We start from the raw sequence: 214,711 nt of genomic DNA, 5'->3' as shown, positions 1-214,711 counted from the left end.
TTCACTCTAACAGCATAGTTGTCAACCATTGAAAATTAATGAGGTTATGTTGAAACACGAACAGCTGCTAGCATGAGTTTCTTAGAAGTAGATACCTTAGGGGTTGCGAAGCAACTCAAATCGCTTGATACGGGCAAGTCTTCAGGTCCAGATTGTATACCGATTAGGTTCCTTTCAGATTATGCTGATACAATAGCTCCCTACGTAGCAATCATATACAACCACTCGCTCACCAATAGATCTGTACCTACAGATTGGAAAGTTACGCAGGTCGCACCAGTGTTTAAGAAGGATAGTAGGAGTAATCCATCGAACTACAGACCTATATCATTGACGTCAGTTTGCAGTAGAGTTTTGGAGCATATACTGTATTCAAACATTATGAATCACCTTGAAGGTAATGATCTATTGATACGTAATCAGCATGGTTTCAGAAAACATCGTTCTTGTGCAACGCAGCTAGCTCTTTATTCGCACGAAGTAATGGCCACTATCGGCAGGGCATCTCAGGTTGATTCCGTATTTCTGGATTTCCGGAAAGCTTTTGACACCATTCCTCACAAGTGACTTCTAATCAAGCTGCGGGCCTATGGGGTATCGTCTCAGTTGTGTGACTGGATTCATGATTTCCTGTCAGGAAGGTCGCAGTTTGTAGTAATAGACAGCAAATCATCGAGTAAAACTGAAGTGATATCAAGTGTTCCCCAGGGAAGCGTCCTGGGACCTCTGCTGTTCCTGATATATATAAATGACCTGGGTGACAATCTGAGCAGTTCTCTTAGGTTGTTCGCAGATGATGCTGTAATTTACCATCTAGTAAGGTCATCCAAAGACCAGTATCAGTTGCAAAGTGATTTAGAAAAGATTGCTATATGGTGTGGCAGGATGCAGTTGACACTAAATAACAAAAAGTGTGAGGTGATCAATATTAGTTCCAAAAGAAATGAGTTGGAATTTGATTACTCGATAAATAGTACAATTCTCAATGCTGTCAATTCAACTAAGTATCTGGGTGTTAAAATCACGAACAACTTCAGTTGGAAAGACCACATAGATAATATTGTGGGGCGAGCCAAAGGTTGCGTTTCATTGGCAGGACACTTAGAAGACGCAACAAGTCCACTAAAAAGACAGCTTACACTACACTCGTCCGTCCTCTGTTAGAATATTGCTGCGCGGTGAGGGAGGACATCAAAAGGGTGCAGAAAATGGCAGCTCATTTTGTATTATCACGCAATAGGGGAGAGAGTGTGGCAGATATGATACGCGAGTTGGGATGGAAGTCATTAAAGCAAAGACGTTTTCCGTTGCAGCGAGATCTATTTACGAAATTTCAGTCACCAACTTTCTCTTCCGAATGCGAAAATATTTTGTTGAGCCCAACCTACATAGGTAGGAATGATCATCAAAATAAAATAAGAGAAATCAGAGCTCGAACAGAAAGGTTTAGGTGTTCGTTTTTCCCATGCGCTGTTCGGGAGTGGAATGGTAGAGAGATAGTATGATTGTGGTTCGATGAATCCTCTGCCAAGCACTTAAATGTGAATTGCAGAGTAGTCATGTAGATGTAGATGTAGTACATGTCATTGGTTGAGAACATGAATCACTGTGCATAGAAAAAACTGTGTAGAAAAAACGACAAAACTCGGTGAGGGTAGTTGTGCTTCCACATCTTCGAACAAGGCATTGTTTGGCATGGTCATTGTGTAGAGCATATAACCTGTTGCATAAACACTGGTGGGGAAGATGCGAAACACAAACGAACTGCGGGGTCACCACTATGGGAACGGGATTGGTAATCGGGATATAGAAAACTAAATTCCCAAATATGTAATAGCTCGTATATATTTACACTTGACACTGCGTCCATACAGAATGAAGTATAACAAAGAACTGACTAAAGTAAAGTTAAGCTAGAGGCTCGACAGAGCACTTAGAGTTCACAGATATTAAGTTTCATTGTCGATACGAACTATCGATGCCACAACTTTTACCACCACATTTGTTTTATGTAGAAAGCCACCTGAACCACAATATCATTTTAAATATCAATTTGTGCTCACTCAGATACTGTATCAGTCACTTCTGTATACTGTTGCAATATATATAAACATGACCTGTAGCAATCTGTTTGCACTGATAATTATAGGAATTATTTGTACATTACCTGATGTATGTTTGTTAGGAAAAAAGAAAATGAGAAAGAAATCACAAGATGCTAACTGGAATTGGAAACAAAAAAGGAAAGCAGGAAAGTAAAGGCATGTGAAGCTGAACACAAGAGAGTGGATAAGAAATGATTGACACAGTGTTTTTTAATTGTCCTTGTCTGCAATGTAATGTGTCTTCTTTACAGTAAGTTGCAATCTGTCTTTTCCTACATTGTTGTTGACATATTAATAATAATTTTGGTTGAGGGTTAAGTTCACAAATGTGGTGATCAGTATAACTTAATAGTAATTGATCTAAATGAAACTATCCAACAATAATGCAACTATTACTAGTGAGAGCAACACATTATTTAAGTGGTGGGAATATGGACTTAATAACAACTGTTACTGTGTGTGTTATGACTACATAGTATGTCCAGCAAAGGTTATTGTTTAGTTGGACTGGTTTTTGACAGAACTAAAGCCCAACACAATCATTGTTCACAGAAAATTGACCAAATCCCTCTCCCACCAATGTTGACACAGGGAAAGTATCAGAGTGTTATCAGTGCTGTTGTGGCAGTCTCTGTAGACAACTGGTGATCGTGTGCAGGCAGCCAAACTGATGGTAGTGATGTCAAACCCCCTCATCAGAATATGACTTTATGAAACAAGGTGAGAAAGGCAGTACCAGTAGAAAGATAGAAGCTGTAGGGCACAAGCTGCCAATGTGTAGATCATTGATCAAACTGCCTGTTGTTGCTAAAGAAAACTTGCAGTTACTTAATGCAGTCATGATCCACAAATATGTAGAGGGACTTATGTTATTCACTGGTACTAGTATTTATGTTTGCTGGCTTTACTAATACTCAAAGTAAATTGATTTATTTTACACCTGGTGGCTCCATGGTTTATTGTTCCTTTACTTACTCTAATACTTTGGCACATTCACTACAAGAGTGTCCCTTCATGGCAATTGGGTGTAACCCATGCACAGTAAGAAGCTTAAACTTGTGTGATATTGGTCTCCTGCAGCCTCACAGGATTCTGTGTTTTCACCAAATTCATCACTCATCTCCACCCTACTTGCAGCTGGGCAGAGGTAAATGCCTTTTCACTGTGCACACTCGTATATATCACCAGCACTTTGTTTTCACATTGGTGATACTGCTTTTTGAACACCGTGTTCCAGCACTTCCATTTTGTTCGCCAAAAGTGTTATTTTGATTTATACCATTCTTGTGTTGTGCCATCTTCATTTTCATCACATACATTAGCATTTCTTTTCTTACAGTCCCAGGCTCTTAATAATCAAGCTTTACAAAGGATTTTAACATTACACATGCTTTTCTGTTACAAACTGCAATGATAGGGTACACATAGATTTTGAAGTGTATAAATTGTTACTCATTGACCATGTTTCCAACTGTGGTATATACTGCCCAGACACTTACATCTTGGCCCAGTACTCAAAACAACAGAAATAATTACATGGAAAGTGTTAGAAGGCCGGGCATTCTACACGTGAACACGACTTGATTTAAGATACCTGACTTTTTGGAATGAAATATAAAATACATAAAATAGCAAATCACTAAGTGTGTGACCATCACAAATGGTCAAGGTATAAAAGAAATTATCTAATTACATTGCATTCCTAAACCTTTACAAAAACAACGCGTAGCCCAATTTGTCTTTTGACACCATAACAACACAAGTACAAAAAAATAACTGAAACAATATTACAAAAAGAAGACACATCATTACTAGAATCTAAAGTGGATTAGTAAATATAATGACCTACAATCCAAGTAACTATTTCCTTTGGCTTGCTACTTAAACTAAGGAATGGCACAGTGCATAGCTTTTGCGCCATCTTTACAATGTACACACAATATTTTGCTATTGGCAGAAAATTTTCAGTTCTATGTAGGCCTAGTGTTTAACACAGTTTTCTCTCATGTTTCAGCTTTCACTGGACAAATATCTTTCTTATTTTTTAATAAGATAACTCTAAATTCTAAAATGGTGTTTACAACATAAAGAAATTTACACAAATAGCCCTAAATGGACCTAATAGCTACATGCATTTTTCATTACACAGCTAAATTATATCATGGCTTGAAATCTACTTTCATAGTTGTGATCATTCAACATTTCAGAGTAATCAACAAATCTTCACATTAACATGCAGCATTTTAAAATGTGACATTGAATAATGGTTTCATCTTACAATTAGCTCTCATGACACATTTATTTATACTACATTTCAATGGAGTTCATGGGCTTTCACATACTTGATTACAAAATGAAAACAACAAATCACCTCATAGAACAATAAAACCAACAAAAATTCATCCTTGATACCTCCTACTTCACTGCTTCCCCCCTTTTTTTTCCCCCACTGACTGGAATAAGTTTGGTGTTAAAGGCTATCATTGGGGACGACATTCATATGTTGTATGTATCCATTTATAATGCTGGATTTACCAAAGAATATATGAACAAATTACTGTAATAACTTTCCTAGATCAGCCTTCTGACGTTCAGTAAGGCACCCAGATTCTTATGCCTTGGTATAAAACTTATTGGTATGAGGCTCATTGCCTTCTACAGCTGTTGACAAAGTATCATCACATTTGTAGTCAACAAGGTCACTTTGTGGCCCCAGCACCTTACTGGCTACAATTTTTCACTTAAGTTCTGGCAGAATCTGCTGAGTACAAATTAAATTTAACACTATTTGTCTTCCTCCAATATCTAGCAGGCAAGTTCCACTTCAGAAGTGGATTCTTGCATCCCTCTGTCATAGGAATTCCATGACCAGTGTGCATGGCATGGATAAACCCTTGACAATGAAAAATTTGCACTCAATAGCACTGTTCTCAAATTTTAACTCCACCCATGCCTGCTTTTCTACCCTCCATGTACAGGTGCACTAGCCCCCAACACAATGCGATTTTGCACTAGCAACATTGGAATTTTAGAAGTCTCACAGATCTTTTAAAAAAAAATTACTTGCTACGGCATTCATTTTTGCACCTATGTCTATCTCTATCTTGGTTGGTATTCCACCCACAATAGTGTGAACTGTGGCCTGAATCTGGCCTTCAAAGTGTTCTGTACATCACATGGGACTATCACATAATTTTTTGCATGTATCTTTTCATTTGTTATAATGTAATATGTGTTGCTGCATCATAATGTGTGCCCTCATTCCACTTTGCAGTAGATTTCCAGGAGCAGGATAAGACCACCTCTAGATTGTTAAGTGATTAGAGGTCAGAGGCAACTCTTCAGTGACTTCAACCACTCTTATAGGTTCAAAATGTTGTTTTGGCCAACCCAACCAGGAGGTGGTTCATAATAATTAACTGACTGATTGCTGATAGCATTCACCTTCTGTGTAGATGGTGGTCCTCAATAGTTAGTTGCCACTGGTTTCTGTTATTTGAGGGAGTCCAGTATCCCTGATAAGATACATTCCTACCCACCTGGTACCCAGGATGGTACCAATGCCAATAATTTTTTTTCCTCAAGAAATCTGAAACATTTTGGAACTGATTGTGACTATTTTCATTCTGAGGGCCTGCTGCATGTGGCATCATTGCCACAAGTGACATGATTCTGGACATTGTTGCTGTGGTTTGCAGAGTGTGGTGTCATCACACTAGCATTGCAATTAATATGCTTGACGTCCTGAATCAGATTTCATCCTCCTGAGTCAGATTGAGTGAACCTACCACTGAGAAAAAGTTTCCTACAGCATCCAACAGTGTATAAATTAATTTTTTGTGACTACTGATCAGTAGTTTACCTTTCAATATTCCTGTGACATCTCTGTGTGCTACTGAGTTGACTCAGTAGCATGTTTTTCCTAAATGTTTCTTAAAATATTTTCTGAGACAGCCCATTTCAAGTTGTAGGTCTCAGGATTAAACACTTCATAATTGAGCAAGCTTGGACATGCTCTGACCAATACTTCACAAAAAAAGCATGTTCAAATTGAGCAAAAGTTTTCAGAAGTTGCCATGGCCACAGCACAGATTTTTTGTCTCTCAGTCCAAGTTCTATGTAGCATACCCTAAAAACTTTGAATGAAAATGATGGGATGTGGACATTTTTCCTCATGCATGAAAACCTGGAACTGCTGGTGTTAGAGCAAACTTTCATATAAAAACACATAAGTTATGTGTTATCCCCACTGAGTCACTTGAACATTTCAGACATGGGCCATTAGGCTCTGAATGATGAAATACACTGATTACAATAACTGGTATAAACAAACCTTTCATTTGCATGTGCCAATGTAGGCATTGTCTCATGCAGTGGCTTCTTTATCATCTCAAGTTCATGTTAGAGACTTGTGTATTAACATTCTCATACCAGCCAGGTAGGTCCCAGGTTGATATCTGCCTTTATCTGGCTGAGCTCATTTTGCATTGTCTTGCCTGTAGGCCTTGTTTCAGATAGAACTTCCACAACAGTGGATAGTACCACTGCAGGGATTTCCTTTTTGGCCTTTTCAAGAATATCAATATTTTTCTCTGAAATCTTAATTGAATGATTTGCTAAACTGCTCATCTTGAGCAGACAGGGTTTGGATTATTTCCTGTTATTGCTTGAGTCACAAATTAACTTGTTACAGCAATTTTGGCATTTTAGTCTCTGTTATACTTTGGATACTTTTTACTTTCTTAACATCACCAGATAAATGCTTACTATATCCATTGTATCATGGTACACTTCAGTACCACCTAATATTTCAGTTTTCACTGAATCTGAAGTGGAGGCAATCTGGTTATTTAGATTATTCTATTCATCTTAATGGATTGTGCTTTCAACCAATCACTGATTCTAGCATACTGTTCATTTGCAATGTGAGAGATATTTTCATTTACTTTAGTGGACTATTCTTTTGCAGTGCAAGAAAAATTTTCTTTCAATACATTCACTTAGCTCTGTATGCCTCAAATGAATCATCAAACAATGTGAGAGGTTGTCTGTTTGGTGTAACTTCCATTTAAACTTTTGGTTGTAATTCAACCTTCTTGAACAAATCACTAATGTTAGTAACTGCAGATTCTGAAATATCAAGGCCAGAATCTGCTTTTTCCACAGTTGAATCAACAATGTCACTGCCATTAACATGGACTTGTTTTTCTGTTATCAGGTTCCATTTCCATCTTTCCTGGATACCAAAATTTTGTCATGATTAAATCTCATATAGAAACAGCATAATATTTTAAAACAGAATTATTCACAGAGTTTGTGTTCTCTCATTCAACAACCATGCTCTGCAGCCATTACTGTCTAATACAGATAGACAAGGTGGATGCTCATGTAACAGAGGAATGGCTAGCCCTCCATCTTGTCAATGCATGGCACAACAGTGGCCATGTTGGGTATCTTCCATACAACACTGTGCAAACTGATATTAAGTTAATAAAATTTATCGCTCAGAATCAAAATGAGCCAAGGGCTATTTAGGAAAAATTCAAGGAACTTGTTGAACATGTAAGGGCGGGCTAGCTATCCTGGCATTCCTTATGTTTTCCTTACAATGTTGCATCACACCATAACAAATTTTTCCTTGTCCAAAAATATAATACAGGAAACAAAAAAGACAAATATGCAACCTGTACAAATAATTTACTAACGGCCTTGCCGCAGTGGTAACACTTTTTCCCATCAGTTCACCGAAGTTAAGCACTGTCAGGCTGGGTTAGCACTTGGATGGGTGCTCATCCGGCCTGCTGAACAATATTGGCAAGCGGGATGCACTCAGCCCTTGTGAGGCAAACTGAGGAGCTACTTGATTGAGAAGTAGTGGATCCGCTCTCATTAACTGACGTACAGACGGGAAAGTGGTGTGCTGCCCACATGCCACTCCGTATCTGCATCCAGTGGTGCCCGTGGGCTGAGGATTACATGGCAGCCGGTCGGTACTGTTGGGCCTTCATGGCCTGTTCGGGTGGAGTTTTAGTTTTGTACAAATACCGTATTTACTCGAATCTAAGTCGCACTCGAATCTAAGCCGCACCTGAAAAATGAGACTCGAAATAAAGGAAAAAAAAATTTCCCGAATCTAAGCCGCACCTGAAATTTGAGACTCGAAATTCAAGGGGAGAGAAAAGTTTTAGCCTGCACCTCCAAATCAAAACAAAGTTGGTCCATTGTAATATGAGACACAATTTAGATCGAATGAATGACGATACAGCTACAGTAGTTTGGTTCGAGTCATAAGCTTAGCAGTTAAGTTTTACCACGTAGCCATTGCTATGTGTCAGGCGCTCCGTCCGTATTTATACGGGTACCCTTCCTTTTTCACGTGCTTCGTCTGGTTTGAATCGATTGCTTATTTTGCTTTGATCTGATAAGTGCCGTTTTGTTTGTTATAGGTGTTTGCATCACTCTTAAGCTGAAAATGCATTACTGCACTGTGTCATGCATTGTTTGTCGCATTCTGATAGTGCGTGTTTACGGCCTGTCGCGGCTCGCGGCATGGCTTGCTTTTGTGCACGCTACCGCCGCGTACAATTAAAAAAAAAGAGAGAGGAATCGTCTCATTAGTGAAACAATGGAAAGAGACTGCTATTTGTTGTTACTTACACTGCTGCTTTATTTGATAATGATCAACAAGAATCAAATAATAGACTGCGTATGATAGAACATGTTCTGAACAAGAGTTAGGCGAAAATTTTTCTCCGTTTGAAAATCTTTGCGGCCGCTTCTTTATTACATCAAATTCTGCACAGAAATTAGAGTCATCTTAGATTTAAAAATCTAGTCACTTGCCGTGCTTCATTTCTGACTGTATCACTATTAGGCATAAGAATAATACGAATATAAACATGACACGATACGTATATTCTTCTGCGTTTGCTGTTGTCTCACTCTAGTTTCGTAGTTTATTAGGCAGACAGGAGTTAAATGAGATAGCAGCAAACACGAAAGAATACATGGCAAAATGTTTATATTCGTATTATTCTTATGGTGAAGAGAATACTGTATGTGATTCAAATTTCATCAGGTTCCTATTAGCAACCATCTCTTCTCACAGATAGGAAAAAATTCAGAACGTAGAGTTGGCCATATTGACAAACATCCCAAACAGTCTTGCCAGTCAGATTTTCGTAGTACACTGAAACTGTGCTACATTCGAAGATGAACAATACGGAATTTGTATTTACTTCGTTGGGTAATGTATGAAAAAGCAGTGGTCCAAACTCACGGCGGAGAAAAAAAAGCTCGTCTTCCACTTTTTTTTTTAAATTTATTTACTGACGCAGAGGTTTTGGCGCCAGTATTTATCTTTGTGCCTACAAAGCATGCCTGCGTAGCGCTACATATATTTGACGGCAGAAGTTAGTTGTGGCGGCACGTACCAACATTTTTCATAACTTCCGTTTGCTTTGCACTCGATTCTAAGCCGCAGGCGGTTTTTTGGATTACGAAAACCGGAAAAAAAGTGCGGCTTAGATTCGATTAAATACGGTAATTTATGTCCTATATTGGGTGCCAGAAAGACACACTTCTCTATAAAAGTTGATAACAATTTTGGCTGAAAGTAAAGATTGCAACTGTAGCAATAAGTTCAATTTAGTGAAAACTGACCTAAACAAAATTGTTCACCAATAATGAAACTGTCACCATTGAGAGCAACACATCATTTAGATGTGTGAATATGGATTTAATAACTCACTACTATTGTATGTGGTATGATGATGTAGTTTGCTCAGTAGAGGGTATAGATATGTTACCAGCAAATACCTAAGCTAGTTTTCATCAACCACCACCATCAATATTTTTTACAGGAACCAGTGCCTGGCAGAATCAAAGCCCAACAGAATCATTGTTCAGAGACAAATGACCAAATCATTTGTGATAATGTCTGGCAAGACACATTAAAATGATCAGTCAGCATATAATATTAGGGCTGTGATCTGCTATAGGTAGCAACAAATTAATGGCTGAACACAGTGTATGTTCTGCCATTATGTCTCTTCACAATGATATACTGATTTTTGTTATTCCAGCTAAATTACCTGAAACAGTGTTACTGTGTACACAGATCTGTAAACTGGGAACTTATGATAGAATAATAAAATGAACATACGCTATTCATGTGCTCACTAGGATAGACTAAGGAAGAAGACATATGGGGAAAAAAAGACAAGCAAAAGCCAATTTTAAATACATTTTTTGTTTCAGCCACAGGTTGATTTTAAATCACTAATTTTCCTTTGCAACTGTTTTTACATTACATAATTCTTGAATTACAGAGATTTCTGAAAAATTTTTATGTATTCAAAGAAAATAAAGTGCACACACATATGAGATACCATTTCACACCAAATATTCCAAGAAAAGTAACACCTTTACATTAAGTAATACTTGAGAGCCAACTAAATAAACTGAAAATGATAAGCAGAAAAAAAGCAAAGAAATTATGAAATAAAAATGTAGAAGACAATTAATAAGAAAAGAAGAGAAAGAACTAGCATGTGCTGTGACTTTGCTAACTTCTTATGTCTTTCATTTTTATGTAATATTACCCTTTTTTCTATAATTTATATTTTCAATCTGTGATTTGGTTTCAGTTTTTAATTCCCAACTTTGCCCTAGTAATTACCTGTCAGTAGTAGCATCATGCAATTCTTGCAGTTTAGAGTAAATCCGCTTTATTACAACATTTAATAGCACAGCATACAATGGTGTAAAACAGTCTGAGAATTCATAGTGAGAATCAGTACAATGAATAATTAGAAAAACAAAGGAATAAACAAACATCAGCAATAGGGATGCATTGCTTAAACATTTTACATCTTGGACATGTTGATACAATGATGCACAATCACTGCAACCCCCTCCCCCCTATATGCTAACAGTGTATTCAGTCAACTAAAGTGGACACAACGTCCAGATCATGTGACAACAGATTTTGTGGCTGCCGAAGCATCGGGGCTGGAATTCAACATCTGTTGGGGCTTGTCCATGATGGGTGGTGGAATGTTGCATGATTCTGTCTTGTCTGTGGTTGATGAGCCAGATAATTTCCTCGTACCAGTCTAGGCAGTGTTGAAAGATAGTTTAAAGTGGTCAATGGAGGTTGTTGTTGGATACCATAACATCAGCCTTAAACATTTTGACATCTCTGTTGAGGACTGGATACTATCCATCACGAGGTGGCTGCAGAAGCTGGCAGACAGCATTGCAGTGAACAAAAAATTGGTCAATTTTGCACTGATTGGTCAGTACAAAAGAGTGGTGAGTATTTTGATTTCTCTGTGCAACAGGACACAGCTGGTGGATCTGCGTACATAGATTGTTGACAAAGTCTAATGCCTTGATAATAGTGTCCAGCATGTTGCTGAGGAACTCACCAAGCAGTCAGATCAGTTGACCATAGACAAGATCTGCAGCCATAGCTTTCAGATCGTCCTTGATGGATGCACAGAGGCCCTGGAGGATGATCGGCAGTGTTTCTGTCCAACACTGTGATTCGTGGCATCAAAGGAATACATTTAATTGTTGGTGCAGATGTTCCACTAAACCATTTTCTGCAGAGTGATAAGCCATTGTTTGAATGCACTTTATGCTTAAAAGGGTGGCAAGTGCTTCAAACAGGTAGGATTCAAACTGCCTGCTCTAGTCAGCAGTAATGTGAAGTAGCACTCCAAGATGAGCAATCCATCTGTGAAAGAAGGTGGTTGCAATTGTTTCATCAGTGATATCAATCATAGGAAAGATTTAGGCCTATGACTGAAGCAGTTGATCACTGTTAGGCAGTAAGTAAATCCTTCAAATTCTGGTAAAAGTCTGACAATGTCAACTCGTGTGGGATTGAACCATTGGTTAGGTGGGGCATGTGTGCCAGATGGTGCACTGATATGGCGAGTGATCTTATTCCACTGACAGGTCGTACACTGGTGCACAAATGCTTTGAAATCTTTGTCAATATTTGGCCACACAAAAGTTCATTCAACCAGATTTGTCCTGCCTTGAACCCCTGGATAAAACAAAGTGTGCAGGGATGTAACTGCCTGTTGTCAAAAGTCAATAGTCACAAATGGTATTGGCTTCAATGTAGAAATGTCACAATACAACAGCATGCTTGACAGTGGCACTTGGGCATGATGAATCTGCAGACTAGATGGCTGTGCCATTAAATATTGGAGCTCGTTGTCAGATTGCTGCACCAAAGTGAGTGCTTCGTAATCAACTGTGCCTGTAATTGCTTCTACATGAGAGATAGCATCTGCTCTACTATGATGTGGACTATAAGAATTCTAAATTGTCCAGTACAGTCTAAGCGCCATAGTTCCCATGGTTATGCTTTGTTTTGTTTCTGACAGACAGCATAGATCAGTGGCTTGTGGTCAGTGATGAGCATAAGCTGCTGGCCTTTAAGTGTGTGCCAAAACTTTTTGATTGAAGCATATACCACATACAACTCATGAACATACATTGATCAACTCTGCTGTGATGGAGATAGCTTCTGGAAAAAGAATGCTAAGCACTGCCAATGTCAATGCATCAGCCATTAGGCCATTAAGATGAGAGTTGCTTCAGGGACAAGGTGAGTGGTGGAGTAACCTCTGGGATAGCAATCTTCACCTTGTTGAAGGCTGTCTGAGCATTCCTTCACCATGACAATCTGTCACTTTGTTTCAGAGAGCCTTGTAAAAGTTCACTTAATTGGGTGGCCAAGAGTGCACATGAAACAACAGTAGAAATTAGTGATGCTGAGAAATTGTCACAACTCAGGGACAGTCACCGGCTGCAGAAAGTTGGTTATAGCTTCTGCCTTCTCCTGTGGTGGCCACATTCCATGAGTATTGATATTGAAATCCAGGAAGTGGACTTCTGTTGCCCCAAAGATGCACACTGACAGATTTATGAGTAGTTCATGCTAAAGGAGGTGAGTAAATGTTCCAGGTGTTCAGTTTCATAACTGGACATCATCAACGCATCATTGACATAAACGTAAGAGAAGTCAGATCTCATGTCACTTCATCCATAAAATGTTGAAAGGTCTGTGCAGCACTTCACAGTCCAAAAGGCAGTCTCATAAATTCAAATAGAACAGATGGGACACAGACAGCAGTTTTACCTGTATCTTCTGGAGCCACTGGTACTTGGTAAAATCCACATACCAAATCTAAAGTGGAAAAGGCATGCTCGGCACGGACATTGAATGCAAAGACTTCAGTGGTGGAACTGGATAGCAATTAGGAATTGTTCTAGCACTAAGCTGTCACTAATCATTACACAGATGCCATCCAGTGGTCTCCATGAGAACTGTGTAGCAGCAACACCTTGCTACTGCTTGATTGGTGGCAGATTCCTTGTGCAAGCATAAAGGAAAAATCTTGTTTCCCTATTTTCAACTTTTCTGCTATCAGATGATGAAGTCGGGCATGAATTGGTGGTCCTGGTGTTGTCAGTGTGTTATGTACTGTCAAATGTCATACTGTTGCTAGTGTAGGTAGCTGCCAACACAGCATACACATCCATGGCTGGCCAAATTAATGGTGGTGTCAAGAAGACAATGATGATGAAGGTCTGGTAGCAGGCTAGAAAATGATAGAAAGTCTGCTCCAAGGATTGGGTACAGCACATCTTCCACAATAAATTGCCACTCAAGCTTGTGACATAGGCCCAGATTTAGTGACAGAGTTATGTGGTCATATGTCTGGTGGTAGAACCACTAGCAGCAAAGAAATGGCAGTCTTCGCTACTGGGGCAAGGCAGATGCTAAGATGAATACACTGACGTGCCATCTCCTGTTTTCTCTGAGAATTGCAATTCTCTATAGAACTCAGTGACAACCAGTCAATGGCTGCTGTTTGGAAATTCAGTCACAATCATTACTGACCCATCTCACAGGGAGAACTGCATTTATGTACTTCTGAGCAAAGCCATCTGTGGTACCAGCAAAGCTTCGTGGCTCAGGCTGATAGGGTGCATTTCCTCAGTGACCAGTGGTATCATGGCTGGTGACTGTTTGCTGTCTTTGCAGAGCAGCAACTTGCACAGTGAGTTCAGTAGTTTGCACCTGTAATCGTGCAGCAGTATTATTTGACTGCTAATAGCTGCTACACCTGTGGACATTTCTGGGATGCAGTCTGCAGTTTGTGCAATTGTGTCAAGACTACTGATACATATGTATCTTCTGCATGTCTGGTGGTAGGCACGACAGCCAGATCTTCCATAGGATATGCTTGTTGACAGCTTTACTTGCTAGGGTCCAAAGTCTGCACAGTAGCTGTGATGGAATGCTGTCACCTGACTTGTTTGTATGCGGTAACTTCTCTAGATGCTTTGCTTCAGACTGTGACATGTGAGTGATCAGGGCATTCTTGATGGTCAAATATCAGTTGGTGCTTGGTGGTAAACACAAAATGTCCTGCACTTCCATAGCAATGTCTTCATTTCATGCAGTGGCAATGTAACTTTGGTTTCATCAGAGGTGATGTGAGCTGGCAAAAGCTAACTCTTGACTTGCACAAACCACAAAACTGAGTTTTTCTGCCAGAATGGTGGTTGTTTGACCATGATCCTGTTAATCAGTATGCTCAGGGGCACATTGACAGTCAGTGGCAGATCTTACAATGCAAACTGTGATTCATTACATGGACAGCATGTGATGCAGTTGATTTGTACTTGATATTCAGACAGAACTGGAGTTCAGTGCATGGATGGCACATGGCACAGCTGGCATCATTGGTTTGTGCTTGACATTCAAATTAGAAATGTACAAAACATTGATTAACTCAGGATCACATTGGCTACCACGAGGTATTATATCGATTGGCATAGGAGTTCACAAAGGAGTCACCAAATGTTGTAGTTTTAGAGTAAATCTGTTTTATTTGCAATATTTAATGGTGTGGTGTGCAAAGGCATAAAACAGTCTGAGAATACATAGTGAGAATCAATAGAAAGAATAATTACAAAAATCAAAGAATAAATGAAAGTTAGCAATAATGTTGCTCAGCATAAACACTTCATGTCCTGGACATGTTTGATATAACAGTGCACAGTCACTATTCAGTATGTTCCATACCTTTATAACTTTCCTACCTAATGTTTCTAAAATGTTGTTTTCCTGCTACTGTTTATCTCTTTTTACCATATGAAGTGTAAACGGATTTCAGATAGTAGTGACTCTTACAACTTCTGTGTTTGTTGATCTATAGTTGCCAAGTAAGTAGTTTTCTTTGATTAGTTCAATTTTAGTTTCATTCTGGACTGTTCTTTCTTCAAAACACTATAAATTTATGGCTGTTCTGACTTTTCTGAATGATACCAAAATATATGTGTTAAAAAGAGAAAAGAGGTTACTGAAACAGAAGGGAGACTTTTAAAAATAGTGACAGATTATAAAAGAAGAGAAAAGAAAAGAAACACAATAAGGACAGAGCTACAAATAGAAAGTATACTTATGTCCTTATGATACAAGAATCCCCATAAATAAATAACAACTTAAAAAGCTGTGGAACTCGCTACTATTATTAACATCATTTGTTATCTTGACACAATGACTAAATACTTTCACTGTATCTCCAGGCTTTTCAATTATGTGAGCTTTAGTAACTCAGTCAAAAAAATTGCCACGGATAAGAAACATTGAAACAGAATCTTTCCCAAATCTGAAACATTCACCAAATATTTCATAGCAAATCAGTGCTTTTGGTTCACAATTCTGCGAAAGACTACATCACACCTGAATTTCATTATATATCGACATAAATAAATGTGTATTTTTGAGAAATGGCGGAAGCTAATATTGTCCTTTGCATAATCTATGAGCAATTTGTAATAAATCAGCATTTGTGATTTAGTTACTATAGCAACTATTCTAACATACTGCATTACTGTTAAAAGAAAAGAAAAAATTCCTTGACATCCATATTTATGTGCTGCTCCATGACTCTGCTGTCAATATCTTTATTCTTGGCTTGTGTGTAACTTCTTTGTTTTTCTTACAGTAAATGTGTTGTTTTTTTTCGTATCCATGGTGTAATTACAAAGCTAATAAAATGTTTTCTTGCCTTTAAATAATATTTTTCATCAGGTTATGGGCCCAGTACACGTGTAAAGGCAAACAACACAGTTTAATTAAAACAATATTTGAAATGAGCGTATGTCTGTAAAGAAACATGACTGCTAGCGGCGATTATAAGGTCAGCATTGATAAGCTTGAAGGACCTGACGACTGGGCCAAATGGAAATGGCATATTTCTATGGTGCTACGTTCATATGGACTAGAAGATATTATGGACTTGTCTTCCCACATTTGTCTTATTCAGTTCATATATGGGGAAGTGCACAAGCTGGCTACCTAAAAAGAATATTCACAATTCAGAAAAGGGCAGTGAGATGCATTGCAAAAATACCACCAAGACAGACCTGTAGGCAAGCTTTTGTATACTATAATATTATGACAGTATATTCACTGTACATATACCAAAGCATAATGGCAGTAAGGTCAATTAATAAACACCTCCTAAATAAAGATGTACACAAACACGGTACAAGAGGAAATGAAAATTATTACATGATAAACAGAAATCTAAAACTGTCTATGACTGCCCCAGAAGAAGCAGGCAAAAGGTTTTTTAATAAACTCCCCAAAATCATTAAAAAAGAAACAGACCTAAAATGTTTTAAAAATCATTTGAAACTATATCTCACAGAGAAATGTATATACAGTTTGAGTGAATACTAAGATGGTGTTTAATATGTTATATCATTACTGAAATGTATCTTTTAAAATTATCATGTATGTTGTTTGGATTTGTGTGTACATATAATGTGAAACATGTAATACCTTTGTATGATTATGGACTATTTCTGTTTAATCATTTGTTTCATTTATATATAATGAAATCAAGTTTGATGTTAATAGCCTATTGTATGACACACCCAATACTCTCAGCTGGATTTTCAGCTGGAGTCCATGGGCAAAGAATAAATAAATAAATAAATAAATAAATTAACGGTACACGTGAACGTGTAGAGTTGCCGCAAGATGCGACAAGTGAACAAAAAGAAGCGTATGTGGAATGGCTCAAGGACGACGCAAAGGCAGCAAGGCTTATAGCAAGTGCGCTAAGTAAACCTGTTGCAGAACTCGTCTTAACGTGCAAGAATGCTAAAGAAATCTGGGACAAATTACGCGCCCGATTTGAACGTAGCAGTACTCAGCGTTTGAATATGTTGATTGAAACATTTTTCCGTGTTAAACGTGATGAATCGGAAGATATTAGTTCACATGTGGCCAAACTGCAAAAGTTATTTGTGGACCTGAACGATGAATTTGCAAAACATGAAGAAAATACGCTATCTGAAAGAATCGTAAATGGTCGAATTTTGTCTACACTGGGAAAAGACTACGACAATTTTAAGGATCTCTGGGATACGATACCGACAGAAAAGCAAAGCTTGAATTTATTGATTGAAAACTCTGTACTATTGAACTGCGTGAACAAGACGTTAATGGAAGTGCAGCTTTTGTCGTTTCTAAAACAAGAAAACGGCAAACAAGTAATCAGCAAGTAAAGATGACGAAGTCACAATTAAAACAAAAGTTTCCGTGTAATATATGCAAACAATTAGGTCACTGGGCAGCAGAGTGTCCACAGAACACTCGTAACAGCAATAAAAGAAAAGAGAAGAAGCGAGACAGTGAACACGCTGCATTTACTTCATACGCTATGGGTGTGTGTACCAGTAATCACAGTGACCCAAATAAATGGTATTGCGACAGTGGCGCTACAAATCATATCACTCCCAACAAACAGTATTTTGTTTCGTATAGTGAATTTGATGTTCCTCAAGTAATTTCATTGGGAAAACAAGATGTCAAAATGTGTGCGTACGGTCAAGGAACAGTTTACATCCAAATCCGACGAAACAATAAATGGTACAATGCTAGAATGGACAATGTTTTGTACGTCCCTGATGCAAGTGCTAATCTGTTCTCTGTGAGAGCCATTGCCTGCAGAGGCTACAGTACTAATTTTAGTTATAATAATGTCTGTGTTCGAAAACAAGTCAGTGGCAATATTGTTATGAGAGGTTATGTGAAAAATGGACTTTATGTGTTGAACATGCGTGTTGTTAGAAATGCAAAAATGAATCTTATGAGCTTGATGACTTCATCCGAAACATTGCAAGTGTACCATGAAAGGTTTGGTCATCAGAATAAACAACATGTGAAGAATATTTTAAAAGGAATGAACATTAATGTGGAAGATGCCAAGAGTGAATTTTGTGACGGCTGTGCGGTTGGAAAGATGCATAGGCTGCCATTCAAAACACGAACAATACGCGCTACCAGTACTGGTGAATTAATCCACGCGGATGTAAATGGACCAATGAGCACGAAATCTTTTGGAGGCAAGCATGTATGTTTCAAAGACGATTTTAGTAAATTTCGTCGAATTTTCTTTTTAAGACACAAAAGTGAAGTGTGTACTGGCTTAAGCAGTTTTTAAATGAAGCACGAACTAATGGACATGTTGTCAAACAATTTAGATGTGATTGTGGCAAAGAATTTAACAATAAGAATGTCAGTGAACTGCTTGCAGACAGGGGAACAGAGCTACTGATTCCTCCTCCTTACACTCCTGAACAAAATGGTGTGGCTGAACGGGAAAATAGGACCATTGTTGAAGCTGCCCGGTCAATGCTAAATCCGAGTAAATTACCTAAAGGGTTGTGGGCAGAGGCATGTAGCACAGCAGTCTACCTAATAAATCGTACTGGAAAATCTTCAGTTGAAAATAAAACCCCTTATGAACTATGGTTTAATCGACCAGTAGGACGACTTGTTCATCTCAGAATTTTTGGTTCAGGCTGCTATGTTCACATTAACAAACAATTCCGTTCCAAGTTTGATGATAAGGCAGTTTTTGGACGACTTGTTGGATATGTTAATGACAAAGATGGGTTCAGAGTTTGGATTCCATCTAAAAGAAAAGTGGTGTTGAGTGACGATGTAAAATTTAAGCCAGAAATTGTTTGTGATTTACATAGCGATCATGTTGAATTTGAAGTCCCTCGGGAAGAATTTAATGATCCGAATTCATCTAAAGATGACCAATGTAAATCTCCTAGGCTGTACACTTCTGGAGGAAGCCAAACTCAAGAAAAAATTGGCACTCTCGATTGTAGAGAAAGTCAAGAGTCGAGTGAATCTGAAGAAAATAAAGAATTAACAGAATTTCTAAAAGAAAATGCTGCTAGAACAATTCGATGTAAAGACAGCTTTTTTGAATGGAATACTTGAAGATGAAGTATATATGGAGCAACCAGAAGGTTTCGAAGATGGTACAGGCCGAGTATGTTTCTTAAAAAAAGGTCTTTATGGGTTGAAGCAAGCGCCACGTTGCTGGAACAAACGTTTTGTTGAGTTCATGAAGAAAGCTGGTTTTTCAAACAGTGATGCAGACCCATGCCTATTTTATCGTAGACAACATGGAAATAGTCTTTATGTGGCAATCTACGTTGATGATGGCCTGATTGTCGGCAGTAACAAGAAAGAAATTGCTGTTTTTATGGATGTTTTACAACATGAATTCGAAATAACAACTGGCAATCTTGACTATATTCTTGACATAAAAATAAAGCAATATGAAGATGGAGCAATAATGATAAGTCAAGAGAAATACGCAGAAGAAATTCTGCAAAGATTTCGAATGGTAGAATGCAATACAATCTCAACTCCTATTGGACATGAGGACAATAATCAAAACGAAGAAGTTTCGTCATCTGTACCCTACCGTGAAGCAATTGGTTGTCTCATGTACCTTTCAACAGTAACTCGTCCAGACATCACTTTTGCAGTCAATAAAGCTGCTCGAGCTATGGAGAAACCAACCACTGAAGACTGGAATAGAGTAAAGCGCATTTTCCGGTATTTGAAAGGGACCTTAAATTTTGGAATTGTATATAATAAAAAAGAAAGAGTTTAAGATTTAGGCTGATGCAGATTTCGCAGGTGATAACCGGACAAGGCGCTCAACAACTGGAAGTCTTGCAAAGTACTCAGGTGGTGCAGTGTCATGGACAAGTCAGTTGCAGAAAGTAGTGGCCACATCCACAACCGAGGCGGAAATAATTGCAGCTAGTGAAGGAGCAAAAGAGTTAGTTTGGTTACGTCGTCTGCTATCAGAATTAGTGGAAATGTCGGGGCAGCCTCCAGTTCTTTACATTGACAATGCTAGTGCATTGAAGTTGGCAAAAAATCCAGAATATCATCGACGTTCTAAACATATAGAGGTCCGACATTTCTATGTTCGTGAAAGATATCTGAACGGTGAGATTTTCTTGGAATACATTGATGGACACAACCAGTTGGCAGATATTTTGACAAAACCTCTTGAACGAGTTCGATTTAATTTTCTATGTTCAGAAATTGGCATGCAAGAGACAAAGCAATAATTTCATGATTTTTTCTTTTGGAGGAAGTGTTAAAAGAAAAGAAAAAATTCCTTGACGTCCATATTTATGTGCTGCTCCATGACTGCTGTCAATATCTTTATTCTTGGCTTGTGTGTAACTTCTGTGTTTTTCTTACTGTAATTGTGTTGTTTTTTTCGTATCCAGGGTGTAATTACAAAGCTAATAAAATGTTTTCTTGCCAATACTTTCACTGTATCTCCAGGCTTTTCAATTATGTGAGTTTTAGTAACTCAGTCAAAAAAATTGCCACGGATAAGAAACATTGAAACAGAATCTTTCCCAAATCTGAAACATTCACCAAATATTTCATAGCAAATCAGTGCTTTTGGTTCACAATTCTGCCAAAGACTACATCACACCTGAATTTCATTATATATCGACGTAAATAAATGTGTATTTTTGAGAAATGGCAGAAGCTAATATTGTCCTTTGCATAATCTATGAGCAATTTGTAATAAATCAGCATTTGTGATTTAGTTACTATAGCAAATATTCTAACATACTGCATTACATCTAGTTTTCCCTTAAAGAAGAGTAGTCTTATATATTGTCTGCATTTGTTGTAAATTAACTCTGTTTTTGAGTTTGCTAACAACTACATTAAACTCAAAATGTTTTAGGAAACCAGTAACTTTTACCATAGGTTTTTGTTTTGCCTTAATAGAAGTGTCATTTTGTGTATTTGCTTTAATTCTTATAGGGAATTAGCAACATGTTAGCTCAACAGATTAAAAGATAATCAATGGGCTGAATTTAAACTTATTTGTCCACTGCCTTGTAATATATTTCAGCCCCACTGTGAATGCTGTTCTTGAACATGGGATGAGTTGGTTGCCATTCATAAGCAGCTAGAAATCATTCTAATTACTGTCAAATGATTGGCAGCTTCTGTGAATCAGTGTGTTGGAAGAGCTCCTGAGATGTGTACCTATAATACTGGTACCAGAGTTACTTCAAGTACTATCCTCTCCTGTGGCTCCTGTCTCCACTGCAGAAAGTACAGGATATGTCATTACTCATCCACGTGGCTGCAAGTTGAGTGTCAGTGGTGGATCAAGGCATCCTGTACAGGGTGTACAGGGATCAGGGAAGACTCAGGATGTTGTATTGATCCCCCTAACTAACAAGTCTGAGGTGCTGTCTTTTACTGAAACTGAAAGTGAGCCAGTAGCACTTACTTCAATTGTTTTGGGGAAACCTGTTTTGTATGGCATCAAGAGGAAGCAAACACAAAAGTGTAGGGGTCTACTAAGCACCGGCAGTTCAGACATACAGTGAATGATGGTACCTCTTAGGTAAATGGCAGCAAAGGACAGGAAAGGACACCAGATGCACTCATTGTGTATGCCTGGAGGACTTGTTCAGCACATTGAAGAGGCTTTTCCAGCAGCCAGTGATGCAACAGGGTGCAATCAACTGCATGTTGTGTGTTGGAACAAATGCTGCTAGTTGTCTGGGCTCTAAAGTTGCATTTGGGTCATTCCAGTGACTGGTAGAGAAGATTGAGAATACCAGGCTTATGCAAGGTGTTTCAGTGAAGCTCACAATTTGCAGCATTGTCCCCAGAGCTGATAGTGGCCTTATGGTTCTGAGTTGAGTGGAAGGACTGAACCAGAGACTTCTAAGATCTATGACAAGCTAGGCTGCTATTTCGTGGACTTGCTCCATCGGGTTGAGAACTTTAGGGTCGCCCTAAATAGGTTAGGTGTGCACCACACATCAGAGGCTGCTGCTCAGGTATCTGCCTGTGTGTGGGATGCACATAAAGGCTTTTTAGATTAGGCAGCTCTCTGACCAATCCAGATAATGATAGCTGTAGGAAGCCCAGAAGTATCAATGTAAAATCAAAAGAAATATGTCCCACAGGTGAGAGTGTTAAAATCCTAATGGTTAACTACTGAAGCATTTGCAATAAAATACCAGAGTTTGAAGAACTTATGAAAAACAGTGAACCTCACAAAATACATATTAGGTACAGAAAACTGGTTTGAAACTGCAAATTGATATCACTTAGATTTCTGGGGAACATTTAAGTGTATGTTGAAAGGCTAGGCAAATGGGAAATGGAGGTGGTGTACTTTTCACAGTACATAAGAAACTCAAATCCACCAAGGTAGAAAATGAAGCCACATGTGAGATTGTTTGGGCAAGGTGGGGGTATAAAATGATAATTGGATCCTTCTATTGCCCACCACACTCATCTCCTAATGTAACCAAAAACTTAGAGGAAACTTCAGAATGCTTGTATGTAAGTGCCCCAGTTGTACTGTAATCATAGCTGGAGAGTTTAATCATCCAATAATAGATTGGGAAAATTAGTTTTGTTTGTGATGGGTGTGATAAGACATGCTGTGAAACATTACAAAATGTCTTCTCCAAAAATTACCTAGAGCAGTAGTTAGGAACCCCCAATCATAATGGAAATATGCCAGATCTAATGGCCTTTATGAGGATGTCCACTTCAAAACTGGTACCAGTGACCATGGTGGAATCCCTGTCAGATTTTATGCTGAATTTGCAGCTGAGTTAGCCCCTCTTCTAACTATAATCTATCATAGATCCCTTTAATAAAAAACTGTGCCTAGTTCTTGGAACAAGCACAGGTCATGCCCATCTACAACAAGTGTAGTGGAAGTGGTTCACAAAACTACTGTCCAATATCCTTGACATCAATTTGTTGTAGAGCGATTACCAAATCATATAGGATAACTAAAACAAGCAATAAACTAGATAAAAAATCAGTACTGTCATATCTCAGTGGGAAACATGAAACTTTTAGCACAGGACAGGAGCATATAGAGTAAATATGGCTCAAGTTTAAAAGATCGTTGAGCAAGTACTGGAAAGACATATACCCAATATAACAGTCCATAATGGAAATAAACCTCCATGGTACACAGTCACTGTAAAAAAACTTTTAAAGAAACAGAGATTACTGCATAATAGGTGTAAAACAAAGCATAGGGCTATAGATAGGCAGATGCTGAATGAAACTTGTTTGGTTGTCAAGGCAGCAATGCATAATGCCTTCAATGACTACCATAGCAGAATATTGTCAAATAATATTTCACAAAACCCAAAGAAATTCTGATCATATGTACAGGCTGCTAGCAGCACAAAAGTTAGTGTCCAGTCCCTAGTGAATGAGACTGAAACTGAACATGAGAATAGCAAAACAAAATCTGAAGCGCTTAACTCCATTTTCAAGTGTTCCTTTACAAAGGAAAAGCTCAGGAGAATTGTCCCAATTTAACCCTCATACCACCAAAAAGATGAATGAAATAAGTATTAGTGTCAGTGGTGTTGATAAACAGCTGAAATTGTTAAAATTGAACAAAGCTCCAGGCCCCAATGGCATCCCTGTTAGATCTAGGTAATGAATTTGCGGCTGTGTTAGTCCCTCTTCTAATCATAATTTATCATTGATTCCTCAAACTAAAATATGTGGCCAGTTTTTGGAAAATGCACAGGTCATGTGCATCTACAACAAGTGCAGTAGAAGTGATCCACAAAACTACCATCCAATAACCTTGACATCGATTTGTTGTAGAATTTTAGAACGTACTTTGAACTCAAATGTAATGAAGTACCTTGAACTGAATGACCTCCACAGTGCCAACCAGCATGGACTCTGAAAACATCAATCATGAGAAACCCAGTAGCACTTTTCTCACATGACATACCGAAGGTTTTGGACCAAAGTAGTCAGGTAAATGCAGTATTTCTTAATTTCTGAAAAACATTTGACTCAGTACCACACCTACACTTGTTGTCAAACATATGATCATATGGGGTATCAAGCAAAATTTGTGACTGGATTGAGGACTTTTTGGTAAGAAGGATGCAGTATGTTATCTTGGATGGACAGTCATCATCTGATGTAGAAGTAATATCAGGTGTGCCCCAGGGAAGGGTGCTGCGGTCCTTGCTGTTCATGTTATATATTAATGATCTTGCAGACAATATTTATAGTAACCTCAGACTTTTTGCAAGTGATGCAGTTATCTATGATGGAGTACTATCTGAAAGAAGCTGAATATATATATTCAGTCAGATCTTGATAAGATTTCTAAGTGGTGCAAAGATTGGCAACTTGCTTTAGGTGTTCAGAAATGTAAAATTGTGTACTTCACAAAACGAAAAATGTAGTATCCTATGACTATAAAAGCATGGAATTGACCTACTCATACAAATGCATGGGTGGAGTGCTTTGCAGGAGTATGAAATTGAATGATGACATAGGCTCAGTCATGGCGAAAGCAGGTGGTAGACTTGGGTGTATTGGTAGAGTACTGGGGAAGCGCAATCAGTCTACAAAGGAGACTGCTTAAAAATCACTCATAGAACTGGTTCTAGAATATTGCTCAAGTGTGTGGCACCCATACCAAATAAGGCATATTGAACATATACAGAGAGGAGCAGCACAAATGGTCATAGGTTTTTTAGTCTGTGTGAGAGTGTCAGAGATACTGAAGGAACTGAAATGGCAGACTCTTGAAGATAGACTAAAACTACCCCAAGAAAGTCTATTAACGAAGTTTCAAGAACCAGATTTAAATGATGACTCTTAGAATATACTACAATCCTGTATGTATTGAGTATAAGGTTAGAATAATTACAGCATGCCCAGTGGCACTCATATGTTCGTTCTTCCTGTGCACCATACGTGAATGGAACTGGAAGAAACCCTAATACCTGGTGCAATGGGACATATCCTCTGCCATGCAGCACATGGTGGTTTGCAGAATATAGATTTACATGCAGACAAGACACCCTTCTGACCATTTTATACAGTTAACATATATGAGTATTTATATTGAAAAATATTTCCCAAAATGGATTTCACTGCTGAAATAAATTAACGTTCCTGTCAGTTGCAATAAAGCCACTACTTATAGACATACCAGTGTATTATTATTTGTTCATTTATTTAATGTTCTGTAACTCCAGGTTGTGAATAAATCACAGGATATGAAACAAGTCCATTTCATAACTATGTTTATGGTTATTACAATACAGACATTCTGTGGGATTACATTGATAACAACAATCAATTAAATACTTAAATATGTACATTTTAGACAGAGTCCCTTACAAAAAACAAAATATTTAAATAAACTTACAGTTATAAACACACACAAGTATCTGAGGCTAAATCTAAATGTTACAGTTGCATGGATAATATACGTTATGGTTTAAGAACTCTTGTATAGTGTAAAAAGAATGTTATATCAGGAAATGTCTTTATTTTTTTTAATATGGTCTAATTATTCACTAGAAATTTAATTTATGAAGGCAGGGCACTGAAAGTCTTGTAGCCACTTTACTAAATGCCCATCTACCACATAAGAAGGTTTGCACATTCAGAGTAGATGTCTTCTTTTCACCTAGTTTCATGACTTTAAAGAAGAGAGGCCTTTTCAACTTATAAGAGATATCAAGAAGGATGTGTATTGTGCAGTAAATGTGAGGATCTTAAGTTTATTAAAACTTTTTCTGCATGTGGATGTTGGATGAGTTCCACTTATATCTCATATGACCCATTTCTGCACCATATAGCACTTTCCTAGCCAATGGCTGAGTACCCTAAAATCAGATTCTATATGCCATAATGGGATGAAAGTAACCATAATATGGTAATGTAATAGAATCCATATTCCCACAAGAACAAATTATGCATATAGTAAAAGTCCAGAACATAGTTGTTTGCACAGATCTAGGATGTGACTTGGCAATTTCATTTTGCTATCAGTACATAAGCCCAATTATTTTTAATATCCCTGCTGCCATTTTCTAGTCATCCAGTTTTTCTCCTATCTCCTTATGGCCTTACTATTTCTTCAGAACTGAATAAAACTTCATTTTTTGAGGTTGACAGAAGGTCCATTTATGGTAAACCAATTCACAACAACCATAAAATCTTATTTTTGACACTCCAAGTTTGTTCACTGAATTATCAGTAAGTACGTAAGCAAAGAAGGTAAATTTACAGTAGTCACTAAAAAGAGATAGGTCATTAATAAAAATAATAAAAGGTAGAGGATGCAGAACTGAACCCTACATCACTCTAGAAGTGACAATATCCCAGTCCACTGACAATGAGACACCTTCTGCTCTATCCAATATGAATTTCTGCTTTCCGTCAGAGAAGTATGAATTGAGCCACTTCCCTTCTGCACCACTTTTAATTATGTGCTTGGATTTCTGTAAAAAAATGTCATGACTGATACAGCTGACTGCTTTTGTTGGGCCACAAAATATTCCAACTATCCTGATTTTTTCATTTCTAGAATCCTAAAGATTGGTAGCAAAAGCAAATATAACATCTTCTGCTGACAACCCTTTTTTAAATCTGAACTGACTTTTGTTAGCGATTTTACTGCCACTAATATGATGAAATATTCTGACATGCATCAGTTTCTCCAAAACCTTTGGAAAACATGTAAGAAGCTAGATTGCCCAGTAGCTAGCAGCATCTTCTTTATCTTCCCTCTTATATAGTGGTTTAATAACTGGATACTTGAGATGTAGGAACTATTTCTTGTTTAAATAAATGAACAAAGATATAGCAAATAATTTCATTCAAGTAGCTACAGCAGCATTTTGGTAACTCATTAAATATCTTAAGAGTTCAAGTAGGGTTTTTACTTTTTAGGGAATTAATGATTCATTCAATTTCCTATATACTTACTGCTGACTGCACTAGGTACACTGACTTGTAGAAACTTTGTAGCTTGAGCCTTGCAATCCAATTTTCTGCTACTGTTATAAAATGTTTGTTCAATTCATCCACAACCATTTTTGGATCAGTAGTCAAACAATCCACTCATTTGATTTTGATATGTTCTCTATAGACTGCAATTTTTATAAATTCCTTCTTCACAAATTTCCAGGTGGTTTTCAGTTTGTTGTTCAATTTATTAGTTTATGTCTTCAAGAAATTTTTTATTACTTTATGTTGTTGTTAAGAATTTTGTTACACATGTATTCATTGATTTGTCTTCTGACCATTCAACACTATGGTATAAGATGTGAGAGGTACATACAGACATAATGTATGCAAAAGATACACAGACTTGGATTGGATTAGGAAAGGATGGGGCTGGAAGATGGCAATGACCTTTTCAATGGTACTATCTTAGCATTCCCCTGAGCAACTTGAGGAAACCACAGAAAATCCAATAAGTCAGGGTGGCCAGAGAGGAGTTCAAATCCTGCTCCTCCCAAATACAAGTCCAGTTCCATGACACTATACCTGCTCAATCAGAACATGATTTTGTATGAAATATGTCAACAGAAGCACACACATATAGTTTACATGAACTTGCATCTTGGACAAGGAGTATAAACAATAACGTTACCAGAAGGTGAAACTTTTTACCTAACACTTCTGAAAAATGTAAATACATAAACATATGAACAGCTGCCAACACTATTTGGTTCACAATTATTCTTGTAACTGATTCCCTTAATTGAAGTTGCACTGTGTCTACTAGCACTATTCACCTTTCCAGACAACATAAAATTATAATGTTTATTGTAAACCTCACTTTTAACAGTGAATGAGTTTGGTTCACTGTCCTTCAACTGTTTAAAGAGCTGAAGACAGAATGTGATGTATTAGACTGTAAATCTTAATCTCAAGAAAATTGTAAATAATTCTTTGGTCTTACCTTAATTTACAACATTTTCTTATTAGTGCTGGCACAGTCATCTTGAAGCATGAATTGTTCCTACATGGTGCAGAAGATTCTTTGTATTTGTTTAATTTTATGTGTTATCATCAGTAATAAAAGATGCATAATGTTTATATTCACTTTGTAATTAATGCAGACAGACACATTTAACAAAGCAGCATATTGAGTACAAAAAAGAAATGGCATCCATCTTTCCACATCTCATCAATAAGTTAGACTAAAAGTTACTAACAATAATCAGATTGCAACACAAAGATATTTACAGTTACATATTGATCTCTATATTCAAATGTAAAAGTTATATGTCATTAATATTTTGCAAAATTTACATTACAGATGCTTTACAAATTATAATCCAAAAATTGTACAAATAATAATAATAATAATAATATTATTAACTCTGATAATTTCAGAAGTTTTTCTCAATATTAAAGCAAGATATATTCAATACAACTTTTAGTTATTTGATTCTTATTTTGAAATGATTTCATATTACACATCTATATACTTGCACCTAAGTAAAGTAGTTCTCAACAACTTATTTAATCATAACAAAAAAGAAACAAAATATTTATGATCTCTGAATGTAGTCCATATATCAATAAGTACAATACACAATGAAAATTAGTCATTGATCAGTTTCATTACAGTAGCTGCCCAAGAAGCGCAACCTTGAAATGTTAGCAAAATAATGGAAATTCTGGTCATATGTAAATGCTGTTAGTGGCACCAATGTAAAGATCCAGTCACTCACAAATGAGGCAGTTACTGAAATTGAAGCTAGCAAAGCAAAACCTGAAATGCTAAACTCCATTTTCAGATGTTCCTTTACAAAGGAAAACCCAGGAGAATTGTCATAATTTAAGTATCATACCAATGAAAAGATCCAAGCAAAGTAAGTGTTAGTGTCAGCAGTGTTGAGAAATAGTTGAAATCATTAAAATTATACAAAGCTCTGGGCCCTAATGGAATCCCTATCAGATTACGTATTGAATTTTTGGCTGAGTTAGCCCTTATTCTAACTACAATCTATCATAGGTCCCTTGAACAAAAAGCCATACCCAAAGTTGGAAGAAGGCAGAGGTCACACCCACTTATAAGAAGGGTAGTAGAAGTGATTCACAAAACTACTGTCCAGTATACTTGACACTGGTTTGTTGTAGAACCTTAGAACATATTCCGAGCTTAAGCATAATGAGGTATCTTGAACAGAATGACCGGATGCAGTATTTCTTGATTTCTGAAAAGCATTTGACTCATTACACATCTATGCTTATTTTCAAAAGTACAACCATATGATGCATCAAATAAAATTTGTGACTGGATCAACGATTCAAGGATTCTTTGGTAGGGAGGATGCAGCATGTTATCATGGATGGAGAGTCATCATCAGATGTAGAAATAACTTCATGTGGGCCCAGGAAAGGGTGTTGGGATCCTTGTTGCTCATGTTGTATATTAATTACCTTGCAGACAATATTAACAGGTTTTTCCCAGATGACATAGATTCTGTAATGAAGTGCTGTCTGACAGAAGTTGTACAAATATTCAGTCAGATCATGATAAAATTTCAAAGTGGCACAATGATGGTCAACTGGCTATCAGAACTCACACTTTTCCACAAATACTACAAGCAATCTAATAATAATTATATTCATTAACAAATATTAGCAGTGCAGTGACTACAAAAGATAGATAAATGAAAATTTGTTTCTGTCCAACTCATTACAGAGAATTACATGTTTCAAGCAAATGTTATTCAAAAAATGGTAATATGGGTTTTGATTACACACAAAGAAAATAAAATATGAATAGTATATTAAATACTCATATTTTCACTGTCATTTAAGAGGAACTTCAATCATATACAGAATTTTCAGTCATTTTATAAAATTTACAAAACAGTAAAAAAAAATTATACCGTTCTATAGAAAACTAAAATTCCAAATACATTTTTTCTATTTCACAAACTTTCTACAGTTTATGGCACCTCATTCTCATTTAATGGCACTGTCATGGCTGTACAAATGCAGTCTTGCGTCACATTTTTAATGAATCCCTAAAACAAGGTATTGTTCCACTTACATTAAAATATGCGTGTGTGAAACCACTTTTCAAGAAAGGTGAAAAAACTGATGTAATGAACTATCGCCCAATATCCCTGCCAAGAGTTTTCCAGAGGTCCTTGAGAAACTGGTATACAGAAGAATTGTTAATCACATGAACAGCCAAAACATTCTGAGTCAATGTCAGTTTGATGATGCTATTTTCTCTTTCACCGATCAAATTCTCAAATCTCTTAACAGAAAATTGGCACCAATTGGTATCCTATGTGACCTATCCAAAACTTTTGACTGTGCGAACCATGAAATTCTGCTAAATAAAGCAGACTACTATGGGTCAAGTGGAATAATGGGGACTTGGATTAATACTACCTTACAGATAGGAAACAAAGGGTGATTATTACTGATGGTAGTGGAATCCCAGCTTTATCCAAGTGGGGCACAATCGACACTGAAGTGCCTCAAGGCTCTGTAGTGGGACCCTTACTGTTTATTATATTTATAAATGACCTCCCATACTTCACTATGTCAGTGAGAAAGTTCACCCTATTCGCTGATGATACAACTGGGAAACATCTGCGAACAATGCATCTGATGACATTCTGAAATGGTTTAACTGTAATGGACTCTCTCTGAATATAAAAAAAACTCATTACGTACAGTTTCACATGACACATAAAGAACCAGGGGTATAAATATAATATGTAACGGACAATAAATAAAGCAAGTTGACTCAGCTAAGTTCCTGGGTGTGTACATAGCCTGCGAACTACATTGGTCCAACCATAACCTAGATCTAGAAAAAAGGCTACATTCTGCAACATTTGCCTTATGCATCATTGCATCAACCGCACATAAGGAGGCCATAAGAGCTGCTTATTTTGGATATTTCTGTTCGCTTTTGTCTTACAGAATCATGTTTTGGGGAAACCAGCCCTTGGCAAAGAGTTTTTATTGCTCAGAAGAGAGCTATACGTATCACGAGTGGTGTGCAACCAAGGCAGTCATGCAGGAACCTGTTTAGGAAACTACAGGCATTTACAATGATATCTCAATCCATATAATCCCTTGTACATTACATTAATAAAAACCACTCTCTCTTCAAAACCAATAGTGAATATCATGGTCACAATACAAGGTCAAAAGATGAATTTCATAGTAACCAGTCAAACTTTACCCTTGTACAGATATGAGTAAATTATACAGGCATCAAAATTTACAATGCTCTACCCAATGTCATCAAAAGTCTTGCCCCTGAAACACAAAAGTTCAAGAGCAGACTGAAGGAATATCTAATACAAAAGTCATTCTATTCAATTAGTGGACTTTTTAGTGCATAGGAGAAATTTTTTATTATACAACTGAGTTAGCCATGCAATGTAAGCATAAATGTACACTATTTGTTGCTCAAATACTTTGATATTGTTAATCTGAATGAGCCAACATAGGTGTTAATTCTGATGTATGTAATATGTTTTTATTTCTTCTAGTGTCCCATGTTGTTACTACGAGTCTTGTCATGAATTAACCGTATTGTGTGCTGCTGTATTGTTAACACTGTAAAAATACTGACTCTAATTCCATATCCTAGCAACTCCATTGCCATCAGGATAACTGGAACTCGCAATAAAATAATCAAGACCCATTTCATCAAACTCTCTGGTAGTAGAAAACACTAGTCAGCATACACCATTATGTTTCAAATATTTGTCGCAATTAACTGTTTTCACTATCCTTACCATCCCAATGCATATGTTTATCTCCAAACCTCATGACTGTTAGAGTGACAGTAAATACATATGTACTTTTAGCATACTTCCTGATTGAAACAAATTCTCTTTGAAATAAATGAACATGATGCATCACAAATAAGAATAAAGTTCCCTAACCCTGAGCATCTTCACCTTCTACATCATCATCATCAAGATCACCACCATCAACGTCAAAAGCACAGTCATTATAATCTCATCACTGAAAGCATGAACATTATCTCAGCATCTCAAGAGGAGCTTCAAAATATGCAGACCACTTCAATATATAATTCTCAACTTATTATCTTGAAGTTTGCAAAAGTACTGCAATTTGACATTGAAATGAATTCAATGGAGGCAGGTGAAAATTTGTATCAGACTGGGACTCAGACCTGGATTTCCCACTTTATGTGAGAGGTCACCTTAATTGCTTCATCTGTTTGAGCACACTACCCAGCCAGTCCAAATTCCCAACTTGTCACTCACTACTTCTGTCCACTGTACCCATGAGTCACAACCACAGGCTGATTACAGCAAGAGCTCAGGAGAAAATGTGAATCCTTACAGGAATTATCTTAATGGCCATCAAGGAATGTGTTTTCTCAGATGTATCCAAAAGCACAGACACCATTCTTGATCCTGCAGTTCTATGTACACATGGTGAAATGAAGTAGAAAATCTGTCATTAAATAAATTCAGTGGCAAAAAGTGAAAATTTTGCCAGACTGGGTCTCAAACACAGATATTATACTTTATGCAAGCAGTTTCCTTAACTGCTTTGGCTATCTGAGCGTGCTTCTGTCCAACTCAAATTCCCAGCATGTTGCACACTACTTATGTAGTGCCAACTGTGCACCATGCTATGCAAGCAGTGAGTGACATGTTGGGAATTTGAGTCATGTGGGAAGCTTATTCAGATAGCAGTAAAGATGGCTGCTTGCATAAATCAGGATATCTGGCTTTTAAGTCCTAGTTCAACAAAAATTTTTACTTGTCACCATTCAATTCAATTCAGTGCCCAATTGCAGCCAATAGTAGGATTTCTGTTTCATTTCATCGTATACAGAGTGGACCATTGATCGTGACCAGGCCAAATATCTCACGAAATAAGCATCAGTTGGAAAAACTACAAAGAACGAAACCTGTCTAGCTTGAAGGGGGAAACCAGATGGTGCTATGGTTGGCCCGCTAGATGGCGCTGCCATAGGACAAACAGATATCAAATGCATTCTTTTAAATGAGAATCCCCATTTTTTATTACATATTTGTATAGGACGTAAAGAAATATGAATGTTTTAGTTGGACCACTTTTTTTTGCTTTGTGATAGATGGTGCTGTAATAGTCACAAACATTTGGCTCACAATTTTAGATGAACAGTTGGTAACAGGTAGGTTTTTTAAATTAAAATACAGAACTTAGGTACGTTTGAACATTTTATTTCAGTTGTTCCAATGTGATACATGTACCTTTGTGAACTTATCATTTCTGAGAACACATACTGTTACAGCAAGATTACCTATAAATATCACATTAATGCAATAAATCCTCAAAATGATGTCCACCAACCTCAAAGTTCAAAATGTTCAAATGTGTGTGAAATTTTATGGGACTTACTGCTAAAGTCATCAGTCCCTAAGCTTGCACACTACTTATCCTAAATTATCCTAAGGACAAACACACACACCCATGCCTGAGGGAGGACTCAAACCTCTGCCGGGACAACCTCAATGCAATTCGTGTAACGACATTCCTCTCAAAAGCGAGTAGTTTGCATTCCGTAATGTTCACACATGCATTGACAATTTGCTGACATGTTGCCAGGCATTGTCGGTGGATCATGATAGCAAATATCCTTCAACTTTCCCCACAGAAAGAAATCTGGGGATGTCAGATCCTGTGAACGCGTGGGCTATGGTATGGTGCTTTGACGACCAATCCACCTGTCATGAAATATGCTGTTCAATACCACTTCAACCACATGCGGGCTATGTGCCGGACATCCATCATGTTGGAAGCACATCACCATTCTGCAGTGCAGTGAAACATCTTGTAGTGACATTGGTAGAACATTAGGTAGCAAATCAGCATACATTGCCCCATTTAGATTGTCATCGATAAAATGGGGGCCAATTATCCTCCCTCCCATAATGCCACACCATACATTAACCTGCCAAGGTCGCTGATGTTCCACTTGTCACAGCCATCGTGGATTTTCCGTTGCCCAATAGTGCATATTATGCTGGTTTATGTTACCGCTGTTGGTGAATGATGCTTCGTCGCTAAATAGAACGCGTGCAAAAAATCTGTCATCGTACCGTGATTTCTCTTGTGCCCAGTGGCAGAGCTCTACACAATGTTCAAAGTCGTTGCCATTTTCAATTCCTGATGCATAGAAATATGGTAAGGGTGCAATCAATGTTGATGTAGCATTCGCAACACCAACATTTTTGAAGTTCCTGAGTCTCGCACAATTTGTCTGCTACTGATGTGCAGATTAACCATGACAGTAGCTAAAACACATACTTGGGCATCATCATTTGTTGCAGGTTGTGGTTGACGTTTCACATGTAGCTGAACACTTCCTGTTTCCCTAAATAACGTAACTATCCGGCTAACCCTGGACCTTGCCGTTGGTGGGGAGGCTTGCATGCCTCAGCGATACAGATGGCCATACCATAGGTGCAACCACAATGGAGGGGTACTTGTTGAGGGGCCAGACAAACATGTGGTTCCTGAAGAGGGGCACCAGCCTTTTCAGTAGTTGCAGGGGCAACAGTCTGGATGATTGACTGATCTGGCCTTGTAACACTAACCAAAACGACCTTGCTGTGCTGGTACTGCAAACGGCTGAAAGCAAGGGGAAACTACAGCTATAATTTTTCCCGAGGCCATGCAGCTTTACTGTATGGTTAAATGATGATGGCACCCTCTTGAGTAAAATATTAGAGAGGTAAAATAGTCCCCCATTTGGATCTCTGGGCAGGGACTACTCAAGAGGATGTCGTTATTGGCAGAAAGAAAACTGGCATTCTACGGATCTGAATGTGGAATGTCAGATCCCTTAATCGGGCAGGTAGCTTAGAAAATTTAAAAAGGGAAATGGATAGGTTAAAGTTAGATATAGTGGGAATAAGTGACGTTTAGTGGTAGTAGGAACAAGACTTTTGGTCAGGTGAATACAAAATATAAATACAAAATCAAATAGGGGTAATGCAGGAGTAGGTTTAATAACGAATAAAAAAATAGGAGCGCGGGTAAGCTACTACAAACAGCATAGTGAACGCATTATTGTGGCAAAGATAGACATGAAGCCCATGCCTACTACAGTAGTACAAGTTTATATGCCAACTAATTCTGCAGATGATGAAGAAATTGATGAAATGTATGATGAGATAAAAGAAATTATTCAGGTAGTGAAGGGAGAAGAAAATTTAATAGTCATGGGTGACTGGAATTCAAGAGTAGGAGAAGGGAGAGAAGTAAACATAGTAGGTGAATATGGATTGGGGGTAAGACATGAAAGAGGAAGCCGTCTGGTAGAATTTTGCACAGAGCATAACTTAATCATAGCTAAAACTTGGTTCAAGAATCATAAAAGAAGGCTATATACATGGAAGAATCCTGGAGATACTAGAAGGTATCACATAGATTATATAATGGTAAGACAGAGATTTAGGAACCAGGTTTTAAATTGTAAGACATTTCCAGGGGCAATGTGGACTCTGACCACACTCTATTGGTTATGAACTGTAGATTAAAACTGAAGAAACTGCAAAAAGGTGGGAATTTAAGGAGATGGGACCTGGATAAACTGACTAAACCAGAGGTTGTATAGAGTTTCAGGGAGAGCATAAGGGAACAATTGACAGGAATTGGGGAAAGAACTACAGTAGAAGAACAATGGGTAGCTTTGAGGGATGAAGTAGTGAAGGCAGCAGAGGATCAAGTAGGTAAAAAGATGAGGGCTAGTAGAAATCCTTGGGTGACAGAAGAAATACTGAATTTATTTGACGAAAGGAGAAAATATAAAAATGCAGTAAATGAAGCAGGCAAAAAGGAATACAAACGTCTCAAAAATGAGATAGACAGGAAGTGCAAAATGGCTAAACAGGGATGGCTAGAGGACAAATGTAAGGATGTAGAGGCTTATCTCACTAGGGGTAAGATAGATACTGCCTACAGGAAAATTAAAGAGACGTTTGGAGAAAACAGAGCCACTTTTACGAATATCAAGAGCTCAGATGGAAACCCAGTTCTAAGCAGAGAAGGGAAAGCAGAAAGGTGGAAGGAGTGTATAGAGGGTCTATACATGGGCGATGTACTTGAGGCCAATGTTATGAAAATGGAAGAGGATGTAGATGAAGATGAAATGGGAGATACGATACTGCATCAAGAGTTTGACAGAGCACTGAAAGACCTGAGTCGAAACAAGGCCCAAGGAGTAGACAACATTCCATCAGAACTACTGACAGCCTTGGGCAAGCCAGTCCTGACAAAACTCTACCATCTGGTGAGCAAGATCTATGAGACAGGCGAAATACCCTCAGACTTCAAGAAGAATATTATAATTCCAATCCCAAAGAAAGCAGGTATTGACAGATGTGAAAATTACTGAACTATCAGTTTAATAAGTCACAGCTGCAAAATACTAATGCGAATTCTTTACAGACGAAAGTAAAAACTGGTAGAAGCCGACCTCAGGGAATATCACTTTGGATTCTGTAAGAATGTTGGAACACGTGAGGCAATACTGACCCTACAACTAATCTTAGAAAATAGATTAAGGAAAGGCAAACCTACAATTCTGGCATTTGTTGACTTAGAGAAAGCTTTTGACAATGTTGACTGAAATACTCTCTTTCAAATGCTTAAGGTGGCAGGTGTAAAATACAGGGAGTGAAAAGCTGTTTACAATTTATACAGAAACCAGATGGCAGTTATAAGAGTTGAGCGGCATGAAAGGGAAGCAGTGGTTGGGAAGGGAGTGAGACAGGGTTGTAGCCTGTCCCTGATGTTATTCTATCTGTATATTGAGCAAGCAGTAAAGGAAACAAAAGAAAAATTCAGAGTAGGTATTAAAATCCATGGAGAAGAATAAAAACTTTGAGGTTCGCTGATGACATTGTAGTTCTGTCAGAGACAGCAAAGGACTTGGAAGAGCAGCTGAATGGAATGGACAGTGTCTTTAAAGGGGGATATAAGATGAACGTCAACAAAAGCAAAATGAGGATAATGGAATGTAGTTGAATTAAATCAGGTGATGCTGAGGGAATTAGATTAGAAATGAGACACTTAAAGTAGTAAAGGAGTTTTGCTATTTGTGGAGCAAAGTAACTGATGATGGTCGAAGTAGAGAGGATATATAATGTAGACTGGCAATGGCGAGGAAAACGTTTCTGAAGAACAGAAATTTGTTAAATCGAGCATAGATTTAAGTGTCAGGAAGTCGTTTCTGAAAGTATTTGTATGGAATGTAGCCATGTATGGAAGTGAAACATGGACGATAAGTAGTGTTGACAAGAAGAGAATAGAAGCTTTCAAAATGTGGTGCTACAGAAGAATGCTGAAGATTAGATGGGAGATCACATAACTAATGAGGAGGTATTGAATAGAATTGGGGAGAAGAGGAATTTGTGGCACAACTTGACAAGAAGAAGGGACTGGTTGGTAGAACATATTCTGAGGCATCAAGGGCTCACAAATTTAGCATTGGAGGGCAGCGTGGAGGGTAAAAATCATAGAGGGAGACCAAGAGATGAATACACTAAGCAGATTCAGAAGGATGTGGGTTGCAGTAGGTACTGGGAGATGAAGAAACTTGCACAGGATAGGGTAGCATGGAGAGCTGCATCAAACCAGTCTCAGGACTGAAGACCACAACAACAACAACCACCAGCGAACTGTCGGGACACTTGGATGTTGTCGTCCAGGATACCAAGCAGCATAAATAGCACATGCCCATTGGGCATTTTGATCACAATAGCCATACATCAATGAGATATTGACCTTTTCCGCAATTGGTAAACGGTCTGTTTTTACATGGGTAATGTATCATGAAGCAAATACCATCCGCACTGGCGGAATGTTACATGATACCACTTACTTACACATTTGTGACTATTACAGCATCATCTATCACAAAGTGAAGAAAATGGTCCAACTAAAAGATTCATATTTCTTTATGCACTACACGAAAATGTAATAAAAAATGGGGGTTAATATTTAAGAAAACGAAGTTGATATCCATTTGACCTATGGCAGCACCATCTAGCAGGCCAACTATAGCACCATCTGGTTTCCCCCTTCAAGCTAGATGAATTTCGTTCTTTGTAGTTTTTTGTTTGATACTTATTTCGTGAGATATTTGGCCTGGTCACTATCAATGGACCACCCTGTATATGTGTGGCTCGAGGATCAAGAATGGTGTGTGTTCTTTCGAAAATGTCTGAAAGCACAGACAATGCACATATTTGATTAATCCAGTACATGTTCCCAGTTTCTCAAAATTTCTCTTACATATGTGTTCTAAAACACCATGCCCCTTATCTCAATAACAACTTTTCCAATAAAAATGTTACTGGCAAAACATAATAGTGCACTGCTGGTATACTTGCAGTTTCTGTTAAGAAAGTATCCAGTTCAAAATTCTTACCAATGTTTAACATTCCTCATATGTGTTCAAATGCTGACTGTAAATCTACAATGTGACATTAATACTGAACACGATACAAAATTATCACAAATATGATGCCACAGTTTACCTTATACATTAATGAAAATCAATGGAGATAGAAGTTATAGATGTGCTTGTTGTCTGATGTAGTGTCCTTTAGAGCATGCTGACAGAACTCTGAGTAGCTCATATTACAGTTCAGTGTAAAATAAGACAAAGGCGATGATTCACCTGCAGCAGACCAATGCATGGGGAACAGGAAAAAGTAACAGAAAACAGTATTCACAATAGCTTTCCAGCCCTTTTGCTAGCAATTTTACACTCATTCACACACACAGCAAGGTAGCAAATTATTATGAGTCATCATCTTGCATTGAAAGAGTAGCTCGTACTCGAGGCAGGAGGAGAGTAGATTTTGCTTCTCAGGGTTGCATAGTTGACGCTGGCTACTGGGTTGGGCGAGCAGTGTACTTGACTAATGCTGCATGCAATATGTTGCACATACTCTCTGTGAATCTGAAGAAGTACTATTAAATATCAATCAATCTTTTTCATACTTAGTATATGAAATTCTATCAAAAACTCAACCACAGTCTTAAAATTTCAAATAAATAACTTCACTACTTTTGGAATTATAAATTTTAATTTAAAACAGATAATAACCAAGTTGGATACTGTAACGCATTCATCTATCGTATCAATTAAAACTACAACCAAGAGGGTAGGGTCACATAATCTAATTTTCTGGAATTTTCTTTAGTTTCATTATCAAAGATACCTGACATAATTTAAAATACTTTGGAAAATTATTATTTCATCATGTTTTGGTTGTATGAGTGTTTTGGAGAGACTAAGAGAGTGAATGGAGGACATACATAATGTGAGAATGTGATATTGTGTTAAAACTATGTAAATGTATGCGTGAGATAGTTGTTGTGCAATAGGGGAATTTGTGACGTATGTCCAAGTGAGCTTGATTTTGTAAAAAGACAGCCAGAAGAGGCATTGAGTATCAAATTTATTAGTAATTTATTTTGTGGAAGGGAACTGTATATTGTTTTCATTAAATTTTATTTAGTTTTGGAATTACGAAATTTCTAGCCAAAATTACTTGTGATAATGTGATTGCCTGACATTAGAAATACTATAGGTATCTAAGTGCTCAAGATGATCTTATTGGCTGCTTAAAATACTAGACAATAGGAATTCAACATGTCCTGTGCATTTGAGTAGGTCTTTGTGCCTCGGTTCTATAAACTGAGATGGTTACACGGGGGCCTTTTTGCGGTAAACACCCATGTTAAACCATGCTCATCAAGTCTGTACATATATGAAGAAATTCATAGGTTTGATTGTTTCTCATGTTGTTAACAAAGAGAATCTACAGTATTGAGTGTTTTGTGAAAGTTTGAGCCTTGTCAGTGGTTTATTTAAGGAGATATTTTTATGTGAATTTTTCATGTTGTACATGAACCCTGCGTGGCATGTTTCATGCAGATAACGAGACATTATGCCGAGGATTTCTTTTCAAGGAATCTACTGAATGACTGAATGTGTTAACTCATAAGTAGTCATTGGTCAGTGACTGTTTAGGACATTCAAAATGTCGGGTTGGACTAAATATCTTCTGGCTGATTTTGGGAGTGAACTTGTTACAGAGACAGTCAGTAACATTCATAATTGATTTTTGGATGTTAAATATGGACTTGATAGCCATTTTCCTTGTTTTAAAGATAATAAACCAACTAAAAGGAAATTTTAAACATTTTTCCAAACAAGTCATGCAATAATCATGAACGGTCAATAGTATACTCAGTAGAGGCGTTATTTCGCAGTTCATAGCAGATCATCATAAAATGCCGAAATTCAGTCTAAAGCAGTTTGCAATGATTGCTGTTACACTTGTTGGTGAGGAACAGAGAGCAAAAAGAGTCTGGGTTAGAAAATGTTAAAAATCAAGGCTGTGAAATTAAGTTCTACACTCTTTACAGGGGCTGGAAGAGGAGGAGTCATTCTATAAATATTTCAGAATGTCTAAACAAGTTTTTTTACCTGTTAAGCAAAATACAAATAAAAATTAAAAAGAGAAATTCAAGATTTAGACATCCAATATCACCTTGACAGAAGCTGATGGTTTGCTTATGGTACGTATAGATGGGCCATTTTTGTGTACTTGAACTGTGGTATGTTTCTATATATTTCTGCTACACACTGTTCATCATTAATTTATTACAAATATCATTTTAAACTTCTGCATACCGCTTTAGTTTTACTCCATGTTTTTCTTTCTGCTGTTTCACAGGAAGAATTGTGAGTTCAGCACATTGAACAATAAACACTGAAGAGTCAAAGAAACTGGCACACACCTGCCTAATATCATGTAGGGCCCCCACGAGCATGCAGAAGTGCTGCAACAAGACATGGCATGAACTAAACTAATGTCTGAAGTATTGCTGACGGGAATTGACACCATGGCTCCTGCAGGGTTATCCACAAATCCGTAAGAGTATGAGGGGGTGGAGATATCTTCCGAACAGCACATTGCAAGGCATCTCAGATATGCTCAATAATGTTCATGTCTGGGAGTTTGGTGCCAGTGGAAGCATTTAAACTCAGAAGAGTGTTCCGGGAGCCACTCTGTAGCAGTTCTGGACGTGTGGGGTGTCACATTGTCCTACTAGAACTGCCCAAGTCTGGCAGAATGCTCAATGGACATGAATGGATGCAGGTGATCAGACAGGATGCATCACCTATTAGAGTCATATCTAGATGTACCAGGGGTCCCGTTCCACTCCAGCTGCACATGTCCCACTCCATTACAGAGCGTCCACGAGCTTGAATAGCCCCTGCAGGGTCCGTGGGTTCATGAGGTTGTCTCCGTACCTGTACGCGTCCATCCGCTCTATACAATTTGAAACGAGATTCGTCCGACCAGGCAGCGTGTTTCCAATCATCAACAGTCCAATGTCAGTGTCGAAGGGTCGAGACAAGGTGTAAAGCTTTGTGTCATGCAGTCATCAAGGGTACACGAGTGGGCCAACAGCTCTGAAAGCCCATATTAATGATATTTCTTTGAATGGTTCACACACTGACACTTGCTGATGGCCCACCATTGAAATATTTGCGAGAGAGTTGCACTTCTGTCACACTGACCAGTTCTCTTCAGTTGTTGTTGGTATTATTCTTGTAGGATCTTTTTCTGGCTGCAGCAATGTAGGAGATTTGATGTTTTAACAGATTCCTGATATTTAAGGTAGACTCATGAAATGGTCATATGAGAAAGTCACCACTTCATCGCCACCTCAGAGATGTTGTGTCCCATCACTCATGTGCCAACTATACCACCACATTCAAACTCACTTAAATCTTGATAACCTGCCATTGTAGCAGCAGTAACTGATCTAACAACTGTGCCCGACCCTTCTTGTCTTATATAGGTGTTGGCAACCACAGTGTCATATTCTGCCTGTTTACATATCTCTGTATTTCAATACGCATGTCTGTACCAGTTTCTTTGGCGTTCCAGGGTATGTATCATTTATTTTGCAATGTATTCCTTCAGTGTATAAAATAAAAACCTTTAACTTAGAATTGTGTTCCAGTACATATTAAGACCTTTTTGCGATAGCAGTCAATGGGGAATACTTTCGTATTGGTTCACACTGTGTACTCAAGGTAACAGTTGCTTGACAAGTAGGCTACACTATGGCCTGTCGAAACATTCTTCCTGAGAAACCTTGACGTGATGTGTCAATGAAGCTCCATTGACAGCATGTGTGAATGCCACCATTTGAACTACAAAGGAGAATCTTTTGACGTGACGCTGATGTTCTCTCAAGTGTGAATCCACCTTGACGCGAACAAGTTGGCTGAGTCTGAACTGACAAATGACTCCTAATGGTGCACAAACACCACAAAATTTTAGCTCTTGTAATGTCACCTGGCAGTAAATGTGACTGTACTGTAGACTGATTCCCTGGGTTGTTCTGTAGCTTTGAATATACCATTTTGTTAAATACTGGACCTCCTATTAAAAATGATACAATTTACATTGGCTAGTAAATAATACACATCTACACATTAATAAATTGCAGTTCAGACTAAACATAGTTTATAATATTTATAAAAATTGGGATGAAATTCCCATCTCCCTCAACTGGATAGTTTCTCCACATTCCCACTTTCTTTCCTAGACTAAACCTAACCTTATTCATTGCATATTTTAAGACTGTGACTAAGGTTTATCATAACTTCTATTGAGACAACTCTTGTGTGCATAACAAGGTAAACATGATCCTCAAATCTCAACCCATATGATATTCAAACTCACTTTCGGCTCGTACAGTTAACCTCACACCAATGGTCAAACCCGGTGCCTAACAGCATCCAGGGCAACAATAATTCTATTTTCTGTATTTCATATAATTATTGACCGAATTTAGAAATTTAAAATGCTGTCGTGATCTACTCATTAAGAGATATAATCTTACGTTAAAGGTTTAACACAATAAATCAAGTGTTATATTTAAGAGACTGTACACATATGTTGACAGCGCAACTCACGGCGCACAAAATACCCAGACTATATTCATCCAGTATTTGAGAATGAGAGCACTTAGTGACTTCCAATTAACTTCACACCTTATTTAAAACCTTTTCTAAGACTTTTTTTGTTTATGGTCCTATAAAATAATGAGAGAGAAACAGATTGTTGCTTAGTAAATGTTCGTCATTTTAGCTTCAAGCATGACGTTTTGTTACCTCTTTACTACCAGTATGTTTCTTTCACAAGTTTGAAGCTGTTTCACACATTGGAATTTGATTCTTTAAGGAATCAGGGTTCGGGGGTGTTACTGGTTTGTCCCTAAACTAAACCACTGAAGACTGTTGTCCCTCTCCAGAAGAACGACTAATAACAAAATAAGTTGCTTACGTGTTTTATAAAATATTCCTTTTTAAACAATGTATTTTTTACACATTTTATATTTAATAATAAATTAATTTGTGATATTTCCTACAAACTTGGACATACCAGTACTAAAAACAGATGCTTTAAAAAAATGTGTTGTGTAAAAGTTAATAGTGAAAACACCTTGGAGTGATATACAATTGTCTGTATCAAAATTTGTAGTTGAAAATTGGGAAGTTGCATTGACGCATCTAGTGGTAGTGACTTTTGCAAATTTGCACTGAAACTCTGGTGCTTTATGCTCTCAGCATGACTTTCCATAGCACTTTTCTTGATTCTTGAAATACTGATCACTTTATTGCACCAAGTAAAAATACCATCTCTAATATTTCTGGGATCTGGAGCAATCCACAGAAGTAGAAGCTTATAAGACTTTTGATACTGCATTGTGTCTGTATATGATTTCAACATGCCCAAAGCGAAAACACTATTTTAATGGAACTGCTGGTGCAAACTTGTTCAAAGCTGTACTGCAATTTTGTCTCTTTCTCTTTCCAATTATTGTTGGTTATACATTGTTACCAACTGTTGTTACCAAATGTGCATTATTTTATTTGACAATCTGCACAGTATTTATTTCTGTCTTTAACTGAATAAAGTACAGACTGAATATGAACATCTGTATAAAATGATTTTACAAAACGTATTACTTTTGTGTATTTCTACCATAGTAGTTGATCTGAATGTTATGCCAGACTTAAAAGCAATGAATTCTCCCATCTCTCCTGACTTCTCACACTGTAGCACCATCAGCTTCTTTGGATCCCTGCCTCATGTGACAGTTCGATGAGCATAAAACAGTTATGAATCATTGTGTCAACAGTGAATCGCCAACGGGATTATGTGACAACATGTAGATTCCCCTTTGATTATTCAAATGTTATTTGAAATATCACAGACAGTTTAAATTGATAGCATATAAATATGGCTACAGTAAAAAAAAAAAAAAAAAAAAAAGAAAAAAATCATGGTTTTCAAATATAATTTTAAGGTTTTCTCCTGATTTTCAGCATTCCAGGCTTTTTCCACGTTTTCAAGATTCCAAGGTTCACTGGACTGAGTCTCTAAAATGTGGGATGGTGTCCCTCATACGCAAGACAGGAAAATTAAAAATACAAAGAGAATGATTAAAATGAACAGAAAAGTGAAAACTTGTCTTTGCAGCCCACTCCTCTCAACTCCACAGTGAAGTTGCAACTGACAGCTCACTGTTGCAACACTGGAGGAGAAACAAGAAACAGCAAAATTGTCCACAAATAAAGAGCACTGTACAGGACTCCTTACCACAGATGACATACTGTTTATGGCTACGACAAAGAGTGCAACACTTAACAACACTGCCCTGAGGCACACCATTCTTCTGCTTGAAATGATCTGACAATGAGTCACCAACTCGGGTCCTAAAAATTGCTGAGTCATGAAAGACCATATGAAGATGGGGACATTTCCATGAAAGCCCCATTGATACAGTTGTGCAAGAATACTGTGTGTCCAAGTAGTGTCATATGCTTTACTGATATCAAAGAAGATGCTAATACAGTGATGTTTGTGTAGGAAAGACTCTTGAATAGCTGCCTCTAATTGGGCCAGGTTGTCGGCAGTGGACTGAAATCTCCGGAACCCACACTGAATGTAGGTAAGGAGTTGCCTGGTCCCTAACAACGATACCAGGCAATGATCTTCCTACATGTACCATCAAGGTGATACTCAGATAACTAGTGGGACATGTGCAGTCCTTTGCTGGTTTGAAAGAGGTATCAGATGTGCCTCTCTCCATGAGTTGAGGAAGTTTCCTATCTGCCATATAAGATTAAAACAGTCGAGGAGGATTTCCTGTGATTCTGCTGGCAAATGTTAAAGCACTCAGTACTGGATTTCGTCATGACCTTGGTGCAGTATCACGAGTTTCAGACAGGGCCGATTCTAGCTCCCACATGGAGCATGGTTAGTTGTTGAGTCTTAGAATTGTTGGATCTGAAGTCAAATTTTCCCCTCTCTACAGTCGGTCAGTAGCGAAGAAACACCGTAATGCAGTAGTTTGTGTAAAATTCACTGCCAGTGTCTGAGCAATGTCTCCACGCAATGTTTGGAGACATCCCTGTTTCAGCACTGCTGCTATTGGTAAATAACTTTGTTTATCAGAAATCCTCCTGATGGCTTCCCGTACTTTCGCAGAACAAGTGGAACACTTGGTAGAGTCCAGGAATGCTTGCCATGACCTTTTCTTGCTCTCCTTAATTATGCATCAAGCCTTGGCTCTTGCAACTGAAAAGGCTATGAGGCTGTCTGCTGTAGGGTGGCATTCAAAGAGCTGCACGCCTGTCCTGGATGGCTGGACAGCACTCATCTGTCTACCAAGGTACAGGTTGCCTTTACTTGTGTGATGTGGTCCACCCATTCATAGACAGAGCTGTGATGTTCAAACTCAGCCAGCTCGCTGTACAGTGTCCAGTTAGCCCTGATGACCATCTGTGTTGGAGGCTTCACTTCAGATAGTGTTCCATCCAGTAGGCGGAAGATGAGTGGGAAGTGGTCACTGGAATGAAAGTAGTCAATGACGTAGCATTGCACAGAGTCTGTGAGGGCTGGAGAGCAGAATGAGAAGTCAATGGTTGAGAATGACCCAGTAGCACTGCAGAAATGGTGTTGAGGATGTGCAGCTTGTGAACGTCTTGAGGCACTCCAAAACCCAACCCCAAGGGCAAGTAGAGGGTGAGCCCCCCAAGACATGATGGGTATTGAAGTCTTCCAGTAGGAGAAATGGTCACAGGAGTTGTTCTACAAGATCTACAAGAACCTCAGAGTTTATTGCATCTGGCAGAAGTAGATGCAGTGAGCAAACAGTGATCCTCCAACACCCATGACTTCTGAAAGTAGCTGCTTGCATGTCAGTAGCCATGGGGAGAGCAGTGGAGTGATGCATGGTATTGACAAACCCAACGCCTCCCTTGGCTCTGTCCCCAGTCAGGTCATCATTTTGGTGAAGGGTATAGCCCTGAAGCACAGAGGTGTAAGTGGCTTTAAAATGTGTCTCTTGTAAACACAAGCACAGGGGATGTTCCTATGGTAGCAGTCCTCCACATGTGTCCTGAGCCTATTAATGTTCCACTGCAATATGGTAGCCATCTATCAGGGGTTACACTTTCACTCTGTCTTTCTGCCATGGAGGGGAACCCATAATGAGTGGAGGCTCTGTCTTGGGGCAAACTGATCACCCCAGTTCGACAATAAGCTCTGTTATCTCTACCAAAGCATCAAGAGAGATGTCAGATGGTATTTCATTGACATTGTTGGACTATTTACTTCCTGACTCCATCAGTAGTGGATGCTCGGCCTTTGAATTTTTGGCCTGTGTAGTCTTTGCAGCCTTTGCAGCCAAAACCAGGGCAGTGGTAGTGGCACCATTGGATGGTGGACCAGACTGAACCTTTGGAGGACAGGGAGCTCCGCAATGTTAGTGACAACAGACTTGTCTAATGTTTCGGGAGGAAGTGTAGGCTTTGAAGGAATTGCAGCAGCACAAGTGCACTGGCAAATACAGGTGCTAGCGTTAACACTAGCAGCCTCTATTTGGGTAGCAGCATCGGTTCTCTGAATTGGTTGGTTAAGAGCATACGCAAAGGAGATAGTGAACTACGGGGACTGCATGGCCTTATTAATCTTTTTGGCCTCACCATACAAGAGACACTTGGTTGTTTTCACCTCTTGTATCTTCCTTTCTTCAAGGAAGACACTGCAGTCACTACCACAATCAGGGTGATGGCCAGAGCAGGTTACACACTTTGGAGGAAATGAAAAACCAACATCTTCATGGGCAGCCTTACCACATTTTCCACAAGTGGCCGCTCCCTTACAACCTGATGTGGTATGCCCAAAGTGCTGGCATGTGAAACAGTGCACTGGGTTAGAAAAATAAGGCCATATGTTGAGACAGAGGAAACCAGCCTTAAGATGCTCTGGAAGTTTTGTGCTGCAAGTCAGTATAAATGAGTCAGGCTTCAAAAGATTGCCATGCACTTGTTACACTATCAGGGTTGCCACACGGTCCCAAAGTAAAATTCCCTGATTTCCAGACAAGTTTTAGCGTTTTTTCCCTAACAAATTTTAAGATCTCAAGGGTAAGTTAAAATGTAAGTTGACGATCTGTCTTTGCAGCGCTATGGTACAAGAAACAATAGTGCAAATGAGGAAATATCTATAAAATCCTTGCACACAGATGGTGTTTTCTGATGTGAGCAAAAATCTTAAGTACTAATGTCATCTTTTGTAATGAACAGTTTTTAAATGGAGAAAGCAAGCAAAATGGTATATGTATTTCATTAAGACCATTGATGTTACTTTATTTCAATAAAATGAAACAAAACTGGTGACAAAAATACACATTTTGTTGGCATCGCAAGACAGGTTTGAAATACCTTCACTGATTTCAGAAATAACCTCAGAAAACAGTAGTCCTCTTGAAAGAAGTGTACAAGGCAGGTTAAGAATTGTGTAAACCATCACTGCAGGTGACTGTCAATAAAATGTTGGTTCTACTATGTTTGTTATTGTCTGTTATTACCCTCTCTGTTATATCCATTATTTTACAAGTATTTTGTGATTTTTCTTTCAAGAAATATATGAGTACATAGCATACAAATCGCTAGTGACAGACAACTTTCTTCTTCTTATCGTCCATACTTTCTAACATATAAACTACTTTTGAAGTGCCAAAATGTACTAGAATAAATAAAATGTCTATAAAACAGCACACTGTACAACATACTTGCAGTGAGATAGTCGCAATTCCCAAAATCAATTGCCCATTTAGTTAGGAGCACTGCAGTCCTGGGTCCATGGATAAACCATGAAAATCCGCTGCATTACGCCACACACAAACAGACCCGGCCGCGGACAGATCGGGGAGACTAGATCCAACGCGCAAGGCCTCCTTGTTAGTGGGAATCAAATGGCTTCAGATTGGCACGCCTGATCCATTACAGATACCTGCAGGAAAGGCCTGTGGTTTTGGCCCATCGCGGAAATCCGATCCTGTGGCCAGCTATTCACAAGCCACAGATAACATGTTGATGAAATGAGACCACAGTGACCAAACCATGCAACAGATAACTTGTTCAAATACTCTGAGAATCAATAATCATGACAATCACACTCTCACAACTAAATTTTGAGCTATAGCTTTTGTCGCTACTCATGCACACCAGACCACTGTCTCCAGCCGCTGCACCTACAGTCTCTGAGAACCAGATCCGAACAAACTATTCATGCCTCCCTGCCTCTTGCCAGCAGCTGCTAGGCTAGTGGCAAGAAGTGGTGGCACCACTGTTTGAAAACCGAGGGGAGTGGTAGCAAGAAGAGAAGTAGTAGTAATGAGGGAGTAGGGAAGCAGCACACGTACTCAGCTGCACCAAGCCAGCAACAATGTGCAACACCTCAGTAAACAAACCGTTTCATCTACTGAGACAAAAACGAGATTTTTCCAGCATTTTTTTCACATTTCCCTGACGTGTTTGCAATTCTGATTTCCTGAACCTATGGAAACCCTGATTTTGTTCTGTACATCAATGATGCCTTTCTGGGACCACTCTGCTTTCAGTTTTTCTCAGGGAATATTGACCACATCCCTGCTAGTCACAATATCTTTGCTATAGATCAAGGTGTTGTGCATTTCACTTTCTATTGCATACTCGCCGAGGCACTGAGCTTCCTGGATGTTTTTCACTTGTTGAGAATTGGATGTTTCTGCCAACTGGGTCTCATTTCACAAGCATTTGACAAATTTTAAGCTTCCAGCTATTCCCTCTAACACTTTTTGCATGTAAAAAGCTGAAACTTTCACAAAGTTCCCCTCTTCCTGTCTGATTATAAGGAACACATTCTAGCTACCAGCATGCATTCTATCACTCACTGCAGGTAGGGTCTGTGTAACGCCCAAGTATGGAGGGCTGGCTACATGATCCCTCATTTGACTGGGTGTTGGTACCTACCAATGGTCCATACTTTCCACTGGGAGGAGGGAAAGAAGATTTCAAAGGATCCATGCTGATCCCGTGAGCAGTTATGGAAATAAAAGTCCACCTAGACAGAGCCCCGCTTGCCTGGGTAAGCCACATACAACTGCTGAGGTGTGGCAGTTTCCACGCTAATGACTGTTCCACCTCAACAGCCATGCATCTCATTGGTGCGCAGCACAACTTAAAATTGAAGCCAAGATCTCTGTTCCCTGTGACACACAATGTTCCATCATCAGGCCACATGGTCGCTGTAGCATGCTCAGAGCTGATGGTGACAGGGGACCAGTGGCACTTATCAGTCCTCAGCTCAGGAACCCTGGGGTCACCAAGCCCATACTCAGCAAATGAATGCTGACGGAGTAAAATGTGGGAATGAGACCTTGACTCCAGCTCTGGCTCAACCCCTGGCAGCAGTCGGATTTTTCCTCATTCCAGTCCCTCCAGGACAGACCCAGGTCCTCTCAGCCTGCTGTTAAAATGAGTATCTGAGATATTTCTCAGGGGTGAGGAATCTGCCACTCACTCCTATCCCAGTGCCACAGCCAATAGAAAGGCTGCACTCTATCTACAGTCAGAACAATAGTTGGGTCATGGGTTTGTGCCACAATCCTTACCAAAGTGATTATCAAATAACAATGTTCTGAAAACTTCTGAATCACGTGTAAAGGGAAAATATTTACATCCTACTAACATGAAAAACCTTCGTGCTCCCCCCACTCCTCTCCTGGGCTGGATGGAGAGCTAAGAGGACTATAACAGTATATGGGCTATATTTATTTTGTAAAGATCTCAAGGAGCACACATGAATCGAAGGAGTACTTAAGAAGTTGTATTTGGCATGTTTAATGTTAAGAATTGAAATGTGTCATTTCGCATCCGCAAACCTAGAACTCTCCAGCCAAACAGGTCTCAGAAGGCCCAACCATACCGATTGAGTGCCATGTCATCCTCAGTGAATAGACATCACTGGATGCGAATATGGAGGGGCACGTGGTCAGCGAACCATTCTCCCAGCCATTGTCAGTTTTCATGACCAGAAAACTGCTTCTCAATCAAGTAGCCCTTCAATTGGCTTCACAAGGGCTGAGTGCACCCTGCTTGGCAACAGTGCTCTGCAAATCAGGATTGTTGCCCATCCAAGTGTTAGCCAAGCCTGACAGCACTTAACTTTGGTGATCTGACAGAAACCAATGTTACCACAGTGGCAAGGCCATTGACCACAGATGTAGACTATCTAGGTAATGTGATTTGCAAAGACAGAAAGAAGGCTAACCCAAGATTGATATGTATGGTTTATTGTTTCTGCCAAACAGCATTTGAGAAATTAAAAGAGGCAGTAACATCTAGCATGGTAGTAATATTTTCCAATTATCAAAAGGAATGAATTACTCCTATCCTGTATCAGGATTTTCAAGTGATACCTATTTCCATTCTTAAGTATACAGGAGGCAACTGAAAGTTATAACACACTATGTTGTGGTGTGAAGTGGTTTTTGGTACTGTAGATCCTACTAGCAGGTTAACTCATTGGCCATTAAGGTTGGGTGAAATCGATTACTAGGTAGTACATAAACCTAGCAGGAAACATAGCAATGCTGATGACTAAAGAAGAAAGACTGGCGTCGTTCAAGGGCTTAGTAGAAGCCTCACAGAGAAGCAAGAGGAACAGACTGCTGATGCAGACTGTGAGTTATTCAAGACACAGTTGCACTTTGCAATGCATGGTGGGATGTTGTGTAGGATGACAAATTTTGGGTCATGTGTTGCATTACCCATAGCTTTGAAGCACAAAAGGTTGAAGGAAGTACACAATCATGTGTCAGCAGGTCATTGAGGGTGCAGAAAAACTGATCATCAAATAACTGAACAATATGTGTGGAGGACAAGTGGACAGGATGCTGACCAGTATTTGTCGAATTGCACAACATGCTGATCTTTGCTATCATAACATACTGCTGCCATGATTACCAGAAGCACAGAAGGTATTTTAAATGGTGAGAATGGAAATTTTGGGTCCATTCAACCTAGTACTGGTGGATAACCACTATTGGTTAACCATCACAGACCAGTTTTCACATTATGAGACAACTGTTGCAACCTAAACCAACAAGTGAGTATGGTGGCACAGGTGATGGTAAACAAAAGGCTATTTAAGTTGGCATTACTGACACAATTACGAATCAAGGCACCAACTTCATGTCTATGTCGATTAAGCAGTTCTGCCACCTATTGCAAATTCAGAATCTAAGAACTAGTCAATTCCACAATCAATCAAACAGAAGAATCAAATGCATCCATTACACTATTAGCAAAATATTAAGTTATTTTGCTAATAGCCATCAAAGCAATTGAAACATTTACCTACTTTGGAAATGCTGTGTACAAATCTGGAGTATATGACAGCATTGTGCTATCACCATATGAGGTGGTATATAAAAATACATAATTTTTTTTTATTTTTATTTATTTATTTTTTTTGAAGTGATTAAGCTTAAACTTGGAAAAACAGGGAATTGGTGAAAAGGTTTGCGAAGACATTACAGGATGTGTGGAAATGGATGAAAGAAACAAATACAAAAACTCTTGAGAGGCAAAAGCAAGTGGATAATGTGTTGTTAAACAGCAAGAGTATAGAATAGCCATGTTTTATGGTGGCAAATCCCTACACACCAAAGGTTAAAACAAAAAAATTCCTTATGCCATATCGAGAGCTAGATCAAGCCACAGAAATGACATCATCCACGAACGTTAAGTTACAGTTACCAACAGGAACTTCCATTGTCCATGTAGGATGTATTAAGCATTTTAAAGGTGCTTTAAACACATTGTCATAAGTTCCAGTCTCTTTACCAGCAAGGAAAGTTGAAGCTAAGAAGGAAAGGAAGGAAATGGAAACTGATGAGTGGAAGCTTACAGAGTTGTTTATGCATTCCAATCCTTCCAATGAACACAAATTGTGCAGGGTGTATGAAGTAGTATATGTATAAAATATGTGACAACTGTGTCATTGTCTTGTTGTTGTAGGGTTATATTGCACTTTGCTAAGTTTTTGTGATAAATGTTTAGTTTCTAAGCAAACAGGAGTGTACACTGAAATTTGACGTTGATGTAGAGTCGACTCGTGTATGCACAGCCTTGTGAGAAGGGGAGACAGACATGTCAATTCTTTCTCTCAGAAGCCAAAAATGTCCAGAATGAGTACAAAATTCTGAAGACCCCACATCTCTTTGGGGAAGTAGTGGATGCACAACAGAACCAGCAACTCGAAACGGAGAGTTGTTTTCCAGGCTGGACAACATCATGTTAACTAGCCACCAGTGGAAGATAAGGCTAACCTAAAATACATGGGCAAATTAGTACAGGCTAAAGCTCAGGTGTTGTTAATCTCTAAGGATAGAGGTAACCACTTGTGCCAGAGAGAGAGAGAGAGAGAGAGAGAGAGAATTACAATACATCCAACTAGAAGAGTTCATACAGGCACACAAGGATGTGAAATGCAATTATTCTTTGGTACAGAGGGAATGGCACTATGGCAGATGGGTGTTCCAGCGCCAGAACTGCCAGCCCCCCTTCCCCCCAAGAAGCTGACCTAGCAGTATCTAGTTTAAAGTCTTGCAGAAAGGACGTATTGCTGCTGAGCAAACATTTCAGCATGTACGCAGTGTCGTGACAAGACAGCATAATAACAATATGACGTTGAGTGTCTTGGTTTCGGGTACTGTTATGGTTCTGATTTTGCTTTGTGTAACCTGCATCTACCACAGGCAGAAAACTGCCCACCCCAATGAACTCCCAGTTTATCAGCTACCCATAGGTTACCAATAGCAAATACTGATTAGTTACGTAAGAACTAGATGAGTAGTGTCCGGTAAACATGGAGGAACGCCAAACACAAGATACAACTAGGTGGAAGTATTTGCCGTTAATGGAATTAGCTGATAAAGAAGAGCTTTGGTAATTTATTTTACTAGTTTGTTAGGACATGTTGTAGAATAATGTAGATTAAGGAATAGCCAATGAACCTTGTGGTTTATGCTAAATAAGAGTAAGTGGAAGAAGAGATGTATTATGATGTTAACTCATAAAACATGTTCAGATGTTTTTGCCCAGACATGTAAATAGGTAAAGATCTGATGAAGGGAAGAATGTCATGCCACAACAAATGTTGCAAAACAATGACATATGGAGCGAGGTGCTGTCATTACTGTGACCAGCCACTATTAAGTAAGAAAGTATATTCATAATGTAAGAATACTTAATCCGTACACTGATGCCACAAAATAGGCTCACCAACACTTCTGAGAAGTGATGTTGAGACACCTTTCAGGTAGAACAGGGTGTCCATAAAAACTGGCCTGACAAGAAAAGCAATACATGCCACTATTGCTTTACAGTAACAAGTGAATGTGCTAACCTGTTTTGGTTTGCAGATTAAACAGTTGGTGAGAGGCAAACAATTGGCTTGGTTCACATAAATAGTACATCAATTGGACCCCCTCTCTCAATGTGCTCATACAGTGTCCAGGTGTGTGCATGACACTGAACTATGCTGCGTGTCAGCCTCTAACATCAAGATGGAGACCGTTGAACAGTACTTGGTGATGCAGCCTGTCACTTACTGTGGACTTAGGCTCCACAGCTACTGGCATTTGTCTGAACAAAAAATTGTATGCAGGCTACCTGGTGTCCTCACACCACCAAATCACAAGCTGGGATGCGTGTTCAATACTAGATTGGTAGCTGCCTGGTTACCCTGTCATAGCACTCCATTCCTTGTGGACTACCTTGTCGCTGATCACCAGCCAGGGCATGCACATGCCTTTGAAGTCAGTCATGCTGGAGATTATGGCTCTGTACCCAACAAGAATAAATGTCTAAGCCATTTAGGGACATCTTACAAATGGTTTACAACTTATTCCTATCACCATCACTGCTCTCACCCCTTGTCCAGATGAAGGAAGTGGTGCTTCATCCTGACCTTCATACAGTCATTTTCTCTGTCATTATTGGGGTCACCTCCAGGTCTCCGCAATATCATTTCAGAATGTTTACTGCAATGTCAGCTGCTGCTACTTGATGAGATGATGCTCTGTCTGCATCGTTGTCGTTGGCTCTGGCTTGCAGTTTAAATGGTACGAGTTTGGTGAAACGGTTTTATATTTCTGGTGGCCTTTTTGGATTGTGCATGTGTAAGACCATGGTAGATATAACTGAAGTGCTTAAGAATTCGTGCATACAGTTATAAATACCAGACAAACCAGTGGACTTGTCATGTATTAGAGGGATTTGTGGAGTATGATCTGCAGCCAGTGAGGTGTCAGTATTACAATTTGATGGTTCAAAGTTACTGTATATGCAGGTAGTACAAGTCACATATGACTTGCCAACATTATGCGCCTGAGGCACATTAGCACTTGGTCTCTGTGGGGTATGATCCTTCACAAGAATTAAAGTCATTTTTCTTGTACCTATGCCCAAGTGTTCACGGTAGTTGTCTTTCTTTTGTCATTTTCATGTGGCGTACTTTAAGTATATTGCATTTTTTGACAATGCCAGACATGTGGACAATGGCGACACAGAAAGAAATTGAAACTTTGGCAAAACAGATTGTCGAACTATCAGGAAAGAATGCAGCATTACAAAGGCAAGCAGACATTTCAACAGCGAATAATGACGGTAGACAGAGTGAACTAGCTGGGATGGTAGAGGCAATAAATCCATTCATGTACCTCTTCCTTCTGTAGATTCCATTGTGGTTAGTTTGTGACTCCTTTTTCAGGTGAATTAACTGAAGCTGTGTCAGCCTATGAATTGACAATCTGAAAGCTGCTGCTGTTCTGTTTTATTGGTTGGACAAAGTATATTTGCACATGGCGGAGCAAAGACATGTATCACAAGATGATGAATAAGGCACACATATTTTAACAACATAAGAAGGGACTCTTATCAGCATTAATGTTAGCAGAATAGTGTTAGATTCTTTAGGGAAAAACTAAATGGAATGTCACAAAAACGAAATGAGTCGGCAAAAGCAATCTTAGATAGTATTGGGAACATAATGTAAAACATGCAAATTTAGACAGCATGAGGAGATGGATGAAATTACTCTCAAGACAATTGTGATGATGATCAAGAGACGGTTTTACAGCTGCATAACATTCCACAAGAGGCAGAAAGCAGAGTACTAGATGTATTTGTTAGAGGAATTCAATTTGATATGTCGACAAAAATACAGACGGAGAATCCAAAGTATTTCGCTGCTGCCATAAAGGTTGCTATAAAACCAGATAAAGCAGACATAGCCACTTGGGTGCAGAATAAACAGTGTTTTCACCTTAGAAGTGAAGTGCTATTGTTGTGGACATTTGGGTCACATTTGGAGACAATGCCACAAACTGAAATGCTAAGAATGTGGAGTGGTGGGGCATTGGGCAGGAGACTGTGCAAAACAATGTCATAGGGAGCAAGCTGCCATCATTACAGTGATTATCAAATTTGAAGTAACATGACACATTCACTGTGCAAGAATACTTATTCAGTTCACCAACACAGCAAAATACGCCCACCACTGCTTCTGAAAAGTGAAGTTGAGACACCTTTCAGCTGCAACAAGGCTTCCAGGAAAGGTGACCAGACAAGTAAAGCATTACAAGTAAAGCATTACAAGGGATGCCACTATTGTTTCTCAGTAGTGAGCAAATGCGCCAACTTGTTTTGAGTTCTGGACTAAAGCACTGGCACGAGGAAAACACTAGTCAGCCTAGTTTGCATAAATAGTACTTGAATTGGACCCTCTCACTCATCGTGATCCATTGTTCTCAGACAGTATACAATTGTATCTGTGATGCCAGCACCAGTCTCTACCTTCAAGACGAATTCTGTTCACAGTACAGAGTGATGCACCCACTCTGGACTAAGGCCCAGAAGCTACAGGCATCCACTAATACAAAAGAACGAACACGAGCTACCTGTCAACTTCACACTGTCGAGTCACCAACTGGATGACTACTTCCTGAGGGTATCCATCTTCCTGCTGGGATGTGTGTTTGAGTCAAAACTGGTAGCTGCCTGGCTACCCAGAAGCTGCACTTTCATCCGTGTGGACCACATTGTTGCTGATCTCTGCCCAAGGTGTGTACATTCCTTCCACATCAGTAATGATGGAGGCTACGATTTGAGTATCATCCTTCTCTGTGCTTACTCTGCAGGCCAAGGTGGGCAAGTGGCCTGGCTGTGGCTGCCATTCATTGGCGGCAGTGCATGCTCCATCAGTTACAGCTGATCTGCTGGCATCAGCGAGTGATGCTGCCTAGGCACACTGCCATCCAGGTAATCCTGATGATGGCAACTTGCTGTGCTTCTGTGGCTCACGACAGCATCCCAAAGCCAACAGTCACCACTCCATTGGCAATCACAATTCTGTACCAAACACAAATAAAAGTCTATGACATTCAGGAGTGTCTTACTAGTGGTCTGCAGCTCGATTCCAGTCGCCAACACCAGTCTCAATCCATGTCCAGACTAAGGAAATGGTGCTTCATCCCTGACCTATGTACAGCCTCTTCCTCTATGACTGATTATGAGCCAGATCATTTTGTCAGTGTAATCAAGCAAAATGAGCAGCCTTTGTGGTTCAACAGACAAGACAAACTGGCAACCTGAAGATGTTTTAAGAATGAAACTGTTTGTAACACAATAAATATGTTATGATACAGCTGAGGCAATTTTCATTAATGATTAAAATCAGTGTCAATTTAGCTGTGGACATTAAAATTAAATTAATTAATCAAAATCGAGGTTGGTTTCCTCAGTCCTACGCTGACATGTGAGGTGATGCCAAATAAAAAGCAATTTCTGAATGTGCCACTGCTAAATGTGGACAACAACTGAAGTCATTCTTTGGTATGTGCAGTTTTATCTTAAATTTGTTAAGAAGCAGAGCCTTAATCCAGCTTATTTACGTAAACTGATGGAAAGAATGTATCATAGAGTAGGACACACTAATGTGGAAAGGATTTCAATGAAATTAAGAGGGGTTTATCTAACAGTAAAATCTTGTACTATATAGACCTGTCACAACCATTCTGTATGGCAAGTGGCGGCTCTCTTGCAGAAAGATTAGATTAATTTTATGTTCCATAGATCCATGCTGAGGAGATCCTCGTGGATGTGGAACATGTCAATATATATTTTATTTTATTTTTTAAAGCTGAAATAACAATACTAATAGTATGAATATATACAATACATCATTTGTTTCTATTAAAAAATTCGTCAATGGAGTAGAAGGAGTTGGCCACTAGTAAGTCCTTCATGCTTTTTTTAAACCGATCTTTATTTGTAACTAAATTTTTTATGTTTGCAGGCAAATTATTGAAGATGAGTGTTCCTGAGTAGTGGACCCCTTTTTAAACTAAAGTAAGTGCTTTTAAGTCCTTGTGCAGATCATTTTTGTTCCTGGTATTGTATGTATGAACTGAGCTGTTTGTTGGAAAAATTGATATATTATTTACGACAAATTTCATTAAGGAGTAAATATACTGAGAGGCAGTAGTTAGTATACCCAGTTCTTTGAAGAGGTTCCTATACGGGACGTCCGTGAATTTACTCCACAAATAATACGTATTACACGCTTTTGGACTCTGAAAAGTTTTGTTTGACTTGAAGAGTTACCCCAAAATATTATACCATATGACATTATGGAATGAAAGTTGGCAAAGTATGCAAGCTCTTTCATTTTTATGTCGCCTATGTCTGCTAACACTCGAACTGCAAATACAGATTTGTTAAGGCGTTTCTGCAGTTCTGTGGTGTGCTCCTCCCAACTGAATTTATTATCAAGTTGTAATCCCAGGAATTTAAGACTGTCAACCTCTTCTATCTGCTCTTCTTCATACTTTATGCATATGCTGGGTGGAAACCTCTTACAGGTTCTGAATTGCATATAGTGAGTATTTTCAAAGTTCAATGTCAGTGAGTTGGCTTTAAACCATTTATTAATATCCATGAAAATATCATTAGCAGATCTTTCTAGAACTACACTCGACATACTATTTATTGCAATACTTGAGTCATCTACAAACAACATGCCTTAATTAATTTTGTTGATATTTCATGGTAACCACTAGAATGCTTTGTTTTTAAAGATTTTATTACGGAAGTTATTTCTTTTGGTGAAGTGAGTGACATATTCATGTACCTGAAGCTACCTGTAAAGGCTAGTTTCAGATATTTAAGGGCGTTATTTACTGATCCTGACAATCCCATTCTATCAGTAACAGATATAAAGTACTTGTTAAATAGATTTGCCACACTATGCCCATCGGTTACAAATGTGTCATCTACCCTTAATGCTATTTGCTCCTGTTCCTTTCTGGTTCTACCAGTCTCCTCTTTCACTATATCTCATATTATTTTTATTTTGTTGCCTGACATTGCTATCTTCTTCTCGTAGTGCATTTGTTTAGATGTCTGAATTACTTTTTTTAATATTTTACAGTATTCCTTGTATTTAGCTAAATCATCAGCACTGGAGCTATTCTTGGTCGACAGATACATTTTCCTTTTTGTCTTACAGGAAATCTTTATTCCTTGTGTAATCCATGGTTTTATTATAGACTTCTGTTTAATTTGAGTAACTTTTAGAGGAAAACAGATTTCAAACATGGTACTGCCATTGTTCATGAATGTGTTATATTTTTCATTCATGTCATGAGCACTATAAACATCTTTCCAGTTCATATCTTTGAGCAGTTTTCTAAAACACTCAATTTTTGGTTGATTGACTACTCTCCTGTACACAGATTTAGCAGTCTTGATGATATGCTTAGAATTTACATCTAAAACAAGGAGCTGCATGTCATGATCTGATAGTCCATTTATTACAGGTTTTATGATATGATTTTGCTCCTTTGATTTGTCTATAAAAATGTTATCAATGGCTGTCCTTGAGGATTTAGTGATCCTAGTTGGAAAGTTTACAGTGTGAGTTAGATTGAGAGACAACATTACTAACTGCAGTAAATGTTTGCTGGAAGATTGCTTTAGAAAATCTGTATTAAAGTCACCAGCAATCAAAATTTCTTTGTTTCTTCCTGTTAAATAACCCAAAAGAGCTTCTAGATGATTTACAAATACATTATAATTTCCTGCAGGTGCTCGGTAAATAGTTACTATTATATAGGATCTGTTATGGAACTCTACTTCTGTTGCACATGCTTCTAGATGCTGCTCTAAACAGAATTTATTAATGTCAATGTTCTTGAATTTATGGCAGTTTTTAATAAATGTGGCAACTCCTCCTCCATCCATATCTACTCTGCAGAAGTAGGAAACTAGCTTAAATCCTGAAATGTCTAACATATCTATACCAGTGGTCACTTGATGTTCAGAGAGGCAGATTGTGTCAATTTGGTTAGATTAATTCATTTCATCAATACAAATGAGTAGTTCATCAACTTTATTTATTAGTCCCGGAATATTCTGGTGAAATAAAGATAACTTATACTGCATACTAATGGGATTATAACTGCTTTGGCAGAGACGAACTGGCAGTTTCTGATTACTTTCTGTTAAACATGTTTTAAATGTAGGCTGTGTGCTAAAATCTGACTCCTGATCATCTGTTTTCTCAAACTGAGTGTGTATGCCAATCTCTCTTAAAACTCATTTTCTTTCCCCCTTCCCTATCCGAAAAAAGGCATCCCTCTGACGCCTGTGTCCACTGGTATTTTACCACTTGTGACAGTGTCCCCCCTTAATTTTTCTGCAATCAACCCAGACAGTTTTCCCTTCCCTTTCCTATTGAGGTGAGGGCCATGCCTAGTGTAGTCCCACCTATCGATAGCATCCACAGGAACCAAACCAATATGGGACCCTATATCCGTCCTAAGCAGCCACTCCAACTCCAAGTTCACCCTACCGACGGAAGAGTTCAAATGAGGCTGATCATGGTGTCTCAACAGACACACAAATCCCACACTCGTATGCTTCGTTGCTGATGCTATCTTCACCAGGTCACTCTCTATGGAATATTCAGAGTCTCTGTCAATGCTGTTTCCCGGACCACCCACTATAACCACGGCATCCTCCTTTGTGAAATCCTTGCGTAAAGAACCTACATCCTCTGTTACTTGACCCAGATCTGCACTAGGCTTGAAAAAGTTTGTGACTTGGTACTCTGGACCTAGATTTTCTTGCAGTAGTTGGCCACCACCTCTACCATGGGAACTACCTAACAACAGAACTTTCTTTCTCTTTACAAATTTCCCTACCTTTTTCAAGTCCTTGAAAGCTTGTTGTGCCCTTTCTACAGTTTCAGCTACATGAGGCTCATCAGATTCTGACTGATGCAACAGGTCAAGTCTATTTTCAAGATTTATGACAAAGCTGTCTGATGCTCTCCTTTGCCTGTTCCCCCTATCACCTGTTGCCACTTCTGTTCACCCTTCTCACTCTTTAACCTGTCCAGATCCTCCCTTGCCTTGTCTAAGTCAGCTTGAAGAGCTACAATTTTCCCTTCCTGTTCCAGTATTTTCCTACCTCTACTGCAGATCCTACAATACCACTGGTGAGCCTCACTTATGTCCCCATTTCACACGCCACTACATTCGCCCCAATGAAAGAAACTACAGCACCCATCACACCACACCCCAGAACTAACGATCCTACGGCATGTCACACACTTCTCACTCATGGTAAAAACAGAAATCGTATAAACTGATTTAAGTACTGACTAAAAAGTAAACAAAGGACCCTAGAAACTATTCAGGCAGATATAAATAAATTGAAAGAGTACTGAATAAAAAAACTGGTGATTACATATAAGTTTAAGTCACTATTTACTTACTATAGGCACGTGTGAAATTAAGCCTAAAATCCGTGCTATAGGTGCAAGAAGGAAAATAAACTTCTTACCCCGTTTAATCTTCTTTAACACTTCACTAACATTTCCACTAATGTAACAACACTTATATTTATACCAACTGGAAACATTTACCTATAAGTTTAATTCACTGCTTATTTACGATTCGCGCGTGTGAAATTAGGCCTAGGATTTGTGCTACAGGCGCGAGAAGAAAAATACGCTTCTTACCCCATTTAATCTTATTTTATACTTCACTAACACTTCCACTAATTTAACAACACTTAGATTACATTTATAACAACTGTGAACGTTTAAAAACAGCTTAATAACGTTTTTTATAATTATTTATGTAGCAAATACTCGAAGAGTCCGCGTCGGCCCAGTGTTGCCAACCAAAAAGGAAGTAGGTGGCCATATTTAATATAGAAGCATAGTGTCTACTGCAGGCTAACAAATCATGAACACATTTATAGAATATGTGAGAAGGTACTGCCTGCAGTTGTGGTTGGTTTCACAAAGTTTAGGTTCTACCTCTAAGGGCACAACATGGTGGTATATATAAACAAGACACTCAGCTGTTTGCAGGAATGTAAGTACCTATACAGAAGATTAACAATATGGCCATTTTTCTATAGTGTAATGCATCTCTTGATGAAGACATGTGTTGCATGGCATCTTACAAACCAACGACTGATGATTTGTCACCATAAAAGTTTTATTTTAAATAATGAGTTAGAACAGAACACTGAAAGTTTGTTTCCTTTATGTGCAAGTATTCTGGAGTGGATACATGCAACGTATCTGTAAGCTGGATAAATGGTAGCACTCTCATTTGCTGTTTTGCCAGTCAAGTCCTGCCTTGCAGATAAAGTGTGTACCATGGAAGAAGAGTGGCTATGATAATCGCAGTGACATCATGGGAACAAGATGGAAACTATTACACGTAAAATTCAATCCGATTCTGTTCTCTGGAACTGTCAGTTTTGACATGTCCATACTGATGTATCTGCAGTGTTCCAGGTAACAAAAAATTGTTATTAACAGTCATCATAGAAGGAGAGTTCAATGTATCTGAGAACTGTCATATTTATTTTGAGAATTTGGAAATATAAATGAAACTTATTGAAAGAAGTAATGCAACTTCACAGTTTTAAACAAAAAGCAAATTTAGTAAATCCTCGTATAACAGCCAAGTAAATACAATGTAGTAGTTTGTAATTATGTACCTAATTCTATCAGTGACATAAACTTCCGAAAGTACTTCTGCCATCACTTAGGTAACTATCCAAACTATTAAGTTCAGCAGAGTCCTAAAGCTTTAAAATTATTATATCTTTCTTTTCAGTGATCTGATTCTTATGAAATATAGCTTAAAAGGATCTGATTCTTATGAAATATGGCTTATAAGTTGCCTCAAGTTATCTGCGAAAATGCCATGAAAATTTTTCTATTAGTTTTGGAGCTTAGTGTGTTCAGATACACACAATGGTTTTACAGTTTTATTATTAGGACAGATACGAGCCCCCAACAGACTATCTACAGTAAGAGCGCAATAAATTAGCCACTAGTCTCCAAGTACTGATCATTAAAAATTGACACAATTCGGAACACTTTGTATAGACTGTTCTCTGTCTCTGCTTCAGACAGCTGCCACCCTCAGTGAGCCCAAAGATGTGATTGTGTAACTGGCTGATCAAGTGGTCGTATGTTCTCTGTGTGAACCAATGATCAATTAATTGATAACGGTAATACTAATTGCATCTAAGTGCACTATGAATTGTGATACATGATCATAAATGTTTACTACACGTTATGAACATCATTTTTCACCTACTGACTTGACTATATTACAACAGACTTAATTTAATTTCATATTCCTTGCTACAAACAGGTAAGCATTTGAAGCTGTCTTTTTAATGTGCATTCATGAATGCATGTTACTTCCTTTAGAAAATTGTACCATATCAGCTGATCTGTATGATGTGCACACACACAGCAACAAGTTGTCAGCAATGAAAGAAACATAGTAAAACATTTCTCCTCTCATATCCTCTAACCCCTGAGTTGTTACGCTACTTACCCTCTGCTGCTGAGGTAAACAGCCAAGTTTACTTAGATCACAGCTGAATTCCCTATATCATGTATAATTAAGCACATCTTAAAATATTACTGTCTCTCTTAAGTATTTTTGTTGTTACTGACCAGGACACCTCCACTTTTAAAACTCTCTTAACATTAGTTGACATTTTTCTATTCAGCTGTTACTAGCTAGATGGATATTATTATAAAATATGCCTGAGAAACGCAGGCCACACAAATTCTTGATTCAAACCATGTGTGGCCAGCAGGCCGCAGTTTGATGACCAATGGATTAGATTAAGAAAATCCTCAGCTACACAAGTAATGAGCACAGATAATAATTGCTCCCACAAGAACTCTCGATGACCCACAATTAACATGAACAAGTTAAAAAGACATATCACAGACACTTAATGGCAGAGAAAGAAAGGAAAATTCTACCTGCAGCAATCAATAAGTTTGACAGCAGTCAACAACGACTGAACATCTCTTATGAATATGTTCTGTAGATTTGAACAACAGTACCTAAAGACTTTTTATTACATTCCACGCAGTGTACAGAGGAGGCAAAGAATTTAACCAGCAAATGCTCACACCATATGTAAACTCCTAGACAGCTTTGTATGCATTGATCAACCACAATAGTAAATACATGTAGGTCAATCATAAATGACATCTTTATCAGTGAATAAGCAGACAATATAAATGTATATCTACGCCTTGCTCTATGCAGATAGTTTCTTTAGCACCGAATAACAATGGCTTTAAAACCTGTGTAATGTTGAAAGTGTCATCCACACGGAAAATCTGACATGTTGGCAACACTGTGCCCAAAATCTAATCTGCGCCACCATCTAACAGCCAACACCAGGTGGCTGTGATCTACCAGCTGCTGAATGATGTATTCTCTGCAGCACTGGGCATACAGATAATAAGAACAACAGAAGATTTAAAAAATATACTGCCTGAATACACCACTTTTTATTTTTCCTAACGTTCATGGCTCTGGTGGTGGGCAGAGTTCTGTGTGCAAGAACATTAAGTGCCAAGAAGAGTACTGTTTCTTTTTGTTTACTTTGAAAATATATGAATATTCCAATGTGTTGACTGAGGACAACAATGAGTTTCAATGAGTTTCTTGCATATTCTGCAAAAGAGTGAACCCATTCTTCGACTCAAATTATAACTGATGTTCTACTTGAGACAAAAATATTGTGTAGGAATTAAAACTAAGAGAGAACCATGTATGAATTCCTTCTTGGTCATTTCTTTAGGGTGTCACAATATATTTTTGAACTTCTCCAGTGACAATTAGTACCAATTTTTCATGAATTAAGTTGTATTTACATCTCTGCTAGTCAAAAGTTTTTTTTCCACTATGTCCAACAGCCAAGTTGACAGCAATAAACTCTGTGGAGAATACAGCTTTACACCACCACTTGTTCAATAATAAACATTGTACATCTATCATGTACTGTTAATAGCTGTGGTCCAAGTGCAACAAACGTTCAATAGCAGATTTAGTGGTGCTCTCAAGCAAGTTTCATGCTTATTTAAATCCATGCTGTAACACTTTCATTTGATTTACATTAAGTGTCACACAATAAAATGAATTTTTTACAGAATTCTTTGGGTAATATTTATCTCTTATCAGTGCAGCTCTAATTGTGTCAGAAGTCTTATCTACTTAGAAGAGGCATTGGCATTATGTTACCACTAGATAAAAAAGGCATTTCTAAAGCCAACAACAGTGCAGTGCAGAACATGCTGGTACGTACAAAGATCGATACACCAACTGCCCACATATGTAGCAATGATATACAGTAATCAATGTCTGCAAGAGGCTAAACAAATTAAATACCTCTTTCGCATTATAGCTGCACAGTCAACCAAATTTTATTCAACACTCATAGCTTAACAGCTATGGATAAATGTGACCTTTTAGCCCCCCCCCCCCCCTCCCCCTGTTTCTTTCTTTCATTCTCTCTACTCTCTAGCTGCATGGCGGCTTACATAACGGGTTGTAATACTTACACACACACACACACACACACACACACACAAAATTGAAAAAAAGTAAGATTTAGATAATTTTTCCCCCCAATGAGAATCATCTGTTTACTATAAACGAATACAGTCTGTTATACGATGGAAGTGTAGTTGATGTCATGCTGTGATTGGAAATGTGACAAGATATTGCACCTATTTATGTTAGTAGGCCCAATCATCTCAGAAACAACAGATGTAGTCTTACCATAGACGACATCGTTACAGGAGAATTTAATTACGTGAATTATAAAATCAAGTAACAATGAACTGAAAAAAATAATACAGTAACAAATTCAAATGAAATACACATATTTATTTCAGGTGTACACAACTAACAAATCACACTGAAATAAAAGTGCATATTCCTATTTTTTTATATAAAATGCAAACTGTGGCAATCACAATGAGATATTGCAAATTGATTTTGTTCAAGACGTGCATCAAAGTGTCACATATGAGATCAAACAGGATGCAGGCAAATAATGGCAGTACAAGTAACTTCCAACCCAATCAATGTGTCATCAATAAAATATGTAGGCAGGATTGAATTAAAACTACAGGTACAACACACAAATATGACAAGTGATACACAGGTTGTAAAGTGAGCATATTTCATTAAACCTCTTAGAAAAACTGCAGTTCAAAATTCAATGTGTTCCAAAAATACACCATTTCTTTCCTTAAATTATACGAAATTGTAATTCCTGACAGTTGGCTGGATTAAAAGGAAAAACAAAGATGTATGTATGGAAGACTCATCTTTAACAAAGTAAATCACAACTGCAGGATTACGAACATTGGGTACAATAAATTAATGGTAGAAATTACATTAAACAAAAGTCTGTTGCTGTTGTCTGTACACGGAAAAACAAACTGCATAAAATAAGGTCCGATATCACATCCTCTTCACAGCTGAAAACTATTTATTTCAATTTACAGTGTGGTTTCTTTGTTTTATGAACGGAAATTTACTGAAAAGTTTGACACTGCCTATAAACAATTCCTCCGTCATACAGGCTGACTCCTATCTGAAGTATCTTTGCCCTTCATTATTGCTTTAATATCTTCAGCATCAAGTGTCTCATATTTTAGCAAAGCTTCAGCCAGCAATTTGTGCTCTTTGTGATGAGCTTTGAGAATGCCCTTAGCACGTTCATAAGATTCCTGTTGAAAAATACATACATATTAATAATATTGAACAATTTCCAGTAATGAAATAGACTTGTCTGTGATGAACATCAAGTACATTAAATATTACACAAACGTGACAAATAAACCACATATGTAAGAAGGACAACATCTACAAAATCTAACACTTCGACAAAAGATGATCAGTATGTCACTCGTCCAAATGTAGTGGTTTTTTAATACTGCCACCCAGGTAGTAATCTGAGAGCATTCATCAACTGTATCCGCTGGGAAAGTCTACATTCATGTACACATTCTTGATGTTCTCTCTTTCCATCCATTTGAAGCATTTGTTCACAGCTAGAAGCACACAGCAATAAAAACTGGTAAATTGTCTTTGAAAGTTACTTTGCTTGTTTTTACTTTAATTTAAACTGGTGTAAATGAGGCTTTACTGTTGGCAGAACGAATCTCATTATATAAAGGCTTTTTAGCAATCTGCTGAAACCAAATACAAACACACACTATATTTCACTAATTAAAATATTCTACAATTCATACTTTGCTTTAAATATTATGTAGTTTTCAATAATTTAGAAGAAACAAAAGAGTGGGGTAATGAGAGTACACTTGGTTTGAGATTGGGATTTTAAGACACATGAGAGGGAAGTTAAATGGGAAATTTGTAAGCTGTACCTGTTATCCTATGCACAAATGCATGATGGGAGTCTTTAGGTGCCATGAAGAGGAATGCTGATGCTTTTCTACTTTAATGGATTTCTCAAGTAGTTTTAATGTATTTAGTAGTAAAATGAAAATCACTCAAAGGCTGACTTGCACACCTCAATTCTTTACGAAGTGCTGTATCAGCCATTATCCAGCCGGCCGCACTTTTAATACGCACCCTGTTAGTTACGCTGCCACATTTCCTACAGCTGCCACTGCAGCAGAAGGGCACTGCCACAAACAATCACTGAGACGCAAGAATCTCCTCTCCGGAGCTCCAGTGACAGCTATACTTAAGTTTGAACATTCAAGCACTGTTCACAGACATATCTCAAATAACACCATAGTTGTGATTTCTTTAAATCAGATGATTTTTTTTTTTTTTTTTTTTTTTTTTTTTATACACCGTGTATATTTCCCTTATACTTTGAATGTAATTAAGTTCCTTAGAATGCCTTTACTTAGTGCACAGTGGCTTAGTTAAGAGAGAGTCAAGAGCGTAAAAACCAATTTATAATTACAAATCTCAATTTAGGATTTGTCCACATAATCCCTGTTCACATATGAAAGTGTTACACACAAAACCAAACACTATCCTTACCATCATTAGCCTTTTAATTTCACTGTCGATCAATTCTGCTGTGCCTGGGCTAAGCTCATTAACAACAACTAAAGATTTGTTGCTGTTATCATATGTCCGGAGGCCAACTTTTTCAGACATTCCCCATTCTTTAACCATGTGCGTTGCAATAGAAGTTGCTTGCTGTAAACAAACAAAAGCACACAGTTTACATTGTTTAGCTGAAACCATTATCAAAAATTCAGTCATCAAACATAAACACAATGCAGAGAAAAAACAAATGAATATGTGATAATAAAACATACATAAAATATGAGTTTTCTTCTAACAGATAATTTAAGGAAAACCAGATTAGTGTGCCAACCTCAAAACCAAGTTTGGGGCACAGAATGAGGGAAATAAAGGGATTTATTGAGAATTATTGTGTAACTGATCACATTTCAATTAATGCTGCTCTCTGGAGGCTGACAGCTAATCTGAGTTATGTGGTCCCTCTCTCCTGAAAAAGAGAGAGAGAGAGAGAGAGAGAGAGAGAGAGAGAGAGAGAGAGAGAAGCTTGTGAGGATAACATCACATCCATATCTATACAAGAATTTACAAGCAGTTTCCTCAAAAGCTAACATAAGAATAATGAAGATCTGACTATAGAATAACTAATTAGGTTGAGGAACTGACTCTCATTTTCAGCAGTCTTGTAATCAACATCAAAGCAATGAGTCTGCATCTTTTCAGTGCTATTATTCTGAATATGCTCTACACTATTTCAATGAACTTTTGGCTGTAGGGTTAGTCATGGCAGAGACCATGGCAATTTAAAAAAAAAATTTCAAATCTCATTTTTCAAACTAAACAAGTATTCAAATTAAGGACTGAAGTTCTTTTTGCTGATGTTCTGATAATTCTCAGTCTTCTTACCACATCATATTAGATTAAAAAGTGAGTTTTTGATGAAAAGCTACATCAGGCTGACCAATCACAGAATGATTATTCACTACATTTGGCCAACACAGCAGCACTTCAAACCATTAGTTGTTGCTGATTAAAACAATGGTGACTCGTGTGATGTTCTGATTACTAGTCTTATGACAACAACACTGAGTCAGAGACCAATTAGCCCATGGAACATTTTCTGAATTAATTAAACATACTGGGAAAACTGTACAGAGAAATTCTTAAAGTGGACACCTACATTGTTGATAGAAGTAACTGAAGCTTTTAAGACAAACAGAAAAAACTGAATACAAAATTCCTGTAACCAATGGGTGGTTGAAAAGTGAGTTTTTGATGAAAAGCTACATCAGGCTGACCAATCACAGAATGATTATTCACTACATTTGGCCAACACAGCAGCACTTCAAACCATTAGTTGTTGCTGATTAAAACAATGGTGACTCGTGTGATGTTCTGATTACTAGTCTTATGACAACAACACTGAGTCAGAGACCAATTAGCCCATGGAACATTTTCTGAATTAATTAAACATACTGGGAAAACTGTACAGAGAAATTCTTAAAGTGGACACCTACATTGTTGATAGAAGTAACTGAAGCTTTTAAGACAAACAGAAAAAACTGAATACAAAATTCCTGTAACCAATGGGTGGTTGATTAGTAGCTGGCCTATACACAGTACACCGAGGCAAGCCCAATTGTGATTTCCATGCCTGGTATAGGATTTTTTTTCTGGCTTTAGGGCATCTTTTTAGTGTATTCCATAATGTATGAAAACAACGCAAAAATTATGTTATCACAAAATATTTTTTACAATTACTTCAAGGTCGACTAGAAGGTTCTAACCAAAGATGAGCACTGTATCTGCATAAAGTTGAAGTAACAGGCAGAATATGTAATTCTGGTTTGTTTAGCTTGTTGAACATGATGTTTATCAGTGGCCTTACAAATCCTTTATGAGATGAAAGTGGTTAAAATACAAGTATATAAAATGTAGGCATACCAAAAGCCAAGTACATAAAGTCACATTTCCTTCCTCAGATTCGCACACACAGTCCCTCTCCATGATTTAATACTTAAAACTGTTAAAATAATGTGATTGTTCAAATGTATTATTAAAATACAGGACTAGAAAAAGCACAAAACATCTCTCTCTCTCTTACACCCCCCCCCCCCCCCCCACACACACACAGGTAGAATATCAGACAATGTACAAAATTTTGAAACATGTACCACATTAATCTCATTCCTACTTCAAATTGTAGTCATGTCTGCTAATTGATTGGTCTCCACCTTTTTTCCATGATGTAAAATACATCCAGTTAAATTAACTACGAACTATAATCTGCACATCATAATCATCATACACTGGTAGGAGTTTATACGTGAGGATGATACTAAGCATCAGGGGACTGTGATTTATTTAAAGATACATACCGTATTTACTCAAATCTAAGCCGCACTTTTTTTCCGGTTTTCGTAATCCAAAAAACCGCCTGCGGCTTAGAATTGAGTGCAAAGCAAGCAGAAGTTATGAAAAATGTCGGTACATGCCGCCACAACTAACTTCTGCCGCCGAATATATGTAGCGCTATGCAGGCATGCTTTGTAGACACAAGGATAAATACTGGCGCCAAAATCTCAGCTTCAGTAAATAAATTTAAAAAAAGTGAAAGACGAGCTTTTTTTTTCTCCGCCGCGAGTTTCGGCCACTGCATTTTCATACATTATCCAACGAAGTAAATACAAATTCCGTATTGTTCATCTTCGAATGTAACACAATTTCAGTGTACTACGAAAATCTGACTGGCAAGACTGTTTGGGATGTTTGTCAATTTGGCCAACTCTACGTTCTGAATTTTTTCCTATCTGTGAGAAGAGATGGTTGCTAATAGGAACCTGATGAAATTTGAATCATATACAGTATTCTCTTCACCACAAGAATTATACGAATATAAACATTTTGCCATGTATTCTTTCGTGTTTGCTACTATCTCATTTAAATCCTGTCTGCCTAATAAACTACGAAACTAGAGTGAGACAACAGCAAACGCGGAAGAATATACGTATCGTGTCATGTTTATATTCGTATTATTCTTATGCCTAATAGTGATACAGTCAGAAATGAAGCACGGCAAGTGACTAGATTTTTAAATCTAAAATGACTAATTTCTGTGCAGAATTTGATGTAATAAAGAAGCGACTGCAAAGATTTTCAAACGGAGAAAAATTTTCGCCTAACTTTCGTTCAGAACATGTTCTATCATACGCAGTCTATTATTTGATTCTTGTTGATCATTATCAAAGAAAGCAGCAGTATAAGTAACAACAAATTGCGGTCTCTTGCCATTGTTTCGCTAATGAGACGATTCCTCTTTTTTTTTTAATTGTACGCGGCAGTAGCGCGCACAAAAGCAAGCCGTGCCGCGAGCCGCGACAGGCCGTAAACACGCACTATCAGAATGCGACAAACAATGCATGACACAGTGCAGTAATGCATTTTCAGCTTAAGAGTGACGCAAACACCTATAACAAAGAAAACGGCAATTATCAGATCAAAGCAAAATAAGCAATCGATTCAAACCAGATGAAGCACGTGAAAAGGAAGGGCACCCGTATAAATACGGACGGAGCGCCTGACGCATAGCAATGGCTACATGGTAAAGCTTAACTGCTAAGCTTAGACTCGAACCAAACTACTGTAGCTGTATCGTCATTCATTCGACCTACATTGTGTCTCATATTACAATGGACAAACTTTGTTTCGATTTGGAGGTGCAGCCTAAAACTTTTCTCTCCCCTTGAATTTCGAGTCTCAAATTTCAGGTGCGGCTTAGATTCGGGAAATTTTTTTTTCCTTTATTTCGAGTCTCATTTTTCAGATGCGGCTTAGATTCGAGTAAATACGGTACGTTAAGTGGACTTCACCATGCCTAACAGCCAGAAGGTAGTATTCCATTGTCTTACAGTCACTTTTATCAATCATGTGTTGTCTATCATTCCCACTCACTCTTCCTCCCACAAACACGTTACAGAGTTACTCAACAATGCCATTATAGCATGCAGCACACTGGACCACACTCGTCATGGTACAAGCCTTCTTGGATGCAGTACTGGCTACCTCGTTCTCATGAATTCACCATGTCAAGAACATAGCAGAGTGACACCTGTATTTCCCCCATCTTCAAAACTGAAGAAGGATGTTCTATATTGTTTTCTCTACTACGTACAGGTGCTGGATGTGCTGCAGATTGCTGAGGGAATCTCCGCAGATGACGGATTTTAACCTCTGCCTAAGGCTCATCTCATCCACAGCCCTCAGAATTGCACAGAATTGAAGACAAAACACATTAAATTCATTTTGACAAAATGATCAGGACTAATGAGTGAACAACCAATAGCGTCTCCCTGTCTGACCACATTAGTATATGTTATGTTGATTTCAAAAATTGATTTTAAAACCATAATTATATGTGAACAGTTTGTTGCACTCTTATCAAGTCTAAAATTGTCCTGTGCTTCATAAACAAACTGGATGTAGCTTTGCTCCAACCCTGAGTCACACTTGGTTCCAATAAATACTACTTTGGTGATGTACTAAAGATTTTGTCATGTGTGTATGATTTACATAAAGTAGCCTCACAGTTGCATGGATGTTAATTAGAATTTTGAGGATTTATAATTTCTAAATTGTATTCATACTTTCAGAACCTGTAAATAAACTAAATTTGTTTTTACTCTAGAGAGAAATTTAATTCCTTTTTCTGTTGGTAGAAACTAAGTTTGTTGTTACATTAGAGGTACATTTCATTCCTTTTTCTGTTAGTCAAAATCAAACAGTGGAAAATAGAGGATGGAATAATTACAGTAATACAAAAAGGATATACTGCTACTCATCATATAGAGGAGATGCAGAGTCACAGATAGGCACAACAAAAAGAGTGCCAAATATGCAAGCTTTTGGCCAGAAGGCCTTCTTCTAAAGTAAACACACAAGCACAACTCATGTCTCTGGTCACTGGCAGCCAGGCCCCAGTGGATACAGACAGTGGCCATAGGTGTACAAGTTGTGCTTGTGTGGATGTGCATGTGTTATGTACTTTAGAAGAAAGCATTTTGGCAAAAAGCTCATGTGTTTGGCAGTCTATTTGTAGAGCCTGTCTGCAACTCGGCATCTTCTCTACATGGTAAGTAGCAAACTGTCCTCCTCATAATACTATAATTATTCCTGTTTCTATCTAGTATAAGAATGGGACGTATAGGTAACTGGTAAACGTCAGATGAACTGAGGCCCGAGTTTCTCCTGGCGTATACAATTTTCAATTGCCTTGAAAATGGCGGGGTGTACTCCAGCCAAAATATTGGCGGTTGCTGTAAATATTACCTGGCTGAATTCCCGTAAGTTGTTTGAAAAAAGTGAGATGATCTGCAAATGTCTTTTGAATGACAATCAGCAACACAAAAGAATATGCCAAAATTAATAAAAAAAAGGAAAAAATCAGTTCGAAAATATATCTGAAATGACTCAAGCATCAATATCTGAACCTATCTCATAACTGTTTAACATTAGTGAGCCATAAAATAATCTATGGTCTACATTACATCATCACAACTTCCACTCAATCAACATGTTTGCATGTCTGACACTACATCATCACAACTTCCATCCAATCAACATGTTTGTCATTTTTGTGACACACACACACACACACACACACACACACACACACACACACACACACACACGTCTTCAAATTGCTGATATGTAATGTATCTTACTTTCCTCAGAGCCACATTATTTTTATAACTGTGGCGAATTTCTGCAACAATAACTAACCACAATCTTCAATAGCCAAACAGGAAAAAAAAGTTCATCTAACAGTTAATGGTTTGCTGTTATTTGTTATTTTGGAGCTACATATTTAATAAAATTATCAATACCTTTAAATCACTTGAGGCTCCTGAAGTTATTTTATCAGGACCAAAGATGAGTTCTTCAGCTGCACGACCACCCATCATCGTATCCAACATAGCCATGAGCTGCGACTTTGTAACATGGTAACGCTCTTTTTCTGGTATATATGCTGTCTAAACAAAATATTTAATACATATAAAATAGTATCTGAGTGACGCCACACACGGACGGAAATGAATGCTCGTTTACACAAATTGTCTAAGTAAAAACTTAACATGCAGATATATATTACAATGTTGTTTGTGTGTTATGACAAACACAGGGCAAGTGGTCTTGGCCCCCTTTCTTTTTCTTTTTTTAACTTTCTTGAACCTTTATGGAAAAATTCTTAAACAATAATAGTGTTAAAGTTGACTCTGTCATCTTATAATAAAAGTATTAATATATTATTTGTTGAATTGTTAACTTTATTCAACTTACATGGCCAAGGGATGGACCACGAGGTATAATAGTTACTTTATGTAGTGGATGCGAATCTTTAGTGTAATAAGCCACAATTGCATGACCACCTTCATGGTAAGCTGTTATTGTATTTGCTTCCTCATCAGGTATTCTTGATTTTCTTTCAGGACCTAGTATGAAATGAAAATGACGACATGAATTCAGATTGCTTGAAAATGTCTCATCATTAAACTTACACACTCTTTGTAGCAAACTGTCTATACACTTGAAGTACACAAGTTAAATATGGGAAAATTATCTTTGCACTTGAGCTCTTTGGAAAAGACACTAATTCTAGCACTTGAAGTTATTAAACTTTGCTCACTGTATGCCATGTGTGAAAAAATTGGCAAGATGTTTAAATGGTGCACATGAAACAAAATTTTTGGTCCCTGGGAACAAGGTTCTAGGTTAGTTTCAACAAACTAGAAGAAATTAAAAAAAGAACCTCAACAATGACATAACTTCTGTAATAATCCATAACTCCACATACTGACACAGCAGTTAATCAGTAAAAAAGAAAATGACAGTAAAAAAGAAAATGAAGTCAATCCATTTACAATCAGAATGTTCTTGTCGATTCCTAGATATATTCAACTGTGGAAATTCATAAAAAGTTAGCAGTCAGGAGCACAGAAAATGATACAGATCATAAGATTCCTTTTTGTCCTAATCTAATTTGTCCATAGCATCAGAGCAATAGGCAACTTTTCATTTGATCATTTTAAAAATTCATCAGTTCTTACCCTCTCCATGCACCCTCTTCCTTTTTTTGATCAAGAAATCACAAAGTTGATGAAATCATGTGGATATTTTTAATTTTTTGTGCTTTTTGTTATAAAAGAGCGTAACATGTCAGGGGCAAGCAAATTTAGAATTTCTACTATTTACTACTGTTATGTTTACATTTAGTTACCTTCTTGTGAGCGATCTAAAACTGTTCACCTGCAGGTACTGACATGATATGAGATACACAATTAGAAAAATAATCCATTGGCTCACAAACAACAGGCAGAAGTCTTTCCAGCCAACTCTTAATATTTTGCTATTTTTTACTGAATTTTATACAGAATGTATGTCAACTCTTCTTGTAGTGTAAGTGATGACTGATCTTATTCCTCATTTGATATCCTCTTATCCTTCAGTAATACTGACCTATGTCTTCATCAAATTCGTGCAAAATTTGAGAAAAAGTTACTCCTTTACATTAGTATATGTAAAAAATTATGCTTTATCATACCGATAAGAAAACTTCTTTAAAGGAGTGCTTCCAGACGTTCTGCTGGGTTGTTGTTTCCATTTCAAGCACAATATTTCTATGACTGAAACAGTGGTCTTCTTCATGTGCTGCAAGATTTGATGGCTGGTGAGATGTTAAGAAATTGAATGCCAAACCCTAAAAGTTATTTAAATTGAAACTTCTCTCTCTCTTTATTAGGTTTTCTGACATATTTATTTCGACAGACTCCTTAATTACGCTGTTCCCGAAGATGTGTGTTCACATCAAGATACTTGTGTCATCGTATATAAATTCTTGATTATATTTGAAGTAGTGCTTTGCGACAGCCGATTCGCTTGGTTGATTTAGTTGGCTGGGTCACTGATGTTCCTTGTACCTTTGCTTAACTGTTCTAATAGTCTGCTTCATGTTAACAAATGCCACATGTGCACAAAATTTGGTATTCACTGGGCTTTTGGAGACCTAGTTCATTTTTAACATTACAATGAATACTTTTGCTCTCAGCTGAAGGGAGCAAAATACACTGGATGCCATGTCTCCATAGAAGTCTACCGATCTTTCCAGATAGTGGGCCATCATAAGGCTGTTAAGCAATTATTGTAGTCCCTTTCTCAGTTTTAATCTCATAATCTCCACCTCTTTCATGGGTGTTCTTGATTTTGAATGCAATGCCTGTTCAGTTTGATGATGTGAGTACCAATTTCTACAGAACATTATTCATGCATGTTTTTTTGGTGATGCTATCCTTATCTGAAAGTGTTTGAGCTCTATGGAAAAGAGTCTTTAGCACCAAATTTCTTTGTGACAGATGGTGATGATGGCTTGAGATGCAGAGATAGAGATCAGTGTGCATAGATTTTCTATATACATTGTGATCCAGGGACCCATCTGCTTTTCCTTTTCTTCAAGCTTTTCCATTCCAGTAAGTCAAGCTTTTTATGAAACATCATTAAGGGCCTGAAGACAAGAGCAGCAGCGGCACCACAACTATAGGGCTTCCTAAGAGACACAAGGAAGGACTTCCTCTGAAACCCATGATTAGTAATAATGGCACATTGTAATAAATTAATATGCCTCATTATGCCAGAGATCAGATTGTAATATGTATTGTTAGCATCACATCAGTAATTTCATGTTTCAGATGTTTACAAACAACTTAAGGAGTGAAGTCTCTCTGTTACCTTTTGTGTTTCGTCTGTCTTTATGTAAGGAAGCCATTTTCCTTGCTCTTTGTAATTTGGTATAATATTAAGATTATTTATGTTCAAACATGGTTTTCTTTACTACTGAAGTTATTAATATCCTTTATTAATCATGGACAAGGAATTTTTTTATATTCCAGCTATTTAATTATGTTGAGAAGTGACTGGTTTGGTGATGTGTTGATTGCGTGCCATCATGTGTGTTTTTGCAAGTTTAACCTTTAAGTCTAAATATCTTATTATGAAGGTGATTATTGTTTCTGTGCAATACAAATCATTTGCTGCATTGTATCTTATTATTACAGTCAGCTGTGAACAAGTTATTCCACTCCCCAATGATGAGACTGCACCCGACACTAAAAGCAATTTGAAATTACAGGTAATGGATCAGTCCTTGGCCAAGTAGGAGTTACAATACTATTTAACATAGAAATTCTAATTATTCATGTTCTTTAATGAGCTCCTGCTGTGGTCACTGATGTACCCCACTTTCAAACTATGAGCTTTTTTAGGATTATAGTTCAGGGTGTACACGTGGACAAGGAAAAAAAATTCCTGGATTTTTCCCGGATTTCCTGGTTAAAAATACATTTTCTCCCAAGTGAAAATACACTTTTTCCGTGTTAAGTGGCAGTATACTCTTCCTCGGCACTGTAAAAGTCATCAATCCTTTGAATGTTTATGGTTTTATATACCAACATAGAATTTCCCGGCACTTTAGAAAACGAAACTCAGGGGGAAAAAAAACACGTTTTGAAAGACTTTTGATATGCAGCAACATGTAAGCTGCATATTTTCATATTACGAAGGTACAAATCTGAATTCCACCAAACAACGCATGTCACTTTCCGAAGCATTGAAATCGAGATTGCGATGCGCTTTTGTAAGCGTCATAGCACATTCACGTGATCTCGCTGGCTGATGATAGCAATAGGACATGTGATGTAGTCAGCCAATCATTCTTAAGTAGCGCGAATGCACAAATAAGAAAAGTTAATGGCTTAAATTAATATACATAGCATTCACATATAATGTTGGTCTCGAAGATTAATAAGTTGGAAGAGAAGCTAAGCTTCCACATATAATGTTGATCTTTCTTGCGCGTGTTACACTTTAAGATACATCACACAAATGTGCCAGTAAAATTTTTAATAACGATGCAAATGTCTCATCTTCTGGGCTCGAAATTCTTCTAAATGGTCGTCCTCAAAGAGTTGATTTTTAAATGAGAGTCAAACGCTTTGTGATTCAAGAAATTCATCGTACATTCTCGCACATAGTTCATCTTGCGTAAAAGGAAATCTGCTTTGAATGTAACGCTTTTCAAACCACCCTTCACAATATTTTTCCGCAACCTGTTAGAAATAGGTTTGTTTCAGCAGTTGCAAGAAAGTGCCAGATAAGTGGTGTCACCACGCTTGCACAGCTACGATGACGCAGGAAGCCCATATGTTCATACGTGTAAAACATTAAAAGATCTTGTAACGCTGGAAATGCATATCCTCCTATTTCCATCTATTGCACTGCAAATTTTTTTCCTTATTTTTTGTTACCTGAACATATAACTTTTCTGTGTCTTTATATATTGTAATTGTTTTACTATATATATATATATATATATATATATATATATATATGTGTGTCAATGTATAATTGGTTTGTTTTGTAAATATTATTTGTATTTTTACGCTGGGTCTTGCCTAGGGAAAACTATGCTATCGAACAATTACATCGATAGGTCGTGTGGAGAACTAAAGTGTTTAGGATCTTTGGTAGTGAACTCTGTCACTTGGAGCGCGGGCAGAGGGGAGTCTGGCTGGAGTAGTGCGGTTGAGCAGGTGTGTTGTGTGACGCTCCCGCGAGTTGCCGCGCTTTCGGGGTTTGGCAGCATGTGATTGCGCTCGACTTGCTATGATAGTTTCTGACACGGTGTCGCGGACAGGAAGCATTAGCTGGCACACATCAAGAGCCCGTTTCGGCTGGAGACCGTGTCGAGAAGAAGGCGCGCCAACATCCAGCTTCTGCAACAGCGACGGCCGACAATAAGTGACTGTCGCCACCTCCTCGATCGATGACTTCAAACCTTCAATCAGCCAACAAGGAAGACTGGTAGCACATAAAGTTTTAGAACTGTATGGCAGACCTCAGCTTTTCAAACTGTTAAATTTTTCTCACTAAATTACAGCAACGTAGCATGAACCTTTGTTGCTCATTGTCCCAATTGCATTACCAAGCAGGGTACCTTTCTTTTCCGGAATGAACCCGAGTGTCGTTGGAATTCAAACGCCAGCATTAAAGTGATATCATTCGATTTCACTGCTTTAATTTCAAAGTTCAGTTAAGGTATTCATAGCTGGCTACAATATTTAGATTACACAAGCACAAATTAAGAGTGCAAGTTTTGTTACCGTATTTTAGCTTACCTGTGACTGCAGCTCGGCTTGGTACGTACTAAATTTTACTGTTGTAAATTGTTCAGAATCATTTAATTCAAGTTCAAAGTTAAATCTCTTATTTCTAAATTGCGTAGATTCAAGTAGCTTTTGAAATGATTGTTGAGGTAGCCCAAGACTAACCATATTTTACTGAATTTCGATGTGCTTCAGAAACAAAGCTCACTATTAATTTCAGTCACTAAATTAATTTCAATTTTCCGGTTTTATTAATTCTTTTGCTAAATTAAGTCAGAATTTTATTACTTCTGACAAACTTTCAGTTTTCACACTACACGTGTCAACCTTCAGTTGCCACACTTCTAGTGCTAATTATATGTGCTAATTATATGTGCAATAACCTTTCTTTTTCAGTTACGATAGTAATTGTCCATAGAACTGGCGACCGTAATTTTCCCCAAATCTCAAATATCTAATTACCGCTAGTTAATTGTTAATGTAACGCCCGCACATTTACTTTCTTTATTAACTTTACCCCTTTTCAAAATTAATTTCCACCAGTTTCATTTGCATTTTTCCTTTCCTCCCTCTTTACCGACAGATTAACTTCGGTGACAACTGCTTTTCCCAAGTTTCCATTAGGTACACGCGGTTTAATTTTTCACTGTCATTAAGGTCGATAAGTGAGGGGGAGGTTACAATCTTACATTATGTCATAAAAGAAACAAGACATCAAAGGATACTTCAAGAGCGTCGAGATTTCGATGCCATGGTGAGTACTTTGCCATCCAATTTCTTCAATACAATTTGTGAAGTCACAAAAGCACCCACATATCCAGTAAAAACCATAAAACCATAGGAGTTATCTGTGTTAAATCACACAATGTCACGAAGCAAACACAGGTGGAAGTTAAAATAGGAAATGAAGTGATATAGCTCCCATTCCTTGTTAAAAGTGAACTGGTAGTAGATTGCATTTTTGGCAATGATTTCCTATGACAGGAGGCAGTAATAGACCGCTCTTCAGGTAAATGGTTTTTAAATGTCGACAGACAAAGGACTGAAGCTTATCAATCAAAAACAAGAACAGAGCATGGTAATTAATGACAGAGGGTAAAGTCACTTAAGACAAAGACAACATACGTAAGTAGAACGCCATCGCACTGTCACCTGTCAGCTTGAAAATCAAGTTAGAGGTAAAATCATAGAGTCTACTACTATTGATGCATTGTTATCAGAGCAATTAAAAGAACTGCTATTAAGTACGTACATGTATGTGGAAACAAGCCTAGCATTATCAACAAATACCAGTACCACATGGAAGTTCGTCCCCACGAAATTTATTATCGTAACGTGCATTCCACCCCATGGGCTCAGAGAGCTATTGTCACTAATCAGGTAATGGAAATTGAGTACATTAATCTGTATGCTACAAAGTTTACTGCAGTAGGTATGATAATTAAGAGAGTAGTAAACAGTTACACACAATAGCTGGCAAGCCTGCTGCCCTGCTGTTAAGTAACACATCAAATTTCACTTGTCAAGCATGGAAAACATTCTACATGAATATTGCATTAAACATATACTAATATTACACTTTCAACCTAAGGGAAATCACAGTGAATGTATCTTTCGAGAATTTAGCCATTTCATTATAACTCATGCAAACAGTAATCAAACAAAATCAATCGAATATTTATATAGTTTCCTGAAGAGGTAATGAACAATTTGCCACTGTATAACACACAATTTACTCCAGCGGAACTCATATGTAGGACAAAAGGGAGAATGAATGGATAAATCTGCTTCTGCATCTACAAAGAGAAGAGTAGTTCTCAGAAGAAAAGGTAAGAAAAGTGTCACTCACACTGACCGAAAAGGCACAACTGAGGAAGAACTATTAGGATAGAAGATTTTGATAGAAGCAAAAATATCAGGTAGGAGAATACATTCCATTAAAAACTTGCCCGAGATCTTCACTTTTACACACAAAAAAATCTCACCTGAGATCTTCACTTTTACACACACACACACACACACACACACACACACACACACACACACACACTCACAAAGTAAACAGCAACTTTTGTATACTGGTCCTCATCGAATAAGTGAGGATTCCACACCAAGAAAGTTATTTCCTTACCCATCCTAAAACCAATACAATTAATGGGTTGTGTGCCAATCAGGACCTAAGTAGTACTTGTATAAATGATTGATCTTATTTATATCATACGTGATGTTTCATATTTAGGTGTGATTATTAATTATGACCTACAACTTGTTTAACCAACTCTCAGTACTTGGACATTTGTTAATAGTGGAAAAAGAGTTAAAGTCAGTAATATTCAAGTAAAGTTACTCCTTACTTACTGATTATATATGTGAATGATTTACTTGTCTGGCCTTGTACTTTCTGGGCTATTCAAATATTTATTGCTTCATACAGGTATGTTAATAGTATTTATAACATGAGTAAAAATAAAAGACATTGCAGCATTAGTTCGGATACTGCTTGGACAGTACCTGAAACACAGAACCTATGTGCTGTGGTGATCAATGAAGAAATACACCGACTTATAAACAGAATGAGAAGATTTACTATTTCTGATTACTAGGTTAGAATGGGATCATACTACCCCATGGGGGATTGCCTATCTGTGGTCACGTAAGAAAATGACGACACTGATGTATTTTACGAGATGATTCTTCACAATGTGAACAGTCTACTGTGATATTCACAGTACTAAGTAATTAGCTGGTGGAGGTCAACTGTAATCACTTGCAGTTGACTGCAGCTCAATAAAACTGTTGTGATGGTTACCATCTGGTGGCGTAGTAGTCATCGAACATGAAATTTCTTTCTCTGTTATAGTGTTCAACCTGCCCAGGGCATCCACAATGGAAACATACAAGCATGATGTCCTCTCTCCTTCAAAAGTCTGTTCTTCTGTAGGGCGTTATAACTGGCAGAGAAGTTGGTTGTACCTGCAATGGTTGGATGCTGCATTGTCATTTGATGACTGCAGCGTACGTCTGAGTTGGCTGAGTTCATTCTTCCAGGCGCGTTTGACTGGTGGCGAAGATTAGTGCTGCAGAACAACAAACCTCTCCTTAAACATTCTCTATTATCTCTTGATGTACAGGGTAAATATTCATAGCTGTCCTCTCTTGCTTACTTGGCCCAACAGTTCTGGTTGTAAATAAAACACTGAAGCTCTTCTCTTACTACCTGGCATCAGAAAGGCGAGGTAGTGATGCCCTTCTGCAACTGTCATAGGGAACACATTTCGGAGTCTGTCATATTTCTTTGCTCAGACTCCTTTCTGTTGCATTTCCTTTACGTGCTGGCACCAATTGATGAACTCCTTGGTTTTTTTGACATCCTTTCCCACAAGAGCTTGGTACATTTTCTGTGACACCTTCCACAAAGTGTGAGATTTTGTTGCTTACAATGTGGCACAGGGTCAAAACATTCTGTACATAGGACTGTCATTTCAACATGATGCGGGGCCCTGTTCAACTGTTCTTTCGCTAAGCGGACTTGGTGTTGATTGTCATCAAATGTTATCTTCAGTTCGGTATAGAATTTATCCCAATCACTGAGCTTCTCTTCATTGCTCTTGAACTACTTCTGGCCTGTCCTGTCCAAGGAAGGAAAGTCCACCTGCCAAACGCATCAAGTCACCCCACCTACTGAATTCGGTGCCTCAGTCAAATCCTTACAGCCATTGTGTCAACTGATGTGTTGCTATTTCGTAATCCACTGGTATCCTGAATACAAAGACCTTGGGAACAATGTACTGTTTTTATTCTGGTTCCTGCCTGTGTAGGTGACAGCCTTTAGATTGCCTAGTTGGAGCAGGGTGTATACAGGGACAAGGAAAAAAAATTCCCGGATTATTCCCGGATTTCTCCCGGATATCCCGTTTAAAAAATATGCTTTTTCCCGGGTGACCTACTGTCACTTAGCACAGAAAAAGTTCCCTCGGAACTGTAAAACTTATCAATCCTTTGAATGGTTAACGTTTTATATAATCGCGTAGAACTTCCCGGAAAAAAAAAGAAAAGCCGGAGCAGAGAAGTTTTGGAAAGACCTTTGATTTGCAGCAACATATACGCTGCATATTTTCGTATTACGAAAGTATAAATTCGAATTGCACCAAACACAGCTTTTTAGTTTCCGGAGCGTTGCAACCGAGGTTGTGATGTCCTTTTGTAAGCGAGTCATATCTAAAGCCACGAGATCTCGCCAGCCGATGACAGCAGTTATTCAGAGCATAGGGCACGTGTTATAGTCAGCCACTAGCAAGATTACTGGTTACATAGCGCGAACACACAAGAGGAAAAGTTAACGGTTTACATTAATGTACACAGTACCGTATATCTACAAGAAAAGCTAAGCTTTCACGTGTAATATTGTTTTTTTTTTTTTGGTGTGATATGCTTTAAGATACATCACACAAATGTGCCAGTAAATTTAAAATTGTGACATAAATGCCTCGGCTCGAAATTCTTGAAGTGGCTGGTCCTCAAACTGTTCAGTTTCGAACGCTCTGTGATTTAGATATCCATCCCACTTTCACACACGTAACATAATTCATCTTGCGTAAAAAGAAATTTACTTTGAAAGTAACGCTTTTCTAACCACCGTTCGCAATACTGTTAGTTATAGGTTTGATTTACCAGTTGCCAGAGAGCGCCAAAAACGAATTATTGTGCGTGTGCAACTGCAGTGGTGTAGGAAGCCCGCATGTTCGTGTGTATAAAGCACTAAGAGAGCTTACACTACACCATAAAAGAAACAGGGCATCAGAGGATACTCCAAAAGGCATCAAAATTTCGTGAATCATACTAAAATGCATAATTCGGCTTGAAGTGCACATTGGTTTTTTCCAGATTCACAATGAAGTAGGTCCCATCTGATATTAAGCTTTTCAGTGTGGTTTTTGGGATGTAAATTTTCTTGGAGTACCAGTACTCTACGATCTCATGTTTGGTTCTTTATTATGGCATAATGCCATACATGGCAGAAGATGATAACGTGCACTTGAAATTCACCGAACAGTTGGAAGTACCCAAAATTGTTAAATGAAACACTTCGTTTCAAATAAAATGATTGCCTCAGCGGAATTTCTTTAGCAAACTTGCAAAAATAACTTCATTCTTCTGCAAGGTGATTAATGCTTGACTGCTACTAACTTGGAAAGAAAATAAAATCAGAAACTGAAATTAATAATATATTTTTGCCCTCTGTAATTATGTGAATGCATTTTAATTCACTTGATAGCTCCCGGCCACAGAAATCCGTTTTGTTTTCATTTGACGTGGGAGCTGTACACGACAAGCGTGAATCTGGCAGCTAGGGCGCGCGAGAAAAATTTTTCTCGTTTGCATCAGGCTGCTTGCTGCTACTACCGATGCAGCTAACAGCCAAACTTCAAGAAGCGGGAAGCGAGAGAAGGTACTGCTTATACGCGAGTCAAATGCGCATGCGCAACAGACCGCTGGCAACTGGTCAAACGAACCTAATGTGAACAGTTGTGATGTCATGCTCATAGCAAGCAGTTTATTGTTACGAAGAATTACAGTCTGTGCCCTACGGCCTTTAACATATTTTTGCTATCTGTAGACGCTTGTGCGTGCACCGTGTTTTGTTGTCGTAAAATGCACATTTCCTTTGCCACTACAGTTTTATTTTTTTCCCTCTCGTTTATATTTTATTGCTGCAGTATCATTCTCCAGTAGCAGGATACAATAACATTCTTTGCTAGAGAATCAATTCTGCAGTCAAAACTACAAAAATGTAACTGAAAGCTAAAACAATGAAAAATTCCCGGAATTTCGAAAAATTCCCGGGTTTTTCCCGGATGAAAAAATTCCCGGGTTTTTCCCGGAATTCCCGGGTCGTATACACCCTGTGGAGCCAAGGTGATGTCGACATTTTTGAAAACATGGCATCTGCACCAAACAATGTCATGTAGTAGTAACACAAAAGTCCAAATCTGAAATCATGGTCATAAATTAAGTACAACATGTAGCAATAAAGAGCACTTTAACACCACCATACAGTGTGCTGCCACTCCGACAAACACTGAATAATACAGAATATGCAAACATCACAATCATAAGAAATTCCGAGAACCTTCCACAAATGATAAATATTAAATAAAAAATAACTCCTGTTAGTCATATTTGAACTGGTGACCCACAACCCATCAACCAGTGATGCTAATTGCTACACCACACTGCACGCGTCACAGCTTGTGGCCATATTAGTTTCCTCCTATAACAATGGTGTTCCAGCAGTTTCTTCCATGCACCTATTAGATTCTTCTTAAGCCAATATAATAAATGGACACAGGTACAATGCAAAAACAAACCTGCATATTGCTGCGCTTGTTGTGAAAATAATATAAACTCTGTAGATTGAACAAGCACATGCTTATCTCACGATCATATACATACTTTATCTCACACGAGATGTTGTAAATAATTGTCGGACTGAGCCCCGGTTCTATATTACAACAACTCTAAATAATTGAAATTCAAAGACATGTCCTGCCCACTGACAGTCCACAGTCAATAACAATATAAAAGGCCCTCTTTATTTTCTGATCTACAATGGTCAATGCAATTAAATCTGGGAATGAAAAGCCTATGATAAGAGAATGGACAATAAGCTATCTGGAACAAACTTGAAAATTGTAGTTTTCATGTTAGCTATCAACGTTCATCACTTCATATATTTCAGTTTGTCCTTTATGTCCTGGCACCACTTGATGAATTCACTGGTTGTTGTGACATCCTTCATTTTTGAAAATGAGTTTTTATTTCTCATCCAGTCCAATAAGTATCTTCTGACTTGGGGTTCTGGGGTGACTTTTCCGAACTTTCCCCATTTGCTAAACCTTTCTGTCTTTTTTCTTCACCCCTCTTCCTTCCTCTGCAATACTTCTGCCAGAAGAAGAAACCACTGGCTTGCACATGTTTTAATTCTTACATGTGTTTTCTACTGCCACTGCTTGGTGATTACACTTTTTTATCCCTCCAATTACACTTTGTTTATTTTATAGCAATGCAAGTCCCTGCTCATCCTAATGTATGTATTTGATAGCCATTACAAATCAGAAGTCATCCTCTAAAGGTCAGCATTTCATTAAACATGCCTGGGGGGATAACAAATATTATTATGCAACCTTTTAAAAAAAAAAAAAATCCCTTGAACAACAATAGATAGGACATTCATATTCACAGGACATGTACATTAGTACGTTCTGCAGAAATGATTAGCGTTTTAGTCACCTCGGTTCAGCATGTGCCCTGTTCCTAGTAGGCATAAGGTCCACCATGGGCTCTGATAACTTGTTCAATGCATGATGGCAATGATGCATACTATGCACAAATGGTGTCCTATGGATAGCCATCCAAGCTGCATTCACCTGGTTCCAAAGTTCATATGCGGTAGTTGGCACTGGGTCACAGAGCTGCAACTGTCGTTTCACCATATGCCACACATTTTCAACTGGCAATACGTCTAGTGATCTGGCGAGCCAGGGCAAAAGGCCGACACCCTGTGACACAAAGAAGGCATGTGTTCATGCAGCAACATGTGGCCACGGATTGCTTCGCTGAGAAATGGCATCTGGGGTTTGGCTACAGGTCGCAGGATGTTATTCACACTAGTCACAGTGCCCTGGACATGCATCAACTGTGATTTGTGGCTGTATCCAATAGCACCCCATACCATAAGGCCATGAGTTGGCGCTGTATGTCTTGTGTGAATGCGGACCTGTGATGCCCCTCCCCGTTTGTGGCAAACCAAAATGTGGCTATCACTTACAAACAAACAGAACCTGAATTCATCCGAAAACATTATCTGATGTCACTCCTGTTCCCAACAATGTTGTTCCACACACCACTGCCGTCTAGCGTCTTTCTGCACATCTGTCAAAGGTAGGCGGAGAAGTGGGTGATGAGCACGTAACCCATGCCATAATAAACAGCGACCAACTGTCACTCCTGACAGTGTACAATGTGTTACACTGTTCCACTGTAGCACCAGAGCCGAGGAGGACGTTGATCTGTCCTGCACTGCCGTTTGTATGAAGTGTTGATCTTCTCAGGGAATGGTCTGGGCAGTGCAACCTGACCCATCTCGTTGTGTTCTACGGTCTTCCATGAACCATTCTGCATACATTTGTTGCACTGCCGAAACACTTTGTCCCACACGAGCAGCAATTTCCTGAATGGATGCATCACATTCTCTCATGCCAATAACGTGCCTGTTCCAGACTCACTGATTTGATGTTACAGTTTGCGAGGCATCCTGCAAATCTGCTCAAGTCACATTGATCCATTACCTCCAATTAATTGTGACAACAAGAGCCATAGGCACATTTTACCAGTAGGTGGTGTTGCACCACAATATTGATGTTGACCTTGAAACCGTGGGCCAACGTGGTTCAAATACTAATCATTTCTTCAGAACATAATAATGTACACATCCCGTGAATATGAACGTCCTCTCTTTAGTCGTTTAAAGCGTTCTGCTTTTTCTGAACATGAGTGTATTTTCTTGTAACAGTAATTACAGAGTGTACTATCAGCATTCTGAAAAGACAATGAAGAGCTTCCAGATATGATTTGCTTAAGAACTGAGAAATTATCAGCAACTAAGTAGCACTTGTTATTAGCTCTGTGCCAGCCGGAGTGGCCGAGCACATCTAGGCGCTACATTCTGGAACTGCGCGACTGCTACGGTCACAGGTTCGAATCCTGCCTCGTGAATGGATGTGTGCGATGTCCTTAGGTTAGTTAGGTTTACGTAGTTCTAAGTTCTAGGGGACTGATGACCACAGAAGTTAAGTCCCATAGTGCTCAGAGCCATCTGAACCATTTTATTAGCTCTGGATCACTATTAGAAATGTCAATGCTCAATACTTAGCCTCATGGAAACTCTAGCACTTCTAATGCAACACTGCATTTCCTCTAGTTTCTTTTTAGGTATGTTGAGAAGCATATAAACATAATTTTAGTAAATTATCAGGGAAAACAGTCAGCCTGATTAGGCAGACTAAAATTCAACTTACTCAAATTAGTACAAAGATGACTACCACATAATTCTGCATTCCTCTTTCCAAATTAGTCCTGCAATTCTCATTCATGTGGTAACTTACATCCTAGAATTTTATTATTAAGGATCATTGTCTTTGAAAGACTAATATGGATCGAAAACTTATTAAGCATCAAAAATCTAGCTGTACAAGTTACATATTTCAACTATGAGGGTGGGTTCAATAAGTCTGATAAATTTCCACAAAAGAACGGAATATCTTTGTTGTGCCTTCGTGGTTGGTACGCTTGATTATTCTGAAGATTGTATAAAGAATTTCAACAACATACAGCATACAGTTCATTGTTGACAGGTGTCTGAATTGGTTAGCTTATCAACTGTGGCTGAAAATGGAGAAAACTAAGTTTATGCTGTTATTAAACATTTTCATTTGAAGGGTGAACTGGCACACAAATAAATACAGAATTAAGTTCATCTGGACTCTGCACCATCCTTGAGACCATTTACTATTGGATTAATGAATTTTAATGTGGCTGAACAAGCAGCAGAAACAAAGAACGCTCCGACCATCCAAGTCAGATCACCTCAAAGGAAACAATTGACTAAATCCACAATATGATGATGCAAGAGTACCAAATAAAAGTTCTTGAGATTGCTGAGACTATATGCATCTCATAATACCCTGCATAGAGAATTGGCTACGAAGAAGCTGTGTGTGAGGTGGGTGCCAGATTACTCATAGTTATCCAAATGTGCATCCAGCACACCATTTCAACATAATGTCTGGTGACCTTTAATCACAGTCTGAAAGATTTTTTGTGCCCATTTGTGACTGTTGACGATACCTGGCTCCAATTATTACTCATCACAGTCAAAATGGCAGTCAAACCAATGAACAAAGGCTTGTGAAAGTGCACCAAAGAAAGCAAAGACCATTTTGTCAGCTTGGAAAGTGATGGCCACAGGCTTTTCGGATTCCTAAGGAATAACCCTCATTGACTGGAAAAAGGCAGAACCTAATTTTACCCTATTATGCTTCATTATTGGATTGTTTGAAACTTGTTGGCTGAAAAATACAACGGCTTGTGTGCAAAAAAGTGCTCTTTCACCAGGATAATGCACCATCTCTTCCATCACTCATTATGAAAGTGCATGAATTGGGCACTTAATTGGTTCTTCATCCACCCTATTCACCAGACTTAGCCCCAAGTTGACTTCTTCCTGTTCCCTAATTTGAAACTTTGACTTGCTGGGAAGACATTTTCATCAAATGAGAAAGTGATAGTTGCAGTCAAGGAGTATTTTGCAGAGTTTGACAAAACTTATTTTTCCAATGGGATGAAAAAGCTGGAGGATTGCTGGACTAGGAGTATATCCCTCAAAGGAGATGTTCAAGAAGTAAGAGAGTTGTTTATGAAACAAACATTTTTTTACTGCTTTTTATCAGATTTATGAAACCACTCTCACATATTCAAGAATAAAACTAAAATCAAATGCTTTTCCTGAGTCCTGTAACACAACTTATTTTTCACTAGCTATCAGCAATTCATATGATATGTTACTGCAACATTAATACAATAATTGAAGAAAGTGCAGAACAGAAGACAAGGACATTATGGAAGGGCAGATACGAATAGGCCACTATGAGAAAGGAAGGGTATGCACCACACAAAGACACAAATAAACATATTATTTTAGTTTGGATATCGAACCTGTATTTCTGAAAACTGAGCTAGTATATTTCCTGACCCCTCCCCCTAAAAAAAAAAAAAAAAAAAAAAAAAAAAAAAAAAAAAAAAAAAAAAAAACCCCACCACTACTTATGCCTACCTGGTGTGTGTGTGTGTGTGTGTGTGTGTGTGTGTGTGAGAGAGAGAGAGAGAGAGAGAGAGAGAGAGAGAGAGAGAGAGAGAAGGCGGGGGGGGGGGGGGGGGGTGAGAGAAGGGTTGGGAGAGGAGGGGGGGGGGAGGGGTCAGTTAATGGTATTATTGATAAAACAACAGCAAATGTCAGACAGCAACAACTTCCCAGTATGAGTGATGAAATAATCTCCTATAAACACTAGAGTTCTCTAGGTAGCTACAAGTGACAAATGTGAGCAACCTCCGAGCAAATTCACTTCTGACAGTATTTTCAAAAGCATTCAAAAAAATATGCTAAGATTATTCAACATCACCACCAGATATAAGTAAAAAGGCATTGGACTCTGAAACAAATATACTGGCTGAACAGAAAACCTTATCTGTGAATGTCATCTATGAGTCCTTAACCAGTACTGTTTGCCAGTGGGAACATTACATGAACTGACGAAAGCCTTTGATAACGATGACAGCAAACTTTTAATGTGGATCTTCCAGCACAATGTTTTTGAGTCATCAGTCTTTAGACTGGTTTGATGCATCATGCAACTGCTTCTGTTGTACCAATCTATTCATTGCAGTAGCACTTAATCCAATAATTTGTTGGGTGTATTCTAATCTCTGTCTTGCACTGCACAGTACCCTCTAACAAAGTTGAAATTACTCCCTCTTCCTGACATGTCCTCTCATCCTGTACGTTCTTGTATGTATTTTCTAAATATTTCTTTCCTCAACAATTGTGTGGAGGGCAAACTCATTTTGTGCGAGTCTACAAATTTTAAGAATATTTTTATAGCACCACATCTCGAATGCTCTGATTCTTTCATTTCTCAGTTTTCTCACTGTCCATGATTCCCTTGTATACATTCTTAGAGATTTCTCTGAAAGTGAGGCCTGCATTTGTTATTAGTAGACCTCTTAGAGGAAAGAACGCCCTCTTTGCCAGTTGTAATCTGCTTCTTATACATTCTTTGCTGAACAGTAGGTGGGAAACACTTCAGCCTTGCCTTACACTATGTTTATTGATAGCACTTCTCTCTTCGTCTTTCATTCCCATTCTTTGCTATTGTACAAGTTGTAAATTACCCCTCTTTACCTGTAGCTTATGACAATTTTCCTGAGTGTCTGAAGCATCTGCCTCCATTTTACAGTCTCTTAACATTTGCTGTGTTGACAAATCCTATGTAAGTGTGCAGATTTTTTGTAATTCTTCCCTAAATTATAAAGCACAATGTCGTAACTGCATACCTTCCCTAAAGTCAAATTAATTGTCATATAACACATATCAAATTTCTTTTCCATTTTTCGGTTTATTATTCTTGCAGCTAACTGTATGGTAATTATTGCATTTATCTGCATTTGTTAGCTTCAGGAGTGATGGGTGATAAGTCTTCTGAAAGTTCAATTGTATGTCTCCAATCTCAGATTCCACATATCAATTTGAATAATCATTTGGATGCCAATTACTCAAATTATTTAAGAAATTTCACTAGAATGTTGCAAACCCTCCAAAGCTCTGAAAAAGTCACATTCAAATATTGGATCCTGGAAGTCTTCCCAATAGACATTCATTTCTTCTTATATCATGTCAGCAGACAATTCTTTCCAATTGTAGTGGTCTCCAATGTACTCTCTCCACCTATTCATCCTCTTCTCTGAATTTAGTAGTGAATTTCTTTTGCACTCCTAATGTTGACATCCTTGCATCTTCAGTACATCACCACTGGCTTATTAAATAATCTGCTAAAATCCTATTTCAGCAACAGGAAGCAGGAAGTAATTTTGGAAAAGTGGACTGCATACTGGATGCCCCAGTTGAATAAGGCTAGGAATTACTCATCCTGGGATCTGTCCAATTACTTTTCTGTTGTATTTATTTTTTCTGATTTATGCTAACAGGCCGCCCACACCCACAAACAATTAGTATAAACTTACAAAGTTTCCGTTTACTTGTGCACAAAAAAGGAGAGGGAGTGATGTGGCAGGGAGTAATTAGGGAAGAAAATATTGCATTTGCTTACCCATAAGGACTTTGTCTCTTGCATTTTCAAGGTGCTTCATGGAAACAGAATCAGCACCATCAATAGCTGCTCTCAGTGCAGCTTGGTTCACCATATTTTCGAGATCTGCTCCTGTGAAACCAGTAGTACCTCGAGCTAACATTTCAACATCAACATCCTTGCTGAGTATACGGCCCAAGTATAGGTCAAGGATTTCCTTACGTCCTACATAATCTGGCACAGGCACCTGAAAACCAAAGAATGTTCCATTTCAAAACATAAGCATTGGAAAAGTCTAAGAAATCAGAACACTAGTAAAAATATGTGTTTAATATGTTCCAATCAACTGTTTTTATTTTTGTTGCTTGGATGCATCATATATTATAGATTTCAGAATTATATAACTCTACCTTCAGACAACCATACTTAATACAGTGAGAATTCAAATGGCATACACATAAAAAATGTATTTTGAAAGCCTACTTTACATGTTCATAGGTAAAAAAGACATTACCAACAGATACTGACATTCATAAACCTGTCTGACAAACTAACGGTGTTATGAAACATGCAAGTCAAGCTTCTAAAAAAACTATACTAAAGTCAAGGTATGTATGTCTAGCTAATGTCTTCTTTAATGATGTTAATAAATCTTTCACAACAGGATTCATAAATGAATTAGTACATGCTTCTAATTACAGTGGGGTCTTGCACAATATATCTTCTCAGTGAATGGTGTTCAGTTTCTTCATTGTGTTCCACAGTAGATTGTTTGGACAGTCCTAATATATGTGTATTGTCTTTCTATAATTCAATCTAATGCACATAATGATTTGAATGAGTTTTGCCTTGTGCTAGTTTGATATTACACAACAGCAAGCATATTAAGGGGCACTAACTGTTGACTAACACAAACTTTTGATATGGTTTGCATGTTAGTGGTTTGTGAACAGTCCAGAGAAGGAGGAAGGGGTGAGTTTATGCAAGACAGTTTTAAGTATCTTTATTGTAGTGACATGACTTAACATACTTGTTAACACTATCAATTTGACACACTGATGAGCCAAAACATTATGACCACCTTTTTAATGGTGAAGTTCTTCACTTTTGGAGAACAATACAGCAGTGATTCTGTGTGGCATGGATTTAACATTTTATTGGTATTTTTTGAAGATATGTGCCAACAGATGTTTATGCTAATTACAAAATTTCCACAAATTACAGGCTGGTGATTTGTGAGCACAGAGGTGGCACCTGATGGCATCCCAGACATTTGCCATTGGATTCATATCAGGTGAATTTCATGGGCAAAACATTAATCTACGTTCACCATCAAGTTTCTCCAACCATTATAGCACAAGTTTGGTACTGTGACACACAGTTATCCTGCTGGCAGATGCCATCACCATTGGTGAAAACTTCAAGCATGAAGAGGTGCAAGTGGTCCACAATAATGTTCAAGTAGTCCACAGGTGTCATGTTGCCTTCAATTACTACCACAGGTCCTATGGAAGCCTGACATTGACTTCACTAACATGAGTCCATGGTGTGGTGGATATTTTGAGCAGTGGATGTTTTGAGCAGCCACTCACCTGGATGACAGTGTATCTGAATGTGACAATTGACCTACTGTGATAAGAAAGGTAATTCATCCAAACAGGTGAACATGCAGGACTTGCCTGTTACAGAGCCCCATGTTCAGCACGGTGCACTGAAAAGTGTGTTCCGAAATACTTGTGTCTGCACCAGCAGACTGATTGATTGGAAAGTTGTAGGGACATCTAAAGATGAGTTATGCAACTCTGCACTCAACAACATATTATATACATAAACAACAGATAGTTGATCGAAACATTTCAAACACATATTAATAATACGTGGGTAAGTCAATTATTATCCGCAAAGTGGTTATAAAATTTTATTGTAATCAAACAGGAAACTTACAAGAACTTTTTCGACATAGTCTTCTTGCGTTTCAACGCACTTGGTCCATCGCTGTACAAACTTCCTGATGCCCTCATAAAAGAAGATTCATGGTTGAGCTGCAAGCCAGGAATGCACCGCTTCTTTCACTGCTTCGTCCGAGGCAAATTGATGGCCCCTCCCTCAATGCCTGTTTGAGTGGACCAAACCAGTGATAGTCAGAAGGGGCAAGATCGGGACTATATGGAGGATGATCCAGTACTTCAAATTTGAATTCCTGGAGCGTTTCAGCAGTGTGGGCAGCAGTATGCGGACGGACATAGTTGTGTAACAACACAACACCTTTTGACAGCAATCCTCGGCATTTGCTTCGAATTGCAGGCTTTAGCTGGCAGTAAGCATCTCACTGTATCATACACTGTTTATTGTTGCGCCTCTTTCCCCATAATGTTTCAGTACTGGACCTTGAGCATCCTAAAAAACTGTAAGCATCAGTTTTCCTGCAGATGGTTGGGTCTTGAACTTTTTCTTACACGGCGAATTTGGATGTTTCCATTCCATACTCTGCCATTTACTCTCGGGCTAATAAAGATGGCTCCATGTTTCGTCACCAGTAATGATCCTGTCTAAGAAGTTGTCCCTTTCATTACCATGGCAATCCAAATGTTTTTTGCAGATGTCCAAGCGTGTTTGTTTATGCAACTGTGTGAGTTGTTTTGGGACCCATCTTACACAAACTTTATGAGACCCAAGTCTGTTGTGGATGATTTCGTAGGCAGAACCCATGACTAATTTGCAGATGATGTGCCATTTTGTCAATAATTAATCATCTGTCTAAGAGAATCATTTCACGTGAATGCTCAATGGTTTCTTCATTTGTGGCAGTAAATGGTCGTCCAGCTCCTTCATCGTGTGTAACACTTATGCAACCATTTCGGAATTTTTCCAACCCATTTGTAGACACTCTGCTGTGGCAAAACACTGTTCCTGTACTGTACCGAAAGTCTCCGATGTATTTTGGACCCTGATAGGCCTTCCAACCGGAAAAAAAATGGATCACTGAATGTTGCTCTTCTTTGGTGCAAATAGACAGAGGGGCATCCATGATTAACGCCACAGCAACAATAATGAAACTAACCTAACAGCTTGAAAATTGCAAAGATATAACAACAAATAAACAAAGCATGTGTCATCAATGTAAAACTACAATACTACCAAAATAAACAAAAATTGAAAGCCCATGCATGCCATTTAGCAAAAAGGATAAAAATTATCAGTAATTCAAACCACTCGTTTCCACAAAGATTTGCTGTCTTATGAACTCCTATATGCACGCTTGTATGTAGAGATTTCAAGAATGAGCCAGTGAGGTGTGACAAATATTCAGTTTATGAGCAATAGTATTCAACCACTTTAACCTTACTTCACATAATTCAACGATATTCAGATCACATGGACAAAACACTAAAAACAACAACACATCTGCATCACTCATAAAATAAAAAATACATTGGACTATGGGTCGTTGTCTTGCATTAAAATCATCCATTTAGATCCAGCAATCTGATGATGAGACGTCTGTCTTTTGAAACACATAACTGAATTATGTAACATTCCATTAAACAATGGTTGAATTCTACCAATTATTTACACTACAGGTTATTACTGTAAAGCATATTAACATCAAATCACAACTAATTCTAATCTACCCACACTGATTTTTTTATCCCACTGCTCTTTTACTCAAGGCCATTTAGGTGGGTCATGTGTTACAGCAATATTTGGCAGCATTAGTGTTGCTGTTGAAATTCAAATGTGGCTGCAGTAGATTGCAATACAGCTAGGCAATATTGTTGATGTTGCAAGTTGTTGCAGATAGCTGCCAAAGTACTGCCAAAGGGTTGCCAATGTAGCCCAACAAGGGTGGAGAATATTTTGTATTGCTGGCCAATAACTACCGTATTTACTCGAATCTAAGCCGCACTCGAATCTAAGCCGCACCTGAAAAATGAGACTCGAAATCAAGGAAAAAAAAAATTTCCCGAATCTAAGCCGCACCTGAAATTTGAGACTCGAAATTCAGGGGGAGAGAAAAGTTTTAGGCCACACCTCCAAATCGAAACAAAGTTGGTCCATTGTAATGTGAGACACAATTTAGGTCGAATGAATGACAATACAGCTACAGTAGTTTGGTTCGAATCGTAAGCTTAGCAGTTAAGCTTTACCACGTAGCCATTGCTATGCGTCAGGCGCTCCGTCCGTATTTATACGGGTACCCTTCCTTTTTCACGTGCTTCGTCTGGTTTGAATCGATTGCCTATTTTGCTTTGATCTGATAAGTGCCGTTTTCTTTGTTATAGGTGTTTGCGTCACTCTTAAGCTGAAAATGCATTACTGCACTGTGTCATGCATTGTTTGTCACATTCTGATAGTGCGTGTTTACGGCCTGTCGCGGCTCGCGGCATGGCTTGCTTTTGTGCGCGCTACCGCCGCGTACAATTAAAACAAAAAAGAGAGGAATCGTCTCATTAGCGAAACAATGGCAAGAGACTGCTATTTGTTGTTACTTACACTGCTGCTTTCTTTGATAATGATCAACAAGAATCAAATAATAGACTGCGTATGATAGAACATGTTCTGAACGAGAGTTAGGCAAAAATTTTTCTCCGTTTGAAAATCTTTGTGGCCGCTTCTTTATTACATCAAATTCTGAACAGAAATTAGAGTCATCTTAGATTTAAAAATCTAGTCACTTGCCGTGCTTCATTTCAGACACTATCATTATTAGGCATAAGAATAATACGAATATAAACATGACACAATACATATATTCTTCCGCGTTTGCTGTTGTCTCATTCTAGTTTCGTAGTTTTTAGGCAGACAGGATTTAAATGAGATAGCAGCAAACACGAAAGAATACATGGCAAAATGTTTATATTCGTATTATTCTTATGGTGAAGAGAATACTGTATGTGATTCAAATTTCATCAGGTTCCTATTAGCAACCATCTCTTCTCACAGGTAGGAAAAAATTCAGAACGTAGAGTTGACCATATTGACAAATATCCGAAACAGTCTTGCCAGTCAGATTTTCGTAGTACACTGAAATTGTGCTACATTCGAAGATGAACAATACGGAATTTGTATTTACTTCGTTGGATAATGTATGAAAATGCAGTGCTCGAAACTCGCGGCGAAGAAAAAAAACTCGTCTTCCACTTTTTTTTTTAATTTATTTACTGACGCAGAGGTTTTGGCGCCAGTATTTATCTTTGTGCCTACAAAGCATGCTGTGTCGCGCTACATATATTCGACGGCAGAAGTTAGTTGTGGCGGCACGTACCAACATTTTTCATAACTTCCGCTTGCTTTGCACTCGATTCTAAGCCGCAGGCGGTTTTTTGGATTACGAAAACCGGAAAAAAAGTGCGGCTTAGATTCGAGTAAATACGGTATCTCTGTCCTTTGTAAATGCTTCCCTTTCACTCTCACCTTCATTTCTACTTCTCTTACCGACAGTGACACATTCATGTGTCTGAAAGAAAACAATATTGTTTTGCTTTCGTCTGAAAGTTTGCATGCATACATATAGCCATATCTGTTGCAGTTGTTTGTTGTATACAACAATGGAAAATTGTGATTCATCTACAACCAGAACTATGGGATGTCAAAATTAATGTATACAATCTGAGGGAGGGGGGTTCACAGTTGGCAATCAGTTGTTGATGAGCTTGTAATCACACTTACTGAATCATGCAAATTCCAAAGTCTTGAAACCTATGCCAAATGCAAGACAAAGAAGTTGCACAGGAAGAATGGAAGTGTATGTGACTCTTCATTTGTATAGTTTGCATTTGATGTAATGAGTTTCACAATACCTCAAAATGTACCTGAAGCAGGGGTTGATAGATTAAGCAGTGGTGTGTACTGGTGAACAAAAATAAAATATAAATAAAAATTGTTTTTCCATTTCAAACTTAATGTAAACCTTCAGTCCTTCTACCAAAGCATTGCATACTTTGGCACAAAGAGAATTTTTTATGAATATTGCACTTCAAAGAGATACAATACACTTCTGTAGGCATAATCAGTAGCTAAAACCAGAAGGGGATTATTAGGGACTGGAAAAATTCGTGTTTTGTGATAAATGCGAAATAGATGTGAATTGTGCTTCAAAATGACAAACTAACAAAGAGTCACTATTTCATAGCGAACTGTGTCCAGATGAAATATTTTTTCAGGGATAGTTTGAAATAGCTTACTTTCTGCAAATAAATATCAAAAAATGTAACCAATTTTCAGTTAATGGTATCGTACATCATTTGGCAAAGCCCAATTTGAAAGATAATGTGCATAACAACCCAGTTGCAAAATAAAAAGTGCACAAATGCAACTTATTAATGTGTTTATGCTCTGTTACCGAACAATTGTGGGCTGTTGAATGATTTATTTAAAATAAATGCTGCAACATGCAGCATAGTACTCAGCCGTGGAACCTTGCATTTTATAACAAGGAAACGCATACGTTTTGTCTGTTAGCTTAAGTTCAATTCTTGGTATAATGCACCGCTGATGTGCATATTTGATTAAAGCAACATCTTATTACAGGAAACATGCAACGAGAATCAGATACTACCCAATTCTCTGTATGTTGACTCTCCCATGGTTTAACACTGATAAATAAATAATTATAAAATGAAATGACTAAACTGTTTTTTAATCTTTCATACCAAACCTATACTTCCACAACCAAAAAAATTTTATTTAAGCAATGGTGACATGTTTAATTCACTTGCTCATTTCACTACACCCACAATATAAAGTTCAATGTTACGAGTTAATGATTAACTTTAACTTCTGATAAATCTCCTGTAAACTAATGCTTTAACATTTAAGTGAAGTTAACTTTCTGATTCATGTTGGCAGCTATATCAACAAGGAATTGCATGATAGTTGTTCCCACATGATGTTTGTTGTGCATTGCTCACTGTTTTCTTATCTTGGAGTGAGTGAAGTGACTAAGATTGGACCACCATCACAGATTTCAAGTGTGATCCTTACAATACCAGAAGAAATTGCTGAGCCCTGCGTAACTTCAGCTTTCACAGAACACGGGTGTGGACTGCTGCCCTGCAAGCACTGCTGTTCTTCTCTCCCCTCTGGCAGTAAAAATTAAAAATTCTATTTTGTTTGCACTTGTGGTTGTCTACCACTATATAACGTATGCACTCTGCACAATAGCAACTGGAAAAGAAATGTCACATTTTTCCAAGTGCACCGAAATTCTTTCCCTAACAGAAAATAGCGTTAATGTCTGTAGGATTGTCAAGCATGGATTGCACAGCCATAAATATCACGAAAGGTCAAACTTAAATTTTCTGCAGATTTCACAATCGTCAAATTGGGGGGGAAAGGGAAATAATGTCCAGAAACATCTAAAATCACAGACACATTGAGTACACTGGTGGCGAAAATGCTACTCTTTTCAATTGAACAATCAATTGTGGAAAGCTTAAATACAGCCAAACTAAGAAAACTAAAGCCTTAATGGGAAGAAAGCTGTTGACGTTCTCGTAAAACCAAGCATTCCAATCAAAATGTTCCCAATCAGTACTTTTTTTTCCAAACGGTCAGTTTCAAAGAATGAAGGCTTTGTTTGTCTTCACTAAAAGCACCAGATGGAGATGCCAATTTTGCCAAAAACTAATGCAAATTTTCCAGTCTCTAGTGATCATCAACTGACATGTAACTCGTTTACACTCCACTGCGTTTGTTTCAACTGCAGCAATAGATATTTGCAATTGTGTTTCGACATTCTGGTAAAATTCTGGGCAAAGTATGTTTCCAGCTTCAGTTCAGGAGTTAAATTTTCTGAAGCATTCCACTTACTTGAAAAAGCATGCATCCACAAAGCCCAATTTCTCTCCTTTCTAATTTTATTCCTTGTGTAATGTGAAAGCAGTAGAATCGCACTCAGTTCCACTAGTTTGGGTTCGTCTATTTTGTGGCCACAGTGTGGCCCCATGTAAAAACTTCTTGCCAAGGAATGTATTGCTGCAAATACTGCTGGACAGTAGAGGTCAGTAATGCTGTATTAGATGTGGCTCCAATTTGTGGTCACAATCTTGTCGGATAACACTGTTGGTATATTTTCTCAGTAATATGGAATTTTTATTGGCAATTTAAATACAAATTTATGCTATTCAGCCATTGTCAGTATACTTGCATCATTAGCATATATTAAAGTATCTGAAGATTCCTCAAATATCTTTAGGGAAATCGTTTATGAAGGCCAAGAACAGTTCAGAACCTGGAACTGAATCTTGCTGGGTATCATATTTAATGCTTCGTCACTGCAAATTTAATTTTATTCCTGTGGCATCATTTATTAATGTGATCCATTTTTGGTTATTCATGGTCATCCATGTGTGGGGAATGGTTTTACAACCATAAAATAATGTGGCAGTTTCCCTAGTATTTTATTATTATGCAATCTAATGCTTTGCCAACATCACAGAAAAGGCCAAAATTTCTTCCAGAACTTAGTTTATTCAGTAAAGAAATCTTTGGGAGGGTGGGGGGAGGGGGATGAAAGCACAAATGGGGGAGATTGGTCTAATTATGGGTTATTTGCCAATAAACAGGTATTACTACTGCACATTTTAGGAAATGTACCTTGACCCATTGACTAGTTATGAAGTTTTCAGTGACCTAATATTTTTGTAGCCCCTTGAACAACTAAGTTCACAAAACTACAAATGTCTGTATAATTAAGTGTAATGGAAATGTCCCCTCTTTGTTCTTGTGTTTTCAGATACTGTTAGGAAGAATTCACTGAATCTAATGACCACTGATTTGAATCTAATGTCATATGTCTCGTAGCTAATCAACAGGGAGTTTTATCATTTACCTTTTCAAGTTTAGTTTCATGACTGATAACACACCACATTGTCTTTGCTGCTGTTAAAATGACATCTAGGCAATCAGCTACAAGATATTTAAGTAATTTTTTTGGGGCAACTGACTATCAGGCACTTACTCCTGACACTAATAATGAAACAGAGAACTATTTTCTACACATTAACATGACCAGAACACAAAATGTAAATTTCTGGAGTATCCTTACAGTTACTTCAACATCAAATCTTCCTGGACGGAGAAGGGCTTTATCTAAATCATCCCTCCTGTTTGTAGCTCCAAGGACTATCACTCCTTCATTCTGATGAAAGCTGCAACAGAGAAAATACGTAGATGTGACAAATTCAAATGTAAAACAAGTAAGGGGGAAACAATAAATCACCCCAAACAGGATAAATTGAGATTATAGCAGAAACTGTCTACTTATTTTGCCCTCTTTCATCCTGTAATTACAGCTATAGATTGTAAACTGCTTTTTTTATCTCCATTTGTCTGAATTTTCTAATACTATCTTTGAAGTAAAATATATATATCTATAACTTTGGAATGAGCTATTTCTGATGATTTCCAATATTCTACCTTAGATGCATGGGAAGTAGTATCAATTTAGAATGGTGACACTATTCTTACATGCTATCGTAAACCTATGGCGTATTCCATTGTTTTGGACAGTGCAGTTTGCAGTTGCCAAAATAATGCTGACAGTGCTTGTCGTCTCTACGGCCACAAAAATCAGCAAACTGATCTAACCATCAATACAATATCTGTCACAACAAAATGAAGCAACCAGCAATTGCACATTAATTATTGAAATTATTTTAGATAAATATTACTGATTAATAGACATTATGTTTATAACCAATGTTGGTGCTCATATGCGTGAGAGGTTTAAAATAGTCTTATCATGGGAAGTTGACACAACTGAGTTCCATGCAATTTTCTGTACTCAATTGAGCTTCACACAATTTTCTATACACACAAAGTGAAACTATGTCGGATTTCTTACTGCAGCTTGTTGCTAAAGCCCTTGGATACCAATACGTGAGAAATGCTTTTGTCCATATATATACTCAAATAGACAGGTCAGAATGTTTTCAGTTGAAAGAAGCTGTATTTCCGACCTACGCTAACACGCAGGTATGTAAGTTTAACAGCTAGCTATATATATCTAATTTAAGTGCTTTTATGTATCATTCAGCATACCTTTGAGCTATGTAGCGATCTCTCCTCATGCACTACATATAGTCAGCTGATACTATTTAGCTGCACTTTGAGTCACTTAACGTTTCAATACTTAGCAGATGTTACAGGTGAGCGTTTCACATCTTTGACTTATGATACCAAAGCATTTAGCTTCAATACGGCACGATCAGCAGAAAGAAAGACATAGATACATACATACAAACAGACAGATAACAGATGACATATAACTTACCCATCCATTTCCGATAACAGCTGGTTGATTGTTTGATTCGCATATGGATGAAGAACAGAGTTTGTACGTTTTGCTCCAACAGAGTCTATTTCATCAATAAATATAACACATGGGGCACGATCTTTTGCTGCCTCTGTGAAAGATAGATTAAGTATAAGACTTTTGTGTAAATTCTTATCAAAGAGAAAGTGCAGGCCCACTATCTTGAGCTGACATGTCCAACTTGTAAAAAACACAATTTCTATTCTTCCTTGACTGAAGGTTATAATTTGTAAGATCATACCGATTATCTGGGAATGCAGAACAAATACACTATACCTAGGTTACCAAATGATATACACTCCTGGAAATGGAAAAAAGAACACATTGACACCGGTGTGTCAGACCTACCATACTTGCTCCGGACACTGCGAGAGGGCTGTACAAGCAATGATCACACGCACGGCACAGCGGACACACCAGGAACCGCGGTGTTGGCCGTCGAATGGCGCTAGCTGCGCAGCATTTGTGCACCGCCGCCGTCAGTGTCAGCCAGTTTGCCGTGGCATACAGAGCTCCATCGCAGTCTTTAACACTGGTAGCATGCCGCGACAGCGTGGACGTGAACCGTATGTGCAGGTGACGGACTTTGAGCAAGGGCGTATAGTGGGCATGCGGGAGGCCGGGTGGACGTACCGCCGAATTGCTCAACACGTGGGGCGTGAGGTCTCCACAGTACATCGATGTTGTCGCCAGTGGTCGGCGGAAGGTGCACGTGCCCGTCGACCTGGGACCGGACCGCAGCGACGCACGGATGCACGCCAAGACCGTAGAATCCTACGCAGTGCCGTAGGGGACCGCACCGCCACTTCCCAGCAAATTAGGGACACTGTTGCTCCTGGGGTATCGGCGAGTACCATTCGCAACCGTCTCCATGAAGCTGGGCTACAGTCCCGCACACCGTTAGGCCGTCTTCCGCTCACGCCCCAACATCGTGCAGCCCGCCTCCAGTGGTGTCGCGACAGGCGTGAATGGAGGGACAAATGGAGACATGTCGTCTTCAGCGATGAGAGGCGCTTCTGCCTTGGTGCCAATGATGGTCGTATGCGTGTTTGGCGCCGTGCAGGTGAGCGCCACAATCAGGACTGCATACGACCGAGGCACACAGGGCCAACACCCGGCATCATGGTGTGGGGAGCGATCTCCTACACTGGCCGTACACCACTGGTGATCGTCGAGGGGACACTGAATAGTGCACGGTACATCCAAACCGTCATCGAACCCATCGTTCTACCATTCCTAGACCGGCAAGGGAACTTGCTGTTCCAACAGGACAATGCACGTCCGCATGTATCCCGTGCCACCCAACGTGCTCTAGAAGGTGTAAGTCAACTACCCTGGCCAGCAAGATCTCCGGATCTGTCCCGCATTGAGCATGTTTGGGACTGGATGAAGCGTCGTCTCACGCGGTCTGCACGTCTAGCACGAATGCTGGTCCAACTGAGGCGCCAGGTGGAAATGGCATGGCAAGCCGTTCCACAGGACTACATCCAGCAGCTCTACGATCGTCTCCATGGGAGAATAGCAGCCTGCATTGCTGCGAAAGGTGGATATACACTGTACTAGTGCCGACATTGTGCATGCTCTGTTGCCTGTGTCTATGTGCCTGTGGTTCTGTCAGTGTGATCATGTGATGTATCTGACCCCAGGAATGTGTCAATAAAGTTTCCCCTTCCTGGGACAATGAATTCACGGTGTTCTTATTTCAATTTCCAGGAGTGTATTTTGCCCAATCTTTAAAACAGTTTCCCTCATTGTCTTTCTTCTATCACACTACAGTTTGCACACTATTTGCAGGTACCAGTGGATAGCCTATCATTCCCTACATAACACTATTCCATATGGGTACAAAATGCTGCAAATCTGAGCATCTTGCAAACTCACAAAGGGTAAAGGTCATCTTGACTGAGCATGCAGGGATTTAAAAGTGTCATTTCAATACCCCCTACTTGGGTTGTAAAAAACTCATAGTTTCATATTAGATGAAAAATACACACTCTTTTCACTTGTGACTATTTAACGAGAAGCACATTCTTTAATGCTGCAAAATAACTGAAGAGCCCTTCTAGATGAATAAAATCTATAAAATACTGCAATAATGTTTAAAGACCATTACAAGAGGCTAAGCAATCACCAGCTGCTCTATAACTGTTGTGCATAAAAGAGAGAAAAATAATTCTTTGTATAATATTTATCCATCCAGCCTCTTTCCGCCTTTTTCAATGTCACATCACCTAAAATACCTGCAGACATGCAGAATCCTAGGCATAATTTATTCCATGCATTCCTTACAGTGAAAACTACACAGTAGTGTACAAAATCATGTCTATATTGTATTATCACATGCATGGTTGAAAACTATGTTCAGCTTCTCAATGACCACTTTGACAGCAGGCAAATACATCTTCACAAATGAGATAAATACATATATTTCTGGATTTTGATTAATAACAGAATTTATGAAGGCAATGAATGAATCTCATTTTTTTATTCGCAATGTTACTGCAAGACCTACAATGAAAATGAATGCATTATGGTCCTCACAATAAAACAGCATCAGCACCATCTAAATGTATTCTATGTAATAGAATGAAATGCCTTGAGGATTTTGGCCATGTTTAATTTACATCATATACATGCAAATACTACTATCAGTCTTTTTGTGTCAAGCTAAAATCTTAACTACAATAAACACAGAACACAACTGCTATTTACAACTGAACAGTACAATACAGTGAGAGAACACAAGGGACATCATAACAGGAGTTAAAACTTGCTTGTGAAGCAGACACAGCATAACTTAATTTCTTATGTATAGACTGTGATGTTTCACTTTTCAAGTTGTGAATGGAGGTGAACGATTCTGATACACTGTCATCCAACTAAGATGTGGATTTATTACCTGTCTCTTTCTAACTGTGGAGTGCAGAACACAAGAGCAAATTTTGCTGAGTTAATAATTATTGATTTGATGCTTGGCTGGATCAATTCTACATATGCAGATACATCTAATTACTTGGTTAAGATGGCCACGAATTAACAATAATCAATAAAATTCTACTTGGAACTCACTGAAGAGATCACGAACTCTCCTAGCTCCTTGACCGACAAGAATCTCATCAAATTCTGGACCAGCTGCATGAAAGAATGGGACTCCAGCTTCACCTGCTACAGCACGGGCTAGAAGGGTTTTTCCAGTGCCTGGTGGTCCAACAAGCAGAACTCCTTTAGGGAGTTTCCCACCCAAAGCTGAAAATTTTTCTGGATTCTTCAAAAATTCAACAACATCCTTAAGTTCTTGTTTTGCTTCATCAACCTGAAACACAGAACATATACTGCATCAACAAAACAAAGATTTTTCTTCTATCAATATCACAAAAGCAATTTACATGTCTAAAAGTTTTTGCTATTTAAACTTTGGGAACTATGATCAACAAGATGTCATATTTAAACTTCTCACTAATTGTATTTTGTCAGAACATATATTTTAATAAAGTGATGTCAATAAAGCATTATTACCACAGAGGTACAGAGGGAGAGGGAGGGAGAGGGGTGGGGGGGGGGCAGAGAGAGAGAGAGAGAGAGAGAGAGAGAGAGAGAGAGAGGTAGCCATACTGTATAAAATGTCCCTGTGGACAACACAGAAAACATCACTTCTGGAGAATGGTCATGGCACAGCCTCAAGGAGAGTAGTTATTGACATGCAGCATTACTTATGTCAAGACACCTAGAACGAGATGATTCCATTAGCTAGGGGTGGTGACAGTAGCTACACAGAACAGTTCAAAAATAGGTTGCCTTTTGCAAGACTCACACTAAAACTGTTAAGATACAGTGTAACCCCAGTTTTACATTCCCTTCAAATTTTCTACATTCACAACGTAATTTCACATCCACTGCTTTTTTTCATAATTATAAATATATTGTGACCTACAGAAGTATATTTCATTCTGCCACTGCACATTTACGTACAGGTAAAGTTCTGACATCATTTATGGAATGCTATTCTCTAACTGATTATTTTCATTGTTATAATTCTCTAATTAGGCCTGATATCTTATCAAAGCAGTCAACATCACACATTGCCAACTGCTATTATCATGTGCAACTGGTCCACCAGCCGAGCTATCCAAGCACAACTCACAACCTGTCCTCACAGACTTAACTTCTGCCAGTATCTCTTCTTCTAGCTTTCATACTACACAGAAGTTCACCTTCACACACTGCAGGGCTACCACTCCTGGAAGAAATGATACTGCAGAGAAAATAGCTTAGCCATAGCCTTGAGAATTGTTTTCAGAATGATTTCTCACTCTGTTGGGGAGTGTGTACTGATTTGAAACTTCCAAGCAGATTAAAACGTATGTAACCCATGTCCCAGTCACTTTTGGACTTCTGCTAGAATATTTATGTAGACATCAAGACTTTTGAATGTATTTCTGAACTAGAAAACAAGGTGGAAGGAATTCACAAAAATAAATTGAATCAAATTATAATTCTGAATTTTTCTGGTAAAAGCATTAACTACCAAAAGGCTAATGGAAATAAAACTTGTGCAAAACCAATATTTTCAAACTGAAGGCCAGTACAATTAATAAAATCCATTATTAATGTTTTATAAAGTATGAACTTGAAAAGTAATTTCCCACAATTTACACCCTTTTTTAAAAGTCCCTTGATAAGTGTGAAAGTAGGGTTTTACTGTATGTAAATTTCCAGCCTGAAGATAATGCACATTTTCTGCTATCCATAATAGTTTCAGGTAGGATCACAAATTTACTGACATGTTATATAGCGACACGCCTTACATCATTTTTCATTGTGTGTAAGGGTGGAGAAGAGCATTCAAAATGCAAATTAAGTTGCATTTTTCAGTCTACTGTAGCACTATAGATTGTAGCAGCAATCAAAAATATGCTGGAGGACTAAATGTCACAACCAGGGATAAGGATCGATTTTGATATCTGGGACGCAGAATAGATCAACACGATGGATACACACAAGGCATAAAAGCAATGATAAGGGCAAAGGGATAGTCATAAGAAGAAGCAGCAACTAACCTTCAAGAATGTAAAAACTGTGCCTAGTTTTCCATGTACTAAAAGCATGTGGTTATACTCTTAAACAGTTCCTTTTCAACTGAAACACATCAGATTACAATTAATTTCCCAGCTTGAAGGATTCTCAATGATTCAGTTATGGCTCTGATGCTGTGACCCGTATGTTGACATTAACTGGCGATGCGGTATTATTTTAGTTACATTTTCAAACAATAGAGAATCCAGGATAGAATGTAACAATATTATGAAAAGGAAAGTTGCTACTTACCATGTAGCAGAGATGGTGAGTCACATATAGGCACAAAAAAAAGTTACAGTATAAGTTTTCCCCATCAAGACCTTTGTCGAAAATAGATGACAGCCCCCCCAAACACACACGACTGCAGCCTCTGGCTGCTGAACCACACTGTGTGTGTGTGTGTGTGTGTGTGTGTGTGTGTGTGTGTGTGTGTGTGTGTGTGAGAGAGAGAGAGAGACAGAGAGAGAGAGAGAGAGAGAGCGAGAGAGAGAGAGAGAGAGAGAGAGAGGGAGTTGCGTTTGTTTGTGCGTGTGTGGTTGTCATCTTGTTTTGACCCAAAGGCCTTGATGGCAGAAAGCTTATTTTGTGACAGTCTTTTGCTGGCCTATCTACAATGCGGCTTCTCCACTATTTGGCAAGTAATACTTACCTTTTCATAATATTGTTTAATTAGATTTTTCTATTCACACTGAAAACTTTCACTGTGAGATTTAATGACTAGGGAATATGGTTGGTTGGTTGGTTGGCTTAAAGATTAAAGGGACCAAACTGCAAAGGTCATCGGTCCCTTGCTTCATAAAAACACAGAGCACAGTGAAACCATCCACCAGTCAGGCGAAGCACTAAAATAAAAATTCCGGGGGAAGAAAAGCCCCATGGTCAATGGTATGGAAGTAACAGCATTATAAATAGCATGTTCTCAGTTTATACCCCCCCCCCTCCCCCCAGTTATATGCTGGCCACTTTGAGCACTAGCATCACATCAGCTGCCAAACAGTTGCATCCCAACCTCTCCTCCTCTTCAAAAAAAAAGTTTTGAAACTGTTTGTCATACACTGTGGTGTTACTGTGGCAGTTCATATCCACCTTCAATAGAGAGGTTGCTTCCCTCAACCCTAAAGTATGAATGTTGAAAGGTCTACTTCCTACAGTATGTGGTATTCAATTCAATCTTGTTTATTGGCATTTTTGTATCATATGAAATTACATAAGATTTGTAATAGACAATGGTATATGAAAAAATTTGTAAAAAATGTCTGCTTGTGTCTGTGTATATGCGGATGGATATGTGTGTGTGTGCGAGTGTATACCTGTCCTTTTTTCCCCCTAAGGTAAGTCTTTCCGCTCCCGGGATTGGAATGACTCCTTACCCTCTCCCTTAAAACCCATATCCTTTTGTCTTTCCTTCTCCTTCCCTCTTTCCTGACGAGGCAACCGTTGGTTGCGAAAGCTAGAATTTTGTGTGTATGTTTGTGTGTCTATCGACCTGCCAGCGCTTTTGTTTGGTAAGTCTCATCATCTTTCTTTTTAAATATATTTTTCCCACGTGGAATGTTTCCCTCTATCATATATATATATATATATATATATATATATATATATACACACACGATATGTCTGCTTGTGTCTGTATATGTGTGGATGGATATGTGTGTGTGTGCGCGAGTGTGTACCCGTCCTTTTTTCCCCCTAAGGTAAGTCTTTCCGCTCCCGGGACTGGAATGACTCCTTACCCTCTCCCTTAAAACCCACATCCTTTCGTCTTTCCCTCTCCTTCCCTCTTTCCTGATGAGGCAACAGTTTGTTGCGAAAGCTTGAATTTTGTGTGTATGTTTGTGTTCGTTTGTGTGTCTGTCGACCTGCCAGCACTTTCATTTGGTAAGTCACATCATCTTTGTTTTTATATATATAAAAAGAAAGATGATGAGACTTACCAAACAAAAGCGCTGGCAGGTCGATAGACACACAAACAAACACAAACATACACACAAAATTCTAGCTTTCGCAACCAACGGTTGCCTCGTCAGGAAAGAGGGAAGGAGAGGGAAAGACAAAAATATATAAAAACAAAGATGATGTGACTTGCCGGATGGGGGTGCTGGCGGGTCGACGGACACACGGATGAACACGGGCATGCACACGGGGTTCAGGCTTTCGCAACAAACTGTTGCCTCGTCGGGGGGGAGGGGGGGGGGAGGGGGGGGACGGGGGGATGTGGGTTTTGGGGGGACAGGGTGGGGAGTCGTTCCGGTCCCGGGAGCGGGGGGACTTGCCTGGGGGGGAGGGAGGGACGGGTGTGCACAAGCAGACATTTGTAACGTGTCTGTGTATATGCGGATGGATGTGTGTGTGTGTGCGAGTGTGTACCTGTCCTTTTTTGCCCCTAAGGTAAGTCTTTCCGCTCCCGGGATTGGAATGACTCCTTACCCTCTCCCTTACAACCCATATCCTTTTGTCTTTCCCTCTCCTTCCCTCTTTCCTGACGAGGCAACCGTTGGTTGCGAAAGCTAGAATTTTGTGTGTATGTTTGTGTTTGTTTGTGTGTCTATCGACCTGCCAGCGCTTTTGTTTGGTAAGTCTCATCATCTTTCTTTTTAAATATATTTTTCCCACGTGGAATGTTTCCCTCTATTATATATATATATGTCATATGTTAACAGCATTAAGAAAACAGTGGATGGCTTTAAGATGGCTGAATAATAGTATGAAACAGCCACCCATGTGTTCTTCGTATCATTATAATGAAGGAAAAAAGTCACCCTAGTTTGAAAACAGACGATTCATGTATTCCTCAATGATCATCATCAACATTTAAAGGTGATTATGCCTTTCAGCACTCAGTCTGGAGCGTAGTCCCCTTTATAAAATTCCTCCATGACCCCCTATTCTGTGCTAACATTGGTGCCTCTTCTGATGTTACGCCTATAACTTGAAAATAATTCTTAACCGAATCCAGGTACCTTCTCCTTGGTCTACCCCGACTCCTCCTACCCTCTACTGCTGAACCCATGAGTCTCTTGGGTAACCTTGCTTCTCCCATGCGTGTAACATGACCCCACCATCTAAGTCTGTTCGCCCTGACTGCTACGTCTATAGAGTTCATTCCCAGTTTTTCTTTGATTTCCTCACTGTGGACACCCTCCTACCATTGTTCCCATCGACTAGTACCTGCAATCATCCTATAGCTACTTTCATATCCGTAACCTCAACCTTACTGATAAGGTAACCTGAATCCACCCAGCTTTCGCTCCCATACAACAAAGTTGCTCGAAAGATTGAACGATGCACAGATAACTTAGTCTTGGTACTGACTTCCTTCTTGCAGAAGAGAGTAGATCGTAGCTGAGCACTCACTGCATTAGCTTTACTACACCTCGCTTTCAGTTCTTTCACTATGTTGCCATCCTGTGAGAATATGCATCCTAAGTACTTGAAACCGTCCACCTGTTCTAACTTTGTTCCTCCTATTTGGCACTCAATCCGTTTATATCTCTTTCCCACTGACATTACTTTCGTTTTGGAGATGCTAATCTTCATACCATAGTCCTTACATTTATGATCTAGCTCTGAAATAATACTTTGCAAACTTTCAATCAAATCTGCCATCACAACTAAGTCATCCGCATATGTGAGACTGCTTATTTTGTGTTCACATATCTTAATCTCACCCAGCCAGTCTATTGTTTTCAACATATGATCCATATATAATATAAACAGTGGAGACAGGTTGCAGCCTTGTCTTATCCCTGAAACTACTCTGAACCATGAACTCAATTTATCGTCAACTCTAACTGCTGCCTGACTATCTATGTAAAGACCTTTAATTGCTTGCAAAAGTTTGCCTCCTATTCCATAATCTCGTAGAACAGAGAAAAACTTCCTCCTAGGAACCCGGTCATATGCCTTTTCTAGATCTATAAAGCAGAGATACAATTCCCTGTTCCACTCTTAACACTTCTCCATTATTTGCCGTAAGCTAAAGATCAGGTCCTGACAACCTCTAAGAGGCCTAAACCCACACTGATTTTCATCCAATTTGTCCTCAACTAATACTCGCACTTTCCTTTCAACAATACCCGAGAAGATTTTACCCACAATGCTGATTAAAGAGATACCTCTGTAGTTGTTACAATCTTTTCTGTTTCCATGTTTAAAGATTGGTGTGATTACTGCTTTCGTCCAGTCTAATGGAACCTGTCCCGACTCCCATGCCATTTCAATTATCCTGTGTAGCCATTTAAGACCTGACATTCCACTGTATTTGATGAGTTCCGACTTAATTTCATCCACCCCAGCTGCTTTATTGCACTGCAATCTATTGACCATTTTCTCCACTTCCTCAAATGTGATCCATTTCCATCATCATTCCTATCCCATTGCACATCGAAATCTGAAACATTACTGATCTTCTAGTACTGTGTCCCTGTACCTTGTCCATTCCTTTTCCAACGACTGTAATTGACTACATTCAACTAACTGGTACCTTTCTGAGATCACTGTTATGTACTTGCGCCCGATTTCCTTATCCTGAAGTTTCTCAACTCTTATTTTCACCTACATTGAGCAACTCTTCAAAATATTCCCTCCATCTGCCCAAGGCATCAACAGGATTCACCAGCAGTTTTTCTGACCTGTCCAAAATACTTGTCATTTCCTTCTTACCTCCCTTTCGAAGACTGCTAATTACACTCCAGAATGGTTTTCCAGCAGCTTGACCCAAAGTCTCCAACCTGTTTCCAAAGTCTTCCCAAGATTTCTTCTTGGATGCTGCAATTATCTGTTTGGCTTTGTTTCTTTATTCAACATAACTTTCTCTGTCTGCCTGAGTTCTAGTATGTGGTCATTTTTGATACGCCTTCTTTTTCCTTTTACAGGCTGCCTTGACTGTCATTCCACCAAGCTGTTTGCTTCATCCTGCCTTTACACACTACTGCTCCAAGACATTCTTTAGCCACTTCTAGTACTGTGTCCCTGTACCTTGTCCACTCCTTTTCCAACGACTGTAATTGGCTACATTCAACTACCGTATTTACTCGAATCTAAGCCGCACTCGAATCTAAGCCGCACCTGAAAAATGAGACTCGAAATAAAGGAAAAAAAAAATTCCCAAATCTAAGCCGCACCTGAAATTTGAGACTCGAAATTCAAGGGGAGAGAAAAGTTTTAGGCCGCACCTCCAAATCGAAACAAAGTTGGTCCATTGTAATATGAGACACAATTTAGGTCGAATGAATGACGATACAGCTACAGTACTTTGGTTCGAGTCGAAAGCTTAGCAGTTAAGCTTTACTAGGTAGCCATTGCTATGCGTCAGGCGCTCCGTCCGTATTTATACGGATACCCTTCCTTTTTCACGTGCTTCGTCTGGTTTGAATCGATTGCTTATTTTGCTTTGATCTGATAAGTGCCGTTTTCTATGTTATAGGTGTTTACGCCAGTCACTCTAAGCTGAAAATGCATTACTATACTGTGTCATGCATTGTTTGACGCATTCGATAGTGCGTGTTTATGGCCTGTCGCTGCTCGCGGCATGGCTTGCTTTTGTGCGCGCTACTGCCGCCTACAATTAAAAAAAGAGAGGAATCGTCTCATTAGCGAAACAATGGCAAGAGACTGCTATTTGTTGTTACTTACACTGCTGCTTTCTTTGATAATGATCAACAAGAACCAAATAATAGACTGCGTATGATAGAACATGTTCTGAATGAGAGTTTGGCGAAAATTTTTCTCCGTTTGAAACTCTTTGCGGCCGCTTCTTTAGTACATCAAATTCTGCACAGAAATTAGTCATCTTAGATTTAAAAATCTAGTCAGTTGCCGTGCTTCATTTCTGACTGTACCACTATTAGGCATAAGAGTAATACGAATATAAACATGACACGATACGTATATTCTTCCGCGTTTGCTGTTGTCTCACTCTAGTTTCGTAGTTTATTTGGCAGACAGGATTTAAATGAGATAGAAGCAAACACGAAAGAATACATGGCAAAATGTTTATATTCGTATTATTCTTATGGTGAAGAGAATACTGCATGTGATTCACATTTCATCAGGTTCGTATTAGCAACCATCTCTTCTCACAGATAGGAAAAAATTCAGAACGTAGAGTTGGCCATATTGACAAAAATCCCAGTATTACCAGTCGGATTTTCGTAGTACATTGAAATTCAAAGATGAACAATACGGAATTTGTATTTACTTCGTTGGATAATGTATGAAAAAGCAGTGGTTGAAACTCGGGCGGAGAAAAAAAAACTCGTCTTCCAATTTTTTTAAAAATTTTATTTACTGACGCAGAGGTTTTGGCGCCAGTATTTATCTTTGTGCGTACAAAGGATGCCCGTGTAGCGCTACATATATTCGACGGCAGAAGTTAGTTGTGGCGGCACCTATCAACATTTTTCAGAACTTCCACTTGCTTTGCACTCGATTCTAAGCCGCAGGCGGATTTTTGGATTACAAAAACCGGAAAAAAAGTGCGGCTTAGATTCGAGTAAATACGGTAACTGGTACCTTTCTGAGATCACTGTTATGTACTTGCGCCCGATTTCCTTATCCTGAAGTTTCTCAACTCTTATCCTCCTACATATGGACCTGACCTCCTGCACTTTCGGCCTCACAATACCAATTTCACTGCAGATTAAATAGTGATCAGTGTCATCAAAGAATCCCCTGAATAGACATGTGTCCCTCACAGCCTTCCTGAATTCCAGATCTGTTATTATATAGTCAATGACAGATCTGGTTCCCCAGCCTTCCCAAGAATACCGGTGAATGTTCTTATGTTTAAAAAAGGAGTTTGTGATTACTAAGCCCATACTGGCACAGAAATCCAAGAGTTGTTTCCCGTTCCTGTTTGTCTCCATATCCTCTCCAAATTTACCCATAACCTTTTCATACCCTTCTGTTCGATTTCCAATCCTGGCATTAAAATCACCCATGAGCGGAACACTGTCCTTGTCCTTTACTCTAACAACTACATCACTGAGTGCGTCATAAAAACTATCCATCTTATCTTGATCTGTGATTCATGGTGTGGGTTCCTGTAGTCATGTCCTAGTTCATGAACCACAGGCAACGTATGAGTGGCCAAGTAAGTGGTCCTGACAGTTGGGATACAAGTTACTTTGGAATAAGGGACCCGGGGCAAGTAAGGCTAGCAACCTGCTTCCCTGGTACTTTAAATATGATGCTGTATTCCTCAATTTAAAATAATAAATAAACTGATGTTAGTTAATATTTTTAAACTGTTAAAAAATGAGAATCCTTATATTCTTTTCATTTCCTCTCTTACTGAACTAAACAGAATTTTTGGCTGAAAACAAGCACATTTTTGATATATGGCTTTTATGCCTATTTATCTATGAAAAATCATTTACTTCTTTTACCATAGCTATGGAACTGACTGTTCAACACTTAAAATTATTGGTGTGCCTTCCACAGAACAGACTTACATAAATACAGATATGTGCCAGGGTCTTTATTTTAAAGTCTCTGGAAAAAAAAAAAAAAAAAAAAAAAAAAAAAAAAAAACGCGATTTTCTATGACCCCTTTGATTATTCTTGTTGTTCTCTTTCAAAGTACAAATGAGTGTCATGCTGGTGCTCCCCAAAAACATTATGCCATATCTTAATATGCAAAGTAAGTATGTGTAACAGTGTTCCAATACTACAGAAATTTTTACATGCTCTTAAAAGAAAACAATCCATGAAGTAGGTTTTTTTCCTTCTGTTTCTATTGTGATTCTATCTTGTAGGGCAGCTTCAGTTACAGAGAGAGAGAGAGAGAGAGAGAGAGATGCTAGGCATTTATGAAAATTTTTCCAGCCTTATTTTTTCGAAGTATCTTTCTTTCTTCGCATTTACTCTGAATGAATTCAGCTTGGGTACTAACAGTACAAATTTAACTTTGTACAGGTAGTATGGGAGGTGGAATTACATGAATTAAATTACTATTAATCATTAATTATATAAAACAAATTAACACTAATGCATGGTTCATAGTTAACATACCCCCTTTACATCAGCGAATGTGATGTGTATCTCTTCAGGATCCACTTCTATTTGGCTGCCTAGCTGCACACGGAAAACAGAGCCACTTGTGCTTGCTGTAAAACCAGACTCACATTTCAATGACAAAATAATAAGCAAAATGAAATTTACATTTGCAAAAGTTTGTTACAATATGGAGCTTAAAGAACAAATAATCATTACCATAACTGTAAAACTGAAGAACAAGGAAAAGGAAAGATTATTGTAAACTAGAATATAGAATTGAAATGACACATCATTTAACTTTTGCTTTGCAAATTTTGTCAGTTATAATTAGAGCTGAGAAATTCGATTTCCATGTCTTTCATTTATTTTCTTTCTCTTACAAGCAATAGACAAAAGATACTCTTAACAGTATTCATATGCTGCAGGAGAAATGGAAATAGTGAAGTGAAGATATCTCTTCCAATTTGATGATAATGTCCTCCTAGATGCACAGAGGGTATGGGGAGAAGTGACCCATGTCACAGTGAAATCATCACAGTTTCAAATAAGACTATTTCTTATGGATGTTGAGTGTACTTACATCTCTTGCTATTTGACTGACAAGCTTATTCACCAGAATTATAAGAAAAAAGAAAAATAAATCTCAGTGCTTTTTCTGCTGCATGCCATTTCCAGTTAGTTTGCCACTAAACAATTGATCAAAAGAAAGACCTTTTTACTGTAAGTATTAACGTGTTTATCTTGGTGTGATTTCCTCTCTGCAGGAAATCAAGTAGGTCTACGAGATGCACTCAAAAATTAGTCTGATTTGCAAGATTTTCTCATTGTTGAGTTGGTAAACATGTCTGAAAAGTATCTGCACACTGTTAACCATACTGTATATTATTCTACTATCAGCTGTCAGAAAGGTTTGATATTTCTGACTTTGGAGCCATTAGATTCTTCCCAAGACTGACTTCACAGTTTGTGTAAGATTACAATAGAAAAGGCAAGACAGTAAAGGTGGAGTGACAGGCAGACAGACGGTACAGTGAGTACCAATTCCATGAAGCACACCTGGATTTGTAGCAAAATTACTGCACCATGATTCAATAAAGTTCTAGTCTCTACACTAATCTGACATGATCACATACGACTTTTTTGTATTCGCAAAAATAAACAAAAGCTTACAGAGTTGTCATTTTAGAAGCAGAGATGATACTAAAAAACATTGCTTACAGACCTTAAAGTTATTCCAGAGATCCGAGAATCAGAAATGTTTCGAGGACTGGAAGAAACACTGGTATGGGGGGGGGGGGGGGACTATTTTGAACAGGATAACATTTATATAGACAAATAAAATTCTTTCCAAAAAACAAAAATGACTTTTTTTCTGAACAAATCTCATATACCCACATCTACAATCTGCGAACTACTACCAACTGCATAGCAGAGAGTACTTCTCATTATTAACACATGTCAGAATTAATTCTTGGCTGTTGAAAGTCAGAATTGATTAAAATTAAATTTCAAAATGAACATATTACTTCAATACAACTTACCCATCAAAGAAATAAATATTGCAAGAAAAATAGTGATCATTAGCAGTTGCTGAATCACCTTCAGCCATTTCATAGTTCGGCCTGGGGAACGCACTCCATTTCCAGCAAGGTAACCCTCTGCAAATGCCACTTTCATTCTTTGTTGTTCTTCTGGTGATAATGAGTCAGATGATATCAGACCTACACAAACACAGGACATTCAGTGAAAATGCTGAGTTCATTTATGTTAGAAAATTGCAGACAAATTATATATACAGCAAATTTGTTTTACAAATGTAAAGGACAAATACTTGTAATATGTTACCAAACTGCAGCAGAATCACATGTAGGTAGCACATCACCTTCTCATTTACATCAGATCAATGGTCATTAACACATTTTATATGCTTGAGAAATATACACACAACAAGAAAGTAATCTACTGATTTTTTTTCCTCCTGATTTACGTAAGTTTTAACATTCTATACTACAGAGCAGCAAAACAGGTGGCTGGAGGGTTTTAGGGCGCACAACTTCAATGGTCATTAGCGCCCTGACTACTCTAAGAATGCACCGCGAGGCACAAGTTGACAACAACAACTAAAAGGGAAAACACGATAAAAGACAGACTGACAGGTATAGGATTAAAAAACAGCATCATCAAATGTCCTTAGCGAGGTTCGTCAAATTGATAAAATGAAGAACACGAGCAGCTGCTCGTGGGTCATCCGCTAAAATGGCATCGAAAGTATTTGGCAGGTTAAGATCTAGGCGCCCATCAGGCCTGTGACCACACGTGGCTAACAGAACCCAGCAAACTATGCCATCAAGCAAAACCATCAACAAACCTGTCCAATGCATGTACGAGGTGGCCAGGTACAAGGCGTAACAAGGCACCTGGATACAATTGAGAAGTTTACTGAAATTAGTAGACACCAGTTGGCAATAAATGTTTTAAAGACAATAGAGGATAATGCCTTCTTTTGAACAATTTATTATGGTTGTGCAACCAAATGTTAAGAAAATGTCTGAAAATCATGCTGAAATAGCATCCATAGCTCCACTCATGAATCTTTTGAATCTATTCATATTTAATTTATTTTCATGAGAACTGTGAAGCATATGTTGCAAATCACATTACTGTTGGCCACCTGTTAAATTATAAACCTGTTTCAATTTTGATTACATGAACATTTTAAGTGCTCATTAGTTTTAACCTGATCCCCACAGTTAAAACTGAGAAGTATGGCAGCATAGGCAGTGTACACCTGGAGGCTGTACTGTCACATATTGATAAATTGTACAGTGGGGAGAGGGCAGGAAAAGAAAACAGGAAATAAGAGTGTAAAGAGTGTGCAGAATCCACAAGCATGGGGAAGAGAGAGAATAAGACACACAATCGTTCACATGATTTATTGTTTCATTTTCCTATTCTGAAGAATTAAATGCGTCTGAAAATTCAGTACCCAAGGAGACACTGGAAGCAATGAAGATGAGTTACACAAAATTTTCTTTGCTGCATTTCTTCAAATTGTCACTTTCTTGTTAATTTTCAGGGGAGGATACACACTTCAGTGTTTTACTATAACATAATCAAAGGCTTCCTCAGGTAAACCTGTACAACTTTAATTCTGAACATCAAATTTATGGACATGATTTTTTTCTTTCATTTGTGCCCATAATACTCTCAAATGGATTTGTTCTGACAGCGGTAAGGAAGAAACCTCACATTTTAAAGGTCAATTTTTGTCACTAAGCGCAGACAAGTTCAAACTAGTTTTAATCCTTTCCGAGCCCATTTTTTTCTGGAGTAATTAAAATCTTTCTGTATGGTCACAAGCTGCTGCACACTGCTTCATTGACATGCTGATATTTCCACAGTGATGCTCAACAGTTGGCAGCATTTGTGCATGATGAAAAGGTTGAATATTCCTCAAATGTGTACCTCAAATCAGTCAGCCATTTTTGTTAAGTGTTCCATACAATGTACAAGAAACATTGCTGGAACACAGGCAACTGCTATGCAAAGGCAGGAATGTTACACAGTTCAGTTTTCTTCAACTTCTCCTTCCTGTTGTTCACCAAATTCGAGCACCCACATCAGCTGTCACCTCCTGATGCTGTTAGTATTCAGAGATCAGATCATTCCTGTTAGATTCTGCCTCAGTGAACTCCATTCCATCCATGTCCTCACCAGTGTACCAGTGGAGGAAAGCCTTTCGGCGGAACATGGCAGTGAACTGCTCTGATATACACTCTAACAGTTCCTGAATTGCTGTAGAATTACCAACAAATGTAGCAGCCATTTTGAGTCCTCTAGGTGGAATGTCACAGACTGCTGTCTTCACATTGTTGGGGATCCATTCTACAAAGTAACTGCTATTCTTCTTCTGAAAGTTCAGCATCTGCTCATCTACTTCTTTCATGGACATGCGGTCACGGAACATGGCAGCCACAGTGAGGTAATGACTGTGACCAAGGATCACACATGGCCATCATGTTTTTGGCATCGAACATTTGCTGTGTTAAGCTCAGGTACAGTAAGGAAACGGTATTGTTGAGATCCTCGTGAAGTGAGAGGAGCAAAGCCTGGGATAAAGAAGTGGAGGCGAGAGAAATGTACCAAGTTAACAGCTAGTTTACGAAGGTCATAATTCAGCTGACCGCGGGAACTGAGGCAAGTTGTTACACCAAACATTGTGAGAAATACAAGGTGGTTCACGTCTCCATATGTTGGCATTGCAAGTTTCAGGGTGTGGAAGCAGATGTCGTACAGTGCCTCATTGTCTATGACATAGGTTTCATCTGTGTTTTCTACTAGCTGGTGAACTGACAGCATTGCATTATATGGTTCAACAACTGTGTCTGAAACCTTAGGTGAAGGGATGACTGAGTATGTGTTCATTATCCTGTCAGGTTATTCTCCACAGATTTTTGAAATAAGCTGAGTTACCATTCCAGATCCTGTACCACCACCTAATGAATGGGTCAGCTGGAAGCCCTGTAGGCAATCACACCTCTCTGCTTCCCTTCACCAGCCAAACGAAGACTGTCTGTAATTTGTGTAAGAAACATTGTGAACGATACCATGCTCAAAACTGCAAAATGAGGAAAACCTTGAATATAAAACTGACTCTGGAATAACTATTCATTTGTGATTTCTCTTTGCACATTGTGTGCTTTTCAGTAACTAAATAAAATGTGTACTTCAGGTTTCCATTGTGGAAAATTACTTCTGTTACAGTTAAGGTACAGTAAAAGTTAATGTACAAAATTATTGCCAGAGAATCTGAAAGGGTTAAAGATGCTTTATGCTCACTCCATATCTTTCAAACTCCTGGCACTTCCTTTTCATGTCAAAGTCATTCAAACCATCATGTATTTTTCGCCTCTTGATTCATTCTACGATACGCTTCCTTATCCTTAGCATCTTTTCCCAACGTCACGTACATGACACAATCTCTTCTTTACTTTCACCATGCATTACACTCTATAACTTCTTCTTCTTTTTTTTCTGAGATGTCTGGAAGCAACAGCAGAAGTTCTAGGCAAAACCACATTTCTTTTCATCTTTGTACAGTTTGTGGAGCTACAATTGTTGTTATTTCTATTTGATTTAAAGTTTAACACCAAAGGATAAAGGAATTTTGTAGAGACATTTTTCATTATGTTAACATTAATTCTCTTTGTGAGAGAATCACCATTATGTTTTTGAAAAGTTTGTGTGTCAATATTCTGCTGTCTTCTTTGAAGTGGTAGAGATATTTCATCAAATAGCACTCACTTCTAATTGCATTGAAAATAATGAAAGAACTTTTTATCACAGTACAGACTAATTTCCATCAACAAGCCAGATTATAAGACAAGGGAGGGCCTAGGAGACACGTGCAAGATACCCCAAATATATAAAATCACATAACCGTGCAGTTATTTACGAGGGCATTTCGAAAAGTAAAGATACAATGGCTTGCAGTCCTTAAATAGAACATTTATTTAGAAAACGTCAGTTACATCTTATTAAATGGATTATTTGTTATTTTTCGACATAATAACCCCCGTTATCCAAACATTTGTTAAGTCGGTGCACAAGCTTTTGTATCCCACAGTCATAAAAGGTTGCCGCCTGTTGTCCGAACCATATTTCAACTTCATCTTTGATCTCTTCATCGTCGTGGAATGATTTTCCACCAAGACCTAACTTCAGGTAACGGAAGACATGGAAGTCGGTGGGCGCAAGGTCCGGGCTGTATGGCGGATGGTCCAACACATCCCATTTGAATTGTTTGAGTAGTGCTTTGGTTACGAGCGCTGTGTGAGGCCGAGCGTTGTCATGAAGCAAGCGGACTCCACTTGTCAGCATTCCCCTGCATTTGTTTTTAATTGCCCTTCAACGACGTTTCAAAGTCTGGCAATATGCAGCAGCATTAATTGCCGTTCCAGGAGGCATAAATTCCAACACAAGAATGCCTTGTCTGTCCCAAAAAACAGAAGCCATGATTTTCTTCGCTGAAATTCACATTTTGCATTTCTTTGTTTTTGGTGAATTTGAATAGCGCTATTGCATTGATTGTTGCTTGGATTCAGGTGTATGGTGATAAACCCACGTCTCGTCACCTGTCACAATGTGATCAAGGAACTCATCACCTGCTTCAGCATAGCGTGTGAGAAAGTCTAGTGCAAAGCCCATCACTTTCATTTTGTGTTCTTCCGTTAACAGTTTTGGAACCCAGCGCGCACACAATTTCCTGTACTCTAACTTGACAGTCTCAACGTCATAAACAGTTGTCATTGACACGTCCGGTATAATCTGATGCAATACTTCCAATGTGAAATGTCTATTCGCACGAATTGCTTCCTCCGTTCTCCAAAGAAGGGCATCAGAGATCACAGATGGCCGACTTGTTCTTTGTTCGTCATGAACATTGGTCCTACCTTCAGAGAAATGATGACACCATTTCGTTACATTTTGTCGATTCATAATGTTCCCATAAACAGAAACAATTTCTTTGTGAATATCTGCTGGTCGCTGACCTTTTGCATGAAGAAAACATGATGGAGCGCACTTCGCATTTGGCGGGATTCTGAATCGGCTCAGCCATTTTAAACACGACCTACTCCAACCAGAAGCAACGTTCAACAGCCGAACAACCGCGAGGAGAAAGCTAACGGTTCAAGGTTAACACCAGTGTTGCCAACTTGCTCGCCAAAACTCTTCTGTTCCTCTGGCGTACGGTGTATCTTTACTTTCCGAAATACCCTCGTACAATAACAAAAATAATTGTATGACTATGGGCGATGACTGTGCTTGTTGCCTTATGCGTTGCTCCAAGCTTGAAGATTGTGGTTTTAATGAGACAGAGGAAGGAATTCAATATGATCATCATTAATATGTAAGATACATATATGCAAGAGGAAGGGTGGAGAACAAGAGGTAAACATTTATGCCCTTAAGATGGAAATGAGGCCATGAAATGAGATACAGTAGTTGATGAACAGGAAAAAGGAAGTGTGATGTGGTGAAAGGTTATCGAAGAAAGTCAAAACTGAAAGATATAGCCTGTTGCCTGCAGAAGAGGAGCAGTCTCATTCAACTGTAGAAAAAAGTAGGGCTTAGTAAAATGTCAATAATAACTAAACACATACAAGACTGACCTCAAGCACCCAGCAAGAGGAGGCAGGACCAGGACTGGGGATACAAAAGACATGGCCTGTACCTTTACAGAAAAGGAAAGATTACTTCAACTGAAAGCTGAAAATATGACGCGAAAGGAGAAAGAAAGGTTAGGCATTGTCACCATGGTTTTTTTTTTTTTTGGGCTAAATGTCTCATTTAGACGTATATTTTAAAGAGAAATTGCTTTTAAAAAGGTAAATGAATTATCACACAAAATAAACTTTCTATGAGCATCATGCTTGCTAGCAGAGAACTAATTCAGAATTCCCAGTGGGAATATTTTAGCATTAATTTTAGGAAAGATTCACAAAAAGAAACAATCTTGAAACATCACTTAATATTTATGGCCCGAGTTTTGTTGCCAAATTTCTCACTAGAACTGCACTAAACAGCTGAACATCAGTATGCAATATATTTGGACATGAACACTTGCATCATAGTCTCTCTGACTATGAGGCAAACTAGCCATTCAATGAAATGATATCAGGGAAAACACAGAGTAATGAAAAGGCTACAAAGTTTAATATCAGCCTTATGAGAAGTTGACTGGAGCAGTGCGTGTAGTATGGCATGTTGCATCTAAATTATACAGACACACACTTGTTTGATTGTAGGTTGTTTTAATGCTGCCTTTGGTGTCAATTTATATTCGGTTTTATCCAGAATCCATTTCTCTCTCATATGCACTTTAAATGGTTTATTTATAGAGACAGCAAGAGGCTGCAATTGTGAACAAGTTCTCCAGAAACTACACCAATCTCTGTATTTCCCTGTCTCAATTTCGCTTTCACAGTATTTTTCAACTGACTTCTACACTGATCTAGCACAAGAAGAGAATTCTTCTTCAATAAAGCACCTTTCCTTCTCTTGCACACTCTGTTAATCCACAATTTCATACCAGCCACATCCATCCAGCCCTTAGTCATGTACGTGAACAACACTTGGCAGTACTACAGAAGATTTTGGCATTGTTTTGTGCTTGAAAATGATCACTGGATTACAATTAGTACCATCAGCCCACTTGTTTTTATAGTTACAGTTTTAGCACCTATCGTGGCAACAGTTCTGTTACTCGGCACATCAAATGTCTGAGGAGTTTCATTAATATTCCCTATTTGGCTTAGTTCCACACTGGTATTCTTTCAAAGTTGAATAATAGAGTGATAGAAAAATAATATTTTCTCTTGTGGCATTTTCTGAGATATTTTGGTTTTGGTTTGCACGCTAAGTCCATGATGCTTCATAAACTTGTAGCACTAACCAACTGCACCCTTAAAGTCTGTCAAGTTCCACTGCAGCACTAGCTTATGAGCATGTAATTGAATCATTTTTGTTAATTCCAGTGCAATTCTGAGGGTGTTCTTGAATCAATTTCAATATGTTATCACTTATTTTTGACCATTTTGCATTCAGTCTTCTATTTGCATATTTAATCTTTCTCATTTTCTTTCCGTTCTTCTTTACTAGCCAGCCAATCACGAATGTTGTTTTTTCTGTTATGGTTTTTTCCTGTTGATGGAGGGTTGAAATGCTGCTTACCTGATCTGTTTCCATGTTCTTCTGCATATGCTATTACTTTCAATTTACAGTCTGCATCATATGAATATCTTTTATTTTCTTCTGTTATGAAACTAGCTACTAACAAAAATATTGTTACTGTTATTTAGATTTCCTTTATTCGTGTTTGCTTTATTTCTTATTATAGGCTTAAGTAGACATCTTTTACTGGCACTTGCTTTATTTCTTGCCAGCAGATACAGGCAGCAATGGCACTGTTACTGCTGGCAGCCAAGCTGCTGGAAGACTGTGCCCATCTCCTCTCTTGATGTTGGTAGGTCTCTTGACTATTTTGATTGCCTTTCTAATCTTCCTCCTCAGGGTAAGTATGGTTTTGCCAGTAAGCGGGCTTCTTGAAATATTACCCATTTGCCACACTCATCCTGATGTTCCGCCACCACTGACTTGGAATGTTGTTTTACACGAATGTATTTGCATATTTGCATGTCCAAATACCATGTGCTAATCAGCTGCCCTGCCTCACCTATGTACATTAGACCACACTCACAGCCAATTTTGTAGACTACAGTAGTTTATAGCTTTGCAACTGCGTCTTCCATTGGGCCAAGAACATATTTTACTTCGTTGCTGCTTCAGAAAATTGGGTTGATATCTGCTTGGCAGAGAATTTTGCACACTTGTTCAGTGAACCCTGGTATGATAATAAGGCAGCTTTTGTGTTTCCTTCTGCTCTTCCCTATGACTTCATCCTTTGTTGCCATAGTTTTGTCTATCATCTACTTCCAATAATCATTGGCTCCAAAGATGGACCTGAAGTTTTTTAGTTTTGCCTTCAGATGTTCTTCGTCGCTGATCTTGTGTGTCCTCTTGGCAGAGCAACTTGCACACGCACACAGGAGCACAACGTGGCCATAAGTACATAGAGTACTAGCACACCTCAGCTGACACTAGGTAGCAAGTGAACAGTGCCATCCCATTACTGCTGCCCATTTCTCATTCATCTATTTTCACTAATGACAAGAAAGAAAGCAAACACCAATCCAGAATGCTTTGTTTCTTGTTATTTGTGGAAATGGACAAACACCAATAAATGACATCGATCATAGATTTTCCTCATCCTCAGTACCCAATCAGATTATGAAAACAGCTTCTTAGACTAGTACATAAGAACTTTTATTGTGCAACAGTAAAATAAACACTCTGAAGAAGGCCATATGCAACAGTGACTGAAACGTTGCAAAATTTTATGTACTGACAATGTGGTCACATGCCCTGAAGAATTTTACCAAGAATCACATTAAATGTCCAACCATTTTGTGTTTACATTAATTTTTGAACAGATTAAGTATACTGAACACCTGTTAGTAGTTCTGTAGGGAAGTTGCTCGTTATGAATTCTATAGAATTACGTAAGTTATTTGCGAGTATTCTCGAAGTTATTAATACATAAACATGCAAGCGGAAACTTTTGCACCAAATTTGTGCATGCTCTGATGTTGCATTGCTATATATTATCACATTCCCTTTTCTTTAGTTTTGTTTTATTAGAAAGAGTAAGAAAAAGTTTTGTTTATTTTGGAGATGCTCTGCGTAAGGTTTAAAAAAGTGCTTGAAAATACCACTGCCACAGATTCAGATTATTATATTTAATAGATTTCTTTTTTTTTACATACTGTAGTTTTGTATACTTGCCACTATTTCTATTTTTTGTCTGTATTCAATACCAACCCAGAAATTATTATGATAATGGGAATCCAGGGTGAAAAAAAAAAAAAAAAAAAATTCAAGAAGAACAGGCTTGTTGGTGGCTGGCATCAACTATTAAAATGCAGCATGCATTAGGCACTAATTGGTACCAATCCACCCATTCAACTATTACACACATCCACCAAATAATCTATGAATTAGTGGTATACTGTTCTGATTTTTTATTGATAAGCAGGAAATTTGTCACTTTTTTTACACTAAGTAATTTGTTTTGTTTACTAGGCAACTTGAAGATCATGTAGGACAAGGGTGTCTCACTACAATAATTCTGAGCAGGGCATATAGATTCATATGTTGACCCTGACTTATTACCTTGTAAAATTTCTTGTTTGGACAATTCAGAGTGCAGTCATGCTTCATTTAAAACACTAGTAACTGAACGCACGCCAACATGATTGACAAAGACTACTGAGACTATATACACCTGAGAAACCTTTCTTTTCATTCAGTTTGAATTCTTGCAAAAGCACTGTTACAATCCTTTTGCAAAAAGAAATCACGCTATTAAAAACAGCTTATATGGTCTTGACCCCCCCCCCCCCCCTCCCAATGAACCATGGACCTTGCCGTTAGTGGGGAGGCTTGCGTGCCTCAGCGATACAGATGGCCGTACCGTAGGTACAACCACAACGGAGGGGTATCTGTTGAGAGGCCAGATAAAAGTGTGGTTCCTGAAGAGGGGCAGCAGCCTTTTCATTAGTTGCAGGGGCAACAGTCTGGATGATTGACTGATCTGGCCTTGTAACAATAACCAAAACGGCCTTGCTGTGCTGGTACTGCGAACAGCTGAAAGCAAGGGGAAACTACAGCCATAATTTTTCCCGAGGGCATGCAGCTTTACTGTATGGTTAAATGATGATGGCGTCCTCTTGGGTAAAATATTTCGGAGGTAAAATAGTCCCCCATTCGGATCTCCGGGCGGGGACTACTCAAGCGGACGTTGTTAGCAGGAGAAAGAAAACTGCCGTTCTACGCATCGGAGCGTAGAATTTCAGATCCCTTAATCGAGCAGTTAGGTTAGAAAATTTAAAAAGGGAAATGGATAGGTTAAAGTTACATATAGTGGGAATTAGTGAAGTTCGGTGGCAGGAGGAACAAGACTTTTGGTCAGGTGAATACAGGGTTATAAATACAAAATCAAATAGAGGTAATGCAGGAGTAGGTTTAATAATGAATAAAAAAATAGGCGTGCGGGTAAGCTACTACAAACAGCATAGTGAATGCATTATTGTGGCCAAGATAAACACTAAGCCCAGGCCTACTACAGTAGTACAAGTTTATATGCCAACTAGCTCTGCAGATGAGGAAGAAATTGATGAAATGTATGATGAGATAAAAGAAATTATTCAGATAGTGAAGGGAGACGAAAATTTAATAGTCATGGGTGACTGGAATTCGAGTGTAGGAAAAGGGAGAGAAGGAAACATAGTAGGTGAATATGGATTGGGGGTCTTAATCATAGCTAACACATGGTTCAAGAATCATAAAAGAAGGTTGTATACATGGAAGAATCCCGGAGATATTAAAAGGTATCAGATAGATTATATAATGGTAAGACAGAGATTTAGGAACTAGGTTTTAAATTGTAAGACATTTCCAGGGGCAGATGTGGACTCTGACCACAATCTATTGGTTATGAACTGCAGATTAAAATTGAAAAAACTGCAAAAAGGTGGGAACTTAAGGAGATGGGACCTGGATAAACAGACTAAACCAGAGGTTGTAGAGAGTTTCAGGGAGAGCATAAGGGAAAAATTGACAGGAATGGGTGAAAGAAGTACAGCAGAAGAAGAATGGGTAGCTCTGAGGGATGAAGTAGTGAAGGCAGCAGAGGATCAAGTGGATAAAAAGATGAGGGCTAGTAGAAATCCTTGGGTAACAGAAGATATATTGAATTTAATTGATGAAAGGAGAAAATATAAAAATGCAGCAGGCAAAAAGGAATACAAACATCTCAAAAATGAGATCGACAGGAAGTGCAAAATGGCTAAGCAGGGATGGCTAGAGGACAAATGTAAGGATGTAGAGGCTTATCTCACTAGGGGTAAGATAGATACTGCCTACAGGAAAATTAAAGGGACCTTTGGAGATAAGAGAACCACTTGTATGAATATCAAGAGCTCAGATGGAAACCCAGTTCTAACCAAAGAAGGGAAAGCAGAAAGATGGAAGGAGTATATAGAGGGTCTATACAAGGGCGATGTACTTGAGGACAATATTATAGAAATGGAAGAGAATGTAGATGAAGATGAAATGGGAGATACGATACTGCGTGAAGAGTTTGACATAGCACTGAAAGACCTGAGCCGAAACAAGGCCCCGGGAGTAGACAACATTCCATTACAACTACTAACAGCCTTGGGAGAGCTAGTCGTGACAAAACTCTACCATCTGGTGAGGAAGATGTATGAGACAGGCGAAGTACCCTCAGACTTCAAGAAGAACATAATAAATCCAATCCCAAAAAAAGCAGGTGTTGACAGGTGTGAAAATTACAGAACTATCAGTTTAATAAGTCACAGCTACAAAATACTAACACGAATTATTTACAGACAAATGGAGAAACTGGTAGAAGCCGACATCGGGGAAGATCAGTTTGGATTCCGTAGAAATATTGGAACACTTGAGTTAATACTGACCTTACGACTTATCTTAGAAGAAAGATTAAGGAAAGGCAAACCTACGTTTCTAGCATTTGTAGACTTAGAGAAAGCTTTTGACAATGTTGACTGGAATACTCTCTTCCAAATTCTAAAGGTGGCAGGGGTAAAATACAGGGAGCGAAAAGCTATTTACAATTTGTACAGACACCAGATGGCAGTTATAAGAGTCGAGGGGCATGAAAGGGAAGCAGTGGTTGGGAAGGGAGTGAGACAGGGTTGTAGCCTCTCCCCAATGTTATTCAAACTGTATATTGAGCAAGCAGTAAAGGAAACAAAAGAAACATTCGGAGTAGGTATTAAAATCCATGGAGAAGAAATAAAAGCTTTGAGGTTTGCCGATGACATTGTAATTCTGTCAGAGACAGCAAAGGACTTTTAAGAGCAGTTGAACAGAATGGACAGTGTCTTGAAAGGAGGATATAAGATAAACATCAACAAAAGCAAAACGAGGATAATGGAATGTAGTCGAAATAAGTCGGGTGATGCTGAGGGAATTAGATTAGGAAATGAGACACTTAAAGTAGTAAAGGAGTTTTGCTATTTGGGGAGCAAAATAACTGATGATGGTCGAAATAGAGAGGATATAAAAGTAGACTGGCAATGGCAAGGAAAGTGTTTCTGAAGAAGAGTAATTTGTTAACATCGAGTGTAGATTTAAGTGTCAGGAAGTCGTTTCTGAAAGTATTTGTATGGAGTGTAGCCATGTATGGAAGTGAAACATGGACGATAAATAGTTTGGACAAGAAGAGAATAGAAGCTTTCAAAATGTGGTGCTACCGAAGAATGCTGAAGATTAGATGGGAGATCACATAACTAATGAGGAGGTATTGAATAGAATTGGGGAGAAGAGGAATTTGTGGCACAACTTGACGAGAAGAAGGGACCGGTTGGTAGGACATATTCTGAGGCATCAAGGGATCACAAATTTAGCATTGGAGGGCAGCGTGGAGGGTAAAAATCATAGAGGGAGACCAAGAGATGAATACACTAAGCAGATTCAGAAGGATGTAAGTTGCAGTAGGTACTGGGAGATGAAGAAACTTGCACAGGATAGGGTAGCATGGAGAGCTGCATCAAACCAGTCTCAGGACTGAAGACCACAACAACAATGACATGGTCTTTACAAATCCAGAGCAGCTGAATTAAGAAGGCTCATTTTACGCCAGAATGTTGTTCACAACAAACATGTTATTCCATATCTTCCTTGAAGGCTTCACAGGCTGGTGATGAACAAATTGAACCTCCAGAAAATGTTAATTCATATTTGTGAAGTCTTGGACATTGTTCTCTAAAAAGTTAGAACACCTCTAAATAAAATCCACAAGGTCATAAACAGTGCAAGATTTGCTAAATACAAAGTAAAATTAGCAGGCAGATTGCAGCTGCTGATGGGTTTAAGTTGGGTATATTTGAACAAGATTCTAATGATACATTGTTGAGTACGATCACCTACTATTTCTTCAAACATTAACACTTGTTCCAAATTTAGCAATACTTGGCAAGAAGAAAGGAAAAGACCTTTCTCACACCATAAGCAGTGGAGTTTTAGATTTCAAATACGACGATAAATTCAGCCAAAATGAAAATGTGTTAGCAGACTTATCAGTTTTCTTTTTATTTTATTTATTTATTTTTGTAGGCATCTTGCACAAAATGCAGATGTTAAAGATGATGAGTTATGTACATTTAGCTGTAGTTCTTTCAAACTCATTTTTAAAAAATTTTGTACAGAGAATCCTTTAAACAAACTAAACTGTTCCTAATTCAAAAATATTTGCTTTTTCTAAAAGGAGAACAAGAATAAAGAAAATGTGACCTGATGATATTTAGCAATAAATAAGTGTGCATACTTCAATGTTGATGTAAAAATTACTGATGACATATTCACATATCAATAACTTCTAGAATATTCAGAAGTAGCTACTGTAGTATGGCAGAACTGATGACAATGATACTATGTGGAACTAATAAATGGCATTCAATACATTTAGTTTGTTCATAAATAGTTGAAAATTCGTCACAACTCAACTGTGAAACTTTAACTTTACCAGGAGAACCTTTAATCCTAATATCTCGCTTACATTACCAGCAGTTTCAATTTTAAACTGCCTTAAATTTGGTGGAAACTGTTGACTCCCATGGCTCTTTACTGTTACCCACTGAAAGCTTTATAAAATCTTGAATCTTTTGTACCTGGTGTTCACTTTTATACCGCTCAGGTTTACTCTGTAAGGAATATCGGTGCAACATTTCATTCAGATTGGAGGTGGTCAGATGGAGACTATTGGCCCACTCAGCTGTGTTTCAAAGAAAACGAGAAAATGTAGCACTAGTAAGACATAAAAAAGATCATCGATTCTGAACCAACTAGCCTGAATCAGAAAATGGTCTGTTTCACATGCTCCTCTTAAGCATGAAATTTTAATCACAAATTCAGTTTTATAAGGTAAGCAATCATGGATTTGGAATTTATTGCATTTTGATGCAACTGACATTTGTGTATTTCCTTGTTGTTACACTATCTGTTTTAATATTTTTGGTGTGTTTTGTTCAAGCAAGCCAATTAATCTCTCACCAATGCTGGTTACCAAGACTTTTCTGTGTGAATCTTCTATCTAGCTATCAAATATTCTTCCCATTGGGGAATTTATTCTTTAGCTGTAGCTCCATTACTTTATGAAACACCTCTTTCATATGATCATTCTCAGCTTCACATAGTGAATGTGATCCAATGACAGCAAATTTCCATTCCTGAGTCTCCATGCCTGCACAGAAGAATTGTTTATCAATTTGTTCGAATTTTTCCACTGATTCTTTTAAAAGAGTTGTTACTGACAACAGAATGTTAGCCTTGCCCTTTCTTCTATTTTACTTCACTATATAGTTCAATGAAGTTTGCTGAAATCAGCACAGCTGTTTTTGTTTTTATGAGTACTGTGATGCTTGTGTAGTATACAACTGCTTTCTCCTGAAACTTTACCATCATCCTTTTGTTTTGAATTTATTATATATGTTCAGTATCTTTTCCCATTTGCGTTGTTGTTTCCAATTTCATGCATCCGGCCTTATGTTGGAGGCCTCTCAAGGAACATCCTCTATGGAAAACTGGGTTCTTGTTTAGGTTGTCTGTCCCCAGATGAGCTGTCTTCATCCACCTCGCCCTGCTGTAGGCACTTTCTGGCTTCATCTATATACACGATCCAGTCACATTAATACGACCATTGTCTACATTTGAACTGAACGCGCAATAACCACTCTCAAACAGCAAGTCGCAGCACTAGCAGTGGCGGGTATGTGTAATGATGTAGTGTGATAGACACATGCAGGATGTAGTGCAGTCATCATAATGCAGAAACGGAGCAGTTTATCCGATATGCAACAGGACATGATTGCTGGCTTTTGGGCCAGCAGTGGAGCATTTCCGAAACAGCTAAGTTTGTAAACTGTTCGCATAGTGCCATCTTTAGCAAATACCATGCATGGCAAATGGCGTATCCAAAATCAGTGCCAAGATAACTGTGGCACACCACGAGCCACAAATGACAGGGCTGAATGACAACTGTGGAGATACGTATGGGTGAATAGATGTGCAACTGACAGCCCAGATAAACCAAGGTGCTACCAACAGAGTCCCCATGACTTTTCAGTGAATGTTGCTGCATATGGGCATCAGCAGAAGGCATCTGGCTCTTGCACCCATGCTTACGACTGTTCACTGGTAACAAAAGATGCAATTTGCGTGCTGGTGATGAAGGGTGCAATATGCATGCCAATACTGCAACTGCATGTGCACTGAGTGGTGACAGATGGGCTTTTCAGATGAATCATGTTCAGTGTTTGACTGGGCAGCTGGCTGTTGGTGTGTACAGCATGAAATGCCTGAACGCAAGCACCCTGCAACAATCGTCATAAGGGTCGAAGTTGGAGGAGGGACCATTATGGTCTGGGGAATGTTTTTGTGGCATTCACTGGGTGATCTCATCTTTCTGAAAGGCACAATGGATTGACCCAAGTACACATCTATCCTTGGGGACCATGTCCACCCCTACAACAAGCTCGTTTTTCCTCGGCATGATGACATATACCAATAGGACAATGCAAGGTGCCAAACAGCTTGCAGCGTGGGTGGTTCGAAGAGCACCATGATGACTATACTATACTTCCCTGGACACCAAACTATCCAGATTTAAACCCAATCGATAATCTCTGGGACCACCTCAATCGGGCTGTTAGCAGCTTGGTTCCTTAACTGAGAAATCTAGGTACCTTGCACCCACTGACTATCTTCCTGCACGTCTCTCAGCCATCTGCATTACAAAGGGTTGTTATTCAGGCTTTTAACAGAGGGTCACAATGTGACTGGACAGTGCAAATAAAAATGTAAGTATTCATTTGTACAAAATCATAATTCAGAAGTTCTTCATCGATTTGTTTGAAATTTTGGCACAATAGTGCATTCGAATACATGTGTTTTTATGTATCTTTTTTTAGTGCACCCTACAGCAAAAAGAATGACACACCATGAAGCGATCATCAGAAATAAAAAAAATCAGTAGATGTGACATATGTACAGATGAAAAATGACTACCACTTCAAGAAAATTAGATGATTAATTCAAGAGAAAGAGCTTCACAAATTCAGCAAGTCAATAACGCAAGCAAGCAAGTTATTCAGCTTGGCATTGATTGACAGAGTTGTAGGATGTCCAGTGGGATATCGAGCCAAATTCTATCCAATTGGCTCGTTACATCATATAAATCCTGGGCTGGTTGGATGTCTGGAAATGTCCTGCACAGCAGTGGGATACCAACCTGACTGCCACCCGCCATATCGCCCGACAACTAGGAGTGAGGGTCTGGGGTGCCATTTCATTTCATAGCAGGACCCCTTTGGTTGTCATCCACGGCACCCTTACAGCACAATGATGTGTTGTTGATATTCTACAGGCAGTTTTGTTACCCTGCATGGCAAGCCATCATGGGCTTACATTTCAGCAAGATAATACCCACCTGCATGTGGCAAGAGTTTCTATTGCTTGTCTTCTTTCTAGCGAAACCCACTTTGGCCAACAAGATCATCGGATCTCTCCCCAATTACGAACGTTTGGAGCATTATGGGACCAGCTTGGGATTTTGATGATCTAATATGTCAACTGGACAGAATTTGGCATGATATCCCTCAGGAGGACATCCGACAACTCTATCTACAGCTACATCTGTATAGATACTCTGCAAGCCACCATACAGTGCATGGTGGAGTGTACCCTGTGACTACTACTTGTCATTTTCTTTCCTGTTCCACTCGCAAATAGAGCAAGGAAAAAAAAAAAAAACTGTCTGTATGACTCCGTGCGAATCCCAGTTTCTCATATCTTATCTTTGTGGTCCTTAACACGCAAGTTGTGTTGGTGGCAGTAGAATCATTTGGCAGTCAGGTTCAAATGCCAGCTCTCTAAATTTTGCCAAGCCAAATAACTGCTTGTATAAGGGCCTGAGGAGGAACAATGCATTACTGACTTGTTCAATTTCTGAAGCTTTTCCCCTTGAATAAATCATCCATTTATTTTTTTGTCATTGCAATCACTAAAAGGAAGCATTATTACAAAAAAACATAGAAAAGTTCTTGATCAAATTACTTAAATTCAAATGAACATTCAAATAAACATAGACTACTTTTTTAATATAAGTAATACATAAAATATATAATAGTAGAATGTTGTTAGCAAACAGGAAAGATGTATTTGTGGTTTATTGGCTTATGATTTGAATACCATTACAGAATGTGAATGTGCAAAAACAATAAACAAGGTGCAAGATCAGTGGGAGAGGAGGGGGGGGGGGATAGACTATAGACAGGGGAGAGAAGCACATATATATAGTACTCATACACATTAGAAACATGGTTTCCCTGAAATTTCTTTTCTATTTAACCAGAGAAAGCCACAGTAGCACATGGCCATGAACAGCTAGTTTCAAATGAATTTATTTTGAACAGTCAATATCGTGCCTGTTGTTCTCATTGGAGAAGTTTCATTAAATTTCAAGAACTCATCAGGTAAGACACGACAACAAACTCATTCTAATGTAGGTCCTGGAAGGAGCCTCATACACAGAAGTAAATGATGAATAAGACAGAATACTTGAAAGAGAGTTGTCTATATGATTTTTTTCTGTTTCTATCAGTGATTGCTACTTAAAATGTTTATTGCATGTTGGACATATACTTTAAAATAAGTTTAAATTGTCATTTGCAAAATTACTGATGACAAAAGAATAAAATTTACACTATTATATATGATTCACTTACAACAATCTAAATAATACAATCATCACCATCATGAACAACAAAATCAATCAACCATTGATCAGAGATTGTTATATAAATTCACAATGAATAAGCATTGTAATGGAACAGGCCAATCACTCATCTTTAGCTAGGTATAGTACTTTTTGATACATTAAAAGAAATGGATTATTTGACACACTCCACATATTTACTATACAATACAGTCAAGTACAAAACTGTAACTTTGCATTCCATATAGTTTTAATGACATCATTAAAATAGTTTTGTACCCTAGTATACAAAATGTGTGTATTCAAAAATGGCTCTAACATAAATAATACTATTATTTTTCAAAAAACTTAATTACTTTTCATATATTGGATTTGTTTCAAAGTGTATTTATTGAATTTTATTTCCATTTGAAGCCTCTGACACTACAATTTTTAATTGTAAACTTTTAAAATAACTTCAAAAGACAAGATTACTGGTAGGTAATTCACTTTTTACATAAAATAATTTCTTTCACACATGCTTAACTTTGGCCTTGTTGGTGAGTACTTAATTGGAATATAAGTCATACGAAATTGGTGGGAAATAACTGGACTTCGTGCATCACGTTGTACTCTGTGTTTCAGACATATTTGAATGTTGAAATTGTGATGTCTTATAACGAAGAGAATTAAATGCTCTTGTCATGGGTGGCCAGCAGTTTTAGCTAGGGGGACACTTTGTGGAAGCAGAGGCTAGTGAAGGGCATACTTTTTAAAACTATAGTGTGCATTAGTGAACTTTGCAGTTCAGAAAAGGTATAAGTTGTTACAGCAACCCACGGGCCACTCTTTTCCCAGATCTGCTCTATGTGAATGATAAAGTGCCAACAAAAAGCTATTTCAACATACATATTTTGATCCAAAATATCTGAATACCCTCCTGCAATCAGAAATATACCTCTAGTTGTTGAGATAACAAAGATGTTGAAATAAATCAAATGATGACAACAACTAATGAAAATCATTAATTTAATTTTTATCACAATCTTTATTTTACTGAACGTATTAGTGATCACTGGCAGAGGAAAGAGGCTTGAACATGCAAAATATTCAATTTAAAAGCTGACCTTTCAGTCTTTCTGTTTCAGAATCAACTAGTCTATCAATATGGCCATCATGGGTAGTGCTGCCGGGTAAATTTGGCTTTAGTGATTCACGTAACCTTAAAATCAGGCTAGGATTTCTTGCTTTTTCAGACTGTATACTACGTTCTGTCTTGAAACCCCTTGCTGAAACACCTGTAAAAATTGCAAGAGGCAATCAGCTATTGCAACACATACAAAGAAAGACAAATATACAATGTTTTAAATGACTCAACTGTGCAAAATATAATTTATAAGGCAGTCTATAAAGGTTTTTAAGTGGGCGACACACCATCTACCTGTATGGTGTCCATCAATCTTTCACAACTTCAGTAGTATGCCACATTTTGATATAACATACATTACAATAATGCTTAACATCTATATAAATTCAGACCCTGTGTGCGGATGTACAAAATTGTTCGAAGTGAAGAATAATAAGATAGCTACACACTGTCTCTTTTAAACTGTTTGTTGACCACAATACTACCTGAATATCACTTAGCAGAAAGCTATAAAAGATTGCGTAATACAGGTTTTGAATATGTCATACCTACAACATGTAGATACATGTTATCTCTGTGAGGACACTATTCCAGATTCATTTTTCCCCCCTTCCAACACTATGTTTTAACTTAGAACTATTATTCAATTTACTTTATCTTTTTACAATAATAAACACCTTCCTTATGTGTACCTACTGGTCAGTCCCTCTAGAAATGGCTGATGCTGTTTGAGTTAGACTGCATGACAGGATAGTTGATAGCACCAGTATTTTTATTCGTGGCACGTCTTCATTTGCTCTACATATTATTATGACCAATCTAAGAGCTATTAGGTGTTACTGTGATGATGAAATATTTATTGACATTGTCTGCAGTTAGACTGCAGACAATGTCAAACTGTCACTGCACCAACTCAGAAAAACTCTCAACACCTGCTACATTGGCCCATTTAATCTCCCTGTATGCAAAAACAATTCCTCTTGAAGTACTTTTTTCCTTTATTAAATTTGTTTTTCACTCACAAAAATAAGCTTTGATTTCTGAGTGATGTATACCCAGTTTTCATACACATCATGATGTGCTTTTGCATTTGCTGTATAAAACTTATGTTGCCTATTGACACTGTAACATGTGCAATATTTATCTACTTCAAGTTGAGATGCATGTGATTACTTTTCTCTTCTGTCAATATATGCAATCTTGAAATAGTCTGTAAATGTGTGTTTTAAAGTTATGTCATATGTGTACTAAATTGTAATGTATGTCTCTGATTTGCACTTAAGAAATGTAGTACTGTACTGAATAGAAAAGCTGGAAGGAAGCACTTCAAAACGAAATGATTTAGGCAAGAATGAAAAAGGTAGAGAAGCACAAATAAAAAATTATAAAATGTGCTGAACTTACTATTTATATGACTGACATTGTACATATAGGCACATAATAAATAGTTTTTAAGCAAGAAACTGCTTTTGTCAGCTTATAAGAAGACTATGTAACACATTTCTGTAAGAAATACATAAAACTGTACAAAAAATAATTCAGTCTCTTCTGGGTTAACTGAAATTATTATACAAAGTGGTAACTTCCAAGAACTATTAAAATCATTTCTCAGGATATAAAATTTCCTAGAAAAACAGTGATTACAAACTAGATACTAGGCCATAATGGATTAATGGCTTACAGCATTTATATTTGTATAACAGGATGTAATAATGCACTTGTGCCAGTGAGACTCACTCAACCCATTTTGGGCAAACCTGTTTTGTCTGGCGTCAGGAGGAGGCAAACGCAAAAGGGGCTTCTGTCATTTTAATGGAGGTACCCAAGCTCTTTGGGTACTTAAAGGAGAAACAGAGTCAGGATCTGTTAATTCAGGGGGTCAAGCAAACGCTTCTTGCTGGGGAACAGGTGTCATGCTAGGAACTAAGAAAAGGCATTGCGCGTTTTAAGACCAAAAGTGATAAGTGCTTTAAGATCTGTTTACCTGAGGAATTACTTCCGGCTATCTTTTAATAGTTCTCTGATTGGTGGGCATTGGGCATGAATAAAACCCTGATGAAAATTAAGCAGCACCACATGTGGTCCATTTTGTGTAAAGACATGCGGCAATTAGTGGGGGAGTGTGAAGATCGTAGGGCCGGCAAGCCCAATTACAATTCTAGGCAAGGATTGCTTTAGGCCATGCGAGAAGGTAATCCTATGGACGAATTTTCATTGATTACATCAGGCCACTTGCATATGCATATGCATATGCCACTTGCATATGCATCTTTTGATGGGAGTTGTCATGTGGTAGTGGATACCTCTAGCACATTTTTGTGGTTGAACCCAAGCAGTGGAGTGACTACAGGTTTAACTATTCGGCATGTGTTTAAATTTTTTTCCATCTTCAGCACTCCAAGGTCGATAGTTAGCAACAATGCTGTGGAATTTTTGTCAAGGCAATTTAAGTGCTTCTGTTTTAATTAAAAATGCCATTGCCCATCTCATCACCATCCCGTACTACCCTCAGCCATCATTTGCCAAAAGAGTGAACTGTAACTTGAAATCGGAGTTGATAATTTTCCATGCTGAGTCACAGCGCAAGTGGGATGCCTCCATTCTGTGACTGAACTTAACCTTTAATTTGGTCCATCATGAAGTTTTGAAAGCAGCACCTGCATCATTGCTGTTGAACTACCCTCTCAATCCACACTCGATAATTTGTGGTCCACGAATGATCTTTTGCCAGACAAAGTCACCCCTGAGGTAATTTAGTTAAACTGGATGAGAGCCAGGAAGAACACCGAGCTCGCACACAGGAGGCAGGCACAGTGATATTAATAGGGGCCACCGAGCATGCCATGTGAAGGTTGGTGAATGAGTCTTCATCTCTAACTTTCGTGGCCAGGGATGGGCTGACGCAACCATATCTGGTAGGTTGGTTCCTCACTTCATGAGACCCTGTGAGGTCATCCAAGTATTAAACCCAGTCAAGTCTCAGTGCGTAACCTTGTCATGGGCAAAGTTTCCAGGGTCCACCCCTCCCAGATTAAAATAACAAGTTAGGCCGTTTTAGTAAACTTAAGCTTCTTTCCCCTCCTTGGGGTGTAGAGTTCTAAGTTTAAGTGGGAGAGACTGAGCTGTGTCAGCTGGCATCTATCAATCGATTGCTAGTTCGTGGTTGCAGGGCACGCAACGAGCTTTTACCAACACGAATGTGGATAGTTAGAATTGGAAGGAGCAATTCTAGGGCACGAGGATGGTTTACCTCTGCTATCAGGCACCAATAGTAAAGGGCTTTTGCAGAGCGCAAACTTCATCCTGCGAAGAAAGTGTTTTTTGTTGGCTGTGGTCATGATGGGGCTCTGGAAATTTACGTGTGCCGAGTGTGTGGAGAGTGTGAGTGCCACTTCGCTACTGATTCATCAAATATTTGGGTTAGAGTCCTGTGGCTTCTGAACCTTGATTGTTAAAGTTATAGTGCTATGACTAGTTCACCCTTCCCAGAAGATCTGCTGTGTTTGCAGTTTATGGGGGTTCAGACCAATAGGATTGAAGCAACTCCGTTTCATTATGGATGTTAGTCACACATGTTTGTGAAATGTGTAGAAGCTGCATGGTCTGTGTTACAAGGCTACTGGAGGTACATTAATCAGAACTGCCTGCTTAAATTGGTTACATTTCGAGTGGGTCCCCATGGACCACATTAAGGACTGAACTGTGTTTTGTTCTTCCTTTTAAATACAGTGAAGACTAATTTAATCAGAGTTCCTTTTCACTGTACTCATTTTTGTTAAGTATTTGTAAAACATTTTGGTGGGGTTGTTAGTTGACTCACCCTGAGATTTTCTATGGTAAATTCTGCTGACATAAGAATGTACTTTTCCACATTATTTATGGCTAGTGACTTACTGCAGAACATGTTAGGAGTCAGCGAGTTTGAATTTTCTTCCATTTCAAAATAGTGCACAATGACTACTCCTGTTGCATAATTAGTACAAGTAAGTGATTGACAATTAAGCCTTATTGATTTTTTCCATTTCTGTAATCAGAGTGCTACCTAGTTGTCCAGTGCTTTGTTGATTATCGCCATATTCAATGATTGGGTAGATGGTTGTTCTTTACTTATGTATGGCTCTTAAATGGTAACATAATGAAATATGTGCCACCCTTTGCAAAGCTGTACACTGTTACTAGTTTTCAAAGGTTAGTTCTTAGTCTGTTGTAGTTCACATTGTACTGGACCTGCCTCATCCACCAATACATCCATGGAGATGAGTTCATACCACCCACTCTGTTCGTCAGGTTATCCCACTTGTCATGGGATTGAATTGTATCTCTTGATGCAATAATTTACCAACAGCCATATGTATTGCATAAATTTATTTTATGAACTTCTTATGTGCTACCAGTTTCGGCATTACATTGATGCCGTCTTCAGGCCCCTGTACAATGAGTAGAACAAATGTACTATTATAAAAAATATAGAATATACGTTAACAATTGACAGGTATCATGATAAATATGTAAGTGGCCCAAAAAGACATATTGTATATCATTAAAACTATATGCAACATTAGGGCAAATATGCTTCTGCCTATGACATGCTGTTGTTAATATTTTTCACTGTTTTACTCGAATATAGCACGGTAGGTGAACACACGTATACGCTATTATTCATAAATCCATACCACACAGTTGCAATAGGCCATGCAGCGCAACAATCAATGTACTGAATACAATCATATGTCCAGTGGAAGAGAGAGAGAGAGAGAGAGAGAGAGAGAGAGTGTGTGTGTGTGTGTGTAAATAATAAAAAATTAAAATGCAAGAAAATGTGACATAACCATGTCAAAATATATAAGTTACATGTGTGTAGCCTAGGTCATACTATGTGTGGTACGACAAATAGCTGCCGCAATATTAACGATAAAAAGCATAAAAGAATTTGTCTTAATAAACCCAATTGCATTCACGAACTAAACCAATGCAATCGTACTATAGAAAACCATCAAACACCTGGTCACCGTAGGCACATCGTTAGAACCCCTATGTTAGACCACTCCGTGCTGTGCTGAGGATTAATGCAACAACAGTATCTGCCTTATATAGTCATAGTTACAAAGAAGATTCTCTATCTCTGTATATCAAAAATGTCTATCTCCCTACATATATGTCCTATACAATTATGTAGGATTATACCAAGTGGAATCGAACGAATAAAAGGAAAGGAAGAAAAAGAAAAATATAGGAGGCGGCCTATAAGTCCGAACATAAACCTCAAAATGAAATGTATACCATCTCTAAGACTAAGGGTACCACCTTAACCATGTCAAATCATTCTCCAGGCTGCATTAAGGCCAGGTGTAGTAACATATGAGATGACTATCAGATTCTTAAGTACATAATCCAGTGTCATCATATTCTGTCTAATGACCTTAATGAGTTGGAAACTGTCTGCATGGGTCAAAATGTCATAGCACCTAAAACCTGGTAAAAATATTTGACTAGCTAAAATAAAACAATAACGAATTTACACCCATCAGCGAAGTGTCAAGAAAATGCAATGTTACATCAAGTATAAAACTGGTTAAGTGTCAACTCAAGAGTGCAAAGACAGGTGAACAATACAGTAATCCAAAGCGGTTGGAAAATGATGTTGGACACATTTGCAAGTTATGGCAGTGGACAACTTCCACAGGTGGGGAAAAAATGTAGTATTGACCCATATGTGCCTTATATTGGAAAATATCAAAATAGTATCTAAGTATGTGACGTAAAATTCCAAAGTATAATACTGAAGTCCCCATGATCATTGGTATTCAAGTATTATAAGTATCTCATTTGGAGATGTATGGCAAAATTGACCTAACAATATCTATGAGAGTCTAAGTAATTTTGCTGGTACATCACTGATGACCTGGACTAACAAGTTAAAATATAAGTCACTGCCTTTTTATGCATACTTTATCATTAAATCTTGACAGGGTACCGCATATAACGCTGTGTCTGTAAACTGTTCATCCATCCTAGATACCAGCTAACCACATACTCACTGTGGTAAATGCACCCTTATAACTAAATTGTAGTAAGGTTATAGGAACAAGTAACAAGAAAATTTTATCAGAAGTAAGTCTAAAACATCATCTTTAACGTTACCATATAGCTGTAAAGACTCACTGGCCTCAAATGTATCAACATCTACGAGTCAAAACTAAAAATATAAAAAATATGTGAACTTCAGATAACAACCCCATAACTTTGGTGTTGATGGCTACCTACACCTTAGTTTAAACCACTAAATATTGTCCATCCTGTCACTTATATCTACATCAGGTGTTGCCGTGATATTAAAAGTTAATACTCGCATTTACTAAGATTCATATGGGAAGAGGTTGACAGACGAAATGCAAATATTGCGTAACCCTACTGCCCAACATGCCAGAGAGGTGTCGGAAATAACTGAACACAGTAAACATTACGAAAAAGCTGTATGAATAACCACCGCCTAAAAATTTTTTTGTATCGGGTGAGATATTTATACACCAGAATCTAGCTCTCACGCTACTTATAACCTTTCACGCACCTTCTCTAATACATTACTACAATATTATGATGAATAATCAAAGAAGAACATAATTAGCGTGTTACAGAGTAAAATATATCACTCACCACATGTCAGTCTTAAAATCGCTGTACATGGAAGGAGCAATATAACTGGATCCGTGAATCAAATCTAAAATACAAAACAGTGGGATAAATGATAGAGTTTCAAGAAGACATCAGCACACTACATTTCATGCTCGACATACCGTTATGCAACAGCTCTTGGTGGCCAGGCGACACAGACTGAGGCGGTTTGCAAACATCGATGTGTTTTGACATGGTTATGTCACATTTTCTTGTATTTTAATTTTTTTATTAGTTAATTATATATATATATATATGGATATATGATTTTATGCAGTACATTGATTGTTGTGTTGCATGGCCTATGAAAGCAGTGTGGTATGGATTTATGAATAATAGCGTAGACGTGTGTTCATCTACCGTGCTATATTCGAGTAAAACAGTGAAAACTATTAACAGGCAGAAGTATATTTGCCCTAATGTTGCATATGGTTTTAATGATATACTATAGGTCTTTTTGAGCTACTTACATAGTTAACATGATACCTGTTAATTGTTAACGTATGTCCTATATTTTTTATAGTAGTACATTTGTTCTACTCATTGTACAGGGGCCTGAAGATGGCATCAATGTAATGCTAAAACTGGTAGCACATAAGAAGTTCATAAAATAAATTTATGCAATACATATGGCTGTTGATAAATCATTGCATCAAGAAATACATGCCAGCCGTTGTACCAAGTCCATAAGGAATCAATGAAGATTGAATTGTATCTGTACTACTTCTCCAGGTTCTGAACTTACATCACCAATGGATGTGACACACTGCTTGTGTTACTGGTACCAAACTGACTGCAACCATTTAAGATGTATTTAAAACCCAACTGAAAATTTTTGTAAATATTAAGGTTTTGACTACTAATATGCTGACTTCAGACATCTGACAATGTTTGACAACTTGCTTATTTTCATAATTGTTTAAAAGATCTTTTGATGATGTCAATTGCTAATATCATTACATCAGTAATATTTGACAAATTGTTTAATTTCTTACTTATTTTTAAAAGCTATTTTACTGACTCATAAGGTTGCTGACTTTTATTTAAATAAAATATTATGCCTGTTTCAACTATGAATGCTGCTTTCTTGCCTTCTGGCCCAGCCCTACCGCTCAACAGCCTATTAAGCTGCTTTAGGGTACCTACACCCAGTTCATACTACACATCAGAGGCTGCTACTCAGGTTGCTGACTGTGTGTGGGGTGCACATTTTATTTGACAGGCATCTCTCCATCCAATCCAGATATCGATAGCTGTATGAAAACGAGAAGCATCACTGTAGAATCAGAAAAAAAGCAACCCACAGGTGATAGTATTAAAATACTAATGGTAAACTGCCGAAGCATTGCAACAAAGTGCCAGAGTTTGAAGAGGTAAGTGTACATTGAAAGGATACGCAAATCGTAAATGGAGGTGGTGTATTTGTCGCAGTAGACAAGAAACTCAAATCCATTGAAATATAAATTAAAGCACATGTGAGACTGTTTGGGCGAGATTCAGTATCAGGTGTGGGCAAATACTAAATGCCTTCTCTGAAAACTACCTAGAACAGGTAGTTAGGAAGCCCACTCATGATGGAAATATATTGAATCTAATGGCTGCAAATCGACCTGACCTCTTTGGGAATGTCCATATAGAAAGTGGCATCAGTGGCCATAATGCAGTTGGGGCAACAATAATTGTAGAAATACAACGAACAATTAAAACAAGCAGAAAGACTTTTATGTTCAGTAAACTCAATAAAAAATCTGTAGTGTCATACCGCGATGAGAAACTTGATACTTTCAGCACAGGGCAGGAGCATGTAGAGGAATTCTGACTCAAGTTTAAATTAGTAGTTGATCATGAACTGGATAGTTATGTATACACTAGAACAGTTCATAATGGGAGGGAACTTCCACGTAGAGAAACTTCTAAAGAAACAGAGATTACTGTGTAATAGGTGTAAAATGAAGCTTAGGGCTATAGATCGAGAGATGCCGAATGGAACACATTTGGCCGTCAAGAGAGCAATGCGTGATGCCTTCAATAACTACCATAGCAGAATACTATCAAGTGATCTTTCATAGAACCCAAAGAAATACTGGCCATACGTAACGGTAACGGCTGTTAGTGGCACCAAAGTTACTAAAATCCAGATGAATTGCCCCAATTTAATCCTTGTAGCACTGAAACAATGAATGAAATAAGTATTAGCGTCAGTGGTGTTGACAACCAGCTGAAATTGTTAAAACTGAACAAAGCTCCAGGGTCCTACTGAATCCCTGTCAAATTCTGTACTGAATTTGTGGCCGAGTTAGCCCCCTCTTCTGATTATATTCTATCATAGATCTCTTGAATAAAAAACCATGCCCCGTTCTTGGAAAAAGGAACAGGTCACACCCATCTACAAGAAAGGTAGTAGAAGTGATCTGCAAAACTACTGTCTAATTTCCTTGACATCAATTTCTTGTAGAATCTTAAAACATACTCTGAGCTCTAATATGATGAGGTACCTTGAATAGAATGACCTCCTCAATGCCAACCAACATGGATTCCGAAAACACAGAATATGTGAAACCGAACTCACTTTTCTTGGAAGACATAATGAAAGCTTCGAATCAAGCCAAGTAGATAGATGCTGTAAATCTTGATTTCCGAAAACCACTTGACTCAGTACCACACCTACACTTATTACCAAAAGTATGATCATATGGTGGTATCAAGTGAAATTTGTGACAGGGCTAAGGATGTTTTGGAGGGATAGTACAACATGTTATCTTGGATGGAGAATCATCGTCAGATGTAGAAGGAACTTCAGGTGTGCCCCAGAGAAGTAGGCAGGGACCCTTGCCATTCATGTCGTTCATTAATGACCTTGCAGACAATATTAATAGTAAAATAAGACCTTTTGCAGATGATGCAGTTATCTACAATGAAGCACTACCTGAAAGAAGCTACATAAACATTCAGTCAGATCTTAATACGATTTCAAAGTGGTGCAGAGTTTGGCAACCTGCTCTATATGTTCAGAAATGTAAAATTTTGCACTTCACAAAACGGAAAAATGTATCCTACGACTATAATGTCAATGAGTCACTCCTGGAATCTGCCAACTCATATGTATATCTGGGTGTAACACTTTGTAGGGATAAAAAATGGAATGATCACATAGGTTGAGTCGTGGTTACAGCAGGTGGCATACTGCAGTTTATTGATAGAACACTGGGAAAGTGCAATCAGTCTACAAATGAGATTGCTTAAAAATCACTTGTGCAAAAAGTTCTAGAATACTGCTCAAGTATGTGGGACCCCTACTGGATAGGACTAACACAGGGATACTGAACGTATACAGAGAAGGGCAGTTCGAATGGTCACAGGGTTGCTTAATCCGTGGAAGAATGTCATAGAGATACTGAAGGAACTGAACTGTAAGACTTTAAGATAAATGTAAACTATTCTGAAAAAGTCTATTACTTAGGAATATGCTACAACCCCCTACGTATCGCTCTCATGGGGATCAATAGGATAAGATTAGAATAATCACTGCACACACAGAGGCATTCAAACAATCATTCTTCCCGCATTCCATATGTGAATGAAACACGAAGAAACTTTAATAACTGGTACAATGGGACGTATCCTCTGCCATACACCTCACAGTGGTTTGCCGGATATAGATGTAGATGTAAATGTGTATTTATACTTAAATGTTTTTGTTGCTATTATTTAATGTTGATAGTGTTAGTCAGACTGTCCATACATAATTCGACAGTGAAAGTTAGAGTAAGGTTCAGTTACCTGTTCTTGAAATATTTGTGCTCCTAAAATAAGTTGTGGTACTTGAGTTAAACTATAACATATCCAGGGCTGCTACATATATTTCAAGATCTGTGCAATGCGAACACGCTCTGACAGTCAATGATGTTAATGAGATGTAGTTTGCTCCTATAATTACTTAATATGAAGGCAGTTATTTTACCTTGTGTTAAACATTTGGTTGAAATTAATTTTGCCTAATTTAGGCTGGTTCAAATCCCACAACAACTCCCCCCCTTTCCTTTAAATACTTGGCTGACATAGAAAATGTTATAAAGTTCAATTTCCCTTTACATTAGGACACAATAACAGTGATTCAGGGTAGTATCTTTAATATCAGTATCCCCCTTGGAGTGTTACACATGCTTCTATCCACAAACTCTAGCATTTCTCCAGTTACCAATCCATTAAATAATACTTTAACTTTATTAAACTATCTATAATTTCTTTGCACCACCACACATTCTTCTTCTACTAAACTACACTCCATACTTTGGTTTAACACTTGGCCACTTCTCCTGCACTTAATGTCTTAATCTATAATACTGCATTTCTTTTTCTTCATTCTTCTGTTTTCCAATTTGTATTTTATAACCACCAATCTCAATTCAAATCTGCCAATATGGTATGACCTGCAGTTCACTACAAGGTTCCTAAATCATTACTGAACCAAGATATAATCAAACTTATTTTTTCCCTTCCTTTTTTTGTAATGGAAAGAGGTTTTATCATTCACTGTGTAACAACTGGATCACGTTTCAAAGCTATATGAACGGAAACTTGCTGGCAGATTAAAACTGTGTGCCCGACCGAGACTCGAACTCGGGACCTTTGCCTTTCGCGGGCAAGTGCTCTACCATCTGAGCTACCGAAGCACGACTCATGCTCGGTCCTCACAGCTTTACTTCTGCCAGTATCTCGTCTCCTACTTTCCAAACAGTTGGTAGAGCACTTGCCCGCGAAAGGCAAAGGTCCCGAGTTCGAGTCTCGGTCGGGCACACAGTTTTAATCTGCCAGGAAGTTTCATATCAGCGCACACTCCGCTGCAGAGTGAAAATCTCATTCTATATAAACAGTTCCATGCTGAAATGTGGCGATTTATTAAGATAAAATTTTAGAAGAGGCTGTTGCAAATATATTTTTGGCAATGATCACATGAAATGAGTGGCTATACTCCAATAAAATAATACTTAACATGTAATTTAACTGTCTGGTTATCTTTCACAATGTGAGTTTTTTTCTATACAATACAAAGTAAGTGAAATCTCAGACAAGTTTTAGGTTTTCTACTTACCAAAAACAAGTGGATTACGACAGTAATGGCTCTGTAGTATACTTCTGTGGAATTTAGTTGAGACGGCAATGTTTGGAAAAACTGGAAAACTGTTAACAAGTGATCCATGTTTATTCTCATAAAATGAGTCTGCTGATTTATATGATACCAGCCAAGGCAATGATTTTGTTCTGGAAGGTCTCCAGGATAAATTTCTGCTATTAATTTTGGCACTTCCATCGGTCACAGATATTTTTAAAGATGAAAAGTTTTCCAATATTGATTTAGAACAGTTTTTGAGCACCTATAGAAAAAGAAAAGATAGGTGATTATTTTAAAATATTTTTGTCCAGAGCCAAACTGAATTACATTACTGATTTAAATGTTATTAAATAGGCTATGTAACCACACATATGTTGGACATGTTATTCTTACTTTTTGCAGCATATTATACATTATTTTTATCGAATAATCAGAACTAAAAGCTGAAGCAAAAATCAGAAATGTCAATAAAATAAAAAGAAAAAGCACAGGAAAATTAAATCAAGTAATTACATCACTTGACAAGAGAAACTGGACTGACAGAAATAAGAACTATGACAGCATGACTAAACAAGATGAATTTAAAATAAAAATACACTATGAACATCTACAGTAATAAGACACTTTATATCAACGCAGAATTAAGACATTACCAGACTCTAATCCGCCTTGAAGCCTTATACGCAGCCTAAAGTCTAAAACCCTGTATGAACAAGATTACTTAGGAGTCTAGAACTTGTGGAATGAAGGATATTCTGGAGGATATTGGAACCTCAAAGAAGAGCAGATGGGTCAATATAGAAGAAGAGTGAACCAAGAACTGTACCCAAATAGAGAAGTCTCAGATATCATCAGGAAAAGAATTATGTTCATTAAGACAACTTCTTAGAATGGACCACAGGAAGAGCACACACCAGGTGTTGAAGTTGCTTGTGAACAAGAGGCCCACAGAACCCTGAATAAAAAAAAAAGTACAAAGTGATCTGGAAGAAATAGGAATAAAACTGGGTAACTTTAAAATCTAAATTTGCAGCTGTGATAGGTTTCCATGACAGAGCTACATCCAGGACAAAAATCATCATAAACAGGAGAATGAAGAAGCAAAGTACGAAAAGGAAAGAATATTAGATGAAGATGAAGACTATAAACTCATTCAAATTAACATGATCCTCAGACGGCCAAAACAAGATTACCTGATTGTCGTTTCAATACCATTAACAATACAAAAACATTCACTTACTCCAGAAACAAAGAGGGCATTCATAATACTGACTGAACATCTTGTCTTAATCTTATGTGGCTCAGTATTATTCCTAGTGATGTGAAGTTCATTTTAGACTGCAAGAACGATGAAGAGGTGACATCTGTATTTACTATCCTGCATCAAAACGCAACGTTCTTTTGTGTGGCTGTCCTGATGAGAGTTATATGTGTTGGTGGCTATCCACTGGGGGCAATCAGGGAAGTTTATTAAAAAAATTTTGACTTGATTTCTTTGGTTAAGAGTGTTGCTTGCTGGTGGAATGCTCACACAGCTCGCTCACAGTACCAGTCAGTGTTGCTGGGCTAGCATCATTCTAACAGATAAAGACTGGCAAAGAACAGGCACTTCATGAATGTCACCTGCAACCATTGACCAATGAGAGCATAGCAAACTGCTCAGAGTTCTGGGCACAGATGACCTAAGCCTCTCTCCCAACTTGACATGAAGTCTTTCCCTCCTGTCCTGCGATCCACTCGACACTTACGTCATAATGGTCCATCATCCCTGGGTGCTGAGATGGTTCATCCAGGAAATGGCTTCAAAAAACTGTAAAAACAGATGCAGCTGTGTGCGTGCATCCTGACTTAACACTAGCAGCTCTATTGGCAGATGACAGCTGCGGAGGGATGTATTATGACGGACGAGCTTGGTGGCATGGTCAGTAGGTTGCGGCACCCTTGACATGCAATGCCTGATTGAGCTCAAAGCATGAGAAATCCTGAGTGCAAGTCAGCCAGCCTGAGGCTCTGACCATGTGCTGCAAAAACCCAACCAGCTGAGTGGACTTGGGAGATAGCCACTAAGGCCAAATTGATAGAAAATATGAAATATGGGAAATTATAAATAAAAACCAAATCGGTGACAGAGAAGCCAGTTATATGGTTCTGAAGATGAAAATCAGACAAGGGTACGAGTGAAGATGTATCCTCGTTACAAGATTTAGCTTACAAGTTAATAAATGTTAAATGTTGTAGGTATAAAATAACCTTCAAAAGTTAGTAACTTATTAACACTTTAAGTGATTCACACACAAAAGCAGTGTCAGTGGGTAGGTCCCAGTGACTAATATCTAACAGTTTTACTTGATTTTCAGTGAATATTAGATATTTCAAATTACAGGGTAGACTGTATATTCCATGCATGAAAAAGTGAATTCTCTAACAAATAAGACATGAAGTAGTGAAAGTACAGAAAAAAGCATTAGTAAATACATGCAAGTAAAGATGTATGACAGTAATTAGTTTGTCTGATGTTTATTAATGTTGTAACAACAAAAAATAGCACCCATATGAACAAAAACACCACCATTAGAGCTATACAAAACATGTAGAAGTGAAAAGCTGAAGAAATTCACGTCCATATTCATGTGTGACATTTATAACATAAATTTATAGTTTAGGCATGCTTTTGGAAGTCTGAAGGGTGTTGCTTGACTCACATCAGTGCAAGTCTATAAGTAACATTTAGGATTGGTGCAATGGATGTGTTGGTTGGCTCTGGACAGTGACGTAGCCAACAATTTGGAATACAATCACACATTAAGAGGCCCTAAGAACAGTGCATTGTCTTACTTTTATTCAATTCTTTTTATTTGTGCAGATGCATGTGGAGGTTCACATATCAATCTTTAGTGAAAGCAACAGTCATAAACAACATTTGACAAGAGATCAGAAACAAGAATAGTGCTATGATTCATTACCATTTTACATTCCCTAAATTACTCCATTAGGTTGCAGCCTAATTATGCAATAAACCTGAAATCTTTAACACATTTTCTATTGATTACTAAAAAACTGCCCACACATGTCCACTTTCTGATTGGCCTTTTCCATCCTGCCCATCTGGTTTTGGTAGAGTGGGATAAGACACACAATCGGATCTAGTCACTATCCCATGTTCATGGCTGGGTGCCGCTATGAGAGTTTTGTTGGCAGCTGGAAACTATAGTCTCCTAGACAACAATTAGCCCTTGGTTGCAGCTGGCTCTTGTCCACCTCGCTGCCCGATGCTGGGCTGATCTTGCCACCACTGCCCATTCTACTGTCATCCCTTTAATGGTTCAAGCATCAACACCGGGGACATCATTGCCTCACCTTCACTGTTTCCACTTGCCACTTTTGCCCTGTTGCTGATGACTACACGAGGAATGCGGCGCAGAAGATCAGGAAACTGTTTTCCTTGAAGGCATCATTTCTCATTTTTGATCTGATTATACCATCGTTAGTCATCAAGTTCTGGGTCTCTTTGTTTGTAACCGCACCTCTGACACACTGCCAGCAGTAAAGTTGATGGCTGTAGAGATGACTCTGTTAGGGCTCTGTAGTAGTAATAGAGAAATTCAGACTTAGAAATTTGGAGTTGCAAGAGAGATTTGAATGGGTGCAGTTGCAAGCAACTACGTCAAAATCAGATTCGAATGTTCTTTCCAGTCTGCGGCGCTGAAACTGACCCCCACCCTATAAGCATTTCTGGTTTTTTGTGCTTATTCTGAGTGCTCATCAGAACCAAAATTTAATGTTGATGTCTCATTCATGAGTACTCATGCCTTGTTGTAACTGGACAATTATCTAGGCCCTCTTACAACTACCGCTTCCATGTAACACAAGTTTAATGCGCAAAAACCTTATTTATCCAGCACTCATTATTCCAGATTTCTCGTTTATCCACATTTATTTTTTATTTCCTCTTCCTTAACACAACAATGTGCGGTATGTAATTGGCAATGCAGGTTTCATGGAGATCACTTGTCCCACACTTCCACCTATCGTTATTATGACTAGTGTGGATCTATTCCTTATTGAGCTAAGAAGTTGTACCGGTACTGTTCCTTTGTTCCCATGTTTCGGGTGTGCAAAAGTGACATGGCTTCAAAGTGAAAAAAGTCATAGTTTCAGTAGTCACAAAATTGGAAGCTCTAACAGAATAGACAATGGAAAACTGCTGAAAAACATAGCTGCAAAATATGGTGAAGGGACATCAACTGTGTCAGTTGGAAAGAAGAGCTGAAAAGAAATTGAAGGCTTCTGTTTCAAAATGATGGTTTGCAGAATCAGAGTACAATAGAGAAAGCAAGAAATGAAACACTGGATGAAGCATTATTAGTTTGGTTTAGTGACAAAAGAGACCACGGTGTTGCGATATGTGGCCAAATCCTGGAGGAAAAGGACACTAAACTTAAACAGCAAATTACCTAATGATGGTCCTAGCTTCACAGCCAGACAAAGTTGGTCAGAAAGATGGAAAGCTTGTCATGGCATACACCAGGTTTTGGTAATTATTGGTTCTGAAGTCATGGAAAATCATAAGGCCTGCTATTTGTGATTCTGCCACTGAAGTTTGTGAAGTCGTCAATATCTCTGAATTCGCTGAAATATTAACAAACATACCTGGTTCTTAATATATAGATGATAGTTATGTGGATGCCTTGTTGCAGAATGACAGTGACGCAGGTTACAGCATGATGACCGATGATGAAATTTATACTGCTGCCTATTGTATGACAGAGAATGAAAGTGTTGGTGAAGTTGATATAAAAAATAGTGCTTCAGGAGAAGAAAGATGCCTCGTGTGAAGACAACAGCACAGCTGGAAGAGCTAATGGTTAACCTAGAACATCAGCTGGAAATAACTCCAACCAAGTTGATGCAAGTGGAACCTCTACATGATCGTGATGCTCTCAAATGCCACAAAATGTTTGAAGCAAAAGAACTTGCACACTATTTCAGTACATAAACATGAATAGACGTCAGTACATACAGAGTTTCAGTGCCGAAAAAGTGTTCATTGTCAGAACCAAAATAAAAGGTTTGTATATTGAGTACATAATATAGTTTTTGCATTTTATACAATGTTTCCAGATTATCTGGATTTTTGGCAATCTGGATTATGTCTCATCTCTCCTAGTTCAGATAAACAAAGTTCTTGCATATTGCCAAGTTGTCTTTACACCTACAATTAGCAGTGCACACAGGTAACAACTTGTGTTTCCCCCTTGGCTTGCCAATGAACTATGTTGTTACTTTATTCTATTACATTCTAATTGTGTAAACTTATAATTATATATGTGTCTGTTCCTACAGTAGCATGTCATCACATACACACCTTGCTTGCAGACGCAAGCATTGTTCCGCGTGGTTTCACGGCTGTGCCACTAATTGTAGTGGTGTACTTTATTTGTTCTATTAACTATCATTGTTGGAATACCACTATTTCAAATTCAATGCTCCATTTCTGGAGTATTACTTGATTGAATGAACAATTTGTTGTATATAACTCATCAGGCAGTGACTTTTGCTGAAGTCAGTTTGACTTCCTTCAACAAGAAGAATTTAATTTGCTGCACATAGCCAAGCAGTTGTTAAATTGGGAGTCCTTTTAAAGGAATCCTCATTACAAGGGAGCTCTTGGTGCCATATGGGACCTGATTCAAGTGATTACCAATATCCAAGAACAACCAAGCAGCGTCTTAGATGCTGTTCCATATTGGACAAAGAAAACTTGATTTAGTGCTGGATGAACAGCACTTAAAACATTTTTCTAGATCCTCAATCAATTGGATGCCAATTGATGGAATCAATCTATCCACTGTGACATATCACTCACTATCGATGCTCCTCTTTACCAGCAGGTGCGATTAATGCATACAGAAAAAAAAACTTGCTTACAAACACTACATGGATTCAGATAATCAGTATCGGATTACTGCAGCAATATGACACACTTCAAAAAATCATTGATCATGATCTAATAATGATGCATGAGGAATTATCTAACATAATTGCCACATCCAAACTGACTGAAGTCCCGCAGATCCTGATCTAATACCCATGCTGCCCAATTACATGTAACTGTTGCACGCCTCCATCCACTTAGGGCTACAATATAAACCAGGTCCCAGTTCCTACATTTCTTAACTAATGCCACTGCTCAAATCACAATGCCTTTGCAAATGATTTATCCTACTCGAGAGTTTTTGCTACTTACTACTAGGTCACTGTTGATGTACGAATGACTGCTCCATGTGAACTTTAACATAAGGATAAACCTGCCTATTATTTGATAAACCTACCTATTATTTACACAATCTGTGAATTTAAATGTTTTCAATGACACTTTTTTCTCATTGCATGGAATACTCTGTGGAAGCATGCATGCTACTTGGCAAGATCAAGATTTTATGGTTGTTAGCAAAGACCACCAAATGTATTCAACCATGTCGTGCACCAACCTTAAACATTGTATTCAAACAAAAAAACTACTTTTGCTCCACGTGACACAAATGGACTGCCACCTCTAGCTATAAGATCGCCCTCTTAGTCGGAGCCGATATCCCCCGCACCCACAAGTTGTAACTATGGTATGGGTTCCCATATTTATTCCTCTCATCAGGAGTGGGCTATTATTTAACAGCTCCCATTGTGATTTTATCATGCCTAGCCTTAAACTATCAGTTAACCTGAATATATTATTGATGTGAGCTTGGATCCATTTCTTTCATATTTTCCACAGCTGCCCTTTGAGATGGACCATTACAATAACTGGACGATGCCACATAATGTCAGGGATGATCGTCTGTGATGACCAATCAACCAACTCGTAGTTCATGAGAAGGTAAAACAAATTATTATGGATTGTGCTACTGCACATGTAAAAGAGTGGGATCATTAGAGGTATATGATGACTGTGGTGTTACGTAGTTGAATCTCTATTTTTCTAGCTGTGCTTTTCATTGGACTAGTCCTATTGCTCTTTTACAAAACAGTTATTGTAAGCGACTCAGTAAATCGCCTAAAGAAGTTGTACCTTCAAGCCACAACTGCCAGGTGACTACCATTAGAGATATCCATACTGTAGTTAGATTTGTGAAAGCATGATCCAGGATAAAGCTGTGAGTGTTGACTGCAGAAGAGGTACTGTCCATAGAATTTACAGGGTGTATATGTGGACATGGGATTTTTCCCGAATTTCTCAGTTAAAAATACACTTTCACCTGGATGGAAATACAGGGTTATTACAAATGATTGAAGCGATTTCACAGCTCTACAATAACTTTATTATTTGAGATATTTTCACAATGCTTTGCACACACATACAAAAACTCAAAAAGTTTTTTTAGGCATTCACAAATGTTCAATATGTGCCCCTTTAGTGATTCGGCAGACATCAAGCCGATAATCAAGTTCCTCCCACACTCGGCGTAGCATGTCCCCACCAATGAGTTCGAAAGCATCGTTGATGCGAGCTCGCAGTTCTGGCACGTTTCTTGGTAGAGGAGATTTAAATGCTGAATCTTTCACATAACCCCACAGAAAGAAATTGCATGGGGTTAAGTCGGGAAAGTGTGGAGGCAATGACATGAATTGCTGATCATGATCTCCACCATGACCGAGCCATTGGTTTTCCAATCTCCTGTTTAAGAAATGCCGAACATCATGATGGAAGTGCGGTGGAGCACCATCCTGTTGAAAGATGAAGTCGGCGCTGTCGGTCTCCAGTTGTGGCATGAGCCAGTTTTCCAGCATGTCCAGATACACGTGTCCTGTAACGTTCTTTTCGCAGAAGAAAAAGGGGCCGTAAACTTTAAACCGTGATCATGATCTCCACCACGACCGAGCCATCGGTTTTCCAATCTCCTGTTTAAGAAATGCCGAACATCATGATGGAAGTGCAGTGGAGCACCATCCTGTTGAAAGATGAAGTCGGCGCTGTCATTCTCCAGTTGTGGCATGAGCCAATTTTTCCATCATGTCCAGATACACGTGTCCTGTAACGCTTTTTTCGCAGAAGAAAAAGGGGCCGTAAACTTTAAACCATGAGATTGCACAAAACACGTTAACTTTTGGTGAATTGCGAATTTGCTGCACGAATGCATGAGGATTCTCTACCGCCCAGATTCGCACATTGTGTCTGTTCACTTCACCATTAAGAAAAAATGTTGCTTCATCACTGGAAACAAGTTTCGCACTGAACGCATCCTCTTCCATGAGCTGTTGCAACCGCGCCGAAAATTCACAGTCTTTGACTTTGTCATCGGGTGTCAGGGCTTGTAGCAATTGTAAACAGTAAGGCTTCTGCTTTAGCCTTTTCCGTAAGATTTTCCAAACCGTCGGCTGTGGTACGTTTAGCTCCCTGCTTGCTTTATTCGTCGACTTCCGCAGGCTACGCGTGAAACTTGCCCGCACGCGTTCAACCATTTCTTCGCTCACTGCAGGCCGACCCGTTGATTTCCTCTTACAGAGGCATCCAGAAGCTTTAAACTGCGCATACCATCGCCGAATGGAGTTAGCAGTTGGTGGATCTTTGTTGAACTTCGTCCTGGAGTGTCGTTGCACTGTTATGACTGACTGATGTGAGTGCATTTCAAGCACGACATACGCTTTCTTGCTGTCGCCATTTTGTCTCACTGCGCTCTCGAGCACTCTGGCGGCAGAAACCTGTAGTGCGGCTTCAGCCGAACAAAACTTCACGAGTTTTTCTACGTATCTATAGTGTTTCGTGACCATATGTCAATGAATGGAGCTACAGTGAATTTATGAAATTGCTTCTATCATTTGTAATAGCCCTGTACACTTTTTTTCAATGTTAAGTGACAGTATACTCTTTCCCGGCACTGTAAAAGTCATCAATCCTTTGAATGTTTATGGTTTTATATACCAACGTAGAATAAAACAAATTTTGAAAGACCTTTGATGTGCAGCAACATGTATGCTGCATATTTTCGTATTACGAAGCTATAAATTTGAATTCCACCAAATAACACGTCACTTTCCGAAGCATTGAAATTGAGATTGCGATGCATTTTTGTAAGTGTCATAGATCATTCACGTGATCTGACCAGCTGATGACACCACTAGTAAATGTGATATAGTCAGCCAACAGCAAGATGACTCTTAAGTAGCGCGAATACACAAATAAGAAAAGTTAATGGCTTAAATTAATATACATAGCATTCACATATAATGTTTATCTTTTTTGCGCATGTTGCACTTTAAGATACACACACAAATGTGCCAGCAAAATATTTAATAACTACGCAAATGTCTCATCCTCTGGGGTCGAAATACTTCTAAATGGTCGTCCTCAAAGAGTTGATTTTTAAATGAGAGTCAAACGCTTTGTGATTTAAGAAATTAATCTTACATTCTCGCACATAATTCATCTTGCGTTAATGGAAATCTGCTTTGAATGTAACGCTTTTCAAACCACCCTTTGCAATATTTTCCCACGACCTGTTAGAAATAGGCCCATTTCAGCAGTTGCAAGAAAGCGCCAGATAACTGGCGCCACTGTGCTTGCGCAGCTACGATGATGCAGGAAGCCCATATGTTCGTACATGTAAAACATTAAAAGATCTTACATTATGTCATAAAAGAAACAAGACATCAAAGGATATTTCAAGAGCGTCAGGATTATGCGAACCATACTAAAAAGCATAATTCGGCTTAAAATGCACATCCATATGTAAATTTTCTTGGAGTACCAGTACTCATGTTTGGTTCTTTATTGTAGCATAGTGCCATACGTGCACTTGAAATGCAGCTAATAGTTGAAACCAGCAAATAGTGTGAAATTAAACACTTTGTTTCAAATAAATTGACTGCCTCAGTAGAAAGGATTAATAAAAGCCAAATCTCTTTAGCAAACCAGCAAAAACAACTTCATTGTTCTGTAAGGGGAAGTTCTCTGCAGAATCGATGAGTAAAGGAACATTTGGAGAACACTGGCAAGTAGAAGGGACAGGATGATGATGGCTTCCGTTAAGACATCAGGGAACAATTTCCATGCTACTAATAGCAGTAGAGGGAGCTGCACAGAGTAAAAACTGTAGAGGAAGACAGAGACTGGAATACATCCCGCAAATAATTGAGGACGTATGTTGCAAAACAGTCGTAATACTGAAGACTCAAAGGGATTAACTATGTGTGTGATTGACTTGAGAAAGGCGCTAAAAGTGTTTTTAGTGTTAAGGGCTATCATGAAGATCTTAATATTTCTGCTACTATTTCCTTACGTTTAAGCCTTCATTCATTTATGGCACAAGTTATTTTAAAATCAGTCCTGAGTGAATGGAAACCATTCTGTTCTTGAGACAGTACAGTTCAGTAGTCTTATTTGGGTTTGCATAAACCATTATTTGAATGAATGTTATTGCGCCAAGGGCAATGATTTGGTACAAGACACCTACCATTATCATAACAAGATAGACTTCTACGTTACATGGCCTGCAGCCACATTTTAATGATTCTCACTAATAAATTTTGCGATAAAAAACAGGCTCCTAATATAAGTTTTTTTTTGTTCAGGTTGTACTTCTTATAAATTTTATCCCAATTAACTCCCTTTATGGAATAATTTGTAGAAGACAGCAAAATCAACCCCTCATACTCTTCAATTGTCTCACAAATGTTGGTAAAAAAACTTAAATCACTTTGTAACAGAATAGTTTCCCCTCTCCTTACTGAAATTCTCTGAAGCCTTTTGCATCTTGCGGTTATTCAATCAAATCAAGTGAAGTTAGCAAACAATTCCCCCCCCCCTCTAAATTACATCCCCTTTTTATTGTTTAAAACATCCCCACAGGTCCCTATGTCCACCTGATGGAGTGTTGCAGTTCCATACCATTGACTCATGAGGTGCAAGCAATCAAGCCCCCATAATACACCGTCTGTCCAACGGAGCATTTTAGAAATCACAACTTTTGCAAACTTGCTAACTCCACTTTTGTGGAAGAGCGAAGGAGTATGCAGGTGACAGTACATCTGGAAGCAATCAGGATAGTTTATTAAAATCGTATGAATTGATTTCTTTGGTTAAGAGTACTACTTGCTGGGAGACCGCACCCACAACCACTCACAGTACCAGCCCATGCTACTGGGCTAGCATCGTTCTCTTGGTTAACGACTGCTGACAAATAGATGCCTTGTGAATGTAACCTGCAACCCTGTACCAATGTGAGTATAGGAAACTGCTCCGTAAGGCCTCTAAAGCTGCGAACAGAAAGCTCAAAATGAGCTCACTTTCTCTGCTGCTGGCTGCTGACTCCTGTCTCGACAACACTCTTTTCCTATTCTCCTATGGTACACTCGACATTTTGGTCATATATGGCCCCTAGAGGCGTTAGGTGACTTCCCTGGGTGCACCATGTGGCTCCCTAATTATGCAGTAAACCTGACATAATGTGTAACAGATTTTCTGTTGATTATTAAAACACTACCCACATTAGATACCCACTTCCTGGCCTGACCTCTCCAATCCTGCACAAATACACATTTGGCAACGCTGTTCCAGCAGTACGGGGGCCTATACAGAAGACTGGTCTCCAGCCTTGGCATCAGTTTTCAGTGGGAGATGGTGGCCAGGAGGATAGCCAAAATAATAAGTCAACATTGCTACTTATCATAAAGACGACACAAGAAGTTGTAGATAGGCACATCTAAAAGACATTAAGACAGAGAAAGAAAAATGGCATTTTGGTCTGAGCTTCCACAGTTGGCAATCACATATTTCTTTTTTCTTTTTCTGAAAAAGGCTGTAGCCAAAAACTAATGCATAAGTATCTTAAATATGCCTGTCAGCAACTTATCATGTTATCTCTAAGGCAAGTTGCAATCTATCTTTTCCTTAAATTGTTGATATTCTAACCTGGCGTTTCCATTGTTTGAAATTTTCAAGTCATATTAATTTTAAGGTCCAGTAGCAAACCTGAGGGGATTACCATGGCAGGTTCCATTAAATAAAAGGGGTTTGAGCCACTCACATATCTGACGACCCATTCTGTCCATTTGGACCTATGTTAACAGTCTGCAGTGTGGCAATGTGTCTAAAGCATCAGAAATCTAGGTATACAAAATCTGTCTGTTACACTTCATCTGTGGTTCGCAGGACATTGTGCGAGAAGAGAGAAAGCTGGGTTTTGCAAGAATGATGCTTTCTATATTCTTGTTGATTTATTGACAGACGCTTTTCTTTCGCTTGGTACTTTATCATATTTGAACTTTGAATATACCCCAGAATTACACAGTAAACAGATGTTAAGGGTATTGGTCTGTAATTTTCCAGATCTATTCTTTTACCATGGCACATTTTTCCAGTTCCTTGGGACTTTCTGCTGGGCAAGAGACTCATGATAAATACAAGCTAAGTATGGGGTGAATGCAAAATAGTGCACTCTGCAAAAATGAATTGGGATTCCGTCCATACCCAGTGACTTATTTGTTTTCAGCTCTATCACCTGCTCTTCACAACAGATGTTTATTTTGGTCCTCCATACAGGAGTTTGTGGAGTGGTCAAACAATGGTACATCTCTACAATCACCCTGCTTGAATGATTCTTTGAAAGTAAAATTCAAAACTTCAACTTCCCCCCTGACAAGTGACTGAATAGAACACTCCACCCCACTTAACGATTTTACAAAGGACCTGAATTTTCTGGGATTTTCAGCAAAATTCTCTTCTAACAAATGATTGTGGAGGTTGTATGCTTGCACGTTGCTCTTTTTATACATAATCGAATTTCTTGTAACTTTTGCATGCAGCAATCTCTGGGTTCTTTTTTGATCCAAGAGTGCAACAATCTCCGCTTCCTCTCAGTATTTTCCGAATTTTGTTACTGAATGATGGTGGGGTCTTCACCAACCCAAATCCACACACGGTACATATTTCTTGCGAGTGTGATTAACAATCAGTTTAAACTGGTCCGTAATGTCTCTATATCCATCAATGAAATGAAATGATATTCACTCACTATCTAAGTAGGATGCTAACAACTGCTTATCTGTTCTTTTCTGCATAAAAATTCTCCTAGCATTCTTGATGGATTTATTAACTTAAGTAATCATCATGGCTACGATGACATAATGATCACTAATCCTGATAAGGTCAGGTCTGCTTTTAGCTACAAGATCTGGGGGAAAAAAAAAACTTCCATTATATTTTTGTTAGCGCTCTAGTTGTTCAAACAGTTTTCAGAAAAAGTGTTCATTAATTCTTCACAAGATTGACTGTTCATACCATCTGCAAGGAATCCCTAGGCATCGTAATCTATACTTGCCAGGTTAAAGCCACCTCCAACTAAAAAAATGGTTCAAATGGCTCTGAGCACTATGGGACTTAACATCTGAGGTCATCAATCCCCTAGAACTTAGAACTAATTAAACCTAACTAACTTAAGGACATCACACACATCCATGCCCGAGGCAGGATTCGAACCTGCGACCATAGCGAGTGGTCGCGCGGTTCCAAACTGAAGCGCCCAGAACTGCTCAGCCACACTGGCCGGCACCTCCAACTAATATTACATGCTCAGAGTACTTCTCCTCTACTGAGCAACGACGTTCACAATTTCAGAATTTACATCCACTGCCCACATACCTCATTCCAGTAGATGCTTCCGAAGTTCCTTCTAAACTTGTCTGAAGAGCTTGTTAACTGTTCTAAAGATTTTCCAATCTAGCATATGATCTAGGATTTTCATGTCTCCTGTTGTGGAGAATTTGTCATCATGGTCAGATAACTGATTTAAAAGCTACTATAGTTCAATATATGGGCCCAGGTCTGCCATTGAATCATGCTTTGTGAATCTCCCAATGTTTCCTCAAGGCAACAGCTCAGCATTGACAGTTGGTGGCTGCTGACTGTCATAATCTGAATGCAAGCAGTTGCTACTTATTAGCAGTAACGAACAGCTACCACCTGACAATGTCAAGCAGTTGCCTTGAGGAAATATTGTGGGAAACACAAAACATGACCTGGCAGCAGACTTATTAGCCAAATAATTGAACAAATCCATTGGGAAAGCCTGATAATTCAGGTCACACTTGTCTGTATGACAATTCATGTAGTCTTCAGCCTCAAGACTAGTTTGATGCAGCTCTCTGTGTGTGCTAATCTGGTGTAAACCTCTTTATCTCCGAATAACTGCTGCAACCTACATACATCCATTTGAATTTTCTTATTACATTCATCTCCTGATCTCCCTCTACAATTTTTAACCCCCATCCCCCTCACTTCCCTACAACTCCAAACTGACAATAACTTGATTCCTCAGATGTACCTTAGCAATAGATCCCATATTTTAGTCAAGTTGAACCATAAATCCACCCCCCCCCCCAACCCCTCCTCCCTGGCCACCACCCATTTTCATTCAGTACTTCCTAATTAGTTATATGGTCTACCATCTAATATTCAGCATTCTTTTGTAGTGTCACATTTTAAAACCTTCTATTCTCTTCTTGTCTGAACTACTTACTGTCCACGTTTTACTTCAATCCAAGACTACAAATCACACACATACCTTCAGAAAAATTGCTTGTCACATAAACTGATATCAGATGTCAACAAATTCCTCTTTTTCCAGAAGCGCCCCCCCCCCCCCTCCTTATATGGCCACTCTGTATTTTATATCTTCTCTACTTTGGCAAGATTTCACGATGAGAAGTCAATATCACATTCTAACCAAAAATATATCTTTCCCATTTCATAATCAAGTGCTAAACAACACGAAAATCTAGCTCCAAGATAAGATCTGGTGGTAGCATATTTATCCACAAATTGTTACATTTGTCAACATTTTATCACAATAAATCATTTTAAAGAACAGGTTTTGGAGAGATGTTTATTACAGTGTATGTTAGTTTCGCTACATGCTTAATGTGTTTCGTGTTTGCTAACATAAACTGAAGATGTCCAATGTTTTGCATGTATTCAATCCACAGTGTTTACAATTTTGTGAGACAAAACAGTGACATTTCCATAATTTTCAGGGCTTGTGCTTCCATATTGATGTGTTTGCGAAGTTAGCATACCGTATGTTGGTTTTCATATTTATACTTGTGTATTACGAAAATATGTAATGAAGGGTACTCGTGCGATAGTCTGTAATGGGTAGGGGAGTAGGGGGTGGGGGCGGCGCAGGGGGGGCAGACGTGGGGGTATAGAATATTTTTAATATGTTGGAAATGAATGGCGACTTGTAGGCAGCCATAAAAAAGTTCAATTTCTGACCCTGTCAAAAACCTGTGTAATATTGAATTTTATATCATTTTCTTGAACAAAAAATACCTGACTAGGTACACTATTTTTTCCTGTACCTGAGAGCAGGGAGGAAGGGAGGTACGCATTCTGATAATGAGTGTTTACGACCTGTTGCTGCTCATGGCATGGCTTGCTATTGTGCGCGCTACCACGGCTTACAATAAATTAAAAAAAAAATTAGAGAGAAAGGAATTGTCTCATAAGCGATACAATGGCAAGAGACTGCTATTTGTTGTTATTACACTGCTGCTTCCTCTGATAATGATCAACAAGAACCAAATAATAGACGGCGTATGATAGAAGAAGTTCTGAACGAGAGTTCAGCGAAAATTTTTCTCCATTTGAAAATATTTACAGCTGCCTATTTAGTACATTACATTCTGCACAGAAATTAGAGTCATATTGGATTTAAAAATCTAGTCAGCTGCCGTGCTTAATTTCAAACTATCACTATTCAGCATAAGAATAATACGAATATAAACATGACATGATATGTATATTCTTCCACATTTGCTGTTGTCTCACTCTAGTTTTGTAGTTTATTAGGTAGACAGGATTTAAATGAGATAGCAGCAAACACGAAAGAATACATGGCATGATGTTACATTCTTCTTTTCTTTTAATTTATTTACTGATGCAGAGGTTTTGTCGCCAGTATTTATCTTCGTTCTTGCAAAGCATGCCTATGTAGCGCTACATATATTCGACGGCAGAAGTTAGTTGTGGCGGCACCTACCAACATTTTTCAGAACTTCCGCTTACTTTGCACTCGATTCTAAGGCGCAGGCAGTTTTTTGGATTACAAAAACCAGAAAAAAAGTGTGACTTAGATTCAAGTATATATGGCAGATAAGTTGCATTACAATATTTTACTCTTACTGCTGTTCGTCTGTGAGCCTTCTGGTCATTTATAATACACTACTAGCCATTAACATTGCTACACCATGAAGATGATGTGCTACAGACACGTAATTTAACCGACAGGAAGAAGATGCTGTGATATGCAAATGATTAGCTTTTCAGAGCATTCACACAAGTATGGCGCTGGTAGCAACACCTACAACGTGCTGACACGAGGAAAGTTTACAACCGATTTCCCATACACAAACAGCAGTTGACTGGCATTGCTCAGTGAAACGTTGAGATGCCTCGTGTAAGGAGGAGAAATGTGTACCATCACGTTTCCGACTTTGATAAAGGTCGGATTGTAGCCTATCGCGATTGCGGTTTTTCGTATCGCGACATTGCTGCTCGCGTTGGTCGAGATCCAATGACTGTTAGCAGAATATGGAATCGGTGGGTTCAGGAGGGTAATATGGAATGCCGTGCTGGATCCCAACAGCCTCGTATCACTGGCAGTCAAGATGACAGGCATCTTATCCGCATGGCTGTAACGGATCGTGCAGCCACGTCTCGATCCCTGAGTCAACAAATAGGGACATTTGCAAGACAACAACCATCTGCACGAATAGTTCGACAACGTTTGCAGCAGCATGGACTATCAGCTCGGAGACCATGGCTGTGGTTACCCTTGACGCTGCATCACAGACAGGAGCGCCTGCGATGGTGTACTCAACGACGAACCTGGATGCACAAATGGCAAAATGTCATTTGTTCGTATGAATCCAGGTTCTGTTTCCAGCATCATGATGGTCGCATCCATGTTTGGCGACATCACGGTGAATGTACATTGGAAGAGTGTATTTGTCATCACCATACTGGCGTATCACCCGGTGTGATGGTATGGGGTGCCATTTGTTACATGTCTCGGTGACCTCTTGTTTGCATTGGCGGCACTTTGAACAGTGGACGTTACATTTCAGATGTGTTACGACATATGGCTCTACCCTACATTCGATCCCTGCAAAACCCTACATTTCAGCAAGATAATGCACGACCGTATGTTGCAGGTCCTGTACGGGCCTTTCTGGATACAGAAAATGTTCGACTGCTGCCCTGGCCAGCACATTCTCCAGATTTCTCGCCAACTGATTACGTCTGGTCAATGGTGGCCGAGCAACTGGCTCGTCACAATACGCCAGTCACTACTCTTGGCGAACTGTGATATCGTGTTGAAGCTGCATGAGCAGCTGTACCTGTACACGCCATCCAAGCTCTGTTTGACTCAATGCCCAGGCGTATCAAGGCCGTTATTACAGCCAGAGGTGGTTGTTCTGGGTACTGATTTCTCAGGATCTATGCACCCAAATTGCATGAAAATGTAATCACATGTCAGTTCTAGTATAATATATTTGTCCAATGAATACCCGTTTATCATCTGCATTTCTTCTTGGTGTAGCAATTTTAATGGCCAGTAGTGTAATAAATAATTAAAATAATTTATTATTTCTCACAAAATAATTTATTTAATCATGGCATAGAAAAATGTGTTTTAATTTTTTTGTGATAAAGCTTTAGTTTCCATGGATGACTGTAAAAGACAAAGCTGTCATAATTGATTTCTCATGAATTTTGCATCTTGGGCAGTTTCTACTTGATGGCAGCTTTGTCAGATGTTAATGTATTCTATGCTGCATCATAGCTTGCTGTAAATTCTCGTAAGTTCATTTGGTTAAAAAATAATTATTGTTGATCTTAAAAATTGTTCCTGTACTTAGATGAAAACCTTTTCCTCTCCTTAAGTGTGTCCACAGTGACTGTAAGGGCGGAAACTCATGTGGTTTTCCAGAATAATTTCTAAATGATTTCAAAACTAGATTTCTTTAGTTTCCATTGAGTACTACATGGTCATCTTTGATTGTTAGAAAAATATTATATGTAAACCACACAAATCAAAGCTTTGAGTTAAATTTGGCTTGGGCCTTGAAAATGGTATTTCATAATTTAAAAAATCATAAGTGAATCTGAAATTAAGAAAGGAAGAAGTAATCACATCTTAGAACTAATATCTGATCATACAGTCAGAGACAATGTTTAGGTAGTAAACTTTCTCTCAGACTTAAGATAAAGAGAATCATAAAAGTTGAACTGTTATTGGGGAGTATAAATAATAATGAGAAGTAATAACCTTTGAACAAATCTCTCTGAAGTAACTGTGAAATGATCAAAATATGACATTTAAAAGTAATTTAACTTCAAACGAAATGACCTCAAACTATCTGCCCCAGCAGTAGAGAAAAAAAGATTGTAGTCTATGTTGTTGTAATTGTTGTTTTTTGAAATTTAATTATAAGTTGTATTTTTTTCAGAATAAAAATGTTACCTTATTAATTATTTTATTTAAATGATTAATAGAAAATCCCATATAAAGATGTGAAACAAATAAATATCAATTACACCAATAACCTGACCAGTGCTTTCCTCTCCCGCAACTATCCTGCAGACCTTGTCCACAAACAGATCTCCCAAGCAATACATTCCTCCCCGTCCAACAACATTGTTGCTACCCCGAGGCCACACAGAAGCAACCCCCATGTCACCCAGTATTATCCTGGCCTCGAATACATCAATAAATTACTCCACCAGGGATATGACTTTCTCAAGTCAAGCCCTGAAATGAGATCATCCCTTGACAATATTCTCCCCACAACACCCAGAGTTGCCTTTCGTCACCCCCCCCCCCCCCCCAACCTCCGTTACATCCTTGTCAAACCCCACAATATTCCCAGACCACTTCTCTACCCAGCGGTTCCTACCCCTGTAACCGACCCCGCTGCAAAACCTGCCCCATGCATCCCCACAACCACCTACTCCAGCCCCGCTACAGGTAAAACATACACAATTCAAGGCAGGGCCACATGTGAAACAACACGTCATTTATCAGCTGACATGCCTGCAATGCACAGCCTTTTACATCGGTATGATGACAACTAAACTGGCTGAGCGCATGAACGGGCACAGACGAACTGTCCGCTAGGTGATGTCCAATACCCAGTAGCAGAGCATGCCCTCCAGCATAATTCTAGGGACGTAGGAAGCTACTACAATGTACGTGCCATTTGGCTTCTCCCACCCAACACCAGTCCCTCAGAACTGCGGAGATGGGAACCTGCACTCCAACACATCCTTTCACCCCGCCATCCCCCTGGACTGAACCTACGTTAACCAACCTCACTCCCATTTACTCTGCAGTCTTCTTCTTTTTCCCTTTCCTCTTTAGCCACTCACACATCTTTTCATCCTACATAGTTGTGTTTATCTTTATACTATATAACTCTTTACTTCTGTATGCATCCTCTTTGGTTTGAAGCTGGCACAGTACTTACAGTAAAATATCTTTGGCTTCCCTCTGACAACCATACCTCCATCCTTGCTACCCTCCCAGTTTATCTTTCCCTGTTGCTTCATAACCTGGGTTGTGAGTAACTGAATCCACTTTCCCTTCTTCCCCTTTTTTCTCCTCTCTCCTCCCTGAGGAAGAAACAAAGTTTCGAAAACTAGGAATGTAAATTTTCTGTTCTGTTTTATGTATCTATCGGCTGTACTGAGCTGAGGTAATTATTTGATTTAATTTTCCACAGTCATGGGTGAAGTTTCGGCCCTGGAACTACTTCCACAGTGCAGCCTTTAACAGGTCACTAATTTGGAGTGCCATTTAAAGACCTTTAATGCTACCCCTGATCAATTAAAGCACATTACTGGTTACAGTACTGAGCAAGACTTCATACATTGGCACAGTGATCTAACTGTTGATTATGACTTGCAGATCTGTTTGCACCATGAAGCTACAATTTTAAGATAATGCGGACTTTTGCAGAAGATCTGTTGCAATCATTTCCAGAAGAAGGATCTAACTGCAAGGAAAGGTTTGTAAGTTATTACTGCAGCAGCAGCAGCAGCAGCAGATAAGCTAAATGAAATAACAAAAATGAATATTAAGCAAGGACAAATGTTGTGCCCACACTGCCAAGAAGAATTAGCAACAAAACCAACATTATCACCATCAGCTTCCGACAATGATGAAGATACACATTATAGTGATGACTGTAGTGCAGTAAAAAAGTTAGATTCAGTTGTAATGTCTCTTCGTCTCTCCCCTTTGAAATTCTCTTGCATAAGCTCAAGAGGAAAGCAAAGCAACACAAAGCAAAAAATTAACTAAGTTCAGAGAACAATTGTAGGTAAAACTGAGGCTGCTGGAAGGCTCAATTAGAATTCCAAGTCGAAAGTGTAAGCAGGTAATGCACAAACTGCAGTAACTACGATCAGTCGTTGGAGGAACTGAAGCAAAAAACTGTCTTACCTGCAACTCGTAAACCAACCAAGCTTCAGATTTTAATATCTGCTCCCAATTGCTGGCCCATAAAACATCAAGAGAGTTCCAAGTTTCTAAACGAATGGTTAGGAATGCAAGGCAACTAAAAGTTGCAAATTACATACTATCAACACCAGCAACAAAGTGTGGAAGACTGACTTCAGACACCATGAAACAAAAAATTACAATTTTTTACGAAAATTATGAATATGGCCTACTTTGTCTACAAAAGAAGGATTTTGTCTCAATTAGAAGTCCTAATGGAGTAGAGCAAAAACAGAAACTCTTATTGCTTGCAAATTTGAAAGAGTTGTTTACTCAATATCGAAAAGAAAAAAATGGAGCAATAAATTGGGTTTTCTAAATTTTGCGGGTTGCGACCAAATTGGTGCATTACCACTAGATCCGCTGAAACACATTCAGTATGTGTTTGCACTGTCCATCGAAATGTGAAGCTAATGCTTAATGCAAGCCCTGGTGAAACTGACTACAAGGCCATTCTTGCCAAGATTGTCTGCAGTTTAGATTCGAAGGGTTGCATGGTTCAACAGTTTGAAAACTGCCCAGGAAGAGTAGATTTGGAGAAATATTTAATGGAAGCTTTTAAAAACTGTGATTTTGACAATGTGACTGAATTCAAACTGCGGAACCACACTGATCATGATACAATGGAGAGAAGCAACTGCCTATTGGAGAATTTAGTGACAGTTTGATTGCCTAAATTTTGAAGCTTTCTAGTCACCACTACATTGCGAAACATCGGACTTTTTACTTAAAGGAAATAAATGAAAATTTGAAACAAGGTGATCTAGTTATTGTAATGGATTTTGTGGAAAATTATTCTCTCATCATCCAAAATGCCTTTCATGGATATCACTGGGACAACAGTCAAGCAACACTGCACCCGTTTGTTGTATACTAAGTAGCTGAAGAAGTACAGTGTCTTAGCTTATGGATTAGCAGTAATTATCTCAGGCATGACACCACTGTTGTCCATACATTTCCCCCCAAATTGATAGACATCCATATATTTCTGGCCAAATTGATAAATGCTTCAGCAAGAGCAAGCCTGCAACGAATGACAGATGGTCAAATTTTAACCCCAGAGGATTTATTCAAATATTGTGACCAAAAAGTACAAGGAATCAAGTTCATCTTTGTTACAAGCAAAGAAATATAAAACAGAAAAAACTACAAGAAGAATGATTTGCAATTACGGCATACCTTAGCTGCAACTCGAGGAAATTGCCATTTTTTGCCACTGGATTTTTTGAACCACATTCAAGTTAGCTGGATTTCAAGTGATACAACTTCTTTTATGGTCTCAGTTTATCAATCAGTTGACACAAATGTGACTTTTATGTCAGTTTTAAGTCTTATTCCTGACCAATACATTGCCTGCATCTTTGACAACTGCTGGTGGATTGGTAACGTGTGAAGCTGATATTGAAGAACACAATGCCCTGGTCAAATTCATGCACCCTTTTGGTCAAGCTCGTTCATTCTATTGGCCTGAAATAACGATAAATGTTGGACTCCTGAAACGTACATCATCATGAGTACTGCAGCACCTTCAGCAACTAGAACAGGATGTCAGTATAATTTTCCAGAAGCCATATTGAGCAGAATTGAAGAAAAAAATTAATTGCATGAAGAAATAATTTTAAATAGCACCGGCTTGGGAACCAACATGAGAAGACATATATATCGACTTGGGAGACACAACAAGAAACCCAACTGAGCCTTTGGAGCCTCGATGAAGAAATCAGCAAATACGGCTTGGGAACCACAGCAAGAAACTCAACTGAGGCTTTGAAACCTCAAAGAAGAAGCCGACAAACGCAGCTTGGAAACCAAGGCAAAAAACCCAATTTAGGCTTTGGAACCTTGAAGAAGAAACCAGCAAACACGGCAGTCCATATGTAACAAAATAAGCAATGTGATAACAACATCATGTCCATCTTGTCTTTGCAACCATTCATGGTCACTATCAGGATAAGTACAGAAACTGACACAACTAATGGCTTTGAACTGGTTGAATCATCAGATTTCCATGGATTACGTGGAACACCAGCATTAACCTACCAGCTGTCATTGCTCTTGCCTAGAAGTTATAAATTTGCAACCCTCACCGTGCTGCAATTGTAACATGACTTGTTGAAGTTCGGCCTCATATTTGGTCCCTTTGCTGAAATGAATAATATCCAATAGGATGTTTCTAAAGTAGAAAATTGTGCTTTCTCCAACAGTGCTGGAAATAAGAATTTCTGAAATGATCCTTTTGCAATATCTGCATCTGAACTTGGCTCATTTATTGTAATTTTAAATTTGACACCATGTATTTTTTCAGACTTTGGTATGTTGTAGTTGTTTGTAAGAGAATAAAATTCACTAGAACTCGGGCACAATACACTCACAAATATAAACTTGCTAATACTCCATGCAATATGGGCTTCAAGGTAATGGGATTAGTGGTCTTTTGGTATTTCCTCTGTCCTTTTGTTAAGCTTTGCTAGGTGGCAGCTCTTGTGTTACCATAGCCTAGTGCATTCTAGTCAGATATTTACAAACTTATTCCTATAGCAAATAGGTTTGCCAATGCCAGAAAGAAATAACTATCTAAAATGCTATCAAAAGATTAATACTAAATGTCAATTATTGACACGTAATAGAGAGACAGACAGACACAGAGATTAAATAGCAAAGTCTCAGCCACTCTGTTCGGTCCCTCTCGATTCTGTGGAAGTTTGTACAGCATCATTAGGCTGAATGGATGAAGCATTGGGGCCCCGCCTGAGCAAAACTCATCCAACTAATTTTCGTGTCTCACTTCGGCAATGGCTGCTTTAATTCAACTATATCCCATTACCCTTGTCTTCCTTTTGTTGGTGTTTATCTTATACCCTCCTTACAAGATACAGTTCAAATCCTTTGCTTTCTCTGACAGTATTACCATGTCACTGGAAAATCTCGAGGCTGTTATTTCTTCTACCAGGACTTTAGTTCCCTTCCCTTTACTTTTTCTTCACTGCTTGTTCACTGTATAGTTTGAATAATATAGGAAATAGGCTACAACCCTATGAAACTCCCTTACGACTACAGCTCCCCTTTCATATCCTTCAATTCTTATTAACTGCAATCTTGTTTCTGCACAAGTTGTAAATAACTTTTACTCCTTGTATTTTATCCTTGCTACTTTCAGTTTCAATGAGTGTATTCTAGTCAACAATGTGTAAAGGTCTCTCTAAACCTACAAATGCTATGACATAGGTTTTTCTTTCCTTAACAAATCTTCTATAAGTCACACCGTGAGTATTGCCTCCTGTGTTCGTACATTTCTCTGGAACCAAAACTGATTTTTCCTAAGGTCAGCTTCTATCAGTTTTCCTGTTCTTCTGTAAATAAATCATGTCAGTATTTTGCAACCATGGCTTATTAAATTGATAGTTTCATAATAGTTAAGCCTGTCATCACCTACTTTCTTTGGAAATGGAATGAGTACATTCTTGTTAAGTGCCTGACAAGGAGACCGGACAGGAATAAGATTTCTGTAACTTTTATATTTGTGATATGTTAAGTTCAGAACTCAAATATCAATTAGTCAAAGCAGTTCACTGCAACTCCCAAAAATTCAAGAAAATTGACACTAAAGTTTTCTAAGAATGCTTAATTCACTAAATGAAAAGCAATTTATGACTAGGCAACATGACTGTGTGTTACAATGATTGCCTGCAGTGCAGGCTGTCTGGGTTCGATACTACACTCTTAATATCAATTGCATCACTTTTTTTAATCTGTAAAAGAAAGCAGATTAATAAGTCTATGTAGATCTGGAGCAGTTCAAACAGACACGCTACCTTTCACTGGTTTTATGGCTTCTGGAAATACCTCTCACTCGCTTCTAATCTAGCAAAGTTCTTTTTTGTCAGTTCATGACACAGCACCAAACTTCACAAGAAAATTAACCTTATCTGCATTTGCTATTCTGTGTAGCAATAAATTATTGCTGGTAAAGTATTTATTTGTACATGGATTGAGGGTAGGCTACATTTCAACATTGTTGAAATCTACCACTGTGGGTTCACTGAACCATGCCTCATCTATTTCAAGTGTTTTATGGTAAACTGACAAAGATAATATGTTAATTAATTGGGTGAATAAATCTCATTTGTCTCAAGCAGGATTAAGTAACAAAAATGCAGTAGTGAAAACAGAACTCTGCTTGCACAAACTGAAACAGTGTTCACTGACTGACTGACTAGTAATCCTTAGACAATAATGGACGAAAACTCAGTGCCAGCCACTGCTCCATTAATGAACTTGTTTGTCTGTTGGTCAGTTAAACAAAAGGTTCCAGTGGCGGGAAATTCTAACTGTTGATATCTACAGATCAGTGTCACCACAATCAAGATTTGAGTTGGGGTCAGGGGTCCAGAACTCCTGCAAGGGGCCTGTAATTGTTTCACAATTCATTTCAAACAAACAAGCCACACAGCATAACTATCTACTGTACTGTATACAAAAATGTTACAAGACACTCTACAGGGTGGTGTTGTATATAACATTAGTGATGGTCAAACACAAATAGTATTGCTCCAGAAACTATTCTGCATATAATGCTACAAACTGACCAATTTCCACACCAACTATTACGGAATATCACTGAAGAGTTTTTCACTAATCTTTAGAACCCAATGCTTCATTACCTTTTTTGTGTTCATGGCCAATCTTTCTTTCCTTCTACCAATTGCACGATACCACTTTGATTTTCGTAACCATGATTCCTTTACATTCATGCCTTGTGACCGCACCAACCATATCATCGCTCTTTACTTTCAAAAGAGAGGAATGTCATTTGCAGACATTACTTCTGGTACCTGTCTCCTTTACGCTCATTTCTGTTCTTAAGTTTCTCTGCATTAAAGCCACTAGTTATTTAGCATACAATACCAGGGGTTATCGAGTACAATGATTACAATATTACTATTCACATATCCATTTTTGGTTATAGTAGATTTGACATCTCAGTGGAAAAAAAAGACACACAGAACGAACAACAGCAAATCACCATGTCATACAATCAATACTTTTGCATTAAGATCAACCTATGGCGATGGCCAAATTTAATTCTCCTTTCCCCACTGATGGTTTACGTGCATGTACTACCATATGAAACAATGTCAAGTTTTAGTGACGGTTATGAGTCAAAGAATGAGACAGCAAATGAACTTCAAATGAGATAACAAATGCATTAAATGGCAGGGAACTAATACTTAGCAGCTTACCTCGTTGAAACTTTCACAACATATTGGTGTATCAATATCATTGTGTTGCTGTATTCCTTTTTGGGCACTTTTCGTTTCGGAGTTCAACGGTCTAATAGTTCTTCTTGGACTAAATGCTGCAGCTACTTGTGATAGATTGCACAAGACCTATCAACATTTGATGCAAGTTGCAAATAATTGTAATAACATAAATATGAAGACACTGAAATCTACAGCTCCTTATTTTACGTACAAAGCACTACCGAATAGTTGCATTACCTGATTCTGTGACTGAAAACTAAACATGAGGCTGCCTTAGAAACTTAATATCAACACTAAAACAATAACTGAGAGAACTAAATATTTATATGACATACAGACATGAATACGATTGCCGTCTCACACTTTGTTTTAGATTACTAGCAGGCAACCAACATCGCAGCACTACGTTATTTGTATTTCACGAAAACATTTTTCTAAGAAATAAATGAGAAAATTTATTCCATTTTATTTATTTACGGATATTGCTAAGAAATTAAATAAAGAGCATTTCCATTTTTAATTTTAAAAATATTATAAAATGGAATCAAAAAAACTGCTTGTTTCCATTTACGGGAGCATATAATTGTAATTGGTTCCCTATCGATACTAACAATTATATTTTCGATTAAAGAGGTATTTTTTAAAAAAATAATTGTTAGAATGATCCATCCATGTGTTGATCACGAAACAACATCTCTTCATCGGGAAAGAGAATGTGGTATTAGAGGCGGGCGTGCGTAGACTGAAGTGTCTGTGTAACGGCTTTGATTTGTGTATTGCGATGCACGATGTTTGTGTTAACCTATCTATTAGTAAACTGAAGGTGTGAAGTGTAGTGCGTTATTGGAAGTGTGTTCTTGAAATGTGGAGAAGTGTTGTCAATATGATGTTGCATTGTGTACTACACAACTAACTTCTAAGACGCGAAAATAGAATCTTACGGAGGTTTATTCACAGAACTACGATAGTCATTCTGCAAAGCGCGCCAAGAGAAAGTTCTCCGATTCCCAGTTTTTATCCCAACAGTCGCCATGAGTTCAGGAATGTTATATGGGGGCGATGAAATAGGAGCATTGGTCTTTGATATTGGTCATTATTCTCTCCGTGTTGGGTACGCACAAGAAGATACACCGAAAGCCGAGATTCCAGCCGCTGTCGGTATAGTGAAAGATGGGAATCAAACAGCATCAGTTAATACAGAACCTATGGAAACAGAAGACAAGAAAGTCGATCCCCAAAACATAACTTCAACAAACAAATATTACATCGATACGAACTACTTACATGTTGTTCGGCCCGGAATGGAAGTTGCTACTTACATGAAAGATTGTATGATCGATGACTGGGATTTATTCGAGCAAGTTCTGGATTATACGTACGCAAAATGCATACAGTCCGAGTCTGAATATCATCCAGTATTAATGTCAGAGGCACCCTGGAACGTGCGAGCAAAACGTGAAAGACTGACGGAATTAATGTTTGAGAAGTATAACGTGCCTGCATTTTTTCTGGTGAAAAATGCAGTGCTAGCTGCATTTGCCAATGGGAGAGCGACGGGCATTGTCATAGACAGTGGAGCAACGCACACCTCTGCTGTTCCAGTGCAAGATGGTTTTGTCTTGACTCAAGCCATTGTAAAATCTCCTCTGGGTGGAGATTATATTAGTATGCAGTGTAAAAATTTTTTGCAGGTATAATCTTTCATATTGTGGGTTTCATTGCTAACTGTAAGACAATGTTGTTAGACAGAAGTGTAACACTAGTGGTACTTTCTGTGTTGTGTTTATTTACTTGTTTCTACCACATTTTTGCATGTGTTGTTGTTGTGGTCTTCAGTCCAGAGACTGGTTTGATGCAGCTCTCCTTATGTTGAGAAATTTCCAGTTTTAAACACTGTGGCTAGTAATAAGAGGCAATAAAAACCTAGAGGATTTGTATTAATGAGTAAACTAAAAAGGTCAATAATTTGTACCCTCAGTTGTGTCACATTCACGTACCACTTTCATCCTTCTATTTATTGAGTATGTGCCGTGTTCCTCTGTTGATCTGGCTAGAGTGTAATGCTGGACCATGCCCCCCCTCCCCCCCCCCCAACTCCAATAATCTTGGTTGTGGTATTAAGCATGAACTGTAACTTGAGACTTCGTACCATAGTGCTTTGCAGATGTTTGTTACCACGTTGCAGCACATATAATGGAAATGTCGTGTGGCTAGGGCCTCCCGTCGGGTAGACCGTTCGCCTGGTGCAGGTCTTTCGATTAGACGCCACTTCAGCGACCTGTGCGTCGATGGTGATGAAATGATGATGATTAGGACAACACAACACCCAGTCCCTGAGCGGAGAAAATTTCCGACCCAGCCGGGAATCGAACCCGGGGCACATTATTAGGTGGTATTGATGGCGCTGCGTGCTTTGTTGAAGAATTGTGCTGTTGCTGTTTTTATCTTTTTGCACTGTTTAACTTCATTACCTTCACAACTGTCCACATTTCCCATTTTCATGGATGCTCAAGACCCAGTTTGTGTTGCCTACACCGTATTTACAGTACATTGAGGCGGACATCTCCCCCCCCCCCCCCCCCCACCACGTCCCTTCAGCAAACACTGTGCGCTCCCTGCACACCACACTGGGGCAGTTGCCAATTTATAGCTTCTGAGTAGTACACAGTGTTGCTATGGTTTATTATGATTATTTATCAACTTATGTATTCTAAGCTGGAGCCATTTTACTTTGTGTATATATAATTGTTTCCAGCAAATTCCTCTGAGATTTTTTTTATTATTATTTTTTTTATTAATAGGACTAAGACTAGGAATTTTTTGGGTAAGGCATTGCACCCTTAAAAGTACTTTATTAGAGCCATTTATGTCGTATTGTTCAGGACGTATAATAAGATGGATATTGCTGTTTGAATTAGGTATCTTGTAGCAGTGTCTCCAATTTTGGTCAACATTATAATCAGGCATACGAGCACTGAAGCAATCAGTATCTTAATTTATGGACTGTAGTATGTAAATGTTTCCACTTTCTTGACTATTTGCTGAAATTAAGATCTTCAGAAGTGTCGTTTGTAAAAGAATTTTTTTGTTCAGATAACATTTCATGTAACTGCTTTGTGTTAGACTTAATATTTGATACTGATATTTTTTTCAGTCATTACATTTGCTTTATAAAGTGTGTGGGTTGTGTTAATAATTTTCTTGTTTAGTTATGGGGACTTTTGACACTGTGTAACATTTTAATTCTATGTTAATGTCATTGCAAGAGAGAAGAGACTGCTCCTTTCAGATTGCAGCAACAGTGTTGCCTATCTTCATATCCCCATCTTACGTACAAACATGGACCAACAACATTGACTCCTCTCGTGTGTATCCATCAATCACTGTTATTTTGACCCAAGTATAATGGTACATTGAACGTATACTGTACTGGGGAATGTGAACTCCACCAATGGAATTTCAGAGATTGCTTGGCATATTTCCTGAGTTTTGATATATGGGACATCTCTGGTGACACATTACAGAGTAATAATGTAATTATGATTTATTACGTTAGTCACCAAAAGTACCTTTTGTAACTTAATGTGAAAACTCCTTCATAACAGTGAAGCAATCTTTACTGTAACAATGTCACAAAATTGTGTAACATATGACAAAGAATAATGTAACATCCCTCAGGTGCAAAAATACTTTAGAGTGGTTGCCATTGCCTCAAGGACAGCTCACATTCAGTGAACCTGCACGCAAGTTGTGTGTGGCGATCTGTTCATCATTAACTCTACCACTGTTAATGTACAACTAACACTGCTGCAGAAAGTAACCAGAGACAGAACTGAGCAATACTGAAAGCAAACTTGAGGGCGAAGAGTAAAGCCTCACAGTTGTCAACAGCATGTACTGTGGGTGAAGGGAACAATTTTGTTTCCAAACAAGAAACCAACACATTCTATTGACATTTTCACTGGTGTGCAGTATTTTCAGTGCATAAAGATAAAAAGCAAAATGGAGGTAATAATTCAAGCTAAATTCAATTACTCCACTGTGAGCCACTAAAGATCATGGGTTCCTCATAAGAAAACATTCCATGAACAAGTTCTGAAATTTTGTTGGTGGAGTTCTGGTTCACATTGTGCAAAGAAGGGCAGCATGAATGGTCACAAGTTTGCTTGACTCACACAAGAGCATAATGAACATGCTGCAAATTCTGACTTGGTAGATACTTAATACAGACATCAATTAGCCACAAAAGCCTACACAGGGCCTACACTTCAACACCAGTAGTAGGTGGTTAATCTAGGAAGGTACTACATTCCTTTATGTTTCACTCACCTATGGACTGCAAAGACAAGATCAGACTAATTACAACATGCACAGAGGCATTAATGGAGCTTCTTCATATGCAAATGGAATGGTTAGAAACCATAATAGTTGTTACAATTGAAAGTACACTCTGACGTGTACGTCACAGTGGTTTGGAAAATTGATGTAGATAGCATTCACTGCACATAGGTACTTACCAGCAAGACCTGTGGATATGAACCCTATAAATAGGAGTAGTTTCATCAGTGTGATTTGGATTTGGCATTGTGTACTCTCCTGGGCCAATTCTTCGTCTCAGAATAGCACTCCGCATTCAGCATCCTGAATTTTTTGTTGTGTATGTACCAATCTCAGTTCTCCTCTATAATGGCTGCCCTCTATAGCTCCCTCTGGTGCCACGGTAGTTATTTCCTGTCATCCCATTATGTATTCTAGTTAGTATTTTCCACATATTCTTGTTTACATCCATTCTGCAGAGAATCTCTTTACTTCTTAGCCTATCAATCCACTTACATCTCAGCATAATTCTGTAAAAGCACATCTCATATGCCTTGATTCCCTTCTTTTCGTATTTTCCCATAGTCTATGATTCACTTCCATAAAATGCTGTGCTCCAAATGTCTATTCTCTGAAATTTATTCCCCAAATGGAGGCTTATGTTTGATACAAACAGACTTCTTTGACAAGATGTGCTCTCTTTGTTTGTCCTAGTATATGTCTTGTGACCTGTTTGCTTCATCCATCGTGCCTTATTTTGCATGCATTGTTGCAGAATTACTTTACCCTGTCTTCTAAGTGGTCCTCATACTGATGCTATGCTTGTAGCTATCTCATTTCTGCAACTCTCCATTAATTTTGTCATTCATTGGTTTACTCACAATCTACATTTTGTGTCCAATGGACTGTTAATCCCATTCAACAAATATTCTCCTTTACTTTTGTCATTCTTCAGTTTACTCATAATCCAAACTCTGTACTCAGTGGACTGATAATCCCATTCAGCAAGTACAGTAACTTTACCTTCATAGAGAATACATTTGCAATCAGTAGATTGTGTAATTGATATCCTTTTGCCTTTAATTTTAATTCCACTCGTGCACCTTTTTATTTCCTTCAGTGCTTCTAGAATATACAGGTTTAAAAGCAAAGGAAAAGGCTGTATCCGTGTGTTACACCCTCTTTAATTTGAGTACTGTATATTATCAAACGCCTTTTGTAGGACAACAAACCCTCTCAATTTGTTGTTGTATATATTCAGTATTACATGTCTTTCTCTATAGTTTATCCCTTTTTTGTCATATTTTCAAATCTTGTGCACTAATTTAAATTGTTGACATGTTATTCAGGTCGACAAACCTGATTAAGGTTTGTTGATTTTTCTGGCCCCTATTGTCAAGTGCAAAGTCAGAAATCCGTCTCTGGTTCTTTTGTCTTTAATAAAACTAAACTGGTTATTAGCTAACATATTCACGTTTCTTTTCCATTTTCTGTATATAATTCTGGTTAGCAGTATGGATTGTATTGTCTGCCGCTCGTGGTCTCGCGGTAGCGTTCTCGCTTCCCGAGCACGGGGTCCCGGGTTCGATTCCCGGCGGGGTCAGGGATTTTCACCTGCCTCGAGATGACTGGGTGTTTGTGTTGTCCTCATCATTTCATCATCATCCAGGAAAGTGGCGAAATTGGACTGAGCAAAGATTGGATAATTGTACGGGCGCTGATAACCACGCAGTTGAGCGCCCCACAAACCAAACATCATCATCAGTATGGATTGTAGAATTTTCAGGATGACTGGGCAGTCATTCTTACATTTATCTATCACGGCTGTCTTCAGATTTATGTGGATGATATTCTTCTAAAGGTCCAAAATCACATCTCCAGTCTCATAGCTTCCACACAGTAATTTCAGTAATCATTTGGTTGCCTCTATCCCAATTAAACCGTTTGGTGACATTGATATCACTCGTTACACACACAAACAGACACAAATAACAAGAAAAATATTTTCTCACCAGTGTAGGTAGAACAAACTCCACGCTACTTAACAATCATGACAGAGCATAATTACTAACATAACCCAAAAATGCATTTAAAAGATGCAATGCTAATTTTTATGTACTAGAAACATTTGATTATGCATATAAAAACACATGCCATACATACTTCTGTAGGAAAGGCGTGGTGAAATGTAAATACACTCCTGGAAATGGAAAAAAGAACACATTGACACCGGTGTGTCAGACCCACCATACTTGCTCCGGACACTGCGAGAGGGCTGTACAAGCAATGATCACACGCACGGCACAGTGGACACACCAGGAACCGCGGTGTTGGCCGTCGAATGGCGCTAGCTGCGCAGCATTTGTGCACCGCCGCCGTCAGTGTCAGCCAGTTTGCCATGGCATACGGAGCTCCATCGCAGTCTTTTAACACTGGTAGCATGCCGCGACAGCGTGGACGTGAACCGTATGTGCAGTTGACGGACTTTGAGCGAGGGCGTATAGTGGGCATGCGGGAGGCCGGGTGGACGTACTGCCGAATTGCTCAACACGTGGGGCGTGAGGTCTCCACAGTACATCGATGTTGTCGCCAGTGGTCGGCGGAAGGTGCACGTGCCCGTCGACCTGGGACCGGACCGCAGCGACGCACGGATGCACGCCAAGACCGTAGGATCCTACGCAGTGCCGTAGGGGACCGCACCGCCACTTCCCAGCAAATTAGGGACATTGTTACTCCTGGGGTATCGGCGAGGACCATTTGCAACCGTCTCCATGAAGCTGGGCTACGGTCCCGCACACCGTTAGGCCGTCTTCCGCTCACGCCCCAACATCGTGCTGCCCGCCTCCAGTGGTGTCGCGACAGGCGTGAATGGAGGGACGAATGGAGACATGTCGTCTTCAGCGATGAGAGGCGCTTCTGCCTTGGTGCCAATGATGGTCGTATGCGTGTTTGGCGCCGTGCAGGTGAGCGCCACAATCAGGACTGCATACGACCGAGGCACACAGGGCCAACACCCGGCATCATGGTGTGGGGAGCGATGTCCTACACTGGCCGTACACCACTGGTGATCGTCGAGGGGACACTGAATAGTGCACGGTACATCCAAACCGTCATCGAACCCATCGTTCTACCTTTCCTAGACCGGCAAGGGAACTTGCTGTTCCAACAGGACAATGCACGTCCGCATGTATCCCGTGCCACCCAACGTGCTCTAGAAGGTGTAAGTCAACTACCCTGGCCAGCAAGATCTCTGGATCTGTCCCCCATTGAGCATGTTTGGGACTGGATGAAGCGTCGTCTCACGTGGTCTGCACGTCCAGCACGAACGCTGGTCCAACTGAGGCGCCAGGTGGAAATGGCATGGCAAGCCGTTCCACAGGACTACATCCAGCATCTCTACGATCGTCTCCATGGGAGAATAGCAGCCTGCATTGCTGCGAAAGGTGGATATACACTGTACTAGTGCCGACATTGTGCATGCTCTGTTGCCTGTGTCTATGTGCCTGTGGTTCTGTCAGTGTGATCATGTGATGTATCTGACCCCAGGAATGTGTCAATAAAGTTTCCCCTTCCTGGGGCAATGAATTCACGGTGTTCTTATTTCAATTTCCAGGAGTGTACTTCAGGAGTAAAGCAGACTACCCGCAAAAAGCAGAAGCATTGAGTCATTGACAGGCACACACAAAAAAAGAAAGAAAACTTGATACCTTTCAGAGTAATACCGTCACAATTTAGAGTACAAATACACACTGAAAATCCAGGCTGGCTGTTTTGCTACCACTGAAAGAATTTCTGGTCTTACTGACCAACATTTCTTGCCAACTGCTTGAAACCTAATCTCTCAACATCAAAGATACTAAGTACTTCATTCACGGACTCTCGTCCTTTACTTTCTGGGTGCCTACGTGTGTCTGTTGATGCCATCTCCATGTACACCAGCATCTTCATGCACACGGCCTTGCCACTATCGAAAACTATTACTCCCAATGTTCTTCAGCCTCTAAACACACTATCTCATTTCTTATATGCATTATCAGCTACATCCTGACACACATTTACTTTTCCTTGAAGGGATGTATACAAACAAATCCATGGCCCAGCCATGGGCACCCACATGGCACCCTCCTATGTCCTGGATACTGACTTCCACTTCTCTGACTGCTCCATCCACACCTCTGTCCACACTAAACCTAATAACCACCAACAGTACTTGCCTTTTGACAGCTGCTGTCCCTTCAACATAAAAGAAATCCCTCCCATACAGCCTGGCCGCCTGTAGATGACATATCTGCAGTGACAAGAACACCCTTTCCCAGTATGCTGAAGCTCTCATGAAGGCCTTCACAGATGGGCACTACCCCAGATGCCTAGTCTGCAGTCAGATTTCCCCTGCCATATCCTCATACACTTTCAATCCTCCCACCATCCACTAGAGTCAGCTACAAATAATTTCCCTCCTGGTCACACAATATCATCTTGGACTGGAACGACTGAACCATTTCCTTCGTCAGAGCTTCGATTATCCGTTATCATACCCTGAAATGAGGGACATCCTACCGACCTTGTACTTTCTGTCTCTTCATCTTGTTTTTCTGACATCAGTGCCTATATATCTGAACTTATCTGTTGACTTGGGTTTTATGTTGATTCTGATGAGAATAATCCCATCACTGAACTGTTCACAATGACTCATTCCTTACCCTACTTCCCCATTAATCTATGTGTATATCTGTACTCCTCAGGCCACCTGGAAGTGTGCTTCCCACCCCTTCCCCCTTTCTTGTTCCATTCGCAAATGGTATATAAGATTATGATTGTCAGTAAACCTCTGTATAAGCTCTAATTTCTCAAATTTTCTTGTTGTGGTCATTTCATCAGACATATTTGTCTGGCTATTACCAGAACATACTGTCACTAAATTTCAGTAGTAAACCTTTCTTTGATGCACGATACCTACCTTGTAGTTTGTCACTGGAGTTTGGACATCTCCTTAATGCTCTTACACCTACTAAATGAGCCTGTGACAAAATCCACTTCTCTTCATTAGATCTTGTTTATCTTTCTTCTATTAACCCAACTTGGTAAAGGTCCCAGACTCATGTGCAATACTCAAGAATTTGTCTAACTTCTTTCATTGAATTATGTTTCCATAAGATCCTTCCCAAGAATCTCAGCCAGGCATTTGCTATTCCTATTGCCTGTATGTGGTCCTTCCATTCGAGGTCACAAAGGGGTGGTTACTACTAGATACTTTATGGTGGTTACTATTTCCAGCAATGTGTCATCAATAGTATAATTATACAATAGTGGAGTTCTCCTGTGTATTTGAAATATGTTAGGCTTATTTATTCAGGGCCAACTGCCAGTCCTTGCCCTATTCATTGATCCTCATAATACATGAGTATAAAACATGCTGTATAATTCTACAACAGATCGATATCAGTGATTTAGACTTATAATTATTTGCATCTTTCCTAAGACCCTTCTTGAAAACAGGAATGACAGCGCCTTACTTCCAGTTGCTGGATACCTTTCTAAATCAACATCCATACTCTACGAGCCACCTGACGGTGTGTGGCGGAGGGTACCTTGAGTACGTCTATCGGTTCTCCCTTCTGTTCCAGTCTCATATTGTTCATGGAAAGAAATAGTGTCGCTGTGCCTCTGTGTGGGCTCTAATCTCTCTGATTTTATCCTTATGGTCTCTTCGTGAGATATAATAGGAGGGAGCAATATACTGCTTGACTCCTTGGTAAAGGTATGTTCTCAAAACTTCAACAAAAGCCCATACCGAGCTACTGAGCGTCTCTCTTGCAGAGTCTTCCACTCAAGTTTATTTATCATCTCTGTAACACTTTCGCAATTACTAAATGATCCTGCAACAAAGAGCACTGCTCTCCGTTGGATCTTCTCTCTCTCTTCTATCAACTATCTGGTACGGATCCCACACCAGTGAGCAGTATTCAAGCAGTGGGCAAACAAGTGTACTGTAACCTACTTCCTTTGTTTTCGGACTGCATTTCCTTAGGATTCTTCCAATGAACCTCAGTCTGGCATCTGCTTGACTGACAATTTTATATGGTCATTCCATTTTAAATAACTCCAAATTTCTACTCCCGGATAATTTATGGAATTAAGTGCTTCCAGTTGCTGACCTGCTATATTGTAGCTAAATGATAAAGGATCTTTCTTTCTATGTATTCACAGCACATTACACTTGTCTACATTGAGATTCAATTGTCATTCCCTGCACCATGCGTCAATTCGTTGCACATGCTCCTGCATTTCAGTACAATTTTCCATTGTTACAACCACTCTGTATACTACAGCATCATCCTCAAAAAGCCTCAGTGAACTTCCGATGTTATCCACAAGGTCATTTATATATATTGTGAATAGCAACGGTCCTATGACACTCCACTGCAGCACACCTGAAATCACTCTTACTTCAGAAGACTTCTCTCCATTGAGAATGACATGCTGCATTTTTTTATCTAGGAACTCTTCAATCCAATCACAATTTGGTGTGATAGTCCATATGCTCTTACTTTGTTCATTAAATAACTGTGGGGAACAGTATCAAACGCCTTGCAGAAGTCAAGAAACACAGCACCTACCTGGGACCCTGTGTCTATGGCTCTCCTCTGAGTCTCATGGACGAATAGCACGAGGTGGGTTTCACATGATAGTCTTCTTCGAAATCCATGCTGATTCCTACAGAGTAGATTTCTAGTCCCCAGAAAAGTCATTATACTCAAACATAATATGTGTTCCAAAATTCTACAAGTGATAGACATCAGAGATATAGTTCTATAGTTCTGCACATCTGTTCGATGTCCCTTCTTGAAAACGGGGATTACCTGTGCCCTTTTCCAATCTTTTGGAATGCTACACTCTTCTAGAGACCTACGATACACCGCTGCAAGAAGGGGGGGCAAGTTCCTTCTCGTACTCTGTGTAAAATCGAACTGGTATCCCATCAGGTCCAGCGGCCTTTTCTCTTTTGCTACAGTGCCCTATGATAAACTAGGGGGATCAAGTTCTTTCACATAATTTCTGTAGAATCTTACAGATACCAGTATCTCATCTGGCTCAGAATATTCCACTGCTAAGCAACTGTAGCTGCTTCTGCGTTCAGTGGTCATATATTTCACCATATGCCATTTCAGCGTTCTTGTGATGATTGAAAGGAGGGACTGCATTACGATCTTGTGTTGTGAAACAATTTCAGAAGACCAAATTGATAATGAATCTTACTCCCAATGTATCATTTTTATATACTATACATACATTCCAGCCTTTGTATTATCCTTCTCAGATTTTCTACCTCCCTTGTCACATCAGACTTTTAACAATCCACACCTTGACTTTTGGAATGTTGCAGGCTTGTTGTTGTTGTTGTGTTTTTTTTCAACGCCACCTCTGTCTTGGCACTCTCTCCTTTAGATCATAACAGGGAACTAATCTGGACTCTTTTTGTATGTGAGGCCAACATTAGATCACTATTTTTCTGTTACCGACCACATTTCCTCTGCAAAACATATTACATTCTAGTGCATCAGTTTCCATTGCCTTTTGCATGCTTATGCCGTTGATCGTTGCTGATTATTCCACCTTTTGTTTCCTGCCTGAAGGCAAGCAGCTTCCTTGAACCTCTCACTCCTCCACCTTTTGACAAGGCCTTTACCATAATGTGAATGACTCCTTGTACCAGAAGTCTTCACCTGCTACAGATATTCTTTTCTGTTTGAAATTGTATCAGTGGTTGGGATTAGTGAACCCAGAATATAAGAACTTTTTATTAGTAGCCAAAGACACTGCCATTAAACCACAGTAAACATTGATTTTTTTGTCGGTGTTGTTATGTCACACAGCTTGTGCCAAACCATCATCCAAGAGCTCTGTACAGCTCCTTTGCTGGAATGGGATTGGCAGACAATAGAGCTATTGATCCACTTTATGGATTGTATAACACGTTGCTTCAGAGTATGTATGGAAGCTAGTGGTAACCATCTTCTCATTCACAAAAGTTATCTTATGAAGACATTCCAGTTTTGTTACTTTTTCAAATAGCCTATGTGTGTCTTTCACTTCAAAGCATTTCTGATTACATATTTTGGACAATGTTTTAATGTAACTCTCTTATAATCTGACTTGCAGTCGTAGATATATAGCTACATATTTTCTGCAATTGTTGCAACATTATTTCAACTTTTATAACTATAACTGTAAATTTTAATTGATGTGTGTATTCCTAAGGTTCTAAACTGAGTTATTTCACATATTATATTTATCAATTTTCTTACAGGAAAGTGGCATAGAAATTGTCCCTCCATATATGATTGGCTCCAAAGAGGTTGTCAAAGAAAGGGAGAAGGCACGCTGGGTAAAAAAACGAAACCTACCAGAAGTAACACCTTCATGGCATAATTACATGACAAAGAAAGTTGTCCAGGATTTTCAAGCTAGTGTATTGCAAGTGTCGGAAACTCCATATGATGAGAAAACTGTATCTTCTATACCGGCTGTTCACTATGAGTTCCCAGATGGGTACCATCAGGTAAGAAAAAATATTTATAATATTTGAAAGTTGTTAGTAGTGTTGCCAATTCTCTGGAGGTACTGCCTTAAATTTATTTTAAATTAATACTTTGGTTTTGATATATCATTCCTATAATCTTCAAATGCTGCTGTGCTCTCTGATGCTTATTAATTAGCACACAAACTTTGTACCATTGCTCTCTTCATGATGGATAGTTCAACTTTCTGGCAAATCAAAACTATGTGCCTAACCGGGACTTGAAACTGAGACCTTAATCTTTCAGAGGCTATTGTTCTACTGACAGCTATCCAATCAGAATTTGTAACTCGCCCTCTCGGCCTTACTTATGCTAGTAACTCTTCTCCTACCATCCAAAAGTCAATCTCATGCTTACTTCTCAGAGCTAACAATACTGGAAGAAAGGAAGTTCGGAACATAGGAGAAGGGGTACCGGCGGAAGTAAAGCTGTATGAGCAATCTGTGAGCCTTGCTTGCATAGCTTACAGAGTAGAGCATTTGCCCTTGAGCGGTAAAGGTCCCAGGTTCGAGTCCCAGTTTGGCACACAGTATTGATGTACTAGAAAGTTTCAAATCAGTGCACACACCACTGTGGGGTTAAAATTCATATTGAATTATAAAGCATTGTCTGTGGCTGTGGAATGTGTCAAAAAATATCAAATGTGTGCTGTAGCAACGATGTAGCACTTCTATAGATTATGTTGTCAAGTCACCAAAATTAATAAGTGGCATATATAATTTGTTAAGGGCATGTACTGTGCTTACACCAAGTAAGATAAACTGGGTTACTTTATTCATCATCGTGTTAACCACTAAATATGAAACACTATCTTAAACTGATTTACTACACACTTTTCCATTGGGAAGCTGTTAACACCCCACACCAGCTTGGAGCAAATGCCGGGTTCCCAGGTTCGATTCCCGGCGGGGTCAGGAATTTTCTCTGCCTCTTGATGACTGGGTGTTGTGTGACGTCCTTAGGTTAGTTAGGTGTAAGTAGTTCTAAGTTCTAGAGGACTGATGACCATAGATGTTAAGTCCCATAGTGCTCAGAGCCATTTGAACCATTTTTTTGGAGCAAATGCAGAACAGGAGATTTCTGTGAACTGTAAGCAGCTTAACTGTACTGGCAAATATTGTCACACCAGTTACCTTAGGGAAATGCTGTCCGGGAATGGGTATTAGAATTATGTTCAGTCAGTTTGTATGTCTTAGGGGTCATCCAATAGTTTGACAATGATAAACTTGCCCTGAAGTTTCGTCATTTGCGGGACAGGTAGGCTAGTCAGACCGTGTGGCAGATTAACAACCCTGGGCTAGCACACGAACCAGTCAGAGTATGGTTATTAGGCAGTTTACCACATTCATTTAGGCAAATGCTGAGCTGATTCCCAGATTTATTGTCTGAGAATGCAATAGAAAAATAATTAAAATACAGTAGCACACAAAACATAGTTTAGATAATGACTAAGGAATGGTACTCACAACTTACCTCCCTGTGGTTACATTGACAAAAATAAATAACAAGACAAAATTTGCCGAAACCTGCAAAAGCGGGCCCCATAATAGGTGGGACAGATGCTAGGGAAAAGAGAGAACACTTGATCTACATCTACACTCCGCAAACTGCTGTGAGGTACATGGCAGAGGGTACGTCCCATTGGTCCATTAACTTACGGAGTGCTGGAAAAATGATTGAATGCCTCTGTGCATCCAGTAATTATTCTAATCTTATCTTCACAATCCCTATGTGAGAGATATGTAGGGAGTTGTAGTATATTCCTAGAGTAATCATTTAAAGCCGGTTCTTGAAACTTTGTTAACAGACTTTTTCGGGATAGTTTACATCTCGTCTACTAGTGTCTTCCAGTTCTGTGACACTTCCATGGATTGTGACCGTTCGTGCTGCCCTTCTGTGTATATATTGAATATCCCCTGTTAGGTATTGGCTCCACACACTTGAGCAATATTCTAGGATGGGGAGCAATATTCTAGGAAGGGTTGTGCGGATTTGTAAGCAGTCTCCTTTGTAGATTGAATGCACGTACCCAGTATTCTTCCAAGAGACCGGGTCTACCACCTGCTTTACCCACAACTAAACCTATGTGATCATTCCATTTCATATCCCTGCGAAGTGCTACATCCAGGTATTTGTATGAGTTGGCCAATTCCAAATGTAACTCAATGACATTACAGTCATATGACCATTTTTTTTTTTAATTTTTTTTCTGAAGTGCAAATTTTACATTTCTGAACATTTAAAGCAAGTTGCCAATCTCTGCACCTGATTGAAATCTTGTCAAGATCTGACTGAATATTTGTGCTGCTTCTTTCCAAATGTATTTGATTATAGGTAACTGCATCCTCTGCAAAAAGCCTGATTTTACTATTAATATTGTCTGGAACTCATCAGTAAACAACATGAATAGTAAGGATCCCAACACACACCTGAAGTTACTCCTACAGCTGGCAATGAGTCTCCAGCCAAGATAACATGCTGGATCCTCTCTACCAGAAAGTCCTCAATCCAGTCAGAAATTTCACTTGATATCCTGTATGATCATAATTTTGACAATAAGCATAGGTGTGGTACTGCATCAAATGTTTTTTTTAGAAATCAAGAAATATAGCACGTACCTGATTGCCGTGATCCAAAGTTTTCACTATGTCATGAGAAAAGTGCGAGTTGGGTATCACATGATTGATGTTTTCGAAATCTATGCTTGTTGGCATTGAGGCCATTCTGTTCAAGCTATCTGTTATGTTTGAGCTCAAAACATGTTCTAAGATTCTACAACAAATCAATGTCAGGGATATGAACGGTAGTTTTGTGGATCACTTCTATTACCCTTCATGTAGATGGGTGTGACCTGTGCCTTTTTCTAAGAACTTGGCATAGATTTTTGTTTGAGAAACTATGATAGATTATAGTTAGAAGAGGGCCTAACTAAGCCACAAATTCAGTTTAAAATTTAACAAGGATTCCGTAGGACTCCGGAGCTTTGTTCAATTTTAATGATTTCAGCTGTTTCTCAACGTCACTGACACTGATACTTACGACATTCATCTTTTCAGTGGTATGAGGATTTAATTGGCCCAATTCTTCTGGATTTTGCTTTGTAAAGGAACATTTGAAAACAAAATTAAACATTTCAGCTTTTGCTTTGCTATTCTCAATTTCAGTTCCTGTCTCATTCACTAGGATCTGGACACTAACTTTGGTGCCACTAACAGCCGATACATATGCCCAGAATTTCCTTGGGTTCTGTGAAAGATCACTTGACAATATTCTGCTATGATGTCATTGAAGTCATCGTGCATTGCTCTCGTGACGGCCAAATGCATTTCATTCAGCATATCTTTATCTACAGCCTTTTACACTTTATTTTACATTTATTATGCAGTAATCTCGGTTTCTTTACAAGTTTCTTTACCAAGACTGTATACCATGGAGGTTCCCTTCCATTGTGAAATGTCTTACTGGGTACATCTCTATCCAGTGCCTGATCAACTACTCTTTTAAACATAAGCCAGAGTTCCTCCATATGCTCCTTTCCTGTGCTAAAAGTTTCAAGTTCCTCATTGAGATATGACACTACTGATTTTTTTATCTAGTTTGCAGAAAAAATATATCTTTCTGCTTGTTTTAGTTGTCCTTCATACTTTGATAATCATTGGTGCCACAACAGTGTCATGATCACTGATACCAGTTTTGATATGAAAAATCTCAGAGAGGTCAGGTCGACTTGTTGCATTTAGGTCCAATATACTTACATGATGAGTGAGGTGCCTAACCATCTGTTCTAGGTAGCTTTCAGAGAATGTATTTAGTCAAGTTTCGCAGCATGTCTTTGCCTACCACTAACAAAACTGTAATTTTGCCAATTCATTATTGGATGATTAAAGTCTCCACCAATGATTACAGTACGGGAAATTATGTATAAGTGAACTGAAGTTTTCTCTGAAGTTTTCAATTACTTCAGGAGATGAGTCTGGTGGGTGATAGAAGGATCCAATTATCATTTTGTGCCCATCCCTGATACTGAGTGTTGCCCAAACAATCTCACATGCAGCATCAGTTTCTACCTCTGTGGATTTAATGGCCATATAACTGTGCTTCTAAAGACTGTGAAGGGGCCATACAATTTTATTTATTATTGTTTGCAGCAACATGTTGTAATTATTGATAATATGGAACATGGTTGCTCTCACCTCCCTCCATATGTAACTAGACCTGGGCCCTGCAGGCTTCTGTATTGCTGTGTTGCTCTCTCTCTCTCTCTCTCTCTCTCTCTCTCTCTCTCTCTCTCTAAAACTAATTCCCCCTCTCCCTTCCCCTCCCCCCTCCCTGCCTGCCTCCCTCCCTCCCTCCCTTCCTTCCTCCTTGCATTGGATGAATTTTGACATATCCATAGCAGTGGGCATGAAACTTAAGTCATCCGAGGCAGAACTTGAACAGTGATTACCTTGTGAAAACGGCTACAAAAACAAATCAAAAAGTATACATGTTCTGTATATCAGATAGAGAGGAAATGATATCTCTCAAACAGGAGCTAAAAGTACTTTATTCAGATGGTGAACATATAGAAGAGATATGCACAAGTTCTGTATCTTCATCTGCATTTATATTCTGTGAGCTACTGTAAAATGCATTTACATATTAGCGATTGTCTTTTCTTTTCAATATGTATATTGGGCAAGGGAAAAATTACTGTCGGTACACATAATAGTGCCTCTTATCTTATTCTCATAGTCCCTACATGAGAGCTACATTGGAGACAGCATAATGATTCTCCATTTTTCCCTACATAAGAGCTACATTGGAGGCAGCATAATGATTCTCCAGTTTTTCTTCCCCCCTCTTCCAAATACAGCCTTTCTAAATTTACCCAGCAGCATTTTGTGACAATTATGTCATCTTTTTTCCAAGGATTACCATTTAAGTTCACCAAGCATTTCCGTACACTTTCATGTAGGCCGACCAATCTGTTACAATCCTAGCAGTGAGTTTCTGAATTTTGTTGTTTTGTCTATGCTACAAGCACTGGAACAATACTGTACAATTGGTCACAGTCGTGTCTTGTACGCAATTCTCGTATCTGAGTCTTTGATTTGCTATCAGTAATACTGGTTTTACATGATGGTGCCATTTAATATTGTTTCTTGCCATTTAATATTGCTTCTTAGTATTGCTACAAAATATGTATATAAAATGATACACTCAAAATTGTTCACCATGAATCTCTTAATTGGACACTATCAGGTTCTTTCTCTCTGTAATAAACATTGTCTTCCATTTATCTGTGTTTAAAGAGAGCTTCCATTCGTTACACCAAGTGGAAATTTTGGCCAAGGTTTTCTGGAATTTCTTATGATCATCCACCAGTTACACATTTCTGTACACAACAGCATCATTGCTTTTAAATGTTTATGTATCAACAATATTAGGAAAAGAACAGATTGCTATTCACCATAAAAATGACCCGTTGAGTTGCAGACAGGCACAACCAAAAGGCTTGTAACACATTATAGCTTTCAGCCTATCTTCTTCCGCAAAGAAAATACACATACATTCTCACAAGCAAGCACACCTCATGCACATGTGATCGCTACCAGCGGTAGTTCCAATTGAGAGTGTAATCTGTATTTCCAATACAAATACGTATGTTGTCAAAAATTTTCATAATCTCTCCAAGTAAATAGACAATCAAGCTCTAGAAAAATATGTGTCCTGTAGAAGACTTAAGGGTGGTAGAGAACCCCTTAGTATACAAACAGCATCCGGAAGCTACTTGAATCCTATTGTCAAGTAAGTACAAAGAAAGGTATAAAACAACTGACAGGGAGATGTTAATTGACCATGTTTCACTGCCGCCAGAAGGGCAATTTGTGAAGCCTTCAATAACTACCATAGTAAAATATTACTAAAAAAAAACTTCCAGCCCATAGTAGGATAAAGTTGATAGGTAGCCTACATACCATATGATTATAATGTGCTGTGCTTTCATGTATCATTTTCAGGATTTTGGTGGAGAAAGATTTCGCATCCCAGAAGCATTGTTTGATCCAAGTGTGGTACAAACTAGGGGTGGCTTGGTTGGCCACACCATGTTAGGAGTTGCCCACATTGTTACGACAAGCATGGGAATGTGTGATGTCGATGTAAGGCCTGCATTATATGGAAGCGTGGTTGTAACTGGTGGAAATTCGCTTCTGCAGGTAGAGTATTTTATGTGTAAAGATCATGTTGTTCCTTTATTACATATTTATGCGCTATATAAAGTATTTAATGTTAAAAATGTTTTGTTAATCTTTCTTTCAGTTCACTCTTTTTGTCTTTAGCTAAGATTGCAGGCAATGTTAGTGAACAAGCATGGTTTCATAAAAAGAATACTGTTGAATGGAGGGAGCCAGTCATGTTGCAACTTTGTTATTGAAACATGGAGCTATGAATTGATTATTAGTAAAGTTCAGTGCAAGTAGTATTGTCAGACTGCAAATGATGTAACTATTTGAGGAAATAATGACCCAACATTGAGTGGCTATCATCTATGTTTCATTACTTTAATAAGAAAATTGTGCCTTATTTATTGATAAGTTATATTAATTTTGATTACACCATGTAATGTAATTTTTGCTGCTTGTTCCTAGATTTCAGATTTGTAGATTCTGTTGCCCTCTTATGTTTTATATGTAAAACAGAGGGTGGTTAGTTTATTTCCCACTGTCTTATGTCACATAAATCTTAAAATAGCGGGTGAGTAATTCATCGGAATGCTGAAATCATTCCACGTCAAATGTGCATCAAAGCTTTCTCAAGATCACTGGGTGGGGATGTGCATTCACAAGCATGTGTGAGCACACCTGTGGACCTTGTGTGTGAATTATATTTGTGGAAGTATGATAATTTTCTAGTCATAGAAATGAAATAGTGTGATAAAAGTTCTTCGTGTATTCTGACACTGAAATTCTTCCTACAGGGTTTCTCAGAAAGACTGAACCGTGATCTTTCACTTCGCATTCCTTCTAGCATGCGCCTAAAAATGATCACAGCAAGTGGTACTGCTGAACGGCGTTTTGGAGCTTGGATTGGAGGCTCAATTCTTGCTTCTATTGGTACATTCCAGCAGATGTGGATGTCAGCACAGGAATATGAAGAAGGTGGCAAAGGGCAGGTGGAACGGAAATGCCCGTAGACTTTTTCACTGTAGCCTATATTGTATAACATGAGGAGTACAAATAATTTACAAGTGTGCCTGCATTCTTGTATGTGAAAACATTTCATTTCATTTATGCTTGTCCTTGTACATGCTTAAACCTTTATGTTACTCACTTAACGAGATTTGATGATTTCCAAGTATTAAAAGCTTAAATCAGTTAAACTGTGTGGCATTGGAAGCCAACTGGATATACTGTATAACAACTTTTACATATTATCTCTCAAATGATGTAGTGGGAGAAGTTTATGATTTCAGCTTAGCGACTATTGGTAATGCAATAGAATCACTTTCTGTTAAATACAGTGATAGTATGTTGAACAGAAAATGGGCAGCCACCTAATCCATGAAATGCAGATGAAACAGAATATTTTGAGATTGTTTACGTGTGATACTTTATCATTGCAGTGAGTTCTAAAATGGTTTATTATGATGAAATAATTTAATATCTGGCTCCTTATTAGATGTGCGAATGTACTTTGTGAAGCTTGCCATCAGACATGTAGGTTCACTCACATGTTGCCAGTTTTGGTATCATTGTTCATAAGTGTATTACTGAAGTGTCCCAAAGTGGTTTTCTGAGATGTTTCCCATATTGCATAACACAATTTTCAAAGTTAGCAGTAATTTTTAAGCATATTTATTCCAGTTTTCTGGCTAGCAATTGGATCCATTGTGGTTGAGCTAATAAATTTTTTACTACCACCCCTTTTAATGACACTGCTCATATTTCTTGTTGTTCCTTATGGTGGTCATTTCTTCAACATTGTACTTATTTTTTGTAACCTCATTTGTTATTCCTTGTTTATTTCAGCACACATCTTCCACCTGATACAAAAATTACACAAGATCACTTGTTACTTTTATGACAAGAATTGTTATCCTGCTAGCATTCTTGCCCCAGTAACATTTTAGTTACTACCACCACTGTTTTTCTGTGTGTTCATAACATTCTAGTACTATAATTATCTTAGGAAACACATATAGATATGTATTGAAGATTTAGACCATGTTCCCATTGTAAATACAAACACAAGTATAACTCACCTTATTATTGACTTCCTACCTGACATTGTTTTTTCTTTGTTTCCTTCATGCTATCAACAGCTGTTAGATTTATACCTGGTTTTCATTGAAATCTAACAAAATTAAACCCCTAAAAATATTTTTGCAACACTGTTGGCATCAGCTCATAAACCATGGACAAAAAGAAACATTTGCTAGGAAATAGAGAAGAAGATTAAATTCTGAGTTGTTAAACATTCCATTTTATACCAGTAGCATTTCTATATCTCTGCCTCTCTCTGTACGTTCGTCTTCGCTCTGTTAGTTTTAGGTAACTTTAATAGTGAGTGCCTTTATTAGTTTTGCATATTATTTTCTCATGAGTATAAGAATGACATTGTTACAATGTTATCATGATGATTGGGAGATTTGAAGCCTTTTTACATGGTTGATGCAATACACAGCCATGTAATAAAATTTCTTTTATGTGAACCAGACCAAACAAAGTAGTCACAAGTCCAGTTATTGGAATCAGTGTTTGACCAAGTGCTACATCATTTCCATCCCATCCACCTGTAACTCTCTTGTTGTAAATGTCGTGATACAAAAACATTTGTAATAACAAAAATAACTTTGCATAAATCATTACAATGTTTAGCAAAAATCAAACAGTGGAAACCCCAGGTTGGAATATCAACAGTATTAGGAAAAGGAGAGATTGCTACACACTATAAAAATGACCCATTGAGTTGCAGACAGGCACCATGAAAAGACTGTTACACATCATAGCTTTCAGCCCCCCCCCCCCCCCCACACACACACACACACACACACACACACAAGCAAGCACACTTCGTGCACACATGACCACTACCACCGCCAGCTCCGACCAGCTTAGGCCAAAAGCTGTGATATGTAATAGTCTTTTTGTTGCGCCTATCTCCAACTCAACAGGTTGTCTCTTTGGGGAGTAGCAATGCTTTTCCTGATATTGTTCATTACACTGTCTTCGTTTTTCAGGGCCACTTAAAGATCAGGAAGGCATAAATTTGCAAATATTTTTGCTCATTACAATAGAAATATCTTTCTATTAGTACTACTACCTACAATCATGTAAGAGCTTTATTGTTATTATTAGTGTGTGTTATGTATTTTTACATATGTGATATGAAGACCCATCATAAATATTAAAGAATTAGATTGATAAAGAGTTCCATAACATTTATGCTGGCGTCTCCTCCTGATTGCAAATAAAAATTAAATTTATTAGATTTATGTGTGAGAGTGATTTTTTTTAATCTATTCTTCATCAGTAAAACCAAGAAATATTTCATTTTTTGTTCTTGAAATAACACTATAATCTAGCAGTTCTATTTATTTTTTCCAGTTAACATAACTACAACATTGATGACCTCCTTACTTCATTAAGTACAGCTTGAAAATCATATGTTCTTTAGTTACACATGCACACTGTGATGATATTCTGTGCAAACATGAGAGAGAGGAGGGTATAAGGAGAGAAGAGCTGCATGCAGAAGAATATTTGTCTAGAAACCAAAATGTGAACAGGTCACTGTAAAGAAATAAGAAGTAGAATTTAGAGAACTGAACAAATGAAGATAAAAATAACTGTAATGGTAAGCAAAATGCCCAAGGCTTGTCACTAGAGGACAAGAAGAAAGAAAAACCATATACAAAGAAAAGATAATGACAAGAAAAAAGAAAATGACAGCAACAGACCAGTTAACTAATAACATGAAAAGAAAAGATAGGTGAATGACATCAAGGTTTTGGTGAAGAGGTAGGGTAAAAGTGGTACCACCTCAATTGCAATTAACATGAACAATGCACATTTGCTCACTTTGTTTATTAACCGTGTATGTCACTTATATGCAATACATTGTTGTGCCAATAACGCTTGTGGACTTTTTTAATATTTGTTTTGATGTTTATAATCCTATTGTGAGTGAAGGATTTTTAAATGAAAAATTGTTGTGGTAGTTATTATCTCTACATCTACATCTACATCCATACTCCGCAAGCCACCTGACGGTGTGTGGCGGAGGGTACCTTGAGTACCTCTATCGGTTCTCCCTTCTGTTCCAGTCTCATATTGTTCATGGAAAGAAGGATTGTCGGTATGCCTCTTTGTGGGCTCTAATCTCTCTGATTTTATCCTCATGGTCTCTTCGCGAGATATACGTAGGAGGGAGCAATATTCTGCTTGACTCTTCGGTGAAGGTATGTTCTCGAAACTTTGACAAAAGCCCGTACCGAGCTACTGAGCGTCTCTCCTGCAGAGTCTTCCACTGGAGTTCATCTATCATCTCCGTAACGCTTTCGCGATTACTAAATGATCCTGTAACGAAGCGCGCTGCTCTCCGTTGGATCTTCTCTATATCTTCTATCAACCCTACCTGGTACGGATCCCACACTGCTGAGCAGTATTCAAGCAGTGGGCGAACAAGCGTACTGTAACCTACTTCCTTTGTTTTCGGATTGCATTTCCTTAGGATTCTTCCAATGAATCTCAGTCTGGCATCTGCCCTACCGACGATCAACATTATATGATCATTCCATTTTAAATCACTCCTAATGCGTACTCTCAGATAATTTATGGTATTAACTGCTTCCAGTTGCTGACCTGCTATTTTGTAGCTAAATGATAAAGGATCTATCTTTCTGTGTATTCGCAGCACATTACACTTGTCTACATTGAGATTCAATTGCCATTCCCTGCACCATGCGTCAATTCGCTGCAGATCCTCCTGCATTTCAGTACAATTTTCCATTGTTACAACCTCTCGATACACCACAGCATCATCTGCAAAAAGCCTCAGTGAACTTCCGATGTCATCCACCAGGCCATTTATGTATATTGTGAATAGCAACGGTCCTATGACACTCCCCTGCGGCACACCTGAAATCACTCTTACTTCAGAAGACTTCTCTCCATTGAGAATGACATGCTGCATTTTTTTATCTAGGAACTCCTCAATCCAATCACACAATTGGTCTGGTAGTCCATATGCTCTTACTTTGTTCATTAAACGACTGTGGGGAACTGTATCGAACGCCTTGCAGAAGTCAAGAAACACGGCATCTACCTGTGAACCCGTGTCTATGGCCCTCTGAGTCTCGTGGGCGAATAGCGCGAGCTGGGTTTCACATGACCGTCTTTTTCGAAACCCATGCTGATTCCTACAGAGTAGATTTCTAGTCTCCAGAAAAGTCATTATACTCTAACACAATACGTGTTCCAAAATTCTACAACTGATCGACGTTAGAGATATAGGTCTATAGTTCTGCACATCTGTTCGACGTCCCTTCTTGAAAACGGGGATGACCTGTGCCCTTTTCCAATCCTTTGGAATGCTATGCTCTTCTAGAGACCTACGGTACACCGCTGCAAGAAGGGGGGCAAGTTCCTTCGCGTACTCTGTGTAAAATTGAACTGGTATCCCATCAGGTCCAGAGGCCTTTCCTCTTTTGAGCGATTTTAATTGTTTCTCTATCCCTCTGTCGTCTATTTCGATATCTACCATTTTGTCATCTGTGCGACAATCTAGAGAAGGAACTACAGTGCAATCTTCCTCTGTGAAACAACTTTGGAAAAAGGCATTTAGTATTTCGGCCTTTAGTCTGTCATCCTCTGTTTCAGTATCATTTTGGTCACAGAGTGTCTGGACATTTTGTTTTGATCCACCTACCGCTTTGATGTAAGACCAAAATTTCTTAGGATTTTCTGCCAAGTCAGTACATAGAACTTTACTTTCGAATTCATTGAACGCCTCTCGCATAGCCCTCCTCACACTACATTTCGCTTCGCGTAATTTTTGTTTGTCTGCAAGGCTTTGGCTATGTTTATGTTTGCTGTGAAGTTCCCTTTGCTTCTGCAGCAGTTTTCTATCTCGGTTGTTGTACCACGGTGGCTCTTTTCCATCTCTTACGATCTTGCTTGGCACATACTCATCTAACGCATTATGTACGACGGTTTTGAACTTTGTCCACTGATCCTCAACACTATCTGTACTTGAGACAAAACTTTTGTGTTGAGCCAACAGGTACTCTGAAATCTGCTTTTTGTCACTTTTTCTAAATAGAAAAATCTTCCTACCCTTTTTAATATTCCTATTTACAGCTGAAATCATCAATGCCGTAATCGCTTTATGATCACTGATTCCCTGTTCTGCGTTAACTTTTTCAAATAGTTCGGGTCTGTTTGTCATCAGAAGGTCTAATATGTTATCGCCACGAGTCAGTTATCTGTTTAACTGCTCAAGGTAGTTTTCAGATAAAGCACTTAAAAAAATTTCACTGGATTCTTTGTCCCTGCCACCCGTTATGAATATCTGAGTTTCCCAGTCTATATCCGGCAAATTAAAATCTCCACCCAGAACTATAACATGGTGGAGAAATCTACTCGAAATATTTTCCAAATTATCCTTCAGGTGCTCAGCCACAACAGCTGCTGAGCCAGGGGGCCTATAGAGACATCCAATTACCATGTCTGAGCCTGCTTTAACCATGACCTTCACCCAAATCATTTCACATTTTGGATCTCCGTCAATTTCCTTCGATACTATTGCACTTCTTATCGCTATAAACACGCCTCCCCCTTCACTGTCCAGCCTGTCTCTGCGGTATACATTCCAATCTGAGTTTAGGATTTCATTACTGTTTACGTCTGGTTTCAGCCAACTTTCTGTCCCTAGTACTATATGGGTGTTGTGACTGTTTAATACTGAGAGCAGTTCTGGGACCTTTCTGTAGACGCTCCTGCAGTTTACTATTAGCACATTAATATTGTTATTCCCTGTTGCATTTTGCTTACTCCTACCTTGCCACGTCTCAGGAGGCGTCTTGTCGGGCCTAGGGAGGGGATTCTCTAACCTAAAAAAAACCCCATGTGCACTCCACACATACTCCGCTACCCTTGTAGCCGCTTCCGGCGTGTAGTGCACGCCTGACCTATTCAGGGGGACCCTACATTTCTCCACCCGATAGCGGAGGTCGAGAAATTTGCACCCCAGATCTCCGCAGAATCGTCTGAGCCTTCCACTCGGCTCCAAACCAGAGGACCGCGATCGGTTCTCGGAACGATACTACAAATAGTTAGCTCTGATTTCACCCCGCGAGCGAGCCTTTCTGCCTTCACCAATTCCGCCAACCGCCTGTACGAACAAAGGATGACCTCTGAACCCAGACGGCAGGAGTCATTGGTGCCGACATGAGCAACAGTTTGCAGTCGGGTGCACCCAGTGCTCTCTATCGCCGCTGGTAGGGCCTCCTCCACATCTCGGATGAGACCCCCCGGCAAGCAGACAGAGTGAACACTGGACTTCTTCCCCGGCCTTCCCGCTATTTCCCTAAGGGGCTCCATCACCCGCCTAACGTTGGAGCTCCCAATAACTAATAAACCCCTCCCCCCGTGTGCCTGCTCGGACCTTGCTGAAGGAGCAGCCACATGTCCACTCACAGGCAGAGCGGGCGATGCCACACGGCCAGCCTCCACATTGACCCTCCGCCTCGTGCGCCGCGAACGCCGCTGAACCCGCCACTCCCCTTGGGGAGAGGGTGGCCCAACCGCGCCCAGTACCCACTAAGATGTCTCGACAGCAGGGACAGTGGGTGAAGCATTTAACACCTGGGGTGTACCTTGCGACGCACCAGACTCCCCACTGTCGCTACACTCCGAGGCAGCAGCCTGAAGACGGCTGACCGCGGCCATCAACACGCTCAGCTGTTTGCGAACAGTGGCCAGCTCCTCCTGCGTCCGTACACAGCAGTCACACATCCTATCCATCCTAAGGAATCAATTTACTGAAGAGAGTTAATCAACCTTTAACTAGACTGCTAATTCACTAAAGGCGGCTGTTTATTCACTAAACTGTGGTTGCTAGCCACTTCTTGTAGAAAACAATGAAAATAGCACTACCTGTCTCTGGACTGTATTCAAAACAAACACGAAATCTATGGAACTATTAATAGCACTCGACAATTAAAGCTTCCTAAAAGCAAAAACACACGGAAGAAGAAGTGACAAGTAAGAAAAATACAGTTAATACTTAAATTAAGGTAGCTCACTGCACAGTAGACGTGAAGCAGACGGCAGTTTGCGTAACTACATAATTATTTTAAAGCTGGCTCCTCTGAGCAGTTCTCTTTGAAAAAGGGAATTCCTGGGGTAGATGGAGGGGTCCAGTGAGAACATGAATTTTGTTCAAGTGTTTCAAAAGTTAAGACTTCATTTCTAGTCTTCATGATGACTTCTGTTGACAGATAACATTGTCTTGGTATGGGAAGACTTTCCTGTGTAACCTTTTTCCTTGATATTTAACTCGGCTTTTGTTTCATACTATCCAGTTAATGTTTTTTGTAATGTTGGAGAACTTCCCTAGTACCTCAAAACATAACACCAATAAGTAAGCCATTAGATTCCAGAATGAATTTTGGTTCTACAGGGTAGTGTGCACAGATTTGAAACTTTTCTGCTTGATTAAAAGTGTATGCCAGATCAAGATGGACATACCTGGGACTCGGGCCACAGATCTCACTGTAAGACACACAATTTTAATCTGCCACAAACATTTCAAGATGTTAGATGCTGTATTAGATATCATCGTTTACTTGAGTACAAACATTAGTACAAACAAACGAGCAAAATTTGACCCCCCTGCGGGTCGAGAGGTTAGAATAGGCCAGATGTATCCCTACCTGTCGTAAGAGGCGACTAAAAGGAGTCTCACACTTTTCGGCCCTATAAGTTCAGGACCCATTTTACGGTTTTACCTGCCACTTTCCAAATTCTACAGAAGTGCGGATCATGTGGGGAAGGACGCCTTACGTGGTGCACGAGTTATCCATAGTGCCCTTAGATTCGATGTCCTGAACCTCTTGTCATGGATTCGCATCTCCACCTGGAATTCAACTATTTGGTTGAGGACACTTTCCAGGGTATGCCATCTTCTTTTGTTGTCTCCTGTCATCTTTCACCCCCACGACAACATTAGATTTCTCTGTGCCCAATATCCAGCACGGTAGCTAGACCGTTGCGGTGGGGCTTTCATGACAACACAGGGATCGCACTGCTGATGCCTGAGCTGTAAACTCCCCATGTATGTCGAGGAGGGGCATCAGGACTCCAGGCAACGGCCATCATGCCAGCTGGCCTTTGCTGTGGCTGTGTGGCGCCCATGGAGAGAGCCCCTGATCGGAGTGGGTGGCATCAGGCCGGATAACCCACAATGAAGTGGACTAAGTCATCTCTTGCTGGTGACCATACGGCACCAGCAGTATCTAAGAAGGGCAAGATCAAGCACAATGCTGACATATATGACCCTAAATCGTTTCCCTCCCTTGTTACACAATGGGAGGAACATAGGGCTACAGAAAGAAGAGAGCCATATTTGTCTTGGTATTTAGTCTGTAGCACAATGGACAGGGACTCCTTTCCACCTACAAAGCCTCAATTTTTTGTTGAACATCTTGAGGATAAGTTTGCAGAAATGACAGCGCTGTCCAAGATGAGAAGCAGTGCAGTCTTGATTCAGACAGCATCCCCAGCCCAATCCTGGGTGTTACTTGCTTGTATCCGTCCAGGTAATATTTCTGTTTCTGTCACTCCCCATAAAAGCCCCAACATGGTTCAAGGGGTTATTTTCCATCGTGATCTCCTTTTGCAGTCTGACGAGCTCCGCGCCAATCTACAATGCCGGAGCGTTTATTTCATCCGGCACGTTTGCAGGTGACCCAAAGACAACAAGGTTGCTACCCAAAGAGAAACGAGAGGGCAAGCAAACAAAGAAGTCTGCTAAGAAAAAGGACCCTCAGGTGGCCCCAGCACCACCACTCCCTACCAATTCTGCACCTGAGGATGAGGTGAATATCTTACCATCCCCTGAGGACCTGGATCTCACTGATGCCTCATCCACAATAGGAATGGATACAAATACTCAATCGGTGGCAGCAGGTGACCCTGAGACGTAACCTGCCTCCATGTGTGCTTCATGCCTTCCCAGCCTCTCGATAACATCATCCTCCAGTGGAATTGCTGTGGTTTTTTCCACCACCTGGCTGAGCTACGGCAACTGTTAAGCTTTACACCTTCTTTCTGCATTGCCATCCGGGAAACATGGTTCCTGGGAATGCGGACCCCTGCCCTCTGTGGCTATAGGGGATATTACAAGAACCATAGTGACTGTAATAGATTGTCAGGTGAAGTTTGTGTCTATGTCCTGAACTCGGTGTGCAATGAACCTGTGTCCCTTCAAACCCCTCTTGAAGCTGTGGCTTTCTGGGATAAGGACAGTGCAGGAAATCACTTACTTGGCCATTTATTTATCCCTCTGCAGCCCAGGACTTCTCTCATCTTTGCACTGGAGAGCCCACGATGGCTTGTGTGGTAGTGACCACTTTCCCATCTTCTTGTCACTCCCTCAGTGCCATTCCCCCTGACATCTACCAAGATGGGCTTTAATCAAGGCAGACTGGGAAGCTTTCAGCTCTGCTGTCACCATTGAATCTCCCCCACATGGTACCATTGGTGTGGTAGTTGAGCAGGTCACTAGAATGATTGTTTCTGTGACAGAAAACATGATCCCTATGTTCTTTAGGGTGCCCCCGGTGAAAGTCAGTACCTTGGTGATTGCCGGAAATCGCTGAGGCCATTAAAGAGCATCTGCAAGCTGTACAGCGACATAAGCGGCACCCTTTCCTAGAGCACGTAATAGCTTTTAAATGGCACCATGCCCATGTTTGCCAGCTTATAAAAAGGTGGAAACAGGAATTTTGGGAGAGGTACATCTCAACCATTGGGTGCCATACATAACCTTCCTAAGTCTGGACGAAAATCAGACATGTTTGTGGGTACCAGACCCCGACAGGTGTCAATGGCATTAACATCAATGGCATGTTATCTACCGACGCAAACACAATTGCTGAGCACTTTGTTGAGCACTATGCTTGAACCTCCACATCAGAGAATTATCCCCCAGCATTTCACATCCTCAATTGGCGGATGGATAGGAAAGCTCTCTCGTTCACTGAACGTCACAGTGAACCCTATAATGCTCCGGCACAGCTCCTGGGCCAGATCGGATCCACAGTCAGATGATCAAACATCTCTCATCCGACTACAAGCAACATCTCCTTGTCATCTTCAGCCGCATCTGGTGCGATGGCGTCTTTCCATTGCAATGGCGAGAGAGCACCATCATTCCAGTGCTCAAACCCGGCACATACCTGCTTGATGTGGATAGCTATCGTCCCATCAACCTCACCAACCTCCTTTGTAAGCTGTTAGAACTTATGGTAAGTCGGTGGTTGTGTTGATTCCTGGAGTCATGTAGCCTACTGGCACCATGCCAGGGCAGTTTCCGCCATGGTCACTCTACCACTGATGATCTAGTATCCCTCGAGTCTGCTATCCAAACAGGCTTTCCCAGATTCTAACACTTGGTTGCCATCTTTTGTGATTTACAAAAAGCTTATGACACAACCTGGCGAAATCATATCCTTGCCACATTATGTGAGTGAGATCTCCGGGGCCTTCTCCTAATTTTTATCCTAAATTTCTTATCACTCCATACTTTCCATGTCCAAGTTGGTGCCTCCCATATTTCCCCCCCATATCTAGGAGAATAGTCCGGCAGGGCTCTGTATTGAGTGTACCTCTATTTTTAGTGGACATTAACGGTCTAGCAGCAGCTGTCGGGCCATCCATCGCAGCTTCTCTGTATGCAGATGACTTCTGCAGTTCATACTGCTCCTACAGTACTGGTGTTGCTAAGCGGCACCTACAGGGAGCCATCCACAAGGTACAGTAATGGGCTCTAGCCCACGGCTTCCAGCTTTCATCCGCGAAGTCGTGTGTCATGCACTTCTGTCGGTGTCGTACCGTTGATCCAAAACCAGAACTTTACCTTAATGATGATACACTCACTGTAGTGGAGACATATCGATTCTTAGGACTGGTGTTCAACACCCAATTGACGTGGCTTCGTTATTTTCATCAGATGAAGTGGAAGTGCTGGCAGCAGCTCAATGCCCTCCCCTGCATGAGCAACACCAACTGGGGTGCAGATCCCTCTACACTGCTGCAGCTCTACAGAACCCTTGTTCAACCCCAACTTGACTATGGGAGTCTGGTGTTTGGTTCGGTGGTGCCCTCAGCATTGTGTTTACTCGACCAAGTACATCACTGTGGCGTTGGACTGGCACGGGAGCTTTTAGAATGAGTCCGGTGAGCAGCGTCCTGGTGGAGGCCAGAGTCCCTCCATTGAAGGTTAGGTGTTCACAATTGCTCGTCAGTTATGTTGCATACATTCGTAGTTCTCCTGAGCATCCAAATTACTGTTTCCATTTCCCACCCATGGCAGTTCATCTCCCGCACCGGAGGCCCAGGTCAGGGCTTATGATTGCGGTTCACGTCCAATCTCTTCTGCCTGAAGTGGAGTCCTTGCCCTTACCACCTATACTTGAGGTCCATTCACGTACACCTCCATGGTGTACGCCTAGGTCAAAGCTTCACGTGGACCTTTCACATGATCCTAAGGACTCAATTAACCCCGCGGCTCTCCACTGTCCCTTCCTCTTGATTCTTTACATGTACCAGGACCATGAAGTGGTTTACACCGACAGCTTGATGGCTGATGGTCACGTTGGCTTTGCGTATGTTGGTTGGTTGGTTGGTTGGTTTGGGGTAGGAGACCAGACAGCATGGTCATCGGTCTCATCGGATTAGGGAAAGATTGGGAAGGAAGTCGGCCATGCCCTTTCAGAGGAACCATCCCGGCATTTGCCTAGAGTGATTTAGGGAAATCACGGAAAACCTAAATCAGGATGGCCGGACGCGGGATTGAACCGTCATCCTCCCGAATGCGAGTCCAGTGTCTTTTGCGTATGTTCATGGAGGAGATATTGAACAGCACTCCTTGCCAGATGGCTGTAGTGGTTTCACTGCAGAGCTGGCAGCCATTTCTCGTGCTCTTGAGCGCATCCGCTCATGCCCTGGTGAGTCGTTTCTTCTCTGTACTGACTCCCTGAGTAGCCTACAAGCTATCGACCAGTGCTACAACCACCATCCTTTGGTAGCGTGGTCGAGTCCATCTGTGCCCTGGGATGGTCCAGTCATTCCGTGGTGTTTGTGTGGATGCGAGGCCACGTCAGAATCCCAGGAAATGAACTTGCCGACAGGCTGGCCAAACAGGCTACACGGGAACCGCTTCTGGAGATCAGCATCCCTGTAACTGACGTGCGATCATTATTACGCCACAAGGTTTTTTATCTTAGGGAGATGGAATGGCATAATCTCAGTACCCACAACAAACTGCGTGCCATTAGGGAGACACTACGAGAATGTGGAAGTCCTCCATGCAGGCCTCTCGCAGGGACTGTGTGGTTCTCTGCCAGCTCCACATTGGCCACATGTGGCTAACACATGACTACCCCCTCTGAGTCCCACCTCGGTGTCACTATGACTCACATATGACTCGTCCACATCTTGCTGGATTGCCCACTTTTAGCCCCCCTCTATGGCAGACTTTTAACCTTCCCAGCACCCTACCTTCAGTGTTGGGCGACAATGCCTCAACAGCAGATTTAGTTTTATGTTTTATTCGTAAGGTTTTTTTTATCCTACCATCTAAAGGTGGGCACATAGCCTTCTCTCTGAGGCCTCCACCCTCCCTCCATTTTAACACTGTTGCACTTTCTTTGAATTTGTTTATCTTGGTGGTCGTCTGTTCCCTACATGTCTTCATCCCACTTTGTCTTTTTGGGATGGACATTTTAATGTGTTGCAGAGTGGATGGCTCATCCTCATTTATTATTGTGATCAGCCAGCCTGGACCATCTGCTACTTTTCCTTGCAGTGTATATTTTCTCCATTTTTTGTTTGTTCCATTTGTTTTCTTTTTAGGTGTGGTTCCCCATTCCTTTCCCCCCCCTTTTACTTTCTCAAACGTACTTTGGGTGTTTTGTACCTTGAGCCTTACTTGCTTCTGGAATTGTATCTCACACGGATTGCTGCAGCAATTTCACCACGAGCTATTGATGTAATCGAATGAAAGACCTTGCTGGGTAAGGCAAGTATGAGTCACACTTCCAGTTCTTTGCCTAGTTCTGCTATTTTGAGGCCAGAATTCCTTCATATGTAGTGAGTCTTGGTGGCCCCACTGACATTTCATTATCTGAGTGAAGACTGTTGATATCAGCCTTGTGTGGCGCTACTGGAAACTAGCTGCTCTTTAGTGGATTGTACTATAGATTGCTGTGCTGACGATGACTTGGCATGGACTTCCCAAGATTTTGAAAATGTACTCAAAATTTACCCATTTTTGTTTGGGCACTTTTGTGTCAGATTCACTTTGTTTTGATTTAATTTTGAAACTGCATTTATTTTAAAGATTGGATTTACAGGTTGACCTGCTTTTATGGGTCCATTATATTGTGCATCCTTGTGTTTTGCAGTTTGTAATTGTGCACACTGTTTTTAGCATCTTTTTCCACTTCACTCTCTCATAATTTTGTAAGTTTCCATACACAAAACAAAATTAAGAAAAACTTATGTCTATACACTTTTGATGAGCATTTAACAAGTCCAATTTGCAGTTAAACCCAAAATTCAGCGCTGTGATACATGAATTCAAATTGGCATATACAATTGTTAACACAAAATTCTATGTGTTACACAATCTGTATCTCTTGTTAGCAGCAGACACAGTAGCTGCTCCAAATACTGAGATGGCATGGAATTTTACAATTATTTATTGAAATTCCTTTATAATTTCTCCCTCGTCGCCGCTGCCCAGCCCTGCGGATCCCTCTGCCTGGCTGATGCTGTGTAGATTCTCTGAGAATGCGTGCCACTGACCGCACTCGGGAGCCTCAGGCCACCAGTGCTCCGCTGAAGCCAGTATGCCCTGTGGTTGAGATGAACTCGTCGCCGCTCAGTGCCCCCAGTGCAGGCACGCCCACGAAGCCGCATCACCGTGACGTCAGCTGCTGACGCCTGCTGCACCGGCAGCTGGGAAGCTGTCAGTCGCGAGGTCCCGTCATGGGCGGACCACGTGCCGTGGGGAAAGGTTGTCGTGAAGTCCGGGCGACAGTCCCCGGTGGCGCCTGTGACCAAGACCGCACTGCGGCCGGTCCTGCTGGAAGTTCTTGCTGTAGTTAGTCAGCCATGGTGCCGACCGGACTCTGGCCGACCTCCAGAGCTGAAGTTGACATCTGGCAGCGAACAGATGACTCCTGCAAGCTGGAACAGACTTCCGGAATCATCACCTATGAAGATTGAACATTCGGACACGGACCATGTCCGTCCTCAGATCCGAACTGCTTCCTAATGGCTTCTGTCTGTTGCTGCCTGTGCTCCCTATTTATATCCAGCAGGAGGACGATTTTTACCCTGGGTGGTAGCTTTTTGTTATTACTCCTGCAGTATATTGCAGCGTAACTTAGCGTTCTGGCCTCACTTCCCCTTATTCAGTGCTCTCCAGGCTTCGCTCGGTCTGTGTGCGTCAATGTGTTGGTAGACTGCTGCTGTCAGCAAGGCTATCTGCGCGTGCTTATTTCGCAATGCCTCGGTCGCCGGCATGCCTCTGTTTTGCCATTCTCCACTGTGTGAAGCAACGCTTACTACATGTGGGCGCAACATATGTGACAAACAAATTCTTTTTTATTCTTGTCCTACCAAAAAGACTAACAACATTTTCCAAATCAAATTTAACATAGGTCTTTTCTGCTATCAGGATTTCTTCAGACTCTCTGGCATTATAAATTATAAATAGTGTAAATATTTGCTGACTGTTCTCATAACAGGAAATAATTTCTTAGGAAATCTATTTAGAAAATTTGGAGTCTGTCTTATCTCCATGTTGCCCTTGCCTAGGTGTGGTCCTCACTAGAGCTCAGTTGTATAGATTTACCCTATTGTTTTGCAGGTTCTGATTCTCAGAGCAATTAAGTATCTACCTGTGCGTAAAATTACGTAACAGTGTTCCACTTCTGTTCGCACAATAGGAGCCTTACAATATTCACGTACATAAATGAGAGTAATGGTTCAGATCTGTAGAAAGTAATTGGAAAATGGGTATGGATCCTCACAGCACAAAGGATAATGTATTGTGTAAGTCAGAAATGACTCATTTTTGTTTACTATTGAAAGAAAATTGTGTTATACAGATAACGATTACACTCATTCTGTTAAATTGTCCCAAGCATTAGACAAAACTTGTAGTTTATACAAGATGCGATTTCAGCACATATTAGTCAATTTGTGTGAGCTGCAGTGTGTCAGAGTGCTATCAATATGGAAGAACCATATGTTTTTCTGGCCTCAAAACTTTGAATTTTTATCTGCTGGTGTGTCTAAAAGAGACAGTTCATGCAACTGACATTCCATATACAGACTCATTTTATCCAAGTGTCAAGGAACCTTTCGACACAGTTCACAGGTCGTATTGGAAAGACATATGTTAGCATGCTGGTGTGTCTAAAAGAGACAGTTCATGCAACTGACATCCGTATACAGACACATTTTATCAAAGTATCAAGGAAGCTTTCGACACAGTTCACAGGTCGTATTGGAAAGACATATGTTAGCATGCTGCAGAATGTAGACAATGCTGGAGGGAATAGCGAGAAATTCAGAACTGAAATAGGAACCAGGTATGCAGATTTTGTATCACAAAAAGTATTTGCTGTATATGGAGAGGAAATCTTCAGAGTGTCATAAATTTAGAAAACAAAGAAGGAATATGTGTTACTGGACCATATATCACCACCATCATTTTTTGGGTGATGTACCTGTTGCATCTAATGCAGATAAATTTAATTCAGAATGGAAGAATGTACAGAGCAAGTTTGAAATAGGTGTGAAAAACAATTATAATAATAGAGAAATACTGTTTAGCAAAAAATATATAAATTAACAAAGAAACCATAAAACCAGTTGATCCAAGGCTATATACATACTCGGCAAGTCACTGTAATGTGTGGCAGAGGTTATCTTGTACCACTACTACTAGTCATTGCCCTTCTTGTTCCACTCACAGTTGGAGTAAGGCGAAAAGAACTGTCTGTGTGAGCCCTATTTTCTCTTATCTTGTCTTTGTGATCCTTACGCAAAATGTATGTGGGCGTGGTCCTTATGTGAAATGTATGTGGGAGGAGGTAGAATTGTTCTGCGATCAGCCGCAGGTGCAAGTTCTCTAAATTTTATCAGTAGTGTTTCGCAAAAAAGAAAATCTTATCCCCTCCAGGGATTACCATTTTAACCCATAACCGGAATCGATATTTTAACAAACATAACTGGAGTCGCGAGTCCAAATGGACCCTTGAATAAAAATTCAACATAATCCCCATAAAATATATAATTCATATGTAAATATCTAATGATTGTATTAAAATAAGTTTTGTTTCAAACATAAATCAACTGTTATTGAACAAAACTTTTTCATAGTATTATTTTTTAATCTTTAAGTCCTACGTTTCATATTTTACAAGAATTTTTAGTACCTTACTTTGGAATGCTACATGATTACAAAAAAGGCTTAGATTAAAAAACCTAGATATAGCATGGGGTTTCTCATAACTTCCCCTTAACATAAATAGGGATTCTTTATGCCATCACTCAGAAACAAAAATAATGACAACGAAACATGGAAGTGTCCAAATGTTATCTATATCAGTACCTGAACTAAGAGTGGCACTTGGTACACAACACTTTTTTTTCTGCATATTGTTTACAGATGAATTTAAGACATCTGTCACATTTTTGTGATTGTTTGCTGTCAGTTTTAGGACCACATAAATAACATCTTCCTTGTTTTCGTGAGCCAATTTGATTGAAAGGTGAATTTTCTAGTCATTTTGTAGTTCATCAGCTGCCCCTAGAAAATTATCAATTGTACTCTTCATATTTACTGAAAATGAAGAATCCTCCATCTTCCTTTCTGTAATAAATGGCCTTATCAAATTCAGTCCAGTTTCTTTTATGTAATGATTACAGTTCGTACATTTTCCACTATTTGATGCCTTCCATAATACGAATCCATGTGCACTCGCAATGTTCAATATTGCTGAAAAAATGACACATGGCCGCCGTTGAGTTCTTCTAGAGACCGAATAATTGGTGCATTTCTGATCTAATGTATCAACACCACCTTTTGTTCTGTTATAGAATTCAATTATCTCAGGTTTTCCACTGTTTTCATTGGCTGAATTGTCATGGTGCATTGATGAGATTACCACTACACTTCGATTCTTTTTTGGGACATAAGATGCCAATGTTTTATCCTTCACAAAACCAAATAACGTAGATCCTACTACCCATTGTTTATTGGCTAAAAATTCTGGTGGTATTTCCCTTTTATTTTTGCGCATTGTTCCAACATAGGTCAAACCATTTTCAATCAGTTTGTCAACCAATGCCACAGAAGAGAACCAGTTATCAGCAATTATATTTCTGTTTGTTCCAAATAAAGGTTCTGCAAGCTGCAGTACATTCTGTGTTGGAACTGAGAGTTCGCTTGTTTTATTAGTGATTGCTTTGCCCGTATAGATAAAAGCATTGTATAAATAGTGTGTTTTAGCGTCACAAAGGCACATAATCTTGATGCCATATTTAGCAGGCTTCGATTTCATATAAACCCTGAAAAAACATTTCCCTCTAGAAGGGCAAAGCATTTCATCAACTGTCAAATTTTCTGAGCAGCTATAGTTTTTCTTACAGTTCTGAATGAAATTTCCAAATATTTCTGAGATGAGACCAGCACGATCATTAGTGCTTCTTTCTTCCCTAGAATTCACATCATCAAATCTCAAAGCAGATAACAGGAACATAAATCGCTTTACCGACATCGTTATTCTGAATATATCTCTGCCAGTTCCATCAGTTGCCCATAAACTTTCTATATCTTCATGGCTAGATTTGAATACACCTGATAATAGCAACAACCCAAAAAATGCTTTCATTTCCATAATACTCATATGGTTAGTGTAAGTAGTATTAGTTTTATACTTTTCTGAATATTCTGTTATTTTCTTATTAGTGTGAGTGCAAATAATTGTGATAATTTAATCTGATATCAGCAACTGCCATGATTCAATTGGTGACATGTTCCGTTTTTCACGAGCTGTACCAATGAGACCAGGCAGGTGAGTGATGATGTTGTGGCTTCTGACTCTGGACCTAGCTGGTGGATGAGTAGACCACTTGAATCGATTTTTGCCACGAAAATATGCACTACTTGACAGTCAGCTATCTCTCTCTACTGAATCATCAGATGATGAATTACTTGAATCAGAAGAAATTTCTTGTTGTGTATTTTCATCGTCACTTATGTTCTCTTCATCACAAGGCTGAAAATCACTTAAAGATTCTGTGTCTGAATAATTTTTGTCTAATAATAGTTCACAGATTTCTTTTTCAGTGAGGCCCCACTGCATTACGGCAATAAGTGCCAGAAACACCACAAAATAAATCGGTATACACTGACTTCAAAAATCCTGTATCTGGAATCGCAGGTCAAATTGGACCCAGCGATGGCACTTACCTCCACTTCCAGTAAATTTCAAGCAGCGAGTTCCCAGCCCCTGGTGTACCTCACAATGTACTGAGATTACACTGGCGCGTGAAACAGAAATGCTGCGCGTTTCCATTGTTAGATGGTTTTATTGTTGTCGGTGGGTCCAAAATGACCCACGATTCCGGTTAAGGGTTAAGTCTTGGAGCGTTTCTGTAATACTTATGTCTCGAATGAACCTACCGGTAATAAATCTAACAACATGCTTGTTAACTGCTTTTTTTTTGTATTTCTCTAACACAGACTTATTGTTAGTTCAGTCACATTCACACTTCAAATTGTTGCAGATCTTGGGGAGAGACAAATCAGCAAGTTGATGTGTCTTGCATATTTTCATTCAGTGATGTCATGGAATAATGTTCTGGGTAACTCATATATAAGAAACTAAGTCTTCGTTGCTCGAGAACATGCTGTGAGAATAATAGGTGGTGCTCACCCACAATTATCTGGCAGACATCTGTGTAAGGGTTTGGGCATTCTGACTACTGCTTCACAGTATACATATTCCCTCATGAAGTGTGTTGTAAATAATCCACTATGGTTCAAAAGGAACATTGATGTCATAATTACAATTTCAGAAGGAAAAATGATATTTGTTACTCCACATTAAGGTTGTGTTTAACCCAAAAAGAGGTACACAATGCTGCAAACAAAATTTTTGGTCATGTAGCCAGCGATATAAGATGTCTTGACAGACAGCAAAGTAAAATTTTAAAACAAAGGGGAAAAAGTTTCTCTTGGACAACTCCTTTTATTCCATAGAAGAATTTCTATTATTGTAATATTTATAAGGTGGCAGGTAGGAATTGCTAACACAAATGTATATATTAAATAGAAATAAATAAATAAAAAACCCTTATAAATGTTCAGCATGTAACCTTATTTACAGACTAATTTTCGATGCAAATGTAAAAGACTCATTCCATATCATTATGATTTATCATGCAGAATGACCTGTGAAACATGAAACTGACTAACTAGTCCGACCTGGTAGAGATGCCAAACACCTGAGTAATAACTCGAAAATGGATTGCAGTAATGTTCTAATAGGTCTCCTTTGTAGATGAGCAACACTTTTGTTGACTACTCCCAATAAATCTAAGTCAACCAATTGTCTTCCCTACTGCCAACATTACATGCTCATATCATTTCGTGTTGCTTTACAACTAGATATGGAGGGTGTTCAATAAGTAAAGCAACATTATTTTTCTCGGCCAATTTTGGTTGAAAAATGCTGAATTTGTTGTGGGACTTAATAGAATATTCCCACTTTTGCCCCTATATTTTCACAAAGATCTTATAGTGAGTTGCTGGGCAAGGCATGTGTCATCATCAATAGGTCATGCAAACCTGTCCTGCCACCCATGTGCCAACTGGGCGCACACAGCTATGACTCCTGCACTATTAGAACATGCAGACATTCATTCGAGGTGACCGACAGATCACAATGAAACACCTTGCTGTACAACTGGACATCTCTGTGGGTAATGCTGTCGCATTCATCCACCAGTTGAGATACTCAAACATGTATGCCTGCTGGGTTCCCCATCACCTTAGAGAAGACAATAAAAATCAAAGCAGGACCATCTGTGTGTATTTGCTTGAGCATTATAAGGGTGATTGTGACCTTTTTTTATTTTTATATTGCATTGCCACAGGTTAAGAAACATGGGTTTATCACGTCGAACCAGAAACAAAAAAGTAATTTGTGGCGTGGTGCCACATAACCTCTCCTCCAAAGTAAAAGTTCAAAGCTGCATGCTTAACCCGTAAATTCTTGGCAATGCTCTTCTGGGACAAGGGGTTATTCTGTTTGATATCCTCCCTCATGGTGCAATAACCAACTCTGAAATGTATTGCGCTGCCCTAAGAAAATTGAAGAAACAACATCATTGTGTTCATTGCCACAAAATGCAAATGAACTTCTCCTTCCCCATGACAGTGCAATGCCTCACCCAAGTCTGCACATCCAAGAAGAGCTCATACCTCATTAGACTGTTCTGCCTCATCCACCCTCAACCCAAATTTCACACCTGCCGACTTCCATCTGTTTGGCCCAATGAACGATGCACTCTGCAGGAAGCAGTATGTGGGTGATGGGAGAT

The 214,711-nt window shown here is 38.9% G+C and overlaps 2 protein-coding genes across 2 annotated transcripts; one reads left to right on the top strand and one right to left on the bottom strand.

The window, feature by feature from the left end:
• Positions 1–66,081: 66,081 nt before the first annotated feature.
• On the bottom strand, positions 66,082–174,312 carry LOC126162512 (ATP-dependent zinc metalloprotease YME1L-like). The gene is made up of 14 exons (XM_049919065.1): positions 174,157–174,312; positions 173,899–174,045; positions 148,083–148,365; positions 136,299–136,469; positions 117,296–117,475; positions 115,770–115,864; positions 105,750–105,993; positions 102,639–102,771; positions 101,412–101,514; positions 92,384–92,609; positions 74,569–74,720; positions 74,115–74,261; positions 68,245–68,406; positions 66,082–66,953 (listed from the first exon to the last, which is right to left on the bottom strand). The coding sequence occupies exons 1-14, from the start codon at positions 174,181–174,183 to the stop codon at positions 66,798–66,800; spliced, it is 2,226 nt and encodes a 741-aa protein (XP_049775022.1). The 5' UTR covers positions 174,184–174,312; the 3' UTR covers positions 66,082–66,797.
• Positions 174,313–174,659: 347 nt separating this feature from the next.
• Positions 174,660–195,199, top strand: LOC126162511 (actin-like protein 6B). Its single transcript, XM_049919064.1, has 4 exons — positions 174,660–175,610; positions 186,545–186,796; positions 192,818–193,015; positions 193,777–195,199. Exons 1-4 carry the CDS (start codon positions 174,951–174,953, stop codon positions 193,990–193,992), a joined length of 1,326 nt encoding a protein of 441 aa, XP_049775021.1. The 5' UTR covers positions 174,660–174,950; the 3' UTR covers positions 193,993–195,199.
• Positions 195,200–214,711: the final 19,512 nt, after the last annotated feature.

The sequence above is a fragment of the Schistocerca cancellata genome, chromosome 2, assembly GCF_023864275.1.
Source record: "Schistocerca cancellata isolate TAMUIC-IGC-003103 chromosome 2, iqSchCanc2.1, whole genome shotgun sequence".
Taxonomy (NCBI): Eukaryota; Metazoa; Arthropoda; class Insecta; order Orthoptera; family Acrididae; genus Schistocerca; species Schistocerca cancellata.
This window is presented reverse-complemented; position numbering and strand designations above follow the sequence as displayed.

Coding starts and splice junctions, on each gene's coding strand:
- LOC126162511 (XM_049919064.1), top strand. CDS start 174,951: ATGAGTTCAGGAATGTTATATGGGGGCGATGAAATAGGAGCATTGGTC. Junction 186,797..192,817: donor TCCCAGATGGGTACCATCAG/GTAAGAAAAAAT, acceptor TATCATTTTCAG/GATTTTGGTGGAGAAAGATT. Junction 193,016..193,776: donor GTGGAAATTCGCTTCTGCAG/GTAGAGTATTTT, acceptor TTCTTCCTACAG/GGTTTCTCAGAAAGACTGAA.
- LOC126162512 (XM_049919065.1), bottom strand. CDS start 174,183: ATGTTTAGTTTTCAGTCACAGAATCAG. Junction 174,046..174,156: donor GTTTTCAGTCACAGAATCAG/GTAATGCAACTA, acceptor AAATGTTGATAG/GTCTTGTGCAATCTATCACA. Junction 92,610..101,411: donor GATTTGATGTTGAAGTAACT/GTAAGGATACTC, acceptor TTTGGTTTTCAG/GTGCCTGTGCCAGATTATGT.